This window comes from Centropristis striata, chromosome 11, assembly GCF_030273125.1.
Source record: "Centropristis striata isolate RG_2023a ecotype Rhode Island chromosome 11, C.striata_1.0, whole genome shotgun sequence".
NCBI lineage: Eukaryota > Metazoa > Chordata > Actinopteri > Perciformes > Serranidae > Centropristis > Centropristis striata.
The window spans coordinates 19,891,322-20,163,780 of NC_081527.1; the positions used below are offsets into that span (position 1 = coordinate 19,891,322).

The 272,459-nt window shown below is 38.7% G+C and overlaps 7 protein-coding genes across 10 annotated transcripts; 1 reads left to right on the forward strand and 6 right to left on the reverse strand.

Annotated features, from left to right (window-relative positions):
- Positions 1-717: 717 nt before the first annotated feature.
- On the reverse strand, positions 718-16,930 carry pcmtd1 (protein-L-isoaspartate (D-aspartate) O-methyltransferase domain containing 1). The gene is made up of 6 exons (XM_059343869.1): positions 16,702-16,930; positions 8,568-9,031; positions 7,936-8,038; positions 6,811-6,982; positions 3,234-3,357; positions 718-2,880 (listed from the first exon to the last, which is right to left on the reverse strand). Exons 2-6 carry the CDS (start codon positions 8,872-8,874, stop codon positions 2,507-2,509), a joined length of 1,080 nt encoding a protein of 359 aa, XP_059199852.1. The 5' UTR covers positions 8,875-9,031; positions 16,702-16,930; the 3' UTR covers positions 718-2,506.
- Positions 16,931-20,970: 4,040 nt separating this feature from the next.
- On the reverse strand, positions 20,971-65,579 carry st18 (ST18 C2H2C-type zinc finger transcription factor). 4 transcript variants are annotated; one of them, XM_059343865.1, is made up of 23 exons: positions 65,464-65,579; positions 64,291-64,465; positions 45,147-45,262; positions 42,014-42,065; positions 41,193-41,223; positions 40,801-40,988; positions 36,419-37,132; positions 35,026-35,160; positions 34,084-34,174; positions 33,892-33,984; positions 33,119-33,327; positions 31,668-31,867; positions 29,555-29,800; positions 28,392-28,498; positions 27,797-27,859; positions 27,420-27,488; positions 27,111-27,173; positions 26,738-26,818; positions 25,234-25,455; positions 25,026-25,111; positions 23,546-23,649; positions 23,296-23,439; positions 20,971-23,160 (listed from the first exon to the last, which is right to left on the reverse strand). In XM_059343865.1, exons 1-23 carry the CDS (start codon positions 65,515-65,517, stop codon positions 23,020-23,022), a joined length of 3,384 nt encoding a protein of 1,127 aa, XP_059199848.1. In that variant the 5' UTR covers positions 65,518-65,579; the 3' UTR covers positions 20,971-23,019. The 4 variants fall into 4 exon arrangements, with proteins under 4 accessions (XP_059199848.1, XP_059199847.1, XP_059199849.1 ...); XM_059343864.1 differs by lacking the exon at positions 65,464-65,579 and having other exon boundaries at positions 23,296-23,442; positions 64,291-64,447; XM_059343866.1 differs by lacking the exons at positions 64,291-64,465; positions 65,464-65,579 and adding an exon at positions 55,509-55,724 and having other exon boundaries at positions 23,296-23,442.
- Positions 65,580-74,059: 8,480 nt separating this feature from the next.
- On the reverse strand, positions 74,060-88,561 carry rb1cc1 (RB1-inducible coiled-coil 1). Its single transcript, XM_059344327.1, has 23 exons — positions 88,171-88,561; positions 87,068-87,200; positions 86,847-86,973; positions 86,570-86,740; positions 86,204-86,406; positions 85,541-85,955; positions 85,274-85,444; positions 85,010-85,194; positions 84,663-84,849; positions 83,609-83,690; positions 83,415-83,479; positions 83,205-83,308; positions 82,717-82,843; positions 80,666-82,593; positions 80,231-80,417; positions 79,284-79,392; positions 78,867-79,170; positions 76,499-76,550; positions 76,347-76,394; positions 75,846-75,904; positions 75,508-75,635; positions 75,220-75,290; positions 74,060-74,967 (listed from the first exon to the last, which is right to left on the reverse strand). Exons 2-23 carry the CDS (start codon positions 87,136-87,138, stop codon positions 74,872-74,874), a joined length of 4,890 nt encoding a protein of 1,629 aa, XP_059200310.1. The 5' UTR covers positions 87,139-87,200; positions 88,171-88,561; the 3' UTR covers positions 74,060-74,871.
- A 13,401-nt stretch (positions 88,562-101,962) lies between these two features.
- On the forward strand, positions 101,963-235,709 carry agap3 (ArfGAP with GTPase domain, ankyrin repeat and PH domain 3). The gene is made up of 18 exons (XM_059343758.1): positions 101,963-103,347; positions 162,636-162,694; positions 166,082-166,169; positions 170,100-170,185; positions 175,834-175,975; positions 176,245-176,379; positions 180,112-180,239; positions 180,474-180,629; positions 185,631-185,714; positions 191,450-191,554; positions 194,009-194,180; positions 201,802-201,951; positions 208,406-208,561; positions 219,176-219,330; positions 219,810-219,900; positions 221,807-222,029; positions 232,844-233,099; positions 235,297-235,709. The coding sequence occupies exons 1-18, from the start codon at positions 102,978-102,980 to the stop codon at positions 235,537-235,539; spliced, it is 2,799 nt and encodes a 932-aa protein (XP_059199741.1). The 5' UTR covers positions 101,963-102,977; the 3' UTR covers positions 235,540-235,709.
- A 10,619-nt stretch (positions 235,710-246,328) lies between these two features.
- gbx1 (gastrulation brain homeobox 1) lies at positions 246,329-248,392 on the reverse strand. Its single transcript, XM_059345087.1, has 2 exons — positions 247,942-248,392; positions 246,329-247,294 (listed from the first exon to the last, which is right to left on the reverse strand). The coding sequence occupies exons 1-2, from the start codon at positions 248,390-248,392 to the stop codon at positions 246,780-246,782; spliced, it is 966 nt and encodes a 321-aa protein (XP_059201070.1). The 3' UTR covers positions 246,329-246,779.
- A 1,971-nt stretch (positions 248,393-250,363) lies between these two features.
- Positions 250,364-256,923, reverse strand: asb10 (ankyrin repeat and SOCS box containing 10). Its single transcript, XM_059344013.1, has 5 exons — positions 256,596-256,923; positions 254,589-254,856; positions 252,774-253,278; positions 252,133-252,246; positions 250,364-251,185 (listed from the first exon to the last, which is right to left on the reverse strand). Exons 1-5 carry the CDS (start codon positions 256,921-256,923, stop codon positions 251,000-251,002), a joined length of 1,401 nt encoding a protein of 466 aa, XP_059199996.1. The 3' UTR covers positions 250,364-250,999.
- Positions 256,924-264,468: 7,545 nt separating this feature from the next.
- zgc:92591 (uncharacterized protein LOC436997 homolog) lies at positions 264,469-265,183 on the reverse strand. Its single transcript, XM_059344012.1, has 2 exons — positions 264,890-265,183; positions 264,469-264,809 (listed from the first exon to the last, which is right to left on the reverse strand). Exons 1-2 carry the CDS (start codon positions 265,001-265,003, stop codon positions 264,573-264,575), a joined length of 351 nt encoding a protein of 116 aa, XP_059199995.1. The 5' UTR covers positions 265,004-265,183; the 3' UTR covers positions 264,469-264,572.
- Between the last annotated feature and the right edge of the window lie 7,276 nt (positions 265,184-272,459).

Genomic DNA, 272,459 nt, shown 5'->3' on the forward strand with positions numbered 1-272,459 from the left:
TATTAATTAAAAGTAGCAGTGGCAAAAACAAAAACAAAAAGGTCATTGCAAGAATGCCAAATTGGCACTTTTACTGCCATTCCTATCTGCTTGCAATAGTGACTCATTTGACATCTTGTCGGACACACTCTGAAGAAAACCATCAAAAAAACATAAAAAAAGAGCAGATAAAATAATTAGAAGAGGCATAATGTGATTGTGACCTTTATTTTTTGTGCCAAACATTTACGGAGAAACAACACATTTTCAAAATGAACTGCACACACTATGAGTAATCAACCTAGGCCTGATAAAAAGCAACATAATTGTTTTGTCTCTTAACAAATTAACTTAATATAAAAGCACAGAACTGGTTATGACTTCTTTACCGGGTGCCATTTTTGTAGTCAAATCTTGTCCACATTAAAGGTAATCACAGCAGTCCCATTAACTTTGGTGCAAGGCGTGACCTGAGAATGGAGGTTGTAGGTCCCCTGCTTTCAATACTTAATGTGCTCTCTAATTAGCAATTATATTTTAGATAATGGTATATAAACTGTTGCATGCCTGTAATTGGTCGTGAAAATTTTAATGGATGGGATAGCTCAGAAAATCAAATGGGACTATGTTGTTATTGGTAATTATAAGATGATAAATTGTTCCATTACTTACAAAGCTTTCTGATGAATGTAAAAAAAACAAAACTTACAGAAAATAAATGATACCTCTTCACACATAAAACCACTAATAGAATAATCACCCCTGTTTTCAAACAAAAAATATTTTTCATTAACACCAGAACAAAATGAAGACCTACAGCACTAATATATCTTATCTATTAACAGACAGCAGTGGAGGTTTTGATCTACAGAGTTCCCAGTGTCAAGATACAGTACAGCAAGAGGGCGCTACAACAAACCAAATGCAAATTAAACTGTATGCAGAATCATATGATAACAATACATATATATCCATTTTTTTTCATATTTAATAGAATTAATATCAACAACATTCAACGCAGCTTTTGGAATACTAAATGATGCATTCAAAGTAAGATGAGCGAAAATCTCAAGTCTGTGATCATAAAGCATGAAGAGAAAAGTGTGACATCTATCAGTGATGTGCTGTTTTCTTTTTTTCACCGTGGAATGTTTTCTTTTTTTGTAGAAATATATCATCGTTTGGGTAAATTTACTGTGCCAGAAAACTCACAGAAGTCCTAATGTGATGGGGTACGTTGGCACTTAAAAGCCACCACTATCAGGGAAGTTCTGCAAGCAAATTGTACTTTGATTAAACAGGTTTCTTACATTACAACAAGTCCAGCCCACATTACAAATGATTTGATTTTTTTTATACTTGAGGACTGCAGACTAAGGTGCTTTGTTGGACGCTTCTACAGTCCAGGATACAAAAGGCTTCAAAATCCTCAGCGATTCTGAAATGCATTGCTGTCAATAAAAAACAAAAGCAGCACTATACAGAATTTAAGATTTGTCTCAAGGCCATCAAATTGATGATTATTCTTTAAATCATTTTTGTTGAAACATTTCCGATCACTTGGGACATCACCTCCAGTGACCAATCATAAGATGTGAAGTAAAGTCAGGAACACCCAACATATATACATTATATTCATGCATTATTGACTAACATCTCCCTGTTACCTTCTAAAACAAAGCTTAAAAATGTGAACCACCACTGAACACCCATCGGTTTTATCATTATTCCTCTGATATGATTAATTAAACTCATGTAATATTTGCATCAACAATGAGGGAAATCACGGAGAGGAGAGAGCCTACAACACCTTATCATACCGAGGAGGATGTCCGCTACTCAAAGTGAGGAAACAAGTATGTAAGCACCCTGTAGAAAAAAGTTACATCAAAAGGTCCTCTGTAGAAAAAATGATGAACCAATCTAGTCTCTCAGTGATCTCTTGTAATAGGAAGGTAAAAAACATGGAGGAGTAATGACATAAGTTCCCCGTTCATGATTCAGCAACAATGTCTTACTCTTTGACTCAAAATGGGAGGATGTGGCCTTATTTGCCTTTCAATGTCTGTTATTTTTTTGGTGATCATTAAATCACCAGACACTGACAGTAAGTTAAAGCTTCTAAAAAAGCTGCAATAAAAGTATTCATCTTAGCATGATCATATTTTAACAAATATAATAAAGAACTTTTTTTTTTTTTAAATACAATTTGTAATCTGCTCATTTCTGCAGAAATCCTGACATTGTGATAAAATCTGAATCTCAAAATGGGTTTCTGAAACTATGTCCATTTAGTATATTTTTACATTGTTTTTTTTAATATACAAATCAAAAGAAAATGTCAACAAAATCTAACAATCCATGACAATCATAACATTATTATCCAATATTATCTATGACGTTGTTTTCCTTTACAGTTTTGTCATCAAGATTTAATGGAAATAATGCTACATTTGTACTGAAAAGAGTGAGGAAAAGCATTTCAGCAGGCGCTGCACCCATTAAGAGTGGATGTCGAGTTAATCAGTCATTTCTCTCTGTAATACAGCAAATATGCTTTCAGTGACTCTGGCAGCGGTAAAGCCATTATTTGGTCTCTCAACACGTTCACTTGCTTGAGGATTTCAATGTCGCCAATGTCCCTTTCCTCCTCTTCCTCCACTTCCTTGCGTTCCTCCTCAGCGTGCTCCTCTTCCTCGCTCTCCACCATTTGGGGGATCAGCTGGTTGCCTACAAAAACGTAGGTGTTGATGCGTCGCCGCCGGCAGCGCCTGCGTTTGCGCTTCTGGGGAACTCTTTGCACCATCCCCTTCCCCTGACTGTCCTCGTTGGCCAGGTTTCTCAGAGTGCGGCGTATGTAGATCCGAGACAGATCCTGAAGGCTGCGGACAGTCACCGGGGCTGAGGACAAAGAGAGATGACACAGTCCTTCAGGGCCATGCACCACAAAAATAAGAATAATCCATACAGCTGCACCAGGCCTTCATCTAGGTCAGCATAAACAAGCGAGGCCATCAAAGAGAGAACTCTGTTTCAGTATTTCAAGGAAAGACAACAACATGGAGCAGCTGCAGGGCGAGCATCATATGTCAAATCAAATATAGCTGCAGGAATAGTCTCGTCGCATCACTTTGAATGTACTGTGTGACTTTGTAATATTGCCTGCTTTTCACTACAAGACCTGTTAGGCATGATAAAAGACAAAGAGGTTTCTGCTTTGTTTTGTTTAGCTTGGTCGAGGCTTGAGAACTTACGCAGCTGGACAGCGTCAGGCTTCTCTCCATCAGCTCTGCTCTGCGGGAGCAAGGGGGCAAAGGACACCGCCAAGATGTTTTTGCTCTCCCATGTGCACTGGCCAGTCCTGGTTATCTGGGTCAGCTGCATAAAGAGACAAAACCTGAACTCAACCCTTATAAAATATGAAATACTCTTTGATGCGAGGGAGCAAGAAGTAAGCGCTTACACCAGCATGGTTTCTTCAAAATGTAGTATTTCTGTTCATCCGATTTCTGTGCATTTTCTGAATTTGCCACCTGTATACAGCTGATTCCCTACAGATTCACTGTTGCAATTATCTCTCTATAAATACATATTTTCTAATTAAATAACGTTAACACATCTAATGATGTTTCAAATTTCACATGCTCATTATGGCTAGCAGATGTACATATACACTACTAAACCTTGCTCCTGGAGAAGAAATACGCTCCTTTACATTTGCATACATGCTGCTGTATCCAACAGGTGCATGGAAAAATTAATTACATTTCCACACTTGCTTGGTACACGAGTAAATTACTGCCAATTAGTTAAAAGAACCCTCTAACAGACTTGGAGACAAATCTGAGTGTCAAAAGGCAGTGAAGTTGTTTTTCAAAGCTGTACAACTGAATGCACCAGACAGGGACAGAGGGCGGGCGATATAAATACAATCCTTTATCGAAGCACATGTAAATGTGTACCGTAATACTTATATACCGACTTCATTTTTCAGAAAATCAATTGATACATTGTATCCAGATGAAATGGATGTCTGTTTTTGACTAATCAGGTAAATTTAAATACCTGATCAATTAGAAATACTATCACATTGATGCAAAATCATACCCTTTAATTTAATCAGGTTTTCATCTTTAAAAAGGCCCAAAGTTAAAATTCATCTAGTAAGATGAGTTTAGTCCTTTTGTATGCAACACAGCCATCAATCAGTTCTGCTCATAACTTGCAACATAATTGCCAATAATTACCAACAGTATCAACAGTAGACCTGAGCTCATGAGGATGATTATTTATTCATATTTTTTTTATTGCACTGAGCCAACACCAGGGAGGGCTTCAACAATGTGCATTCATATGTTCTTTTTTAATTTGATTTGACTTGGATTATCTGTGGACATTTGTTTAGTGGTTACATTTAAAAAAAAAAAAAAAAGACAATAAATGCAAAAACAGTGTTTTAAATAGATTAGATCATTGAAGTCTAGCAATTCTGTGTTTCATTTGGTATTTCTAAAATGTTGTATTTTGTCAGATGCAAACAACAACATAATACCAACAATTTATTTTGGCCATCGGACGCTCTGTTCTTGAAATATTGGCATCAGTGATTGAGTCGAGATTGACAGCATAAAAACTGCTGCAACTAACCACAACCAATCTGCAAATTATGTTCTTACTGAATCATTAATTTGTTCCATAAAAATATAGAAAATGCCCTTCACACTTTCCCAAAGACCAAGGTGACCTCTACAAACAGTCCAATGCTCAATGATATTTAGTTCATTATAATGTAAAACAAGGAAAAGCAGCGAATTCTGATGATTCAATTGTTGTTGCTTAAAAAAAAGACAATCATTATATAACTAATGAATTATTTGCTGCAGATATAGTAAACATCATGATATCAGCCATCCCTATCAGGCCCATCATCATCAACAAGTCTGCTGGTGTGAGAAGTAAGAGACGTGATACATGGCCCTCAGTAGATGACAGATATCTGGTGGTTCAGGCCATAACAAGTAATTACCAGTCCACAGTGTGACAGTTATCAAAACACAATTAAAGCACACGAGGCTCTGGACTCATCATGCATGGCAATAAAGGGAGCGTATTGTATATCTTGATGGGGAGAGAGATGAAATGGTTTCAGGGGAGCATTTAAGTGGCAGACAACAGGTCTATTAATACCAGCGGAGATGGAAGATACCTTGAAGGCAAATGTATGGTTCATCCATCCAGAGCAACCTAGCAACCTTTTAATGCATTTCATTCAACAATTCAAGATACTGCTCACTGTCAAGTGAAGTGCAAGGTCTCTATGGAATTACTTTTTCTTTCAGCATAGCCACAATATAGATGTTTTTTATTTTTTTATTATTATTTTTTGTTTAAACTGGGCATGTTTGAAATTCTATTTTGATTAAGGGCCATAAATGAGCAAGGGTAACTATTATTTCTGAGCTTATGCACTGAGATGTTTTTATGTTTTATAGAGCACCTAACAGCATAAACAAAAAAGCAGACTATGTTTAAGGAAAATCAATTCAACCGTATTCATATCGCAGCTCTCTTACAGGTGAGTGCAGTTGAAAGAGCTTCACAGATGAAGGTTGATGGTAAGACAGAATAAGTGTAGACTGCAAAAATCAAAGAACGATTTGGCAGTTTCAGACCAATACATGCAAGTAGGGTTACAGCTGTATACCGGCTTTATGGCGTGATATTTATGGGTAATGTAACTGATAATAATAATCATATTTGTGTAATGCTGTATACCATGAAACTGATACTTTGAGTTTACTGTAACGTGAAAATCTCACACTGTAGCAGCCTTACATGCAAGAAAAAAAGGTCAAGTTAAAATATATTTAATTCTTTGACAACAAGAATAGTGATAAACCGAGTGAAATAAAAACTAGATCAGTTGAAGATGACGTCTGTATTATGTGATTCATTGTATTTTAACTATATATAACAAACATGAGAGCTTGTTGCTTCTTCACTTGTCAGAATTTTCAAAATGCTCTTTCTTCGTCATACAACGCGTCATATTAATTCATTCTAGGGAGTAATTCTTAAAAGCTTGTTCTTTTTGGGAGGTGGAGAACATCAGCTTGGTGCTGATAAAAGGCCACAACAAAAAAGGAGACAAACATAATAATAAATGATTCACAAGTTGTAGGGCTTTCATGCAGTTAAGATCTTACAAAGATCTCTAATCTTAATATGTGTAATTATTTCTCCATCGTTATTCATTAGTGTGTGCAGGCCGTATGTTCTAAAGCAATATACGTCTTTTAAAACATGGCATGCTATCTGATTGATTTCTTTAAAGTACATTGCACTCTTTGAACTCACACTCAAGCCTTAAATAACTGACAACATAATCCTAATATCTGAATCCCGGGTCACAATCTCAGTCAAGTTTTGCTTTACTTTAACTCATTTTTCTTTCACATTCTTTAAACTGCACAAAATCCTTGAACATGCATCGGTCAAGATCTTTACCCTGGTTTCTAAAGAAAGTTCCTGCCAACTATGGTTTCCGACAACTTTCAAAAATATTGTAAATGGCCTCTGACATGCTCCAGTCTGTCCATACTCATACATCCACCATTTTAAATAAAACATTTATTCATACAGGCCTGTGTATGCTCCTTACACAGCTGCTCAAATCCAGGGGCAGTTGTGGCTCAATAATGCATGTGAAAGTTGCATAACCAGCCTTGTAGGTCAAAGCTATTTTACTGTGTTCTCCCTCAGGTGTTAGCATTTTGAATAACAATCACAAAATGTTGATTCGGTATCATTCGGATGGCTCGTAGCGCTTACCTGATCCTCTATAGGCATCACTAGAATGCCTCCAATTTTGAGCAGCACTTTCATGTAATTTTCATGGTCTTTCTGCACTCCGGCGCCACAGTAGATGCGATCGTATTGGTGACTGTCTGTTGAGATTTCAAGGCAATTCCCCACCACAAAGACGGGTTCACAGAACTCGAACCTGTAAAAAAAATAAGCATAGTGGAAAACATAGTTTCAACAACAATGGAGAACAGGGTTTTGTTTTTCCTTCGGGCCTATGATTGCATTCTGCTGTGGCAGAATTATGCGGATTAAATGAGCAGAATAAGAGAGATTAAATGTATTTAATTTGCAAGACAAAGTCTACAAGTCCACGAAAGCAAAACTGGCAGGGGAAACTGGTATGAGTGCTTGTGGCTTGAACACACAGTTTTTTGTTCAAATGAATAAGCTAAAGAAGAAATCTAATTTGTGTTATTTAAAAAAAAAAAGATTATTAAAAAAAAATGTAAAAAGATGTAACATTAGTGAGTTTTAGTGGAGCTGCTAGACCTATTTTGTTGCATTCAGACCAGGGTTGAATATTAACTTTTTTTCACCAAATTTTACCAGCCCCTCAACAGATTACCCTTGGTTTGTTTTTTGGCAGGTGAGTGAAACAAATCTAGCAGCAACTTGCATTTTATTAATAAGCATTTGGCTCATGGCTGATGCTTTTTCCAAGGCAGCCAGGCTAGTTATCATACAGCCAGAGGTGGTTTCAATCCAGACCAAACTAAACCATGATTGGGCTTGTGTTTACATGTATGTAGCAAGAGCAAGAGCGTTGACAGTGGATGAAGATGTTTATAGGTAGAAAATGCACAATGTAGGCTTCAGTTTTTCTCTGAATAATTGCTGCAGCTTTTAAAGATCTGAAAAGGTTTTTTTTAAATCAAAATGAGCAGTGCTTGTATAGGGAGAGCCGGAGTGAGCTGAAATAACATTACAAAAACTCTTGAAAGAGGATCCGTCTGGAAAGCCCACCAAAAAACAATCAATTACAAGTCTCAGGAGGGACAATCACAAGATCATATACTTCTTCAGTGTGCTCAAAAAAGCAAATCCGTATATCTGCAAAAATAAAATATTGCTTCTAAAGTGTGTACTTACTTATCAAAGCTGTCACTATTCTTTGTGAAATCATCAAGTTTCTCTCTGGCGTATTCTACCACGTCCTTATGGAGCTCAACTCCATGGTTCACACCAAATGGCCCTTGGAAATAGAAAAACACAAAAAGAACATTTGCTTTCAAATAATCATGATATAAAATTACCTACTGCCTTTTATGATTTCATTTAGAGCTGAAACAATTAAGTGTTTTATTGTTATTGTATTGTTGGCAGACAAAAGTTATCTTTTCTGATAAATGAATAATTGCTTAGGGAAGCTAAAAACAAAAATGACAAATTTGCTGATTTCCTTTGTTTTATACAAATCTAAAGTGAGGATTTTTGAAAAAAAAAAAGATCAGTTTGTAGATGGTCCTTAATGCTTTTGCAAATTGCGCAACTTTTACTTTTTTTTTTCATATTTTACAAACCAAACAAATATTCTACAAATCGAAAAAATAATCAACAGACTAATTGTGACTGAAAATAATCACTTAGTCCTGTTATCACTGGTGCTTATTTAAAGGTTCAGTTTACTTTTAGATAAAGTTTGTTTTAACCTTGATTTTACAGAACATCTGAGCACTTCCCACACATGAAAACACACAGCTGGGTACACTATGCATGCTTACCGATGATAAGGCCCACCATTGTGCTCAGGTAGCCAGTTCCGCTGCCCAGATTGAGGAAAGAAAGTCCAGGCTGCAGTTTGAGAGCCTCCATCACCTCAGAGTATATACACGGAGCAGAAAGGTGGATGTTGCCATGTTTCCACGCCAAGTCTTTGTAGGCACTGTCCCGATAGCCGTCCAGATAGTAGTCACCGCGGTCTATGGCCCGAAAAGCCTGTTCAACTTTTTCTGTGCGAATATACTGGGCCTCTTTGAGATTATCAATGAGGTCGTCATTGTCCTCCCCAGCGCTCACTGCTCCCCCCATGGTGAAAAGAGAAGAGAAACACGGGGCGAACTTGTACTCAGGATGAGTGATTCCTCCTCAAAGTGGCATGGAGATGAACGGCTGACCTGAAGGATGCTGCCGCTGTGACTCCTCAAGCGTCAGCTCAGACTGCGGTCATGTCCGGGCAGCAAGTGACCTGAGAAAAATTATATGAACACGTTATGGCAACATGCTGCGAGGGAATACAGCATCTGCTTAAATCTACTTGTGCAGATTTAACACGAAATCTGCTAGTGCAGATTTAAGATGCTGATAAAAGTAAAGATTTATTCATCTTCTCCCACAACTGGGATTGGCTTTTTGATGAAAAATTGAGAGAAGCAGACTGAAGAATGAATAAAGAATCATAAGGGTGCATTTCCAAATTAATTCCTTTCCGGATAAAAACTGTTTTGTAAAAGATTCAATAAAATACTAAAGCCACATCTATCTGAAGATTTATTACAAACAATAAACCCACCAAAGGTCATGTTTGAAAACAATCAAATAATACAACATTAAGGCATTTAAATTTGACAATATAATTTGTGACCTCATATAAGGAGCGTAAAGATTTTGCATATCACATTACCTCCACTGCACAGCGATTAATCCCCAAACACACACCTCTCTTAAACCAGTTGTTTACTATTTTCCAGTGTATATAGGCCTTTTTGTTTTTCCTTTTCTGTATTTTTTACAACAAAAGGGACCTGGGTATCATCATTTATTTATGGACTATCATTTTGGCGTTTTGGACATTGGTATCTTGTTTTTTGGAGTCACAAGTGACCTAATTTGGATGACAGGGTGGATCTGACTGAACTGAAATACTTCTGTCATGTTGCTGTAGTTTAGCTTGTCATTTCTTTTGGGGTAATGTTTATTGTTACTGGTAGCTTAGCTCGATACACAAGCAATAATATAAAGAAATATGAAATTGTGATGAAAACAGAACAACAAAGCTAGTAGAGACTGAGAGGCGATACGCAGATAATGACGAGTCTAAAACCAGACAACCGAGGTAGGAGGGGTAAACGGTGCATGCTGTGTATGTTTACTAGAAGGTTGATGAGGTTTTTGGGGAGAGACGAGACATGGCAGTTAGTCTCAAATAAAGCTAAAACTGCGGCAGTATGACAACATTTTGGATTTAAAGCCAATAAAAGAGCTATGCTGAGACAAAAAAACAAATGAGACAACATATAAACACTGCAGAAAAAAAGGTCATTGCTTAGAGGTGCAATGCTGCCCCCAAGTGGACTGGAGTCGTTACACTCTGTTTCATGGACTCTCTCAGGCTCATTATGTTCCGCTCGGGAGCTGCTGCTGAGTCAAAACCGATACTTAGTGCAGTGTTTGCCTTAATATGAAACCAATTTTAAAATTTTACTCTGGCCTAACCTTTTAAGTCACTTTCACTTTGGCTTTTTAGACGCGGAAGCTACCTCTACTACTTAAATACAGTGTGTGCTAATAATTATTCTGATTCAATGTAAGTTCAAGGTCTCTAGTGTAAGACATACTGGCTCACTAGCATGGCTTTGTGGAACAATGCAATCATTGATGCAATTTGTAACACCTATGATTTTCCCTGCAAATATGACAAAATATGTTGTGAAAAGCTTGATCCTTCATGCTGCGTCCCATATGCACAGTGTAATGCGCTGTATAATGTTTTTTAGAGCTGAAACGATTAGTTTTGTTGATTAGTCGATGATGCTTCACTTCATCGGGCCAATTAAAACTGATCTCTGCTGATTTGAAAGTTACTTACAATGCGCTACTGAGCTACGGGCTTTACTATTGAATACTATTAAGTTCCACATCGTAGCAATAAAGTGGAAATTCCGACCACATGCTGCTTTTTAAACGTTTTACAGATGCTTTGATGACTAAAATACCCCACACTGGCACAGAGTGAAAGGGTATAGCTGGAGATGCAGCCGAGGGAGACAAGTCTTGAATTCCCTCTCTGCCTCCTCAGCATCTCCACATCTGACTCAGCTAATAAAGATTAAATTCAGAGGTGACTTTGTAGTGGGAGGCCTGGTACGGTAATTTTCCATTGGCTCTTTCTTGCAGGCAAAAAGAATCATTGATTCGCTCACCATCACTGATTGTACAGCAGTGTATTTTGTATTCTAGTTTTTCGCCTCTACCCTCTCTGTAATGCAAAGTCCTTTGAGTTGCCTGCAACTGAAGAAAATCCAGAGAAATGGGTCAGGCGAGGTACTCTACGAAGAAATTGCTTTTGGGCACTGCAGCACAGTCTTACTAATGATAATCCAGAGTCTTGAAATGTAACAGGGGTCATCATACACCCCCTCCTTTTAAGACAAATTAATAAGCATGAGCTAGATAGGGCTTGAATGATATGCTTTTCACCCGATTTGATACATACACAATACGTGGGTATTGCGATTAGCTGGGTATAATTCTCCGTAAATCTAGCAGACAATTTGGTCAGTTGTTTGGTACTTTCATCACTAGATCATTTTGTGTGTGTACTGCATACACCAGTGGTAAATAAAGAATAATGGAATTTATGAAAATTACCCAGACTGCAACAATAAAAGTGGTATCGTCCTTCCAACTCCACAGACTAAAATTGAGCTGTTGTATTTAAATAATTTACAAATTTCAATGTTTAAATAAATCAGTTTTTTTCCTCCACTTGTAAAGCCAGGTAATGACAGTTGTTGCTCTTGTGAAGCCAGTACTACAGCAAAGAAATCTCTTTGTAAATAGGAAGCCTCTGGTAAACACACACCCCATGTCCTGGTTTGAACCCGGGTGTGTGTGTGTGTATGGAAAGTGCATTGATGTCATCTCAGTTCATGACAGCCGGGTATGACCCAGCTAAGGGGAACACATTAAACTACACCGGATGACGAAACATGTAACAGATCTTCCAGCAACACAAGATCAACTCCAGTGCTGTAACTAAACACCAAATGCCTGTCTGGGCAGCAGACTCACTCGTACACACTGGTGATTGGCAGACTGTGTGAGGTAAACTGATAATCCTCATGGTTACCAGCGTATACAGTGTCAAGTCAGACGTTTTATCACCTAACTTACAGCTTTCTCAGCAAAGAAAATGACGTCCATACCTCTGTGGCAATATGCCAGAGTGATACGATTCTTCTTAGAGGGAAAATAATCACACATGTATCAACAACCCTCATTATGTATCTACAATCATGTTCTCACATTTGCATTTGAGAGGTTGTAATGACAGAAAATTTGTAATTGTTTGTGCTAAAAGCTATGATTGACAAAACAATCTCTGATTTTTTTTCCCCACATTTCTGGTAAGTTAATACTTTGTCCCATATTAACTGCAGTAAAAATGTGAGCATGTTATTAGGTTCACATTGAAGATGAGATGATAAAAATGTGGCAACCTGCAATATAGAATGTATTATAAATACAGCATGTGAGCAAATGTGCTCTACAAATGCAAATTTCATGGAAGTGCACGGAGTATTCCTCTACCTAGAAGTCACTGAAAAGGAACGGTGTTGTTTTTCTCCACTCCGAGATGAAAAACAGTTGCATATTGTATTATAAATCAAAACAACATTCCTGTAATACATATTACTTTTGTGAAATTTGTACTTTTATTAAGCCTTGCTTCATCCTCATCTAGTGCCACCAGGAGGTCAAATCTTCCACTTGTTCAACACTATTTCATGACCACAATACCTTAAAAACCAATGACCCAGTTCTCATTAAATCTGCATTGGATATCCATGACATGCAGAAGATAAATCATAAGTATTTAAGTCACCCAATGACCTTTTTTCTAGCACCAGTTACATTTAAATGTTCAATTTTACATAATAATACCTCAGAATTGGAACACTTTATTTCATGACATGATGCCTTAAAAACTAATGACCCAATTCCCATTAAATCTGCAGTGGATATGGCTTCTTCTCTAGCACCACTGTTACATTGAAAATCCAATTTTACATAATATTCCTTAAAAATGTGGAATACGGTGAATAAGTTCATGTTCCTCAGAGGATACTTCCTTTGGATTTTAGTGACCAGCTGACCCCTCCTCTAGAGTCAACCCCAGGGAACACCTTTTGCACATAATGCCTCATTGCGTATTCCAAAGGGCAGTGAGTTTAGGGTTTAATATAATTTTCAGGCGAAAAGCCAATGCAGAAGATAATTTCTAAAATCCAGGAGGAGGCGACTCCACTAGTTGCAAAAAGAAGTCAACTTGTATAGAAATATGAGAAAATAACCCTACTTCTTACTGGATTACTTTAGTTAACATCTTCCATATGAGGTTATGTTCTCAATCCCTAGTTTCAAGTCTGACAGTATAATGTAAACACTACTGTACATTTTTTTCAAAATGCAGAAGTACACCCAGAGGCCAGTAAACTTTTGGGCATATGTGCGAGGCAAGCAGTTCTCATTGGAATGATAATGCGCCATCTTTAGGTCTGGTATCCAGTTATTATAACACATCCATGGCGATGTCATGGTGGCTGTGTGCACCTCTTACATACAGTCTGTGGGTACAAGTCAGTTATCTATCCAATCCTTTGAGACAGGAATTTATTTTTAAGGCACTATGTGGTATGACATCAAGACTTTCATTTCCACACCTACACAAGATGTCCCAGATTCTAATGAGTCGTTCACTATAACGATCCTTTCTTTCAGTACCATCCTTAGACTGAAGTAAAAGAGACATGAAAACCTCTGAAGATTTTTTCTGCTCTGCAGTGGAGTAAATCCTTTTGATTTAGGTAACAATAAGGCGTCTCCTCAGACTCTATCCCCAGGCTAGTGGTAGGGATCTGATGATGCGTTCAGACTGAATGAAAAGTGTAATTTCATTTCTCTTTATTTATGCAACTTTGACCACTGGACTCCGAGTTAATTAGCCACAAACAGCCAGGGGATGTGACTAGAGAGGGGTTCATTGTACCAAGCTAACAACAGGAACCATCTGCATGTGGGTGTGTGTGAAACAATTTTCCAGAACTGTTCTCTTATTCTCCCCTGGACCCTATCACTACTGCTCCTATTGACTATGCAGTTTGGGGATAAACATAAAAAATAATTTCAACTCAAGACGACATGTGTGCCTCTCAGTTTGTGGTGCCTAGATGAACCTTGAGTCTTGGATTGCATACATTTTATTCATCTCTTTTTGTTTTTTAACAAGAGCTGATGGTTATAGTGGAGTTATTAATTAGTAGATTGACCAAAAATTAATTGCCAACAATTTTAATATATTTAATTATCCCTTAAGTTTTTAAAGGAGCAGTGTGCAGGGATTAGTACCATCTAGTGGTGAGGTTGCAGACTGCAACCAACTGAATACCCCTCGTCTCTCCCTTTCCAAGTATGTCCAAAACTACGTTGGCTTTCAAGTAACAACTAAACATGAACATTTTTACCTTGTGCATTCTGGGCTACTATAGACACATGGCAGTGCAAAACGATCATTGTAAAATAAGTCTGAGCGTGTTGAATGCTGATTTAACATTACTGTACACATTAGCTTGGTGGCTGAAATGAGCCATTAGTCATAGCTTGTTGCATCGATATTGAAATGTTATATCAATAATTTAGGTCTCTACTGGATATGTTGCAAAATGGCAGCAATTAATGAAAAATTGAGCTTTGCGTCAGAAAAAAGCCTGAATTACTGTTAGTGAGTCTAACTCTGTGACACTGTATGATTTATAATTACTCTCTGATGTATCATCTGGTGTTTCCCTGGATGCTGTCATGATTATCAGACTATATGAGCAGTTGACCAAATGAAACACAGCATTACTTTGAATAAAATTAGATTTCTCTTCGTTTGAACATTGTTGTAAACATCTGGCTTAATGTAAATATCACAAATTAACAATTAGTCGTTTTTAGACATTTTAATGTGGAAATCTTTTAGGTTTGCGACTGTGGATAGGAAAAAATTAGGGCCGGGACTCGATTTTAAAAAAAAATTAATTAATTTGAGGCTTTGTAATTAATTAATTTTGACCTGAGAACAGTGAGAAATATTTTTTACATGGATTTTTAGTATACCATTGAATAATGACTGAATACATTGTTTATTTTTGTTCAAGTCCAACAGACCAGTGCAATTTGTGCCATTAAGTGTAGCAATAGCATATTCAGAAATATAGTACAATTCAGGTAGCCTATAGGTAGGTAGACCTTCTGTAAACTATAATACTTTGGTTTTTAAAGTAAAACACAATGCTTTCAAGTACATTCAGAACATTGGAAACCCTGACTATTATTATTTATCAACGCTTGTTGTCCTCTGTTCGTTTTTTGTAACAAAATTTCCCATCCACGGGGCCAACCAAAGCGGTCTCATCAGCTTCTTCCTTCATGTTCACTGTGGTTTGTTGTTGTCTGAACTCATGAACGCTAATTGGAGCTCCAGTATAATCGGTCCGCCTGAAACTCATCCAGTGAGAAACGTTCCGCGGTGCAAAAATGAGTGCAATTAAAATGTGTCAATTTTTTAACACGTTAATTTTTGTGTAATTAATTAATCTTAATTAACGCGTTAAAGTCCCGGCCCTAGAAAAAATATTAACATTTTCTTGGGATTTAGTAAATTGTGATGGACATTTGTCACGGTTTTCATACAGTTTAAAGACCAAATGACAAAATAATTGGTAGATTAATCAATACTAACAATTATCAGTAGTGGCATCCCTAGTCTTCCTAAATGTTGTACAACTGTACAGTAGTTTGTGCATTATTTTCTAAGGTTTTCATCATATTAACACAGTTCGGTCAGAATCTTTAACAACTATAGTTGTACTTATGTTTCAAATCATTCAGATGTTTGTTATGTTTCTGCTCATTTAGTATGCATGCATACAGATGTTCTTTTATTCCCACAACTGACACCTGATGAAGCAAATCAGCTTTCTAACTGGTCACGTGCTGCAGTTGCCACACAGACAGCAGACTGTCAGCCAATCAGCTGCCCGGACACTTTCTTCGCACTGCGTGTGACGATGGAGCAAAACAACAACAGCGTTTTCATGAAACCATGTCAAGCGTTATTAACCACGTCTGTTTCCTTAAACCCTGCCTGAACCACATCTGTGAGAAATAGATGACAAATGAAGCACTCATCACACAAGCTGATAAACACTAAAACTCCCGCTGTGTGTGTGTGTGTGTCTTTGTGCATTCATCCCGCTTTTGTTCCCACTTGTCGACCATAAACGCAGTTGCTGGCCAGCTCTCCCTCTCTCTCTCTCTCTCTCTCTGCAGTGCGATTAACCTCAATCTTTTAGCAGCAACCAGCTAAACCGGTATGTTAAATAAAAACAGGCTGGAATATTTCTAAAGGGTTTAGCAACTGCTGCCATCAAAACAAACAAACAAAGAAAACGTTGATTTCTCGGAGCTTCTTCTTCCGCCTCGTGAAACAAACGTTTAACAGAAAAAAAGTCCCCTCGCGCTCGTACACACGCCAAAATAAAACACGCAAAAATATCCACAAACGTCCGTCGCACTGTCACCTGAAACAGTGAAGGTTACATACAAGTGTTTTAGTTTGTGACATCGCCATGTGAGTTGCCGCTGACCCGGGCTAACGTTAGCTTTAGTGGGCCTGAGTGCGCCATCATCAACACAGCACGTTAGGTAAGCTCGCCTCTTTATCCTGTTAGCCACCAAACACACCAAACCACTAACCCGGAGTGTCACGATTCATAAATCTAACACACTTATTATGCTGCTAACAATATAAAGAAGCTAACTCGACTCAACAAACGGCAGTCACCTTTGAAATAAATTAAAAATACTCACAATGCCGTGTCGCATTAACTCTTCCCTTGTAACTGGATGCTGTGTGCAATGCGACGGTCGGTGACTTTCAGCCGTTAGATGCCTCCCGGTAGAGGCTAACTGCTGGTTAACTGGACAAACTAACCAGTTAGCAACTGGTTGTGGTAAAAAGGTAGAGTGTAGTCACGGCGAGCCGCTGTGTCGAAGTGGAAGAAGAAAGAAACAGCTGAGGAGAGGATGTAAACACAGGTCACGTGGTTTAAAATGTTGTCGATAGAGGGAGGCACTGTTGCTCACATCTATCTATCTATCTATCTATCTATCTATCTATCTATCTATCTATCTATCTATCTATCTATCTATCTATCTTTCTATCTATCTTTCTATCTATCTATCTATCTATCTATCTATCTATCTATCTATCTATCTATCATGCAAAATGGCTCATAATTAGAGTTGCATATGTATAAAGGTCACTGTAACGTTGTAGGTGCTCTATGTGTGGCTTATTTCAATTATTTTACTTTTTGTCGTTAAACCTATTAAAATATAGCATCATTTCTTAGTTGAAATTTTGTATTAATAATACAAATCTGCAAAGTTCAATATTTATATTTTCTACTCCCCTCCATCTCATAAAATGGGAATACTCTGGTAAAGTACAGTACTCAAAATTGCACCTAAATTGGCCTATTTTTTTCATGCAAAATGGCTCATTACAGAATAATGGGTTATAATTCGTGATGCAAATATGTCACTGTAATGTTGCAGCTGGTCAATGTGTGGCTTATTTCAACTACTTTTTTTTTTTTTATGTAGCTTAACCTATAATGATATGTCTGCATTTATTAAGTGGTTTAATATAAATCTGCAAGCTGTCAGATAAATGTAGCAGACTAAAAAGTACAATATTAACTCTAAAAATAGTAGATGTAAACATTAGCATAAAACGTGAATACTCAGGTAAAGTACAATACTCAAAAGTGCACCAATCTATCTATTTTGCAGTATGCCTTAGAGTGAATTAGTCAAATCCTTTTCTCTTTTTTTTTGCAGCCATTATGTGGTTTACTGTGTTTAAGTGTTTATTATGGCTGTTGTGATGCTTCATTTACACTATATAATGCTGACTCTGCTGCTATTAATCACCCTTCACTACTACAGATATGGCCTAAATAATAGTATATATATATATATATATATATATTTATATATATATATATATATATATATATATATATATATATATATATATATATATATATATATATATATACACACACACACAGACACACACACACACACACACACACACACACACACACTATTATTTAGGCCATATCTGTCCATCTACCTGTCTGCCAATTTAATTTGACTGGAAACATATCAGGAAATATAGTTCAGGCCCACTGTGACCAGTCATTTTATTATAATTTTCTTTTACGAGAGAGTACAACATTTGAAATATCCTGGAAAGTTTCACCCACCTTGTAACCTCACACAGTTCCCTTAAGGAGAGGTTTAAATTTAGCCAGCAGCTGGTTTTCTGGAAGTGTGGGAATGGATGATCGCCAGGCGATGTTTTAGTGACCTCGTTTTCACCTCAACTCACTTGACCTCTTCCTTCCTATATATTATTTGTTTAAGGGGAAGGCTTTGTGTGAAATGAATCCAGACAGTTTAAGAAAATTAACTTTGAAACCAACCACAGTTTTTCTCTTCTTACTATATTTGCTCAGACTGCTGAAGCCTGAATGTCTGCCTATAGGATAGAAAACTACTATTTAATACAGAAAACTCTGGTTTCTCCAGCACAGATTGCTTTGAGAGCATGGCACATTCTAGCTGATTAGTTGCCAAAGTTGCTGGGTAAAATAAAAAAATCCATCAACATACATAGTGTTTTTATTTAACTTATTTTTTTGTGGTAAACTATGTGACTTTCTTCTGCAGTCTGAGATATTGCAGGTTGTTCTGTAAAGTGAAGAATTTGTTGACTTCCGTAGTCTGTGGTTTCATTGCATAACACAGACGTATTGAGCCAGACTTACGTGACCACAAAATACACAAGGTTACAGACTGCTTTATGTGGGTTCATTCAAGTTTTTTTCAAGTTCAAGTGTTATTGAATACTGCACCTATTCATATGTAAGTCGTGTCATTCAGGGACACAACAGTCTTTAGAAGTACTGAGGTCAGGAGTCTTATCCTGACCACAGTGTTTTACCAGGAGTCCCATCCCAGAAATGGTCTGGAAATTGTGATATGTAATCATATACAGAAGATTTTGTGTAACTTGTGTAATTGTATAATGTAATGTCATCCTCAGGTCATTAAAATGCATCATGAAATATGAAAAAATATTAAATATGATATAAAAGAAAAACTAATTTACCCATTTACTTCTAATACTGTTTCCTTGAAACCAAATATTTTGTCTGTATTATGAGACGGATGTAAACAGACAATGTATACTGCAGCAGGGTTAGCTGAGGTCAGGGAATGTCTGTGACTGTCAAGCTTCTTTATATATCTGCACCGACGCTCTCGCAGTCTACACACACAGCATATACATTACAGGAAGACGGGGCCCCGCGTGGCATGATGGAAATTATGTTTGCTGGTGTTGAGTGTGAGCCAACAGACACTTATTTTGAATGCTGTGTTGTTGCTACACCACAAATTAGATTTATTATCTGGGTGAAATGCGGCCTTTGTTTCAGTGGCACCTTGCATATGCTGAGTCTTATTTCTCAGTTGAATGTAGGTCAATGGATGCAAAAGATAGAGAGATTAAAATATGTGTTGGAAGATATTTTTGGTGTAACTTTCAACGTTATCTCTGAACCATCCACATGATGGCAATCATTGTTTGTTGGGGTAACAACATTGGTGCTGTTTTTTCTGAATGCTTAAACACTGAAACAGTGATTCTTGATTCTCAGTTTGCAATCCCACACTCGAGGCCAATATCTATCGCGCTCTTGTTGTTTTAGGAGTGTTGGAGCATTTTAGAACAGAAAAGTAAATAACTTTTTACCCTTATTTGCATTAGCAGTGTGTTAAGTTTGGAATGGAGAGCCATACTTTTTTTCCCCCCATATCTATGAGTTTGTGTAAGTGTTAGTGTGTACCGTGACAGTGTTGTTGTCTGACTTGTGTCTCTTATTATTAGTAGTGGTCAATGGGCGATCGAACTAGTTTGACAATAGAAAATAATGATTAATTGCAGCCCTAAAGTAAAAACACTGAAGTTGATTGTAGCATGTGCTTTATTATGATTTAAAAAAAAATTATGATTGACACTAGGGGTCACCAAAGCTTCATGGGAGCTGTGAGGCCTTTTTGATTTTAAGGGGTGTAAGACAACCCTGTTTTGTTTTTTGATTATTTTGGTGGCTTTTGCCTTCTATTAGATTGAATAACAGAAATTGGAGAGATAAAGAGAGGGGAAGACATGCAGCAAAGGGCTGAAGGTTGGAATCAAACCCGGGCTGCTGCAGTATGGATTCAACCTTAGTATATGGGGGGCACACTGTGCAGTACCAGGGGAGCTACCAGGGTGCCCCAATATTTTAGACATACAGTGACCTGTATCTCAGCATTTTAATCATCTCTGTGAATAAAACAAAATGAAATTGTTATTTTTTTAAAGTTTGGATTATGATTTAATATATTTACTCAAAGGATTAAGGCACAATGAAGACACTATTTTCACAAATACATACCTCTAATAAACAGCCTTATCCTGCATTAGAAAAGCATGCAGTTAAAACAACCAAGGAGCTAATAGAAGGCCAAGCATCAAGAAAACACTGAATTTGTTTTTTAAAAAAAAGAAAAAGTCTATTAACTATGGCTGTCTTTCGTTTTACATAAACTTCCTGTAGTTACCATGTTCACTTTTTGGGTTCATCATACAATTTATTAGTTGTTGTGCCCTGGTATTGTTATGCTTGAATATAATATGATATATCCATAAAATATGTCTGTTAGTCAAATTCATCAGTGTACTCAATAATAAAAAGGGGTCCATTAAGGACAGAGCTGGGAATCACTGCTCTATGTGACCATCACACCCCTTTATTTTGATTTCTAACCCCAGAAGCTCTCAGTATGGTTACCCCATAGACCACTCCCTGTTACTCTAGATGTAATACCTTAGATTCACCACAAGGTGATGCTAATGCCTAAGGAAATGTGATATTGTGTGTATTATGCTGTATTTGTGTGGTGACTGGGCTTACATGTGTCTGATGTTGGACTTCAGAAGCTTTGAGAAACCACACAACCATTTGAAAAGTTTATTTCTACCATACACAAACTGTACAACACAGCGCATATCTGTTTATTATGAAATAGTAAAAGTAATAGGAAGTTTCAATTTACAAACTACTTCAACTGAAAAAAGCATTACATTTTAATGTAAAAGAAAAGAAAATACAATACAATTTCATATCATACTAATATCGTTCCACAAAAAAGCATTTCACATTACAAAACATCAAATACTAACAGGGAAAAAATAAATATTATTCACAAAACTTCCTGAGCAAACAATGTGTGGTATAGGAATTAAATATAAGAAATTATAAATAAAGGATTGTTAGGTTTAAAGAATTTGATTCAGATTTTTTTTTTTTAAAGATTCTTTAAAACATTGAGTATTTGGATAAAATAGGGTCTCATTTTTCTGTGATTTGGCTCTTTTGCTGTTACATTTTTTCTCTTCGAAATGTCCTAGGCTACATGTCTCGGACTTGTTTTTGCAGAAATGAAAAATGTATTGCTCAAATGAATTAGTGTCATTTTTCTCGTTGGATTAGCTTTGTGTAAAATTGATACATGTACTGTTTAGTACGGTGATACGACTAAAGCGTCCCATTTCCCTCTTTTTGTTGGAGTCAAGGGCAGTGTGGTGAACTAATAATACAAAATAATTGAAAATACAAAAGTGCAATTGATGCAAACAAACAACTGATTAGCCAACAACTACCATTTGTCTATGTTTTCGTTTCTTTTTTTTTCTTCTATTTTTTTTTTCTTTTTGTGTTGCTGCATTTAATGATTGAAACCGAAATGCGAGTTGTAGTGGTAGTCAGCTCGGTTTTTTAAAATAGCTACTATTCAAATCTGCCCCAAGCATTACAAGAATATTCAAACTGTAAGACTGGTTGAAATGTTAAGGCTTGTAAGCAGTTTAAGATAAAACAGGAATAGATGTTGTTGGTTTTTTTTAAATTCCCTTTCCATGCTAGCAAAAGTTAAAATAAACACCAGACTTTTTCAATCTCAGTCGTGATATTTCAAAACCTGACTCTGAGATTACAGCTACTGAGACAACGGTATTTAAACAGTCATCAGGAACGTTTCCTCCTATGAAAATAATTGTACTGTATAATAAATTAGACACCATCCACATAATACTGTCCTACCACAAAACATAGTACTCGTATACTTTTATGGATTCATATACATTTAGGCACATACTATATGCACACTCCAGAGTGTGTGCACAAAAGGCAGTTTAATATCTATATTTAAAAAAAAGACATCTTGACAAAGTGGATTTTTGATTTATGTTGCACTCTTGCTGTGGCACGCTATGCAAAGCAGAATCTGACATTCAGTTCAGCAAATGATGTTGCATTTTTGCTCACTTCCTGTTTGCATTCAGCTGTTATTGGTTCAGAAGAAAGGGTACAGTACAGTTGCATTGCATTTTTTTTACCTCAGTGTTCACTTTGTCTTACCATACATTCAGTTTCCAATAAAGAAAGCAAAAGCAATGCTTAAAAAATATTAGTCGTTTTGGTAGATTTTTACTTTGAAGGGAGATCCAACTTATGGTTTAATAATAACAATATAAGTTTTTCAACACTAGATGGCGAAAGTATGCCATGAAATTGGAATGTGCTTCTATGTAAATTTACAATGTGCAGAAACAGATTTCTCAAATATTAAGCATTTACAATTCAAGAAATAAATAAAAATCAAGGAAATAAATACACTGATGAACAAATATAATAATAAATAGCGATAAATATAAGAATGACATGAACACATACAGATTAAAATCAAGCAAACCATACAAAATAATTAAGTGCAAGAGGGGTAAAAATCTCACCAGGATAAACATATCAAGTGAATGCAGAAACAGTAAAAGCATTACAAATCTGGCTGGTAATTTTCTCAGTGCAGTGTATTTACCGGGGAAATGCCGAACACATTTCCAAAAGCCTTGTCTTATACATGCAGCCAAGCCAGCACTCTTCAGTAAAATAGAGCTATCTAGTGCCATTATCCCAAGTCAAAGAAACCTCTTGGTAGCTCTACAGCTTAAACATGGATGCCCTTAATAGCCTGTTTGATATTATCCAAGAGGGCCTTGCACTCTGGAGAGTATTCATGCTCCGAGTTGTTGTACATATCAGTTAATGTGTTCACATAGGCTTCAAAATTATTCTCACTGATGGGTCCCTGCAACAAAAACATGTTTGGCTATTAGTGAAAACAGCAGAGCAGAAAATGACAATTCATAGAAAATGAGATTTCTTCCAGGACAGGTTAGATATAATGAGTTGTGGTGGAGTCTGTGGTCAAGGCTTACTGTACCATTTGAGGCAGCTGAATGTCTGTTAGACTGTTAATGAGAGCTTGGCTAAGGCGAGCGAGCTCCTTCAGAAGGCTGTCGTTGTGCTGTTCGATCATCTTGTTCTCCTCTTCAATTGTCCTCAGGTTACATTCCATAGACGATATCTGCTTTCGGGTACAAAAACAACACAAGATTTCATCAAATTTAGCGAGCAAAGATCTATTTTTTTGTCCTTTTTTTAAAAATCATCTTGTCAGAGTAGATATTTACCTGGGTTTGGAGTTGCATCATGTCTGCTTCTATTTTCATGTTGGATTCATTCAGTTCGTTAATTTCATGATCCAAATGTTGAATATCTTCTTTCTTTTCCACACCTGAGTTGGAGCATATAATCTGATTTATCACATTCAAACTGAAAACACTGGTATTTTGAAGGGATGCACGATATGGATTTTTTTCAACTAATACCGATAACTGATAATTACCCACTTCTCATGGCCACTACCTATAAAATAACCAATAATTTCACATTTTTCTATTTGAAAAATAAGTTCATAACCTGTAGTTTATGCAAACCTGAGAGTAAGAACGCTGAACATAACTGACATCATTATTGTTAACTATGGATGCACGATACTAATATCTGATGTCAGATTTCAAGGCCACTACTGACTACTATCAATTCAATTCTATGTTTAGCTATTATACACATTATATTCTGGAATAGTGATTCCTGTTAATTTTTGAATAATTCTGACCATTATATTGATGCACAATTCGTTATATTTAATAATTAATATCTGAGTAAATTCAAACGTGTTATTTTGTTGTTACATTTTACTTTACAAAGTTAAGAAAGCAATGTGTGAGTCAAACCTGATGTTGCCTTACACTTACAATAATGTATCACTTCCACACAGTGAGGCATACTGATTTTTAATTAAACTTCATCAGATCCCTATTGTTTACACAACAAAAACAAATAGCAGTTCTGACTCTTCAAATGTTAATTGTTTTCTCATAAAGTACATGAAAAAAAACTTCAAGAATAAACCCTGGCTTTTATAGAGCACTTGGCCTCAGAATTTAAATTAAGATGCTGCGCTTATTAAATCAATAAAAGCAATGTTTCCTTTGTATAATCAGCCAATAATGTTTTAACTATATTTACATTATCTGAACAATACGTCAAAATATAAATTTCAGTTGATAATTTAATGTAACCCCTATATATTTTGCATCCCTAGTATTTTTGATGCAAAGACATAAGTAACTGAAATAGACTAATATCATCAGCCAATATTGGCCCATTAAAGACATATCGGTATGTGTAGTTTGCTGATATGATACCCATTTCTACAGAACATATAATGTATTGTGTCATATAGTTATTAGATTTTTATTTATTCTTTATTTAAATGGTTAGCAATCTACTGATACTAAACATACAGTACTGATGTTTGTTTAGACATTCATTTTATTTTCTATTTCTTTACTGATTATTTCTGGAATTGGTTGACAATTGAATACACTGTATGTATAATAATGTTAAATATTCATTAATAAAAAAGGTCTTTTTTTAAATTTCAGCTCACAAATTCACGACATCAGCCGCCATATCACCATGTTATCTTTCGATTTTTCACCTTTTTAAATCAGTATCGGCTTAAAAAAATCCCATATCAGCCGGGTTCTGAACTGCAAAATGCTTAAATATTTTCAAACCACACAGCATGTGAGAGGAGCTTACCACTGCTGGCTTTCAGTTTGATGGTCATCTCTTCTTCTGTGTGCTTTTTCTTGATGCTCTGTGCGTTCAGTGGGCAACCGGACAAGCTAATTTTTAGGTGGGGAGAATATCACAAAACTTCAGCATCAATAGAGATCGTGGCGTTAAGAAGGCTCCATGTCGACCAGCACTATTGTTTAGAGATAAAATGGAGGAAAGGCGACCTCACCTTCTGTGAGTGGCAAACACATTATTGGCATGTCCAAGGCCGTTGCAGCCAGGCAAGGGACAATGGGGCAGTTCCTGTTTATTGGCTTTCCAGGCAAAGGGCAGCCCATTGATGGACGACTCCTTCTGTCTTTTGGCAGCAAGTGGACAACTGCCTGCGCTGCGATGGGATGTGTATTTTCCCGATATATGGCCCTGTCCGTCACATCCCATTACTGGACACCTACCAGAGGAACACACAAAGAGTCGAGCACGTTGTAAACACTGCACACTCACACAGAAGGAAAAAGTTGCATTTAATAACATTTCTATGCTCCAGAGAAAAACATTTAACTGCTCATAAAATAACAACAACATCATTAAAAAAAAATCTCTCTTTTAATAACTAGACCGGAAGATTTGTTAACCATTAAGTTGATTAATCCAGCCAAATGCTGATTAAAAATGAAGTCGCCAAAACTAAAAATAATCGCATTAACTATAAGTTACTAATCCACTAAAACTTGAGTTCGAGCAAGCACTCTGTTCAGTGTGTGTTTGGAGGTTGCTGATATTTGTGCTTGGAAGCATAAGCACAAGTCACGCTGAATATCATTAAGAGTTGCATTTTCAGGCCTGTTTTTCTGCAGGTCAGTAATGGAGTGACATGAATTACAGATAATTGTCATGTATCCCCTCATGCGAAAGAATGTAATTTGGAGGTGGCTAACCCTTTCCCTTATTGATAAAGGTGAAAGGTCAGTTGAGATGATACAAATGGTACACATGCTGTAGAGTGCTGCTGCAAAAAGCCTGTTTCAGCATTTTGTTACTCGACAGCAGCAGCACTTAGAGGACAAAACAACACCAGTGCCATTACTTACATCTACTACAGGTAGGCAGCTTGATGCAAGGCATCAGGACAATGGAGGCATGCCATATGGCCCACTATTTACAATAATCTAGGGACATTTGCTACCCTCCCCCTTTCTCTCCCTTTCTCTCTTAATGTGTATGAGATCTATTCCAGTCTAATTCCTAAGCTCATGGCCTTGCATTAGTAATTAAAAAGAAAAAATCTGTGTCCAGATGTATACGTAAACAAGGGCTCATATCTCTGACTTTGGATTTAAACTGCAAATCAATTACATTATTTTTTTTCCAATAACACTTTCACAGACAATGATTAAGCTGCAAATGCCATCAGAGCGGGGCATTTTCTTAATATACTATAATTATAAAGAAAGCACTCAGTGAAGAGTAATAAGCCAGATATTCCATTCAGAAAATAGGAAAAATACAAAACCCCAGAAAAAAATCCCACAAAACCACCCTGCTAATCCTTAGAAAATAATTCACTAATGTTACGACAAGAGAAGTATTATTTTCTTTGTTTAACTTAATGGCCTCCAGGTATAATGCCCCGGGCACAAAGGCATGACGCATTTTTTTTTTTTACAATGTTTTATTGCTGAAACAAAAAAAACATGACAGCATGGGATGAGGAGAGAAAAAAAATCTCTTACTTAAGCTCTTGCTCATCTTTGTCATCCTTGTTTGGTGTGAGCTTCAAACCTCCCTTTCTGGCACGTGGACATCCTGACAAGCTACAAAATGATTGGCGACAGTATGGGTTAACATGAAGGAAATGTATTTAAGTAAGAGCTACATTGTTTCAGGCAGCTTTTGAGTTCGAATTGCACAAGCCAATCTATAAATCTACATAAATAAATGTTTAATCGCTGGAGAAGTTGGCAGCCAAATAAATCAATAAAAAAAACAAGAATTCAAAAAGTGCAGCATGTTTGCAGCATAAAGTGAGACTTTCACCATCTGTTTGAATGTCATGCATCTGACAAATGTATTTCATGCTCAGTTGCGATGATTTTTCTCTGCTACCTTCTGTGCGAAGCGTAGTTCCCAGTCACATGTCCAGATCCATCACAACCAGGTGTTGGGCACCTGCAGGTTGAGAGACACAGAGACCAGGTGCTTTTTACAGCAAGCAGAGCTGTGGATTCATGCTAATATGCACAGAAAGGTAGTGCAAATACCAAACAACTTCATGTGGAGGACATAGAAGCATGCATAATGTGTGGTAGAAGGGAAAGGAAAGGAAAGAATTGACCCAAGCTGAGGCAAAAACAAGCTGCCTAGTTTAATGTGCAAAATCCTTTAGTAACAATAACGGTTTTGAACAACACATACTTTAGTTCCTGAGAGTTGGCTGCCATCAGTGATTTGAGTGTTTTGTCAGCCAGGGGACATCCAGACACACTAGAGAGGATAAAGAGCTAACAGTCACTTTAATGCACTCTTTGATCACAGCTGAATTAAATAATCTTAATACAATGTCTCAAAGCATATTTATACAAAATCATCGCGAAAACACAATTCCACCTCCTCTTCATGCGAGAAAAAGCTTTTTCATGTCAACATGTTTTTTATTTTATTTAAAAAATGACATTTAAAAAAAATCAAACTCTACAAACTCAAGTGTATCAACATAATTAAACAATCAGCACTGTTTCTGTGTCTATACATCTGCTAGCTGGTACTAATGAGAGCATAATTATTTACAGTACCTCCGGTGTGATGCATAATTCCCCGTCACATGGCCGCTGCCGTCACAGCCCGGGGTCGGACAGCTGCAGGAGAACACAAAGCGTTTAATACACAGATTACTCTGGTTCCCACAGCTTGATCTGAATCTTTCTTTTACACTCACAACCTTTTTTTCATGGCTATTAAACAGGAAATAAAAGAGTTAGTACAGCGGGAAGTTTAGTAGAAGAATTATTGTTATTATATTGCTCGACATTCAGTTTTTAAAAATGTTTCTGAATGTCACTGAGGGGAACTAGAGGGTCCTACTTTTTCTTGTGGTGCGATTCTTTAAGAGGCAGCAGAGCATGCACTCTAACTACAAGAGTCAAGAGTTGTAAGCTTGTACGGGGTATACAGGGAGAAAACTCACTTTCAAATACATTTCTGCTCCACATGAACCTGCAGTTACAATGATAATGTAACACAGTGAGTTTCAGCCGCTCACTTATGTCAAACTGTCCTATTTAAACAAAGGTATGGTTTGTCGTTAATTCTGACCATCTGCCAGCTATAAAAGGGAAGCTCACATTATACACAGTCGACTGAATGAAGATGTTTCATTCTTTAACGCACCTCAAAAGCTCTTTCTTTGCATCTCGTAGTAGCAGCTTGGCTTTGGGGCTCAACATGCCGTCTCCTTGATAGAGTTGGTCCTCCGAGGAGACATGATCATAATCCTCCTAGAGAGACAAAAAAAGTAAAAAAAAAAAAAAAAAAATGTGGCCTTTACTATGTAAAAATATCAAACTCAACCTGATCTGCAATGACCTAAAAGTGAATAATTAATGAAAAGCACTATATAATACTCTTAAAAACACAAGCCCTGGGGGGTTAGAGTGCGATTATGCTTAAGGATACTTATAGTGAAGTAAACCATATATCCATTTAAAGTCATACTTAATCCACATAGTATTTATGAGGTATAGCCATGACGTATGGATTTTCTTTTTTTTTCTCTCACAGACAAGATTGTGCAGTCACCAGATGTTGGTTGTGATTTTAAAAAGCAGGTCAAATGTGCTTACTCCTTATAACAAAAAACTCCCACATGGGAAGTAAAGAAAAGAAAAACCTTAAAGTCCAGATTTAAGATTCATTCAGGGCCTTGGATGATATGTGGACACCAGATTGAAGATGTTTTAGAGATTTAAACATGATGATGCTTTGTCTTACAAAACATAACAAACATAAATATGGAGATTTAGTACTTTTACACTTACAAAACGTTTCAGTTGGATTTTATAATTTTTAGACTAAATATGGCTACTGTTCCCACTATTTAAACCACATTTTTTACTTCTTTTTAGAAAAAATTGACAAATTGCAATTTGTTAGATGCAATTTGAGTACTTTTACCATTTTTAGACCTAATTTTTAATACATTTGACTATTTGTACTTATTTCTAGACTACATTTTGATTACTTTTACTGTTATTTAGACAAACTTTGTCTCCTTTTACTTTTATTTAGACAGAATTTGACTACTTTTACTGTTATTTAGACAAAAAAGAGTCACATTTTGTCTTAAAAAACAAGATTTTCTGGGAATTATTATACACCTCATGATGAAGATGATAAACAGCATATCTCCATCTTGTCTCTTTAAGTCTACTTGTGTGGCTCAATTTCCTATTTTTTTTTTGTTTTGTTTGGTGGCATAAGAACTCTCCTCCAACCATTTACTGGTCATAATACATTTTAGCTGACAGCCAAGTGTCAGGGGTTGTGCTTTTTACCTCTGCATCCTGTAAAACATGTGCTTTGCTGAAGTTGACAGGGACAGGGCTCTCCCAGCTGTCTCTCTCACACAGCGGCTGGTAGAAGGCGGGGCTGATGAGCACGCTCCCGCCCTTGGCCGCGGCGGCCTCAGAAGGGGACAGCGGGTCGTCCAAAGGTGTTTTTGGCGGGGCTTTTACATTTTCCTTGCTCTTCTTCATACTCAAGTCCAGGGTGCCATTTTCATCCACCTCTATGAGCATGTCCTAAAGGGAAGTTAAAACCTCAACATTTAATCAATTGAAATGTTACAATAAACAAAGGACGGCTCACATATCGTTGCAGTGTGTGCTAACATATGAAAACAAATGAATCAGGGGATAAAAATAGACCCTGTTTTCTAATTACACTAAACGGTGCGATGTCTTATTAATATGACAGCAGCGATATGGTAAACTTGAACCCAACAACATTCCTCTGTAAACATGCAAAATGACTTGAAACGCAGAGCAAACAAACATATTTAAATAATACATACAGTGGTTATCTCACACCAGACAAAGTACCAAACTAAGCCAGCGTTAATTCTGCTGAACACAAAAAAATAATCACTGGTGTGTAGTTTTTCAGTGACAGCTGTGTCATCTGTTTTCTAGGACACACAACCATGATGGCAGCTGGGGGGAGGGAGGAGGGGGGTCGCTGGTTTTAGGTCATCATTATTATAGCAAAAATTAAAAAGCTTAATGTGGCATAAGTTTCCCCGCTGACAGATGTGTTTGTCGTTTTTGTGCTGAAACGCAATAGCATGATGACTTATGGCTGTTTTATGGTATTAAAAGTTTTACCTCATTAAATGCTGAAATCCTTTTTCCATAAACGAAACCAATTATTCAACGCATATGTTTCATTAAACCCTATACATCATTATTTTTTTTTGTAACAAAAGGGAGCTTTTCAAATTAATTACAGGGGATGATTTACACGAACATTGGATATGGCTGTCCACTTAAATTATCCAGCCCTTTCATGATGTGTGTACCTAATCAAAATAACACCAATGATGTGCAGGACTTTTTATGATTTATTTAGATTTTAATATTTTCTAATGCGACTAGAAACTCTCCATTTTTTTGTTGCTATTATTGATTAATTAATGGCATTTTTAAATAAGTAAAATCAGCTTGTATTCACACTTTAAAGGCCGGCTATGTGCTGCTTTTTGTGTGCGATATCTCAACACATAATATACATATGCAGATAAGTTAAAGCATCCGACGACATATAACACTCTAAATATGGCCTCTTTTTTTCAGACTTGAAAGCTGTTCTTTATTTTGTACGTCTCTCCAAGACAACTAAGCTGTAAATGAGAACAGATGATTAACTTGCTAACACTGTTTTATTCATTCAGTGGGCTGGTACCTGGTACGGGGCCACATTCTCAGCTCAACAAGCTGGGAGACAAGGATCTGTGCTGTGTAGGTGTGGAAACCTTGAATCATCTACAGTACAGTGTGCACGTACGTATGTAACCCACAGAATGCGTTCAATATTAATCATAAAGTTTTGAAAAAGCCGAACACAATGGCGCGTTGGAGACGATAATGACAGCAGAAGAGATTTTGTATCCGCACACATTTCCAAGAAGAGTTGTGTGAATTAAACTTTTCAGATGTTAACTCCTTTATCTGATTGGCTTAATCCACTAAAATGCTCTTAAATGCTATCTGGTGTAGACACACAGCCTATCCTGGATCATATAACTAAGCAAAATATCCTCTGCCATCTGCAGCGGGCAAGATGCAGTTTCAGACAACAGTTCAGGGTTTTTACATGCCAGCTGATGTCGAAACAAAATACAGTACCACATGTTTTATTAAAAAAATAGAGGAGTAGTTGTAATTGGGAAAGAAGGCTGATTGTATTTCTTCTTTTGATGTGATTACACAAATTTTCATTTGTGTACATTAAAGCTTTATGGAGAGGAAACCTCCTTGTTTTTCTGCCACCAGAGCGCCAAGCTCCCTTTGCCAAATTCAGTCTTTTGATGTCTTCCCTTTTTATACACAAATCAGAGTTCCTTTAAAATGACCACATTAAATACCTTTCCAAGTGGTCTAATTTGATTACCTTTGTGGAGGTTGCCAAGGGCCGGCCGGCGACAGCCTCCATGTTCTTCCGGTAACGAGTGGAGAGGTTAAGGATGGCGGCTGTCGCTGCTGCGGCTTGGAGGCCGTCTTCTTTTCTGAATTGACTCGGCGGGCTGTGTTGACCAGAGGTGGGCAAGCGGCCACCTGGAGCACCGAGGAAGCCAGGATACTGCTGGGGTGCTAAAAGACAAATAATTAGCGAATAATACACTTACTGAGACACCAGGTGTTACTACCAAAACTTAATAGTACATAGAAAGCGGTATATATAACAACCACTGGTGCAAAACCATGAGATGCGTCCATAAAATGATAAAAATTTGCATGGAGATTAAAGCTGCACAACATGAAGAAAATATGTGATAACATTGTTCAATATCGCGATAAAGATATTATTTGCAATAAAAAAAAACCAGAGTAATGGTGTTGTCATACACCGGTTTGACGATAACTGTGTTATTTAAATAATTAAATCTTGATATCATGTTAATTATAAACACATGATAATATAATTTAAATAATCCAGCGCCTGTATCATCATTTCCTCTTCAAATTAATTTGCCAAAAAAGAGAAAAAACACAACATGTATAAAGTTAAAGATAAATTTGACTGCATTATTATTATTATTTTTTTAAATTTAATTTAATAATCAGAATAACGTAATCATCCTGATTTTTTTTGCTACAATTATCATGTGGTGAAAATCTGAAAACTTGACAGCAATAAAACAGTATTTTATAATTCATAATTGCTTGTTGTAAATAATGTATGTAGTGTTTTGATGTTCACATACTCGAGGACTAGAGATGAAAATTAGCTCTTAGTTATATTTTTGTATAATGAATCAGAGTTATGAAATGTATGGTTATTATGCATCACCCCTGTCAAATAAACATAATAAGGATAAAGAAAACATATTAAAGTGTACTAAGGTCTGCCTTTCTGCTGCTTTCAGTAAAATACAGCAAATAGCTACCTAAATACAGTAAAAAAAAATTAAGGAAATTATTTCCAACATTCTTTTATCGAACAAATTGAACACGGAAATTAACACAAAATGCACCAATAAAATATAATTTTAACAAATTTAAAGCTCCATTTTCTAATAATACTCTCTTTCAACTAAGTTAAAAACAATCCCAGAGAGCAATATAGCTTTTGATTGTTTGTGTGTTTATCATAAAACTTGACATAACAATTATAAAACTATATATTGTGCAGCCCTTGTATATAATCTGTGATTATGGTAGACTGATATTAATTTTGTGGTTGAAACAAAGACTTCATACCTAAAAAAAAAAAAAAAAAAAAAAAAAAAGAAAAGAAAAGAAAAGAAAAGTGACAAAACAATGAATTCACCTTCAGTACCATGGCAACTGTTAACAAATAGCTTTTTTATTTTTGTGTCAGATAAAATGTATGAAACTTACAATCGGGGAAATGTGACATTTCCTGGTCCTGGTTGGGCCCCATCAGAGGCTGTTTGCCGAAGACCTGTGCATCAAAGCTGGCGTAATCAAAGCGGATTCTGCTGTACTTGTCCATGTCTTTTGTGAGGCTCGTTTGCAAGGCTGCTACCGGATGAGAGAGCCTGTAGTTCAACTGGTTCATCTCGAACTTCTTTATCAAGCCGATGGCTCTGTAAGGAGACAAATTGGTGAAAAAAAGGACTTAATTTTATTGTGCAAACCTCGTGAAATAACAAGTGCCCAACAAGCTCATATTAAGCAGTTAAGTATAGACGTTGTTTTGAACCATTCAGGGATGCCAGTGCTTTTGTACACATAGAGTCTGGGATCTGATGTGTGTTGTAGATCCACAGCCAGGTTGCCAGACTAATTAATATAGTAGGAGTGGGCATCCTGCCCATGATATATCCACAGGGAACAAAGAGTTCTGCTCTTTTATCATCTCTAATAGAGAGGAACTCACAGGACCAGCAACCATTGCTTATGTCTGCCTGGAAAGCTCGAAATAGACTGTGTTCTGCAGGGATCAGTGAATAAAAATACCCCACACTCTCCTCAACAATAATAGTGTTTATCACTTTTTTGCATAACCTCAGTTACGCTTTTACAACTTCAGTCCACTCCAGAGCTGAATGTGATTTCTGGATGCTTGTTGTAATTATTTTTTTCCTGCACATGCGACCACATTGATAGCAGTGAAAATCCCCCCAGCGTTATCTGGCAGTGTACTGTACCTCGGTGAGCGGTCAGGTGTTTGTCTGCATTTCAGGCTCTCGTCCTGAGGTTTGGAGACTTTCACTGCAGCAGCGATGGGGCAGCCTGAGAGACTGGTCGGTTTGGGAGGAAATCAAACACATTAGCTTAATACTGTAAGTCATCTATGAACAGGGTGCAGATTTCTAATGGCTTTTCTCCTCTGCACGTACCTCCGGTGGGTGCTACGGTTGCTGTTGACATGGCCTCTTCCTGTGCACCCGGGTGTAGGGCACTTGAGGACGTTCTCATGCATGGCCAGGACTGCAAGGACACAAAGAGGAGATAAGCTCCAGAAGAAAAAAAAACAAATAATTCAACATGTAAGACATAATCACGCTAAAAGATTTAAGACGCTCAATACATATATATACAAAGCATTTTGGATATACACAAATGCATTTTCATACATTAAATGATGATTTATGTAACTGGTTGGTACATTAGTGCCTATAGAGCAAAGATCCTACAGAGACTGAAACAGGAGAAAAAAGCAAAAGGCTTTTTCATTGTGAGAAATGCTGTAATGTGCTGAAATGTAAATAGCTTAGTGCAAAGAGGAGCGTAACAAGACAGCTGATTATATTCTTCAAAACAAACGCGTCGTTAAAGGTCCGCTCTGTATCCTTAGAAACTTCTTTTCTGTATATATTCTCCAATTAGTTTGTTGGAGTTGTCTATTTATTTTTGAATGCTGCGTTAGCTAGCCCTTTGATTTGCAAATACTGCCTCCAGTCTAAGAGCATGCGCTTTTTTGAAAAAGTTAATTACTTTTTCTGTTCCTTTTGTAACATTACTGTTTAATGTCGAATGTTTGTTGAGTTATATTGAAATGACTTAACAATCGCCAATGTGGGGGGGGGGGGGGGGATTCACACATTACAGCACATTAAGAAAAAGTGTGAGAGAGAAAAATGCTTTAAATGTATTTGAAAAGTTTCCTGCACATCTTTTTAATTGAACTAAATGTATAAGCAGGTCTTTTTTGTCTTTGGGTCCGCGCTAAGAGGATTTCAATTACTGTGACTGATTATGAATCCTACAACTGGCAGTTTTTATAAGTATAAATCATTCATTTTACAGCACGTATACACAGAACTGCTTGTGTGACTTACTCTCCGGAGGGACTCGGACTTTATGAGGACACCCGGACAAACTCCTGTGGTGTGGATACAGGCCGGTCACATGACCAGTGCCATCACAGCCTGGAGTTGGACACTTTATGTCCTTTTTATCTGTACGTTGAGACTCTGTGGACACAGTAAAACAAGACTTCTAAATAAATAAATAAATATAATACAATCACTGTACTGCTGCCAAAACATGCGAAAACCTCTCTGTCTTTAATTGTATTCTGTCAAGAAATAAGTGACATATACATTTAATGCACTTTCGTGTATTGTACATAGGTCAACAGATTGAAATATCATGCAAAGCTAGATACTTTTTTTTTTTCCACAAAATGCATCTTTTAATCTGTCATTTTAGTTAAGGCTGCAGTTCAACATTCACTTCTTAATGCCCATCCATCGAAAGATTACATCTAGGATTACACATTTAGCTGCAGTCATTTGAAGAATCAGAGGGAAACATGAGAGGTACTTTAGGAGGATTTAAGACTTATGGTCATGGTTAAATATCCAGTTGATTCCTATCAAAATCCAATATTCTGAGTAGTAGCAATTCCATCAGAAAATTTTGTTCTTCTTTATTTTAGTCTATTTATTACTTCACTTGTTGCCAAAATGTTTTTAGTACTTAAGAGGATTTCCTCCCTCTGATTCCCCCCTCCCTTCCCCATGCATATGCTTCTTTTATTCCTTTTAATGTTTTTTTTTGAGCCCCCAATCATCCAAATCACAAGTGGTCAATCAGATTTGCGATGGATGAAGGTACATTCGCGAAAACTGATTGTTCCCATACTGATCACTTTTGAATGGAAGCGTTTTGCCGTCACACGGAAAAACAGAAACACTCATCAGGAACAAGTTATACCGGATGTTCTCATCCACTGTTCGTATGTATATCTACGAAAAATAATGCGCTGAAATTCATAGGAAAGCAGTTATTGCTTGCCTCTAGTTGCCGTAAAAATTATAACGGGAGTGAAGCAGCAAGTGAAACCGTAAGAACATAGTTTTGTTGCCTTAACCTAACCCAGTAGTTCCATATCACAACTTTAACCACATGTTTAAAACGGTATTTTTGTTGTCACAAGATCTTGTCACGTTACTACAATTCCAAAATGATTTGTTATAGGGAGAAACCTTTCCTAAGAAAATACTATTTATCTTGTCATGTGTGAAATTTTTCATCATATAAGATAACAACTTATTGTTATGACTTTCAACAATATTTTATAATAATATGTTTTCACGCTCTAACATGAAACAACAAGATTTTATTAAAACAATAAACTTTTCTCGTCATAACGTGATTCTGATCCGTGTGGCTGCAAACACCCTGCTTTTGCTTCTTTATTTTTCATCCCTCCTGCCATATTGTTACCTTTCCCACCATGATAGTTGAGTCTTCCTTCCATGTCCATCATCCTGTGGTGCCGTCTCTCATTGGTCATCTGCTCCATGAGGAAGCGGTCCATCTCCCTGTAGGCGTGGTGTAGGACCTGTCTCTGCTCTGTCTGCAGAGCTATGGCCTGCTCCAGCAGGCTGAGGTTCACCCTCCCTCGGCCCATTTCCAGGCCTCTCTCGTGGAGGCCCAGAGCCCAGCCGTCCAGCTGAGGCGGCCTCTCCGTCTCCACCTCCCCCTCGCTGTCCTCCTCCGTGGGGAGCGGCCTGTATCTCAGAGCCTCGGCCTGAAAAATACTCGCCCTCACCATTGGACTATCTAAATCTAAGTGAGGCTCTTCTTTGACGAGGCCGTTCCTGCCTGAAAGGTCTTCGTTGGTTTCTGAGGGGCTGCAGGTGGAGCCGTTCACCTTGGTGGACAGAGAAAGAGGCTCCCACTCTGCCTCCCTCATGTCTTCATATGGACTCTGGGGCGATGACGTTCCACTCATCCTGTCTTGACTTTGGTCTTCTCTTTCATTGTTAAGGAGCTCCTCTTCATCTTCATCCATCAGAGGTTCGGATGTGTCCGGCTCGCACTGCGGAGAGCCGTAGGATGTAACTTCTGACCATCCGAGAGAATCACCAGACTTTGCTGCTGCTTCGTGGAGGCCATTTTTGTAGGCAACTCCATTGATTGCACTTAAGTTCCCATCTAAAACAACAAGAAAACACTTATTATTTCCTGTGTTTTGAAGACTTAAGAGAACAAACATGTTCTTTTGTGACCCCTGCAGTCACATCCATGATCAGAATTGTGTCCTCAATAATCTTCTCGAAATCCTGTTAAAGGTTTTAGATTTTGTGTTACTTTTCTACAAATAATATCTTGAGAAAAACATGTTTTTTAGAGGATTTAGAAGAACACATGTTGCAATAGAAATGATAATCATAAGGTTGCAAGATTTCTGTGCAATTCCTCAAGTATATTTTAAATAACATATACGACCCTTCTGCCTGCTAGTTGAACATGAAACCTGGAGATGAGAAACACAATTGTTTTCTTCTTCTTCTGCGTCTCCAATCAGAGCTACAACCAAAAATAGATTTAGGACAAGATTAAGGAGGGATTTACTGTGCGGTGGACAGCGAACATCAGTTTTTAATTAATTATGTGTATTTTTAAGTGCAAACTAAGCAGCAACATGTTGTCATCTGTACAGAAGACTGATTTTAAAAACACATAATTGTTGTTTCTAGAGATGTGAACAAGGAAAGTGAAGAGGATTCCTGAAAACACAGATGGAGGAAAACCACAAACATGCAGATAAATGAGAGAAATCTCTGTTAGCTGCGGCTGTCTGTGTGGCAGGACTTGGTTTAGGAGAAGCCAACCATACACCTCAGTGAAAAAAACTGACAATAATTTTGGTTTACAAAAAAAGCAATAACAGCTAACAGTGCCCACAGAAATCAGTGGCTTGCTTTGTGAACATGAACCAAAATTGCTGAAGTGATTTGATTAATTTTTGATAGGAATATGTAAATTAAAAAAATGCAGTTTATTTATTACAAAAGTAGTTATGAGCATCTTAAAAAACAGTCAGTTAAAGATGAAGTGAAAATCAGAAATCTAACTATAATTTAACTTTATCTGTCCTTTATGCATTAAACAGGAAGCTTTTTAATGTTCTCAAGATTTTTATTTCTATTATTAACTCTTTGAAAAATAAAATTCATGTTTAGCTAAATTTAACACATTTTTTTTATTGTAAAAATATTAGCTTTTCATTACAGACAACATGAAAATTAAAGATGCTACTGAAGAAAAATTACATGTTAAAGTAATTTAATGTTTTATCAAATTAGAGAGTTTTTAATAATGTCATGCATTTATTTTGGAAGATTACTCATTAAATTAATCGTTTTAGAGTTTTAAAATCCTTGCAGCTGTGATACGATACCATATATATGATAAATGTTGCACCGTTATTGCAGATTAATAAAATATCTATGCATTTCTTCTTAAATTTCATACTCTAATCTCTTTTCCTCTGGCTTATTTTGCTAAGCGCTCTCAATAATTTAATTTGCATTGACCTTTTGCTGTCTATCTGTTAGTACAAATCCAGAAATCCCAGTCACATGTACAGAAAGCCACAAGACTGTGCGAATCCTTGTGCACTGAAAGTGGAGCAGACAAAGAGGGTTATCCTAAGTGCATCTGAAACAACTCTTTATTAACACCACTGATTATATTAAGTCATGGTCAATGATTAACAATAGGAAGCTATCATCTGGATTGATTCGACAAAATCTCTCTTGATCCTCCAAAACCAGTCAAACTTATGCTCGATTAAGGCTCTTTGGACTGTGAGGGTTTTTACTTTCAGGGCCCAGATCCTCTTAAGTGGCTAGACATCAGATATTTGATGGATAGATGGATAGATAGATAGATAGATAGATAGATAGATAGATAGATAGATAGATAGATAGATAGATAGATAGATAGATAGATAGATAGATAGATAGAGATGGATTGTGAGAATCAGATCACACACTGTTGAGGATGATTCAGGCATTATTATTAATAGGAGCAGCACAAAAAACTTAATCCTCACCAAAAGAGCTTTAACATAAAATATGTGGCAGTAATAAAAAAGACAAACTGTTTTTGTGAATATATGATGTCGTGCATTAATAAGTGCAGTGGAATTCGACATGTCTGGCTTCATATGCATTTTTGCAACATTACAATGTGTCACTATCAGTTCCCTGCTGTGAAAAATATTTGAAAAGAGGTGTCTAAAGACAAACCCTGTTGAATGAAAAAAAATTAAAAAAACAGTTATTTACATTTATGAGGCGAGCAACAAGGGTTTTGTTTTTCATCCAGATGGACTCCACGGCCTGACACAGCCGCATACAGTCAGACAAGCACACAGACGTATACACACACACACACACATGCAAACACAGAGACACAGAAGTGCAGTGAAAAAAGGAAAGAGATGGAGGAAAAAAACTTGGATCCCTCCGGTGGTTTGTGTGTTGGAACAGGTGAACAGTTTGTACTCCAGAATAGCCATTACCAGCACTCTGCAGCAGGGCTGCAGTTGGCTGGAGTTGAACGCAGTGTGGCTCGACCAAACGAGAGGCTTATTTTTCTCCCTTTTTGTTAAAATGCAGATATGACCAGCTTCCCACAGTAAAAAAAAAATCTTCCTGCCTCCAGTCCACTTTTCCAATTTTTGTTTTTCCACAGAAAATAGCCCCCAAATCTGACAATAACAGCAAAATATGTTCCGAAATTGTTTATCAATACCCGTGTTCATTTGACACTCTTCAGACTTGTATTATTTATTATTATTCTGGCAGTATTTTGCTTTGTTTTAATGCTGAATATCAGGTTCAAATAAGGAAAATATACAGCAGTCAATCAGTGTTGATAAAAAGAAAAAGTACCGTCAACAACAAAAGGAAAAACTGATGATGCTCAGTGAATTACTTAGATAATTGTAATGTAATATGAACCCAGGAAACAAATAAATTCCATTTCCAATGAATCCACACAATTCAGTGAGCTACTCTCCTGGTCCATTTAACTACACACATGTGTACTATAATGAGCTGTAGACATTATGCCTAATTATGTATTAGACTGTGTTAGAGGGCCTAACAAAAGCTTTTGAAAGGGACAATTACGTTTGTTGCTTAGTTACATCGTTAAAAATATACCAAATCAGTGCAGATTATAGTGGGCGAGAATGCACATGTACACCACGAGCATTGTTGCCAAAATGCACAAAATTCAATTCATTAGGTAAAAAGAAAACATTTTTGCTCCCGACAAGGACAGAGGCATAAGTGAAAGTAAACATTTTTAACTGTTGTGGATGAAATGTTTTTGCGGCTTAGCAAAAATAAAAACAGTAAAACGTAACGCCAGGCAATGTTGACGCCTCATTTGTTTCTCACAATAGGCAACTTGGATTTTAATTCAGTTCAAGAGAATGGAGGAAGTTTAATTTAAATCAAAGTGAACTGGTGCACTCCCCCATTCAGTGTTTCATTCTATGGATTCAATGGGTTTTGGACTGGCTATTGAAAAAGGACAGATGAGGGGTCTGAAATCTGGCCTCATCAAAAGAGGCTAAAGCCACGCCAAAAATATCATGGCAGATCAGCTGTCAAAACTTCAATTTGTGGACGTGAGACACAACTAATGTGGACCCAGCAGTGTAGTCTTTCACTTCCACTGCACAATGACTGCGGCTGCTGGCTGATGGCAGAGGGAGGGAAATATGAATGCAACAGATGGGATTTTAAAATTCAGCGTCAATTGTTCATCAAAACAGACAAAACAACAGGACATCTGTTTACCTGCTGGAGTGTCAATGTTCCTCAGCTCTTCTTTGTCCTGTGGCGGTGCCAGGTCCTCGCTCTCCTCTTCACATGCCTCGCTGGGGCTGTAGTGGCGGGGCTTCATCAGCAGGGACTTTCTCTTGTTGACGGGGGCGCCCTGCACCCCTTCCTGAGCACTCCTCTTCCTCGCCATGGACCCATATGGGCTGCAGGGAAGAGGGGAACGGACAAAAGGCACAGCAGGGTCAACAGAGGCCTCAGTTGGCTCATTTTAAAGCTCCAACTATTAAAATTTGAGACTTTCTTTCATGGAGTTAAACCCCCTTAATGAACCGTGTCAATAATCCGGGAGGAAAATATTTCCTTTTTGACATCAAGATAAAAAAGAAGGGAAAATTTGTAAAATTCACCTGTGAGTCTCAGCGGTGCAGTCGCCCAGCCCTGTGGAATAAAGGCCAAAAAAGAACAGATAAAACGTCATGTTTACATTTCCACTACAGTAGCGCAGCATCTGTCGACTTATTCTTCAAAGGTTCGCTCCGACTCACTACTTTTAGGCGATTGCTAATGAAATTTTTACAATGTTCTGCAAACATTTGTTTTGCAGATAATGTTTTAGGGATGATACCACCTGCGCTAATACTGCTTTAACCATAGATTTTATTCTCTTTTACAATGCCATGGGGTGTAATCAGCACAAGGATGGAGAAGTGGTCTCGTCATTGATCTGAAAAGCTTTTCATTCAGAGACCAACGGTAGCTCATCCTTTGACAACGTTGACAACATGATCTAAAAAGGGTAAATCAATTTTCCCAGGGGGGCCAGCGTAAATCTCATTCACAAGTTCTACCCCTACTCCCATGAAGCACAACCAATAATAACACTTTTCATGAATTTCCCCAGATGTAGTAATAGCTCCAGCGTGAGCAGGCGGGCCTCAGAGGCCCTGAACACTTGCATAATGACATATCCAGTCTAGAGGTTTTCAATCACACAGTATATACACACTCCTTAACTAATTTGAGCCAGTGTTCCAATTTAATGAAGTTATTCCCCTCTGAATAATGAAATGGCTGTGCAGTGCTCTTCAGACCGGTAAGATAATACATAAAATTGACAGTTATAAAGTTGGATTGTTGAACCAATACCCCTAACCCATGGCGATAAGTGGGGTATGTGTGTGTGCATGCATGTGTGTTTAGTCAAACTAAAACTGAAAGCTGCACTCACCTGTGCTACTGTTACTGGTTTTCAGGGTTTGCTCCTCACCTTCAGAATCCATCTGTAAAAAAAGCATACAATGTAAACAGATTATAATGTATTAAATTAAAAATGTTAGTAATTTCTTTTTTAGAAATGGAAAAAAAAGGCATAAACATGTTACATTATTGGAGATTTTTGTCAGCAAGTGAGCCATAAAATTATTTTTTTTGCACCACAACATCAATAAAAAACAGGAATATGCAAACACACAAAGTGTAATGTTTGGGGAAAAAAAGTTTTAAAGGTGAGTAAAAATGTAATGACACTAAATAATGACATTAAAGTACAGCAGCACCTCGCTGTGTGTGTGTTTAGACAAAAATAGTTGCTAAAATCCATCCACTCTCTGCTGTGGGTCCCAAATAAAACCTATTAAACATAATTATTCCAGGCTGATGGTGGCGTATAGTGGTCACAGGCCAGTGAAATCTGTGAGTCATAGGATATGCTGTTACTTTTCCCTGGTAATGGGAAACATGACTCCTCTCTCTCGTTTGCTGTTGTGATTGAAGGCACTGACCTGTCATACATTTATAATAGGGGAGCAGGTGTGGCAGTGATGGACCTTAATTTCCTTTAATAAACCTTTTATGTGCCACACTCTTAATGCCACGCCGGGCCCTCAGAGGTCCTGCTCATAATAGGTTCATTACTTTTGATTACTACAGCCTATTGAGACAAACAACTCCCAAACACTATAGATTACATTCTGTAAAAACGAATGTACCTCATTAGTTTGGAACACTTTTCCACACAGACATGCTTCAACATTTTGTATAAATTTGTTGTTTTGGAGGCAAAATGTTGCTCTTACATGCTGCAACCTGAGATTGTAACATGGGCATTAATCAAAGTTCAAATGATGTTATCAGTGTACTGAAATATCACAGCACTGACTCACACACACGTTTATTACCAGGGTGATTTTCTTTTCTTTATTTGACATTTTAGAAGTGCCCTTCTTACGCAAATGTTTTAAAAACAGTATTTTATCATTAAACTTGGTATTTTTACAAACTGTTTATGTATTTTTTTTATTTCTCTTCATAAATTAAATAAAAAAGAAGCATTAATGCTGCAGGAGTCAGCTAATAATGAGGAATGGCTTTAAAAGCTGATTTTATAGCCAGCCATATGCGTGTACAGCTAATGAAACACAATAACGGCGTACTGTACGTCTAACTATAGCTCAACATATTTATTTTTACTGTGAGCTGTGGATCCAGTTTCACATATTATATAAGTCTGACGAGCAAATTGCAACCTTTCTTTTGTTTGCTCCGCTTTTAAAGTGCGTCACATGTGCCTTTCTGACACAATTATGACAAAAAGCTCCCGGCACATTGTGAAAAAGCAGAGCCTACTGTATATCTAATACAGCATAACTAGAAGTGACAAGTAACAAGAGAACAAGGAAGGCCTCCGTAGATGATCTGCTGTACTAACAGGTAGTCCTGGCATCATGGCAACAACATGGACAAACATGTGACGCCGAGTGTTTACAAAAGCAGAACAAATAGATGCATTCAGAATCAGATGAGAGCTTTTATTTGACATTCCCGACACAGTCTGGCTGAGAACTTTAGATCATTTATCTTTATGTTTTTATTATATGTATGACCTTCTAGCATTCAATTCCTTTCTAAGGTATATACACAAAAAATAAATGGTCTATTCATACATTATATTATAAGTTTAAATATCTGAAGAAGTTCTGTATTTTAAGCACATATAAGTGGAGGCATCCGGATAAACAGATCATATTCATACAATATTCAGTTGTATTAATATAAAAGATGTTTTTAAAGGAGACGTGGACAAACACTTTACATTTATAGAAACACTTTTATTTTCAGAGAACTACATTATAATGTAATTTTTTTTTAATATCTAAAAAGTTACCAGGGGACTTTTCTGCAATAACTGATGTAATTAACTAATGAATAACAGTGGAAATAAGGGCTGTAAATTGGCAAGAACCTGGCGATACATACGCATCATGATCCAGGGGTTATGATTCAATGTATTGTGGCAATACATTAGGTTTTTTAAATCTAATTTTAGGATAGTCATAGTATAAAGAGCACAGCACTGTATGGATAAAATCTGAGTTAAAAGTTGACTTCTTATACAGTCTTATATCAGTGGAAGCTGCATTTGCATTCAACATCATAGCACTTACAAAACATGAAGTTTAAACTAATAATCAAAAATAATACAGTATCACAAAACAAAACACACAAATACTCGTAAGTGCATTGATAATTTCTTACACTCCGAGTGTAAACAGAACATTACTTTTTCTTTTTTTGTGCAAAAACTCCCAAAAGAGTAATGCACTTTAAAGTGTTTTTCAGTGAATTTTATTTTCCTACCTCAAAATGATGTGTCAAAACAATATGTGTTTCCATCTAAATTTTGTTTTCTCAGCTCTCTTGGCGTGTTCTCTGGCATTACATTTTGTGTAGTTGCCAACTACTCAGAAAAATGTTGTAAAGGAACAAATTTGATTGTCATATGATCACTTTTCCAACAGAAATAAGGCAATTAGGTGCATTATTTAAGGGTGATAGAAGTGTTTTACCACATTTTTATATAAAAATGATCACTGCAAAGCATTTTCAAAAACACATATTTTGTCTTATAGTCTATCTAAACTGTTAATTAAATATAAATATGCAGCATTCTACACCAGTGCTCCTGTATATTGTTAAAACACTGGTACGGCTATTTACACCTAAAGACCCTCTACCCTCATCTCTCTAAACTTTCTATCACAGTTTCAAAGGAAGTTTTATCAGGTACAAATCCAGCCGAGACAAGCTGACAACTATCAGCCATCACTTTATAAAAAGCAGACTCAGCAACACCTTTAAAAGAGAGTATTATCAGGCAACCACCCACAGCTCTGCATAAGTAAAAAACAATCTCAGTTTGTGATCACTGTGGTCAAAGGAGCAGTGACACACCACCACTTAGCATGCTACTTATCCACAACACTGTTACACAATCATTTAGAGACTTTTTGTCCCTAACAAAAGTTATTTTCCACTTTGTGTGCAGCATTGTAAAACTAAAAACTAAAAAACTAAAAATTTACCTTTGATTGTAGTTTTCTGAGCACTCTGTAGGATAAGATTCCAGATCCGCACTGTCCACCCCGGTTAATGTTGTCACACTGGTTATCTCTCAGGAGGTGATCATGTAACTCATTATCTATAACAGAAAAAAAAACAGATACATAAATAAAATAATCTTAAAATAAGTTATATGTCCCTAAACACATCTTTCATTATTACATTTTTTTATAATCTGGAGACATGCAGTGAGAAAAAGGTGGAAAGAGCATATTAATACCTCACATGGAATAAGGAGCACGATGCAAATTGATTGCTTGACAGAGATCAAATTGCTTGCTTCTAATTAATACAAAACATCCAAGAGGGAAAACAAGGATGAACACAATGAGTACATTAAGCCTCTTCACTTCACAGATCTTATTATGGAATTATTTATTTCTGTTAGCTTTGGAAAAAAAACACACAAAAAAACACAACATCTTCTTAATTATAGCTCACAGAGCGCTTCCCCGGAAAAACAAAACTGGGGGGAAAAAGAAGAGGGGGGTTGAGAGAGGGAGTGAGGGAGGGAGGGTTATTCACTCAGTTTCATTAGCATATGAAAAAAGACTCACTACTATTTGAGCTGGTTCGTCATCTGCTGAATCATATTTATGCACCCCCCTCTCCCTCCCTTCTCCTCGTACACACACCCCAAGTCCAACACAAATAATGCTTCTCAGAGGACTGTTTCTCTGCGTCTAAGGGCAGATTTCTCAGGGGGAAAGGAGCAGCCTGATGCTGAGGGTCTATGAGATTTTCTATGTGTTAATCTGGCTGCTAGCTGTCCTTGAGCCCAGCCCATTCCCCCTAACCCCATCTGCTAGCATTCCCACCAAAGAGGAGAGAGAATGGGCTGCGACTGGGGGTAGAAAAAGAGAGAGACCTTCCCAGTCCAGCAATCATGAATAACCATTGCCTCGCACCATTATCAGAGAGGCTGGATCCAAGCTGAGATGGTGGAGAGGAAATATCTGTAAAACACCCCGGCGCTCCTGACATTACTCTAACCACTCTCTCTCTCTCTCTCTCTCTCTCTCTCTCTCGCATTTTTTTGTTGTTGTAAGTGATGCTATTATTATTATTTTCATATAATGCCTTATTAATGCCGTGCAGCTGCTGTGGATATTCATCACTGACCTTGAGTCTTTGTGTCCCCTTGTTCCCAGCTTATCCGCGCACTTGGGACGCTCTCATGTAATTAACACAGACATTATTGTGGTGGAGTAAAAAACTCTGTGCTGATACCTCATCTTGAAACCAATAAAGCAGGCCAAAGTAAGATTCTGGAGACCATAAAATTAATTACATTATTTACATTTCCTTTAGATAGAGAGGAGAGGGGGGTACAGGCAAGATGATAGAGGCAAATGAGATTACACAAAATAAGATTTCAAAATGTCAGTGCTGCACACTCAACCAACCAACTGTTATGATTAGATTACTCTTTTAATATAATTACTGTCTAAGGCTGTGTGTGGAAACAATGCATACATAAAAAACAGGAGCCGCGTCTTAACTGATTCCCATCCTTTTTCTCCAGGAGCCTTTTTCTCTTAACCTTTCTTCAACAGTATCATTTTGAATTATAGGGAACGGATGGGTGCTCTGTGCAAGGTCACTGTCTGGTGTGTATCACACACACACACACACACACACACACAGCCCCCCTCTCTCTCCTTGTTTTTGTTTCCTCTTCCAGAAGCACACTGAGTGAAGGGTTAAAACTGGAATGGATTTAATTATGGAATGAATGGAATTATAATGCGCCTGCAGCAAGTTTTCCTCCTTATTTATTAAAGCAGCTGATGGGCCAGGTTTGATGAGCCACTTCTGGCATAATTGAGTCATCACACAAAGAGGGTTCCTCGCATTCAGAGTGGTTTTATCAGCAGCAAACAGACCTGATTACTGGCAATTACACTCTGATCTAGGGGAAGGAGAAAAAAAGGGTAAATGTGCGGGGTAACTTCTGTGTTTATAGTTTACCCCGGGAATAATTTTCACATTAATTTTACATGCTAAGTGTTTTCTGTTTATGTATAATAAAGAGCAAACGGCGAGGAGATAGCACCTTTTACTTTCATATTTCCTTGTAATGAATGTCTGAGGGTATAGCGAGCTGATCGTGATTTATATTTACCCTATAGGAGCTTTGAGCAGCTAAACATAATGTCTAGATGAAGCGAAAGGTGAGCTGGCAGGAATATACCTGCTCGTGCTAACGCCTCTTCTGTGGAAAGCAGGTAAAAATTGTATAGAGAAAGCAGGCGATTGCTTTTTGCTATTTTTCATTGACATGCAAATGGGTTCATGGTGAGTAAATTAAGCTCTGCTCAGAGATTAAAATCAACTTCTGTTCAGAGAGTATTTAGATAAACAACTTTTCTTTTTTTGTCTTTTTTGTGAGGTGGCCAGGGAGCCATCAGACGCCCTGTGCCTAAATACCAGCTGGACATTAGAATAATGGCTGAGATATATTTTAGGAGGGGGGAGGGGACAAAAGAGGCCTAGGGTGTCTAATTTATGTCTAAAACTTGGCATAAAATATACATTTTTTAATTTAAAAATGTTTATTGGCTAGCTACGTAGTGAAATTGAGAGTAAATCAACATTTAATTGTGTTGGAAAATTATAAATTGTAGTTTAAGTTTTTAAAAATCAGTTTAATAAAAGGACATAACATACTAAACTGTTTTTTCAAAAATGTTCTCCCTTGAATGATTTAAATATTAAGCTGACTTTATTAAGTATCATAAGAAATTCAGCAAAATAAAATAAAAAAACCAGCAGAATTTAATTTGTGCTGTGTATGTATATGGCCTTTCAAATAAAAAAAAGCACTATCTGAAAAAATATTCTGCCGGCAATTTATGAGCATTCCTCTGTCTGATAGAGGTTTCTGGATTCATGCAGCCACAGTCAAAAATCTTGAAGTCAACTGCGATTTCAGATATAACAGCCTCACAGCTACCCTGACGGCCAAGCAAAGTGTTTGTGCCTTTTGCCAAAGAGTACTTTTATAGAGGAGCGTATTGGCATCTTATCACTTCTCCAAGACAGAGATGCTTCAATAAAAGAACACAGCTCACAGAATTCTTAACAGACAATTAGGAGCCTGGCTAGCCGCTATCGCTTCAATGATTTGTTATGATGGCATAACTACAGGGGAAACTTGTTATTGGACGGAGTTAGCAAGAGTCCCATAAAAGAGTCAGATGGTGACACCTTTGCCGAGGTGATTTATGAATCTTGTAATCGCTTTCCAAAGTCATCCCAAAGCCTTCCCTCTAAATTGAGTTCATCTGGAGCCGGACCACACAAAGGCACAAAGTCCAGATTGTTTCTTCTGACATCAAAGAGCCAATTTCTCTTTTTGACCAAATTTCTGGTGCTTTTAGTTCCCTTATCGTATGAAAGGGGCCTAGATGATATGCTATTTTATTTGAGAATTTCAATCCAATTAAGAACACCAAAATATTGAGACAAATAAAATTAGTATCTTCTTGCACTACACTATGCATCAATAGCATAATAAATGGAGTGGCAGACAATCCATCCATTGGCAAGTCTCCAGCCTGCCAAACCACTCTCATGTTAGTTTGAATCTTTGAATTCTGTCATGAACATGTTTTTTTCAAACCTGTCTAATTTGGGGACAGGTGTTTGGGGAAAAAGAAGTTCCAGCCCTGGTGTAACAATGAGCAGAGTAATCCCGCTCATTGTTCCTGCCCAAGGAGGCCCTTTCATGGAGGAGGTTGCATGAATGCTACCAGGTGGTCTGCAATTTGGAGAAACGTAGTAACCGTTCCAGCTAATCCCCCCCCCACCCCTCCGTCACAAAAGGCAGGTCTCCAGTGCTCCGGGGCTCTCGGGGGCAAAAGGGAAAAGTTTACCTCGAACACACAGTGTCTGAAAGGAGTCAGGGACTCGAGCAGTGATTCCTAATCAGATTGCGCTGAAGTGAACAGCTCGCATGGCAGCTGTAGTTTTCCCAGGGTTAATTACCTTTCACTGCTCTCTCTAAATGAGTCAGCTGTTCCTGTCATTAAACAACTCCACTCTATCTCTGCTCCTCTGTCCTCCACACACATGTGCACACGGGTGCGCATGTTCACACACACACACACACACACACACACACACAGTAACCCATGCACATATAGAGACGCACCTTTGTTGTTCTTCCACTATGTATTTGATATCAAGCAAAAGACTATAAAAACATAGATTATGTGATTATTATAGCGACTTTGATCACTTTGGTAATCAGTCAGAGGCCACTGAAACAGAGGTCTCTTTATTTATTTTTTTTATTCATGCGACTGATGTTTATGCAGATAGAAGGCAGTATTCCCAATACACCTCCCCTACCCTGTTGAAGCAAAATAATGCCAATCTGTCAAGGTCTTATTCTAAAGAGCCCATTTAGTGCTAATTGACTATATATAGGAAGCAAACATGTTCACATATGCACACACACAGACACGGGCGTACACACAAACACGCGGACACACATGCACACACACACACACACACACACACACACACACACACACACACACACACACACACACACACACACACAGAAACACAGAGTCCAGCTCTGATATAGTTGTGCTGTCATCAATTCTGAACAATCTGTCTGCTTACTGAGCTCAGTGGCTTAGGATGTTGGGGGAGTTTTAAGTGATTTTTGCCACTGTATGGTAAAATCCCTTGGCCACCTGGATTACAAACTCTAGTCCTTTAACTCATGCCAGTATAAATCCGTGTTAACTCGGATTTACCTCTGGCATATGAATTCTCAATCTGCGTAAGCTTTGTTTGGAATGAGTCGAACATAAGTATTTCATGCAGCAAGGATGCCCAATGGTGAATTCCTATTTCTGTGAAACACACACTGGGAGATAGTTCACGACTAAATCAGTTATCAGAACAACTAGAGGGAAAAAAAGAGAGCCTTAAGCGGTGTTTTATTACACTCGAGAGGTGAGGCCCCGTATCGCCGCTTGCAACCAGGTGGAAGTGTGCAACGCTGCACTGTGAAATCCACGTAACCATGGTGACGGATATAAACTCAGAGCTGTACGCCGTGGTCAAGAGTTTAATCAGATTCCTCATCCCAAAGATTTTGCTTTGCTTATTGTCAGACAAACATTATTTGCTCAGTTGTTCAAACACAAGCCCTGGTCTGCTACCAGAAGCGATCATGATAAAATAAAATATGGCATGAGCAGCCTGGAGGATCTAAATTAAGTATTATCCAATATCCATACAATCTCTCACACTCTCTCACACACACATAAGCACACACTTCTGGGCTAGCAGAGTTAAGCCAGACTATTTTGTACTTAAAAGGTTAGCAGGGCTGTTTTGTGAGTTTGATCCATGCTTGCCAAATCAGCAGATGGTCCATGAATATGATTATATGCATCAATAAAAGGAGTAATCTTTAACAAAATGTAAATTTGACTTAAGTCCAGGGTTTAATATACGCGATGGACTTTAACCCAGTTTCCAGCCCGACATTAGAGCATGATAAGCTAATGCACTTTTGTGTTACAGGAATCACTACTATTCAGAGATCAAAAAGAGGAGTCAGAGGGAAGGTACAAGATATCTGCACGCTGTTCAAAATGTGCGTGTTTGTGTTGAAACAACATCTATTCACTTCTGAGTGAGTACCTAAACAGCTCAGCAATCGATACAAACTAAGTCGTGGTGCTTAACAAGACCCTCTCCTGTGCTGTCATGCCTTCCTCCATTATTCCTTTCAGTGCTTCTTCGAGATAAATCCTTGGACGAGTCAAGCTTCACTCAAGGATCAACAATAAGAAACTATGTCTCAGTAACACACACCATTAACAATCACATTTACCAAAAAAAAATACACCTTTTTTTTAAACTTCTAAAGCTTAAGTGCAGGTGGCTCACAGAAAGAAAAGTTTTAGCAGCAATTGAGAAGTTAAGAATGGTCAAGTAAAAATGTGCTGAGCTTATTCTGAGTCCCATAAAGCAGCATCTCTGTTATTGACCCTTCAATGAATCTACTTATCTGAGCCTGAGGCTTACACAGCAAAGCACATCCTCACACAGACAAACAGCATCACTTGTCTCCTGCATCTAAATGCACCCATGTTAACATGTCCGACAGGGCAGAATGGCGAGCTCGACTTACCATGCCCCCTTTAGCCTTTGTTTTGCATCTCATAGTGACATCGGGGAGGAGACGGAGCAGAAGGATATCGAGGTGGGGTACAGGGTAGTCCAGAGTCTCGCTGCTGAGAGAGTGTGTTTGCCTCGTGTGTGTGTGTGTGTGTGTGTGTATGTGTGTTTGTGTGCAGGGACACAGTGATATTCACCCGAAACGCTAAGCTTTTTTTTTTTTTTGTAGCCTTTGTGTCATTCACTTAACAACCAATCTCATTAGCTGCTGGGCTACAATGGGCTGAATTATTTTCTGTGTAAATACACCACATGGTGATCCTCAAGGTAAGACCTCTGAAGGTCTTTTTAATCACATAAAAGATAGATTCACCCCAGAAAAAAAAATCAATGGATAGGACAGACTGCTCCTAAAAAAAAGAATAGAATAAAACAGTCATTTAGAGTGATTCTAATTGAGAAATGAGATTTATATTCCTCAGGGTCTGTTGTGGAGAGAGTGTAAATGTCTAATTATGTGACTGTAATTAATATAGCATGGTGATATATACACGTAGCCTTGACTTGATAATGATACTCTGAGCACATATGGAATAGGTGATATAAGAACTGAGTAAAAAAAAATCAATAAATAAAAAATCTGGATTTTGCAGGTAAATTATACGACAATAGGTAATAAACACACATATAAACTGTCTTCTAAATTGTGCACATTTTAGCTTTTTAACAAGCTGCAGTGCTTGTTGGTGCAGAACCATGAATTTGTGTAAAATGTAACTATTGTAAGCACTTGAAGTCATGACAGCTGTCTATAAGCATCAGGGACATGTCTATTGGCCAACTTGACCCTTGTTAGAAAACAAAACAAATACAAAAAGAGAATACTGCAGCCTGGGACTGCCGAGCCGGGTCACTGGAGATTTTCCAGACAAACGCCGCACAGGGGAGGGGAGGGGAGGAAGAATAAAAAGGACAGGCTCAGAATCTCATTTTAACAGACCGCACACAATCTGGGCTCCCACAGAACTATCTCTGCCTGACCGCTTTCTATTTATCCCTTATCAGTGTTTACCAACCGCTAGTTTTCTTTCATTCACACTGTGAGGCAGTTCTCTTACTATCAGTCAACAGCTGACACCGTGGAACAGCCTCAAAGGCAAGAGGAAGGGATCAAAACTAAACCAAAGCTGTTTAAACAATACAACAGAGGAAATAAATTCATAAATCCTAATTCTTCCCAACCCACAAGGGTATAAGCAGATCCTTTATAGTTAGGCCAACAAACAAAACCACAGCCAATGAGGTACATTACAATCAAGGTAAATTCTGAAATATATTTTTAAAACAAGAAAGGCGGAATAAAATCCCATGTAATATTAATTGGGAACATTTCATAGTCTTGCCCTGTCAAGCAAATATAACCAAAAGGGTTTTTTTAATGTGTGTTGTGTTTTATTATCTTTTTAGGAAAATCCCACCTGTTTTAACCTTTTCAACATTTTTAGATAATTTTGCTGTAAAGTAGAACCGAGCTGGAAATTATGACTCATTATCTAAGAATAACATTTTTCAGATGATTTATATAATTATCATTAAATGCCTATTTTTAGAGTTTCAGGTTAGAATCAGTGCACTTCTAAAGAAACAATCAGAAAGAAAAAATAATTAAAATTAGTGTAAGCTTTGGCTTTATAATTTATATAATGAGGATTACTTATATATCAAATTTTTACCCACATAATTATATATTGTAATATTTAATTTATTATTGGCTGATTTAATTTATGCAATATTACTAGTTATATTTTTAAAAGTCATATATTGACATTTTAACACATTTCTAAAAATACATGAATTATACATTTACATAATTTAAATACTATTTTAAATATAACACGTTTCTGAGAACTAAAGAGAGCATAATATATTTGAAAGGTATATATCACACTGTTGCTTTACATTTTCCCCCCAGTAGTACACACAAGCAGCACTGTTTTTTTCTGGAATACTGTTCAAAAGTTAAGTAATTAATTACATTTATCCTTTCACCAGCTGCTCAACAGCAGATGGATCATTTCTGAGACCTTGTTGAATTAAATCCACATAATTCATTTTCCTGGATTAACTAACTGAAGTTTGAGCAGGGTAAAAAACAGGTAACACAATATGTAACAGACTGACGAGTAGGCTGAGCTTTTTACTGCGATTTTTGTTGTTTACATTGTGTGTGCTCCCGACGGCAATTGAGTTAAAAAATTATAACTATGAGCAATCAAAATCCCTAATAACTTCTATTTTTATCAATTTGCTTGACTCAGGTAAATAGAGGATAATATATTTTTTCTATCACAGAAGTTTAGTGTTCTTTGCAGCTATGTGGAATATGTTTGTGAATGTAGTTTTGTGTGGCAGCAGGTACCATGGACAGTTCCTGCAGGCGAACAGAGGTGACATTTATGTGTTGTGTAGCAACTAACATCCCTGTGCTTTGAAGCAGAGGGCGGGGAGCACAGAGGAATAATGCCTCTTACTTATCACTGCTTTACCACACGTCCCTGCTGTAGCCTGTGCTGCTTTTGTAATTAAAACAAAGAGTTGAGGTGTAACTTTATAACCTCGCTCGCAGGTCCTGTCTTTGCCGAGTAACTTGGCAAACTTTTCAAAAAGGATTATCGAGATGTGACACTGTTACACAATGCTGTGTTATCTAACGTCTTTTGTTACTCTTTTCTGGTTTGGTGAGAGATGCGAGCTGACTGAAAAATAAGCTGATGGAGTTGTGATTAAATGGAGACTAACAGGCAGAATGACAACCGGCTTTTTAATTTATTTTGACCACTGAAAATTTTCCAAATATTCTAATGAAATCCTTCAAACATATAAATGATTTAAAACCTCAGCCATAGCGTATAATGTCTCTGAAAGACATGACAAATAGATATGACTAGTTTAATATATATTCTCTCTCACACACTTTACATTTACTGTTATAATATCTGTGATAAAATATGTGGTAATATCAGGACTAAAAGATCAACTTAGGCCTTAGATCTGCTCTCGTTTAAAAAATAAAATAAAATCCCACTTTTGATCAAGTTGGGTCATAAAGCAGATTGTGAGCCATTAGTGTGCTGCACGTTACTAGTAAATGATGAACTTTTCTAACCAGCGTCCGTCCTCTTAAATCAATAGTTGCTCTGGAGATTGTCGAGTGCTTTTGCCTCTATGAATTTGTTCAAAGCTAAGACTTAGCAACCTCTAACACAAAAAAGTTCACTTGTATCACACTACATTTAGCATTAGCATGTAGTTTTTAAACTTTACCGCAACTGATTACATGAATAAAAGTAGAATAATGTGTTATGCTTTGGTGCTGATGAATTATTACGAGAAAGTACGACTCAAAAGCTGATTTTTACACAATACTACTGTCACACTACATTCGACGTTAGCATGTAGTTTTCAAACTTCAACAGACTTACAATCAAAATTACAGAAAGCCCAAACAGGGTGCAATAACATACTTTACTGACTGTTCAAATATGTTTTTGGAACACGGAGTCAATGTTTAAGTGCATTAGGCTCAGTGGTCTTGTATGTACAGCTGTCACTGTCAAAGCCACAGGCAACCTGACAATGCTTTGTCTCTGCACACAATACGAACATGTGCTCTTCTAAGACAAGCTTATACTCCACACAAATGCTGTGAATTTAATCTAGATAGACAGTATCTCATGCTATCAGGATGATCAAAAATAGGTCATGCTTCTCAAAAAACAGTTTGAGCCATTTAATCTCCTCTCAAACTGTCTGAAACCTGGACAGAAGCTGCGCTCGCTTTCCAGCAAAGATTTTAAGAACACTGATTTGTATCAAGCAAACAATGTTCATCACCAGTGCAGTATTTTCTAAATAGTCCCTGACACAGTTAAAAAAAATTGCCAGCATCATACTATTTCACATAATCTTGTAAAATCCACAGAACACAAGTTTAGCAGCTGAGAAAATCTCCTGGTAAATCTAAGTAAGTTTCTAACACTCGTGTTTTTCACATGACAGCATCTAACAGCATGAGCTAAAAGGCTTGTCGTTTACACACGCGATACAGAGTATCAGTGATGATAAATGCTGACCAAACTGACAGTATATTAAATAAAAAGAACTTTGACACCAACCTAGTGCTGTGATCCAAAAAGTTTGATTTTCTCCCAGTCTCTTGATAGCTGAGCTGGTGCTGTGGCTTTGAAAGGTAGTCCCCAGGAATATGACATACTGTGCCTTTGACAGCCTCGAGATAAGCACCTGCGTTCGGGTCCCTTTTTACGTCACACCTCCCCATTCACAGCCCTTCAACATGATGCACATTTGCACATCAACAGCCACCAACCCCCCTCCTCGCTCTACTCCCACATCCGCAAAACACACAAACAGGCACACAAGAAGGCAGATGCGCGCACTAGCCTCTACTCATGCGCGCGTACACTCGCACAGACACCACAGATTTGTGTGCGCTTAGCAAAGATGCAACATACATGCAGCCGAATACACACGTATACACTCACAGGTGATTTATCCCTTTTTTTCTTCTTCTTTTTTAGCTCCTTCTTCCAGCCTTATTCAAATATATATAAATCCTTATTCTATGTGTTTAAAAAAAACTTTCTCTTGCTTTGTCATAAGACCGGGGCATATGCCCTCCCAAGCTCCTCATACATCACTCATCATGCAAATGAGAGGGAATGTCACTCCTCAGCAGCAGATGGCCAGGGATGATAACAATGGCTCAACAGACCAGTTTCAATGTCTGCGACTTTATCGCTACGGCAACAACAAAAATAGATGATATGAAATCCTTGTCTGTTAATTTGATTTCCCCCCTTTTTAATGTTTGTACCTGTCAGTCTGTTTCATTTCTCCTGGACCATTTGAATGTAAAAGCTTTGTCCGGGGTTTTCTGTGACAAGACGTCTGGCTATCAGTAAAAGGCAGAGACCTGGAAATGATTTTTGGTGACTACGGAAGGCTGCTGCCTAGCAGTTATTCAAGTAATTAGGTGTAATTCCTCCCTGTAGGCCATGTTAGCCTCCTGAGTTAGCTCATGCGTTCGACAGGCCTGGATAGAGACAGGGAAGAAGAATAAAAGAAGAAAGGGGCCCCGAGAAATCACAAATGCAGCTTTTCAAACACCCCCCCAGCCAAAGTGATGTCACCCTGCGTCCTGCTGACTCCTGTTCATACAAGCCCCCATAGCAGAGAGTAAACAGTGCAAGCGTTTAGCAAACAGGGCCAGATTACAATGACAAAGGCAACCACACTTCTGGGTGGAGCCTGGGGCTAAGGGGGGCAAAAGAGGGGGGTGGGATGGTGTGGCTCAGGATTTAAAATAAGTGATACCCATGAGGGGGCCCCCCTCAAGATCCAAGCGCAGCCCTTCCCCAGCTGATGGTAGGGGCCACCCAAACATGCTTATCTGTCGGTGATGTCCCCCCCTGTCCCCGGGGACTGACGTGTGAACACAATATGTAATAATAATGTATTTTCCGTTCTTTTTTCTGTGATTTGTGCATTTGGTTATGCAAGGCTGGGGACTTGAGGATGGAGAATATCATTACTTAAGGTTTGGCAGTTGATCATCACCTTGTTTAATGCCTCATTTGAAAGTCTAATTTCTAACTGTCTTCAAGAGCCAATTCATGGTACACTGTGAAAGAGACATACAAAGAGAGACGACCTGCTCGGTTTTTGCCCCTCTTTTCACCATTTGTGCCTGATAATCGTACAAACATATGAAAATAAAGAATCATCTATCTAAGCGTCTTATCAAATAACATGTTATTTGTTTGCTGATGCGGACAATCTCACTGTAGGGACACAACAAGCTTGTTCCAGGGATGATTATTTCATGTCCTGAACTAGACATCGTCACTATTGCCAGAAGAAAACACAAAAAGAATCAACTCATGTAAAGCAATCTTGACAAATTGTGTGAGAGAGACATATTGAGGACTACACTGCCGCACCATTACAAAATGTAACATTTTCTTTTGGCCCTAACATCTGTTTAGATTTAAAAAAATAAAAGAGAGAGAGAGAGAGAGAGAGAGAGACCTCATTCAGAGCAGGCGTAGAACACAAACTAGTGTTTTGTCAAGCTATTTCATCAACTGAAAATGTGGGCATAACTGGAGAGAGCTGATGGAGAAATGAAAGAGGAGTGGGTTGGACAAAATTACATGTCAAACAAGGGTTCACATTTAAAAAGTCCTGCTCATATTTGTAGAAAGTGTTTGATTGCATTTAGAAAGGTATTACAATGGGTCACATCTGTGTCTAAAAGCTTTTTGCATTCTGCTGCAAATTATGTAAGCAAAGTGAAGGGTCACAGCACCCTGTTGTTTCGAGCACTATACCTTCCTCCTGTGAAACCTACACAAATATGTTTAACTGAATTCTTCTAATGCACTGCAGGATCAAAATGTCAGCGGTAAAACTTCAACAAACCCCCTCACTCAACACCCCGCCCTGTGATTTCAACAAAGCAAAGCGGCTAATTTCGCATGGCAGCCCATACACCCAAACAACAATGCATATTCACACTGTGCCATTGAATATGATAGATGTGTAAAAATCTATATTAAACTGTGGTTAATTTCAGCTATAATGCTTTAAGCTTGGTCTAAAATGACACAAATGCTTCTTCTTGGTGGTACTGAAAACTCATTGTGCAACCACTTGATGCCGCTTGTTCATCACACAAAGTCACATAAAAGGACTGAATTAAAATTTAAAAAAATTATTTGCATATGCAAATACGAGCAACCAAACATAAGTACATGTTGTTGATATGGCTCCAGGATGTAGAACTATCTTTATGTTAATGTCAGCAGACAGGGAATATTCTTTTGAAAATATAGTACATTTTTCATGGGGATCATTATCTACACTGCATGTCACTGTGTCTCAGTTAAAAGAAATGATTAGATTACTTCCCAGCAATCCCCTTTGGGGCGATTTGTGTGTGACCGTGGGCAACCTTACAATATGTTTATTCAGTGTCCTTTGAAGACACTTCAATAACATTTTTCAAATGTTTTATGGACAAATATAGGATGTTTTCTATCTCTGCCTTGAACTGGTGCCTTTTGGAGCTAGGGCTTTGTTATATTTGAGTTTGTTGTCCAAACTCACTAAATCTGCCTCTCACGGGGTATAACATAGTTGGGTAATCCTAAAAAACTAATAAAATAATGAAGTGGCCAAAAATAGTTTTACTACATGTGACAGGTGACCAAACCTGGAATTTTGTGGTGTTAAAATCACAATTAAGGCTGTAAGTTGCAAATATGCTGATAAAAGTCTAATTACAATTCCAAAATAATTGTGATTCCAGAAGTATAGTTAATTAAAAAAAAATCATAATTATCTATTTAATTGCAGCTCTAAATTATCAACCTGATCAGTGGCAATGAAAAGAATAATCTGTTAGTGATCACAACTTGTTTTTCTTACATTTACTTCCCTCAAACGACAATATCTAATTGCGACAAACTTTGTAACAAGTGACCTTATTACAACTTTCATGGTTTGAAAATCATGATTAAGGCTGTATGTTGCATTCATGGTAATAAGTCTACTTACAACTACTAAATCCACATGGTCCAAGTAGAATTGTTTAATAAAATTAGTTTGTCTTTCATAATTGTCTAGATTAATTGCATGTCTTACCTATTTACCTCATCAGTACCATTGAAAAGTTAAGTAGCATTGGTGCTCGCTACTGATTCCCTACATTTACATTTGATTGAGACGAACTGGCTAGAAGATCAGCGACAAGTGACTAAACTTCAATTTTTCAGTTGTAAAAAAATCATAGTTGAAGCTGTATGCATGAAAATAAAGGTTCAGTAGTAATTCCTAAAATCATGTGGACCCAGAATAAAAATAATATCTGTGTCGAAAACTGAAATCTGTAATTTCCCTTAGATTTGTGCTTAGGCAAGTCCAAGAGAACACTTCCAAAGAAAGTCAAATTGTTTGGCTAGAAAGTGAGTTTTTTTAAATCATAAGATATTATCATTAATAGAAAAATATATCACTCCTAATATGTATTTAATCATAACATATAGTCAAAAAATTACTGGCCTAAATTTCATTAATCTTGATGAAAGCACGAGCAAAAACCCATGACATCGAGGCCGATGCACTAAATATTTTTTTTACCTTCATTAACATTTGTGACATAGGGCATTTGTGCTGCATTCAAGTGGCACTGGAATAATCTAAAAAATGAGTTTCCGAATGGGAAAATTCACGAGTGCCCCCTTATGTCGGAATCTCAACATTGAAAGATAAAGCATGCTTTGGTGGAGGTCTGCACCCTCTGAGTACCCTAGTACTCTAGTTTATTGTATTTTAGGAGAAAAACAGTATTCCCATGTGCCCAAAGACTAAATATAATATAATAAGGCTGAAAGATAAATGGCTGTTCTCAGATATGACATGAAGCACAATCAAGTCTTCTATGAAATGTTTGTGTTTTACGTTTTTAAAGTCTGCTATTTTTTTTCATGTGATCTAAAAATGTCATGTTGGATACTACTGTCCAGATTTCAAGACTGTACTCCAATTCAAACAAAATATGTAATTTTTCTTATCATACTGAATATAGTCCTTGGGCACAAATGGGTTAACATGGTTAAATGTCATAATAATCTATATTACTGCATGTTTAGATGATCCAGTAACAACTAAAAGCATTACTGCTGGTTCCTTCCATTTACTGCCCTCACATGAGAGCATCTGATTGCTTACATCTAAGAAATCAATGCATGACTGGTCAGTCGATGTCTGGCTTTTGTAGTTCATAGGCCGTGGACTCATTGTGTTGTGTCATTGAGAGGTTAGGTCCAGATCTGGGCGTCTCTAGGGGTCCCTGCCCATCTTTTCTACTCAGGCGGGCAGACAATGAAGCAGACACGCCCACAAATGGCCAGATAAGAGCTTGGATGTTCAGCCAAAAACGAGCATCTAAACAATGGTAACAGGTGTGTATAATGCGTGCTTTGATAATGACCTTGGTGGCCATAATAGTATGTCTAGACACAACTAACAGGAGGCATTTCTGTCTGCTCTCAGAAGTCCCGTGGGTGCTCAATTGTAAGATCCTCAGGAGCAGATATTGGTTGGTTTGTCATTAAAACTAAAAGGAAAATGTGCTAGATTATGTAGCATACAGAAAAAAAATATCACCATGACACTGGAAGCACGAGAAGCATCAGAAAAGTTAAGTCTGCCACTCAACAGGAATTTTTCCCCCCTGTCTTTAAAATATTTGTAGGGTAGTTTGCATAATAAGCTAAAAATCATCTTGAGTATTCAGAGATATGCACTTGAATAAATAGAAAAAACTCCATTAATGTGGATGGCTTGCAATTTTTGATTGCACCAGACACAGGAAGCTTGCTGACATGAACTAAAATGCAAATGTCCTTTGAGCAAAACAAAGAAATTGATTATGAAGTTAGTTTCTTCAGCACAAGTAGCTGGCTTTGAGTGATTAATGGGGGTGGGTCATTGATTTCCTTTTGTTTAGATCTTGGTTAACTTTCTGGAGACACAATTATAATTTGTTTCCAAACAATAAATCCAATCTAGCTTGAGCAAATTAAATTTCCCTATGGCCTCTTCTGCGTCATTTTACATCTGAAATGGATTGTTATCAAAAGGCATTGCGTGCAAATGTCTGTTTTTTTCTTTATATTTGTTTCATTTTTGATTAGATATTGTTTTTCTCCGTATGTTAGAAGGTGAGCACCTCCTAAGATTTAAAAAGGGCTGTTTACAGAGATCTGCATGACTTGTAAGCCATGATGCCATGGGTTAATCTTCACATTCTCACTTCAATGGCTCTATGTCATATACATCAACATTTCTGATGAGCCATCTATCTGCAGTATATGAGAAATACTGTCTACATTGTCTGAAACATGCCAAAATATTGTGTATTTGTTGAATGAGCACATATTGTCTATGTGTACACGGGCTCTGCTGAAGGTTTTTGAAATGTTCCTGAGTTATCGGCACAATGTACTTTATATTTCTGTATATTTGCAAGTCAAATTGCAGTGTTACAGACTACTTTATTGAAAGGCTTTTGCCACATTCTCCAGCTTTACAACTTTGAAAACTTCCACAGATCCAGACATTTATACTTCCTGATTTCTCGCATCATCTCTCCAAGATAGTGATAATACGATTTCTGTGTTTTTCGCTGTTGAGAAACAAACTGGATTATGAACAGATCACTACATAAACAGCTTTCTAAAAGGAGGCAGCTATTTTAAAAAAGGCTGAAGAAATGCAAAGAGGGATTTAAATTTTAATTTGAATTTATTCCAGCAAGTGAAAGGTTCTTTTGAGAGGGGATTTCAGCAAAGATGATGGTATTTAAAAGTGATAAACAAGCATCTAAACCTCCAGTGGAAAACAGTCATTTTGCTCCTTTCTAGTGTAGGGGAGGAATTGGGCTTGCTATGGTCACATCCAAAAAATAAGAATAAGTAATAGTAGTAATTAAAATGTAAATAAGCGACATCCATGGAGATATTTCAACTGATTTCTATCATAAATTGTGTAATTAACATTTTGTCTTGACACACCTTGTGACTCTGGATGTATAGCTATATGTCCTCAGGTGCAAATTCCTGTTCTCTGTGTACTTGGCATAGCGTACTTTATACTGTATATGGATGCTTAAAAAAATCTTTCACACTTATCACATGCAATTTAAATCCTGTGCCTCAACACTGGAGAGGAACACGAGGTGAAGTTCAAAATTAAATGCCTTACAAATTAGGACTTGTGTTAATTAAGGATTGTTGTTGTGCAGTTTGAGACACTAAGTATCTGTTAAATCTAGTGAATTTAGTGGCTGAGTGATTCACATGTCACATTTATGTGACAAAGGATGACTAACCAAGGCTGTCATCTATTACATTTATAATATATGGATTATAATGATGTGACTGGATTTCTCTCTATTCTCTCTTCTGGCTGACCACTAAACTTAAGCAGAGAAACCTATGCCACACAAGAAAGACAAAGAGTTACATCATTTTGTTGAACAGTTAATCCGATCATGGACAGTGTTTGTGCATTTGCTATCTTCGGAAAATGCCAGCAAAGGCGCTAAGTAAACCTATTTTACAAGACTCCCTCACAAGGATACAGTGCCAGTATCGGGATAAAATTTCACACAGCGGCATGGCTCAGTCACATAACCTAAGCAGGCTTAGGAAAATGGAACACTACAAAGTACTGCACTTTCTTCCTGTATGTCTGTTGCGGCAAACAAAAAATGCTCGGCTGACTGATGTGAGTTTGAGCATGAAAGCCAAAGTGAACTAATGGCTGAATAGCATGTAGATACTGTTGTTAATGCTCCGAGTTGTTTAAAATGGTAGATTATGGAAGTGTGCACCTGGCATTCTGCAGGCTAGCCTGGCAACACTCCTCCCTTATAATTATAATGAACACACAGTAATTCAGGGTTGAGGCTGAAATACGAATGATGTCCTCTGAGACAGCTTGTTTTAATGGTTATGCAGAAGAGTTCCTAGAAGTGCAGATGGCAGATGCAATGCCTTTTAAGCTATTTACAGATCGTACACTACAAGGTATGGAAAGACCCATAGCGTGAGGCCATATTGCTCTTTTGTGCTCCGGGATTAGATATTAGGCTGGCTCATGAACTAATGAAAGATATATTTTAGAGAATGTTTACTGCAGTATTGATAGCCCATTATACTAACAAGTTAGATAGCATTATGGGAAAGAGAAAAATTGCACTATAAGGACTGCATGGCCTGTTTCATGTGAATACCCCACTGTTCTTACTTTGTCCACATAGGGGTGCATTTGCTCAGGACTTGGGCCCTCGTGTAGTCTTTCATTCACTCTGTCTGAAGCCTTTTTTTTTGGATGAATAAAAAATCTATAAGATACTGTAGTCCACATTGTATATATAATAGGCTTCAATTCAGATAAGAGCCAAATACTACATGGACTAAATTTATCATATAGAGTAGATGAAAGGTGTTTTGTTAGAGCGTATTGCTTTGTTGCATACCTATCTCCACAAAAACAAACAAATATGAACCGCCTCCTTCAGGAATCCATTTTGATGTCAATGCATGTAAACCTTTAAAAAAAAAACGTGTCATGATCATGATTTTAATATTATTTATATTAAAATCATGATCATGACACATGTTTTTTAATGCTAATGTTTTTTAAAAGCCAAATTTGTACCTGTTTGTACTGAAAATATTCCACCAGTCTTTCTTTACCTACAGCACAGTTAATATATCTCTATCCCTGGCACAGGCCCAAGCCTATATAAAAGAGCGTGGAGCCTTTGAATCAGCCCACTACTGTGATACAAGAGCAGGTATTGAAACAACAAAAATGTTAACTCCAAGAAAAAGTTTTGCCGCATTAAAGTCACATAGGAGCCACATTAGCATGTGAAAAGAATAAACAGAGGCATTCTCAGTTACACACTCCACCTGGCTGCTAACCAACGTCCTTGTCAGAAGTCCACCCACCGCACTGGCTAACACTGAAAGACCTCCTGGGGACCGCAGTGACCATTCACTCGGTTCTCTCTTTTTCCCATGCACCTGTGACTGTTTTTGTGTTTGCTATTTTTTGCTTTGTCTTTTTCTGGCAACACTGTATCATTGGAGACACACTTTGCCTCAAAAGGAATTCTCCTGCCCAACAATGTGGTTTGTTTGTTCACCGGATATGGCAGGCCAGAGAGTCAAATGAAAAAAAAAAAGGAGAAAAAAAAAAAACAAGTCACCACAGTAATAATTAAAATTGCCACAAGAAAAAATAAGCTGAGAGACACAGCAGTATGAATGGGCTTGAAATAAGAAAATAAGGTAGTTTTACCAACTGGTTTCTTGCCGAGTTGGGGGGCTTCACAGGTGCAGTTGGAAAGGCTCTCCTCCTTACTCTCCTCGGACGGCTCATCCGGCTTCTCCATGGTCCTGGACCTTAGAGAGCTGCTTTTCCATTTTCCAAAGGACTTTGCCACAATCGCTTTGTCCGCTCCTTTCATTGTTTTCTGTAAAACACATTTACAGCATGACTTCCCAGGTTTATCCCTCTTGTGAGCCATCTGCCCCCTTTTTTGGCTCTCAATAAACCTGGGCTCATCTTTCCCAAGCCCAAAGTAAGAGAGAATTAGGGCATTGTGTGCATATGCATTCTCTTAAGCATTCCAGAAAATTTCCTGATTGCCCTGGCATCTTTTTTAGAGAGCGCTTGGACATTGTTTTCCTCCTGACATTTTGAATCCTGTGTGGAGAGAGTGCTACTGATTGAAACAGTATAAAACAATACTTTGCAAAGTACCCACACAGTAAACAGTAGACACTGAAAAAAACAAACATGTTTTCACATTTAATCCAACTTAAAGGAAATAAAAATAGCACATTATGCCCTAATTGAGTGCTGTACAGTCCGCAAATACTATTACAAGGCCGATCAGGATTAGCAGTGGAACATACCTAGTTATCTATTTCTGAGTGCCAAGACTGCTAGCAGTGGGCAACTAAATTTCAAAAGCTGGCAAATCCAGTTGTCTCCTAAATACAGAAAGTACTTAAATCCAGAGCTAACAGAAGAAAAAGACGGATAAAGGGTGCTCTGCATATCACCGAAAAGCTTGTGCACTTTTCAGAATCACTGGCTAGGTTAAACAAATATGCTAAGTAGAGATCAAAACAATCCTTTGATCTGCAGCCTAGTTTCCAGAGGAATGGCTTGGCTGTTGTTGTAAATAACTTGTATAAATCTATATACCATTTGCCTTCAGGTAATATCAAAAGTGCCAGGGATTCGCAGGCAAATACCTTGTGGTTAGGAAATAGATCAGATAAAAGCATATAAATATTTCAGCAACACTGCACTCTGTCATTTTCTGTATTATAGCTGAGTTTTAACCCTGTATGATCATTTTACTAGTTTCGTTTTACAGCAGAAACATCAATGAATAATATGTGATAGCAAAATTGCGTTCTAGCCCTTTCTATTTTGTAAATGGAAAAAAAAAGTTCCTACCTCCAGCATGCCATTCAGGTCAAACACAGTGTAAAACATTGTGCTAAACTTCATACAAAAGAGGCTTGAAGAATCAGAATGCAGAAGCTATGCAACTTGCTGACTAACTTTGCCCTCTGTTTTGATCGGGCACACAAAGAAAAACGCTGTCCATTCAAAACAGACAGCATAACTCTTTTCAGAGAGGGGGGACCGTGAACAAACGAGGCCATGTCCTGAGCTGCAGTCAGTTTCCCGTCAGGCCTGCACAGTGCACGGTGAGGGCCGCAGGGACTGGGACTGGCTGACACCACACTCACGGGCAACAGAACAACTTTTGTGCACACTATCCTCCTCTGGAGCTTTTTTTTCCTCTCTACCCAATTTGGACAAGTGTGCTTTTTGGTCTGCAGCTTGTTTTACCTCTGCGCCCTTGGTCATAGTTCATAAACTCTTTGCCAAATTTGGCAAAAAAATACTTTTGTAAATTAACTTAATAGCAAAATAATACTTTAGAAACAATATTTTTGCTGTATTAAAATGATAAAACATAGCACATAGTAAACCATAAAAGCTAAATTGAGTCACTAGTTTTGTGAAGATTTTGACACATTTAGTCTGTTTCCGCAAAACCCACATATGTCAAAATAAGCATAATTAAAGATACAAATGTAGCTTTCAGATGCTCCTTAGGTTTTTCCAAGTTGGGATGTTGTTCTTCCTACTATAGGGTGTTAATAATGAGCTTTAAGTTGTAATGTAACATGGACACTACAAAGAATATGTTTTATTTTTTTGCTCAGAGCAATTAAACAACACAAATATCCCCCACAACCACTAAAATGTTGCTTTACCTGACTTGCTATCAGGGTTAACTCTAATAAATAACTTTTCTAACTAGTCACGATCCCTCTACATGAACAGCAACTACCAGACAAATTTGTATGTAAGCAAAAAATGTATATGTATAAAAAAAAAGTCTCCTAATGTAAACCCAACATTAACTTCGTTCCGCCATCTTTCTGCATAATAAGACATGAACTTGGCGAGCTATGTAGCCTACTGAAAATTTTTATGACTTTCTGAGTTTTTGTTCAGACTCAATTGGATGTTCAGATGAATTTCTCCTTTTTCTGGTTATTCTGATACTAAAGTAATGCAGAGTTAATGCCATTAAAGCTTATTGAATGAATTTGAGGCTATATTCACTAACAGTAATTCTAGTGCTAACTAGCTTACACAGGCTTACTAACTAGGTAACTTTAACTAGAACTAAACCTTGTCAATTCAAGAACTGCTGTATCCAAACCATACCAAATTGGTTAAAAAAAGCCTTACACATTGGAAAAAGGCAGTTTGAACATAACTAGCTTTTAAAAAAATGTAGATATTGTGAATAACAGATAAAGGATAACACCAGGCTAAACTAGCTAACGTAGCAGTAAAATGTTAAAAGTATTAGAAATGCTTTGTTTATCTTCCTTTTTATCAAAAGCTGTTCAAGTATTGACTGAACTTTAAATAGTCATACTCCTTGCTGTTCATGTTGTGCCATTTTATGACACATATTTTTTTACTATATCATTATTTTAATTGAAAAAATATACATCCCCAGGTTCTCCTCTATTGCTAACCGGCTTTAGCTACTGGCTAACAGACAACATGTTACAAGATAAAAACTGACCTAAAATGTACATATTGTATGGAGACTGTAATGGCTTTTCAAATTATTAAATTCTTAATATATATATATATATATGTATATATATATATATATATATATATATATATATATATATATATATATATATATATATATATATATATAATTTAAACAATTAAAAAACATACCTATTTGCTGTAGCATGATGGTGTCTCTTGTGAACTTACTACCTAGTCTGGGTTTGTAATAGCATTTACAAGCCACATTCACAACATGTTTAATGAGGAATGCAACTGTTAAACAGTCAAGATTTCGGGAGGTGCAGCTTAAATATTGACCAATATTGACCTTTGTTGTTCAGTAGTGACCTCTAGTGGCCGTAGTAAATATGACAGGAAAGAAGGTAAGCAGGAAATGAGACGATGTAATATAAAGACAGAAAAATGCAATTTAAGACGGACAGGAGGGGTGGTGGATCAGCCAATGTTTGTATCCTGTTTGAAAATTAAGTGAAGATTGTTAATTAAATTTTGTTTTCAGACACAATCTGCCGTTAATCATGGTTTAATTTTTATTGTGATATGGTTGGAAAAAATCAATTAATAAAGTTTTAAAAAGTATACACTTTATCTGTAAATAATGAATCACATTGTCACAATCATTTCATGGAAAGGGGTAAAAAATATTTTATTCCAACTTTATGGGCAATTTTATTTATAACTTTATGGGCAAAAAGTTTGTTCAAACAGTGAACGATAAATTTAAATGAATTAATATACATACTGTTGTGCTTACGTTTTCACAAAATATCATAAAACCTGTTCATCAGGATGCATTGCTATGTGTTAGCTATTTTAGAGAAAATGCATCCTGGTTAAATGTAACTAAAATGAAAACATGACTATGAAGACTCACAGTAAGATTTAGGAAACACATGTGATATTGCATAATTTTAATTAATACAGACTATTTTTACATCTGGTGAGCGTTTTAAATCCTAAAAACTCAAATAAGGTGTTTGAAGGATATCATGGGAGCTTCATGTAGCTTCTCTAGAGTCCTGGAAAAGCGATTTTGAGAGAGAACAGAATGTACCATATTCTTGACCCGTCTGCCTCAGATGCTTGCTGTATATGGAACTGAATACTGGACGTGAATTGTATCATTCTCTGTGTCAACTTGTTAGATGGCAGTTGCTGTAGTGGAGTGGTGAGAGCGGCACATATGCATTATAGGAGAAAATTGTGAAATGACAGATTCCGGGTGTGATACTGAGGGAATGACTAACTAATAGGAGGGGTGCTCCAGGCTGTTAGCTTTGAAAAGCAGTTTGCACATTACTTTATCTTGTCAATCAGATTCCTGGAATGGAAGAGGTGACTGATAACTTGAATTAATTATTTTCTTATTGCATGCATGTGTTAATTCATGTTAATTTATGTCCCTTACAGGCCCAAGCCAGAATATCCAGAGTAAAGCGCCACCTCTGGCACCCAGATCACCACACCACTCTCTTTGCATATATTTATATCAAATGAAAGACTTTTTTTAATCCTGTTGGAACAAGGACTGACTGCCAAATTTGATTTTTAAATGCACTTTTAAGCTGTTCATGGTTTACGTTTGCATTTCTTCTTAACAAGTGAACAACATGGAGCAGTATTTACGGCTATGATGGGATTTGAAAGTTACAGATTATTTTTTTTAAGTAAATCCTACCCCTTAAAGCATACCCTCTTTCTTCCCAACACAGTTAAATAATGCAGCGCAGGGTCAACACTCACAATGCCTACCTGCTACATTTTATAATTCTGCATTAAGTGTCATTATTTTTTTATTTTAATTATATATGCTATCATCCAAAGCAAGGTTTACATTTATAAATATATAGTTTTTTTTTTTTTACTGTATTTGAAAAAACAAGAGCAGCAGCCGTTCTGTAGAATGCACAGAGCACACTTTAAACAATTGCATTTCACTAAACATCTTTAAACATTTTGACAAATTTAACTTCCCCTGAACACAGAGGATAAGAGGAAAAACATTTCTCTGATGAGAACAGAAACAGCAAGAAGTTCTAACAAGGAAAAGCCTGCCAGGTGGCGAACTGGCTGCACCAACAGAACGCACAATCTGTCTGCTTCTCCTTCCAAACCATTGACAGCTGCCATCACCAGCCTTGCACACTCGCACTCAGTGGCTCCTCAGCTCCCTGCCCATCCCTCTTTAGTGTTTCCTGCTAACCTCAGAGACAGGGTCACCTGGCCCCCTAGTTCCCCGTCTGTGGGGCCCTGCTGGCCCCCTGGAGACCTGCCTGCATGGGGATGCATGGCTAACAGAGGTCTAGCAAATCCTCTTTAATATGCAAACCAAGGGGCTATTCCTTTGACCTGAGACCATAGCTTTTCTAACAGTGAAATCCAAAAATATTCAAGTGATGTACAACGATGAGATTTGATGAGCAGTTTTTGATCTGCTGGTTATTTGATATTGAATATTATCAGAGACAAACAGCACCATAATCAGGTATTTTCCTCGACCGGGCAGGTTATTCCAGTTTAATTAAAGTACTATGCAGCTCGACTGAATCAGATTATGTTCTCCTCGACCTATTTGAAAAAATAATAATCTACAGTTTTAACATTTTTGTAAAATTGGAACAGCATTTCTCCACTGAGTAAAACCTAAGCACACAGATGCACAGAGGCTAAACTGAAGAGTGTTCCACAAAGCTAGCATTGCAACTGGGCTAAAAATAAAACCTGGCAAAGTTATTCTGATCCCTTATTGGTCCCATAGTTTGATTTCACATTTAGCATTTGCATTCCCCTCCGCATAAACATTTCATTCTTCCCCTCCTGCAGTACAATGAGACTTGAGTGACTTTGGCAGCAGATTTTGGATCGGTGCTCCTGAATCCACCAGTGTATGTTATCAGCAGGTAAACAAGCTTTCGAACAAAGCCATAATGGAACTGCAAGCGGCATAAAGAGGCTCATCTCAAAAGCTATACAACCCATCAAAGCTGGTGTCATTTCCTCAACACTGCACTGCAGCTGGAAAATGCATGGCTGTTAGTTACAGTTTAAATCGCCTGTCTATTTTCAGACACTTCAGAACTATTTGTATTGATTATTTACTTGTCAGTAAGCAGCCAGATTACCAAAATAAGACAACAGATTTTTAATGTTTGCTGGATTCTTTTCCGTTTTGTTCGGTGGTGGGAAATCAAAAACTGTGTCATGCACTAATTTAACAGGATTTGCACTATAGGGTATTTGAATAATTATTTTGTACTGAAAACGAAATAGTTCTGTCTATATTTGGAAGGATTACAGATGGAAATGAACTTAATGTGAAAATAATTTGCCCTTTTTTTAAATACGTAGTTTAGTTATATATCCCACACTTCCTGCTTACCAGATGCAATCTTGTTAACCACATGCCTGGATGCTTGTCACCAAACTTTCCACATATTTGCCTTTTGGGTACAGCTCAGATGCACAACTAAACCTACGCACTCTCCTCCCAGTGAGTGGAGAAGCCTCAAAGCTTTCCTTTCATATGCTGCATTATCTCTTTGGCGGTAATTATCCATAAAACTATGCCATCAGATGGTGATGATTTCCAATATGAACCCAATAAATGTGTTTAAAATTTGAATTATCATATTTATGTGGATATGTGTTACTAATAGTGATTATGTTCGTCATGTGGGTAGAAAATCAACCATCCTTATATTGCGCATTCTCACATATTTCTGAGACATTTCATCACACATTTAATCTGCCCCTGTCTAAGATTTTCTACTGAACCTGTAGTCAAGGCAGAGAGGGGGACAATAACGGATGAGATTATGAAGCATGTCTGTTAAAGCATGTCTGTTTGATCATCATTCTGTTTAGGTGAAGTTCTCTTCTTGGTCTCTTCAGTCCCTGACAGCAGATATATAACCTAATCTCTTTCCCTAACCCTTTTCTTAGGCATGAATAGGGTGGAAATGTGATGGCATTAAGTCGATTTACTCCTTGGTTTGCAGTTTCAGCCTTAATGCCTCTTGGCTCTTCTTCAACACACTCGTTCCATTTAGATTTTCGAAAATATAAATGTTATGTTAAGGCTTTCCTATTTATTTTCATTTATCCATCATTTGAAGTTCATGCATATATTTACTCTACAAATAATGCTTGTTTATTTGCAGCTCCGTCTATCTAGTGTAGTGTCAGAGATATTGGAAAAATCAAATACAACTTGTGTATTATCTTCAAATACAGAGGATATCAGTGACAAAGGGCAAGATCTGAGACTCTACGACATTCTTTGTGACTTGTCTCTGACATCGTTTTGATATTTCACATTTACTCATCTAAACCTTAATTTAGTGCCTCCAGCATGTGTTGACAAGCAGAGAAAAGCCATTATAATGTATCTTTGGATTTCAGCTGATGGCATTTAAAAGCTGCATTAATATACCTGTCCTCACACAATTATTGGAGTACGTTTGTGATGAATTTATGCTTTTGCACACAAGAAAGTTCAGGTTAGCTTTGAACTTTTTGTGATTAAAGAGATTCATTTGAATTAACATTTGTCAGAGCATATGTTGTTTGAAGTCGGTTTGAAGTTGTGTTAAATTTTAGTTTGGCCTTTTTTCATGAATTACTTTATTACAAAAGACAATTATGTAATTTCACTATTCATTAAAAAAATATTTTTAAATATATGTGAAGAGTTAATTTGCAAAAACAGATATCTCTATTTTGATTTATTTCCCAAATCATGTTTTTGTTTTAGTGCAGTCCAAAACACATCGTTCTAACTGGTGTTGGGTCATTTCAATAAGTTTCCTAATTAATAATAATTTCCTAATTCAAAGTTGTGTGTTTTTATTATGTACTCAAGAAAAAATCAGTCAAACTGGAGTTGGTTTATTAATTGTAAGAATTACTTGTATCTATTCATGCAAATTAACTCTGAATAAGGTACATATATATGGTGTATAATTTTATTTATTGTCTCTTGTCCATTAGAAGTGGTTTATAACAAAAAAAAAAAAGGACAATCTCAACTCAGACTTCATCAGTATCCTCTTTTAAAACAACTCTGAAAACATTTGTTTTTCAACAAAAGGCTTTTTAATATTTAATTTGGGCAATGTTTTCATGTCTGTCTATGTGTATAAGTAGGTTATATATTTGTTATAACCTAAATATAAGATATATTAGGGCAGTCAGGATATAAAATTGTCACTATTGTTACCAAAAGAGGATAATTATATTATTATGATTTCTGTAGAAAATGTGATTAAATGCTCAGTCATATTCATCAATAACTTTGTTTACTGTTACTGTTTTTTTTTGGCAAACTATTTACCCTCAAAAAGCAGAATTGCACTCAATGGACAGTGAAAAGGCATCCAGATAAACTGTAACTCATCATTACAGTATGAACTGAAACACAATATAATCATGTGTATTATTTACATGATATCAATATTTATTTTTTTAAATATCATGGTTATTGCCAATACCGGTATATAGCAACACCCCTAATGTATACATATGTATGTAGAAAACTGATTCCAGAACAGTTGGGACGCTGTGTAAATAAAAACAGAATGCATCAAATTCAGAATCAGTGTATTTATTTTAAAACAAAAACAAAGGTTTATTAGTATAAACATTAAATATATTTTCATTCAATTGAATGTAGATGTAAACAGTTTTGTTTTTAGTCTTAACTTTTTTTTTTTTTTTAAATCAGGGGTTGTTAATACATTTCTAACACGTGTTTGTGTTTATGACCATCTGAATTTAAATAGCTTACTATTTTCTATTTGTATATGCATTTTTTCTTATCACATTTTTATTATTATTATTATAAAAACACTCTGCAGGGTTGTGTTTTTTAAATACCACTGTTGTTATTTTTTAATTAAATCCCGTTCAGATAAATATAACAAAACAAAAACAGATGCACACCTCATTGTTAGTTGCTATTCATACGGTTAAACAACAGCTAATTTCACGATACACTACTGAAGATAAGCATTAAAGTGTTATAGAAAGAAGTTTGACAGCAAGTCAAAGGCAGTTTTAATGGTGGAACTAGCTAGAGACTACACATGGCAATGTTAAATCCCATTCAGCCTGATGAGAGTGACTCCCAGCAGCACTGAGCTCAGTGGGGGGTTGTAAACATTTACACTAAGAGCCTGTCCAGTGCACATGGTTGGTGCTTGCCAGCCACCTCGGTATCGAATGTTGTGTTGCATATTTTGTCATTCAGGCCTGTCCCGAAATTGTAGGAATCACACCATCAATTTATGAAGGAGCCATCCAAATGTGACAACAGGCTTATGCTAAATGGAGAAAATAGAGCTAAACATTGTTAAAACACCCCTAGACCCACATGGTAGAGAGTGCTCGGCAGAGAGCTGCTATGCTCCCCGCTGTGAACTGGGAAAGTGATGTTGGTGGGCTTCCTTCTCCATGAGGGCCGCATCGTTCTTGGGCCCCGATTTGAAGCCTTTTTGAAGTCTGTTTCCTGCAGCAGCGTGCCAAAATTAATGTTTCCACAAAAGCAAAAATGCTAAATCAAATGAATACACTATACTGTGCTATTCCACATTGACTCCTGAATCCCCAAGAAATTTAATTTAAAAGCATCATTAAAAAGCTATTCATCATATATGTCTTGAAAGTCACTAATGTGCATTTTATTTCATAACAACAAGCTCTAATAATATGGTTTATCATTTAATTAATACAGAAATCTCACCAGGCAGCTGGTGAAAATTAGCAAATGTCGGGTCGTTTTTTGTTCATGAACCGGGAAAACTTTTCACCCCCTAATGATTCAATAGTTCAATGGCATAATGCACATTTTTTTAGAGTCACACATAATTCCTTAAATGTAATAGAGCAATAATTGGCCAACATAAAAACAGCAGAATATGTTTGGGATCAATCCTTTATTGTTTCAAAACTCTATCTTTTACAATACAGTAATTTATTGTTACATGTGTGATTTGATGGGTAATGTACAATGTCTCCCGATAATGAAACACAGTCACAAAGTATTCCTTTCTACATATCAATAATCTATGATAGTGAGAAGTTTGTGCTGATATATTTACTTAGTTCTCGCAGCTCAATTAACTTCCCTTTTCAAATCAACAAAAGCATCGTTTTTGAAAGTGCATTTCAAGGATTGCAAGGACGACTGTTTTTCAATCAGTCAGCCATAATGTACATTTCAGTATTGACAGAGGGCCACACTGCTTTGTGAGTAACAAACAGCATTAACTACATTTCCAACTACAACATTTATCTGGATAAGTAAATCAAAGAAAATATATCAATATGCATGCCATGAACATTCCTCCATAAACATTTATAATAAATGTATATTTTTATTTAGTTATGTTGATAATGACACAGTATTTTCCACAAAAGGACAAATGCTGATAATGAAAACTAATATTTAACATCCAAATTTTGTTCAATTTTACACACAGGTCAAATGGCATTATGCCACAGTGTATAGGGACAATGCCCTAATAAAGTTAATAGCATTTGGTCCACAATAACAAATCTGGGTTTAAAAGAAACAAAAATGTGGTAGCAGGTGGGATATTGAACTGAAACTGAAAATAGCATGATGACTACCTTTAATTCTCACCATTTTTAAGGTCTTTCGATTTTCAAGTTATGAATTATGATGTGAAGTTTCTGTTCAAAAATTAAGCAATATAAATATACATTTTAGCTCATTACTCGGCTATTATACTTTCCGTTCCAAGGAACAGCTTTCACTCTGTAGAACTTGGTTCCTAAAGGAACCTTGAACCGGTTCTGGGCCTGGTGAAGGAAAAGAGACGAGGAGAGAAAAGCTTCGTTAGATAGAAAGAAGCTTCAAAACCGAAAATATGTGAATCTAACAGCATTACTGACACACGTCAAAAAAATAAATCCAGATTCAGAGTGGAAACTGACACTAAGAAAATTAAGATTTCAAGAAGCACACTACATTTACATCAGCATATCCGTTCTTAAATATTTATTTAAAACGTGAATAAAAAAACATCTGAGGACATTTGGCAAAGTCAGTACCTTTTTTGCCTGGCAATATTCCTTCTCCATCACCTTTCCAAGAACCCACGGCCGTCTTGAAGTCCCTGATGCTGAACAATAAATACAAATCGACTTGTTAGACAAATACACTGTGAGCACTTAGTAAGAAAAAGCTTATAAAGAAAACTGTAGCAAAAATAACACATTTACAGTGTACAGTATTATTGTTAAAAATCCCATTTATGCCTGACATGAAATCATTCATACACATTTTTTTCATTAGTAAATTAAAAACCACTTCTCATCATGTTTTGGGGCAGAGCTGACCTGGTTTGAGGTCCAGTGCAGTGAGAGACTCTGAGTGAAGGAAGTAGAGGGTGGGACCAACTGTGAACAGCACGTAGTTGTCATGCCTTTCATCCAGGATGATTAGTACCAAATCGCCTACCTGGAAACTGAAAAAAAAAAGACACACAAAGACACAAAGGGATGATGACACTGACTTCTGCAAACTGATAACAACACATTAATGTAATTATACAATAATGTGTATAATTACACTGCATGTAATCATGGTCAGAGTTTTAGCTCAAAACAAAAAGCGCTAAAAATTACAACAGCGAGACCGTATGGGTTTTTTTTTTTTTTTTTTTTAATTCACTTACTCTCTGATGGCGATTTTGTCTGAATGCCGTGACGACACAGACGACATGCTTTGAGACATCTACAAAGAAAAGGATTAGGGCAACGTTACACATGTTACATTGAAGGGTTAACAGAACTGGCTATAGATGATTTATAACATTTCTCTTATTGGGCTTTTGCTAGAAATGAACTAAGTAATTAGTATTAGCACTTTACCCTATTTACAGCATTATACTCTTATTTCAGTTTTATCCTTTGTGAATAATACAATAACAAGGCCAATTTAAAATCATTTTTCAAACCACAAAAGTATATTTTAAACACTTATATTAGTATATATATATATATATATGTTTTATTTCACTAAAATGTATCCCTCACATTCTAATGACACTCTTCCTAGAAATTATTTTTTCTTCACTGAGCTCTTTGGCCTCCTGGGTCAGGATTTTACTCTTTGATGCTACTGCCACCTAGTGGAGCAGGTGTTACATAGCCCATAGAGATAATAAATAACTGACCAGTCTTTGACTGAGGCGCTTGTTTTCTTCCTCCTTCATGTGTAAAGTCTGAAACATATATCAGATTTATTAAACAGATAAGAGACCAGATCCAGAAACACAGTGTCTTGTGCTCTCAAATGCAATCTGATAGATACAGAGCGTCTATTTACCCTCTCAAGTAAGAGTATCCGCTGTTTCTCCTCTGACATCAGGACGTTATCACTGCAAGAGAGAAAACATCACATTCTTGATTATTGTCCTCAAAACTGTATGTTATGTAGAAAATGAAAACTGATTATAATATGAATGGGTCAACATTTCAAGTCTTGTAACTACTTTATAGTTCATAATTTTAATATTATGAATGGAAAACTCACTCAGTCTGAATCTAGCCTTCCTTCCTTCCACTGTCCTTTCTATCCATCCAGTTTGGCATATTTTACACAATGGTCTTTTAAATCCTTCTTGAATAACGCAAAGACCTCTTTCTGTCAGGCACTGGGAACCAATTTCATATTATCACAACAAAAGGCTCAATACTGTGTACAGATGTAGCCACTTTAAGCCCTGCTGTAAGTTTGCTGCTGTATATAAAACATGTGAAAAGAATATATATATTTTTTTTTCCACAACAACTAAATAAGCTTATATCTCAGTTATTACAATAAAAACAATAGATTTGACATGTTTGATTGTCATAATGAAATGTGTTGGTTTCGGTTTGGCCAAAAACTTTTTGGGAAAGGAAAATATATCCCTAGCCCCTCAATGAACAAAGTATGTCACAAGTAGTATTTTTAAATTGACTTTCTGTATTGGCAGGTCCCAAAAAAAAAAACCAAACAGATATGAGACAGCATAATAAACTACACTGCACTGAAGATAAAGACTGATTGCTGTGTTTCAGTGGGATTCACCTTTAAATTGTACAAGACATACAATAGACTATACTATTTTATTTTCTGCTGTAATCTCTTTAACAGCATGTAAACTTCAACTCTGTCACGTCAAGAGAAAAAGAAAACCCGGGTCACCAGAGCTACCTGAAGCATGTGGAGGAACAGATTTCTACAGCGGTGTGCATGACATGGACATGACAAACAGAAGAAACTGGGGAAGTATTGCAGTTAAAGCAGCAGAGATTAAAAAAGCATATTAAAATCCAGAGTCAAATTGAAACCAAAACTTAAACTGTGTAAATTAAGTTACTTAGATTTGACAGTAGGTTATGAAATTCAGACATACATAGACAGTAAGGGAAAAATTGTGTTCTCCACAGACTGTCCTCTTAATGAACTGTCAAAACTCTGACCTAAAAAACACACCATTTCCGGCTTCATGCTCACTTTCTTATACATAATTTAAATGTGTCTTGGTGCAAAAATAAGGCGTGGAGTGTGTGAAGAAGTACAACGACTGGACAAATGCATGTAAGCACAGGCATTATAATCAAGTTAGGGCAATGCAGGCAAATGTGTTTCTTCCCAGTAACCTGATGTGTAGTCTCGCACAGCCAGACCTGTCTCCATGCTTCTGGAGGAGTCATAATTCTGCAGTAAAGGAAAATAAATGCTCTGGATTGTTTGTATTTCTAAGCCCAGGATGCAGTGACCAAATTGTGTCAGCGGGGAACTTATTTTGGTGGAACATTTGCACTATTTGGGATTTTTTTTGGTATTGCATTTGGGTAAGTGAGCCCCAGCAAGTTGTGCACTTACAGTCCTGCAGACTGTCTGAATCTCAAAAGCTTTTCATTGTGCTTTTAGATACCGTTATCACTAAAAGCCTCGTTACAGCTTTGAATTATGTTTTTACATTAATGTTTTTATTTGCGCCCAAGTCTGTTTCACACTGCCAGGGTTGCAGCTGAAAAACATATGGTCAAGATGTCATAAAAAGACATTTAAACAAAACATTAAATTAATGGAATAGACAGACTGATTGTAGTCAGATCTACCTGTGCCTGAGATGGGGCAGTCATATTATAAAGATGGACAAAATGGCACACTAGATGCTCCCATTTATTTAATTACCACACAGTGACATTTTGAGAGTCCTGGTCTTTTGCAGGATCTTTTACATGTTTTCTGCCCTCCTTTCTGTTTGTCCTTGTTTGTTTTTACAGTGATATAAAAAGCCTATTGTGATTTTTGGCCAGCTGTCCTTCCTGCTTTAAGCAGCTGTAACTCTGTTGCTTTTAGCCTGGATTATGTGTTGTCTAATGTTAAAGTTTTATCTTCATGTGTTAAGTATAGTTTACTTCTCTGTTTGTGATTGGTCATATGCACGAAACACCGGCCCTTTCATAGCCTCTCGTAATTAGATTGGGTAAACCCGAGTTAACTTGGAGTTTACAGCTACTGTCATGTGACTGCATAACCTTATTGCAGTTATTACGTTTAGTGAAGCAAGATAAGGGAAAGATGACCTCAGTATGTTGAACTTCCTTCATAGTGCAGGGCCCATGAGAGATCACAATCACCACAAAATATCTCAAACTATCAACATAACAATGTTTATTAGAGAGAAGATGCTTACTGGACTGTCACCATGCTGGCCTCCACTGCTGAATCCACGTTTTCGTCTTCTCGGATGGCTGCCACAGAGGCCAGTCTGTCGGTTTCAGCCGTGGGATCTGAGGAAAAAGCCCCAGCAATGGGCAGAGCTCTCGCTGCTGCAGCAGCTCCTCCTGCAGCTTCTGTGATCTCCTGAGCTGACGGGTTCAGAGTGAAGAAGGCAGAGGAGACCAGTGCAGTGCTGCGCAGGCGGTTAAGCTCTTCTTCCAAGTGTTTCTTCTCCTGCATGACACTAGCTCGGTCCTCGGAGAGTGTCTCTATCAGAGCTGCAAATGAGCAGCATGTTTACAGACACAGTTTGTACCAACAGCTTTTTTTTCATGAGATATCAAGAAAACGATTACCCTCCTCTAAAAGCGCTCAGTATGTACACACTCACCTTTATCTTTCTCCTGCTGTTGGGTGACTTTCCGCAACTTCTCTGTGAGCTCGTTGATGATCTGCTCTTTTTTCAGCTTCTCTCGGGTTAGAACAGTGTTGAAATTAGTCTAGAGAAACAAACAAAACAAAAATCACCATTTAGAGTTGCATCAAGGTTAACAGCCATTTTGGTCTCAACGGGGAATTTTAGCACAAATGATTTGAGAGGATCCCTTTTTATTGCTAACTTCTAACAATGCAGATCAGCTTGCAGCCATGGGAGTTATCGTTGCTTTTTGTTTTTTTACTTGTCTCTTTGACTTTTTTTTTGTATTGTTCCATGTCTGATCGCTTCATCATGTATTATACCCAGTAACAAAAAACAAAAACAAATTAAATATGGGCTGATTCGAATTACAGCAGGTAAGTCTTAATCAGATTAAACTATAAAGGGTGGTGAAACAGAGTGAGGACAAATATATCCATGACAGAGATTCAGAAAAATCTTTTAAATCAATAAAGATATCAGACAAATCAAACCTAGAGCCAGGCAAATGACTTAAATATTGACTTCAAATTGAATGCAAGTAACAGAGTGATTGTGTCAGTAACTATTAAAAATGTAGGTTATCACAAACTAAATACTCACTGCTATACTGGATAACATTAAAGTGTAAATCGTCACTGACTAGGCAGTGCTTGTAGTTAAGAAAGCCTTCACACTACACGACATACACTCTGTTTTAAGCAGTCTTCATAAAATATAATTGCAATTATTATGATCAATATATCATTAGTTATGGCGAAGATGTACTGTAAATTACAGGGCTGGCCAATATTTAATTTATTATTGATCGTCTTTCAGTGGAATTGTATTAAGAGGACATCGTATATTAAAATATCATGATACATAATTACATCAACTAAACAGAAATGTTCCCGCCTATTTACAGCCCAAACACAAACCTGCTGCTCTGCGATTAGTGATGTCTTGAGGTTCTGCATCTCCTCATTCTTCTTCTTCTCCAGGAGGTCCATCTGGGACTGCAGGGAGGCCCTCTCCTGCTGCAGCCGCTCTTGTAGTGCTGAGTCCAGAGACAGAGGTGCTCCGGCTTCGGCACGGCCCTCAGCATGCAGCGACAAGCCCTCATCACTGAAAGACACACAACAAAAACTTTAACTCTGATAAAGGAATTGCGTGGCCATACAAGTGGATACAAAACTAAAGAACAGTTACCAGTTCATTCTTAATTAACAGTGCAACAGATTGTTTACTCCTATAACCCCACATTTCCTTTAATGTGTCATTTAAATGTAAGCAGATTTTGTAACTTTAAAAACACAAAAAAAACAGCTAGATTTCTACATGTGGTGTGTCTGCAACTGTGATAAAACATTTACCTTTTTGAGGAATGTTTCTCTTGAAGCTCAATCTCAAGCTGTCTAATTCTGTCTAACAGTCTCTTCTCCATGTCCTCCTTCTGCTGCTCTAACTCTTTAAAGGCATCTGGTGATGCAACCTTAGAGGCCTCTTCCTTTTCTAAATCTTTCTCGACTGCTTGTCTGTCCTGCTCTAGTTTTTTGGAGAGCAGGTCATTTTCTGCCTGCAAATTGCTGATAACAGTCCTCAACTCTTGCTCCAGTTCCTGGAAACTCCTGAACTGCTCTTCTTTTTCTTCACTTAGAGAAGCCACCTGCTGGTCCAATTCCTGTTTGAGTTTCTGCTGCTGCTCAACATGGTTATTCTCAGCATCCTGGGATTGCCGCTGCAGGGAGGCAAGTTCATTTCGCAACAAAATAGCCTCCTCCTCATGTCTGTCTACCAGCTCTGAGATGCAGTGGTCCTTTTCAATCCTCATGAGAGTCCTCAGCTCTGCAAGGTCCACTTCATACTCCTCGTTTTTTACATTAAGCTGTTTTTTTATATTTGCCAGCTCTTCACTAAGAGCTTTGGTCGCAGTCTCTACCTGGGACTTCACCGCATCAGCCTGCTGCAGCTTGGCCTCCTCTAACAAGCGCCTCACCTCTTCTGTCTCTGACTCTTTGAGGGCAAGCTCCACCTCCACTTTGCAGCGGAGTTCTGCAAGCTCCGTCACACGAGCCTCCAAGTCCTTAATTTGGTTATCTTTCTCTTTAAGTGCAGTGGCGTGGTGATCTGCTGCCTCACTTAACTTTGCAGTATTTTCAGCAGCCAGATGTTCAAGAGCCTTTTGATTATCCTTGGCAAGGGTCTCCAGGTTTGCTGCGTGCTCCTGCTTTATTTTGTCCTCCATCTCCTTTAAGCGGGACTGCTCGACAACTTCCAGCTCTTGCCGGATCTTTTGCTGGCTACGTTCAATCTCAAAGTGCAGATTCTCAAGCTGGCTGTTCAGAGAGTCTCTTGAAGCTGAGAGTGTCTTAATCTCTTCAGTTTGATCGCTAATCATCTGCTCCAGGTTTTTGATCCTGTCTGTCTGATCGCTCTCCGTTTGAACCCATCGCTCTTTCTCATTCTCGAGCTGAGTAAGTTCTTTCTCTTTTCGCTCCATGAGCCCCTCCAGTTCAAGCATTGCATGCTGGACATCTTTGACAATATTCTGGTTTACTTGGTTTTCCTCCGTTAGTGTTTCAACCTGCTTCCCAAGCTCCTGCCGAAGGGAGTGAAGCTCACTTTGATGCTGCTCCTTCAGTTCCAGTTTTTGGGTCTGGCAGATATTTTCCACAACACTGCGCACCTCTGTGGTCATATTCCTCAAAACAAAGCCAAAGTCTTGTTGTTCTTTTAATACAAGGCCTCTCAAGTGATAGAGGTCCTCCTTAACACTTCTGAAGTTTGAATGGGACTCCTCTGCAGCAGAGCGGTACTTGTCAATAACTTGTTTGAGGACAGCAATCCTTGAGTTCTCCCTCTCCAGTATTGTGGTGTCCTGCATACGCTTGTTGTCAATAGCGTTGATGACTGAAGAGTACAGCGACTCCACCATCATCTCAGGGCTAATGGGGTCACTGATGGGGTTCGGAGAGGTCAAGTTCTCTTCAATCACAAACTCGTTGACAGCAGACATGAAGTCGGATTCAGGACTCTCTGCTAGAGAATCCAGGTCAAGGGAGCCCTGCTGCAGGACTGGATCCATGTTCGGGTGACCGATGGTTTCAAAGTCAAATGTTTGCGCATCTATGCTGTCCGGGGATAAGTCCTCTAGAGGAGCTGGGACAGGAACATGTAGGGGCTGGCAGCTGGGTCCCTGAAGGCTGAGAGAGGAAGGGGTTTTGGAGGACCTTGGTGTCGTGGTCCCAGGTATGCTTTCAGACTGCGGGGTGAACACGGCTGATCTCTGACTAAAGGATATCTGCAAGGACAGAACAGATGAAGGGAGAGCAGAGAAATGCTTACCACATAAATAAATGATCAAAGCAAAATTACACTTTATAATAATGTATATAAATGAAGGTTATTAATCGAGAGTCGTTACCCTTTGTTCACTTAGCAGATCAGTAATAGTTTGAGACATCTCATCCACGCTCTGCGCAGCTTGGACCAGCTGGTGAAGCGTCTCTACATGCCGATTTAGGGGTTCGAAGTCACACAATGTGGGAACCCTGCAGATAATATTAGGAATAAGATTAAGTCTGTTGAGATAAACCCACTTGTGAGGTTCAGAGCTTTAACATCAACTCATGTACGGTTTCCTGCACAGCTGTGCACCAGAACCCTTCCTCAACTAACACGCCCAGTGCTATTGGATTTACTTGTGAGACATTTGATAATGTTTTCTGTTAATCGTCAAAGCATATTTGAGTATTCTACAAAAATCTATCTTCATTAATGACTCCAACTAAATTATTTGATTTAGAAATTGACACAAACTTCCAAATGTATGTTTTCCACAGTTACGGTGGTGTTACATAAACTGTAAGGTTATATATAAAGCCATTTCAATAACTGAGGACAGTCACTTACATAAGGAAAGGCTGCACCTCTAGCGGACAACAAGATTTCAAGTACTGCAGGTCATCAAGTGAGATGTCTGGAAGTTCGTCATCAAACCTTCTGGGCTTTCGTGTCTGTAAACAATAATTAGCAGAGTAAAAGAAGAGACGTCTTAAAATACAGTGGAAATTATATAGAGAAGAATATCAATTTGGTCAAAACTCTTGAATTGTAACTTACACAAAATGATGTTGGAGGCCATGAATCGAGTCCTCTGAACAAACGATTTCTGAGAAAAGACTTCCCTGAAAGGAAATGGGTAAATGGATCAAAACTCTGATCTTGGTTGGAATCTGTGTGCCATTTCAAAAATACATTCAGCTTTACAGAGCCAAGTCAAATGTGTTTAGCTGAGGGTTTCCAAAGACACTTACTAAAGAGTTTCCCAAAGGACTCCCTTTTGAACTTCTCCGCCTCGTACAGTTGTTTCCCATCCTTTACAAGTGCATAAGCCCACTGAAAAGATTGATAGTAAAGAAACAACAAAGTAATAATCATTTTTTGACATTGTCCACTTTCAGAACCATTTCTTAGCATGGATTTTAATGTTACTGAGCCACTATAATCTTCTTTTCTGGGTCTAAATGTAAATGTAAAAAAAGAAAAAGAAAAAAAAAGCCTTTTCAAAGCTGTAGAATCAATGTCTTATCCCTACAATTCAAAAGAAAGATTTTTGGTGCTCATGGTCAAACTGAAGACAATGTTTTGGAAAAAGCAAAGAAATTGAAACAAAAGTGGCTTCCTGTTGCATCAACTGCAGTTAAAGAAGAAACTACAACTCAATAAAAAGAGAGGATGAACTTAAGCTAAATCAATTCCATTATTGGCGTCCAACCGTTTTCCACTCTTACTTCATGTGGACATAGGACAGCAGTTATTATCAGCAAAAATTCAAGTAGCTGATAAAGTTTTAGTCCCATGCTAATGCAATTGGAGCAGCCATCGATAGCACAACTCTGAAACCACACAGTGGTACACATTCATAGTCCTTCATGAGCCTGATAACTAGCATGAAGACCAACTCCATTTCTTGGAAAGACGCAGAACCACAAAGCCAGTCTAGCTCAAGCACCAATCATAATAATCTGTTATATTTACCACTTCAGGAATGTTAGATATTACAAGATAGCTCACTGAAAAGCAATATTCGCCTGAAAACATAAAAAGTAAACAAACAAAAGACAAAAAAAAAAGCTTAAATGAACTTAATTGTCAAGCACCAGCAAACAACGTAATAGGCCTGTTCTCTCTTCATTATAGTGGCAAAGTCAGATTGGCCAGTCACAACTGGCCAATTACAGCTGAATATGTAAATGATGTGCTCAGCACAAAACACACCCGAAAGCTACAGATTCAGCGAGGCAAACCTCTTTGAATTAGTGAGTTTGAAAGCATGATTGCTGTCCAATAATGGCTTTTAGCTCTGACCTCTCTGTAGTGGCGCATAAACATTTTTCTCCTGACGACTTCCACCACTGCCAAGCAGTACATCTGGGGCACAGTACTGAGGGCCTCCACCACCCTCACTCTTTCTATTAGCTCCGTCAGAAGTCTGAGTAGAGCCTGCAGCTTCTCCCCATCCTGGTCTGCATGAAGCATCACGTAGCAGCACCATCTAAAAGAAAAATCATCATCAAAATCATTAGCCGTGTTAAAATGTTGCAATTTTTAAACCAGCAAGCCTAAATTCAATAGAAAAAGCAAACATTATGTACAAAAAGCAGCAAGTTTAAAAAATAAAAAAAAATTGGGGAAGAAGTGGTTTTTGGTTTTACTTGAGTCTGACTTGAAGGTTGTTTGCAAGTTCTTGTTTGGCAGTGGTGCACTTCTTTTTGATGTCTAGCAGCTTCCTGTGGTTGTTCAGCATGATCATCAGCTGGTTAGTGTGACTCAAACACAAGTCAGGCAGAACAGATGTATCCTTCAGGTTTTCAGCCCGCTTCTGATTGGCCAAAAATCCCTGCAGGAGAAAACATGTAAGTACAACTCCTAAAAAATAACAGATGGAAAAAGTCAAGTTTATCTCTTACTGTACGTACCTGAGCAAGTTCTTTCTGTTCATTCACTAACTTCTTGCAGCTTGCAATCATTTGGTCGAGAGCATACAACCGGTCCTCAAGCCCTTTGATGGCCTTCATGTTTTGATTATCTAGCTTGGCAATTGTGTCACGACAATCTGTCAGGAAGGGCTGAATAATCCGAGGGTCAAGCTGAAAGAAACATTTCAGTAAAGACTCATGATACTTTTTTCTCTACAATTTCCAACTACATATTTTGACATGTCTATTCATACAGCTGTGACTCACCCTATTGATGGAGTCAAAGCATTTCCTCACAACCGATTCCACGTCATTGGGCCGGTCTTGTACGTTGATCCAGTCTAATAGTGTGACATTGAAGGCGGACGGGTTGGCGAATTCTGGAGCGAAATCATCCAATAGCGCAGCTCTCAGCCCACCACTGTCAGTCATTTCATGTGTTTCCTGGTCTCCAGCTGGCTCACATGTGGCCTTCCCAGAAGCAGAGAAGGATGCTGATGACTTGGAGGGCTTCTTTGCATCAGCAGCGCAGAGCACAGAATCGGTGGATTTTTCTTCTTCTGTCTCATCTGAATCCTTTCCTGGAGTTGAGCTGGACTTCTCCATGCTCTCTCTGTAACTGTGTCTTGTTAAACATTCCAACAGAGGTATCCTCGCCATTACAGAAACAGATGTCCCTAACCTGCAATCATAGGAAAATGAGCGTTAAGTCATCAGGTTATGTTTTTTATTTTAGAAGAAATATATAAAAGCTTGGATGTATTTAATCTTACTTCACTTCTTTAATTGAGCTAAAATTTTGATTTAACAATTATAACAATTTAACATGTCATTAAAGGCAATATGCACATAGAATAGTACTTACTAATGAATATAAAGAATTTTGTATTTGAAGTTTAAAAGTGTTGGATAATATTAGCAAACACTTACTTTGACAGTTTAACCTTAATTTCCTCCAAGTCATGCTGATAATTTACATATGACGTTTCAAATTTCATGAGCAGCTTCTGATAAGACAGAGTGCAATCATCCAAATTAGCCATAATGGCAGCCCAGCCTTGGTGTTGAAGGTGTTCATCATGAACCAATCGTTCACAGAAAGAGCAAAGTTTCTTGGCAACTTCAAACATTTCCTAAAATCAAACAAAAAAACAGTCAGGACATATTAGGAGCATTCAATAGTTCATCCATTAGATACAATGATTTTTTAATGACGTTACTCTCATAAAGGTGGTGCACATTTCAAAGAAAAGGAAAGGTAGCTTAAAAAAAGAAAAGGAAAAAATTGATACATACTAGAGCAAGTTGTGTTCGTGAGGCAACAGTGTGAAAGACAGCTGGCATCAGTAGAGACTCCTCCACCTTAACCTGAATCTCACTCTCAATCGAGAAGGTGGTTTTGGGGATCGTTGGATCCCGGTCACATAAGATCATCTCTTTGTTGAACAGGAATATGGGGTTGGTTTCCTAAAGATAAAAGTAATACTTTAGTAATCAGGACATCATACAGTATATGCAACCTGTATACCTTCAAGGGAAATAAAAAGCACACTAATCACTTGTGTAAACTTACAGTGCCAGCACTGTAGCTGCAGACGCGCCTCTCTGCAGCCATACATTCCCCTCCATTGACAACAAGGACTTGATGTTGAATTGCAATCTTATATTTGGCTTGGATGGCATGTTTGAGCTCCAGTACACTGAGAAAAAAAGGAAGTATTTATTTAGATCACAACAGCCAAGATGTTCTGACTAGTATTTCTCACTAATATGGGTAACATGCCAGTTTCTTACGTTTGGACAGCAAGATCAGTGTCAAATGTCAGTGTGCTGCCATTGTTGACCTGGAACACATATAACTTCATGTTGAATCTCCCAGAGTTCTTCGGCTTTGCCTATCTTGCTCATTTAGTCATTCAAGGCCACCCTGTTGAAAAGAAAACACAACACAAACATAAATATGAAATAGCTGATAAACTAAGTTTTTGCATTTTCAAGTTTTTATTATCATTAGGAGTTCTATTGAGAAGTGATGCAGCCACTTATTTAAACTACAATGCCATAAAATATATATGAGTAATATCTATATGTGGTACAACATAGCATATAATCATATGTAAGGATATTATTATCGTGTCTGAGGTTTAATAAAAGGCCAACATGTCATCCCCTTCCACCCAAACCTGTAAGGCTCTTGTAACTACATGTCTAGTGACTCACACGCTTAGTAGCTGAGTCACCATGTCCTTGGTTACTGGACACTGCCATGGTTTTAATATGTAATAAGCAAGTCACCAAATGTGTCGGTCTAATGTAAGACAAAGACCAACTTCAAAACTGCCTGACGAAGTAGATGGTTCACATTTGTTGACGTTTATCTGAAGAGCCAGAAGGCTGCGCTGATAACACACCAAGTTAAAGAACAGAACTGAGTTAGCGCTAATTAACTAACTGTTAACTGTTGTTAGCGTGACAACATAAAACACCTAAGAAGCTAAGTTGCTATCACAGACTGAGAGGATGATGATGGGGAGCTCATTGCCGTTACTAATTGTCTGCGGGCCTCGTATCATTCAGGTCTAACGAGTACAGATGTTCACTGTTTTAGGAGTGAGATCACTGACATTTAACCGTTGTTATTAATCCCGAGGCCTCCAGTTAGTCACGGTTTACAGTGCCAGAGTACCAGCTAGCCACCTAGCTGGTCAACAACAGCCCGCTGACTGCGCTAACTGGCTGGTAGCTAACACAGCTGTCAGGCTATTTCTAACGTCGATTAATTTGACAAATGTAACAAGATTAACCGAAATACCCAAAATCACATGCTTGGACTTATATCTGTATAAGGATCATATTCCACACTGAATTAATGAAATAAATGATTTCATTGGCCTTACCGTACTTTGCTCGCATCTCCCTGTTCTTGGTCTCCACCTCGCTTAGCGAGTTGGCTAGCTAACGAGCTAGCAACCAAGCTAGCTAGCTAACCTGTTTTAGCTTGGCATACATAGAGCTAGCTTAGCGAGCCACTTAGCTACTGTTAGCTACACTAAACTAGACTAGAATAACTGACAACCATGGTTGGTCGCGCAGAGTAACCATACTGCAGTAAAAGAAATGTCTAATTTGGCAAACTCCAGCCGAGATGGTGTAAAACACGGACAAAACCACCAGTTGTTTATGTCAGGTAGCTAACTACGCTAACACCCTTTCAGTAGCTCTGTGTGTTGTGTTGTTGTCATCTGCTGAAGGGCAGTCCGTGAACGATCCGCTCAATCCTACTGTGTTACTAAGGTAAGATAACCTACTGTTGGGGAAGTTGAAAAATGTACTATTTTTGCGCAATTTATATTCATATGCATAGTTTTAAAAGCATAGAAACATATATTTCACAAGGCTATATGATAAAAAATACAAAAAACTATATATTTAAGGTATTGTCTGACTATATGTGTCTTGTTGTGGGTTATAATTTTTACATTTGAATGCAGCTGTAATTAAAAATATCTGCTTTATTCACAACCTTCATTAGGGATTCATTATTATATAATTACATATTTGAGTAATGCTTGATTACACATTGTAGGATGTTGATATTTAAATAAAAAAATATCCCTTTATTAATTAACTTACTATTTAAGGTAAATAATTTACAAAAAAGCAGAATGTATGTGTGTATACATATTTTTAAATCATAGAATTTCAGAAGGCTTTATGAAAAAGATGTTTAAAACAAAAACAAAACAAAAAAAACAACCTAGTAATTGAAGGGCTTGTCTGACTATTATAATTTTAACATTTGAATGCAGCTGTCATTAAGAAAATCTGCTTTATTCTCTATCTTCATTAAGGGTTAATTTCTACATGATTACATATATGACCAATGCTAATTTAGTAGTATCAGATATTGTCTATTGGCTACTACGCTATAACATTTTTGTTCCATGTTTTTTTAAAATACAATTTTCTTCTACTTTTTGTGTTGCATACACAACATATAAACCTACTGGGATCAATAAATAAATTAACAGCTAGAAATAGAAATATGCACCACAGTGTAGCGGTTCAAAAGATTCGGTTCCAATAACAGAGCTGAACTTCCCATCAGTATGTTCGTTCGTCACTGTACTTTTCCAGGTGTATTCTGGGAAAATGAAGGGGGAAAAACGCTGTGGAGTGTTTTGCTGCAACATGAGAAGGGGTGTGGTTAATGTAAGGCTGCAGTGAGTGGACGATCCTATTTTGCTGCAGAGAGGAGGTAGTTTGAGGTTGTCTTGCATTATATGTATTTTATTCAAGTAAAACTTTTCATTTTCTTATGTATATGCTTTATTATGACATGTTTTAGTGGGCTAAGAATGTAAAACAGAAGAAAAAGAAAATGTTAATTAAATTAAAAGAAATATATAAGTAAAAAAGCACCCTTGCAAAGTTACAGGAACCGATTTTCATTTGCTCTGGTTACACCCCAACTTGAATGCTTCTTTAGAAAGTCCAAATACCAACTGGTGCCAACTAGATAATAAAAAAAAAGAGTGGAAGAAATGCCTTTGTCTCTAAATGTCTCGAAGACATAAATGAAAGCACGATCAATTTTGTTATGACTCCCCACTGTCTACTGTTCTGAATTTAATGTGGTAAGGAATGATGCGGTCAGAGCCTTATCTCAGATCTAATCTCTGTACAAGTACATCAAGTATTGAAATGAACAAATATCCCAAATGAGTTGTATGATAAAATTAGCTCCACCATAACCATAATCCATGCCAATGATGTACAGTGTGAATAATATTTTATTGCGAGGTTATGGTTTGTGTTTGACAAATCAAACCGCTGTTCTGTATTAATAGATAGATAGATAGATAGATAGATATACTTTATTTATCCCAAGCTGGGAAATTACAGCGTAGCAGCAGCATTACACACAGAGACAATGACAACACAATTAAATAATAACATTGAGACATACTTCAAGCAATAAAATATAAAAATACAATAAAATACAATAAAAAATAAAGTGTCTAAAGAAGGAGTATGTATTAAGGAGTAGAAAAGAATTCCAGTAGAATGTTGTATACATATTAGTTGCCATTTATGTGAACTGGCCCTTTAATCCTTGTAATATTTCATCATTTAAACTCCCCCTAGAGGTCACTGTAGTGCAATAATTTAATTTATGCAAATGGAAACAAATTTATGTTTACCCCTTCTTTCTTTTCTTTTTAAACTCTCTCACCACCATGTTTATCACTTCAGTCAAAATTCTTGCAACAAAAACTCAAATTTGCCACCAAACTGCGCACTCCTGTGGCCTACAGTACATGAAGTCAGCGTACAAGAGGTCACTGTAACCCCTTGTAACCTTGAGTAGCATTGCAACAGTGTAAATAGGAAGCAGTTCTTCAAATGCCTGCCCTTGTGCTGTTCTCTAACACTCCTATTGAATTATGCAAACAAGGGAACACTTTCCATATGGGAACGAAAGGGACAAATACCAAAATTACCGGAAGGCATTGTAATAACATAAAATAAGGACATATTTCTTTTCATATAGAAACACATAATAATAGTCCTTTGGCTGCCAAAAACTAATTCCCAGACAAAGAAATGTACAACAAATTATCCTGCATAGTGATGATTTCGTCAGGTTGACGTCAGTGAGTTCTCACCCTCTTTTACTGTACTGTAGTAAGTACAATTTTGGGGTACTTGTACTTTACTTGGGCATTTCCATATATGTAACTTTAAACTTCTATTTCACTACATTTTAGCCACAAATATTGTAGTTTTTATTCCAATACATTAAGCTGCCAGCTTTAGTTACTGTAAAGTGATGCTTACATAAATGCACCAATAATAATAATAATACAATAATATATTAATAATACATAAAACAATCTGAGAGGGTTTATTCTGCAGAACGAGTATTTTTGACACTTTAAGTACATTTTGATGCTGATACTTTTTATGGTATCAGTACTTTTACTTAAGGGATCGAAATACTTCTTCTACCATTGCTTTAAGGCCTCTTAAAACTGTTGTAAATCTCTGATAACAGAAGTTCCAGAGTAATGCATCATTCTCTAAAACAGGCTTAAAGTCATGTTTTTAAGTACTTCACATAAAAAAGGAGATAAGATAAAATTTTATTGACCTCCAGGGGGGAACTTCTTTACACCAGCAAAAAGACAGCAATAGTACAGATAAATAGAGAAGGTAAAAAATAAGAGGTGTATATAAACCAAAATAAATAAGCAATGGGATAAAAAAAAAATGGAAAAACTACAAAAATATATGGAAACAAAGATTGCATGGCTGTTGATGTGATTAATTATTTGTCTGTATTCATATGGAGATATAACTATGATGATATAAAATGTACTGAAACAAAAATCAGAACATATTAAATATAGTATAATATGATGAATTATGATATATGGAATATGAGATATAGTATAAGGTGAAAGGTAGCATAATACAATATAACAATATGTAATACAGCACGCTTTATAACATTTTTGGGTAACGCTTTATAATAAGGTCCTTAATAACCATTAATTAACAAGTAATAAGGCATTGTTCTCGCTTTAGATCCGGTAGCTGCAAAAAGCATAGTTAACTTATAGTTAACTTATAATAGATGAGCAATAAAGTATATTTTAAAGGAACACTCCACCGTTTTTTCATATTAAAACATGTTATTCGGGTAAGTAAGACGAGTTGATACAGACCTCTTGCGTCTCAATGCGTGCACTCAATCGCCCTGGCGCGCGGAGCTACTTGGCTAGCACTTAGCTTAGCCCAGTTCATTCATTAGGATCCACACAGATGGACAGTTAGAAGCGACCAAACTCCTCCACGTTTTCCCTATTTAAATACAGCTACACGAGTAGTTAAACGACCAAGTAAGTAAGCGGATAAAAAGGATAACTATAATGTATGGCGGAATAGCACTTGGGAGCACTTCGACTCGGCGCAGTAATATCATCACTTCCGCTCCCTCTCACTTCCGTCAGGAGTGATGATATTACTGCGCCGAGTCGAAGTGCTCCCAAGTGCTATTCCGCCATACATTATAGTTATCCTTTTTATCCGCTTCGAAAAGCGCCACGTTTTATTTTGTGTCGCCATACTTGGTCGTTTAACTACTCGTGTAGCTGTATTTAAATAGGGAAAACGTGGAGGAGTTTGGTCGCTTCTAACTGTCCATCTGTTTGGATCCTAATGAATGAACTGGGCTAAGCTAAGTGCTAGCCAAGTAGCTCCGCGCGCCAGGGCGATTGAGTGCACGCATTGAGACGCAAGAGGTCTGTATCAACTCGTCTTACTTACCCGAATAACATGTTTTAATATGAAAAAACGGTGGAGTGTTCCTTTAATATCAATAAGCAAACAAAATAAGATTAATATAGGCATGGCAAAGACATAATAGGTGGGTCATGGGTGTTTGTAATGCTATTATGAACAATTATAAGATACTCATGAGGCTTTTATTAATATTCTTAAGCATTTGCAAACTGTTAACAAGTTTCTTATTAGTGCTTATAAATCTCTTATAACCTGCTATTAGCTGTATTATAATGCCATTATTAACACTTATATAAGCTTATTAACACACAATAATGTTAATAAGCATCTTTAATATAAAAGTGTTACCCATTTTTGTTACCTGTTCAGTAGAGATACCTTCAGTTTCAAGGTGGCAGGCAGGAGGAGAGAGGAGAAGTGCAGACACAAAATATAGAAATGCGAAGAGCCCGTAGAACTGGGGTACAACTAGGCATTATGGAAAAAATCGATGCATCTCATGAACTAAAACATTGGTATTGTTGAGTCAGTTTTAACACTAGAGAAGACATCAATACTTCAAATAAGGGGTGAAAAAATACCACCTGATTGCAATGTTATCACAATATTGAATGGACATTTTCAGCTGTTATGTGCGAGTAGGGGCCTGCTCCATCTGAAAGTAAGTTGTTATCAGCCATTAAAATTAATGTGTGTTGTTGGCGGTGCCCTCTAGTGGCTTTGTTAATTATGAATGACGCCATGCAACGGGGGAAGCAAGGAAACGGAGATTCTCTCCTAGGGCAGGTGGGAGGGGATGTGGACTATCAAACTAACCCAGGAATTTCACCCAAGAGACCGGGGTTCATGTCCCATGTGATTAAAAAAAGTAAACGGTGTTATTTGAAGTAACGTCACTTAACTGTAAATATGTATCTTCTTTGCTTCCAGCATTTACTTGCATTCATTTTTCTTTTTTAACCTTTCTTTTATAGCTCCTAACCAGGAACTTTTTCTCCCAAACATACAGAAGTCGCTTTGTTCCGCAAACCTTACCAAACTGCTGCCTCTTAACTAAACGTAACTACTCAGTTTTCAGCCACAGGCCGCTGAAAGGGCTGATAACAACTACAAAGTGAAGCAGGCCACTACTTGCCCATACTTATTGGATTGATAGCTGCCAAAGGATTCAATCTTGTGATAACATTTTCAAAACAGGCGGAAAAAAAACCCTGGAGACAAACAGAAATGCAATCTGCAACAAGTCATAACACGACTTGTTTTTCTTACTGAAAATAAACTCCATTAAAGAGTATGGTGAAAGGGCAACCTTGTTTGATTTGAGTTCAGCGTGTTTGAAAGGGTTTAATAACTTGAGCCTGAGCAATAGAAAGAGAGTGAGAAGCTCTGCCAAAACAGCCAGCGAGGTCACTGGCCTGATCCAGGCGCAGCTATCTGAAATCTGTGAGAGGCCTGCTGGTGAAGGCCAGTGCCTCTGTGTGCTGCTCTGGTTACATCCTTAGATGGTAGTTTAAGCTGATGTGTCTAGAGTGGCTCAACATAAAAGAGAATCAATAGAGACTCCTCTCTTCCCTCTGCAGTTAGTTCAGTTTGCTCACAAAATTATGCTGTCTCCTCTGCAAGTTTGCCCTGAGAAAACTCCGTCTCTGATCTCATTAATGAATCTTTGACATGTTTATGATGTTTGTAATATATTTATGTTGTTATTTTAAACTACCTCTGAACCATGTGTGGGAGACAGATAAGTTGGATCCAAATAATACAAATTAAATATAAATTCTGTATAACAAGTACATTTTAACATATAAGAGAAGAGAAGATATGACTTTATTTAGCCCGCAGTGTTGAAATGTTGAAGTTGTCACAGCAGCTCAAGATACAAGCACATAGATATAGAAGACAGCATAAAGAATATAAAAAATAAGACATAAACACACATTCGATACACATTATATACATACATTTCTGCTATTTGGCATTTATTATGAATATAATATTCATATATATATGTTTGGTGTTTTCCTGAGAGTACTGTGTATTTCCTGTGCATTTTTACAGATATTGCACATTGGAGAAAACATGTTTTAGCATGTTAAATAGGTCAAGTAAATTTTGATGCTGATACTTTTGTATTTTTACTTAAGTACTTTGAATGCAGGACTTTTACTTATAGTTGAGTAATTTCACAGTGTGGTATTAGTACTTTGACTTAAGTAAGGGATCTGAATGCTTCCTCAACCACTGCTGGTCGGTATTCCAGGATGTAACTACGTTTCGGTGAAACAAAGGACAATACTGTTTCTGTTAACTTAAATATGTGTATGATATATGTACGGCATACATTAATAGAAAAATATAGCCTACAGAATTGCTGTCTGTAAAAAACAGAAGAGAAAGTTCAGAAGGAAACTGAGCTATGCCTATATATACTGTAAAAAAAAAAGTTCATTTAACCTTTAACATTGTTGTTTGTTCTGTCTTGGAATTTCAAATAAAGGTACTGAGCTTCCAAGTGATCACACGAGTGGCTCCTGACCATTTAATTGCCTATGCGGGTCAAAGTCAATGCCCGGGCTCTTCCTTTTAGTCTGTTAATCCTGTATTTAACCTGGTAGCTTTAATGGAGATCACCTGGTAGCTTTTTTAATTAGAGACCTTGGTGCAAATAAGAACACAGTGTAAAAGCACTGGCAAAAAAAATAAATTTAAACACACAGTTATTTACGCAACAGACTAATTATTTCTACATTAAGGACGATAATTGAAATTTGCAGTCAGAGAGCCTTGGCGTCATTTTTCAAATCTTCAAATGGAATGAGAGATTTTAATTTGAGACTCAGACAGGAAACTCAACTCATTAAAAATGATCAGAACGTCAGTATGATGAAACAGTGAGTCATTGTTTTAGTTATATGTGACAACTGTGAGTGTTATAATGGAGATCAGACAATGAATAAGGAGGCACATCTCAACATATTCACTTTAAAAACACATGATTGGACCCTCACACTCACTCAGGGACACAATATGTCATTTTCTGTTGCTAGAGGTCCCTTAATCGAAATAGTAACAAAAGACAGAGTTTCAATATGCTCCAGCTGCAGCATGTAGCACCTGCAGTCATTTTCTTCCTTGTTCATCGTTCAGGAGGTTTTTATCAGGAGCCGAATTATCCGCAGTGGTCTGCTCCACTTCAAAGCAAACAGATCCAGTGATTAAAACAGGTAAAAACACGAAATAAAGCAGTTTCATTTTACATTACATTACATGTCATTTAGCAGACGCTTTTGTCCAAAGCGACTTACAATAAGTGCATTCAACCTGAAGGCACTAGACATAGACCATAGGAATCAAGTAAGTACATAACTTTAAGAGCTAACTGTCATTGCTACAGGAGTGCTATATGTTAAAAAAGAAAAGAAGAGAAAAGAAGAAGAAGAAGAAGAGCAATTTTTTTTTTTTTAATATATATATGTGTTAGGTGACCATGGCTTAACCGAGGTATTGTTGGAAGAGATAGGTCTTCAGCCTGCGGCGGAAGATGTACAGGCTGTCTGAGGTCCTGATGTCGGTAGGGAGCTTGTTCCACCATTTGGGAGCCAAGATAGAGAAAAGTCTGGAAGAGGTTTTGAGGCGAGTTGACCCACGGAGGGTGGGAGTCGCCAGCTGTTTGGCTGATGCAGAGCGTAGAGGACGGGCAGGGGTGTAGAGTTTGACAAGGTCCTGGATGTAAGTAGGACCTGAACCGTTAGCAGCAGAGTACGCCAGAGCTAGAGTCTTGAAGCGTATCCGCGCAGCCACAGGTAGCCAGTGCAGGGAGCGGAGGAGGGGTGTTGTGTGTGAAAATTTGGGAAGATTGAAGACCAATCGAGCAGCTGCATTCTGGATGAGTTGCAGAGGTCGGATGGCTTTGGCAGGCAGACCTGCCATGAGGGAGTTGCAGTAGTCCAGGCGTGAGATGACCAGTGCCTGGACCAGGACCTGAGCTGCCTTCTGAGTGAGAAACGGACGGATTCTCCTGATGTTATGCAGCAAGAATCTGCAAGATCTGGTGGTGGCGGTGATGTTTGTGGAGAGGGTTTCATGTTTCATGTTAATGGGCCTGTTGGTTTACTGTATACATCAGGCTTATTTCAGGTAGTCTGAGTCATTTTCAGTACATTCGCTTCCTTAAAGCAAATTCAGGTAGTTTCCCAGCATAAGTTTAAATTGCCATGTAGTAACTGAGATTAGACTGTGCTGAATGTGCTTTAAGGAATCAAATCAACTGAAAAAGATTCAGAATATCCATCGGGACTACCAGGAGCTGAATTATCCACAGAGTTCTCCTTCTCTCCAAAACAAATGAACCCGGTGATTTAAACCAGTAAAAACACTGAAAAAAACCCAAACAGTTTTACATTAAAAGTCTGTGATTCTCCAATGCTGTTCAGCACACAGCTGCTGCTCAGCTCGTATCTCTGATAATTTAAGATCAGATATACAATGATTCAAATTCTTCCTCTGATTGAAATATAGAGTTAAAAACGACCAAGATCTTATATGCGTATCATATAAATGGGGCTAAAAACTGCATGAAAGTGAGTTTATTGCAAGTTCTGGCAGACATCCACAACATTGACGCATGCACAAAGGGGATATGACGCCATGACAGTCAGCCTAATGAAACAGACCGATGCCTTGTTTAAATGAAAGATTTCTCTGGTTTTGAGAATGTGTTGCATAACTCAACAAAATGTATAACATAGGTTTAGTGATTTTTAGACATTTAACCCATAAGAACCCATGGTGACACCCGTGTAACAAAACGTTAAATCTTCTATTTTTTGTTACTAGGCTAAGTTTAAACCCATTTAACAATTCTAATCCGTTAATAGGGTGTCCTGTATTGCATTTAACTTGTTTTGACCATATTTCCTGCACAAATTAAAGTCACAATTTTGATAAACAAAAAGACACATGGTTATTTGTATTTATTTATTATCGATTTATTATTATTATGCTACTTAAAAACAAATCTAAAAAATAATTTGTTGTTAAACAGAACTAATAATGTCACAATTTTGATAGATGTTGTGGAGATGCAGAGAAAAAGGCAAATTTGTGTCTAGTTTTTTTTTATTTTAAAATACGAAATATTATAAACATAAATACTATAAGCGCCCAATGTAATGTTTACATGTCTGTCACATCACAGATCTTTTACATTTAGGGATAGTGTTTTTGAAAACACATCAGAAATGGTGGTATATCCCCTATAACTTTCCTTTAAGGATAACTGGGTCTGGGTTCTTATGGGTTAAATGCAGAAAAAAAGTTGCATTTCCTACTTTTAGCTGTATATCTATAGTGCTTTGTCAATGTCTTCTGCTCAGCTGCATGATATCACTGTGTTTTCTTTTTACTTACTGCACACAAATACATGAACTATTAGTATGATCAAGGTCAAGTTGGCAGCAGAGAAGTCTACCATGTGTTCCTCGGGTGGCATTACAGCTTCTCCATTGCTCAGCTGCCTATGTGTGCATTTTGTGCAACTGTGGTTTTATTATTGGATCAATAGCAAAGCAATTGCACTTCATTCAGTATGTACGGTACATGCTGCCAGAAGACGTTCCTCTGTGGTCATCTATGGCTGATGGATAAATGCACAGTAATGATTCTGGCTCCAGCTTGTCTTGAGTAAAGCAGTGTGATCAGAGTGTGTTTAATAGTGAGGTCTTTGTAAAGGCTCACATGAGGGTTTTGGCCACAAGGAAAATAAATCAGATGGAAGATTCAGATTTAGTCCTTTACAAGTGAAAATAAGAATTAATAATTCAGGCAGGTTTCATAACTGTGGCTCTCAGATTTTTTCTCTCTCTGGATGTCGATGAAACTCGGCTCTTCTAGTATTCATGGTGACTTCTGTGTCCTGGGGCAGCTCTCAGAGTCTCTCGCAGCTCATTCGGAGCAAGATACCAAATGAGTCATTTGGGAGATATAAAACTCAAATATCTGAGGTCATTTTGCAGTTCTCTGAAACAGACAAACTTAAATCCAACAAATTTCAAATTACATTTATTTCATCCAATAAAGATGAGATCAAGTGATAATCAACTTCGCTTGCCTTTTTTCTCTGTTATGGGTCGGATTGCTTTGAAATGGAGTCAAATAACATTGCAATATTTGTAATGAGTAACAAAATCCAGTGAATTTAAAAAAAATGATAATCTAATTTGAAAACTTTTGTATAACTTTCAAATCAAACACTTACAATTATTACAACTTGTACTAAAAAAGGTTTTAGCTCCACAAATATAAAAACCCTGCAAGTTCATGGAAAGAGTGACTATAAAGCATCTTTTAAAAAAACAAAAACATATAAGTTGTATCCCTGTATGTCAGATACACTTTTCATTTGCTAATTGAAAAAAATCATATTTTAAAGTAATAAAAAGATCAGGTAACAATTGGCAATGTTAATAATCTTAATTGCACTTTTTTTTGTATTTATTCAAATGCAGTCTGGACTGATTAAAGTTATGTTTATAATCTGATTATGTTATCTCAATTAAATGTAGCCTATCAATACCCAACCCTGTAAATGTATAGATCTATATTTATGTCTTAACTCCTAAATGACACTGGACAAGCGTGTGTGTGTGTGTGTGTGTGTGTGTGTGTGTCTAGGGCATATCTCGTATGTGGCTTGCACATGGCACAAAGGTGTGGATCCTTGATTTTGAAGATTTTTGAATTCATTTTTCAAAGTATCATTATTATACGTACATAATATATACGTACATACATTATAATACGTAGGACGTGTTGCGGCATTGCACTGTTTCCGATCGGACGCCGTTTAGGGGAGCTCCGCCCCATTGTGTGATAGGCCTACATCTGGTCAGTAACACAATTCACTCTGGATTTCCACCCTGACTCATCTCATCTGTAAGTCTATTTAGCCTACCTATCTCTCAGAGTTTTAAAGTGCGCTACAAGATTCAATTTTCCAATAATATTTGAATAGTTTCCAGCAAATATCAATGTTCAATGTGTATGTGCTGGATGTTGTGTGTACCTTATGAAAAGTAAGTGTTTTATGGAGTTGCAGACATGTAGTGGTCTGCATGTAATGTGCAAATTCTGTTATTCACATCAATCTGTTTGTGCTGCATGTAAACTTATTCCCTCCTATATCTGTGTCTGTATATATGTCTAACCATGTTGAATGATTAAGTTTCTTTTTCTTAAAATAACTATTTCTGTGTCTCTTTATATCTCACTGTACATCCATGTATTACCCAATATACACTTTTTATATTAACACTACACAAGAGTATTACACCTCATGGTACATCCCACTTTCACACACAACCTCATTTGGCCATAATTGAAAAATCTACTTAATCTCCCACTATAGGAATACATACTTCCTACGGGCACTGCACTAGTGATGTTAAATACAGTGTCTGAGGTCTTCATAAAGATAACTAAATTATATTTTAATTAAATGTATTTTTTTATTTACCCAATACTATCCAGAGCTGTAAACGATATATATTGTTTACTGAAGAAATTATAATAAAATGTAAATTACGAAATATAAATGTAGATATACCTACATTTTCATATATAAAAAATGCTGAGAGAACGGCTCAGATTACATGTCACCATGTTGTATGTTGTAATTACTGTTACAGCAACATGTTTGGTCGACCATTTGCTAAAAAGAGGAGCCCTGCAGGCGACTCTTGTGTCATATCCCTTATTACATAATACATAACAGCCATGCCAACATTATCACGTGTCAGTACATACTAAATGAGCCAGGGAATTAATTGCATTATTCATGTAATTGCACAGAACATGAAGCCCATGAGCTGCAGATAAACATAAACATGACGTTATTTTGAGATCCACCACATTCCAGGTGTAGCTTCCTGCTGCTTAATATTTATCAGAGAAGCTCACCAACCAGCAGGTAATTGTTATGCAAATAGATGATGAATGCAATATTGCTGTGAAATGAACTGAAGAGTCACAAAATCTTTATTGCAAGATTAAACAATCAGCGTCGCTTATAAATGTTGTTTACACTAAAGTGGAGTGCAACAGGATGAGCATGTTGATATGTTTGGAAGGAGGAAGTTCCAAATTTGGTCAACAGATGGTGGCAGAAGGCTGAAGATAACACGCACAGCATGCGGCGTGCAGTGTGTTACATAAAGAGGAGTATATATATGTCTGCATTCACATTCTAACAATGTATTGTAAACAGTGACTTTCCAGAGCCATGGAAGCTGATTGAAGATTTGGGTAATTCTCCTTCAGCACAAGCAGAAGCACAAAATAAAGACACAGCAATCGGTCATTAATTCATGTAAATTATAAATAATGATCATAATCATAAAAACAGCAGGTCGTTCTTGCTCCTGAATTTATAATTTCTCAGGCACGACGCTGCTGCAGCAACGAATAAAAAGTTATGTGTCATTTTGCAGCTGTTCAGAGATGTGCATTATCATCTGCGCTGTCACAACAGGTTTGGTTACATAATGAATTAGATCAACAGAATTAGATAAACACACAAAAAGATTTTCGTAAGCATTGAATTTAGTAGATACATGGCAACAATTTAAATCACATTAACACTTTATTACATAGTTTGAGAAAAAAAATGCTAAGCTGAGTTTTTTCTTTAAAATTATCTGCATTTTATGTCCCTTGGATATCAGACTGAGGTGAAAACCAATATTAACCTCAAGACTGAAGCTGTGTTTCCGAGTGTAATACCAAGAAGAAGAATAAAAAATGGTTATTGGACTCTGTATTATTAATGTGTGGGAAAAGAGCTTCAGAGCCTCAGGCTGCCTGAGGGTTTAGGAACTGTAATACTTTTCCCCACTTAAATTATATTTGAATTCCTTTTTTTTATCGGTAAAACTTTTTCATCTTGGCACTTTTCTTTTTCCCTGCATCAAAAAGCAGAGGCACTTTACCTGAGAGTTTACCATATCATAGACACTCTTATGGTTTTTGTCTATGTTTGTTCAGTCGTTATCTGCAACACCACACTGCTGCAACAACACTCCTGACTGATTGTGACAGTCATCTGGCCTTGAACAGCTGTTGTTGTAATGTGCATTCAAACCAGCAGGTGGCTCTGCAGCTTCCTTTTTCTGTGCAGGAAAGGAAGATCTATTATAATCCATATCACAGCACTTCTTATGAGGTACCTTAATCTAAGACCCTTTAAATATGCAGTGATATTTAATGAAGTGTAGTGTTGTGGAAAAACTAGGCCTAATGTGACACCCGGGTATTTGGATTACTGAAAAACTCTGCTTTACCACTTCTTTTTTAATGGCTGTGACCAATGTAAATGTACTTATTATTATTTTTTATTGCCTATTAAGAAAGAGATGGCATTACAGCACATCTAGTAAAGGATCATGAGTATTTGGAGATTGATGAGCTGTGATTTTGAATCTAAAACATCCAACTACAATTCTGTTTTAAGATTTAGTCTAAAGTTGCACATAAACATGGAGTATTTTGGAGTCACAAGAGGATAAAAATGAATATTGCTGCAAAGAAATCCATTAAAAGCATATATTGCAGTATGTGTGCATACACGCGCGTCCACGGGCGCGTGCACGCTGGTATGAAAGTGTAGGCCTACATGGGAGTTTTAGTTTTAAATCTAGACAATAACAAGTACTAACAGTGAGTGATTTTCCTGATGTAATTGCAGTATCTACTTGTGTATCTTGCAGTAGCCAGTTTTGCGGTTGCATAACTGTCAGGTAGGTTATTATAATGATGTGCACGTTGCGATTTTTCTCCCCCTCCACCAAATCCAATCACACCCTCCCCCATCTCAAGTACAATTACGTGTTGGGTGACGTTTCAGCATGCGGAGGAGGGCGCTGGGCAGGGACCACTTGGACCAAAGAGGACTAAACGCTATTTCATTTCAGCGCAGAAACAACGCATTGAAGGCAGTGGACCAGGGCGCCGTGCTGAAGCCTAGCCCATTGTCTCCTTCAAACAGAGCAACTAAAAGGAAGACGGGTTTGACCACAACAGCGGTGTAGCCCACAGAGGACTGTCCCAGTGGTAGGCATTGCGGGTTTGTAAGCCACAGAAAAAAGGGCCCTGGACAGATCTGGCCAATAACGGAAAATGAATCACAGTCAAGTTTTAATAATATGAACACGAGCCGCGTTTTGTTGCAATTGGCGACCAACTATTGATGCTTCTGCGCCGATCGTTTTCCACACCATCAATTCGCGCGGACTTCTTTTGTTCGCATCGCTTGAATCCCAAATTCTAGTCTGCATATCTGTGTTGCCGTTTCACACAAAAAAGAAGAGTTAGTCGCTCCAAAACCAAAACAAAAAAACCCAAGATGAATTTCCAGTCGAGCGTCCCAGTGTCCGGTATCTCGCAGCAGTCTCAGCCAGCCATGCCCACTCCAGGCACGGTCCCGGCGCCAGTTCCCGTCCCAGTGCCCCAGTCCATCCCGTCCCAGTTCGGATCCGGATCGTCTGCAAGCTCAGGGGCTGGCCAGTTCGGTTCGGGGACTGTTTCGGGCCAGGCTAGCCAGCAAGGCTCATCGGGCTCGCAGTTTGTTTTGTCCAACTCAGCGGCCATCAGAGCAGAGATCCATCGGTTCGAGTCTGTCCACCCGAACATTTACGCAATCTACGACCTGATCGAGCGCATCGATGACCTGGCCCTGCAGAACCAGATTCGAGAGCATGTAATCTCCATTGAAGGTGAGTAGGAGGGGGGGAATCATACTGGGTTTTCTCATTCATTGAGGGCTGGGGGATAGGGGGTGGTGGTGTTTTGAGGGGGGTCTCCTTTCCCTTCCTTTTATGTACACATTGTCATGGGCGCATAGCACAGTGTCAACAATCACACTTTGAGGTTGGAGGTTGGGGGCGTAGCCGATCTCATAGGAGTGAGTTGCCCCCATACACTGCAGTGTTAACAATAAAATGTTCAATTGCACTCACAAGAGGCAGCCTGTGTGATTGTAATGTGCTCTTAAAATTTTCTTCTACTGTTTAATGGCATCTGCAGAAGGCACCACTGTTTTTACACATTATGCTCTACAGTCTGACCTTATTTTCTCTCCATTTTGAACACATGTCAGTGGTGCAGAAGCAACCAAATCACATGTTGCATTAAACTGATGATTGCTGTGAACAATGCAGAGTCACACACATACAGAGTAGTTCCACTGGGTGCAGGAGAGAAGAAATGATGTGCTAGTAGAGATGGCGTGATGGACATCATTGGGTGTGTTATAAAGCCACTCATCGTGTGTATTCTTCACACACTGGAAATCAAGTCCAAATGTTATTACCTGACCAGAGAAGAATGACAGTGACTGTACATCACCCACAGCAGCTTGTCAAATGCTAGAGAGGATGATGCACTGTGCTGATGGATGTAAACGCCTTAAATTATAGTGGCGGTTTCTCATGTGTTTTCTGCCTGCTACTCACCCACCCATGTATCCAATCGATGCCTGTGTGACACAGCAGTCCGTGTACTGTCCATCAAAGATGGATGTCAGGGGGTCTTGAGGAGTATTACAGCAGCTGTCTCAATGGACATGCTTGCACCACTGGTTCCAATAATGTAGCAACGTAGCATTATCTCGATACATTATGTATGGTCAAATAACAGGAGTCAAGTTGCGGTTTAATTGGCAGCGATCAACAGAACACACCACTGTTTTATTATGTTTCTAGAATTTGAGAAACAATATTGATTGTCAGTAAAACCAGCGTTTTGTTAATAGTGGGATAGTAAATGTGAGTTAATCTCCTCAACAGTGACTACATTTACATGCACAAAATATTACACTTTACCCTAATTCTGAAAAAGACAGTATTCCCACTAAGATGTTTACATGGCGTGTGAAAATGAATATACCACTAATATTCCAGTTTGCAGGCAACCACAGATACTCAGACCAATGTAAAATGTTGTTTATCACAACACAATATGGACAGCTGGAGTCCATCTTTGCATCAAAATTCCTTCAACCAAATCTCAAAAAAAGGTCGGGATTGCGATATTTGCGCATATCCAAAAACCTGTTGATATCCAAGTCCTTTATAATGTTAAAAAGTAGGCATGTTTTCTCCCAGAAATATGGGCTTTCATTTTAGTCATGCACTTCTACCCCTGCAAACTGTTGACTTGTTGGTTTGTGTACAACAACCATAGCAACACACAGAGATGACCGTAAACGGGCAAGAGTCGGTGTGTTGCAAACTGCAGTGAATGAGACAAATATTTTGAATGCACTGAATATGTATATGTCCAAAGACTGCTATCTGAATAATATCGGCATATCCCACATGTCTTAATCAGAAAATGCTACAAGGCCTAATTTGGAATATCCAAGCAAAAAAGTATTTACACGACCTGTATCACATTCAGATTGATTCAAATTATTGTCATTTTCTGAATAATATAAGTGTACATGTAAAGGTAGTCAGTATTTCTGTAGTGGGCTGAACAATTTGAGCATTTTCACAAGAATCAATTTTATTAGCATTCAACAACTACATTTCCCATGAGGTTTTGACAGCATGTCAGTGGCAAGGATTCATGGGAAATGTTGTTGAATGTTACGCAGAAATGCTTAATGCAGCTTTAAAGAAAATATTGACACATTGGTTTGAATGTAGATTGGTGATATATATTAACAATTTAAAGTTGTCAACAGACCTTAATGATCTTGACATTATTTACCTGGAAAAATCAGAATATACAGTTGACACAGGATATTCCATGTTACCTCTCGATATTTATTTACATACACACTATATACAGTATTTAATATTATACTATTATTTATTTGATATGGTCATGTAAACAGCATATTTGATTTGGATATTGTTGATGTTTTAGTGTCATGCTTTGGACATGTATAAATACGCATTCAGAATATACATGTCAAATGGAGTTTTTGCTGCAGTTTGGAACACATGGCCTCTTGCCTTTTTGCGGTCAGCTCTCTGTGTTGCTGTGGTTGTTGCACACAAACCAGCTAGCCACAGTTTGCCAGGCCGGGGTAGAGGTACATGGCCCAGAAGAGAAAAATCCAAATTTCTGGGAGAAACAAATTTACTTTGAAACGTTGAAAGACTTGGATAGCAACAGGTTTTTACGTCATGGGGGCATTTACATAAATCAGAGTGTACACAGCTGTATGTAAACAACAATATTAGATGCATATTCATTTTCATTATCCATGTAAACAGCTTAGTTGGAATATTATTATTATTTTTTTTTTTTAAAGATTAAAACCCAAAAAAGTTTGTGCAGGTAAATGTAGTCGCCGACACAGCAGGCAGGGACAGATGTTATTTTGCTTTTGCTGGTTGTTATATAATATTTTTGAGTTTTGACATTTACCCTGTTGTAAATGTGTGCATAGGTTCAGGACAGATCAGTTACATGAAATTCATCCTCATGTTATAATAAGCAACTGGTGGGCCTGTGGTGTCTCAGTTCAGCCTTTTTAAAGAGAAGATGATTCTCCTTTTTTTCTGAGGGTTGTTGCATAATTTCTCTCAATGAAGGCATGTCTTTATTCCGTATCTTGATAGGACAACACTGGAGCCTTTTATGAGTTATCTCTTAGATGTACCTCTCAAAAACAGAAAGGTTATTGCTGGTATTATTCACAAATCTGTTTTAAAACAAATGTTTTGTTTCTGTTTCCTAAAAAAAGTGCAAAACATAATTGTCCTTCAACTCCCAGAGTTTGGTGTCACAAATAAAAAGCATTCTAGGAGTCATTTTGTGGTGTTGAACTACACTTTTATTGTGCATTATTTCTCAGGCTGTTGTGTTGACTTCAGAGTTATCTTTTCCCAGAATGCCCTTTAAACCCCCCAGTAAAGACAGCGTGTTAGCACTTAAATGTATACTGATATCTAGCCAACAAATTCATGAATATTGGGTCATGTCTGAAGGCCGTTGTACCTTTTTATTGTTGTCCAAACACGACATATGGACAGCATTAACATACTGCGGCTTCTGTTGGTTTCAGAAACTATTGTTTCTGTGACATCTTCCTCGCAGTTTCATCCTATGTCACTGTCAAACATTAGCACAAAGATTAGAAACAAGCCCCTTGCTTTCTTATTCTGATGTGCTGCATGCTAAACCTGATGTCTGAGATTAGAAATCTCTCAATTGGATGTCACATCGTCTGTATTTCTAAGGGTATCCTTGGGAATAGACACAAACTATGATAGTTGTTGTATTGTGTCCACACCTGCAGGCTTATACAAAATGTTAAACTGATAAATGTTTAACCCTCAAAGCAAAATCCCACTGCTGAACAACAAAACAGACACAGAAAGACCGTAAGCGGTTATTTATGAATCTGTTAAACATACCTGCTTGAGGTAAACTTTGACGTTGTGTGTATGAAGAATGGTGTTAAATTGATATTTTGATATAAACTTGCACTATATATCAGAAGGCACCGCAGATTTTGGTTACACACACACAAAAAAACATTGCACTAGCTTTGATGTGAATTCTGCTGCTTTTTCATGCTTTTAAATGAGATGCAGGTTGCCTTAATAACCGTAACCTCAAGAGGCTTTGAAGAGCTGCAACAGGAGACACTGGCCGACTTGTGTTCACCTGCACTGTGGAACTGCAGAGCTGTTCCTCTTCAATCTTGCATCATTGCAGAGTCTGTTGCTAAGAAACGAGTGGCTCATGCATTTAGCTGAAAATGCTGAAGAAAGAGTGAATATAAATTACAGCCCTGACAAAATGAATTCCCATTGTTGCTCAGGTTTCCCTGTTGTTTTGTTGATTAATAAGACCTTTATATGATGATGACACATCATGCTGGTTTTTGTATAGCCCTATGGGGATTTTTCTCAACTCACACGGTTCCCTTTGCATTGATTTGGTATTAAGGGTGTTGTTTGATCTCTGTGCCAGTTCTTGTTGCAATTTCAAATCACATTTTTAAAATCTTTTTAAAACAATGCTTGTGGATACGCTACTGAATCTGATCTAAATTAGACAGGCGTGTCATAGACGATGACCTGTGAGATTGACCGGGTCAGAAAATGTGTGCCCAAAATGGCAGTGCAGACATTTAGAGAAGTGCCAACTTGTGGGGAAGTAGATTCACTGTTAGACTTGAAGATGTTTTGCTACCAATCCAAGAGGCTTGGAGAAGCGTGGCAGGCTAATTTAAAATGTTTGGACGCCCCAGGAAAAAAAATTGTTGTTGGGTGCTTATTGCTTTCAATTCCCACCAAGCTCAAAAACCAACCAGTACACAGGAATGCTATCTGGCTGAGTATTTTTTATGTCCGTTGAAGGTTATTTGATGAAATACTTCCCCCAAACAAATGTAGTTTTAACTCCTATAATTAATTTGCTCTGGCCGAATCAGTTGATAAACTTCGAGCATTCCCTCCTTGGTTTCACAGAGAGAAACGTCCAAGCGAAACAAAATGCATTAATGCAAATCATGTGAGATCGTTCACTTTGCTTATTGGTCAGATGTGTCTGTGGCGGGAGCAACATAGTAAATACAGGAAAAAGGTCCTGTGTTCTGGACTAGTGCATATTTCTGTGAGAAAGCAGTGTTAGAATTTGTTGCTAACCGTGGTGATTATCTGGACAATATGGCAGGTAAAACTATGCCAGCAGAATGCCGAATTAATTTGAAGGACAGGTCTATAGGAAATACTATACTGCGTCACACTTTGCAAAGAAGACTTGCTCAGTTAATACTCCAGCTAACTGCCACTATCACTCAAACTTCTACGGGTTGTGTGCTCTGCTGCTTCACAGAAAATACACCTGGCCACAGAAGTGAAGCTCAATTTTGGAAGCAGTCAGATAGATGTCTCACCACACACCACACCATGAACTAGCTCCTGAGCTAGTTTGGAACCAGACAGAGACCACATCCTCAAAAGTGTAGTTGTGTTGGTCTGCCCCTGAGTGCTATTACTGTGTTCACACTTACAGAAATGAAGCACGCACACCTAAAAGTAACTTAAAATCAACTAATGCAAAGTGACTTTCGGGGACCCTGGGGTAGTTGATCACATTGCCCGGTTGGTAATCACTCACAAAACGTCTTTATAATCCATTAACCTGAATGACTGAGAAACTTCACTAACATAATGTTAAAATGACTCTAAAATCCCCAGGATTAGATGGGGTTTCAAACCATTACTTTATCTATTATGATGAAGTGAAAAGAGCAATTTCCTGGACAACAATTTGGCCCAATCCATAAAATGTTTTTTATGGCTGTGTGTGTTAAACTCTGTCTTTACTCTGGAATCAGTCCAGGGGATGGGCTTCATCTCCATGTGAGCAATCAGCTCATAGACTCTCTTTGTAACACTGTCCCATTGTGGAACATATTCAGTAGTTTTTGGAACTCACAGACCAACAGATTGACCTACATTTATTGAGGGATGCTGCTGAAAAATAATGCAATTCAGGACAAATGAAGCACAACTGTAATCACTTAATTATTGTATAAAATTGATGCAAACCTATTGATTGATTACGAATTTTATTTCGAACATGTAAAAGTAAACAAAATCACAAAATATGAGATACAATTAAAGTGAAATGAAAAGAAATATACAATAAGAGAAAAAAGAAAAGAAAAAGAGAACAGGTCAAAACTGTACATGCAACATTTCACTTAACAGATTAAATTAAATCATACATGTTCAAAAGGGAGTAGGAAGTGTACACTTATAAATTCCTACCATCCTCCTCTGCTTATTATATTATAGTTTATAGATACGTATATATTTTTTTTGTATTTAAATATCTTATATATACATTACATATACATAATTTCTCATTATTTTACATTTACATAATTTCTAATTTCTTCAAATTTATATCTATACATACAGAGAAATAAAAGTGAAAACATTGCAATCAATGCCATCTTTTAAAATTAAGTTTTTGAGTTTATATTGAAACATGTCTAATGAGTAGCTCCACCTTTTTCATTAACAGCCAAATCTGTTAATTCTCTTGATACTGCCTTGTTAATCATCACAATTAAACTGGCCAGTTTCCTGCCAGAGGGCCATCTTTAAGCCTCACCGTGAAGTGACATTGATGCTGCAGCAGAAAGTTTCTATGCAGACCAAAGTTTTTAGCTTTCAGCCAAGAATATCCAACCGAGGATTGCATCACAGCAGTGATCAACTGATATCAAGTTAAACTCCATCTTTTATGTTGTTGAGTCACACACTATCATGGGGGGAAAGGGGAACATAAATAAGAATAAGAAAAGCTGCTAATGTACATCACCGGTGTTGCACAACATGCACTTTATATAACTGGACAAAACTGTTTCTGACCTTAACTTCCTCATCTGAGTTAGTACAGACGGCCAAGCTAATGAATACCTAACAGTCATCTGGCAAGACACGAGATTCCTTGGTACATAATTAATTGCTTGAAAAAGCAGAATTTCATTTATTCAGAGGAACAAACTAATATTTGTAAATCTGGTGTTTGCTGACTCAAAACTAGATTACAACTGTCTTGAACCTTGAACTATAGTTTGAGCATTGATGTGGTCAGGGATTTTATCGGTGGGTTGGAGTTCAAAAACGTGAGCGTATGTAAGTAAAATAGAATCCAGATCAGTGATACATGAAGGCAGCTGCAGAGATGGTATCTGCACTGTGATTCCAGTTATTTTTAGCCATTCATTTTAGTATGGAGGAGTGTTCCATAAACCTCCTGGGAGAAGTTTTCTTTAGGTCTATTTGCAACAGGAGTTGACTGATTGCTACCCTGATTTATATTCCTATCAAACTTGCATTATATTCTTTGAATTCTAAGGATGTTGTGTAGTTTATTGAGAAGACATATTGATGTATACTGTACAGGCTGATCTCATTCACTCTTCACACCTATACCTGTAAAAAGTAATGCAAGTTGTGACAACCAGTATTGACATTTGTTATAGGACTGCAGTTATTATGCCAAGAGTAAAGCGATTTAGTGTAAAGAGCGACAAAGTCTGCTGATCGGAGGAGGTCAGGGTGGATGGATGTGGCAACAAACACAATCTTTGGCCCAGGAGGCTGGTGTTTGTGTTCCTTTTCTAAACCAACCATCTTTTAAAACGATGTCCTTGAACTAACTTGTAAGTCAGGTTCTGTACCTAAATACATAATTTTCTACATCACATACTTAACAATCGTACCAAAACAAGTAGTTCTATTTCACGAGTTAACCACATATTTAAAATTACAGCAGTTTCACAATGTTAATAGAACCGTTATATTTAGTAACTGACCTACACAGTGATCCTACTCAGTAAAAGGGAGGATACAAAATAATACTCTACAAATACTCTAAGGAAAGAGTAGGTGAGGATGGGTGGTGATGTGCAAAAAATGAAAATAGTCATTATAATCCAACATAAATGCATATAAAAAGTATGAAATAAGTATTTAAACAACAGCGATACCACTAAATATTGTGATAATTCCCCGTGGACATCATTATATGCCATAACAGTACATAATGCTTATATGATTTACAAAAGCACCGACAGACTGTGTGATAGTAAAAAGCAAGAACACCTTGTGTCAGTGATGAACAGAGTGACGTAAATGTTTTTTAAGCCTCAAAGTGGCATCACACTTTCTCAGCAGCAGGTTATGATTTCTGACCTGTGTGTATTTCCTTTAGCCGATTGTTATGATGATACATCGCTGTAATGTTATTTTGCACCTTGAGCAATAACCGTGTTTTGGAAAAATCCTAAAAGCTCACGCTGACACCCATATTTCCAACTGCTGGTCCAATGTCAGAGCAAGGACAGTCACCTAAATCCACTGCTACTCAAGAGGGGTGCTTGGGATTTCAAGAAAGGACTAATAAGCCTACACAATGGGACATTGTGAGCGGGGATAGCTGTAGGGACGACACAGAGAGATACAAAAAGCACACAGAGTGAAGCCTCACAGCTCTCTGTAGGCATTGTGTGGCACCTAAGCAGCTCCCTGGTACACACTGCATCTTTCTTGTACTCAATTGCCAGGGAGAGTGAAGCAGAGTGCTCATCTGCTAATCACAAGCAGAGAATGATGATAATGCATCTTTCCATTGCTGCTGAAGCGGGATTTATTTCCTCATGACCAGCCAGATATACTGAACTATTTTAATTAGCGTTTCCATTGACCACATGCTGTCATGATGCAGCAGAAGTTCTGTATAATGCAGCTTTGGTAGTTTAATTCAAGAACCATGAAGAGGAATGTAGTCCTGATTAATAATCATTCTTGAAGCATTAACTACAGGCTGGGTTTACAGGGGTTTCCCGATGGGTTGTAGTGGTTTAAAGGTTGATATGTGTGTGTTTGAATGTGATTCTAGAAACTTGGCTTACAGTTGTCACTGTGGGCCATCTGTGTCAGAGAAATGCCGCTCGTACTTCTGGCAAGTGTAGTCTTTACTATGTGCTGATTATATTTCAAAAGCGTATCTGTGAATATGGATTAGAAACTGTTATAGAGTTAGAAATGTCAGTCAATATCACCAGCTGTGTCGCTTACACGGTATGTCAATGTAAATTGCTGTTAATGTGGAATGCTGGTGTTTATAGAGTAGCTCAGTAAGTATTTACTAGTTGTAGATCTTGTGCCTAAATAAAGCCTCAAATAAACACATCTGTGAAGCATGGAACAGGCCCAACTATGGCCTACTCTTTTTCATTTTTCTACATAGTGAGTCACAAAGAAAGCATAGGTTAAACACTGAGATTGGTATCTTTAGAAATGTGTATAGGTGCTAATTATTTATCCATTATTCTGAGACATTTATCCTAAGCACCTCAAATTTGTTGCTTTCTGAGCAGTCTTAAAGGGCCAGTACATTATGTTTTTGCCGTTTTTATCATTCTGTAGCTTCTCAGTAATTATCCTTATGTGTTCATGTCTAAACACTTTTTCCCACGTGACCTAAAGTAGGTTTCTTCATGTTGAGATCAGCTAGCTAGCTTTACTTCACCCCAACTTCATTGATCATCATTGATTTGATTTTTTTGGAAGTAGGGTTTTATGAGGTACTTATCCATAGTCAGGCTATTTCCTACATTATATAGCAGTTGGGACGCCCCTAGTTTGGAGAAGGAGACAGGAGTATCAACACAGGGGCTAAAGAATAACAACTACAAGACCGACATATTTGCAATGCTTGAACCATCTTGTCAAGTTTGTTAGTTCAAGTAATATTTTAATCAAACAGTCAGGATTTGACATTCTTAAGGAATAGTTGGACATCTTAGGAAATATTCTCCTTTGCTGTATCTCGTGTCTCAGAGGTGTACAACACCAATATCAAGTTTGGCCTTTTTGATGTGATGTAACATGGATTAATCTGAAAATCACCTGAAATGTGCATGCAGCTCCCATGTCTTCTCACCCATGTGGGCTTTGATGAAAGTATAAGCTTTCTTTTTGATTTCCCATTCACTTTAATACATTGTCAGATCCTCCGTAGCAGCACCTCTGTGTTGAATATCAGGTTTCAGCCCTGTTTAATCTTTGAGAGTCAGTGTTGAATGAACACATAATTTCTACGTCACAGGTTTATTCTCAGGAGTGTAGTAGTAACAGACTTCACCCCTAACAGATGCACAGCAGATAACAGGGTCTGCACATGCCTCACTCTCAAAAGACTCTCTATTTAGTGATTAGCCTGTAAAGTTTCTCTCTTCTGCAGCTTAAAAACTCTCATTCCATTCCCATTGAAATGCATTTTAACACGGCACCCGACTCTTGACTGCGGGTCAGCAGAGATGAGCTGAACTGGTGGGTTGTAAACAGAGGCCCGGTCTGAAGGCCTGGGAGGTGTGCGAGGTCAGAGTGTCATTTCTGCATCAGCCCTGCTGTCCTCTCTGCTGCCGCACCATAGCATCGGCTTATTGAATGTGACGCTATCCTCCACAGCAGAATGTCCTCCATTGTGCTATTGAACAAAGAGTCTCTCTCTCCCATTGATGGACAGCTAATTTTTTTCTTGTGTTCAGAATATAGAGGGGCGGGGGTGAGCTGGTCAGGGTTTTTTATTTTATTTTTTAGAGTATCCTAATCTCTTATGAACTGAAAGTAGAGGGTTGTTTTTTCGCTGTCGTATTCTGACATTGTTAATGGGTACTGTGGAGTAGTTCTGATATAATGTTTTATTGAAGGGAAGGGCCATTGAGTTCATTTGAATCACTGGGTTTTCAATACAGAGTAAGAGATAAGCGTTTGTGACGACCACACATGAATCTGTGGTTGTTCAGCTTTGAGCAGTTTCATTAGATTTAGATGAAAGAAAGAAGGAAAAGCAGAGTTACAGGGATATCAGGTAATGTAATGTGGTTGATTTTTTATTTCTGCTGCAAAGACATTATGAAGACAGTTATAACTAGTATGGACAATTAATTGAGATGACATGGCTTTTTTTATAGTAAAATGACTGAGTATATGTGCTATGGTGATAAGACAGCTTACTGTAATTATGGATAATGTACAGTATACTCTTAAATTTACCATAGTACAGACACCACCACCATAGTCTTTTTTTAATTATTTTTTAAAAAGATATTTTTGGGGCATTTTGTAGCTTGATTGAGAGAGAGATATTGAGAGTGAAAGGGGGAGACAGAGGGGAAGACATGCTGGAAAGAGCTCCGAGCCGGATTCGAACCCGGGCCACCTGCTTACGAGGACTGGGCCTCTGTGGTATGCGCCAGGTGTGCCACCGGGAACGCTCGTCTTTTTATTACATTTAATTAGAGCTGAACCAATGACTGGATGTTTATAGTTTAAATAGGAAGTGGACAACTTTTCAACTAGCTATTGTGCTAGCTAGCTAATTTTGTCTGTGTATCAACTCCTTGATCACAACAGAATATATTGACTTTTACCACTGCCTTTGCTGAAGTAGAGTTGTTTGTTATATTGTACGTTTAGATTGGTTCCCCATAAGCCTGGCTTCCACTGTGCAAATTTGTCTGTTGCCGAGCAGATTTTCGTAAAATAAAGGCTCACTAGCATGCTAGCAATGCTAACGCTCACAGAACATAAACATAAAATGTTTAATTATACAGCCACTTTTCCCTTCTCTTTAGTGGTGATGAGCATTGGTCAGAGGAATCAAGCAATTTAAATATGTCATTTTATATTTTCTGACATTTTGTAGACCAAAGGCTGCATCTAAAGATATTCATGATAGATTAATCTGGCAATCATTTTCTAGAATAATCAATTTGTCCATGAAATGTTATAAATAAGTGAACCAGCAAATGGTTCACATAATTTGCATCAAACCTTAATGGATTTATACAGAATCTAAGTCTCAGGTAAATGGATAATAAAAATACTTGCAAGCTGCAGCGCCACATGTAAGGTTCTATTGTCTTGTCTTCGTATTCCCTCTATAAACAGTATCATCATTTTTTTTACAGCTGAGACAGCGGCCATTTAAATTTGCCATAGGCTCTTGTTTTTGTTTTTTGTTTTTTCAATGTGTGCATCTTCCATATCCTATGGTGGAAGTGCTCATGTTTCCTGCCAGTGGGGTAGGGCTGGAAGCAGATGGCTGCTGACAGAGGAAGGGGTTTGGAAAGCAGTGAGTGAGCAACAGATGGAAAGGCGCATATGCCTCCAAGTCCCCTCCGCCTGCCAGCAGTCCCGTGACTAACTGTGGGAAGATTTTGGCCTCATCCAGGTTGGGGATGGATAGAGGATCACGGTGAAGAATGAAGTGTCCTTATAATAGAAAGGGTTATCTGAGACTAGTTTGTCTCTGGAAATTCAGCTGTGGGAGTATTTAGATCTCTTTTAATTGGGGATGAATGGAGAATTGTGGCAATGAATCAACCTGGATCGCAGGAGTATTTTTTAAAATAATAAAACACAGTTTAGAAAAGCAAGCAGTGATCTTGTATTAGTTTTCCAATTATTGAGGAAAAGAAGCCTTTCAAGAGAAATCTCATACAGGGACTTTTCTGGCCCTCAGAGAGCACATTTTTTTCACTGAAGAGGAAAATGCTGGATACAGGAAGTGTGTCCTGCAGTTTGTGAGACCATAATGCTGCAGAATATGACAGCATACACTATGTTAGCTGTAGCCTTGTAATAGAAGTCTGTTCCTCCTGCTTTCGGTGAGCAACATAATTGAGAACACGCAGACTATTTAAAGGTTTCAGGGCTGTGGAAATTCAATGTAATTCCCTTAATAGCTCAGGGACATGTCACAGTTTTTCTGCGTCAGTCAGTCAATCTTCAAGGACGTGCCTCGAGTTTGTTTGTTTCCACATGAGGTTGCTGGAGTTATTCACGAATGTCAGTGTTCTGCTGTGTGAATGAATCCTGTAAATCCTGCAGAAAAGGTTGCAGGGCTGTGTTGTTCCATATCTGGAAGTATTTCCCGCCACTTCAGCCTAACTGAGTGTAGAAATCCCTTTAAAAGTAAAATATTAAAAAAATAAATAAATCTGTATATAAACCGTGTTTTGTGAGGATAAAATCGGTTCTATTAAACTTACCTACTGCTTTAGCCACCCTAAGGGTCGAATCATGTGGTGTTTTTATAGTAGTTTTAAGCCTAGATGTGTGTATGCAGCAGTTTGACATTTGCTCTCACACTTGGCTGTAAATAGAATGTCCTTACTGTATATATCTTATCACTTATTCTCAGTTTATTTTCACAGAACTGAGAATTGTGTGAGCACTACTTTTGAGGTTAACCCTCTTGTCAGTACAGCTTGTTAAACATGTGCCAGCTGAGTGTTATCACCTAGGTCCTACATTCCTTTAGTAGATGTCATTGTTTTGATGGTGTTGTGGCATGTCCTCTGGCCTTGTGCTCACTGTCTTCAAAGGACTCACTCAGGCAACATGCCAGGTGCTTGTTTTCCAGTATATTTTGTTGCAGATTGTGGGAAAACACACTAGCTGCAAAAAAAAAAAAAAAAAAAGAATTGCTGCAGTTGGTTTTAATAAAGTATCTGCATCTGTTAACCAGCTTAAGTGTGGATCAGCAGAGATATTTTGGGCATTTGTTTTGTGAATCATAACTAAACTCTGAGGGTTTGTTGTGAAGTTTAATTCTGTGGGAATCACTGCAGAGGAAGTGTAATGTGACCCCCCATTTACTGTTTATACCCCATTTCCTGCTTTCCCCCGAATGGAATAACCTAAAGTTGTTCCACTGCTGAATCCCCCCTGGCCATGACCCAGGACTCATGTCATGTGGTGGGGTATGTGAACTGCATGTTCAACAACTCCTCTAGGAACACAATCGCAGTTCCCATTTTGGACCCGACATCTGAGCACAGGAAATTGGTTCCAAGCTGTAAAGACTGACTTCCTGTGGCACTTTTTGGCTGTATGTTGTTCACTCTTTTTATGTTGAGTTTGTTTTCCTTAAGTGATTCAGAGAGCGTTAATGTCCCATTTCAACTGCATGGTTTGGCTCGACTTACTTTTGGTACCAGGTTTTGTTTTCCACTGCGGATATTATCCCCTCAGTTTTCAGGTGACATCATCGTCATTCTCATACTTGTTGAATGCTTTCAATGGCAACCAAACAGTGCAATTTCAGCAATTTGTTGACTGTATGGCACAGTTTTGTAGGCTGACATTTGTGAAACATTTCACTAATGACTGCAATCTTGGAACCCATTGGCTAATGATCTAACTACAATTTAGCCTCTGGGGGCAAGGTCAGATATTTCTGTGGTTCGGTATAGCCAACAGATATCTGGATAACATATAACAGATATCTGGACTAAGACTTTCTCTCTTCTGTGCCAGTCATTGTTTACAGTTGGATTAGTAACTTGATGCAAGGATGGACATGGAGTTGAAAGACAACATCTACAACTGGGTGGTCTCAGTAGCCAGTTTATCTAAGGTAACTAAGCTTATAAAAAGCTAAATGGCCTATGGGTTCTAAGATTTCCAATTCTACTTGGACTACAAACCAAAACATGGCCCTCATATGCAGACAGTGTTTAGAGATTAATATTGATGGTAGCTTGGCTATTTAAAATTGTAAAACAGATGTCCCGTTTCATGCTAGTGACCAATCAGTGCATGGTTTTACCTCCAACTTCTAGTATCTCACCTCACCTGGAACCTTGACCAACCTTGTGGTACCAAAAAAAAGTACAAGGCACTCTCCACCACTTTTGATATTTGGAAAACCTGATATGGGTGGTTACAGTTAAGGAGAGCTGTGCTGTATCATGCAGTGCAAATGCAGAATAACAGGTTTGGCTATTGTCAGTGTTGCATAGACTAGAAGCTGCATTATTAACGAGATAATACTTAAAAACTGTGGAACATTTTAAAGTCTTTTTAAAGTCATTTTCTTTCCATTTTGCAAGGAAATAATGGCTTGTGGTGTGCAGAAGTCATAATGCTAATGCATTATGTTTTGGAGTCTTACTTTGTCATTGCACATTAAGCTTAATTTTCCAACTTTTCCAGAGGCAAATTGGTTAATATCTTTTTGTGTTTAGGGGGTTTAATGACTTCAGTGTTGCAGTGTTTTGTATATGTATGCATAACTCATGAAAAAGAGTGCAAGGAAAGTTGCCCTGTGTTTAACAAAAAATTGGAAAAGACAGTACATTTATCTCAAGGTTCAGCCAGAATTATAGCAGGCCACAAAATGCCAGGACACAAGAGGTTAACCGCACACATTCAAAGGCAAAAGTGAAGGCAAAAGTCTGAAGAAATCATTCATAAGAGTCTTATTCTCAATAGGCTGCCAGTTAGGAGTGATGTTACTATGGAGATTTGGAAGAAAAAGGCTACCAGAATGCTACACTGTTCGCCGAGCACCATTTGGTCCTTTTTAAATGCAGTGTTTCTGTTATAAGACGGTGCTGTAAACTGAGCGGCTGTGTGAACGGACACTCTGCAGTTAATATAATCCGAGTCTTGCTCAGGGCTGTGTCAGTGCAGCTTCTCAACAGCTCTGGTTTGGATGATGAGATTTTCCTCATTGAGGAGTCTGGCGTGAAAAGTGCACCGTTCAGCAGCCTGACGCCGTTCTCAGAAGATGAGCTCTGCCTCAATTTTTGTGTTCGTGTACTGGAACCAACTGCTGGCCTCAAATGAAATACTGTACTGCTAAAAAGGAGGAATTATGACACTTGTGTTGCCACACACTACATCTCATGCCCCGTTGTGCTCTTGGGCCCATTATGTTGTGAAATTGGACCAACTGGTGTCTAGAGATGCACCCTGCTGCTGTGTTAAAGCATAGTGAGCCATTTGTATCCATTTTGCAAGACATTTACAGGACATTTAGTTCATCAGCAAATGGGTTTCTTAGCAGCACTGTGCTGACTTGCAGGGCAGGTTTGTCCACTTACAAGTACTTGCACGAAAAATATGTTTAAAGCCAGGGATAACTCACATTACAAATGTGTGTGTAGGGCCTTACTGAAAGCATTCACACAACTAAACTGTGGCTTTTCACATCTTTGGCTTCAAGAGACCCTCCACTCCAAAAAGGTACCTTTTGTTGTGTCAGAATCTGGCATGAAATCTGGCTTTGGCCTCAATAAAAATTGGCGGCCAATGTAGGCCCAAGCTAATTCAAAGCAACGTTTTGTCTGTTAAGACAATAAAACAAATCTTCCTGTGGTCTCTTCATGCCAATAGGGCTTTTAATAAATAGGACCCTACGTTTAGTGGGTTGGCAAGTGAGAGCTTGGGCACAATAGTGGTCCACTTTCCAAACAAATCCTTTGGCCACACTCACTCACCCTCTTGGATTGTCAGATGTCACGTTTGGGGAAAAGTCCATCCGACTGCCATCTCAGTTTACACCATCGGGACAAACATGGGTCATTTAGCATCAGTGGACCTGTCCTCGTGTCTGAAATGATTCTTCTTGGCGGAGAAGTGGGGAAGTGCAGTGAAAGAGATCTGGTGATGCATCTCTGTCGGTGGCTGAGTGTAGTGCGGATCCGGTGGTGGATGGGTAGGCAGTGGCATGTGTTATGTAACACAAGTAGGTGGCTGGAGTAGCTCTGCGTGAGTGTGTGTGTGTGTGTGTGTGTGTGTGTGTTTGTGTTGTGCATGAGGTACTCTCTAAATGTGTGAATTTCCCCACACACAGGCCTTTGCCCCTGACCTGGATGGGTGTCTGTTGAGAGCAATACCCCGAAGAGATGAATGTAATGGGAGTTTGTTTGTGGTTGGGGGGTAGGGGGGTAGGGGCAAGGTGCGTTGTCATGTTGTGACGGAGGGTCAGCAATTTGGGTTGTGGGGGTGAGTTTGCAGTCTAGGAACCCTCTTAACACTTCTGTCTGGCAGAATCAATCTTTCTAGGATTATAACCTTCTTTTCTTTTTACTCAGTCCTCTCAATATCTCTATAGCCTCTGTGCAGATAATTGCCCCTGTATCGCACTGACTGCTGGCCCAGACCCCTTTGTTTGCAGCTGGTCCAGGAGTAGACATCCTTATTTCTGACAAAGAAAGGATCGGATCTCATCAGATAGAGTCCCCACAGGGCAGGTCGAGCTGAGGTTATCTGAGCCTGAGCTACTGGAGTGGTATATTTGGAAAGATGGGATAATTCAGCACAGTATTTGGTCCCTAAAACGTCACACACATCTATGTGCAGCACTGAACTTTGTGCAATCACACATAAGAGAAAATTGAGCCTTTCACTAAACCTTAAACATGAATTCAGGCAATTGCTATATTTTTATTTCGTTAGTGTAACACATCCCAGCATGCACAGGGTGAAAGAATGCATTAAAAAGTAGCCTGTCTGTCACTGGACGACGACATACAGCAGACAAACATGCTCACACTGACAACAGGTAATTTCCTTAGATGTGCATTTTGTCTGACTTGGGAACAAATTAGTTAAAATAATTGGTTGACTTTTTAATTAATCAATTAATCAACTATATTGGTCATTTTTAAATCACTTTTTAATGCAAAAATGCTAATTTTAGCTCCTGAAATGTGAGTATTTGCTGTGTTTCTTTGTTGTATATGATAATGAAGCAATGAATGTGAAGATGCATCTTGAGCTCTTGGGACAAAAATGGACATTTGGCAGAAGCACGGCCTTTCAACCAGTTATTCATGACCTTTGACTATTGACTAGTTATTCAATGCACCTTGCTGACGGTTTATCTTTTACCTGGCATTATTGACATATGTTGTGTGTGTGTGTATATATATATATATATATATATATATATATATATATATATATATATGTATATATATATATATATATATATATATGTATATATGTGTGTGTGTGTGTGTGTGTGTGTGTGTGTGTGTGTGTGTGTGTATATATATATATATATATATATATATATATATATATATATATTTATATATATATGGATGGATGGCTATACAGCTCCCCAAAAGTGAAGCCAAACCATCTCAATCGCCCCCTGGTGGCTGGCCAGCTATTTCAACAATTTATCTGTTACTTTTGACCAACTGTTTCAACAGTTTATCCATCACTTGGCTATTTCAACCAATAACATTAATTACAGGTATTTATTCCAACCTTTTACAACCCAGGTTTCAAAGAATTTAATGTGTAAACAGGTGGTGGAGGTTTTTTTTTTCCAATTATCTGAGCTTCTATTAACGTACTCCCTGCGGTGCATCTACTCCTGCTTTGAAATTACTGTTATAGACAAAAATAAATTGGCACATTCCACCACCATTTTATTACTTTCACTTTTATTCAAGAGCTTGTTGCTTTAATCTTCTGGTACATGTGTCCTGTTGGTCACATTGCTTCAAAACACATCTTGACTGCAGGAGGAACTGAGCAAGCTATAATATAATGCACTGTGTGAATTAACTGGTATGCTGATGACTCATTGAAAATTCTTGGTTGCATATGACCCGTGCTGAGCAATGCAACACCTCAGCCTGCACTGACTCAAGGACGGGGATAGCTACTGCAAAACCAAACATGGAGTGGTTTTTGATGACTATGAGTTATTGGGCTTCGAGTCCAACCAAGAAGAAGCACCACACACATAAATTTTTCCTCGACATGGAAGCATTTAGGCTTGTTTGGTTGTTCCTACGGAGCCTTACTGGAATATCCTGGATAATTTGTCCTCTTGTGTCCATCTGGAGAAAATAACACCCACTCTTACCAACATTTTTGTTGGATCTGTTGCTTATAAAGGCCTCTATGGAGGATGTTATGACATGTTAAAATGTTTTATATTTTGCACAAAATTAATCATGTTCTGCAAATTCATGCAGCAGAAAAGCAAAGTTTAGCTTTTTATAGCTGGACTGTTTAGATAAGGGTTGCATTAAACCTGTGCTAGGTTAGTCTGTAAGATAGAAGCAGGGGGCTTGGATGGATGGATGGATGGATGGATGGAGAAACAACTAACTCAATTAAGCATCTGTTCGTCAGCAGATTTAGCCGACTGGAAATCGAACGGCACTACCCAAGATTATCTAAACTCAATAAATTGCACCTCTCGTGTCTGTGATGTCACTGAACAGAAATGTAATCTGATCTTAAGTTTTATCCCAGTTTTTAAAGATTTTTTTTAATGCTGCTATTTAATTGACACATAACCACAGAAAGCCTGTCTGCAACCAAAAGGTTCAGTCTGTCACTAAGCTTTAACGTCTGTGACTTATCTTTGTCATCTCACAGAAATGTGAAATGTCAACCATCATATTTAGTCCTGACAACTTGTGTTTCTTTGTGATGATTTCATGAATTATACATTTCATATTTTGAAATACATTATTCAACTCCTTTATTGAGTTACCTTAGACAGATTGTCAACAAACTGTCAACACACCAAACAGTCAAACAAACACACTGATTATTATACTAATGAAATAAAACTTATCTGCTGGTTGGTTGAGAATTTATTCTAAAAGGTGTCAAACTTGGGAGCATGTTGGCGTGAATAGCAAGAACTAAAATAGACAATGACAAGAAAACTGATATTTGTTGACAGCATGCCCTAAAGAAGTAACTCTTAAAATGTGGCATAAATTTGGCAGCTCTGTCCATCGATTTACTTTTTCAGTATGACATGTTCAATGATTGATGCAATGCCTATATTTATTTTACTTAAATTGCATATACATCAACTCCAGAAAATCCATATAATAAAAAGAGAGAATAAGAAGTGTCAGGAGAGGTCAAGAAGCCACAGGGTTCTAAAATGGACCTCCCTATAACTAAGAGAAAACAACAACAAAATAAGTTAATAGAAAATAAATAAAATGTATAGAATTTCAAAAAATACAACAAAAATGATTGACAGAAAATTAGCACAAAGACAGACCAATCAGTCAACAACAATTTAAAAAAATAAAGAAATGCATGAAAAATAATACAGGGAGAAAAGAAGAGAAAAAAAAATATGAATGCACATCAAGAAATAATTAGAAATCATGAATAAATGGTGATGAATATTCCGTTAAAACATTGTGTCTAATTGTTTCTTGACATGCATAGTATGTATTTGTTCACATATCTTTGGATGTTATGGGTATGTCAGTATATACTCAGGGGTCATGCACTACCAGATTAGAGTATACATATAGGGAAAGCAATATAATTGACTCATAATGTAAAACACCACCTCATTGAGTAACGCACCGAGGTCTACACTGATTTATTTTCAGCTTAACATCCATTGAGCTTCTCATTGATTTTCTTTGTTTCTTCTCCCTCATGCCCTCGCTGCCTTCCCTCCACCTTGACTGACTCCCGACATCATGCAACTCTGCAGGTAAGCCTCAGAAACACATGCCGATATGCACTTGCTCTGAAAAACATATTGTTAGATACCAGGATGTACAGCTATAAAGCTTGACACACCTGTATGGATGCATACATAATTTGAGGCTTAGTTTAGCGTGCCACACCGGACTGAGTTTCACCGTCTGCTCTGCGGATCCTCAAGCAGACACAGCCCTGACTCCTTGCCCTCTCGCCCTCAGCAGTTTTTAAAGCCAGCTGTTAAATAGTACCTCCGAGTCAGTAAGGCTGTGCTTTGTGGTCATGGCCATCTGGACATCTGTGTGTGACAGCAGGTGCACCGAGTGTCAGGAGACTCAATAACGACTGAATAAGAAGAAGTACAGAAATATTTGCTTTTCATGTGCCTGAATAGTTTTACTGTCTGTGTTGATTCAAGACCCTTCTCTCATGTGGAGGCAGCCAAACTACTCATAAGCCTCCTAATATGTTGACTTGCTGATTTGGCTTTCTCATCTGCTGAAGAATCGAAGAGGGGGACAGATTGTCCTTTGGTTTCTGCACTGAATAGATCTCTGGTGGAAAAGAGTCAAACATAAAGCCCAGGGCAGGTTATTAACAGGGCAGCACTGATGATGTATTACGAGGTCTTTTCTAGATCTTGCTAAGGAACATGGGGATTGCTCATCGTGATAACCTCCAGAGCGGATCCCAGATGGGGATGCCATCCTCTCAGCTGGCCTACTTCCTTGCCACTCGTAACACGTAGCAATTTGTCCAATCCGCCTGCGCCTCTTCTCTTACTAAGCCAGCCATGTAATTATTGTGTACATTTTGGCCTTGCTGCAGTGCAAGACACTCTTCTCATGCAGAATTTCCATATGGTTAGCAATTGTGGTCAGAGCCTGGCATGCCACGAGTGAAAGGAATGGCACGATAAAGTGTGCTGCTAACAGTGATGCTGTCATCTGTTAGATAAAAGAACATGAACGTAGGAGTGGAAAGAAAAAAAACTCCAAACCACAGTCGTCTTTACACAGGAACAACAAAAGTACTGAAAGCTGAGTAAAGTGAGATTCCTAAATGAAGATTTCTCTCTTGTCACCTGCACGATAACATGCTGAGCCAATCAGTTTAGCTCAATAGAAGTCACAAGTAGGATCACAACGTCCCAGGTCATCTCCTGCTGTGAGGATGCATATGAAATGCATATGATCACAAGAGGCTTGGCGTGTTGTACCCAGTGAGGTCGAGGCAGAAGTCAGTAGTAGTCATTTCACACTTGAAAGGGAACCCACTGTGCATCAGGAACTGACTGTGAGCTCGTAATTTGACCCTAACTTGTGAGTGATTCAGTCATCTGTCATAGCCGGACAACTGTGAACTCAACAGCACAAAGTCCATTCATGTTTCTTCGTCCTTTTGGTTTAAGTAATAACAACTGTAAGAGCTCAAGAACAAATCCGAAGGGGACACACTTTTCAATCAAGTTTTATACTTTATTGTATTGTTTAATGCTAACTGGGTTGTTCTGTGAAGGGTAATGTACAGTCAGAAGGGGTTTATTTTTCAATAATGACCTGCTCAAAATAATGGAACTGTGTCAATGGCAAGTTAAACTCTTCCTTTTTAAATTTGAACAGATGCTAGATTGCAGCACCTGATTGAGGTTTTCTGCCCTGTAACGTTAACTGTCAAAGTCTGTTCTCATTTTCTTTTCAATTAAACCAGTCATCAAACACTGCAACAGCCTATGCCATTTTCTGTTTACTTTGTGTCCGTCCTCTTCAATTTTCTCAATTACTTTCTTTTGGTATCTTCTCAAGCTCTCCTGCTTCTTGTGCATTGTTTTCTTTCCTTTACTGGGGACAGTTCAGCCTTTAACCATAAACTGAAAATTTTGTGCTGTCCAAATATAAACTCACGTTAGTGTGTTGTTTTTTTTTGCCAGAGCTGACTTTGTTAAATTTACCGGACTTCTTTCTACAGATTAAATTAACCGTTATACATAGCAGCAGTCTGCTATTCAGCAAATAACAGACCATAGATTGCTGACCAATCTGAATTGAGTATTCAACAAAGTAATAAGTACAATAGGTTGGGTCACACTTTTATTGCTATTCATTATTCACACTGATCTCAGTATTTATCATCTGACGTGCACTGACTCATGTTGTGTGTCAGTCAAAAAACAACACCTACGCCCCTCTAGCTCTGTTTTTTTTTTTACAGAGTGACAGAGATCCCTATGGTCATGCAGTCCAGTCGGGGCTGAGAGTCTGTGGTTTGCAGCTCTTTTTGACACCTGTAGAATGATTTCAGTGTTGTTTACTCTTAATTACTCGCTGTCATCATATTGACATTGACAGTGTGGACTTGGCGAAAGGTGGCAACACAACATCTAAAAGGTTGTAATAAAAATAATACATGATGCATAACTTGCAAATTGGCCAGTGCACGTTGTGAAGAGGAACCAATATGTGTTTGAAACAAACTGCAAATTGTGGTTCTGTTTTTCTTAAATCATGTCTTTTATTCTGTCTTAACAAAAGGAAATCACATAAAAGAGGAAGTTTTACAAGCCACTTCCACTTAACCCCTGATTTTATAATTTGGTTTTTGTGAATTCCACCACTCAAAACTCATTCAGCCAGTGTCCTTACCAAAACATGTTTTATTCAACATGTGTAATTGTGAAGGGTAAATCAGAACTGCAAACGAGAACTTTCAGTTCAGCACATTTTTTTTGACTCAGTCATTTATGTCATCTGTGGTTTAGTATTCACCAACAGTATCACCTCGATTTTCAAAGTCAAAGTTAATAAACATTCAACTTTGACCTGTTGGTGGCGCTAGAGCTCTTGAGCTAGAGTTGCCTACACAGTATCACGACTTGAACTCAAGTAATGGGTGGTCTGCTGTTAAATTATTACAATATTGGGGAATTATTACATTATCAGGACTTGTGAAATGAAGGCTAACCTGATAATGTAATAACCTCCCATTAATGTAATACTTTATTACATTAATGTAATACTTTATTACATTAATGGTAAAAAGTGTATTACATTATTGGGAAGTGCACTTTATTACATTATCGGGAATTTATTACATCATCAGGTTCTACAGGGCCCCTAGTGAGATTGTAACTGTGATCTTGGATGTTGTGAGGTTGCAGTGGTGACCACCACACAACCAAGTTTTTAGTACAGCATTTTAAGAAAATATGAAAAAAAGTCATAGTGTAGTTTCTCCAAAAATTCCAACAAATGATACATATTGGTTTGTTGATAATGGCAATAATATAGCAATAATAGCATACTATAATGTTTTAAAAAAAAAGAAAGAAACAAAACTACATTTGAAAAGCTGGAACCATGAAATGCTTTGACATGAAAATATCAATAATACGATTTTTGCCAAGTTATTTTCTGTCAGTCAACTAATCTTTTCAGCTGTATTTATAGGAACTGTTATGTTGATTTCCAACATTTATAACAAACGATTATATTTTGTTAGCTCTTCATGTGTTCTGTCTGTAAAAGAACTAGTAACTAAACTGTCAAGTGAGCTAAGTACAATATTTACCTCTGAGTTGTAGAAGCAGGAGTATTCGAAACACTGACCGACCAAAATGCATCCCCAGAAGCTATTTTATCTTGTATGCTGCAACATGCCCTCAGCACTGGAGCAGCTGCGTAATGTCACTGCTTGCCTGGCTTGTGTCCAGGCCCAAATTGGGTATATCAGGCAACAGAAGGAATAAACTGCCTCAGAAGAAGCTGGGTGACATTTGTTTTTCTTTGCTTTTCCTCAAATTGCAAATTATATCACCACTGATCGATATGTTTGTAATATATAGCCTGACTGCTGCTGAAAGGAACACAGTGTGTTTCTTTAAACAAGCCTGGTAATGATTGGTTTCAACTCACACACTCAAAGGAATGTACACTTAAATTGTCAATATGTCAAAACCCATGACAACATGTTATTACGATCACCTTAAAGACAATGATTTACCAGTTGCAAGCCTATAGATCATTATAAGTAATTCCATAAAACATTCTGTCTCATCCGTGTGACACAACTAGATGTATTTTTGCTCTATTGATTTGAGCTTTGAGAGAAATGTGTTTATGGCCACACCTCCACACCACACCGCCTATAATCACATGCCATTTTATAATTCTGTTTTAGCTTTTCAAGCAGTATTTCTGAAAATGTCCTCATTTACTTAATACACACCATAATACAGTGCTTTGTTAGATCAAAAAGAGAAAATGACTTTAAGTATGCTTTTATGTGAGATGTCTTTCGTAACATCAAATGCTCAAATGTGCTGTAATTGGCTTGAGGACCTGAGGGTCGACAAAAGCATCTGGTGATGATAGGAGGCTTTTGTGTGCCAGGCGGCTCCAGTCTTTCTTTGCTTTCTGTCATTTTTCAGTAATTACTGTAAAATAAAGGGACGTGACAAAGGAACATGGGCACAGGCGGTGCAGGAATCTTTTATTGCCACCCCTCGGAGTGTCTCATGGCTTCTCCAGTTCAATGGAGTTACATAAGATCTGCATCCTCATACTTAAATCAGGAGAGTCATAAATCAACCTGCGTGGTCACAACAGCACAGCAACTTTTGCCTGACTTGTTCTGAGTGCTCCTCATCTCTTTTTTCGATTTGTCCCCCACTTCCCTCTCTCTTACTCCTTCCTTTATGGAGAAGAAGATAGAAATGACTGAGGGAGATGAACATTTTTGATGATTCATAATGGTTCTGTTGTCAGGGCTTTCAGAATGTGCATATTGGTAATGATAGCAATTTGGCTGAAAATGACAAAAGAAATATATGTCTTTTCCTTTCTCGTGCCACCACTTTTCTTCTCATTTCTTCACTTCAGTGCGCTTTGAGGCCATAATTTGTAGACACACAATCTTTTTTTGCAAGAGTTGCCACTTTTCCTCGTCTCGTCAACTTTTCCGAACAAAAGGGGAAGTCTCAGATTCTTTGTTCCCTACTGTTTTCTTTGCATTCTTTTAGCATCACATAGAAAGATTTTGGCGGGAGCATCTTTTGAAAGTCTTCCAAAAGTTTTGAGAAAATAGAAGCTGACGCAACTCTTTCCACGCTACTTGAATTTAGCATTTTGGGCCAGATGATTCGCTTTGCCAGTCTTGGAGTGTGAAATTTGCTGTGACATGCTCGCGCTCTCTCTGATGCTCTATCTTTGTGCCGTCTCTCATTCATTCTGCCACACACAAATAAATCACCTATTCTCGTCTTTTCTGTCTTCATCCCACAAATATTTATCCATTCTCAGGTCCTGAATTATTATAAACTTAACTTTCACATTAATTATCTACAATGGAGCTTAAGTGAAATTTGTTTTCAGCTTTTATGTTGAATTTGTTATGATTTGCATGCTATTAGCCAGTTAATCTGTTGTGCTAATAGAATTTAATTAAAATTACAGACATACACGTTCTCTGTCTGGTTTTGCTCTTCAATATTTGTCATTTATCGAATAAAACAAAACAATGGCAGTGAAGCGTAGAAGTAAACAAATTGTTATTTTGCTGTATTGCGCTTCTACCATTTTTTTCACTCATTCATGGCTTTATGTGGCCACTCTAAGTGTTTGTATTGACTTTACAGCACTGCTAGAAGCACCATCTCACACTAATAAACAGCTTAACGCCTTGCTGAAGCACCAAGACAGGGGAGCATCCGGCCTCCGTGGCCATGCCTGGCATATGACGGGAGATGGAGGAGGAGAATGGTACTCAGCCACCGGATGTGTTGTCAGGAACCAGTCATCACTCTCTTCCTAATCTCCCTGTTCACCCCCCTGTTCACTGCCATCTGGAGAGGATGCCAGGGACTGGCCTGGTGGCAGAATTAGACTCACGGGCTCGGAGCGCCGCCAGGCTCGAGAGGAAAATCCTGGAGGGAAAGGGCCTTTTTGCAGTTCCCGCTTGTCTGTCCCGTGTCCTTGCTCCGTGGTGTTGGACAGCAGCCTGCAGTGCTGACGTAGGCTACCCTGCCTCTCAACAAGACAACATCTCGCTCATCTGGCATCCGAAACATGCCCATAAGAACAAATCCGCTGATGGTGGATTAGCTAAAGGCCACAGAGAAGCATCACTTTAGAACATATTGCAATCAAGCTGCACCGAAGATCAGCGAAGTTACTCTATAATCTTTGTGTTTTATATTCTTTGCTGTGCAGGTTTCATTTAACAGTACAACAAGGCTTTTCTTTCCGCTTTCCCCTTTTGCTGTAACCACCTAAACGAAGCAGTTAAGGTCAAAATCGAGGCAGAGGTGCCTGGTCTCTTTCTATGCTATATTCCCCTGGAGAACACTGAACTGCAGAAAGCTATCTTTCTCCAAGTAATGAGAGTGCTAGCTACCTAATACCTGCTGCAAAAATAACGAGCCCAAAGATGCACTGAGCATGTGTTCATACTGTGTGCTGTACCTTTATATTACCTGCCATGTACCACAGTCTTTATTAATAATGCTATTCTAAGTGCGAATAATGCAGAGTGCATCAGATAGTGCCAGTTTTGACCCTCTTGTCATTTGATTCAATTCAGGTTGGCTAATTGGTGCTGTGAGCAGAGATGGAGAGTGAAGTAATCCCCTCTCCATGACTACCCAGGTTTAATGCTTATTGCAAGCTACAGTAAAGAACATTTTGTCTCTAACAGTGTGTGTGAGAAACCAGATGGAGAAATGATTTCATTTAACTCAGTAAATGCTGGTGCCAAAACATCTGATTATCTCCTTCACCGAGCCCTTTGCTTCATAACAACCAGGCAAACTAGTTGTAATAAACTGGTGGCCACTGTTTGGCTTTCACCTCTCATATCCTGTCAGCTCAGTGGTCTACAGGGAGAGGAGACGAGGACAGGAAGTTATAATAGGCCGTTTGGGTGCCAGTGTTTGTGTGTGCTCACAAACGAGCGGCCTTGAATATGAGCCATGAGTCTAGTCCCAGGAGAGGAGCTCATCCTCGCTGATGAACTGCCTCTGATAGATTCCCTCCCCCCGCAGTAATATGGGTCATGGTCATGAGGGATCTTCAGATAATAACACAGATCAGTCAAGTCCAACATGACTCCCATTTCAATCAGATTGGTACAAAAACACCAAAAAGGTCCCTATACACATTCCCTCATTAATGGATTTTTAATATGAGATTAGTTTAGTTAAGAGTTCATTCATTCAGTTTTTTGCTAATTTCTCTTTGTGTAAACTTCATTTCCCAATATGAAGGTCTCATGGCGGTCCATAAAGCTCCTTCCACACTTAACCCTTAGTACCTTTGCCCAGGAGGTCATGTTCTCACCTTGGTTTGTTTGTCTGTTTGTCAGCAGGATTGCAGATAAACTGCTGGCTCAATTTTCAAAGGTTTTGAGCTCTGTGCTCTCAGATGGCCATTCTAGTTTATTTAATGTTTAATTTATTTTAATGTGCTGTTCATTTTTATTGTTACTCTCATCCTGTATACTTAATTTCCCAATAAAAAGGTCAAGAATTTAGTTTATTATTATTTATTTATTTGTTAGCCAGCAAGGAGTTGCATTTAAACATATTAAAAAAAGAAAATAAAAATGTAACCAGCGTATGAAATACCCTCTACTCTACTCTAAATCTGTTGTTGCAAAGATTTCTCACAAGTTGCTAACGCCCTCAGATTCATAAAAGCCACAGAGGACATGACCTCAGTATGCTCAATGGTAGTTACAGTCCTATGCCAGCATGCCATTTTAAGATCTTGCAGGTTGAGTATGGAAATTTGTTGATCCTGCATAACATGACTTCTCTTTTTTTTCCTGCTCCCTTATTATGAAAGCTGTGTTTCAGAAACACAGTTTTCATAATTATGCTGCAGTATTCAGCATTTAAATTAGAACCTCGTCTAGACAGAGAAGCAGAAGAAGTATCCCGTAGTTTCTTGAAGGGAGAATTCACATGCGTTAGAAAAACATTAAAGCAATAGTTGTTCTTTTCCCACATAAAAATCAGTGTCACTCTGACCTGAGGAATAAACAGTACCCAAATCTTTTTTGTTTTTTGTTTTGTTTTTCCCCCATTTAAATTAATTCACCAGGAAATTGCTGAAGTTTAGACAGGGTACATGTTCTTGTTGTATAAAGAACATAAGCACAACTTATTCAGTGTATGGATTTAGATTGTACTTCCTTTCGGCTCTATTCAGCCGTGCAACTAAGGCTATAGTAATCAAAGCCTGGCATGCCGCCTTGGATTTGTACAATATGTGCGCGCATTGTTTGGTCATGTAGTGGTTTGTAAGAAAAACAGCATGGAGCAATATGGTTTGTCCTCCCATAATGTATCGTTGGTCTCTCACTGTGAAAGCAAGGTTTTCTCTTCTACCTCCCTCCCACTCTCTCTCTCTATCTCTCTCCCCCTCTCTCTCTCTCTATCCCTCCCTCTCTCTCTCTTTTCTTTCTCTCACACTCTGCAAGGGTGAACGTGGGCGGCTGTACAGAGCATGACAGCAGTGCTCTGTTGAATGTAGACTAGAAATGAGGAATTAAGAAATACAACACCCATGGAAACACTGAGCCTGTCTTGATAAAAATGCTTGTTTGTTATTAGGGCTGTCTATGTGCAACTGTTGAGCTTATAGTTTTGTTGCACCACCATTTTGTGGTGTTTGTGTGCAAGACTCCCACTGATTGCGAGACTTTTTTAATTGGAAGCAAAAGTCTTCCGCTGGTACTGATTTTGTATACTTATCTCTAGTTTGACAGTAATTTGGAAATAATTTCTTTCATGATTTCTGCTTTATCATGCTCCGTATTTTCATCTGCGTTCCTGCCAGGGGATGTTTGCATCCCACAAATCCTTTGTTTCTATGATCGTCTTTATGTAAGCGTCTTCTTCCCTCCATCGTCTGCGCCCCTGCTGTGAGTTGTGCAGTGAGGGGCTCGGCAGCAGTGACACTGATGAGCACAGCATCAGCCTCCAGCCGTGTGTGTGTGTGTGTGTATGTGTGTGTTTATAGCTGTGTGCATGTGCTTCATCGTGAGTTTGGCTGTGTGTGTCACTCCCCCCTTGACAGACCGTTGGCTTTGATGAATGCAACAGCAGCTGGGTTGAACTGCACGTTACTTGTTATTCTGTCTCTCTCTCTCGGTTTTTTTTTTTGTCCTTTTTTTCTCTGACACAGAAGCAAACAGCAGATAGACATTTTTCCAATTTCCTAACGCATGTTATTTTCTGATAGAGAGAGGAAGTGGTGTTGGTTGGTTGGATGGCTGCGCAGCAGTCAAATTGGGCGTGGAGCCGAGGCTGCCATGGCTTGCTGGGTGATGGGTGACTGTGCAAAAATCACTGTGGACTTGATTAATATGCGAATGGTTTCATGAAATACTTCTAAAAATCAAATTAAGATAATGCAGCTGCACTGCTTTGTAGAATGAATGTGTCTGCGGGTCATTTCTAATCAAGTACGAGCAGCGTTGTCACTGTTGATAATTCTGCCCACATAACCTCACCCATCAAATGTGTAGGTTTATGCAAAAGTATAATAATGTAGCATGGACTCTTGATTTCAGTGTATTTATTGCTGTTATTTAACAGGTAAGTTGCACAACTCCTAAAATCCTGCTCAGGTTAGGTAACTGAGACTATGCCATTTACTGATATCTTGCTTACTTAGTTGTTTTCGTTAGATAATTGATGTTATCATGACATGGCTGTTTTCATTTCAGCTTTATTTCTACACATATAAATTGCTCTGGTGGAAGCAGCACACTAATTGGAATTTAAATTATACTCATCTATGCGAGCTATTTGAAGATGATCTCTATCCATTTCTTGCTGCTCATGGCCTACTTTGCGAAGATAGAAGACGGAGGTAGTTTGATTCGTGCTGTAAGACTTAGACATTGATGGAAAACACTGTCTGTTTCTCTAATATTGCAATGTCAAATTACAATTATATTTGGATACATGAAGTTTGCTCACAGTCAGACAGATGTGGAAATAGATTCATGAATGAAAAGATGTATTAAAAAAAACGAGCTGTTGTGCAAGTGAAATGTAAAATTTATCTTGACACTTAAACAGGCACGAGGGCTTTGAGGTTGCCTAGGCAACTGGTTGCCTGTGCAATGGATGGGCAAGTGGGCGTGGAGTCAACATGGGTTTGTGGGCCGGTGAGAGCGGAGGCAGGCGATTGGCACACAGCACATGCTGCACGGGAGCTTGATGCTGATGATCCGACAGTGGTGTTGACCCTCGTCCATCTGCTGGGAAATGAGGAGGGTGACAATAACGCGACATGTTGGGAGTGCACACACCGTTGGCTTTGTGGCGAGCCTCAGCTGGAAGCTGACATCGGTTTGTGAAAACACCACAATCAGAGACCACCTGGTGAAGAGTATTTGTCCTTTCTTTGGCTGCGTTTGATTGTTAGATTACTGTCTTTTGTGGACTTGATGTGTAGAAGGTCATGTGCCACATCAGCTTTGTTTGTTGGACAGTTCCAACTCACAACTCATGAGTTAGTGCTGAGACGATTCAGTTATACATTGATTAGGTGGCAAACAGAAAGAGGTCTGCTGCTTTTAATGATTGGTTTAAGTCATTATATAAACAGAAATGCCAAACATTTAATGGTTCCAGCCAAGGTTATAATAGTTTTGGATTTTTCATTAGTTTTAGTTTTAATTTCCTTGTGAATTTTTGTTTTCAAATTCAGTTAGTTTTAGTTAGTTTTTAGAGTGAGTTTGCTAGTTTTAGTTTAGTTTTTATTTTTTGAAAATGCTTAGTTTTAGTTTAGTTTTCATTAGTTTTAGTGTTAGTTTTAGTTTTTTTGTAATTGGTATGTGCCTTCATTTCCTTTGGTTTATCCATCTTAGCCCCAATAAGGTTATTAACTCTTACAGTTCGTGGTGTTTTGTATTTTGGTTGAAGTGTAGACATCCCAGTCTCAGTAAACATATTCACCATGTGTTCCTTGAAATAGAAACACTGGATTATGTATGAAAAAAGTTGACAAAGACGAAAAATAAGGACATTTTCACGATAATTTTAGTTAGTTTTAGTTAGTTTTGTAACCACACAATACAGTTTCAGTTAGTTATCGTTTTTGAAAAAACTCTTGTTTTTATTTTTATTTCAGTTAACGAAAATGTTATTTTGTTAGTTTTCGTTAACTATAATAACCTTGGTTCCAGCTCATGAGATGTGAGGATTTCTAATGTGAGTCGTTTTTAAATCTATCTATCTGCCTGTTTTATCCTGATTTATAACTTGGCCAATTAAACATTTATTTAAAAAAAACATCTTCTCAAGTTTAAAGGAATCTCTTTAACTTGCTCTTTTGTCTAACTGACTGGGTGTTGACAACTAATGAGTGTAAATCCCAAAGACTTTTAGTTTTTTACAGGGCTGCAGATCACGATTAGTTTCAAAATTGATTTTTCCGCCCAATTATTTCTCAGTTCGTTGTTTTGTCAATAAATGACAGAAAATATTGAAAAAGTTCCTTAAGAAGCCCCAGAATATCGAAAGTGAAGTGTTGAAATTCCCCCCGAATACTCAGATACAACATAGAAAAATATCAAATCATCACATTTGAGAAGCTATCAACAGTGAATGATAGACATTTTTGCTTTAAAAATTACATCAATAATAAATCATCACTTAAACTGAAATGGCAGTTGAATACCTCAGACCTCTGTCAAGGCCAACCGTGCATTCACATACTCACCAGATGTCCAAACAAACAAGCAGGCAAACTGCACCGGAAACATAATTTCCTTGGTGGAGGTAAGAATCAGTGAATAAATGAACTGCTTTTATTACTCTTGAACTAATGTCTGCATGCAGAGGAACTTTCATGCAAACAAAATGATTAACCCAACAGTCCAGTTCACTTCTTCTCTCACTGACATTAGTCAAACGGTGCAATCGGCTCTTAATCCTGCAAAAACTACTGTGTAGAAGAGCACATAGCCTCATACTAAAGGTCAATGATTGTGTGGTTTTTACATTATTGCTCACTCTAACCACAGTGGAGACCCCACTGACCACACTCAAAAGCATCACCCGTAACTATATAGTAAATGCCCATAGATGGGAGTGGATAAACAACAGCAATTTGCATAGGTACATTTATTAATGCGGTGGATGATTAATATTTGTTATGCAGTAAGAGCCTAATTAGCATTCCCACCCTGTGGCATCTGATCTTTTGTGAAATACGTTGAGCGTACGTCGAGGACATCAACTGCTTTTCGTCTGAATCATAGAGCCGCCCAGTTCATTTTGCACTGAGGAGCCTCTCTTTAATGGCTAATTATTCACATACATTTGAAGCCTCTCTGCTGCATTTTCCCCCCTCAGCCAGTCACCTCAGCCATTTTGTTCTTACTTTGAGTGAGAGGCCGATCAACAGTGAGAGATTCCACTGAGGATGCGGAGTGCGTGGGCCACTACCCCACTGATGAGCTTCTTATGTAATATCCGTCTTCCAACCTCTCAGTGCATGCTGGTGGTGGATTGTCCACAGTGAGCACAAGCTGGCAGATTTTGCTCTTGTGTTGGCATGCAGAACATTTAAGATTCATGTTTTTGTCTACTGGAAGTTGAAATATATGCAGATAAAACTTTAAAGTTATAAAAAAAATATAACATATAACATCCAAATTCTCCTTAACAGAATTTTAGAAAATATGATTAATGGTTACTCTGCAAATATGCATGTGAATGGTGTCTGTACTATCTGTTCCTCTTTGAGATTTTCTACATTTCCTTTGAGCACAAGCAGTAAAAGAGGCCTATAGTTGCAAAGAATTTTAGGATTGTCTGCCTTAATGTGTTTAGCATTTTCCTACAGCAACAGTGACCCCCTGTGGCGATGTTGTGCTACCACATACACACCAGCACAGTTTTCTTCTTGACCTCTGTTGTGAAAGTCTGTTTATACATTTCAGCTGACAGAGGAACAAAGCAGGTACACAGCATCAAATTGAAGAGAGACTACAACAGCGTCGCTGCAACAAAGGGTATTACCCATGAGCACCAGGGGGATGCAGAAATTGAGGGTGTCTTGTGTGTTGTGCCTGTCTCTATGCAGTACGTGGGCAGAGCTTATGTTGGGATTTAGATGAATCTTCTCCGTTTATTGTGTCAAGGCAGTGCTCCGTTGTTGGCTAAAGTCAGATTAGCTATTTGTTTACTCTCTGCAGCTGTCCCTTCTCCAGGGGCTGAGCACAGATGCTATTATGTTTGGGTTATTATCTGCGGATCTGGGAGTCTATTTGGAGAATCTGTAGAAGGCCAGTGTGCCAGAAGTATACGCTGTCCTTATCACTTCACCGACTACATTTCTCATTTATTTTGTGGCTTCGCTTGAGTGGACTGGGACAGTTCAGGCATTTTCCCCGAGTGACCTGTATATTTAATTGAAGATGTCCTTTTTCTCACATTGAAGAGTTTTCCTCCGCAGTGGTGTTATTTCTGTCACATTTTCTTGGAAGTTTATAATCACTAGAGAAGTCTTAGCTTTTTAAAAAAGGGCTAGAGTGTGATTTTGCCTCGGGCTGGTGTTTGCTTGATGGCACAGAGGCTCATTGAGAAGTGGGAAAGCACAATAGGTGAGAAAACAAACCAATTAAAATCACCAAATCTCAACATTCAAGTTGTACTTCTGGTGGTCTTCATCCTGACCATGTCTGCATTGAAAAATGCCATATTCGAGGTTCCTATGGGTGCTGTATATTTCTTGAAAACACTTAATTTGAATGTTTATAAGGCTTTAAAGGGCTTGGGTTTTGAATAAACTGCTTGAAACTGCTTAAAAATGTAGGTTGTAAGTATGAAGTCAACTCACAAATGGGATACATATTTTGAAAATACTTTGTTGTGTTCTTACTTTAATTTGTTGTGTAGAACACTGCTGCAAATCATGATTGTAGTTGTTTATAGCACAATAACTATACCGTAGACTATATGTACTGCATCGAAATATGTAATTTACCATCAGCAGTAAGGTGCTTGCAAATGTACCTTTTACATTTTTGAAAAGTGCTTGAATATGACTTTGGAAAAGGTCTAGGTGCCCTGCATATACTGTATTTACATGCCAAATGAGCCATAAAATAAGTAGGAGTTTCTGACTTTATAATGCTGTCACGCTTCAAGGCGCCTGGTGACATTACTCGTGAGTGACTAAGCTCTGAATACCTTGATAGATGATTTCTCTAGGCCTCAGATCTATTGCAGCATGAGTCATTGCAGGACCATTAGGAGATATCTACACGAACAGGATTACAGCAGACCAAGCAGCTATTTACATGTGAAGAGGATAATTAGCAATCCCTCTCACACATTTTTTTATTATTTGAATAAGCATTGAAAATTTCAGGAGGGTTTATTCATGGTCAGTGCCCCGCAGGATCCTGGCGAGTATGGCCTCGGTGTAAGTTCTGCATTCTCTGTGGTGTTTGTTTCATAGCGAATGTGCATGTCTCATGACTTTTTCAGTGTGTGCTTTCAAAGCAAAGTCTGCGAAAGTGAAAGCCAGCGCAAATCAGACTGAATCCCTGAGAGCAGCTGCTTATCTGTCAAGTATTTCGCAAGCAAACATGCATTTACCTCCTTACACAGTTTACACGAGAAGTTAATTTGCTGTTTTGAGTAGAAGGAAATTGCCATTTAGATTGACACCATATACACTCAATCACTTGTTCCTCCTAAATATTTTCCCCCTTTTTTTGCACACTTATCCTACCGGGATTCATTTCTTAACAATATAGTTTCATACCTTCCTAAGTTTAGTGCCTATAAAATCCTTGAATCTAATAACTTTTATTTGCAACTGCGGTGGACTGTAAAGGAACATCTCCATTACCGACAGACTCACTGTCTCCAGCATGTTTGATAAGGACTGAATTCATATCCGCCACTTTGAGAGCTTCAAGCCCACTACATCACCACTTCTTTAATTCATGCATTAGAAATAAATCAATTTGGATTTTATCTGATCACCTCTCTCAGGTTTACATGACAATCCTTCGAATAGTCACTCATTATGACAGTAATGTCGACAGGCTTTGTCTTCCAGCTCTCATTAGGTGAAAGATTATCACTCGACGTCAGTACAAGATTAAAGAAGTGATGTCACGTCACGCATGTGGATGTTCAGCTGGTGGTTTGCTGATAATGAAATAAGCATGTTATGGAAGATGGCATCACTCGTCTCTTTTACTTGCAGTAATTGTTTAAAAAAATCAGCTTGTTTTCAGTTTAAACTAAAGAGGTTTTATTGGCTTTCAGGGACGTTAATCATCTGTTTGTGCATTGTGAGTATAAAGTGCTTCTGACTGCATATCAGCACAAAGGAATAACATCAAAGTCCTCTGGAAAACCTGTTTCGCCTCAGTGGAGCCCATTCAGTTTTCATTATGTTTGTTTCCTGTGACATCATTTCCCAAAATGTCCCAAAAGTGCACACATCTTATTTTGACTTTGCCTTGGACAAGGATTTACTGAAAAGAGTCTTTTTGTATATACTATGTCACAGCAATTTAAATTGAAATCATCTTAATGTGGTGACAGGACCTATTTATCGAGCCTGACCTTTATGCATTTGATGCATGAAGGCTTACCGATTTGAAGATTGAGATTGATTCCTGATGCATTTAGGTCTCTTTACATAAGATGAGTCATGCCCTAAAACAGAGGTTTCTAAGGGCCACATCAAGGGGTTGTAAGATAAATCTTCTGGTTCTGGTGATGATAAAGCTTTGGGGGGCCGTAAAAAGCGCATGGGGTCACAGTTTAAAACATGTAGATAACACTTTGATTTCAAATTAAAATGTAACAATACTACATGGTTGTGTTTAGGAAGAAGGGTTTGAGTTAAAAAAAAAACACTACTTCTGTGTGTAACTACTGGACGCAGTGTTACGTGAAGTCTTACCTAAGAATGTTATGTATTTACGTACAGAAGTTAATTTACAGCAACTTAAAAATTGACAAAATTAACTTAAAATTGACTTTAGGTGCCATACAGGACCTGATCGGGACCCGAACACTAGTTTCCTCCATGAAAGTCTGGCATCTGTTATATGTGTGATGCTAGTTATACTATGTCGCCAACCCTTTGCTGAAGCTAAAGGGTGCCGAAAACATTTCACATAAATGAAACCTAACATAACATCCTTGTACTGCCTGTCAAATGTGCTTTTCTGCTTGACAAGCTACACGCTTCTTGTGTGCAGGACTTAGTTGGCATTCAGACAACGAATCGCTGAGATATTGGATATCTTTCTTGTTCAGCAAAATGCACTGAAAGATGCCATTTTTTATATCCATTATCATAAAGTCTAGTGAGAGACTGACTCTACTATCTGGCCTTTTGTATTGTCATTCATAAAATTCTTTATCAGCCCTCTGTACCAGTCTTGTGTTTCACTCGATAGACAAGGCTTGACTTGTGAGAAATGGAGGCTGATGTTGACATAATGCCGGCCATCCTGCAGCTGTCACTACAATGAGGCGCAAAACTGACACTATTGCTGTGCTTATCTCATTGACATGCAGCAGCAGCGGCCATGCAGCCAGTTCAGACTCAATCCAGACAAAGAGTCTACCAGTCGAAAATACCAGCAAGCTGCATGAGCTTTTACCTTTTGATCCCCAAACACTGACCTTGAGTTTCATCTGTTTGAACTGCCTCCGTCACACTAGAGGTAAAACGGGGAGGGTTGGGATCCCAGTTATTTTTTGCACCATGCGGCATCTTTCCACAATCAGCCTTGAAGCAGTGGAGTGCTGTAACACCTTTCAGCAGGTTTCTCCCCCCACCAGCGCTCACACCTGTCTCTTCCCGGAGCCCAGAAATAGTGCATTGCAGCAGTGTGCTTCTCCGAGGGGCGGGCAGCCATGTGACCTCAGAAACCATAGTACCTATGGAGATGCCTGAGTAAAAATAGCAGAACTGTCATCTTCTCCTAGTACTGTAGATCAAAGAGTGTGGGGGGGCTTCCCCTGAATTTCATTAATCCTGGAGTGTCTGCAGTTATTTATCACGCAGGGTTACGTAACAAGAGAATCGCATTATAGAATCCTTTATAGAAAGGTGTGGGTGCAGATGAAGCATGTGCATCTTAGCTGTTTGCGAAGTGGCAGTTATTTGTAAGGGTCTAGTTAAAGAACAGGTCTCCCTTCTCCTGGGGATGCTGCTGATGCAGTGTTCAGCGAGCACGGGGAGGGTGGAGGGTTGTGGGTGGAAAGAATCGAGTTAAAGATGAAGAGACGCAGAAGGAGGGAGGAGGAGTAGGAGAACCTGGAGGAGATCACGTTCTTGTGTCATTTCTGGTGTTAAAGAATGTTTTCCAGCTTGCCCAAACTAAAATTCTCAGCTCATTAGGCTGCTTATTTCACTTGGATTATACACAAGAGGATATGGGATGCCTGTTAGGGAGGATTTCATTGATGTCAATGCCATTATTAACAATCATTATAACAGAAATGTAGTAGTCTTCCTTCTGTGAATTCATTAACGCATAGTTACATCTTTAACTCTCATTTTGCTGTCAGACAGAAGAGTGCAGTGATAGCTTGCAGTCCTCTCGATACCGATATTAGCTTAGCTACTTCAACAATGTTAGGCGCATGCAAGCTGAAAGTCAACCTTGGTGTTCTGTTAGGAATAAAGAGAAACTTAGCCCAGTGTCAGGCAGACTTTTTGACACATGAATTTTACGTCATTGTTTTGCAACGCACAATTGAGAAAACATACTCTCAGAGGCATATCATTCTAATGGACTGGACTTCTTGTAAACATTCTCAACAGTTTTCAATTCCCATCACTAAATCCTCTGGAGTGTCTGTGTGCTTTTGTGTATCTATTCAAGCACAGTCAACCTGGGTGGCAGGGGGGTAAAAATTAATTGCTGTAAAGTTAGCAGATGGAAGGTGTAGGAGGTTATGACACTTCAAATCTCAATGAGGCAGTAATGCGGAATAATAATGTACACTGTACATGCTCAGCATAGAAGATATTTGCTATTAAGAGCATTCAAGAGGCCTCTGGTAAATGTAATATATAAACCGGAGCACATCACCATCTCAAGTGCAGCGTTTTTCACTCATGCTTATTAAATGCCTGTTTATGGAAATTAAGATATAATTTTCTTTGGTGCCAATGATTGCTTTCAGGTGGAAAAGAGTGCAGCCAATGTTCTGCCATTGTGATGCACTGAAATATGATAATTCATCATGTGCAGAACAATGAGTAGGCATCAAGTGTAGAGCTGATGACCACATCTTCCCCATGTTCACCATGTTCCCATGTTATAACTGTACTTCAATGGCAGCTGCCTGCTTGGACACTCCACAGAGTTGCACAAGTTGTTAAATAAATCTCTCTGGTACAGCAGATATGTGCCTACATTAAATTGACTAGATTCTGACATTTCTCCACATATTGCTTGTCAGCATTTGAACAAGTTGAGTTGACCTCTTGTGGTTTTTCTTTTTGAGAAAAAGTGCAAATGTTCAGATGGATATCGGTTAACATAAACTCCAAGTACATTTATTTTCCCTTTTCCCCTCCAGGTTTGAATACACAGCACTTATCTCACACAGGCTTTTACTCCTCATGTTTCAACAAATATCTGCTTTTTCCCCGATTGTGTGAGGTTACAAAAGCGCAGTTGTTTTTTTCTGATGGAGGATTTGACAGCCAACAGTCATGTGTAATGTTTTTAAATAGTTCTGTTTTCAGTGTCAAAACCTGACAATGACTCTGCGGTAAAATATCAGATGGCATCACGGAAACTGTGTATTCAGCACACTGTGGTGCTCTGCGAAGAATTTCATCTTTGAATCAGCAGTTTTTATATCCTCACATTTAACATGAAAGCTGACAAAATGGAAAAGGGATGATAATGAGCTCATGTTTCTATATTACTGTTTTGTTTGTGAGCATGTTAAAATGTTTTGTTTGTTTCTTCATATCCCAGCTAGTCTATCTCAGCGCTGCCATTTTCAGACTTGGTTGACATTATAACAAAAGCCCTCAGGCAGGCCTCATTTCTCGAAAGCCAAATTGCAGGAAATACTGCTTGGGCACCATCACTCAGTGTCTCCACGTCCAGTTTAATCACATTCAGGTTTTCCACCTCGACCTGCAGCTCGTGCCAGCATCTTACTGGGCTGAAACAACGAGAATAATGAAATGTTTCCTCCTCCTCGATGTACCTGGCAGGGACAGGATGATGTGTCATTATGTTAAGGGCACCTAAAAATGTCATGAAAAATGTGTAATATAACTGTTCCATACTGACTTTGACAAATAGAGCTGTCACGAAACTTCACCAATTAGGATACAGATGTTTTGCGGTGGCCTCTCCAGCCTCGCCGTCTGTGTCATTCAGACACTGTAGATGGCGACTGAGCTGGAACTAAGCCTGTCTGACTGAGGACATGTTCTCATCCAGAATACTGATGGCATGTCATTTCTGATGGAGCTTCACAACGTTTACTATAAATGATTTCAAAGTTATTCAATTTCACGCTTAAGCCCCATTTTTGAAGCCTCTGGGAGATTTCAGGCCTGTGCAAGCCGCAGGGAGGGAATGTATCTGTCAATTTGGTGTTTTTGATATGGAGATATTATAAGTGAATAGATTTGTATATGATTACTGGGCAAAATTATGGCAAAATTCGTAATTATGATTTTTGGCAGATATTGAGATCACCATCATTTCACAGAATAGCCATAAACAGTGGAGTTTCTTGACTTTATGAATATTTGAACTGAAATACAAATGAAAAAAATAAATGAATATAATAAAAAACAAGGATAAATATTCATATATCTTTTTATTTATTTATTTTTCAATAATGATTTAATGATTTAATTATTTTTCAATAATAATTTAAAAATAATCAATGGAAATAAATTTGATCAAATAAATTCATCTTCCACAACGATGGATTTTTTTCTATCTTTGGTATATTCAGCTGAAAATTTAATTTCAAAAAGAATTTAAAAACAATGCAAAACATACAATTGTGTATATATACACATTTCCATAAATAATATAAAAATAAATTACAATGTTGGTTATATAACATGAGTGCCTCTCCACAACCTAATGAAAACTATTAACCATATATCCAGTTTATAAAAATAATAAATTAAAATATATAAGACTAAAATAAACGGTGTCTTAAAACTCTTAAACATATATTCAGCATTTTGGTAAGATATATTCAACATATTTAAGTCAGTAACTGAGCGAAAACAGGGGAATGTTCATCCCTGTAAAGGATTTTCTAACACAAGACAAAAGCTTCCACCCCTCATGTTTACTTCACCATCTTCCCTCTGCTGCCCATCACTCTGTGCACCATGCTAATTGTTAGTAACCAAGTTACCACGGTGCCCGTCATATCGAGTGCCATTTAACTTGGTGGAGCGTGGCTTAATTGTCAGTCACCTGTGGAACCAAATCTCCAGAGCTATTTCACAGGCTAAGGATTTGAGATTTTCATCAGTCACAGATATGCTAGTTAAACGAACATAGCAACAATTAATCCCACATTGAATACAGAATCAATGATGCGTCACTATCCTGGAGCCATTATCTGTTGAAAACTGATTACATAACTGTTTGCAGCACGCAAATGGAACCATATCAAGGGAAAAACACTGCATCTTTTCACACAGAGTTTTTATTTTGTAAACCTGAGGTTCATGAACTGTATCAGCTTGATAGAAACAAATAAAGACTCCTGTGTTAAATCAGTCAGCAGCTGCTCCATAGGTTTACATGTTATTAGCGCTGGTGGTAGGGGGGCGTCAGTAGGAATGATGGTCCTCCTCCTGACTTCTTTGTAAAATGGTGTTGTCAGCTTCATAACGAAGCTCCCAGCTTATTGTCTCAGCATGCATGGGCGGCACAGGAACGGAGACAAAAGGCGTGGGAAATTACATGGGAGCTTGTGCCCAAATGTGTCGCTATTCTTGGCCCTCTTCTTGGAGCAGCACGGAAAGAAAAACCTTGAAAAGAGTGAAAAGAATAAGACTGAAAAGAATTATATCAAATACTGTAGATGTATTGCTTCTATGATATAAAATACACTTTGACAGAGATCTATTAGACTTGAAGGTTTGCATTAAAAAATAAATTATTGTCAAGGTGATGTTCTGACTAGCATGTCATAAGTAAAGTTAGGTTGGCTCAATAGTTTTAGCAACTTTACAGTGTTGTAGCAAGATGACGTCAGTTTGGGGCTGAATGATGTTGTGATTGGCACTTCCATTTATTTTAACAACTATGTGCAGTGTTGTTGCATTAGGATGGCGCTGAGATACATGAATGCAGCTGAATGCCAGATGGTGCATAACAGATTACATGTTGATGTTACAAGAAGGAAATTGGAAGAGGAAGATGATGCATGTAGCATGATCGCTTAAAGGGTATAGATCCTACTGAGATGGATAATGGCATAAACGAAGCAGTGACTACCAGTGGCGGTTCTACACAGGGGCCTACAGGGGCCACTGCCCCTGTGAAGAAGCCTTTGGCCCCTGTGTCAAATTAATAATAAAATGATCAATTTATAACAATGAACAATGGAACAATTCTTTCTATCTATCTATCTATCTATCTATCTATCTATCTATCTATCTATCTATCTATCTATCTATCTATCTATCTATCTATCTATCTATCTATCTATCTATCTATCTATCTATCTATCTATCTATCTATCTATCTATCTATCTATCTATCTATCTATCTATCTATCTATCTATCTATCTATCTATCCATTTAAAGATCATTCTGACTGTACTGCACTTTCAAAATAAAAAAGTGATATGTCATTGTCATACAAAAAAAACTGTTATTGTTGGTCAGTCTCTTTAAATCAATGTATTTGTATCTTCCAAATATACTTAAATGAGACTCTTTCAACGAGCTAAAATAAAGACTTTAAATGCTTCAGTATCATCTTTGCCATTTTTTTATGTGCTAATGTGCACCTCTGATTAAACACTGGCCCCTCCTTGGCCCCCCACAGTAAAATTGGTCTAGAACCACCACTGGTGACTACTCCTTTCAATACTCAAAGTTCTTTTCATAAATGGTCAGGGCTGTACAGACTAGTTTAAAACTATGAAGCTCCAGTCATAATGTTTTTATCTAACAAATAATTCTGTTTCAGTCCATATTTGCTGGCATTTAGCCTTTCAAAAGCAACATTTACACTGTGGTCAACAAACTCTTCCACTAGTCGCACACAAAGGGAGGCCTACAGGCTCCTGTATTAACATTGCAATCTCACATTAATTTAACCGCACCGTAAATTACATTTATATATGAACATGTTCATAAAAAGAGCAAAAAAACAACAACAGAAAAACTCGTATAAAAAGTTGAATATTTTATTTGTTTGTTCAAGCATTTTATAAAATGACGAAAATCAAATAATGTAGGCTAAACATTTGAAGTTTCATTTGAAAAATGGAAGCGTTGATTAAAAAAAGAGACTTTCTGTTCAGCCCTAGGGTAGCCTGCAGAAGCCTGATTAAAATGATTTCTTTGAGTTATTTTGAGTCTCACAAACTGCCCTACCTCTGACCTCCCTTAGTAGTCTGATGTCAACACAATGTTGCATTTTATAGCTGTCATTGATTATTGTTTTTATTGCATTTATTCACTAAAATCAAGCATATCTCATCCCTGCTCCCTGATGGTGATCTTTCAGGTTCTCCCTCTGTTTTCCGTGTAATAATAATACCAAAAATAATACTGATATTACTACTCCTACATTGTGATAAAGATTACAGAATGCAATACCACATCAAAGCTATTACATAAAAGCGAGTTTGAAGGCAAGTTTCAAAAGATGACACCAGAAGTAAGCGGGGGTTTGCAAACTAATGTGTAGAGGAGGAGGAGGACTGGGAGCCACCAGCCCACACAAACCTGCCAGTAAAAAACTGTGCATCTCTCTGCAGCTTCCTCCTACGTTCTCTCACTGGTCATTTTGTCATCTTCTACACACCAGTATATGCCTCCGTGTTTCCCTGTGCCCATTCCCAGTTATTGAAATTCACTCTGACCTTTTTTCTGTGTTCCATTCTCTCTGGCCAAGTCTGCAAACCTCTCCCACAGTTCTCTGCACTTTAAATTCCTTCATCTGACACATCAAACGAATAGTAACATTGGCTTCAGGGTGGTAGTGATGGTTGCACGAAGCAATAGTCAAAAAGTCAAGATTACCGCCTATTCATCCACCCATGCATGTTCAGTACATTTGCAGGTACAAGCACACGCACAGCAAACAATCTCTGATCCTTGGCACTTCATGTTTAGTATCATTTTCTGTCAGAGGAAATAGAAAAAATAGCAGTGAGCATCTTGGATGTCAAACATTTTAATAAGGGGGCTTCATACAGCTTAGGTTATGCAATGAATACACACTCTGTCACCGTCTCTCTCCCATTCAGTCTCATACATTCTCCGTCTTTCTCTCACACACACTATACAAACACGCAAGCTCTCTCTTGCAAAACCAGAATTTTAGAGACAGAAGCGTCTGGAATTTTTTCACAACCTCCCACAGACGTCCTCGAACCTATCATTTTCTCTGCAGTGGAGCAATGGTGACGTATGCTCGTCGCTAGTGCAGCTGAATTTTAAAAAGCTCTACACCCACGCTCAATACCACTACTGCAAGCATAATTATCATAAACTTTCCTTGCTGTCTGTAGCCCTTCTGTCTCCGTGTATGATTCTCCTGACTTATTCATGTGCAGATATAAATTCACTGTCGATGTCGAGAGGGGAGGGTGAAAGGGGTCTGGTAAATTGATGTCTTTTTAAAAATTGGTCGGTCATTTTGTAATCACTAGTGCTGTTTAATCACCTGAGGGTGGGAGAATGAAAAGCTCATGTTTGCTTTTTTTTTTCACTGTGTGTGCTTTCGCTTGTAACGGTACATGTGTTCCTGCACGCACAGATGCACAGATTGGCTCGAGTCGCATCAAACCTGCAGTTTGTTTACATTATGTCTGCAGGCAATTCTCATTGTGGCATTTGGGAATGAATGCTGTTGTACATTCATTTAGGGGACAAACACCTCATTTCAGATTTCAGCTTTAACAACGGTCCCTGTGTGTGTTTCTTTATTAAATTATAACCCAGATCTTTCAAGGGAATTCACAGTCTGACCGGCCCGCTTGTAGTTTCTGGGGGAAGTTACATCAGATGTTAATTGTGCCACAGAGAGCTGAATAGTCACACCCAGGAAAACATCAGTGCTCCAGAGGAACTCCCTCATGACTGCCCACACTTATAATTAACTGTGATAATTTATTCCCCCTGTTTTTCTTAAAGATGTAGTGAAGGATTTTTAATTTTACTTATTTTTTCCCCCTAGTCGGGTTTCCATAGTGGTATAATTAGTCAGGAAATACCTGGGTGTTATGGACCTCATCATCATACACCTAAGAAGCCCTAACAATAACACTTGCACTATAATTAGAAATAATTTAGTATTCCCTTTACAGTATGCAAATTAATTCACACATTACATGCCATAGGGCTGCAATTATCAATTACTTTCTTTCGTGGTTTAATGCTCATCAGGTGGAGTCATCATGGCTTGTTTTCTTCATTCAACAACTCTGAACTTAAAGATATTTAATTTGTTTTCACAGAAGTTTAAAAAACCCCTGAAATAATAATAATAATAAAACTGAGGCAATAATTAAGACTTTGGAAGCAAGAAATATTTGGCATTTTTGCTATAAAAAAAATCATCCTAAAGCTGCATTCACACCAAATCAGGTGCTGCAGTGAAATGCCTCTCCTCCCGTTCATTTGAATGTGGGTAGTGTGTTTAGGCTGCAGGGATGGGGACCGCAGGGCCAGACAAAAGAAACGCAGCTGCCTGTGGTGAAAAGTTAAAATCAAGTTTTAATGAATTGTAACTCAACATCACTGTGTGGTGGCCAATCCCATAACTGATAATCAACTCATCAGTGGATAAGGAATATTCAACTCAGCATTCATGTTTGTGTTGTTTATTAAAATAATTAAAACTTGATAAAGTTCTATTTAAAGTTAAATCTCTTGAAATTTTTTTTAAATTGTATTCATTTGCATGGACGTATGCTTATGGCAAAACAAAATGTTTATATTTATGTTTAGACATGATACAGTTAGTTTAAATTACCCCCAAATTCCCATAAATTTCCCTAATTCCCACGGAAAGTTTCTGATTTGGAATATTTCCGAAATTCCCAATCTTAACTTCATATGGAAAGTTTATGGAAATAAACGCAAATTTTCCAAGCCATGAAGCTTAACGTTGCTGTATAACTGTATCTAAATATCTGAAAGCAGATGACTGATAAGGAAGGTCAGGACCTTAAATTACATTTAAAATTATTCAAATGCTATGTCAGCATTATTGGAGTCATAAACTAACCTAATTTTTCTCATATTTTGTATGTTTGGTTAAAGCCCTCGCCAAATGCTTTAATGAGCAGTCTCAAAGAAACACCCAGTCTGGTCACGTTCATCTTCTTTCAAAACAAAGCAACTTGCAGCATAACAATAATTCATATTTAAAACATGATCTTTCACCAGATCTCATAAACAAAGAATTGCAGTTATCAGGGAGTTCTTGAGGAAGTAAAAACATGTTATTTTGTAGTCTCTTAGATGTAAGATCAACATGATATCGATTTTGAGTCATATACCAGTACTTCTTAATACTCTTTGTGAATTTTCTTCTCTGTATTTACTTGTACCGAGTCTCCAAATTTGTCCATCTTTTGACCAAAAGGAGCTCAGCTACTTGCATTTTGTGTGTGCAATCGGCTGGAATGGAAAATCCAAAAGATGGTATCAAGAGTCATTTGGTATGATTGAAGCCTGAGGCAGAATCTCGTACAGAGCTGATTAGCAATTCAGAGCTCATGTGTCTGGTCTGTGATGGCGCCAATCACTGTTTCTGACTCTGTCAAGTGAGGTCAGAGGTCTCTTAAATCAAGAATCTTTTCTGATAACTCCGAATAAATTCCTCTGCTCCCTGTGCGATACATTCGGCTATATTTGAAAGCATGACATCAATACCTGAAAAAAGAAAAGTCCTGCTCTCATTATACTTTGTGAGTCACTCTTGCAAGCTTTGGCACTAATTTGTCATGCAAAGCTCTCGCTGAACACTTGTGAATAATGCAGATGACACACGTATGTTTGTACTTTCACAAAGTAGATACCATCAGAGGTTTTGTCTCTCTGTGTGGCACGGGAGAATGCTGGAGATGCTTGTTAAGTGTGAGTCGTGCTGCTGTTGTGTATGTGTGAATGAGGTCAGTGTCACCTTATTGGCAAAAAAAAATTAGGCAGCATTCGACTGCACTGTAAAAAATGTTTGTAGAAATTACAGTGAAACACTGTCAATTTGCATCAGAAATAGGTTGTAAAATTAAACATTGTACATCACCGTAGTAGATACTTTTAATTACTGTAAATTAAAGAATAGTATAAAACTTTAAATTCTACCGCCATAAACTGTAGAATACACAGTTTTGCTATAAAAATATAACATTTTCATGTAAAGTTAATGGAGAAATACCATGATGAAACAATTATCCTAAAAGTAATGGGATTATTCTGTATAAATTACAGTTTTTGCTGATATTTACATTAACATACGCTCACTGTATTTTTTACGGTGATGTTCTGGCAACCACAGCTGCCGGTATTTTACCGTAAATTAAACAGATTTTTTTATACAGTGTGCATATTATCCTCAGTCAGGCCTTCATCCACTGTTCATGTTACCCTGTTTGCAAGAGGAGGCAAACTGTCTTCATGAAAGAGTGTACATATGTGCATGGCTGTCTCCCTCGCACTGACTCATGTTCCAATACTGGCGAGGGGTTAGTAAGCTTTACTCGTGGCTTGGATGCATCATGCAATATGCTAGACAACACCAGCGCTTGTCGCACGTAGTGTCTGCGTCCTTATATAAACACACCAGTGCTGCCCGTCTGGCATGTCTGCTGTTCAAACGTATCTTTCCTGTGCTTCCTGCTAATAGGTATTCAGAAGGTATCACAACCCCTGAAATTGCTTGAGCCCCGAAGGTAATTGATGATACTATGAAAAACCCTTTTCCCAATTCAGCCACTCACTATCTCACAGCTTACAGTAGTGGGTGACTGCAGCATGGAGACATCCGACTGAGGCCGTCTAATTTTAAAAAGTTAGCTCAAACTTTGACAACAATTTTCTTGTAGAAATGTTGAAAGTACTTTAAAATGCGATCTTTAAACCGGTTTGCAGAGTTCATAGTAATGTGACCCGCTACCCCTGCGAGAGACAAGTATAGTGTCAGATTATCTCAACAGAAAATGCAAATATTATTGATTGACCCAACATATACCAATTTTTTTTTTAGGGAGGACAGGGGATCTTTAGGGTTAGATAACAGATCAACTGGTGATGTACAAGTAGTAATAGTAGTAGTATACATTATCTGATAGCTGGCAGCCTGATGTTTAATTTCAGATGCAGCTCAGCACTGTGTGTACATTTTTGGTTCAGTTTTGTGGTCATAAATCTGAATTAAACATAATGTTTTCATGATGAAAGTTAGGTGATGGCGTCTAAAAAAGTTTTTACACCAAAATACCACACTAGGACACCAATGCAATGATTTATAAATCCTTTGATATGTACATTGAACTGAATACAGTACAAGGAAAAGATATCTAACGCTCAAACTGGGAAAACTTTGTGTTTGATGTCTTACTTACATTTTACACTTTTTTGAAATCAGGGTTGTAAAATGTTTTAAAAGTTGAAAGAGTCTTTGGGATATTCAACAAAATCCATTCCTGTATCTTTCTGTTTATGACATGTACTGACAAGGAAATATTTCTGATAAAGGTGAGGTGTTATAAAGGGCCAAGTGTGTTGGGAAGTAATGTAGCCCTAGGGAAGAAAAGAACAAAGTTAGGTCAGAGCCTTGTTGGCAAAACAACAACAGTGCCGTAATGTTTGTAACAGTGACACGCACAGATAAATAGATAAATGGCCGACGCACACAGTATGACATCTGCTCACAATCAGGCTGATGTGTACACACAGATACGGAGGTGGGACCTCAAAACATGCTAATCCAGTTTTTCTAAAAAACCCTCCCTGCTTCCATCAAGATACGGTTACAAGAGGGAGAAACATTTAGCTGTGGGACAGGGGAGGAGACAAGAGCACACAAGAGAAGCTCTGTTACCAAGTCAGCATTTACAAATCTCAGGATTTACCACAGCGCAGGTATCCTCTGGACCAAACGGCAACAGAGACAACAGGATAGTGGATTACCCTTAATCCTATCAGTGTTTCTAATGTAGTGCCCTGTTAGTAACACCTGCATCACGAATTACCAGGAGGAAACAACTCCAAGGGAAACGTGACACATGGCCTTCCACAGGCTGTCCAGTAGCCGGTCGGGCTTCTGCTGGTAACCACATTATCAGGTCTGCATGGAAGGCACATCATGGCCACAGCATGATGCAACTCATATAAAAAGGTTTTTTGTTGTTGTTGTTGCCATGCTGGACAAAAGAGACGAAGGACCAACATCCAAGAGCTGAGAATTGAGCTGCAAGGAGATTTTCACAGCAATGCCTGATGGAAGCAAAAAAAAAACAACCCATGAGGAGAGGAAAATGAAAAGATTGGACTGACACATGATATTCCGGGCACCTGGACGTTTTCATTTTGAATGGTTATATTGTGAGTCATGGGAAAGTCTCTTTGAGGTAGACTATGTTGCTGTGCTTCGGGGGTCGTAGACGAACTCGACACCACCAGATCCAATGGAGCGAAAAGGACCGCTTGCTTGACGATGAGCCTCGAATCATTCCAAACCCTTGCTTCCTGGACACAGGTAAAGGCCAGCATGGTTCGCTTTGACAGCTTAACATGGGACCTAACTTCACTGTCAAGACAACTTGACTTTTTACTGGAAATACCCTCTTAAGAAACATCAAGATTTCCCAGATTGGGTATGTGTGGTTACAGTATTTGTTCAAAAGTAAAGCACTGGGTTTCCTGGAACAATACCTGAAATATTTTCAATTGTTTCCTATGTGACTCAGTCTTATGATAAGAACACAAAAGGAAAAAATGCACCAAGATACACCTCCAATAGCAGTACTCACAGGTACTGCAAATGGTATGAAATGACAAAGGCCTTGATTCTGATGAAATTAAAGTAAGGTTATTTTGGAGCTTTTTGTTTTCCTTCAACCAGGAGAAATGATCAGTGTGTCGGCTATTCAAGGGCTTTCGGGTGTTTTTATGAAGAAAAATTATTTTGTTATTTAAAATTATAAACTGATGTGCTGGTGAGAATCGGCTTCTGGTAGTTCACTGCTTTGACACTTAGACTCTAACATCCAGCTTTATGGTTATACCAGATTTCCCATAGTGACGCAGTCATGGTTACACTGGATTTCCCACAGTGATGCTCTTTGTTCTAGGTGTTCTGTCATAAACCCTAATGAGCAGCAGTAATTCAAATATGATCAAGACACCTGTGTCAGGGTTTATATGTGATATGGGAAATGTTTCACTATAATATCCAAATCCTAAGGGTTGCATTGATGTTGTCATAAAAAAATGTAACAATGGTTTATGTTAACTTAAGTTGATATCAGTGCAACCACAGGGGTAGAAAATCCCCATTTTCCTGTTCCCCACAAGCATTTTTCTCATTTTGACCACAAAGGGGCAGTGTCCCAGCCCAAACGCACTGTAACTAGAGTGAGCAGGTAAAATCTGGATTGAAACAGATGATGCGCTTTATATAGTACATGGCCTGTGTTTGATGGCCCAATTTCAGTTCACAGAAGCGCCATAGAGCCCCACACCTGTGAAATAGAGGAAATGAAACAGGAAAATGTTAAAGGCTCTTTGGGCCATTAAGCTTAAGCTCTCCCACTGTGTGTGGGCTGTGGAGTGGGAGCCACTGGAAGCGTGGTGTGTAGTTGTGTGGATACTTCATGTTACTAACACAGGTTAGGTTTGCATTTGTGCTTTTTTTAGTCGGTGAGAGGCAGGCATTTTTTGTATTTGTGTATTTTTTTTCCCATCAAAGTTATCATGACCAAAATGTGTACAACCTAAGCAGTGCTAGAGCCTTTAATTTAATACAATTTGGTGTTCACCAAAATGTGGACAGAAACAAAGAACTTGGTGAACTGTATCCTTCCATTAAACATGGGTAAGTATCCCCTTGTTCTGTTTTGCCATTGGTCAGGAGACACAGTGTGTCCATTCATGGCGTGTAGTCTTTGTTGATTACAACAGTGTGTAATCAGCTCAGCCTTCTCCCAATCTCATGCTCACTTTTGTCTGTTTATGTCTTTGGGGGCTACTAGCAGCTCCGGAGAAATCAGGAGGGCGTGTTTAATGCTGGTGGGATCCATTCCTTGTTTTCCGTGTGTCCCGGGGGTTGGAAGGCAGCTGAAAGTTCAAACAGAGACACACTCCCTCATGCTCTGCATGGCAAGAGCTCAGAGATTAAGGGGTTTTTCTGCACCGCCAACAACAAGGATTGCTCACATTTCGTAACTTGCCAAAGAAGAAGGGTGATTCATTTTTTTAAGTTGCAACTTATGCAGCTTTTACAAATGTGACTTTTTTGCAAAACAAGCTGTGGATAACCAGTTTTTCTTTTGTTCATATGCCTGTGCAAAACAGGTAGAACAAAGTGTGGGGAGAAAGCAGCAACCATCTAAATGCCTGTGTGAGTCTGTTTGAGTAAAGGAGCCAAAGGATGCAGGTGGCAGCGAGGCTTTGCTCTAACTTGTTTGAAGTTTTTTTTCCCATGTCAAAGGTGAAGGATTATGCCTGGCATAGGAATTTAGTCTTCAAATGAAGGACTTTATGAGCTGAATCTCAACAACTCCTGGGCAGAATGTGAACACTGGCTTGTGCTACACACTTAGTGAGTGACTTGTGAGTGAGGATATGTGTGAATCTGTTTGAGTGAAGTGCCATGCTCTTCCTTAGCAGTGGGACCGTGGATGCGACCCCAAGGAGTACACCTATTGGTCAGCAGCAGCAGGGGAAAACCGTTTATCACATCTCTGTAATCCTGAATGAAACACAGGGAGATGCATGTGTGTCAGAGCTGGGAATGGGCCGAGTCACCAACACCTCGGTTGAGAATTGCCAGCCAAGAGGTGAGGTTATGAGTGTAGTGCCAATGGAGAACAGCCCGAGGCTGGGCAGGGCACGGCAGGAGCTTGACAGGTGGCCCTCCCTGAGCCGCACAGGTAGAGCTGGGAGGCAAAGAGAGGAGGTAGTTTTGGAGGAGAATGAGGAGGAGTTGGAGGAGGTGGAGGGAAAAATGAAGACAGACAGGTTTTTGAAACAGTCCTCCAAGAACTCAGGTAACTCCTTACAGAAAGACAGAGACGTGGCAGATGCTCAGCGATACACCCAGGAGCAACACATTCAGAGCTCGACGTTCAGATTTGTCACCTTCAATGCTAAAGGGCTCGTCCTAAGGGAACATGGCACCGTCGCAGGACATAGCTCTCTGCCCCGGGCAGTGCTGCGAAGGTCCTGTCAGGATGAAGCCCCGCTGGGTAGGAGGACGGTGAGCATGTATGGCGACTCAGTCAAGCAGCAAAGAGATTCTCAACCTGAACAAGAAAGGCGGCTGCGGAGGCCCAGGAGTGTTTGCATGCTGGCAGGCCCAGGCCCAGTCCTGTCGGAACCCCAGAACCCCTTCAACAGGGCAGGCATTTTAGAAAACAACCAGCAGAACAGGAGCAGAAAGGCTGAGTTGAGGGCTGTGGATGGCCTTAATGCAGTCGTGGCTCAGCGTCCTCCGATCCCCACAGAGGTGACCCCCAGGGTCCGACAGAGGAGCTGGAGGCCCAGGCCTGTCAGTATGACAGTACTGGAGCTGAGAAAGAGGGGCTCTGACGATGAGATAGACAGCCAGAGGAGCTGCAGCCACACAGGCAGCGATGGAGGAAGCTTTCTTAAAGGGGGCTTTCGTTGGAGGCTTTTCGGTAAATCACCTCAAGACAAGAGCAAGGAGAAGGAAAGTGATAAAGATGCAACATCTTCTCCCAAATCCAGTAAATCTGATGCTCCAAAAAGTACACTGAGCTCTTTAAGACGGAGCTTCAGCCTGCGAATCAGGAGGACTCGACCCAGGGACAAAGTTTCTTTAGGGCCTGAAAGGGAATTAAAAGACTGCTCTAGGATTAAAAGTACAGCTGAGGAGACAACAATGCCGCCACGACCTTTCTCATACCTTACAGGAAGACAGCTTCCAACTTCCAGTGAGCAGATTGAGGATGGGGGCATGCAGTACATTCAGTACCACAGCAGGGGGAAGGTCAAGGTAATGGAGGTTCCCCTCTGTCCAACAAAACTGTCTTCTAAACCAGTTCAGGAAGAACCAAGCATATGGCAGCTCATAACAAACCGTTTTAGGAGGAAAGAGCAGCCATGCAGTGGCAAATGTGAAACGCAGCAGTCCCCGAGCAAAGACACCAGCCAACATCCCCTGGCCGGGAATAATAAGTCAACGCCAGTCGCCATAGAGATTCTGGCAGGCATTGACTCCCACAAAGGTCAAGGTAAGACCTGCAAGACTGCTGAATTTATTTCTCAGCTCAGTTCTCCATTTACAGCCCCTCCTTCACTGCACAGAAAGTTAGAGCTCAAAAAAAGAAACACGGAAGTAGACTTTTTTTAGAGGGACAGGCAAATGAAAAACACATGGGGAATAGTGAGTTTGGATAGCATTCAAAAACGTCTGGTTCCAGAGAGTCCTTTCGGAATTTCTATTTTGGTACTCCATTTCTCCACTGTTTTTCATGTGTGAACTGCTTGTGTGTAAGCATTTACAAAGCAGTTAATTTGCTCTGCATAAGATTTGTGGAGTTTGGTAAATGAGTAGTTGAGTTCAGTAAACTCAAATCACTAGCGACTGATTAGAACACATTGTAGTGGCTTGTTTTACAGTGGTGCAACTGTGGTGTAACACATCCCCAGTACTGTCTCTGTGTTACCCAGACACAGGAGTACTGATAATGCTGTCTGTTGGCCTCACAGAGACACAGCTTAAAGCAGTAGCATTAAAGCAGTTAGTGGCTGTGATGGGGATTCGTTTGGCAGCCTAGCAGGGCTAAATTAAGAGGGCTTACATGCTATAATGATGGGGAGAAAAGAAGACGACTTAAGCACTGTGTTTAAAGGTTAACTCTGAAAGTGGAGTGTGTTTGTCCAGTTGCCTGGAAGCCCAAGCAGAGAGAGGCAAATATTTGTAACTATCTGAATTAATAGCTGTGATTTGCTACTTTTTTTGGCGTCAAGATCCAGTTTCACAGCATCACATGAGGATGTAATTAGTTGTCTGTGACAACAAAATGACTTCTAATAATGTCAGGTTGCACATATCCTGTGTTTATTCTCATTAAGGCAACCTTTGAACCAGAGGAGCACATATTTCTCATGCTAGCATAACGCTGGTAATGGGCCCTGAGTCAAGCTTGTTGATTTCTCAGTGTGTTTGTATTCACACATGACATGTTGCCAGGGATACCTGTGGTGGAGTGTCAAGTGGTATTTGTCCATTTATTCCCCAGCAGAGTCAGTCAGTCAGGCATTAGGAATGTAGGTGTGCCGATCACTCTGAGTAAAGTTAGGTGTTCAATGCCCTGGGCGGGCCTCGCCGCCTGTTGCTACCTGCCTAAGTGTTTGCTCCTAAATTAAATCCAGAAAGCTGAAGCTCAGCCTTCACAAAACCAAACACACACATGAATGGACACACACAATCAATCCAAGTGTTTCCTGATGATAACTTCTACATTTTGTGAGGTTTCGGGGGGAAGGAGATACAGGGTGATGAGTTAAAGGTGTGCTGACTGCATCCCCACCCCCACCTGTGGATGAACAAAGCCACTCTGTCGAGCCCGGCAGAGGCATGAGTGATCAGTGAACCATGTACTGAGATGAGGGCTCTCTGGGGGTCTTTGGGTTGGAGGAGGGGTGGCTGGTCATGCAGCATAGGTGGTCAGCAATGCCCTTATCTGGTGAAGGTTGAAATACTGGGAATGTAACTGTAGATAGAACTCTGTAATAAGTCTCGGTATAAGGTGTCAATGGGATCCAGTAGACAAAAAATGCTCACTGATGCGTATTTATTCTGACTTGCCTCGACTTGCGGTTACCTATTGACAATTTGAGGAAAATCCCCCATGTGTGCCATCCATCGTCCTTTATCTAAAATCTGACATGAAATATATTCATGGAGATGGAATTCCCTTCGCTTCTTTCTTTAGCTGTGTCTCATTCACTTCCTGTGAATTTCTGCCAGAAATACTTCCCGTATCAGCTTTACCTTGCAGAACTTTGGAATTAGTCTGGCTGCTTTAAAATCTGCAGATTGAAGAATTATTTAAAAGATGCATTGGCTTATTTCATTCATATCAGCAGGGGTGGGTGAGCAAGACTTCTGGCAGGTAATTATGTTTAAGATAAATGGACACTTTGGAGGAAATTGGGACAAACAGTAACACTGTGTTAATGCCTTCTCACCTGCTGCAGGAGAAATGGGAGGACAGCAAGATATTGAAAAATCACTGTGTGATACAGTCTGAACACAAGCAGGGAAATCTGATAATAACTGGAGAAAACTTTTATTTGAGCATCTGCTGCAAATCTCTGCTCGGGTAAATTTAGTTCTGCTGTTCTAGAAACAGTTTTCACCAACAAGTCTACAAACTGTAGATCAGGAATACTCAGCTTACCTAGGGACCAATTTTGCAAAATAACAGGAGACCAAGGGCCAGTTAATGAACATTAATGATGTTTATAATAAATGAATAAAGATTTAAACATTTATTTTAAACAATTCTATGGAATCCAGTGTATGCAAGGGCATTAATACAATCAGGGCTTAATCTGGATCTCAGTCTGGGTTTGGGGGATCCTCCCCTGATGCTTTTTTATGCCCCCTGGTACTTTATTTACATTCAAAGGACAAAAGATTTGTTGTGTGAATCAGTTTATTTTCATTGTAAATTTAAAAAAGGCAGACTCTGCGACAGCCTAACTGGCCTGCAGGCCATAAATTGAGTATCACTGTTGAATATCTTCATTTTGTAAAAAGTTTCTCTCTCTTAGTTCACGGTTGATTATTTCTATCAGTTTGTTCACATGCACTGTTTTTGCCAGCGGAAAAGATAAATGTGACACATTCTTCTACTAACTCTACAAATTGAGTCAGTCAACCTGGGTGTTGTTCTGCAAGATGTCTCTAAACCCAATTTGCAAATCTCATGTTGAATGAGCATTCTGTTTGAACCAGGATGTCCAGTTTATTTTCAGGGAAAGAGATCAATGCCTGTCAGCAACACAAGGCTTTAGCTTTAAGTAGGGCAGGCCATCCAGACCGAATTAGACTGATATAAAGATTTTTACCTTGTTCTCTGCTGATTGTGTTTGTCACTTACTTCCTTTGATACACTTTGGTGTTAGGGCGTTCAGAAGAAGAGAGATAGGAGCTCTGGTTGGGTTGTTGGCTGTGTAAATGGCTCCGGAGTGTGGTACATAATGAGACAGGGAATGTTGGTTGGTCATGAGGTTGGCAACTGAGGGAAGTAGAAATACTAATTGCTAGCTAAATTCTCACTCTGTAATTTATGACAGTGGGAAAGCAGCATGGTTGGAAAGTCCGTCAGAGTGGAAGTTTCGACCTCAAGGTTGTCCTCTCTCATTCCAAAAACCGCCTCAGATTCACTGCATGTAAAAAAATGCCCGCATGCATGCACATGCACACACACTCAGACGACCATACGCATGTGGTTTTTGCTCGCATTGCATTTTCTTTTCTCATGAAATGGAATAAGTGAGGGCAGGGGGGTGCAGGGAGGGAGTGATTGTGCTTCGCTACCCGCAGACTGAGTGGTCATTTTTATCTGAGTAGACATGAGCAGTGAAGTGAAAAACCTAACAAACAAGCTGGCAACGCAGTTTCCCCCTCGCAGAGACAAAGACACTGGTGTCCTCTCCAAGCATCACAAATGCAGGGGCTTTCTGTTTCCATAGGCATTCTGGGACACGGTAATGTAGGGATGCTCATTTTTGAAGAGTGACGTAATAGAGAGCACATGGATTCAATTAGGGCTTTTTTTTTGTTCATGGGACCAAACTGGTTGTATGGTAGCGGCTCCAAAGATGGAAAAAGCTGGGCATTTTCTCTGTTCCAGTTTGTAATGGGGGTGTTGGTGAGAGGAAATGTATCAAAAGGTTTCCTTAAAAGATATTTTATGTAAAGATGTTAGGCCCTGTCCAATTTTGTGTAAAAGCATCTCATTTCCTCTTTCCTTTTTTCTTGTCAATGTTTTTATGCCCTTGAAAGCATAAGTGGTGTTGTTATGGTCAATAATAAGGGTGTGTGCTTTTCCAGAAACGCAGCGCTCGTCAGCAGCCAGCAACTCCATTTCTGTGTTGGCCTCTGATGACACTTAATTTCCCTGCATAGTTATCTATGGATTGGCCTTTATTTAATTGTGTCCCTATTTGAAGGTTTGATTATATGGACTGGGTAAAATGTGAGAAAAATCATCTGCGCATCTGGCGGCGTTTTTTCTGCTTATTTTTAAAATTGTACTCTGTTGTTTCTGTTTATTTCTGTATTCATTGACTCTCGGTTAATGTTGCGTTACTGCAGTAAAGACTGGAAGCTTTTACTGTGTTTATCTAATTGCTAGTTGTGACTTCTATCAACCCTCCAATTACGTGAAAAATAATGTAATATAAATAAAAATCATCATTTATACTCCAGGGATTACATCTGGAAATAATAGGTCTTTACAGAATGGCAGGAAATCCAAGAAAATTAGGCAGCAGTCTTATCTGATATCGTCTCCGAGAACTGTGACCTGAAACTGAATCAGATGGGTGTCTTCGCTCATGTTCAGACATGTCAAACCCACACTGAGAGGGCTTAACATGAGGCGTTCTGTTTAAAGACTACTCTTTTCCACAATGGTTGGTGAAAGGCCCTTCTGTTAGAGATGAGCTTTCCTCTTCTCAAACAACAAGTGAGACATCCAGAGCAGCACGAGCCTCTTTGTAAATGGAGGTCAGAAATAAGTAAACATTTTAGCGGGGGGTGTTTTTACTCTAATTGTAGTAGGTAGAATTTTTGGCTCAGGTCTGCTCTGCTGTGAGTCATGCGGGCTTTTAACATACATTTAAGAGAGAAAATAGAAACATGTCTTTCTTGTGACAGTGGTTGCCTTACTGTTTATGCTGTCATTCTTTTCATATTAGTATCGCCGCAGGCACAAAAGGAAACCCATCATTGCTGCAACAATCGGGCTTACTGTAATGGCTCCCTGTTTAGTGTGCACTTTATTTGTTATGGTTTAAACATGGGGAGGGAGGGCAGGGGGGTTCACCTGGCTGTTTGGAGACAGGCAGTCTACGCTCCCGTATTAGAGATGGTATCTTCTTCTTGGGGGGGTTCAGATGGGGAGAAAGCCACGATCCAAAACAGGAAGGTGGTCTTTGTTCTAATAGTTGTTATGACACTTAGTTGTGTACTCCATCTCAGTGGGAAACAGCCACAGCATGTGGAGTTGTCATTTGTGTGTTTTAGTTCTGAGGGTTTGTATTGTTCGTCGTGCCCTTTTTCAAAGCGTGATTATCCAGTCAAAGTCTCCAAATGTCACTGGAAAACCAAACGTGTTGAATCAAGCCTGATAATGGCTGTCTTTAAAGTGGATTAGCTAAATCCTGTTCAGTGATTGCAATGTGTTGAAACCTTATATTGAAGTAAGCTGCATAGATTGTATTTACTATAGGTGTTTCACAATTCCTTCTTGGCAGTTGAGTGTTTTTATAGGTTATAAATCCATAAACAAAACTGGATATGAGTGAGTTAGACAGGGAAAAAGATAAATATGTACTGACTGCTTGTCTCTTTGAATGTGCCTTAGTTCTGTAACCAGCTTTTAATTGTTTTTTTGTGTGATTAATCAATCAATTGATCAGTCAATTGCAAAAAGATAATTGCCAACTATTTTGAAAATTGAAAAGTAATTTTTACTTAAAAAATGACATAAAATGATGCTTTCAGCCTCTCTGATATGGAGATTTTCTCTGTTTTATATTATACTATACTGAATATCTTTGGATTTTTGACTGAAAAAACAAGATAGATTTACTATATATATATATATATATATATATATATATATATATATATATAATATAAATTTAATGAGGTGAAAGGTTTTTTTTTAGTCTTTTTGTTCTCCCAAAGTAACTGGTGATCGATCCGGTTGTTACAGCTCTGATGTGTTAAGTTGTTTTCTTATCATATTGTTCAAATCCTCATTTGTAATGAAAAATATGAAAAGAAAGATTACTTCACCCGGAGCGCATGGCATAAATAAAGGCTGAACATTTGCCAGTTTGAAAGGCGATATTTTTCTAAGCATTCAACCCTGTTTAACTAAACTCTGTGCAAACACAAAAACAGGATTTAGTTGCTCTTTTTTGATATTAAGTGATGCTGATAACCATGGAAAAAAATGTAAGCACTGTCTTCAGGTGAAATTGTATTATACCTTTTTTCTTCCAGCGTAAAGACGGTCTAACTGACCGACATGTATCGACTCTAGGTCTTCTTCAGGGTCTGAAAGCACATAATCAGTCTGAATTATATACCCGGTGTGGGTGGCATTGTACTTAGCATAACGTCTCGTGCATAACTCATAGAGGGCATATAGGTTTTACACAATCCCATTGGTTTACTGGAGTTTTTTCAGTGCAGGAAGTAAAAGATGATGGAAAAAACTAAGTGAAATAACACTGAACATTCTCTTAAAAGATTGTCACAAAAATCGATTCCCCAGTACGTGTAAGTGTACTAAATATCTGACCAGACTGCAGTTAGGCTTTGTATCTATATGACCACTGAATCCATCATAAAACTTGTTGCACACATTACAGCTCGTCTATAAACTCTAGCTGTAAAGTCACTTTACCATCATCCAGTGGGAAGTACTGTTATTTCCATACGGCTGAAACAAATGGATCCACGCAGATGGATTTCCTTTCAATGCTGCTTTACTTAACTTCAATTTTTGTCTTTTTCCTTTTAGACTCTTTCGTCAACAGCCAGGAATGGACATTGAGTCGATCAGTGCCAGAGCTGAAAGTGGTGAGTAACTTTTTTATGTTCCTAACAGTCCCTCCGCAGTTTCGTCTTACTGATCGATTTAAATGTCAATGGAAAAGCATGTTCTGTCCATGTAATACTGGTTTTGCATTTTACATGAGAGGGAACACAGTTGAGAGATTGGCTGGACTTTCCCTGGCACATACTGGGTGATTTTTAATGAGATGCGTTGGCATGGAGATGCAGGGTGGCTTGCAGCAGGACACGAGATGAGTGACAGTTTTGGGCTAGACTAGTGACACATCCTGGGTCTGATCCCACCCGCCAGTGAAGCACACACACAGCTACTGCCAAATGCACAACTAAACATCGTCACATGATTTAATGCTTTCCCCCCATAAAGACTAGCAGCCTTTAGTAACGGCACTCCACCATTCTGACAGTTAAAGTAATATTTCCGTGTTAGGTGAATTCATTGTTGAGGCACTTTGTAAAAGAGAAAACTTCAATAGAGGGTATTCACAAGTAGCTCAAAGACAAACTTGCTTTTTTGGCTTCAAACGATTTAAATGTGCCTGTTTCTTTTTAAGTTTCCAAGGTGTTAATTGGCAGCTTCCATGCAGGGGTTTGTTAAATGGAGCGAGAAAGACTGAATGAAGTGTCTTAAAATAGCAATCATTCTTTTCAAAACGCTCAAAGAATTTGCTGTGATAGGCAACAAGGTCGCACTGAAAAGAAGTTTATGTCTCATAAGCTGTTTAATATGATACTAAAATCTGTTTCTTCTTATTCATGTGACAGTGGTAATGACAGGAAGTGGGGTCAAAGCATTTCCTGCAGATTAGTTTAAATGTTGAGAAATCCTCTAAAACATCTGCGACAACAGTGAGCGGTACCCTGCAGGTATTGTAGTTTTATAATGGCAACTAAAATGTGGTCAAACCTTTTTTTATCGCCTTCTTTTGATCATTAAATCCGCACTCTTTTAATATTCCCAGATCAAGTCCAAACATCCACAAAGAAGAGTAAAAGTTTTATGCTGGAATAGTGCTGATACAGCTTCTTGATTTCATGAAGGCTATATACCAGCAGGTCACAAAGCCCAACCGTTTAAACAGCAGGAACACTGGTTCAGTGGTACATTCAAAGTCTATTCTTGTTGACTCATTGCTTTCACTGCACACAGCCTACAACTTCAACTAACTTAAAGCTTATTCATAGTTTATTCAGCTGGGGTACCACATGTGTGTGTGTGTGTGTGTGTGTGTGTGTATATATATATATTATATAGAGAGGGTAGGCTGGGAAAGGCCTTTTCTCTTGTGCCTCAAACTTCCCTATAATTAGAACCATACCTGACTTTAACACCCACTAATGATCTAAGGAAGAAGAGGGTGATGGTGGGTAGAGGAGGAGGAGAGGGAGGAGATGAGGCATGTTGCAGCCTTTGTTCTTCCCAGACATGCTGGCATCATCAGCCCACCCTCCACCATGCATCACCCTGAAGGCGCTGTAGCTAGGTCTGGTCTAGACACCAGGGAGAGGAAGCGGGGGAAAGATTGCAACCAAACCGATGTATGTTAGAGGACTTTCCTCCCAATGTTTCAGCTTCACACAGCCTACGTAAAGAACCAAATCGTGGTTTTCAGGGGTTTGTTCCCGAACTACAAAAGTAATGTACTTCCCACTACTTCTCACCTATTTCTAAGCATACCATAACATTTTTGTAGATTTCAGGAAGTAGTTTGTTACAGTCCATAGCAGAGAAGCAATCATCACAGTGAAAATTGAGTCACCGTTTTACCGTGTTTGCATAATAATTACAGCCCAACCAACACTACATTTTTGAGGCAGATACTACATTAATTTCTTGTTACTTAAACCCTTTTATATCAGAGTTCTCACTACCATCGTATCATGGGGGGGTTAGATGAAAAACAAGCATAAAAATCTTTTTGGGGGACAATTCTCTAAACAACCACCCAATAATAAACAATGTCAACCGTTAATTTACCAGTTTGGCTCTAGTTGTGATGCTACTTGGAGTGGGAACTGTTCTGAAAACTCTCCCTGGGTGCAGCCCTGCCATCAAGGGCGGTCATAGAGTACAGTTGACCCCAGCTTTAGGCCCATCAAGGCCCATCAAAAGTCTGCAAGCTATTGTAAAGATATAAAGCAAACTACAGCCTGACTATATATATATACAGTACAGGCCAAAAGTTTGGACACACCTTGTCATTCAATGCGTTTTTCTTTATTTTCATGACTATTTACATTGTAGATTCTCACTGAAGGCATCAAAACTATGAATGAACACATATGGAATTATAAACTTAACAAAAAAAGTGTGAAATAACTGAAAACATGTCTTGTATTTTAGATTCCTCAAAGTAGCCACCCTTTGCTTACTAGAATATAAGACATGTTTTCAGTTATTTCACACTTTTTTGTTAAGTACATAATTCCACGTGTTCATTAATAGTTTTGACGAATTTTCAATGTCAATAGTCATGAAAATAAAGGAAACGCATTGAATGAGAAGGTGTGTCCAAACTTTTGGCCTGTACTGTATGTATATATATATATACATTTAGTTTTCTCTAATCCTTCTTTAGAGGGCATTTTGTTTCTCCTTGCAGGAATATAACTGTCACAGTCTAATTTTAGCGAAACATTTTCTGTGTTTTGAAGCAAGTGAGCTTCTTTGCCTTGTAATTATAGATGCAGTATGACCATGTGTATGCAAAACAAAGCATGGACTGGATGGCTCTACAACACTGGATTTGGAAAATGTTGTTGTTGACTCTATCTCAGTCACTAAAAGGCTATGGCCAAGAGCTTATTTGAAATTACCCCTATAGGTATTAGAGCTTAGGATGGGTGGTGGTGGAGCTGGAGTGGGTGTGAATAAGGGGCCAAATTTGCAAAAAATGTGTTCCTAGTGGGTTACTTGCCGTTGTGATGCATTCAAGGGAACCCAAACAGCAACCTTTTAAAATGGAAAAAAACAAACAACAAAAAACAAATAAACTTTTGTCATTCTTTTCACATACTATATGGGAAATTTCTGATAATATAGCTCTTTAAAGTAACCACAATTAGTTTTGGCTAAAAGCTGCAAAATCACTGCCATGTTTGAGCGTGAGGGGTCCTTGGCCTTGGAGACAGTGGCTTCACCATAAAAAATTCTCACACACAAGGTGACCTAACCTTCTATTTATATCTGAAGCTTTTAATCACATCTCATGAACGACAGAGCGGAGAGAGTCGTTGAGGTTGAAAGCTTTGGAAAGGCAGAGTGAGACCGCCTGAGACTTTTTTTGTCAAGGTCACCATTATGGTCATTTAAGTCTACATATGCTTGTAGTTTGTACCTGTCATGTTGTGCCTGTCAGTGATAATCACAGTATTTTGCTTTTGTCCTTGCAGGGCATTGTGGGAAATCTGTCCAGTGGGAAGTCTGCTTTGGTCCATCGGTACTTGACGGGCACATATGTGCAGGAGGAGTCTCCTGAAGGTAAGAGTCTGCTCATGGAGGTGCAGGTCAGGAGGTGATTATAAACATGTCACACAAAGAAAATCACACAGATTGAGATTTATGCAGCATGTTTACTACGGCCTTTATGGCCTAATTTACCTCACAGCTTGTCATATAAAGTGCGTGGCTGCTGACAAGTGAAAATGTTCCACAGTGTCAGCCTCTTACGAATCAGTTATTAGATTGATGACAGTCTGATGTGTAAAAGCATTTGAAATTATACCGAAACCTCCCAGTTTTCGTTTGTTTTTCACAAGAAGAAAGTGAAGCATGTTGGCACTGACTGCTTCTTGTACAAACCATATTAGGATGGGCGTATTAGGATATTTAGAGGAAGCATGGTGCCTTTTTTGTGAGAGTATTTTTCAAATTAGTTTGTATTAAAGTGTTGTGTGTTGGATTCCATTAAGCTTCCGGATGCCAAAGATGATAATTGGCTTCGTGCAATTTTTATAAATTTCCTTTTTCCTCCTCCACTAAAATTGGCGAGATAATGACAATGCATAATATTTCCAGTAAATCAGGGCTGTGAAGATTACTCATTATTAATACACAGAGGTAAAACTAAACCCCATCATTCCTCTGGGACTGTATTTCCTTCCTGGATGTCCTGATGCAGAAAAGGCCAGTTAACCATGTTTAGGAATTTCTAGAAAGACACTCCTCACCTTTTTAATTCTCTCTTGAGGTTTGAGAGTCAGATATTCTTCAATCTATCAGCAGAATCATAATGAGAATGCCCCCTTCTGGCCTGAGAGGTAAATTCTCCTCTCAGAAATCCACAAAGATGTTGGCGAACCCAGAGTTAACTGATTATCTTTGAGGGGTTTGCAGTGTTTCATTTTAGTGTAATTATAGTGAGGATGAGACATGAAGCGCATAATTAGTTTCTGGCATTTTGCTGCACCAAGGGAGAAAAATCCTCATAGCTTAATTAGTCCTTGAGAAATTAAATGGTGGAAATGCGGGGAAAACAGAACAGGCATTGTTGCTGTAATCAAGGAAACATGTAAGATCAGAGTGTCCCTTTACATTGCTGCGAGTTGCTGTGATACAACATACCTGTCTCATAATTAGCAGCTGCTCGGGATATCTTTGTGTGTTCTGACGCTGGCGTTACTCCACATTTGGTATTTACATTGCAGAAGCATTGCCCAGCAGAGGAAAGGTTCAGCGGTGGCTGTTTCTTCAGTGTTTTGTTCCTGGGCTTTTGCTATGATATCTGAAAAAAGGTACTGGGGTGTGTTGCCATGGCAACACCGGATGGAGCTCCGTCGGATTGTGGCTCTGTGTCAAGGTCTAAGCCTCCGTGTAAGCAGAGTATGCTTACTGTGTGTCAACCGTGCCTACCAACTTACCGTCTCTCTGTAGGCTGCCTGCAAGGTTATTAGTCTCATCTTTTTATGTAAGGTTGAGCAACACATTCAAATAACTCATCATTTCTTTTCATCTCGAAAAGTGTTGTAGTCTGCCTCATTTGTTATCAACACAGGCTTTTACAAGCTCTAAATAAAGACAACAGCATCCTGGATGATTACGTAACTAAAATGTTTACTTCGAATTCCAGCCGAGCCGTATGCTTTCATTACAGATACTGATTTTAGAGAGACTTTCCATAATCTGTTTTGGCGTATGCATGCGTTTGCCAAGCTCCACACAAACTCCGTATTCAGGTGTATCTTTTTGGTTTGCTGTATCATTCTGATCCAGGCTTTCTCACTGTGTAATGAGATCCTCCTCATCTTTTTTCCCTTTTCAAACTGGATTCAGAGACACACAGACACATAGTTTCTCAGTCCTTTGTGTGAATCTCCAAAGCTCTGTGACTTGAGTTTTAAAAAAAGAAAGAAAAAGAGCTGGCTGGTGGTACGTGAATTTCTCTCTCTGTTACACAACCAGCATCCAGCAGGGCTTGAGAGGCTGTGCAAAAGGCTGGGAGAATCCCCTATTTGCCAAGCAGGCTAAAGTGGACTTAACAGGGTGGAAGTGTGGCTCTAGTGGATATGTATTGCTTGCTGAGACAGGAATACTGTCCGCCTATTAAGACCAATGACAGGCCCCTGGCTACTGTATGGCCCTTACAGATCCTCTGTGATGTAAGATCTGTTGTTCCTGATGTACTGGTTGCACACTTGATCTCTGACACTCTATTATCTAATCACATGAATATCTTAGCTAACATGTCTGCTTATGAAAGTGAAAGAAAATGTAACAGGTGGGCTTTTAGTCTGCGTTGCACATCTGCTGCACCATTTATTGGATATATTTCATGATCATTCCTAGACCTTTTCAAATTTGTGCATTATTCAATTTTGTCAAATAGCTTTCAGCAGATTTTCGTATTCATAAGGCACTGTTTTCACTCTCAGGGACATCTCTAGCCTCGCAACTATCTCATTTGAATTTTTTTAATCTCTGCAGGATCTCAAACCATTCAAATGATATGCAAAATGTAATTTACTGCGCAGTTCGCCCATTGATCTCTTCTTTATCTGCAGCCAGCTTTGCTAGTGGCAAGGAATATGCATTTCTATTAGAGGAGAAATGAAGAAAAGGAGAGAGAAACTCAAGGCTGCACGGGGGCTAAGTGTTAGTCCCTCACTACTCTCCTGTGGACACTGTGTGACCTGAGGCACATCAGTTCAGAATTTCTTTCCCTCTGATTTTATCACCCATCACTTCCTTTTTTTAGTCTCTTAGCTAAAATAACTCTCCTTGTCTTATCAGTTTATTGCAAAGTGTAATGAGTTATGTTAATGCTGTGAAAACCAATATCTTGCACCTCTCTAGCTCATGCAGAGAAGTGATGGACTAAACGTGCAGTCTGATAATTTCTGTGAAGTGAAAGTTGGGCCTTTCCAGGACTTGTGGCAGTGCAATGACAGTGGCACTGAACCTGTTCCCTCAGCAGCTGTGCATTAGACACGCTAAATGGCAATTTCTCGCCCACATAATTGGCTCCGGAGAGAACTGGTTTCCTGTCGGCGTATGATCCTAATGGCAACACTTTCTAAATTGAGAACTGCACGTAGACTCATACACATCTCAGCAAACTTTTATGAGCCATGTCAAGCTGTGTTTTGATATTAAATTTGATATCCACAACATCCTCATTGTTTTTATGAATAATGAGTGTGAAAACCCCTGTTGGTCAGTTATTATAGACAATTTTCCAATATCCTCTTGTACCAGCCCTAAAAAATAACTTATATTGATATAATATATATAACTTTTCTGCATTGAAAGTTTAAAACAACTAGACATATGTCATATATTTTGTGGAGTTGTGTACTTACATTATTACAAATGTTTCCAACAGTTTTTAAACCAAGAGAAATCTGTACTTTGAATCAAAGTAACGGTCTGTTACCATTCATTTATTGCCTGTCAGTGGCATTAGAACCCCATTTGCACATGGGTCAACGTTATGGTTGTCTGCCTGAAGCTGTCACAGATTGACCTTTTGTTCAGTTTTTAGATTTTGTTCGTTCTTAACTATATATTTTAACCGGAAGAATGATTTTAGTTATTGTTCATCTTGATCTTAAGTCTCAGAGAAACAAGCTGAGCTCTGGCATCTGTGTGCCAAACATCATCTGAGAAACACTGATTTTTAACAAGAAACTGCTTTAATCAGTGTTTTTACCCTTTTTAATCACCTGGTCCATTTGTTTTTGAGAAGTGGAGACCTATCCAGATAATTTGGCTCCTGCTAAAAACCTCCTGAATGACAAATGATGATGACATAAGCCACAGTTAGACCATATTGAAACTCCATCTTTCGTTATTGTTTTGATTGAGAGACCCCTAGTGGCAGCAAATTGCATATTGTGTGTTTAATCAGATGAATAACCTTGTAACAAACTCTTTTAAGAATAAATAATTAATAAATAAATGTCTCTTCCTCAGGTGGACGGTTCAAGAAAGAAATCGTGGTGGATGGACAGAGCTACCTACTTCTGATCAGAGATGAAGGAGGGCCTCCAGAATTGCAGGTAAAAATGTTGATCATGAAATAAATGACTCCTTACTCTCTAAGCTGCAAGATGTGTCAGACAGAAACTGTCTGCAAACTGTCATGCAGGCAGGAAGTGTTTAGAGACAGACCATTACTTCTCTGCGGGACTGTTTGGAGCAGCGTGACAGCCCTCTGTGGTTGTTCTACCAAAAGCACTTAAGGGGCAGCAACAGATCAATGAGTAAGCTCAGCCAAAATAATTTTTATGGTCAAAGGGGCAACGCAGCACCTAACCGGCCTATTAGTGTGTGAAATATGAAGAGTAATGAAGCTACTGTTTCTTCCAAAGTTGGCTTTACTAAGTCTTCGTAAGAGAACTTCAAATTGATGTTGTCATAATGACATTATGTCATGCTTTTTTTAGGAAGTAAATTAAGTAGGTTCTTCCCAGTTATCCCACCTTGTGTAATGACGGAGCAGGTATGAAGCTCTTATTGTTTAGCCATGTTTTAGTGTTGGGGTTTACCTCCCACTGACAGATCTTACGGGGTTTATACTTAACAAAGGACATGTTTAGCTCCTTTCCATACATGCTGGCTTGGCTTGACATGGTTTGACTCAATGCGTCAGCCTGGCACAGCAGGGATTTACATCTCCGCTACAATAGGGCTACCTGCTGCTGAAGGTGTGTATGCAACTGATGATGCACTTGTGTTGAGTCAATGGCAATTAAAAGAAGTGCCCCCATTGGTGCTGTTTACTGCTGCGTTTTGCGGTGGTTGTTGACAACAGGGTTTGTGTTTCATCCATAGGCAAAGTGCTTGTCGTTCTCTTCTCTATTTATTTTTATTAGACTTAGTAGAAACTAGGGTTGTCAAAAGTATCGATACTCAAAAAAGTATTGATACTAAAATGTTGTATCCGGATAGAATACTCATTTTCAAAAGTATCGAGTATCTGAAGCTTGTTATCATAGTTGCAGTTTCTTTTTGCACAAATGTTTTTCATTATAAGTATTTAACCTGTGGTTCTGTTCATTTTTACATGTTGCATTTTTCTTGTTCATAAAAATATTTCTGTTAAATTTTGGGGTCTTTGTTTTTATCCTTGTGGTATCGAAAATGGTATCGAGTATCGAATATTTTCCTGAGTATCGGTATCGAGTTGAAAATTTTAGTATCGTGACAACCCTAGTAGAAAAGTATCTGCTATGTCTGACAAAAGCTAATCAATGGTAACGAAGCCCTTGTGAAGTCACCTAGGCTTTTTTTGGTTGGTATAGTGATGTAAACCTACCAGCCTCCTGCATATATACCAGCATTTGGCAGTAAAGTCAGCGTTAATCCAACTCTGGAGATGGTCCATCTCTGGCAACACTTACCACAACTTAATCAGTGCAGCATAGTTTGACTTTATTGTTTTGGTTCCCTCTCATGGCCTATCATTATGGCTTCCAGATGCAGACAGCTGTTTGTCACCATAAAGCTCTGATTAACCATCTGTATGCTACCTACCCAATGCCAAACAGACAGTGCCAAAGTTGGCAGCTACCTGGTGATAGTGGAGCATTAAATGTAGCTGCTAAAGAGTCAGATATTCCCCTCAGGAGCTGGTAGAAAACAAAAACAGGGAAAACAGGTGATTATTGGCCTTCCATTTGTCTGGTGTATTAGAAACACAACTCCAAATGAATGCTAATGTTGCTCTGTGTCTGGTGGATGTGTAAATCCGGTGGAATTGTCAGAAAATAACATCCTGTGCCTTCTCTAACCACTTTTCTCGATGGTTAACTTCAACTGCAGTGCTAAAAGAATCCAACTGCGCTTACACTATAGAATACATGATTATGCTGCAGTATATGTTACTGGAGTGGGTCAGCCGTGGTAAAGCTACAATTTTCCAAAGATTGAGAACTAAAAGCATACAGAACCTTCTCCTCCTGTATTCTTACTGCGTGGTTTCAAGCAAGTGATTTAAACATTTAGAAGATAGTGCTTTATTATAAGGATGAAACATAACTGCAATTTATCCAAATCACAGGAGGCACAATATTTGTTAAAGGCACAATATCACTCTGACTTAGGCATGGGAATAATTAATCAATTATCGATTAATGGTCGTTAAGAATTTGGTCGATCACTTGGAATTTTTAATCGATCTGTGTATTTTTTAATTTTAATTTTATCTATGACTGCATTTCAGTATTCGCTGAAAACACGGCCGAGCGTTCAGTTCTGCGGCTGTATGTGAATCAGTCAATGAGCTGAGAATTAAGTTGGATAAAGCTACAGTTTACAAACTGAAAGTTGCAATAATAATTATTAAACACACAGGAAAACAAGAGTACTAACTTAAGCTAGCAAAACTAGCTTACTGTATCAAACCTTGCTAGCATGAATTACTAGGTTTAATTTGATCCAAAACTTATTTAAACACAAAACACGTTTAAATATGCAAGATTACTGTGAAAACCAACCTCATGCCTCTTCGGGGGCTAAAACGTAAAACATTGAACTCCTTGACTTTTACAGCATAATCTCAGTTGAGTTAGTTTTACAATTGACAGGATCAAGTCTCTTTTCGTCCTTTTCAAAATAAAAGCGTCCCTTATCAAAACAGGCTTTTGCATAGTACTGTATTTTTCAATTTTTATTTTGCCCATGTATGCATGCAGCGATTAATCGATTAATTGATCGATCATTATAGATAATCGAGTTGGCAGGTTTCTTCCAAACGCCCATCCCTACTCTGAATGAAGTCCTGTGATGCTGCACTGAAGTCCCGCCCTACAAATCATATCCCACAGACGTGAAGTGTTTTGTATTGTACTGATCCCTGCAAACAATCACAACATCATCAATTTCATATATTTTTTTTCAACAAAAATGAAAATAATGATGCAAAAATTATCATTCCCTCCACAGTCGTGTTCGTATTGCAATTGCGATCAGTCAAAATAATCACAATTAGATATTTTTCATCCAGATTGTTTGATTGGAATTAAAATAAAAAACAATAAAGGCTTTCACAAAAGTGAAGCAAATGGTTACTCACTCTCCTGTCCACTCATATTGATCAACATGAATTGCGCTCACTTTACTGCACATATCATTTGTTTGTTTTTTCCTGAACAGGCAACCTTGCGCCACTTTAAATGTCGCCGCCATAAGGAATTGTGGGATGCATTATGTCCTTTCCTTTCATAAAGGTTGGTCCAGTGTATTCTACACTAAAGGAGATAAGGAAGGAAGAACTGAAGCTCCTTTCCTTAGCAATTTTGGAGAGATCCACCAGCTCTTATCAAGGCTGCCACTCGGATACTTTTACTTTACGTCATTTCACTTAGTTGGTAATCTTCCTGAGCAGAAAAGACTGTCCGACCTCAGCCCTTAAATACTTTCCCCAACCTGAAAAATAACACTAAATACCTTGCAAATCTTTTACCTTTTCCCTGTTGTAAAAATCAACATATTTAATTGACAAAGCTGAATTATTAGAATGTATTCAGTGTTTTTTTATGTTGTAGATTTTAAACATGAAGTGTTTCATCATCTCTGAACAACCTAAATAGATTCAGAAAGGGGAAAGGAGGTGATTTACTAAACAGAAAAATAAAATGCGTTACAACCCTGACTCGCTTGTGGCGTCACTGTTGTGGTCACGTGTAAGCTGGGGTGAATTTACCATGTGTTTCCATTAGCAGCTACTGATACCTGGACTGGCGAAGCCCGAATTTACGCTTTCATCACGCTCTATGAGACGAGGGGATAGGAATGACTTTGGTTCAGTTGTCAGCTGCCTGTATAATTAGTGGCATAATTAAAGGCCTCCATTATGTTCATGCTCACACGAGGCTGAGCAGAGTTGTGGCTTGATTCACCATTCATTCCCTATGGGGGTCTGGGTGAGGTGTGAAAGCTGAATGAAGAAGAGGGCAGTACAGGAGAATAGTTATCACTTGATTGTCACTGCGAGCACTACTCTGGCTTCTGCTGCTGTTGCCTCTTTTCCAACAATGAATGGTGATTAGGATTGATTTCCTCCGCTCAAGGGAAACCTCTCTCCCCTGTTTGATCATAAAGCACGCTGGGAATGTGAATGTGTATATGACGCAGCAAATACAAAGACTGCTAGATTATGATAGCAGTGGGAATATAGAAAATAGATAAGGATGCAGTAGTAGGGGTTTAATCTTTCAATACTGATTCATTCCGTGAAAACAGGATGCTTAGTTTATTTTATTATGCATGTTGCTACACTGCCCTCTTCTGTCTGTATGTATGAACTTCAGTCAAAAGAAGACCCGCTACACAGAACAGTAACACTGTCTACATGTGAGATGCATCGCCTCATTCAGGAACTCATTATTGTAACAAATTGGATTAATTAAAACTGTGTTCTAAGGCAATTATTTTAAAGAATAATACATCTCAATAGTTAAAAAAAAAGTTAAATTACATTGTTAAAAATGTACATTAAAAATGATATCCACTCATGTCGGAACCATTAATATGATAATTCTATATTTTAAAAAGTTTTGCTACATATACAGAAACTGGACTGAATTGAAGTCCCTTTTCACTTAATACTAGAGAGTGATTAACGATATAACAGCCAATATTTAGAATTTATGAGTTGGGATGAAAATAGACCAATAAAACAAATTATTTATTAAATAATACATAACATTTTTATACATTATTATGCATGATATGTACAAATTCTAGAGATGAACACTGATAAAATAAAGAATAAATAAATAAATAAAATAAAAAGCTAAGTATTGTTTGTTCAGTGTGAGTCAATTGCTGACCATTTAAATAATACATAAATAAATAACACCATTTCTAAATCAACCCAAGCATTGTTTTCTACATTATATATTTAAAAAAAAAAATACCAGGGAAACGTATGCAGATACCATTAGATACATATACATAAATACATACATGTCTATGACTGTAGATCTGTTTTTAATAGTTTTAGCACTTTAGATTCTGTCAAATGTATAACAGCGATTACATAGTTTTAAACGCGGTACTGAATAGTATCACATTATAGTGTGTTGCACATTAGATCACAATTGTCTTTCAAAGTAGTAGTTCATTTTTTGTCTAGTTTGCAATCAAACTGAATGGGCTTGAGAGCAAAACCTTCCACACGGCAATCAAAAAATGTCTTATTGCAAGTAAAATAAATGTGATTAAAAAAATTCACTTTTTGGGATAAAATTGTTTTGCTTGGTGATGAGCTAAATGCCATGGGCGGGACCTACGCCGAAAGATGTAAGACATGTCTCTATTGGCCAGTCTTGATGGGAGTAACAGCTTGGCAACTGTGCTGTACTTTTGTGTCTTTATTATGGAATCAAACACAAAAGGTTGAGAGCAAAACTTTATACGCTGCAATCAGAAATTATCTTGAGAGCAAAACTATTGAGACTGGAATCAAAATATTGCAAGTAAAAGAAACTTTGTGCACAAATGGATGAATGTGAAAACTTCTTCTTGTATCAAACTCTGCACGTACATCATTCTGCACAAATTCAAACATCCAAGTAAAGTATCAGACTGCAATGGTTCTGAGGCAAAAAAACAATTTACTGTTGTGTGAATGTTCTTGTGCCACATTGAGGCAGTTTATATTTCACAATACTTCAACATGTCACCTCTGCTCTGTCCTCAGTTTGCTGCCTGGGTGGATGCGGTGGTTTTCGTCTTTAGCCTGGAGGATGAGATCAGCTTCCAGACAGTCTACAATTACTTCTTGCGCCTATCCAGCTACAGGAACACAGCTGAGGTCCCCATGGTCCTCGTAGGAACACAAGGTGTCTGCCCTGCTTCTGATATATATATGTTTTGTCAGGATATTGCTTCCTCCATAATGCAACTACGCACTTTGTACAGGAAGAACTTTTATTCTTGCACTGACTTAAGACACAAAATTTGATCATTATCAACAAATCCCACAAATTAAAGGATATGTATCTTCTTTGTGACATTTGATTTCAATAACAACAATTCAGAATGTTACCATTCTCATCATTCAAGTTAAATCTTTGTGTAATACGTTTTTTTTTTTACCCTTTTCTCTTAGATGCAATCAGTGCTGCCAACCCTAGAGTGATCGATGACTCGCGGGCCAGAAAGTTGTCAAACGACCTGAAGCGCTGCACGTATTACGAGACCTGCTCCACCTATGGCCTGAATGTGGAGAGAGTCTTCCAGGACGGTGAGAGGCTGCTAACACAGACAGGAAGTATAAATAGTAGCCTGAAGGCGATGATGGATTAGAGTACAGCACCTAAAATATATTTTATAACTCCTGAACTCTGTTGTTTCGCTTTGATTGCCATTGTTTTTACTTGAGCTGAAACAATTAGTGGATTGACGTAACAGGTAGCTGGAACTAAATTTAAATAAATCATCCAGGCAATTTGTAAAACAACAGAACCAAAGATTAACTAGTTAAGCTTCTCAACGAATACGAATACTAATACTTTATTTTTGGATAGGGACAGTGCACATTAATGAACATCGATAAACATCTTTGTAAATATGCCGGATTATAGCAAGGCTGCTAGTTTGCATCCGTAGTCCCTAAAAAATTAAAAATAAATACAAATATAAAAGACAGCAAGTACATAGGTAAGATGCAAATAGAGGAGACAACACACACACAACACAACACATACCAGACCCAGACAGGATAAAACTATGCAATAAAAAGTAATGTTCAAGTCGTCTCAAGTCCTGTTAGTGGTCACACTTTTGATGTGATTTGAGCCATTGTTTCAGATTTCCTTTAAAAGAAGAGTAAGTGGCAATTGGGAATATTTGGTGTACATTTGATGTCAATTTACGTTTGGGAAATTGTGATGGCATTTTTTACTATTTGCCGACATTTATAAATGAAACAATTGGCAATTTATGGAAAAATGAATCTGCAGATTATTGTTGTTGGTTGCAACCAAACACTGTATAAACGTGGATGTGGCCACAATGACATCACCTGTTGGTTTATGGATTACCGTTTTGAAGCCTTGAGTGTTTTTTGTTGTTCTTTTTGGAGAGAGAAGTGGCCGCATGGATTGTTTGTTAGCATTAGCAACGCTAAGTTACTAGCTAATAGAGACGAAGCACAACATCACACAACAACTCTTAAACATTTTATTATTGTTCCCAAGCAGATAGAATTAACCAGGAGGCACCTTCATTCAATATAAGTAAACAGAGATTGATGAAATATTTGTCACTTGTCACTCACAAGATAGTCAAACTCTGAAGCAAACCATTGCTCATTTTACTCCAAATGGGAACATTTTTTTTATCAGTAACTTTCTCTGACAAAACATTAGATCAACTTGATAATCTTGCAATATTTCTCTCTGAAACCTCCGTGTGTCACTCTGTTAAACAGTGGCATTTGTGTTAAAATTCACTCATTAGAAATTTCTTCTTTCTCTTCACTTCTTGCTAATTGTTAAGTGCTTCATGCTGTTCATGAGTTATTGCAAGCAACATGCGTAAATCCCTGCACATGCTTCAATCACATGAAGTGGTGTACATATTAATATTCTTTATGCTGCATGCTCAAGAGCTGTGATTGACAGTAAGCTTTGTTAACAGTAGATGAACATTAACAGGCTCACCTCAATTTATAATACAGCAGTCATTTTAAATTAAATTAATCCAATTGTCAAACACTACAATTATTAATCACAGAAGCTTAAATTATGAAGATGGATTGCATGCAAATGTGGAGCTCTAGACTATAAACCAGCTAATATTTGGTTGTGAATGAACAGTGAAATACCCTCTTAATGCCTATTAAGAGTATGTGGAAACTCTGAGTTTTCCCTGAATCCATAATTGAAGTCATGAAACTGTCGTTTGGAAACTCAGCAGCTTCGACTCAACACCACATTATCCCCAAAGGCTGCAGCTCTTTTGAAAGCCTGTCATCCCTCCACAAAACATCTGAATATGTAACACAACGTTCACTTTGCATGTCATTCACTTGATGCACAGGCACGTTGTCTTCCCTCCCAGCCGTAATTGCTTCCTGAAGCCCAATTTGAAATAATTAAAAGAGATGAAGGAGTGTTGGCTGTCGGGAGATGTCTCTCTGTATCACTCTTGCCTTCTTTCTGTATTTGCCATGCTGCAGCAGGCAGCCGGGCGTTATGGTCCCAGCTGTCAGTGCAACTTCAAATCATCTCTCTTTCCCTCAGTGCTAATTCACGTCACGCAGCCGCAAACATCACCCTCCTCCCTCCCTCTCGCTCCACCCAGTGCCTCACTCGAGTGTGCCATGAATTAAATGACAGGTTGCACCAATTGCATGGCAAATCAGGTTGTTCAGATGGTGACAATAGTCTCATTTGGCGAACATCACTCTGTGGAGCTCAGTGAATGACACAAAAAAATTGCAAGCATCATTTCGTATGATTACTTTTCTTGGAACTAGAGGTAGCTTTTTTCCCCCCAGGAGATATGTATGAGCCACCTTGCAGTATGTTGCTTATTATGTGGCTGGAAAACAAACGGCCCGAGGTGTTTGTGATAATGTGCTCATATGCCTCTTCGTCTGGTTGGAATTAGCTTTGCTTACTTTGTTGAGCTTTACTTGATTAATATGAGTTCTGTTTATAAAAAACAAAGGAAAATAGTGTTCTTTGTCTGTTTTAATGCACTGTATGAAGCCTTTATTAACATGTCCAAACACTACATATATTACATATTAACAGCTTTAAGCCTGGCTCAAAATCTCTGCTGTTGCACAGTCTGAGGAGACGCATTGCATTAATGGGCAGTATGTCCAGAAAGCCTATATCTAATACTGATAAATTCTTGCTTATCTATTACATATCCAGGCATTTCTTCCGTACACAGAATCCATATTATATAAACAGTTGGAACGCACTAAATACTGGATTTGATGCCATACTATTAATATATACTATATACATTATATTATTAATAGTATGTTAGTTTGTGATTCTGAGAACGGTCCCTCTTTAATCTTTAAAAGTCATACAATGTACATCTGGTTCCACTTCTTCACTTCCCAGGAGAAATATGGACAGCCTCACTCTGACATTGCTGACGACATGGAAAAATAAATAGCTAAACATAAAACACATTTAATAAATAATAACATAAAATAAGAACACAGTCATAAGGACAGCACGCAATCCTCACAGTGGATCAGTCATTTTCACCGTATTTTTACATTTTTTTGCAATAATTTCTTTTTAATGTCACCGTTTTTCTAAAACAGTTTCTAAATACTGTACAATGTTGAGGTCCTTGTACTTTACCTTATATTTCCATATATGTCACTTTATACTTTTACTTCACTACATTTTAGAGGTAAATATTGCACTTTGTACTCCACTACATTTAGCTGACAGCTTTAGTTACTTGTCAGGTGGAAATATAACATGAAAAACATGATCAATTTTTAAGTTATTTTTATAAATTATACCTCATAACATTATATTAAATAGTTTAAATCAGCCCTACATTGACAAGAGTACAATTCTGCTTACATAAATTGAAATTGAACACCATTACACCATTGAAATGAGAGGCTTTCTTCCTAACTATATATGTGAGATTCTCAAGAGCTCAACTGGATGTTGAGTTTTTCAGCCAGCGGCTAACAAAGCAATCAAGCACCTTGTTGGCGCGTAGCAGACATAGTTCAACCCTTCTAATGTCTGTTAGATAAGATGCTTGTTATTTGATTAAGTAGCTGATACAAGTTGTTACACTCACATCTGTTCGCCTCAGAAAGGAGCAATGTAACTCTCAGCCTATAGAGGCACATGTCTGGTTGCTATGTTCTCATCGCTTCATTAACAAGTCCCTCAAGACTCTCTGAAGTATTTATATCAGGGAGACTTCGACAGGATTAATGACCAATCTGTTTCTGTGTCTTCGCCACTCTCTTCTCCAGTTGCCCAGAAGGTTGTGGCCATGAGGAAAAAGCAGCAGCTCTCTATCGGTCCATGCAAATCTCTCCCTAACTCTCCCAGCCACTCATCAGTCCCCGCTGCATCCATCCCCTCTGTTCACATTAACCAGGTAAGATCCCAACCTCAAAGACACCACGCTGTTTTACTTAGTGCTGATGTTATTTTAACATAAGAGCATTATTTAAAGAAATCTCTCCGCTTTGTTTATGTAATTCTTTTATCAGTGTGGGGGAATAAATAGAAAGTCCCTCATTATAAAGACTCTGACTTTTAATCTCTCCATCTCTCCCTTCTTCCCTTCCTCTGATTCTGTCTGTTCCTCTTAATCTCTCTCGCTCCCCAGGCGGCCAATGGTGGGGGTGCATTCAGCGACTACTCCTCCTCTGTTCCCTCCACCCCCAGCATAAGTCAGCGGGAGATGCGCATTGAGACCATTGCTGCCTCCAACACGCCCACGCCCATCCGCAAGCAGTCAAAGCGCCGCTCCAACATTTTCACAGTAAGTATGCGACAGCTGATGCAAAGCAACACCCACTCACACTACTAGAAGGCATGTTGCCAAGCACACTTTGTCCACCAGAGGGAGACAGGTAGCTCGAAAATGCATCAAAGCCACCTCTCCTGCCTCCGATGCAGGCAAAGAAAGCGTCTTGTTCACACAGCACAATGGGCAAAGGAGAAATAGAAATTATATTAGATCCCCGAAATGCTCCAAAAAGAATAAACCCTTCTTTCAAAGCAAATATCTAAGATAAGCACTGTGGAAAAAAAACGTCAACTCTCTTCATGTCCTTTTTCTTTTCTAATTGGATGTAGTAAGTGCGCATGGATTAAGTTTCTCATCACACCCATAACAAACTAGGCCCTCTGCACTGTCTAAATCTTTGACCTCCCTCCCCCTACCCCTCTTATTTCTACTAGATTCTTTCTTTGCAGTGACTTCCTTTTTGGGCAGAGACGGCAGCAACAAACCGCCAATGCCACTTCTCCTGCCCGAAGCTAAACTAAAAGTCCGAGCCAGCCAATGCCCTGTTTACACGCTGCTAATAACGCATGCCCCCCACCCTCCAACGCCCCAGCTCCAGACAGAACCGCTCACCCAGCCACTAACCATCTCGCTGAGTCTAAATAACTCCCCAGTCCTGCCCCCAACTTACTTCTTCTCTGGCCCCAAATCCGATCTAGACCACCAAGTTTCACTGTCACACCAGTGTCCCGACCCCTGTCTGCCTGCTCTTTACCCCATGTCCTGTCGTATTTGCCCTTTGCTCTAACCAATAGCATATGTGTGCACTAACCACTCTAATTTCCTTAGCTGTCCTAAGCCTGTCTTTTACTTGTAGCCCTCTTCTTCTACCCAGCCTGCTCCCCTCTTTCCTCCTCTCTCTTCCCTCCTACACCAGCCTTCTTCTTTGCTGCTAAGCCTTTCCTAATCTCACTTAGCCAGAACTCTGCAACTTCAACTCACAGGGGTCTGCAGAATTTTTATTTTTTTGTTGTTGTTTTTCTTAAAATCAATCAAATCATTCTCTGGAGAGCCTGTTTGTACCTCTAAAAAGTGTTTTTCAGAATGCCAGAGTCAGCTTTTCCAAAGGTATACCCAAGTTTTTTTTCTCTCCAGAACTTTGTGAGATTTATGAGACAGAGAACAGGCTATGTGAGATGACTTCTTTCCCCTGGTACCTACCCTGCCTCACCTCTAAAATGTCCCTTCTCCTCCACCTGTCTTCTTCCTTCTCACCTCTTTCTTCTGTCAGCCCCTGTCTCCTACTTTCTGCCTCCTTCTCTCCTTCATCTTTTTCTGGCTAAGTCCTTCCCTATCCATCCTTCCCCTCCTCCTCTATTTCTCCTACCACCTTCACCCTGTTACCCCAGCTGCTGTGGGAGCCGCAGGCTTTGTGGCCTCCGAGCAGTACAGGCTGTGTGCTAGCTCCCCTTGTTGTCTCCCTTCCCCCCCTGCTAGGTAGTGACTAACCATGTCCACCAGAGAAATGAGCCTCTCCCCGTCCGCGTCATGGAGATGCCGAAGCATGCCACCTACCCGGTGTGGGTGCCGGAGTGGCAAGCCGAGCGGGAGTTTCAGCTCATGACCTTCTGAGGAGCAGCGAGCCGAGGGTGGGAGGCGGGAGGGTGAGGGAGTAAAGAAGGAGGAAGCGGAGGAGAAGGAGGAGGAAGAAAGTTAACGGGGCGATGTCGACATTTCTTCAGTGACACTTGAAGAGTGCCGTGGGCTCAGGAGAGGAAGACTCGCAGTGCCAACCTTTTTTGCCATTTTACAGAACAACAGAAAGAGAAAATATTTCATCACCACAACGATATCGAGGATGTCCCTTTCCTAGCTTTGTCCGTTTTAAAAATAGATCGACATCTGTGTTACAAAAAAGTCCTGCTACTCACTGATGGGCTGCCATTCAGAAAGCCTGTCATGTTTTCTAGCTTGTAAGTAGATCACTTTATGTTCATTTTGGGAGTTTCAAGAGAAGTATTCAGTGAAAGAAAATATGCCTTAATGTCATCAGTAGACAAGCTTTGACAGACTCACTTTTAGCATTACATGCAAGGTACTTTGTTCTAATATTGCAGAGGAGAGAATTGCTGCAAGTGATAAATATGGTCCATTTGTAATCAGATATTTAAAAAAATATTACTTCACATTTGTGGCACTGGCATTGGGACTCTTGGAATTCCTTTGCAATGTGCAGTTTATTGAGTTAACAGTGTTGGAGGGAAAAAATAATTAATTTGGGGTCCAGATTTTTGGCCCAAAGTTTGATCTGACTACTAAAAACATCACATAGTTTATTAGAAAAGCCCCTTAAAATAGGAAAATCATTTTTAATAATGCATTGGTTTGGCTGTTTTTTTAAGTAGGTAAATGAAACTCAAAGCTTTACTACAGAAGAACTTATCACTCTGTGTTTTCACCGCCCTCACAAATCACCAACCACAGTCATTTCAAGCCAATTTTTACCATATCTGTCCTCGGCCACTAGGTGTCAGCACAGCACACATTATTCTTTCCTAGTGCTTCCATGGTCAATAACTCTAAACAATCTGTTTTGTAATCTGTCTGTGGTTTTTCCTGATGTCTTCAGGCTGTCTGTCCCTTTTTGTGTTGAAAAGCACACTGTTTAGGAATTTAGATGAATACTACAACATTTTTTATACTTAAATCCATCCCACTCATTCATTCACATTCATTTTAATCCATGTATTAATGTCTGCCATTTCCCATTTCATGTTTTTAGTCCCTTCTTGACTTGTTACTGGATCTCCACATATGAAACAAAACATAACCAAAACAAACAAAGAAAAAAAAAAAAAAACATTTGACACTGTTTTTCAATATTTGCAGCTTTGTGCTTCTGTTTCCAACCTTTCTTCAACAAAAAGGGCTTTCCAACTCCTTCCGAATTAGAAGAGCATGATGGTTTAAAAAAAGAGTCCCCCTGCTTTGCCAGTCATGATAGAGAGGAGATTATTTATTGAGGACTTTCAGCTTGTTGCTGCTTTACCCTCGGTGTTTTATCGCATTCAGGGTAATGCATAGAACTTGCACTATACGGAAACCATAGGACTTTGCGTCGAACGCAGCCTAAAGTCGAGTCCATTTGAGTGTTTGAGCGCACTCAAAATAGACTGTCAAATATCACAAAGTGAGACAGACTCTAGGGACTCTTCTGGAAATGCCCCGTCCACCCCCTGCCCCTCCCCCCCAAACTCTCATTCAGACATCCCATACAAAAACACGCTGTACAGTCAAGTCACTCTTGGAACTGTTATCCAGCCACCCAAAGGACACAACTTTTCCTTACATGACATCACACTGCCTTTTGCCATAAATGAGGACTCAAGGACTAGAGGTGCCAAGTTGTTTTTTTGTTCTTCCTTTTAGATTTTCCTACATTCATTTGGTCCGTTTTTATTTGATCTTATTTTCCAGGGAGTATTGAATGAAATTGAAAATGTGGTATAAATGTATTATCATGGAGGTATTTTAGATTAGAGTAGTTTGGGGTTATTTTATGAAGGCCTTCATAAAAATCAGGGTAGCGTGTCAGGGTGTTACAGAGAGATATTATACTGAAAGTTGCCAACAAATGACACTGGGTTGCACCGACTTGTATGAATGTAGTTAAACTTAACATTTGTTTTCCTCTTTATTTATTATTTATTTATTTTCACACATTCAACTGTCTTTTATTCATTTATTTATTTTCATTTCTCTCAGTTTAGGTTTGGTACAGAGATTATGAACTCTCGCATAATCGCTTTTCTATCATGAACGGATTGACGAAAATATAGACTGCTGTATATCTTGTATTGTATTTTATTTACAATGGTACTCTATAAAAAGTACATACATATAAGGAGTATATGAAATAATGCCTTTATTGTTCATCCTATATTTTGTGGGAACTGCAATGTTTGGCTCAATCTGTTGAATATTTTGAAGTGAACTTGTGACTTGCTTTGTATGGTGTCTGTATAGAAGCTAAACAAGTCATCATTAAAAAAAATAAAATGTTGGAAAAAATATAAACACCAGAGTTGGTTTACTTGAAGTCGGACTCTACCTCTTCTCCATTGGTGACTGGACATTTCTCATGTTCTGAGTGAGACCATACACACTCATGTCTGTCCCTACCTGTATCACATCTTTTTATTTGATTATTTTTTGGGGGTGGGAAGTTTTTAATACTTGATTTCCATGTAATGTAATATTTTCTATCTAACAATTTCCCTCTACACAGGCACAACCAGAAACTTGAAATTATTATGTATTTTTCCCCCTTTTTTTCAATTGTTTGATGCTTGCAAAATGATTTTATGTCCCAGCAGGTTTTGCAGGTCAAAGGTCAGAGGAAGCTACTTTAACTCCTGTGAAATAACCATTTTCCCTTCTCTCCCTTTAACCTGTTGTGAACTTTAAAGTATTAACCATGCTACAAAAGCCCTTATCAGTGCAACTATGCTAAAGGCACAGCTGAAGCTACACTGGTGTAGCTGCAGTTGGTCTGCAGGTCCACTAAGGGCCCGCTCTGGGTCTCACACAGAGGGAAGGATCCCCCCAAAGGGTTTCAGGGCTGAGTCATGACTCAATGTGTGGTCGTCCTTGGTCTCCTCTGTGTTGAGATGTGTCTAGTGTGGTCTTGGTTTGGTCTCTTTTTTTCTTTTTAAACTTGCACGTCGATGTTACTGCTGTTTGTTTCGCTGGTCTGCTTGTCTGTTAATTTCAAGCTTCTTTTTGAGACTTTTTATTTTGCAACATCGAGTTTCTCCACAAATGCTCACAAAACACAAACCCTCACCTCCCCCTTCCCTTCTGACCCCCAGTCTCTCTTTCTCTTTTCCTCACACACACACACGCCAACACCAACACACACACACACACACACAACTAAGCCCCAAAAACTCACCTCACACCCCACATCTCCCACTCTGCCTCGCTGTCAGTGTATCGCTTCAGTTGTTGACTGACTTTCTTGTTTTCTTGCAGTCACGGAAAGCCAGTGAACAAGCAAAGAGCGTTGACAGTAAAACAGACAGCATAGGCAGTGGAAGGGCCATACCTATCAAACAGGTAAGCGTTTTTTTCCTAATTTTTACCCTACATTTCTCATAGTTACTTGGGTAAGTATGATCCCTGTTGTGCCGTTAGTTTAATGTTAATATGTTGTGTGTAAGAGAATGAAATTGGAGTGGATAGGCCAAAGAGTTCACCAGTTTGATTTGGTCATGAGTCGTTACAACCACTAGATGGCGACATAATACAACATAAAATAGACCTTGATGCCAGTGTTGCTGAGTGCAAGAGAGAAGAAGGCTGTTAGGAAGAAAGGTTATTAGCAAAAATCTCCCCATTTGTGTAAATCACACACCTGTCAAATTAAAAATATGTAGATTTTGACATTTTAAAAGAACAATCTGTTAATTTCTGACCTCATAAATTGCAGGTAAAGTGTGAAATTAAAGAGTTCTCTCGTTGATATTGAAAATGAACATGTTATTTATTTCTCAAATGACTGAAAATAAAGGTTTGCTTGAATTGTATGTATACAAACACAATCAAGCATGTCACAGCTTCAGAACATTTTTATTAGACAACGTTATTGTGTAACATAAATCCATGATTCAATGTCAATCAGTTTGGGAGAGATTATTCAAATCATGTCAGTTATTCTTATAATAATATTACATTTGAATAATGTTCTGCACCTTTTAATATAAAAACGTTTAATCCCAGTGGAAATGTTTTTGCTGTTATTGCTCATAATTGTGCGTGGGTTGTATTTTTGCATAAAGCTTCACTGATGCATATCCATATTATCAACATTGACAGCAATGATTAGCTGATAATTTCATTAGATATCCCAATGGACATAATTTTCTTTACTGCAATTTTTTTTTAGTTCTTTTTCATTACATTATGCGACATTAAATACTACAGGCTGTGATTCCTGTTTTAAAATAGTTACAATGTATTCCTATATTAAAGACATTTCACCAGCATTGTTTATTTTTCTATCACAAATTACTTTACTATTGTTCTTTTTTTTTATATCTTCATGCTTTGCTTTAAAGCACCAGTCGGGTACTGATCACTGAATTACACATCTGAGTGAGGATCATTTTCGAAAGGTCCGACTACAACCGGAGGAGAAGTAATTGACACATTGATTAGTAATCACTCGTGATTATACGAGGGCTTTTGAAAATGGGTCAGCGTCATTATATTATCCTCTTTACCTGCAAATGATAGAAGATAATGCCCTTTTTTTGAAAATGTTGAGCCAGACCTTCTCAAAGAAAATTGCCAAGGCTTTGGTCCAGCAGAAAATAACAGCAGGGTGACACTTCCAAACCCCCTCACTCAATCAGGAAATATTGCTCCGGGGAAACCAGTTTAACAGATACAGTATCTATCGGCTCATCTGTCTGTCACTGATAGTAGATGTTCATGTAATAGATACAAACCTTTATCATTAATCAATATAAATGTAGCATTTATTTTAAATCTAAGTCAGATGTTAAAATTTTGGTTTAATTTGTGCAAAACACCACTGAAATTGGGCTGCAACTAGCAGTTATTATCATTATTAATTATTGTGCTGGTTGTTTTCTTGATTAAATGTTTTAGAGCCTTAACCAACATATTGGTATCGGACAGTATTGTTAAGAAAAAACATATAGAAAGGTATATTTTCCAGCTCAAAAATGTACTATATTGGCAGCCATATCAATAATATGTGGATTATTTCCCTCTAAAATCTGTACCTGTCTCAAAAAATCCCATACCGGTTGGGCTCTAATCGTGTAATCGGTCTATAAAATGTAAGAAAATACTGAAAAAATTCCAAGCTGATGTCTTTAAATGTCTTGTTTTGTCACTCCTAAACCAAACTTAATTCGGTTTAGTATGATATAAAACAGATAAAAGCAGAAAATTTGCATATATGAGAGTCTGAATACAGGATTTTCTGCTATTCTTGCATAAAAAATAACGGTCAATTAATTATAAAGTAGTTGGCGATTATTGTTCTGTCAATCAAATAAGCTGCAGCTCTACTGCAACTAACCTTAAAACAACATTAACAACATAAACAAACTTTGTGGTGGCCTTTCTGCAAACATGTCATTTCTATTTAATCTTTCAAAGCTCTTATGAAGATTAGTGTAATTCCCTGCCGAATCTGCTGAGTGCAGGTGAGCAGAAGGTGACACATTAGAAAGAATCCCCTCTGAGCTATCTTTACTGTAAACTCTCCCCAATACATTATGAGGAGCTCCTCTCTAAAGTCCAGGCCCAGTTTCTCTGAGTATCATGGCAACTTTTGACATAAGCCATCCCCCTCTTTATCTACAAAGGATTTTCTTCGGAGGAGGGGTGCAGTTCTGCTTTACAGAAGTGAAGGGAGGGGGTGAGTGGTGTGACTAGCTGATCTCCAGGCCAGTCAAATGCACAATCAAGGAGATCAAAGTGTCAATGTGAGCTTAATTACCACCGCCACCCCCCCCCTACTCCCTTTCACCCCATCGGGCCAAATTACACACCACATGCCCCCCACATCCACCACCACCACCACCACCCCTCTCCCCTCTGCTCTGCTCCGACCCCCCTCCTATCTATAAAAATAGTGAGTGAGGATAACAATGCAGTCACTGCTGAGGAGCCGCCAACAGCTCCTCAGCAGTGACTGCATTCTTGCCCCATCACCGAACCCCCCCCCCCCCACAACCCAACACACACACACACACCAACACACACTTTACCCCACTGTCACAAAGGGCCGGCCTATCAGTCAGCCACAGTGGCAGGATGCAGCTTTTCTCCTGCTCGTCTGACAAAAGAAGAGAAAGACACTATCTCCTCTGTGTAGATATGACAATTGTGTGGCCACAGAGAGCTCGTCTGACAATCGGCCTGTTTCCTTATGTAGCACAGGCTGAACACACTCATCTCTTTGTGTGTGTGTGTGTGTGTGTCAGACAGCCTGTACATCTTCCGCCGCAGGCTGAAGACCTATCTCTTCCAACAATACCTCGGTTAAGTCATCGTCACCTAACATATATATAAAAAAAAAAAAAAAAAAAAAAAAGCTCTTATTCTTTTCTCTTCTTTTCTTCTTTAACATATAGCACTCCTTTAGCGATGACAGTTAGCTCTTAAAGTTATGTACTTACTTGATTCCTGTGGTCTGTGTCTAGTACCGTCAGGTTGAATGCACTTATTGTAAGTCGCTTTGGACAAAAGCGTCAGCTAAATGACATGTAATGTGTGTGTTTGTTTGTGTGTGTGTGTGTGTTTGTTTGTGTGTGTGTGTGTGTGTGTGTGTGTGTGTGTGTGTGTGTGTGTGTGTGTGTGTGTGTGTGTGTGTGTGTGTGTGTGTGTGTGTGTGTGTGTGTGTGTGTGTGTGTGTGCTGTAGGGAAGCAGAGGGCTCCAGATGTGTGACACCATATAAAGAACAAAAGAACACACTGCTCAGTCCTAATGGGTCAGATTGAACAATTATGATAAATTATCTCAAATCATTTGTTTCCAGTTACTGAAAGTGACACGCTTTACCAGACATTTATCACAACACAAATAAAACAAGAGAAAAATTAGTCTGCACGTGTAAAGACTTTCACATTATTGTCTTTGCATCGTTATTGATCTGCTTCACAGCTCTGATAAATATATGAAGCTCCGCACTGATTGCGTGTATGGATTTATGCGTGCTTCAGTAAGGCCACGAGATGAGCAACATATTTGCTTGTAAAACATGCATTATAAAGTCGCCAGAGGCCCTGTGACCGGATCATTTACTTTGTATGATTAGAGAATCATTTAAAAAGTGTTTACAGTTCTTTTATTGACTAAATTGAGAAGAGTCTGGGCAGTCAGCAAGTTATCGATTGAAGGACACAATGTTTCTTCCTGAAAAATCATCAAGGCTTTACTGATATTTATATGTAGTCTTAATTTACACTTTTACTTTTTTCTATTATTTTTTTCTTAACTTATTAAACAATAATTCAACAACATATATAGAACATGTAAAACAAAAATTTTCCATGTTCCCCTGTCTAACCCACAAGGGCAAGAGAACGTTATGACTTTTTATTTAATTGCAATGCCCAACAAGTTGTTTTTAATTAACTGTTAAGTAGAATTTATGTTATATATTATATATATTATTTTATGTATTATTTTGTATATTAAATCAAATAAATTAAAGTTATCACAAAAATAACCCAAGCAGAAATAAAATGTTTCAGTGTAAAAAGATTCATGATACAGAAATCAAGAGGTGAAAAAATGATATGTACGTCTTAAAAGGTTAATAAATAATATTCAAATCAACCTTATGTTTCTCTTAGAGATTTAAAGTTGGTTCTCTAGGTTTGAAGAACATATTTTCGACATTTTAAGTTAAAGTTAAAGCATTTAAGCATTTAAAGTTAAACAGGCAGGTACATTGATATAGGGTTCGTACAGCTTTTTATGAGTACATTTCAAGCATTTTTCAAATACTTTCAAGGTGCCTAAATCAAAAGTTTCTACACTGTCAGCCCTTACCATCACATATTCATTGTTACTTTGAATTAATTTGTAAAAAATAATGTTTACTGTATTCATTTAGACCCCCAACAGTCAGTGTATATTTAAAAGATGTTCATAGGAAATTCAATTGTATGTTTCATGATTATTTAATGAATAATTACATTGTAGATCAAAACACCTGTTGATAAAGTCAGCATTTCCAGTTATTCGAACACAAGCCTGTTCCTTATCTTGAAAACGTAAGCGTTAAAATTAGGCATTTTCCAAAATGTAAAGACTTTGTACAAACCCTGTTGATAAAATACCAAGAAGAACAAACTCTTGAGTCCCAACATGCAGCCTACAGTCAGTAGTGGCCCCCCCTCGGATGAATCAGGGTTCGGATTAGGATGATTGTCGGCAAACTGCCTGGTGTCCGGGTCACCGAGGGTCAGCTCTTCCTGATGTGTTAATCAGGATTAAAGCCTGCAGGATGGGCCTGGCTAGCAAAATACTCCCCCCTTTTCAGCTCACATAGACACACACACACACAGGTCCTGGCTGTAAAAGCACAAACATTGCCCTGGCTTAATCCCCTAATTAAGCGTGCCCCTCCTCACTATTTAACCCCGGAGAGCCTCCTGGCCCTTGCACTCAGCAGCGTTTGGCCACCTCCAGCAGAGGAACTGCATTGTTTACCAGTGGATTTACTCAGCAGATAAGGAAACCATCTGATGCCCTAAAAGGCCCCAGAAGATAAAGTAGAATAGAATAAGAGCTGAGTGGGCTTTGAAGAGGGGAGATCACACTCCCTAATCCCAGGATTGAGAGGTCTTCCAGAGTTCAGCATGTTATGTGTATGAATGCAGGGAGGAGGTCTGGCAAATTGGATTGTCTCTCTCTCTTTTTCTCTCTGAATGGTCACTGTGCCAGAGGAACTTGGCCAACTTTAGAGGTTCAAATGATCACAATAGAAAAACTAACATATCATTAAATGTGTCAGCCAACAAATTATGATAAGGAATGAAATTTTAAGAGGATTTAATTACATATTATTATGTGTTCATTTAAAAAAAATGTAAAATCACTTTCTCACTGTTTCGTAATTGTCACTTAAAATGATGTTTGTTTGCTTTACGACTTGCCACAAAGAAAATGTGACTGCCATAACGAATCTGTAATAACAATAATAATGCTGTTTTATGGTATTTAACATCCATAATGGCTGATTTGATCCTCCATGCTGCTTTGAGAGGAGCATATGCTCACCGTGGTGCCTTGTCTCTTACAGGGAATCCTTCTGAAGCGAAGTGGCAAATCCCTCAACAAGGAGTGGAAAAAGAAATATGTCACACTGTGTGATAATGGCGTCCTTACTTACCACCCCAGTTTACATGTGAGTCTGAACCCCCCTCCCTTCTTCCCTTCCCATTTCTTTTCCAATCGGCTTTATGTGTTTGTGACACTACTGTTTGTACTCGAGGGTGCTGCTGGAGGTTTTAATGTCGGACTTTTTCTACCACTGAGCACGACTCTCTTGATGGGATTACATTTACCACCACTGCTGCAGTGAGCTGGATTACAGGCATATAGGCTCATGAGAGTTATCGCTGTATATAACAGCTATATTAGCTGACTCTGTGACTTTAAGCGTAGTATTAAGAAACAGGGTGTCCTAGTGGTCATCCCTGCCCCCCCCCGTGGAGCCCATCCCTGGTGCCGTCTAATGGAGACATGGCTGTGCTTCTGCGTGCCCGCCGCGCGCAGACTCCACGCTGGCTTGTATTTATAATGGTTCTCACCGCATGGCAGCAGAGCCTGACCAGCCTCCCACATCCATCTTTGTCAGAATCCTGCTGGGCCGCTAATACCTCTTAAACACTCGGCTGGCTGGCAGCAGACAGCTCAGGAGCCCGGTGCCACACACAGAAATGCCCAAAATCCCTCCAATTCCTCCCATCACTCTCTGATTCTTCCAGCGCAGTGTTTAATGGGATAGTTCCGATTTTTTTTCATGGGGTGTGAACTGTATGTTGTATTTATCCATAGTCAGTGTATGATCTACAGGAGATGGCAGCCAGCACGCCCCCAGTTTGGAGAAACATGCAGTATCGACACAGAAGATAAGCGATGTACTGCTGTGAATGGGGGCAGCAACATGTTTTAGCCACCTTAAAGCCATTTTCAAATGAAAGCTTTATTATAAACTCTCTTCAAAGCCACCACACTCTATTGACAAAAACTGTATTCACAGTTCACAGAACACAGGAGATGCTTGTCTACTGTTGCCTCATTTAGTACGTTTGTTTGTGTTATTTAGTGACTTTGGGGAATGTAAATTAACTCTTAAAACACCAAAGTCACACAATTACACAAACAAACTGACCCATCAAGGCAGCAGTAGATTATCAACACACATGTCCTGTGAGGTAAAATGACGGAGCCTGGTGGCTTTGAAGAGAGCATGAAAATATTGTAAATATCACTTACACTTAAGCTGATATAGATTTTTTTTTTACCTTGCTAAAGTATATTTGGATGCTGACTCCGTCAACAGCAGTAAATTGTTTAGCTTTTATGATGGTTCTCCTGCCTGCTTCTCCAGACTGGGAGTGTGCCAACCAGCATTTACTGCAGGTCAGGTAATACTCTGACTATGGATAAGTGTGTCATATAACCCCACTTTAAAAGATCCAAACCTACCCTTTAAGATGTTTGGATAATTTGGTGAGGTAAAATGCAAGATATTAGCAACATATTGTGTCTAATAAGACAGCTCCAACTTTGAACACAAGCCCAACAGTTAGACGTGAACCTTGTGTGTGGCCTTGTTGCACTGACAGTGTGTTAGTGGTTTAATTTACAAGCAGTTATTAGTAGAGCGGAGCTGTGCTACAGTGATGTATGTAATTGACTGAGCAGGCTATCTCTTGATCATTACAGCTATTACAGGTCATCAGGGCAATCTATGAATCTATGAATCTGTTGACTTACGGAGGGAGGTGAAATAAGGGAGACAGTTACATTAGCGCGGTAACAGCTCGAGCTCATTTTGAGCAGTGGAGCAGAGAAGGAGTAAGAAAGGGGAAGAGAGATTGAGGAAAGGAGAGAGGGAGGAAGAAAGAGGGAGGGAGGCAGACTGAGAGTGGAAGAGGGGAACCTTTAATTTCGCAGTCAGCCAAGCCATCCACACAATCACCTTCTGTTAATTCTATCTGCTACATCAATTAAATTGTTTGTAGAAACTAATTGAATGTGGCTTAATCACACATCTTAATAGCTTTGCACGCTTCGATCTGGCTGTTAATTCCAGCAATAAAATGAAATGAGAGCGCTCACTGGGTAATTAGCGAGGAGGCTTGGGAAAGAAATGAGTGCTTTATGACACGGTAATAAAGCAGAGGAGCCGGTGGGGGGACGGCAAAGGCCGAGCTCGCCTCTATCTGGGTCTTTTTTTCTGCTGAGCCCAATGATTTTCACCTTGGCTTCCCACATTTGGGCAGTAGTCGCTTTAAACCAAATCAAATGCCCAAATTGAAAGAGAATGAGACTGTTTGCATTCATTAAGCCTAACATCTCGCTATTTGGAGAGACGGCGTGGGCACAGGTGATGTATAATGGCTTTACAATCATTTTTCCACTATCAAACGCCCTTTGTGGAAGGTCTAAGATGGGTTGTGACTAATGGGGATGGAAATTGAATAGTCTTTTAATTTGTTTTTCTTCCATAATTCCTGGATTCTTGTTGGTCTGCTGTGTATAATCACGTCCCTGAAGTGGGGGAAATGTATGGTAATATTTGAAATCTTAGTAGAACAACGGTCATGTTTCTTTTTTTCCCTCTTTACAGGACTACATGCAGAATGTGCATGGGAAAGAGATAGACCTGCTGAGGACAACAGTGAAGGTTCCTGGGAAGCGACCACCCAGAGCGGTCGCCACGGTCGCCCCCACTGCCAGTCCCAAAACCAACGGGCTGACCAAGGACCGCAGCACCCTGCAGCTGGGTATAGGAAACACAGGTACCACTTCCTATCCTCATAGTAAAGGTTAAGGCCAGACCTATAAAAGTTTTTTTCACATTTAAAAATTTGACTTGGCCCCAAAATCAAAAATAAATATTTTGCTGTAGTGCTTTTAATCAATCTAAAGTGTTTTGGTGCAAGTTGTTGAGTGTTGGCAAAGTATGTCTGTCTTTCTTTTGAAAAACTTAACAGCAATGTTGTCAGAAATCATAACCCTGTTAATCAAGATAACTCAAAGACCCTGTGGTGAGCAGTTTAATACAGGAACTATTCTTTTCTTTCTAGGAAAGATTCCTGCACCAAACTCCAAGTTTTTAAATGTGTTTTGAGCACCACAAGTGCCACCTAGTTCCATTATATTCCAAACAATGCAGACATCTCTAAAGCCGATAGCTAACACTATGTAACTCAACCAAACAATCTGGATTGATAAAAAGCAATACAGGTAAGAGGAAATATGTACTTTTGATGTTTGGGGTGAACTGTCCCTTTAAGATATAAATTAATGTCCAATTTAAGACAATTGTTTCACACGTTCTGACACTTCTACAAACACAATTTATAGAGTGATACATCTGGAATATGACCAGTATATTTGTTTACTGATATAGCTTTAACTTTAACCACTTGTGGCCTTTATCTGCAGATATGGATGATATTATTGTGCGTAATAATATTCACTTACGTTGATAATTGAAAGAATGGTCTTGGTAGGTAAAGAGGGATCTATTATATTTCACATACTACACTTTAAAGTAAACAAATCACAGGTATAATATATGAATGAATGAATGAATGTAATATAATGGTTACTCAATGAGTCTTTTATTACTGTACTCATTTTCTACGTCCTCAGTTTGTGATTAATCATAAAAATGGGTCCCAACAGGTTAATTATCTATTTTCCGTATGTTTCATTCATGCAAATTAGCTGCCTCATAGTATACACAATGATTACTTAATGAGCACCTATGAGAAATCTATTAATTCTCTAAATTACTAAACGGGGAATTAAAAATTATGTTTAAACATAATGCTCATATTGAGATAACACAAAAAATTTGGACTATAATGCTTCTATGACAGTGACCTAGTTATGTCCTCTGTTAGTGGGGGTCACAGCAACAAAAAACAGTTTGGTCCTGAGCATCGTGCCAGGGTTTCTCCACCTTTCAAGTTTAAAAATAGAGCTCTTCTCCGAGCGAGTGAGCAGAGCCACCAGAGGCTGCAGAGCCTCAAGCAGGCTTATAGAGGGGAAGCCAGTGATTGGATTTAGGGGTTAGGATTAAGAGTAATTAATACTAATTAGCAAAGTGATCCCCGGAGGGAGGCGGGGTCCTTCCTTGGCTGTGAAATGGGCACAGTGTTTCCATCGCTCAGGCTAAAGCTAACCGGCTGAGCGTGCCAAAGACGGGTCGGCAGGGACCATTAGCACTGTCCAGGCAGGTTACTGTTAAACCTGGCCAAGGTGCTGCCACTGCTCAACAGGTTAATCAGTCAAAAGCAGGAAGATGTAGGAGTTTACAGAGCAGAGGACATTCCATCCCAAAAACTGTTAACCTTGAGCACTGGGTTGAGGAGAGTCATCGGGGCAGACAAAGGGCCTTGAAAAACAGATTTGGGGATAACAGCACCAACTGGTATATTTTCTTTGTTGTTGGAAAAGACTTCTCAATGACAAATTCCCAAGATTTCCAGTTGTCATCCATTTGTGCATCAGGGAACAATGTGTGGGAGATTTGCCTTAATCTCCACTTAGGAAAAGAAAGGTTACAAATCACATCAGGTCTCTCTCTGGGTGGAGGACCCTCTTCTGATTATGCGATCGGGATTTTGATTTCATTAGACGTGCAATTGATGAAGGGAACAAAGGGGTAATTTTTCATTCACGGCGTCCAAATCACAAGCCTTGTCTGTGCCTTTGGTAATTCATTCATTCCTTAGATCTAAAGACCTTTATAATCACTGGGAGAAGAGGGATAGCGACGGAGAGAAGGAGGGGCGGAGTGGATGGGGGAGATGGGAAGATGAAGAGGAGAGGCTGAGAAGACAGAGAGTAAATGAGAGAACGCATGCGCCCATGAGTTTGCCAAGCGGCCAGGTTTAATTCCTTTGCTGGGTGCTGAGCGGAACCATTTTAAATATGATCCTCCCTGTTAACACGCATCCTGCCGTGTCACCGGCGACAGATACATTGTATCAAAGTATTAATGGGCCCAGTCACTTTGAATCAATCCTGTGGGGGAGAGAGATGCATGTGGAAGAGGTGGAGGTTTCAGGAAAGTGTTTAGCTCTTTTCCTTCTCACTATGTGCTACAATTTGTCTCCAATTCTAATGTATAAACCAGTAGAACCGGGGGCAACAGACTCACTGACCAGCAGGGCCAACTGGAGGCTGTTTTTTCACTGTTTTTTTAACACTGGTGCGATCCGGCCTCTTGGTTTCTAACCTTTATTGTCTGATGAACCCTCTCAGCCATATCAGGCCTTGTCTACACATATACAGATATTTGTGAAGCTCTGTTTAAAAACAACCTTTGTTTAACAAAATGTTACTGTCCACACCAGAACACAAAAACGACTACAAATGCTTGCTGGGCCAGAAGGTGGTCATAAAAGCTATGTCAATGATGCATCAAATACCAGAGAAGAAGATTCAATAGACGTAGTAGATGCTAGATTATAACCACTGAGTGTATTTACAGGAGGGCATGAGCCGCCTTGTTCTGTCTCTGATTGGCTGACCCTAATATTCTTTATTCCTTCACCGGTCTCACTCTTCATGACTGAACCTAACCAACCCAAACAATAATAAAGCAATAGCAGCTAATTATTTGTCTATTTATTCATATTTTATACCTATTTAGTTAACATCTAACATGGCCTAGGGTGCTGTGGTGAAACCAAAATATGACTCTTGTGGATGGACGACGAGGTGGAGTTGCTGCTTAGTGTCACCTTAAAGTACCACAGTGTTGTTCTGGCAAATTCTCAATACACAAAGCAACAATGAGCATGCATACATTGAGGAGATGATGTCATTATTTCCCAAACACTAACCACAGTAACCAGAGGTTTTTTTTAAATCTACACCTTTTGAAGGCAGTTTAAAAAATGTCTGTTAAAGTGACCTAAAACTTAATTTGCATGTGGACGAGTAGTCAAGATGCAGAGGAAAATATATTATTAAAAAAAATATCTTTATGCGTGTAGACAGGGCCTCAAATAATCTCCAGTACTCTGTTATGGACAACACCCATCATGTTCCAAAGGACTGATTTCAAATGTTATTTTCACCGTAATAATTATACTAAAGTAGACATTTTAAGGTTGATATGTGTCATGCTTCAATTTGTACTACTTCCACCAGTGTCACTACCAGTGGCATAACCTGGATGTTTTAACCATTTACTCAGCACTTTTAGTTGCCCTGACAACTGTAGCGGTCCCCTATGGGGGCACACATACCCCTGGTTGGGATTTGTTGCCATTAAGTAATAGTTTTTATTAAAGCCATTTGGTTTGTGTGTGTGTGGCATAACAGCAGTTATGGATAGGACTGGCAATATGATACCTTCTATGATACAGGGGTCACGAACCAAGATATTTCAATACTGTAAGCAATATATTAAGATTTTTTAAGCCAATTTTAGGAAACTGCCATAGTATATAGAACACACCACAATTATGCATAAAATCTACACAACACAAGTTTATTTTTTTATGCAGTCATAAAAGTTGGATCTGCAATTGCATTTCTGAAAGTCCCTCACAACATCAGACACTGTGGCACTACTTTAGGTGTTGTTTGTCTGCTGCACATTTCTGCATGTAAAGTATTATTTAAAAATAAATAGTATTGATATAGTGTCGCAAATTACAATTATGCAAGGCTCAAGTGTATCAATATTTTCTCACACCACTATATATTAGCTTAAAATGGCTGCAAGCAAGAACAAAGCATTAAACCAATAACTAAAGAACAATTTTTTGAGTTTTAGATTTGTCCAAAAAAGCGAGATATCTAGATAAGTAAATAAAATAGGGTGGTATTGTTTTACACACGGGTTGAATAAAAAATCTTGAGGTTGGTTTAATGCATACAGTTTGTTTAGGTACAATAAATATGCACAGATATGAGTATGAACGTCTGAGTGACTTGTGTCGGGACTGGCTGCGGCAGTGGTGTCGGGGGGCGGAGGGGGATGTCTGGGCGTTGGTCAGGATGATGTTGGTGGATTACACACAGCCGCAGATGATGTGCTGCCCGGCCCACATTAGCATGAATGCTTCATTATCCCACTACTTGTACATAATGGCAACAACTCCACGGAGGGGTCAGGCCTCGTCACGGCTCATCAACCCACTGACGGCCCGGCCTAAAGAGAAATGAGAAGCAAGGCAGCGCTGCTCCCCGCTAATCCATCGCCTCTACTTAACACCCCAGCCCTGGATAGCCTGCAGAACACACTATATGGCTTCTGTTATCTCTTTATACACATGATGATACAGTCAGCAAGAAGGGCTCATAATGGTGCTTTGTAATTTTTTGTATTTTTTGTTAAGAATCGTGCAGGGAGTGTGAGTGAACTATGTTTTGTTTTAGAAGCAGCTGTGTAGCAACAAAATAAGAACATTTTAATCTAATTGAACAGCAAACTTTCCTCATTGCTAATAATGGTTTTAATTATAATATTTAGTTGCCGGGGTGAACAAGTATTTTTTTATTTATTTTTTTTTTTTTTACCACAATGTACAAATACTCCATTCAAGTAAAATACTGTCATCAGAATGTTACTTCAGTTGAAATACAGCAGAAAGTGCAAAAGTTAAAGTACTCATTATGTCACAGAATGGCTGCTGTCAGTGTTGTATAATTAAATTTTCGATTATTGGATTATTTATGGTGAGGTATAAAAGCGCAAGAAACATCTTTAATCTTGCAGGTTGCCGAGGTGGACCCAATTTTTACTGCTTTACACTGTTAGTTTTAATCAACAACCCAGATTATTAAAAAGTAAGGACACTTTGAAAAATGTAAATAAGACAAAATTCATCAAATTTAGAATCCATATTTACAAAATCACAATTTTATAAGTTTGGTCTTTGTACAGTTTTCAATTGAAAATATGTCTTAAAGAATTAACAAATTGTTGCATTCAGTCTTATTTACACTTATTTACCTCCTAATATTTTGGAATTGTGGATGTATAAAAATCACGCCTCGTGATTGTCAAATATTAATTTGTAAAGTGACTTGTAGCGAAAGCTGTCAAATAAATGTTAAGTAAATAAATTGGGTAAAAAGTGGAATAGAAAGTTCCCCATAAATATACTTCGAGTACAGTAGTTGTGTTAATATACCTATTTACTTCTCTTCATGTCGTGCAATTTCCCAGAAAATATCTTGATTGCTGTTGAATTGTTACTGCAAATATAATGTTGCAATATTTATCAATTGAGATTAGACCAAATTAAAGTTTAAGATATTAAGCAAATGTTGGGAAAGTGTAAGAATGATGTCTCTGTTTTGTAGGCAGATGGACTTTATTAAGCACCACTATAATGGTTTTTGCAGTAACTTCTATACTCCTAAAACATTATTTTGCATCATAGTTTTTTATTATTATAAACATATGATGCATTAAAATAAAATAGTGCTTGATGTGCTTTTGTTTGATGGTCAAATCACCAACACGATCACTATAGTTGGCAACAATCGGTATAAAATCGAATCATTTTTGACCTCCAATTGTCAGTTGTCAGGTTCCTCCCGTCAGTCCAGCAAAGTGCCTCTGCTGAAGCTGTAAAGCGTTGTGGAGTCAGGCCTGGCTGGAGCTGCGAGTACAGTGTGCTCTTTTCATGCCACAAGCTGATTATTTCTCCACTGTAATTACATTATCCTCCCCTTTATGCAGGAGTGGTCTCTGGGGACTAATGGATACAGCCATGTATAATTCATTAATCATTAGCATCCAATTTGACAATTAGACGTGATTGTTGAATTTTAAATATCAATGTAACTTGCCTTGTAGTTATCTAACAGTTTTTCCCCCCTTTCTCTTTTTAAGGCAGCACAGAGTCAAACTTTGGAAATAAAGATATCTTTTAATAGTCAAAAAAAAAATAAAGAATTATCTTTTGAACAATGAGGTGTAACATGGAGTCAGAAATGACACGGTGCTGCTTTTATAAATCATATTTTTAAATATTCCTTTCTTAAATTCGGTAATGATAAGCATTTTTTATAGAAGTCATGAGCTTCTTTTATGTATAATTCATCTGTCACTTTTTAAAAACAAAGTTTCACATTTTCTTTTCAGTACCCCTACTCTTCGGCTCTGTCTCCCCCTCCTCTCCTTCTCCTCCTCCTCCTCCTCCTCCTCCTCCTCCTCCTCCTCCTCTGCTCTGATTTCAGCATGCTAATTTAGTCAGTGCTCCTCAGCATGATTCCCTCGCTCTCTCTCCCATTCTTGCTGCGATTCTGCTCCCTCCCCTCTGGGACCTGAAGATTAATATTCCTGGGCCCAACAAGATAATTACTGATACTAATTAGACATGATTATGTGAATTTGATACACTTATTACTCTAGATAATGAGTAGGACATATTATCCTAACAAGCACCCGTGCCGCTTAGTTTACTTTACACACGACCCACACACTATATTTTCTGTTATTGTCACCTCAATCAGAAACTGATATTCTCTTGTAATTATTGAATAAAAGGCCTTGATGTGCGATACCTGTGAGATGAGAAAGCATTGTTAAGAAAATCAGAGATATGGCTTGTTTTCCAAAACAACTTTAACCTTTCAACATCTACGTGCCACATTAAATCGTATTGTTTCTAGAATGCAGTGGTGCAGCCTGAAAAATAGTTATTGTGTCAACTTTTAGGGTGAAAATACTGCAGAAATTAACTTTTCTGACAACTAAATGTATTGATAAACAACCCATCTTTACTTGCACTTCATACAAAATGTGTTCTTATTACCCTAAATTTCATTATATTTATTTTTCAGAATAAAATCCCACAATTTCGGTTAAAAAAAAATTGCATTACATGACAGTTCTATTCAGTTTGATGCGTTTTAAATCTTAAGCAGTGACTGTGATTCCCCGCACATGACTGGAAGTGTATCGATGAGTTTTTCAGAGTAGTTAGGGATGTGTTGTAGCGACTGCTCGCAAACAGGAGGGAAAGACCCCACATGGCGCAGCCTAGCCCATGAATTAGTAAAGAGAGCCAGGCGTCCGCGGCTCGCCTGATTGGAAGTTAGGGAGCGAATGCCTGCTGACGCCAGTGGAGATCGATGTGGCAGTCAGAGGGATGAGGCGAGATAATTAGCGTTCAGAGTGTATCTTGTTAATTAAGGGCTAATTAGAGGCAGAGGCGGAGGGAGAGGGGTTTCTTGTGTGTGTGTGTGAGGGGGGTTGGTTGACAGAGGGATGTGCACAAATATGGTGGCAGCAGCAGCATTGCAGTGCTGTAGAAACTAAAAAACTCATCATTATTACTACTTATACAGAAAACAATCCAGAGTTTAGAATTCAAACGGATGTAGAGAAAAAAATCTGGATTCATTTTCTCATGTCTGTCACTTTTTTTTTTCCAGGTGCTCCTCACTCCAACAGTAGCTCATCCCTCCAGACGGGCGCGTCATTGTTTAGCGGCAGCAAAGACGGCATGCACCAACGCTCCTTCTCCGTGTCCAGCGCTGACCAGTGGAATGAAGCCATCAACACCAGTACAAGCAGCGGAGCCCGTAAGACCTCCAACCTTTTTTTCATCCAGAGCCTCACCAAGCACAGTGCAGGCAATGTTTAAACTTTACTACTACAAAGAATTAAAACACAACTATAAAAAGGGGATTCAGATTCGATGGTGTGATGGAGACGCACTTTCCCCTCAGCTTCTAACACAAGCCTCATTTTCATAATTAGGTGATCAGGGCTGTGATCGCTGTGACCTTTTTGGCTGCTGCTCTTTGATAGCAGCGGCGTGTTTAGAGGAGAGCAACAGTGAAGGTTAACTTTCTGCCATCTCCACTCGCTGCCTCTTTGTCACATCGCACCTTGTCACTGTACTTGAGTGAAGTAAGATAATATATTCACCATGCATGTCTACACACACACCCCCATCCTGTCTTTACCTTCCATCTTACTCTTATCCCCCCCTCCCCTCCTTCCTCTGTTTTCCTCTCTTTTCTTCCGAAGAGGAAAATGAATGCTTTTTGGGGGAACCATTCATCACCAGTTATTTCCCTCTCTTTGTGGTTGGCAGTAAAAAAGCACTTAAATGCACATCAACAGAATAACAGTCATTTCCATGCATGTTTGCACTCTGGTAGTTCTCATTAGCACGGCGGCGGCTCCCCCCCTCCCCATGGGCTCCCAGGGGCCCCGGCAGTTTAAAGAGCGCACTTTACGAGCGCTGCTGGAGTCCAACTGCACGGCCCTCGTGGTTCCGCAGACAAGCCTGTCTCTCATTTGGAGCTGCCAAACGATCAATTCTGCCTGGACGCAGGCACTTCCATCACCCCCTACCCCTGTCTCCCATCAGCAGCATGCCCAAAGCAGAATTACTTAGATTCGTGGGGTCCTCAAATAAATGAGCGCGAGTGTGTGTGAGTGTGTGTGTGTGTGTTCTCGCTGATTTTCTTTCTGAAGCTGTTTGTATGTGAGTTTTTTCCACGGAGCGTGTATGTGGGAGAAAAAAGGGGGCTTCATACTGGATGTTTGTGAATGTGCGGCCGGTCTGCAAAGGACAAATAGGAGTTCCTAAACGTTGTATTGTGAAAATAAGGAGGCCTAGAATTTCCCATTTTCATGTTTGGTAAACTGAAAAGCCCTCAATATTAACATAGCTCATTAACCAGCATCCAGTCTTCAGCTAAATCAGATCCACACTTTGCTCCTTTATTCTGTTTTCTTCAATTATTTTCATGCTACTCTTAAGGTAACCACAAATGAGCTTGAATGAGGCAAATGAGCTGAAAATAATAGTAGAGACGTTGCGTCAAATGATAGATATGTTGCTCGTCCTTGGGATGGAGTGTCTCTGTAATCAGTGCATAGTCAGTGCAGACAGTTTAGGGCTTGTAATGTTCACTTGAATCTTTGTAGCTTGAAAACTTTCTCCCAATATCTTGTTTTTATGTCTTCTTAGGATTTGAGAATTGGAATTACAGCAGCGGAATAAGTGTGCAGTGTAAAGTGTGACTGGACTATCAGAAAACATAAACTTGATTGAAATGCGCCCCTCTTATCTTTCATCGTAATGTGCCTTCAATAATCAATAGAGGGTGTTCCACAGTGAAGGCTGCTCATGTTTTGCCATTTGAATTGACTTGAACCTAGCCCAATCACTCCATTATCCTTGGTGAAGGTTGCAGGTTAACATAAAATGTGATTCTGAGATGCAAAAACAGCAGATTGATGATTCACTGGAGAATGAATGCATCTTAGCCAGGTAACCATTTCCATATTATTTAAAGAATGTCCTCATTTGTAAAGCTATTGAGCAAAGGCAGAAGCAGAGGTAGTAACGTCTCTTGAATATTGAGCGCAGATTTTTGATTAAATCCCGGCCCAATTTTTCTATTGCTTGCATTCATAAAGACACCCATTCTTAATGCACCGGATGCTTGTTTAGATCCCGCTCTCCTTCGTACACCTCAATCTCTGAGCCTGAATTAAAAGCAAGAGGCTCAAACAGTCGTCTGAGCGGCGTGATGGGTTCGCTGATGACAATAACTTAAGTCATGGTCAAAGTGTGAGTAATGTCACATTTCCAAAGGCGAGAGATGACTGTAGATCAGTGCTCTCAGTGGGTAATGATTCAATAATTAATTCAATAGCATCCCATTGTTCAAAGACTGTGATATCATGGTTCACAGTTCTCATAACCAAGTGATATAATGCTAAATCCCAACTGAAAAACTGAGTGTATTTTTTTTCAGTAAGATTTTATTAAACAAAAGTAGCCAATATATTTTCATTTGAATATGCAAATGAACTGCAACTTTTCTAAATAATAACAAAATTAATAAAAACATGTTTTTTATCTTTTCAGATGACATTAATTATATATCTGGTAATGTTTTGAGAAGAAGTACATATTTTTTATTACATTTTTACATTTTTTGCTATTTTGAAGTAAATTCATGGGGTTCTCAGGGATATCACTTAGCAGTTCTTATAGTATGTTAAATATATTGGTAGGATAAGGGTTAAAACATAAAAATATACTTAGTGGGAAGTCAATTATCAATAAATTAATCTGCAACATTTATGATAATGAATCGTTGCAATCATTAAAACATAAAACATTAATAAACAGAATAAACAGCTTCCAGCTTTTCAAATATGAGGATTTGTAGTGCTTTTTGTTGTCATTTGAAATTAAATTAAATATCTTGTGGGTTTTAGACCGTTGGCCTGACACAATAAGCAACTGGTAAACACCATTTTAGGCTCTGGGAAATAATAATGGGCATTATTAAAAACAGATTTTCCAACATTTTATGTAAAAACCTAATAATAATTTGTTTGATTTGTAAATATTAATAGTATATAATATACATATTATAGCATATAATAGTTCTTGGTTGCAGCCCTAATAAGAAGTGCAATATTTTAAATTTTTACCATATGATTTTAATATTAAATAATATTGCATGTTGACTGTTGTATTAGTTATATATAGCCCACCTTAAGCCCTCCATGAAAAGTTTGCATTCTTTCGTTCCTACAAGACTTTTATGATGTAACTCTGCTATGTGGTAATTTATATATAAGTGCTTTTTCTCCGCTAAGTTTGCCTATCACTTAATGCACAGATAGCCTTTTCCTGTGGCACTGTGTTTTACACCTTGGCCTCCCGATGCGAGGGTGATAGCATGTGGGGCGTTTGATTTCTATGCTAGGCCGTAATGAAGTTTGACATTTAGTTTGGAGAGAGCAGCAGAGCGCGATCAGGCCTTGATTAGTACGCTCTAATTGAGGATAATAAGGGGGAGGCGGTGATTGTTTCTAATTTTTGCCATTAATTGCAGCCGTTGGCTTTGATTGAGGACAGGCAGGGCTGCCATGTCAAGGGGCCTGGCGGAATCATAGTGCTCCTCACCCGGAGCCTCTTGAATAACAATGAAATTACCCCCCCCCTCCTCCTCTTCATCCCCCTTCTGCCTCTCTCGCTCTCTCACCCTTTTTTTATTTTCATTCATTCTCAGTTGGTAAAGGCAGGAAGCTTTTAGCGGCCCCCTCTTTGTCTCACCCGTAGTCTTCATCCTGGAGCATGTTTAAACTGTCATCTCCGTGGTGGGAGTGTAATACACTGTAATCACAGGTTAGGCTGATACCTATTCTGCTGCCCAGGTGATCTTGGCTGAGTGGGAAAGAGACTCCTGATCCCCAGTGTGCTTCATTACGCAGCTTGGTCCTGATGGCCCTCATACACACTAACAGCTAGCTAATAATGCCACAGTGAATACTCTGCTCGCAGAATCAGTCCAGTTCGAACTTCATAATTCTCAATTTAAGAAATATAATCTAGCAGTCATGCACAGTTTAGAGCTGAAAACCACTTAAAGGCAGGAGACTTTACATTCTATAAAACCATTAGGTTTCAGGTGCTTTGATATTGTTGCTCAGTGATGTGTACTGTATCCTTTCCCTGCTCCTATACCTTCATGGTACACACTTCTTAAAGCCTGATTGGTGCAAACAAAAGGAGGAGCATTGCATGGTATATGTTTCAGGTGCAGGATGAGCAGAGCCAGGGTCATTTTCCACAACATTAGGGGCAGAAATTGATAATTAGAGGTGTTTATGACACGGTTGGGGCCCCTGAGGGGCAGCCCTCCCCTTTAACCTCAAGCGACATTAAACAAATGCTGGCTGTCACGTCGGAGGCAGGTTGGAGCTCGAGTCTTCCACCCGCCATACGGAGCTGTGCTGGCGGGACAGACGCTGGGATGGAGAGGGAGGAGGAAGCAGAGGGTGAGGGGGGGGTGCACATGGAGGACCCCTGTGCCCCCAGCTGTCTGAGCTAGCTAATGACTCGTCTCAGGGGGGCTGTTGTAAGAGAGCAGGGAAATTGAAACAGACGCCTCGACTAGGAGCTGCTACATGTGTGGCTGCGTGCTGCCATTCAAAACACCAGAGAGCTAATGTATGTAGTCCAGCACAAGCACCAATGTTATGTTTATTAATGTGATGGCGTAGAATCAATATTGTTTTCCAAGTAGCACTTAACTATTTATATTGAAATATTAATACTTCTTTATGGATTGGCCCAATTTAAGATAACTGTAGTTATATATTTTTCATTAATGACATTCTTATTAGTCTCATTAACATTAATCTCAAGATGACTACAGACATAACAATGTGTGTCTCAGGTGTTTCTCTTATATTTTGCCCATGCTCCAAACAATGCATCCCCAGGCCGAGAGCTCCACTCTCCCCCCACGTTAGCATCTTCAGTCCCCTGCTGAGCCCATCTTACTCCTCCAAGACAGCCCCATCTCCCTAAAGGTAATGACCGAATTAGGCCTAATGTTGTACACTGGCTAATGGCACAGTGCTGCACATTATAGCATGTGCAACTGGCAACGACAACAGCAATAATCCCTGAGCCCCTTGTCCTCCTGCACTCCACCCCTGGGGCTGGGACGGTGCACAGGGAAATGAATGGAGTTTGCCACACTACAATGAGCTTTTGATGGGAGACAATGGAGGAGGCTGCCAGCACCACACAGGGTGGTAAGAGGAGAGCAATATGGGGCCCATCTACCGGCCCTCCCTCCCTGCTTCCCCCAGGCCCCTGGCCCCCGCTCCCAGATTCATAATGGCATCCGGAGGGGGAAAGAAGGGAAAGTGATGTCAAATGTCAGGAAATCAGAAAGATGGCAAGCTGACAACCCCCTCCTCTCGTCCCATCCCTCCTGTCCCTTTGCCCAACGGTAGCACAGGTTAATATCACATTTATAAAATCACTTACAAGAAACAAAGCCGGCTCTTAGCCCCCTGTCACTCTCAGACAGTCATATAGAGAGCTTTGCCGCGGGCTAACTTAGGTAACCATTTGTTCACTGATAGCCCCGTACCTGTCCTTCACTCTATCTAAAGCCGGAGCCACGCCGTTACTTTGTGAGCTGTTTCCATCTCGTACCAACGTGGAGACATTTTAGGATGTGACAAGTCTGTCTTTACTTTGCATGAAGTTTTCAATAAAGCTCATAATTTCATTCATTATTCATTGCTCAGTGTCATTCCACAATGATTCATGCATTTGATACATAATGATACATTTTCTGAGTTGAATAAGTTAAATTGAAGCTGCCAGCTGAGTTTGTTTTTAAAGGAATAGTTTCACATTTTTCAAATCTGACTCCTTTTTATACTCTGCCCATGTAACATAGAGGTGTTTTGTTTTTTCCCCGCTGTCACACATCTAAGTCTTCATACTTGACCTACAGCTTCAGCTGAGTGCAATGAATGCAATTAATAGCAGACTAATCAGCAGTCCTAATTAAGCACAAAAAAAATCTTCACCCAGAGCCAACATCATGCATCAATTTCTTCCTATTATCTTATAAAATATATATATTTTTAAATTGGACACTCCTGGACACTCTTCAGGTCATGATTTATCATAGCAATAAATATGACCCAATTAACCTTCATTTTTCTGTGTTCTGTGTGTCCTTTCATTTTCCTCAAAAGAAAGATAAAATCATTTTTACCATACCATTGATATTATTTACTAGTTTGTTTCTAAAAAAATCTTAATTAATACAAAGTTGCATTAATACAAAATATTTAATACATTTTTTATTAAATAGTAAAATTCAAGATTTAATTTTTATAACCACAAACAACATCTATTTGAAACAAAAATGTGCATCATTTTCTACATGCTTCTCTGGTAAATCAGCCAAAACGCTTTTCAGTGTTTAGAAACTTTTAAAATGATCTGAAGTAGAATTTGCTGGTTCCAAACAAAGCAACTCAACTCTATGAGAGATTCATGGAATATCTTATTTACTTTGGTGTGTTTTAATGTCACTGACTGCAGGTTGTGGAGTTAATATAAGACTGTAGATACAAAGCTGAAGCTGTGACAGTGAAACTTAAACTATCCAAAACAGAGATACAACCTTATTCATTTAACAAAATAAATAATAGCTGTTTTCCTTGTTTGTGTTTTTTCAGCTAATGGAATGAGTGATCCTGCGACTTCCAGTGTGGGCAGCGCAACGAGTCCTAAACTTGAGCCACCTCCTTCGCCACACGCCAACCGCAAGAAACACAGACGGAAAAAGAGCACGGGCATCACAAAGCCAGACGGCTTATCTGCAGGCAACGAAGGTACAACACAATCACATTGCTCCAGATTTGAAATGACAAAATCTTCTGAAACAAAAAACACTTCTTCTATGGAATACACTGCTGCCGAACACAAAAATCAATTACTTATAACTGTGTTTCCAACCAGCTGTTTTCTATTGTTTAATATTTGATCAGCGCTCTTTTTATCATCTCATCATCTTCTTCTGCAATGGTTTAATAGCATCTGATTGATTAATTAGTACAACCAACTAATCATCTCAAGGAATCAAGTCCTAATGTTTGCATAGCAGTGGTGGGAAGAAACATGCATTCATTTTTGTGTTTCTGTTGCTGATTTTCTGTAAATTTGGTTAAAAGTGATGGAAAATGGGACTTAGATAGACGTCTTAGGGCAAGATGAGAAAGAGTAGTTTTAGCATCCTGGGGTTGCTTTTTTTATTGTTTTAAGTACCCTGAAGGCCTCAAGTTGGGGAAAAAACTCAACTTAGCAGCAGAAAAGCACCAAATGTTTACTACATTTCCCCCCATTGTCTAATAAGATGAATTGAAAGACAGGCCTTCTGTGGTGGTGGCGAGAATAGTTTTAATGGTTGCCTAACAAGAATAAAAAATATTCTTTTTAAAGACACAGAAAGCTGCACCTTTTTTTTTTTTAAATATAGGCTCCAACAAAAAAAAGGCAGTGGGATTTCACTCACCTCTTACAATCTGCAAAAAGTGCTTAGTCCGGGGCCCTAAACAGTCAAAAAGTGAAGTTTTCTGCAATACAAGAAAGGAAATTAGGGGGGAAACTGGAAAGAAATGTTTTTTTGTTTTTTTTTACTTAACAGAAACATGTCTTTTTCCTGTGCAGTTACCAATGTGTAATTCACACTTATCAGATGTCTCTGAAGTACATAAAGGTGTGCAGTTTTGTCTCTCTCTGTGGCCTCCTGCACAGTGCACACTCACAGCCCCCCATTTCTTTTACGGTAGTCTGAAAGGCCTGATCTCCAGAAGCCGTGGCCCTCCTCAGCAGGGGAGTGGCAGTCGGCTCTCCACCCAATTAATAATGATTCTCCAGCCCAATGATGAATGGAGTACCCTAATTGGATGGCATTGTGAAAACACTGGGATGCATTTCAGAGGCCATAAAACTGATGTCACCGGAGCGGGATGATCAATCAACAAGATTGATACGCTGGATAACAACAACAATGGCATTGACGCCTCCTAAATGGGGCTTAGCATTTATAATCATTATACTTTTTTATCATGGACTCTGACAGCTTCTCTTTAAAGTCTGAATGGGTCTGTTGACCACATTGTTGTTTAGAGTGAACATCATCAGCATCTCAGAGATAAGTGGTGTGAGATAAGTGGTGCTGGTTTTGTTGTTAGATGAGTATGTGGTCGGAAAACTGGTGAAAGTTCATCTCAGATCTGACTGTTTTTCAACATTTGGCATGGCCTCAATAAATCTACAGAAGCAGTTTGCAGCTCCTAGGATAGTTTTCAAGTGTAGGGTCTATTACTTCTGTTTTATTTGACATTACTTCGCTCTTAATGGGACTCTCCTGACAGAGTTACACAGTCCCATTAAAGCCTTGAGTGAGTGATGGCTGGCATCATCAAACTTCACCAAATCTCATCGATAAGTGCCCTACAGAGAAATAATTGAAGTCAGATGACTCCCGGACTTCCTAAGGAGGAAATCTAAGAGTAATCAGACTGGAGGAGGCAAATTCTGAATGTTTCTCACGTCATCAAACACGCACACTGTTTTCTATCTCTCTCGTTGTTCTCCGCATGGTTTTCTATTAGCATCACCTTGTCTGTTCTGCTGAATGCTCTGGAATACAGACGTACCGCTTAAATATTGGATTCACCCAAGTCTGGTGATGTGAGTTGTGTCTCCTGTTGAAGGAACAGAGAGAGACGAGAGGGAAAGGAGAGGAGAGGTGGGATCCTTGAATAAATTGCTATCAGTTTATCTCATTTACGGGGCAATCAGAAGCGTGCAATGCAGGCTGAAATTGAATTTTAGTAGTTCTGAAGCATCATAAATCAAAACAGCCTGCGCGTCTTAAGGTGAGAAATCATCTTGGTCAACATGGGACGTGTAGGATGTAGGAGGGGGCCTTGAGAAACTGTTGCTGCACCATCATTTCCAAATATGGCAGCGAAGTACTTAGCGAGACCCATCTACATCTTAGACATGTTTTATGAACATTCATATGCTTATGAAAAGATAAATAACAGACAGTAATTGCAGAGAAATATCCTTTACTGAAAATGTTCAAACAGGCTTAAGGCAAGCTTTAAAATCACATTTTAAACATTGTTTTGGCCTTAAAATGCATTTATTTCAAATGTTAAGCTCTTTTTATATCTAATCAATTTAAATCTGTGTTTGGATAATGAATAAATTATCTGTTATGTCTTCAATGCTACACTTCCACCGAGGATTTGCACACAATGGACACAGTCCCTAATATCCTATGCACTGTCAGAGCTGTGTGGTGTAATGAACTTCTCATGTGCTTAAAGAATGATGCAGGATGCATGGCGAGACAACTGACAGCCCCGTAATGTGTTTCCCAGCAGCCGCCCGGCGACGAGCTTTCTCGGTGTGTCGCTCGCCATAAACCCACTGGAAAATCGATGGCCGATAAAGAGTTGTGTTCAGGGGGAGCCCCCTCTGATTAATGCAGACTGTCAGGGAGCATCATTAATGTATTTCTCTTTTAAAGAAAGTGTATCAAATGCTCATTGTTTTGGGGGTTTTAGCTTGTCCAATGTGAGCAGAAAGGGAGGTGCAGCAGGAACTGTGACGAGAGGCTCCTTCTTGATTCTTCCAGTTTTATGGATGAAGATATTTACTTGTGCTAAGGTCACAGAAATCAGGGAGAATACAGGAGTTAAGTGTTTGCCTGAATGCTTTTCATGTAAAGAATGTGCTATAGCCTTTATTTACATGCACAAGATTTGATTTAAAGCAATTTTATAGATAGACTAGGAATCAAACCAAACTTGCATTTTTGCCCACAGTTCTAAAAGAAGATAACAGACAAAAGGAAACATTATTTCTACTGCACTTCATGCCCTCTGTGAGCTGTAATGAACTCAAATATGCTGCTGATTATTGTGTTTGCAAAAGAGGGACTGGGGTCAATTTATTTTGACAAATTACATTTTTGAATCAATTCTTCCCCAGAAATTGGTTTATAAACCTCTTATTTAATGAAAGATTCGACAATGGATTCTAATCAAGTACTTTTATTTTTGCAATTTAAATTTGATTGAATTTAAAGTGATTGAAAGGACTCCTCTACTGGATTGTCTCAGCAATTAGAGAGACAGGAAAATTATTTTTGCGTTTGGAGAAAATGGACTCAAAACTCAAAAACAGATGTTATCTTTTGTCACATAGTAGCTGAGTAATATGTGATGTGCCCTTGTAAAATCAGTGGAAATAAAAATGTAGAAATCTCAACTTATTTGCTCAGTATAGACAAAATCTTCACATTATTGCATACAGTCCACGACCGTTTCAACCATGTATTTATGTGTAAGTGTTATATATAAGTGTTATTCTTCCTAAAAGCTACATAGAATCAACTACTGCACCTTTGCAGATGAACTAATATGTTTAAATTAACATATGAATATGAAGAATATTACGTTAGGTGCAAATTATTAATAGCTGGGAGTCTGGGACTATGTACGCATACATCTATGAGTTCATGCATTCACACACACACAACTTCAAGAACACTTAAACCTACATGCCAAATTTCAGTCTTCTAGGGCGAAAATGGAGCCTGCGAGAGGCATGGGCAATTTTAATATACTACTATTTAATATTTGAAATGAGACAATCCTGTTTCTGTATTTGTTTCTCTCACCAGACAAGCTAAGCCAAGCTAGCTAACAGCAATATAAGTCCTCTGTTGATCCCTTACCCTGGCAAGCATCAAATAATCAATTACCCTACAATCAAAATTTAATATAAAACAGCTGGTAAAATAGTGCTAGGGATAAGGTTAGGGTGGAGTGTAAATGTACATTAATTGATGTGGTTATGAATTAATTCTGTAAACTTTATTTTTCAATTTAGATGTGGTGATGAAGGCTTTGAGCAGCTGGAAATCGTTGGTTTAGGCACCTTAAAAGTGCTTGAACAGCGCTCAAATTTAACTCTTAAAAAGTATACACACCCTGCACACACACATCAAACATAAACTCAGTGAGTCCACTGGGATCACTATCATAGTTACTAGCAACTGGACAAGGAAGAATTGAATGAATTAGCTGCAATAATAAGAACTGGCCCTTCCTTACCAAAATCACCACTTTGCAGTTGAATTGTAATGTACAGAGCATACACCATCTTAACTAACAAGGCTGCAGGCTTAAAGGCTGAGAGATCATTTGAGTGCCTTAACAGTACTGCGAATGATTTTACTCTTCTTTAATTTGACAGTAATAACTTTTATTAACCTATGTCTGCTATGGGTTTTCTTTAATAACCCTTGGCAGGCTTTACATAAATTCTGCAGGTTAAGATCAGGTGAAAAAGTCTTGACTCGAACAAGGATTCATGGTCTTTTCATGCTGACACTACGAGTTAAAAATGCATCTACAGTTGATCAAAAATGTTGTTAAGTTATGTGTTGTCAGTCCAGCTTAATCCTGTATCCTATTGTCCTGCACCTTAGTAAACTAAGGGTTAATATCCTCTGGAGTCCAGCTGAGGATTAGGAAATGGAGGTTTAACTGCCTGTGCTAATGGTGGGTGTTTATCTCAATACTTTGTTTTGTCACTCCCCGACTCGCTCTCATTTCCGAAAGCTGTCCCTGGAGCCTCCACTCTTGTAATGGCTTAGCTTTCCGAGCGCCACAGTATGGAGGGAAAGGAATAACAAGATTCTCATTTGGGCTCCGTACACACTGCCCACAGATACATGTATAATTGGCCCTGTTTCCATTCTGCTCTGTTGTTAAATGCACTAGCTATTAGCGTAGTGGTATTGGTGCTGATTTCATGTGTTTGTTTATTGTTGGAAGGTGTGCTCCTTGTTTGTTTGAGAATGTGCATGTGAATGTGTGTGTGTGTGTGTCAGCTAGATAAAGAGTGTGCTCTATCTCTCTCTCCCTCCCCGTTCTCTTCTTTCTGAGTTTGGTCGTGGTTCCCCTGGGGCCCCTGTCGCAGTAATGGCCTGCTCCTGATTGCTCTGATACAGGTTAGGAATATTGGCTTTAATGATGTGTAAAATGAGCAAGCAGTGCCTGTGACATTTACAGATGGCACCGCCTTGGCCTGTTCTTCCCAACTGCTCGTTAATTCACGGGAACGGCAAGCACTTCTTTAAGTGACTGCCTGATGCATGCACACGACACAACACAACACATCCTACACACCAAAACAATAGCTCACCTTGTGCACCTCTGCACCTTGTCATCATTTCAGCCAAGTGTTCACACAAATGGATAAAAAAAGGAGTCCTCAAGGCTAAGAAGTGTTTGCTAAGTCCTCTCTAAGGGTTCGTCACACCGGTCTCCAGAGGTCTTTGAGAGGCTTAGATAGAATAGATGCTGCGTTGCTGCCCTGCCGTATAGACGGCACAGCTGGGCTCAGCACCAAACCCCCCGAGGTGCTAATCTGGTCCACAGGTCCTCGGCTGTGCATCTGCTGCACGTGCACAGCAATGGAGGAATCACCGTCCGCAGGTCACCCCCTTTTCTTTCAGGTTCTGTTGTAATTTGATGTACAACAAACATGTACAACATGGAAGATGAACTCAAGATCCTTGATTCCAAGTAGCAGTACAACAATGTATAAATACTCCATCAAGTGAAAGTCCTGCACTAAAAATCCTAGATAAGTAAATGCACATAAATATCAGTCACTATACGCACTTTAGGTATCAAATTAATTGTGTGTGAAATTATTTAAAGGGGACATATTATACTCATTTTCACATTCATTTTCAGATTGGGGGTTTCCTACTAGAACATGTTTACATGCTTTAATGTAAAAAAAAAAACACATTTTTTTCGCTCAATTTTAGTTCCTGTCTCTTTAAGCCAGTGTTTCTGGGTTTTCTTCATTTGCACTCTCTGTGTCTCTGCACGGTCATTGCAGCCGGTGAATGACTTTATACCTATATGTCGTGTAGTTGTGACATCACTACCTTTCTGAAGTCCAGACAGCTCGTTAAAAGACACAGTTTCTGAATACGGGCTGGGTGCATTTCTCGGTGGATTGAGTGTTTTGATACTTTCACAGTAATGATATAGCACCCAGACCTGCTTTATTCCCCAAAAAATTACACGTAAGTCCCTCTTAGTACAATATAGGAATGTTGAATAGTTGTTATTGATGCATCAAGCTAGATGAGGTAGAGCTGATACTTTGTATATTGTTTCGATATTTTGGTGAGATGATTTAATGGGTGGTTAAAAAAGAAGAAAACACACTTTGCTACACAAATTTTTATACATTTTTGCTAACTTCTGAAGTATTTGAGAAGTTGATGTCTTGGTGCTTGAACAGTTGAATTCGTTATATTTATTGATTTACATTTAAATTAAACCAACAAAGAGATAATTTTATCGTAGCTCAGTATTGTACATAGAGGAAAGAAATTGTGTTTCCCTTTTCCCAGTCCAAAGCAAAAGTATACAACTGAAGATACAACATAGGTGCAGATCAAAGGTACAAAGATAGTTTTGGAACAAGATGCAAGCATATAGTCATGTATATGACAAACATGTCGTACAATAACACAGAAATATAAATACAAGGAGTGTAAATATAAAGTTTAAAATATAAAGAGTATAAGTCAAACTTTGCAAAAGTGCCCTCTTGGGTGCCCCCATGATGGAAAAAAACATGACCCACTTGGTGCCTTCAATGAAGAAAACATCATGCAGTGCCATATAGGCAGCCCTACATGCTAAAAAATGTCCATGCTGGTGCCCTTTTCTTGTTTTTGCCCCTTAGACAGGCTCGGTCCGTCACTGGCAGATGGATAAAGTAACATGATAAAGCACAATACTTCTGTAAATATGCAGAGATACGTTCCACCAGTCAGCAAATGTCAGAAATGCATTTACCATCTATTTGTATATCTTGAAGCAATAATTTACCGTTAGCGAAACATTCTGCTTATTGAAGTGCGGTGGTGCTGCTGGTACATTAGAAGCCATCAAATATCTGATGAATAACATCTGTAACTGGGAGGTTCCCCAACAGTTTTATGATCCATGTAAATGGTGGACGAAGACGTGTATCTTTATCTGCTCCTTCCTCTTTGTAGCTCTATGGCCATTACGCTCTAATTTCCTTTTTATTATGCTGTGTTAATTAAGGAAAATCATATTTCGCTCATTCTTCACAGTTGGCTCCTCCGTTGGCTTTAAATTGTGTTCTTCCTTGTCCGCCCACTGGCAGAGCTGTGTTAATTTATTTGTAATTGGCAAGAACTTGTTGATTGTAGGCTCGCAGATAGATCTGGTCAGGAGGTTAATGCTCACGTTAATGTGACAAGGTGATCGTTCCTCTGCTAGCCATGTGCTAACTGCAGCCATTGAGTAATAACAGAAGCGCTAATGGCCCTTTTACAAGCTCATCATGTCAGGTGCCTGTAAGATAGCGGTGATGCCTTTGACACATTGTTCATGCTCAGATTTACCGTCTCTGAGAAGACCACTTTGACCTCAGCATCATGCTTACATGATGCAGAATTACTTTGGCTCATGGAGGCTGAATTGCCACACTGTGGACGGCATTAAAAAGTAATATCAGCGTGCTGGAGCTGCATGCAATGACAATACCGGTGTTACACATAAAGCTTCCTGCTGCACATAGTCCTCTGTCTCTTTAGTGGCTACACTATGTCTCACGTGTGCATTACTATGCATGGAGAATTAGATTTGTTTTCCCTTGTATACTCATCAGTTTAAGAATCCAGCCATCCGTTGCTTTTTTAATCTCCATAATGAAAGTGTTTTAATGCCTCCAATTTATTGCCTGGGCAGCCAACAGAATAATTAGCTTTGTTCAGGTTTTTTAAAAAGATGAAAACACAAGTATAACAACATTTGAGTCTGGGAGCCACAAATTATAATCAAATGCATTAGTTATTGTACCTCCAGTTATATTGGACATGAAAAAATTGATTTCTGCTGTATGTTTTCCAATTAATCAAGTTTTTCTTTTAAATTTAATTTTCTTTTTTTTTTCTCCGTCACTTTTACGCTCCTTTTCAACATTTTGATCCATCAAATAGAGATTTTTCGGCTTCAATCCCCACCAGTGCTTTAAGATGTAACACCCACATACATACTTTCTCACTGTAAGTCTAAATAAAGAGGCATCCAAGCCTTTATTGATTCTCTGTGACCTGTAGTCGATTCCACAAACTAAATCAGATAATTGAAGTCGGTGTCGAGCTAATTGGATTATTGCTTTCCCCCTGAAGAGATGGCCCTCCGCCGCAGCTCAGGGATTGCTACACCAGTAGCGTCCGTCAGACATCTGTCATCTAACAGCACAGGGCTGCGTCTCGCACCAAGGAGGCTCAATTGATTATAAATACAAAGTGCAGTAATTTCTTTGATTAGATGATTTGTCTGATGATCTTATCATCATCAGGTTGTCATTATTTCATAAATACGGACATGATTTAATATAAAAAAAAATTAGACACATTCAAAATAATAGAATAAAATAATAAAAGTATAAATATATTTTGCACATTTCACTAATTAATTACATTTTATTGTAACTTCTATTAATTATAAAGCTACAAAGAGAGAAAAAAAAGCCTTCCCCTCGTGTCTACTTGTCTCCAGTCCTCCAAACATGGTTTATGCAAATGAGATGACTATTTGCATAGACATAATTAGGTAATTACAAATCATTTGGCTATGAGCTCAAGCATGTGCACAGACCAGAGATCTTACACGAGTCACATTGTACAGTACGGAGTTAATGAATTGCTTCTGAACAGCAGAGCCATTACAACATGTGTTGGAACATATGTTGTGTCAGACCTCTCGTTTGAAAACGACAGGTGACATTTTCATAAATCTTAGTTAAACACAAGAGGGAAAAACACCATTTTCAAAACCTGTTTTACAAGCAAAATTAGATTTTTTGTGTATCATTATTATTTTATACTTAAAAATGCATTTAAGACAAAAAGTCTTAAATGTAAGGCTGTGATACTATTTATAAACATTATTAGACTTATATACTGCATAGCAATAAAAACCAATGCTTCTCTTATTCAATACATAATGTCCTGGAATAAGCATTTAAGATAATACTCACTCTCAGTGTTCTAATTTACTAAAAATGTAAATTAAAAGTCTAGTTTGTTTTTTTATAAAGTGCTAAAGAAAAGGGACATAATAAATTTGACTCTGGTAAATGTGGGGCATCCCAAAACCTGGACTGTGTTTGAAATTGCAGAAAAACATGCTATTCATACTAAGTATGATGGAAATTGAACATGTAATGTGTTCTAGCTGCATAATATGTGGAGTTCCTTTTATGCGCAGATGTGTACTAGATTATCAATAATTTCTAAGTATGAGACAAACTATACCACCTGAAAATGCACTGAGACTCTTCAGAGTGTCCAATGGTGGACTGCCAGGGAGATGCTTTAAATAACCGTTTGATAAAATCATTATGAATTATGGCAAATGGCGCTAAGGTACAGTTAAGAGAGAAAAGCGGGAGTTCACATATATTATGTATGTATAAAAAAACAAATTGCCTGAGATGTTTGATGCACTCGTAATGCATCTCTATGGGCTTTTTGAAGTTTTCAGACAATCGTTGCCAGTTTACATTGTTTTTCCCTGTTGTCCTCCTTTTACATAAAGCCTTGGTATGCAAATAAGTACCTACTTCCTCTTACACATTGGTCATACGTAGACAGCAGTTGACTGCCCTGATCACCTCTGAATATGGTCTAAACTGTCGGATCCCTATGCATCCTGTGTGCATTCACACCTGTACTTAAAATCTGTCCACTTGTGATCAGAACACTCAAGAAGCATGTTATTGCCAGGTGTGAGCAGGGCCTCTGATTGCCTTATTTTTCATGGAAACGGCAGCTGAGACTCATGGGTACTGTAGCATATACTGAAATAGTCGACAAAACATAATTTCTCAGAAAAAAAGTGGAAATAACTATATAAACATTTTTCTCCTGACCACTTTTCTTTTCTTGTTTAGCCGCTACATTTATTTATTAAGTATGAGGGTTTTATAAATATGGGCAAAGTGTGAATTAAATGCTAAATGCAAAATCACATTCTCTTAAATCATAAATGATTTTGTGTTTTGCTGTTGACTAGTAATGATCTTTAAAGTTAGTTGACTCCAGCAGAAAGGGATGAAACTGTATCCTAGCATTGATAAGTTTTTAAGATTTTGAGGCATTGTCAAACAGCTGTGCACGGGAGCACAGGAGAAATCATTTGGATGTTGCTGAGTTCAACAGAAAGCTATTTCATCGTGCATTCGTGCATGGACGGGCCTCGATCACTGAGCTGTGTCGCTGTCTTGCAGAGTCAAACTGGCCTCTGTTTTGCCTAAGTGCTAATTCATTGTTGATTTGTGTTTTCCAGAGCAAGAGGATTCCTTTGAGTTCATCATTGTGTCGTTGACGGGTCAGACGTGGAACTTCGAAGCGTCCACATATGAGGAGAGGGAGCTGTGGGTCCAAGCCATCGAGAGCCAGATCTTTGCCAGTCTGCAGTCCTGCGAGAGCATAAAGAACAAGGTACAGCAGGTCACGGAAGATAAGAAATATCAGCCGGACCGAGCGGGATTGAAGAGAATCATCTAATCATAGCATCGTCATCATCCTACAATTCTGCTGCTTCATTTACATTCCTCTTTTCCCCTTCTTTCCAACCTTTTATTGCGCCCTCACCCACACCCGCCCCTCCTCACCCACTTCAAGCTGTCACATGTGGGAGGTTGTCAGACAGGTGCACCGCAGTGTGGGGGATCTCTTATTAGAACTGACAGACATCAGAGATAGAACACGGCTTGTGTCAGCATACTGGGGAGACACGGCCTCATTTTCATATTCATATTGTCTCTCTGCCTCAGTCTTTTCCCAACACTTTGAAAATCTCGTCCCTCCGTTTCCTCGCTGCTTGTCTATGATTTGAGGTCCAGCTGTAATTGTTTGCCTTCTCTTACTCTTGCCATGATTAGTTCCTGCTGACTTATTCTCTCCCTCGTTCCTTACAGTCTCGGTTAGGCAGCCAAAGTGATGCCATGGCCATTCAGTCCATACGAAACGTGAGGGGGAACAGCTTCTGTGTGGACTGTGATGCACCTAGTGAGTATGATCTCCACCACAACAGCTGATTTTTTACTGATAAAGGCATTGTGAGTTGGAAACAATTAGCTTCTGTGTTTCCAAAAATGAGATTGTTAGTGGTTTTATTGCAGTAAAGATTAAAGTCAAAGATTAAAGTATAAGTACATTTATTTGCAAAATATCATTAAAATTATAGATCTCTATTTGGATTGGATTGGATACAGAGAGAAAATCCAAATTTGGAAAATTAGATGTAGTTAAGGTTAAATATGCAGGCAGCAGCCATAATGGCTGTGTCTGATAGGCTCTAATACCCTTTATTCACTCTAAATGTGCCCCAATCCTTACTTTTTTATTATTAAAAGAAAAACTTTTTTCCATTTCTTTCAACATACCTTATTTTAGTTGCATTTAGTTGCATTTTTTTTTTTAATAATGCTGTTGTATTTACTTGAAAGGTTATAGCAACATATCTTATTTTGTTTTAGTGTCAAAATCAATCCAAAATTCAAAAGTTCTTATAGTAAGTCACATTTCTCTCAGGTTTCATTTTATTCCTGGTGACAATGTTGACCAACAAATTATTTTCTGTTATCATGTTATAATGCAACCGTAGCTCATAGTATCATCAGTGTAACTGTGCATATTGTTTTATTTTGTCATCTCACTCTGAGCTTTCCACCAAGTAAGTGAAACAAAGCATTAGATATGGCTATAAGGGGCTATAACAAGTTATCCAAACTTGCATATTATTATAACTATTATAACTACTACTACAAAATAGGGAAGGCTGTTCCTGATGATAGTACAACAAAAAACCCAACTAAGTTACAGTATAAATCAAAAGATTATACAGCAAACGGACCAAGAATAACCCAACACAAGGGACAACAATCCAAAGACAGCACATTCACTCACACTGCTCTGTCAGTCAAAAGGGATTTAAATTAATTAAAGGGATTAGCTTTATAATGTTATAATCTTCTGCAGATTGTTCCACTCGTGTAGGGCAAAGTATTTAAGAGACAATTTCACAATCTCAGTATTCACATGAAGGTTTCTGAGAACCAGATATTCTTGGGACCTGGTGCTTTGTGAAATTGATCTGTAGTTTAAAAGACATGTGAGATGCCCAGGTAGTTTACCAAGAAGTGCTCTGTGCCGTTCTCAGGCTTTGTGTTGGACGGATATGAAACCAACGTTCAGAATGTGCACTGTTTTTGATAGCCAGTTCAACAGTGAAACTGCCACATGCATGGCAAATGTATAAAACTTCACTCTTCACTAGTGAGTTATTTCTTAATTGCCTCAGAGCCATTGTATCAGTTTACCTCATGCTGAAGGTGTCAGAGCCAGAATCTAGCAGCTTTTACAGAAACTGCATCCACTTCAAAGCCATGATGGACACTGTTTTGTTTTTTTAAATTCTATCCAAAAATATATATCTAAAACAAAATCATGAATAACTAGAAGGACAATCAGAGAACATAGCCCTCCACCAAGGCCATGCTCTATGTTGCATTGTTAATGAAAGTGAAAAATTATTTGTATATCCGTCCTGTGATTTGGCCCTGCTCCAAAGTTTTATGGATTCTTTCTTGGCCCATGCTACACCCTACCATCAAGTTTCATGAATAAAAAGCCAGTAGTTTTTCAAACAAACAAACTGAAATGCAAACATGCCAACACTGTCTTTTTGGCAGAGCTAACTGAATTATTTAAGACATAAAAATTCCAGCTTTTCTAACTATAACTAGACGTTATTTTTGGAAGTTAGAGTGCAGTCTAATCCTTTTTAAACCATTTATTCCAAGACAGTTCACAGAGATGAAAAAAGTTCTTAAAACTCCCGTTTAGACTAATTTATAGAGCGGCTCTTCTCTGTTTCTGTTGTTCTAATTATTTCTGATCCTCTGTCATGCAGACCCAGACTGGGCCAGTCTGAACCTGGGCGCGCTGATGTGCATCGAGTGCTCCGGGATCCACAGAAACCTGGGCACCCACCTGTCCCGTGTCCGATCCCTGGACCTGGACGACTGGCCGGTGGAGCTCAGCATGGTGATGACGGCCATTGGTAACTCGATGGCCAACAGCGTGTGGGAAGGCGCTCTGGAGAACTACACCAAGCCAGGCAGCGACAGCACCAGGTTAGCATCCCTCTACAAATAAAGGTGCTGCTTAATGAAGCTTACAGAGATTATAGAACGGGAAGGTGGCACCGTCCTCCCTCCATTACCTGCCGTTTATTAGCCACCTACATTTCAGCACAGGCAGTTCACACCACAAAATGCTCCATAAGAAGCACCGGGGGTCTGCTGAGCCAAGAACACAGTATTTTATGTTTGAGTATCCGTCCATCCTGTACACATTGATCACAATCCCTCTGTTTTATTTAAGTCAGCACTTCTCTATCCCTCTGTCTCCTATTTTGATGATAATACATCTAATAATTCTACCAGAGTATGTGTTGTTTTGTGCCTCTCTCCTTGTTCTAACTTGAAAACTATAATTCATGAAAGGAGGGTCATGTGTGACATTTTTGCACTTAGCTGATAAATGCCCTGACCAGCTCCAAATCCATCAAGTTTGTCACATGACATGTAAGCGCTAATCAAGAAAACATCTTTTAAACCTAAAGCACATGTGAAACCAGCCCGGCGTCTTTGTTCCCTCTCGATATCAGCGAGAGTTTAATAGCAAAGAATGTGGAATTTTCCAAACTTTTCCAACTTAACTTTTTTTTCCTTTTTTTTTTCGAACCAAACAAGCATCTTTCCATCTTTTTAAAATATGTCTCTCTTAAATTATACTTTGCCTACTTTACTTACCCCGTACTGCCCTGCCCTTACTTACCCCAATGAGTATCTGCTCACTTCCCTCTGAGGTACCCAGATCTGGAAGGAGGATTGTTTATCTCTTGGTGACAGGTGAGACCTCGCGTCCCAGTCTGACTAATGACCTGCTGTGTGGCTGTGCAGGTAATTAAGCACACCATTATGGCTAAACCCCACCCCAAGAGCCAGGCCCTCGGGCCCCAAGCTGCCGTGTCACATATCCATCACACAGGGCCGGGTCATCACTCTGTCTGTCACAGCAAAGACTGTCTGCAGGGTCTCCCTGGTGGCATTAGACTGTTTTAACATCACAGCTTTGTAACTTTGTTACGAAAAGTGACATACCAACAGAGAAACATTGCTGCTTTCTTTATTAACTACTACTTCTGCTGCTGTTGGTTCTGCTGCAGCTAAAAATATATACAAATATAATATAAATCCAATTTTAAGGCTTTACTAAGGGCTAAGTTGTGTTAATGGCTAATTAGCTGATATGTTGTTGATAACACATAGATGAAGATAATGCACTTTAATAGCAGTTTATTTGATATAGAACACAGACAGTGTTGCTGTACAGCTCTGTTTGTTTTTGTTCCTCGATAACTTTTACACCAAATTTCACTGAAATCTGTCAAAATTTAGTCCAGAAAAAATGACTGGTTTTCAGTTTTCATGTAATGAATTGTGCAGCCTCGGTGGATGTACGGCTTCTTTCAGTGTTTTCTTCTTCATGGATGAAGCTCATGCTGTAACATTTAGTCAATTAATACAATACAATACAATACAATTGTCCACAATACTGGAAACTGAACAACATTAAAAAATTACATACATTTTATCAACTGATGAAAGTGGGAGCGAGCACAAAAAGAGTGATAACTAAATAAACATTTAACTCATTTCTCAATCAAAAATGCAAATTCAATTGTAGCTATTATTTTTAAAATGTTTAAAAAAATTGTGTTTCTCAGTTATTTGTTTTTTTTAAGTGAAATAGCTTTGGGTTTTTAGCAGCTAGTTGCTAAAAAATAGAGAGTAATAGAAAGATGTCACTTGGGTTCTTGGAACTTGAGATAGGTATTTATTTCTTAACATTTTACGGTGTAAATAGTTAGTTGATTAAAAAATATTAACAATAAGCAATGAAAACAATCATCAGTGTGAGGCCTAGTTTTGGCTGTAAAATAATATTGTGGTTTGATTGATAAAGGTTTATCAAAGCAAATTCAGATTTATTTTTTTTACACTGAAGATGCTTCTATTTAAATCACTTTTCTTTGTTTCCAAGATAAAAATTACAAGTATACAGTTATTCTTATCGGATTAAAAAACAAAACAATCAAACAGACAAAGAAGATCAGCTGTGGACAAACCTCACTGACTTACGCCTTTTTTTTCCAAATGCTGAGTTTTAGATCACTTCAAACTGACTTTTATTAAAAGGTCTTCATAAACTCGTCATTTGTAACGTCAGAGTGCAGGCGTCACAAATGTGGTTATATTTGGTGCAATCGCGTACGTGGCTAAAAATGTGCTGGTTCTAACCCATGGTAAACCTGTTTACACATGTAGTTATTTTTGAATATATCACTTTGCGTGTTGGTTTAGCGTGCTCTTCACAGCAATTTGTAGTCTTTTTGCATTTTAATTTGAGTTTTTATTTTTTAAATACTTATGTCGACAATTGTTTATTTTTGAGAATGAATGAGGAAAAACCCTCTTTTCACAAATTCCCGTACATATATGGGCTGGACCTTACTCACATCACCTAAAACCAGAAACAAGAGGGACATGTTCAACCATTTCCCAAATCTGTGAAGTCTCAGTCACACCAGTGCATGGAATATGTCACAACAATATCAATTTAAGTTTTAACCATGTGGTATAAGCCTTTTATATTCAAGGCAGTCTAAGTGAGACCCCTCATTACATTACTTTACATTACATGTCATTTAGCTGTCGCTTTTGTCCAAAGCGACTTACAATAAGTGCATTCAACCTGATGATACTAGACTTAGACCATAGGAATCAAGTAATCCACTTTCCTGATTTTTTTCTTCTTGTCACTGTGAGAGACCTCTCCATGTGTTCATACTGGGACCATAAAAAAAGTTTTAGTTTGCTAATAAACACTTTTTCACTGTTTTTTCATTCCGCCGGTAGTCTCAGGCCTTTTCCTCTTGAATCCATCCTGCGCTCTCCGGCCAGTTCAGAACTGAATGATGGCCTACAGTTATTTATTGAATGGTATCTGTGCTGAAGTGCTCCACTGTGGACTTGATGAAAGATTATTGATGTTGATTCCTCTCCCTACCACTGTCAGTCCCACGTCGCCTCGGGCAGGAAGGTTCTTCATTGTCTAAAAAATCCGATCTTATCCCGCAGCAGCATCTCCATTAGTTTTCACTGTCAAACAATAAATCTCATTTGCAGCATAACTAATCTTTAGACAAAACACAGCAGTTGTAAATATCATATATGGCCACTGGTTATTGAGATGCTGATGATTTTGTTGCTGATAGAACAATGTGGATGAAACATTGCTATCAAATTACTTTGCTTTATCTCAATGATGAATTATAACCGTCCTGATGGGGTGTAGTTTTTATTTATTTATTTCTTCTAACACCATAAATCCTGACCTGACTCTCTTAACTTACACACATATGAGAAGATTTTAATTGTGTCACCGTGGTGATGTGCAGCAGCTTTGTGATGGCAGCCGGGCAGGCAGTGTATGGCTCCCGAGTCCCACTAAACATTAGTGACACCTAATCTAAACGATTCAGTAACTACCTGAATATCAACTCAGTGTCTGATTGAATGTCTCCTGCAAGACTAGTTTTACCCCCTTGCATTTTTGAGATTTAACTTAAAGGCATTCATCCACAAGATTGGTTTAGCTTATGATATTCTGGATTGAAAGAACACAATATATAGATTTGTCGTACGCAGATCCGCACAGCAACATCAGACTGATTACAGGCATCATAATGGGAAGCATGCTTATATGCATGCATACATGCATGTGTATGTGTCACCTGTTTTTAGATCTTGAAGAGAAAAGCATGGCACCACTAAAGCAAATTGTAAATAATTACTTTTTATATCAGTTATAAGGTATTAATAGGAGCACATTTTAGATTGCCAGATTGTAAAAAGTCCCTTTGGCTGGGTTTTGATCCTTTGTGTTGTATAATAATGCAGTGATAAATGTTAATTCAGCAATAAATGTTCATGTGCTCATCACTTTCTAATAAGCCATTAAGCCTGCAGTTTAATAAGTCATTAATAAAGCCTTTGATTTATCATTAAGTGTATATTATCTAAAATTTCGGTATTAAAATGTCTAAAAACGATTAGACCTTTGTAATATATTTTGTTGAGCTGTGTTCTTACATTGTCCCAATTGTTTCCAACAATTTTCAAACTCAAGAGAAATCTGCAATTTTAATCAAGGTAATGGTCCGTTCTTGAGGTCACCTTCTAATGGCGTCATATCCCCTTTGTGGATGCATCTGTATTGTGGTTTTCTGCAAGAGGCCGTCATAAACTGACTTTTTATCCAATTTTAAGCCACATTTTTATTGTACACTTTTTAGATATTGGTAAAGAAAAAAATCCTTACAGTGAACACTGAAGGAATAGTAACTGCAATGACGGCTATGTTGGTAAAGAAAGATGACTACCATGATCTCATGCTACGTCACGACAACCAAACTTCGTCTTTTGTTGTTATTTTGGTAGAGAGACCCCTAGTGGCAGAAAATTACACATTGTGCGTTTAACACTTCAGGGGAAGGTGTTAATATACATTAAAAAAAATATTTTTCCAGATTTTCAGAAGACAAAAAGTCAGATGTTTCCACCAGAAAAAGTGATTTTTTTCACCACACTGCAAACAAAAAAAACTTCTTAATCATGACTTATGATGGATCTGTTAACATTTAATGATTTATTAACCATTACTACATTACTAGTTACAATTTCTAACCCATTTAAAAAGGAAGGCTATTTAAAAAGCGGTACCTGGCTGTGCTACAGTTAAATCTGTGATAATAAATCTGTGCGAGCCCTGCATTGTGGCTGATCTCTGCAGTCAGCATATTGGATGTTGGAGTTGTTCTTTTAATTAGCACCTGGGAGTCGCTGTGTTTTGCAAGCCACCTCTAATTGCTTGGCATGTTCGTGATAGAAAACACCACAGACTTATTTTGACGGATACTGTGGGGGAGGTCCACCAGCTAACTTTACCCTTATCGTCTACTAGCGCACACACTCGCAGTGACACACACACACACACACACACACACACATACACAGACACCAGTTCTCATTTGGGGGAGATGTCCTGGAGCGTGGACGGATGTGGACGGCTATCCCTCACTGACGCGGGCCTCTCACTGTCACCCTCTGTAGGCTCCGCGCCGCCCTCGGCCACAGGCAGGTAATAGCTCTGATGAGAGCCCTCCACTTTGTTTCAGAAATAATTTGCCACTCCTGCCGCCTGCAGGGGCTGCGTGGTAATAAAAATGAATCACACCGCTAACCTCTCCAAACCTGGCCCCGCTGCCTCTTTTAACCCCTTCTGCTCCGGCTGTGGCATCTTTGCTGCAAAGCTGTTTGTGTTGCGTTTACAACATCGGAGCTGGAGCCAGTTGGACTCCTTTTCTCAGATTTGTCCACAGTGGCCTCTGTCCTCCAAGTCATTCCCCAAAACACAGAGCAAAGCTTCGGGGCTACTCACAGGTTAGGAGTGCTGGAACGCCAAATCTCAATAGAGCTTTTAGAATAGCCGGCCTTGCCAGGAGCCCTGGTGGAGGAAGAGTAATTAATTAAGACAAATGAATGCCTGGGTCTTCCCATGTCCTCCCTCTCTCTCTCTTTCTCTCTCTCAAAATGAAACCCACAGGTCAGTAATTAGCCCTGTGTGGGAGAAGTGGTACCACAGTCACTAATTGCCCACATGCCACCGGGTTTCAGAGCCAGGTAGACATAGAGTAGAGGCTACTTAACCGTGCAATTTAGTTTGAATGTTGTTAGCGTTATAAAATCATAACAAAAAGGCTGATGGCGTGAAAGAAAAGGATCCGAGACAGCCCCTTTATGTGGCTGAGAATTTGAAATGTACGTGCAGCAGGCTGCATACATAAGCAGGGCATGTGTTATCGTCCCCTCTGCTTTGTATGTGAGGCGAGGGTTCAGCAGGGGTTAACAGCATGAGCATTTAAGGGTGTTAGTCTTGCTGGCACAAAAACACAGCCACTCCATCATGAGGAGTCTGACAACCTCATTAATGTCACAATATATTCAACTCATCCCTCTGCCTGCCTACGGCACCCAGATGCTCTCCTGTTGGCCTCTCTATAGAGCTCGACACAACAACCTTTTCAATCCTGGTCATCTGTTCAGACCGCACTGTGGAAGCAGGAAAAGTGGCAGCTATTCCACTTGTAAAAATATTTGTCTTAATTCTTTTGCAGCTGTTCTTCGCAGAGCCGAGCATACCGTGTCTACACTGTACCCGCTGGACCTTAGGGGGCCTTATTTAGCACTTTTTGCTGCGCAGTTTACTGTGTTGCTGCTCCATTTCTGGCCCTTAGCAACCTTTGATGCTTTGGGGCCCAGCTTTCTGTCCCTGTTGTGTGCGCTTTTTTTCATCTCTGTCATTCCCCTCCGAGCCCCCTCTCTGTCTTTCTGCTGCTGTCCCTCTTCCTCACTCTTCTGTCTCTTCCCTCCCCTTGGTTTGTGGAAGTGAAGCTGCTGGCTGCATGGGAATCGGTCCCATACAAGTTGCCCACCCCCACCGCGAGCCCCCTCAAACACCACCACCACCACCACCACCATTTCTCCCCTTCACTGCATCTATTTGATGTGTCCGCAGTGAATTTGGATCCTCGGGGAAGAGTAGGAGGAGCTCTGGAAGCTTTGATTGTTTAGGAGGACTCAGTATGTGTTTGAAAGATGGGCGAGTGGTGGGACGGACATCCTCCTCTTCCTATGGACCAATGCACCTTTATTGCAGGCAGTCAGATTGGTCATTCTGTGGCTACTCCGCCGCTGGCTCCACCCCCGCCGTCTCAGTTTCCCTTCCCTTCTTATAAATTCCCATTCGCCTTTGTCTTTCAGGCTTGACTAATTATCCTTGTTTGTCCCTCTTTATTTGAATTCAGTCATGTGTTCTTGACTCCGTGGGCTGGGTTTAGGAGAATCATTCCGCCATTTGCCACTTAATTAAGTCAGGGTCAGGATCCATTGCTCAACGGAGAGCTGAAAGGACAGAGCTGTAATAGAATTATAAAAGAGGCCTTTCTCTACTATTAAGGCTGCCTTTATCTAGGTGGACTCTGCGTAGGCAAATGAAAGGGGACACCAGCTCTGGACAGGAGCCCATTTCCACTTTAGACTCTGCAAGTATTTTGATGTTTGCCCAAGATTTCTTTACATAAAATCCAAAAGTTAAACAATGATGATCAGCTTTGAGGTATCTCTGAATGATGGAGGAGGTTTGCAGCACCACTTGTTTTTTTTAGTTGAAAGAGACAGAGGCATTTTTATTGGGAACTTTAAGCCTCCCTCTGTCCCCTAAGCAACAGAGAAATTTAGAACAAGTATGTGCTCAAGCCTGGGTGGGGAAATTGGTGTCTGTTGGTGCCCATGCCTGGATGTGTATGTGTGTGTGTGTATGTGTGTGTGTGTGTGTGTGTGTGTGTATATATATAAGAGTAACCATCAGTTCAATTTCCTAAATATCCCCCCATGCTGTGAAAATTCACTCTCCTTTCCCTCTCCACCTCCCCTCCTACTCCGTCCTGGTGCTTTGACATGCTAAATCTGATGATTTTATTTTTCTTCCTCCTGTGGTGAGGAAGTGTCCTTTTCAAGGGTCTCAGTTTTCCCCCTGACTGTCTAAACCCTACCTCTGTTTGGATTGTTTTTCTATTTCAAACAAAAGACTGAGGCGGGATTACCATTTCACTTCCTTTCACACTCTGGCTTTCAAGTGGCAGCAGTTTAGGGAATTTTAAAAAACCACTACCCAGCTGCTTTTGCTTTTATTTTTTTGTTAAAGTAGACTAAAAAAAGAGCTGTGGTTGAATTCAGAGCTCGGCATCAGCAGTGAGTGAGGCCTTTTCCTGCAGGTCTTCGGGGCTGATTTGGTAGCGGAGGCTAACAAAGTGTCCTCAGGGCTCCTTTCTGAGATGTTGACGTCTTCTTAATGGCTCTCCTCAGCCTTTTTGTTTCACATCTTGGTGCTAACTTTCTGCCTCATTTAGCTCATATCAATTCACTGGGCTCTACAGATTCAGCATCTCATTCATGGGTCCGGCTTTCTGAAGCAAACTTTGGACAATAGCTCTAAGTGATTGTTTTTAACCACACTCAGATTTTTTGTTAAAGGTTGTAGATTTTTTTTTCACCTTGAGGATTACAGTTTGGTTATAGAGTTTTCAGACATACTTTATCCTCTTTGGCAGTTTAAAAAGAAGTCCCTTGTTTTCAAAGAGTCCACCGGAAATAAGAGGGGAGGGCGGGACGGCCCCTTCCTGTTCTGAGCAGCCCGCTGCTTCTAAGGCCAATTGATTTGCTAACAGGCTTGTCCACACATAATGACTGAGTAGGGATTGATGGAGGTCTTACACCATAAAACTCTGAGCCACTGCAATTGCGGCCATTAGGGTTGTATTGTTGCTCACATAATACCCTCACTCTTAAGAAAAGATTTTCTTTTGCTTTAGCGGGGAAAAGGACTTTCTCCTCCACATTTTCCTTCCGGTCATAACATAATAATGCACCCATATGCTTATTAATGTTAAGACTATTATAAGAACCGGGCTAAGGTTCTTTATGAGCTTCTGATGGCGTAATGCAGTTAATCAATCTGTGCTGGGGCTGCTGATAAAGACCTGCAGCTCCTCCATCACATCCTTAACTCCTGCAGTTAGGGCCGGTGCCAGGCTCCTCTGTGCAAGACAGACTGCTCTGTGAAGTGAGCCTGGCAGCTGACATATGAGTCTGAAAATGGTTGCTGTCTGCGGTGAGTTGACAGCCTCGACACCTAGCTGCTAAGGTTGTAATAAAGAAGAGTGACTAATGTTGAACTGGTTACTATTGTTAAAACTGCTGCTGTAATTGAAAGCGGGCTGTCTGGGGATAAACTCAGGGTCAGTTCACACAAATGACACAAGAACATATTTTCCCTTCTATTTCTAGTAGGGCTGGGCTTTAAGAATGTAATAAAAGTGCCTTTAAAGTGATACAGATACCAGTTTTATTTCAATATTCCTGTCCAAATAATCTTAATCTTATTCTTAAATAACACAGCCAAACATACAAATAGTCTTTTTTTTCTAGATCTGGGTACAATGAGTATCAAATGTAGGTATCATTTAACTGGAGGAGTTTCAGTATTACTTGGTTTGGGGTTATTTTGGAGATAACCAACCCTAAACTCTAGTGGGTCAACCAGATTTTAATCTTTTGGTCTCACCCTATTTGACTTTCAGTCGGGATCTTCATTAGAAAGTATCAAACAAGGGCTGTGAGGGAACAATTCATTATGGATAATGAATTACAAGCTGCAGAAATTGTGATTTCATCCTCCTTATATGGGTTCTTCTTTCCCATTGTCATAGCTTCCTCTGGCCATTTCTAATATATCGCTTTGCAAGTTTGCCTCCCAATGACTCCCGAACAGTTTCCACCACATATACTCATCACCTCCTTATTTGTCCAAACAAAGAAACCTCTGGGATTACTTTTTTGCCATTGTTGTTCTTCCTCCATTGTAGGCAGATTTTCAAACTTATTTCACTTATTAGCGTTGACTTAGAGATTGAATAACATTAACTGTAAATGTTTATGTGTCCTTTAAATATCGTATTACAAACCTGTTTGCATTACAGACACAATTCCCTCCTTTCATCTCATCGAGGTGGAAACAAGTAAGAAAACCAAATGTGTCCGTGTGGCTAAATACTATTTTTGTAAATTGGCTGAACCAGCCCTTTTATAATCATTTAATGTGTGGGCGTGAGCTTCCGTTGCTCATCTACAAGGTTGATTTTGGCAGTCAAGTTGTGCTACTGGAGGTTGTTGTCACTGTGATTATGATGAAATAGAATTGAATTGTCAGTTTGAACATGCTGCTAAGCCTCTGCCCGTTGATAGAGAGTCCCACGAGAGCCTTGTCACTCCAGCCAGCGTCGCTGCTTTAACTTATCCGCTCAAACCTTCTCCTTTCTGTCACTCACCCACAAATCCAAACAACAGCCTCTTTCTGCTCCCCTTATCACGCCGGCTGACAGGGTCACGGGGTTAGTGCCACACTGGGCATGCTCAGTCATTCACATATTGATATTGATTTTTTTTCTTTCTTATTTGGACAGTTTGTGTGTGGGCAGAGAATGAAACGGGGGGTCAAGATGGAGAGCAATAGATAGAATTCTGCCTGGCGATAGAGGACGGAGCCTTCCCTCAGCCTCTATTCTCTGCTGCAGGCTGGAGTGAAGGAGCCCCACATCCCACCGTCCCTCTCTGGCTGCCATTCAGCCCCATCGATCTGACTCAGGGCCCAGCCACCCCAAGGGAGACCGGGGCTCCGAGACACACTGCCTCTTTTGTGGAGGGGATCCACCAGTTCAGACTGACAGCCGACAGTGGCTGATAAAAATACGTCCCCCTCCTTCCTGTATTGTCAGCAGCAGACATGCTGTTCAAGATGTGTAACCTTTAGAAAGCTGGCCAGGCTCTAACCGTCTTGCTGTCGACCTTAATCACTAGAAAGTGGAATATTGCCCAAAGCGTCACAGCCTTTGGCATTCTCTCATCTCTGCAGCCAATCTCTCTGTATTATTTCCCACTGTGATAGTGGAGGCTATTGGCTTTCCTGTGCTGTAGTAATTTAGAAACGCCACTTCTGTGAGTCTCTTAGGCCAATTAGTGTAACACTTCCCTTGTGTGTTTACATTCAACTTTCCTCTTATGGCGTTGTCTTTAAATCACTGCCTCTGGGTTAGGAAATATGTGTTCAAAGTTCTTTAACCTTGGTGCTAAATTGCTCTTAGTTGTGTACGTATGTTCACCCCGTCTGACCCGCAGCGTCCTTGTCATTTCTCTTCCTCCAGGGAGGAGAAGGAGCGCTGGATCCGAGCCAAGTACGAGCAGAAGCTGTTCCTGGTGGGACTGCCCCAGTCGGACGTGCCCCTGGGGCAGCAGCTGCTTCGGGCGGTGGTGGAGGATGACCTGAGGTTGGTGGTGGTGCTGTTGGCCCACGGCACCAAGGAGGAGGTTAACGAGACCTACGGGGACGGAGACGGACGCACCGCTCTTCACCTCTCCTGCGCCATGGCCAACGTGGTCATCACACAGCTGCTCATCTGGGTGAGTCTGAGCTTTGAGAGGAACGATCAGAGGTGGATGAACTTTGTTATTGTAATTATTTAGTGTTTGGCCCAAGGTTATAATAGTTTGGGATTTTTCATTAGTTTTAGTTTTAATTTCGTTGTCAATTTTTGTTTTCAAATTCAGTTAGTTTTAGTTAGTTTTCAGAGTGAGTTCATTAGTTTTAATTAGTTTTTATTTTTTGGAAAATGCTTAGTTTTAGTTTAGTTTTTATTAGTTTTAGTTTTTTTGTAATGGGGTATTTGTTGGGTGCCAGATTCAATAAGGTCACAATAAATGTTTCCTTTGTTTCCTTTGTCTGATCCATCTCAGCCCCAATAAGTTTATTAAGTCATAAAACCAGATGGATTAAATAGATTTAATATCAACCAAAAGAATTACGTATGAAAAAAGTTGACAAAGACGAAAACTAAGGACATTTTCACTATAATTTCAGTTAGTTTTAGTTAGTTTTGTAACCACAAAATACAGTTTCAGTTAGTTCTCGTTTTTTAAAAAACTCTTGTTTTTATTTTTATTTCAGTTAAGGAAAATGTTTTTTCAATTCTAGTTTTTGTTATTTCGTTAGTTTTCGTTAACTATAATGACCTTGGTTTGGCCATCAAGTTATTTAGACGTTTAAGCGTGAAAAACAACCAGCAATTCTCTTTAAGTTTGTCAGATGTGCCAGTTTATCATTACATGTCCCTCCAGACACTAAGTGCTAAAAGTTAACTCATTTGATTTTTATTTTTCATAGTAATCTATTCAGTCGAGAAGTTTTATTTAATAAGCTGTACGTTTATAGACTGTATATAAAAAAGAACGACAAATCTTTACTCCCTCTCACTGTGCAAGGCAGCGGGCGAAGAACTATATTTGGTAACTTCAGTGGATATTAAAAATGGGGTCCCCGTGTCTCTCTGTTTGGTCGTAGAACCACATGGACTTGTACGAGGAGAACTTGACTATGACGCCATATTAAGGCCAAGTATGAATAAAAATAAAAATACAAACCGGGGGGGGGTTGCAAATTTACTAGATTAAAGTGCCAAATCTACAAGAAAAAAATGTGCAGATTTAAGAGAATTTAAAGTGGCAAATCTGCTTGAAAAAAGTCGCAGACTTACGAGACAAAAGTGGGGGAAAAACAACTTTTTTCAAGCAGATTCACCACTTTAAATCTCATAAATCTGCACATTTTTTCTTGTAGATTTGACACCATAATCTCGTTTTTTTATTTTTCTCAAAATATTACCCTCCTCCCCTGGGTCCGTATGTTTTTTTTAAACATTCTGGCAGTATGTAATATCCTCCAATATTCTCTAGGGTTGAAATTTGCAAGTATTTCAATGAGTGCCCAATTAAGGGTTAAAAAAAGCAGTTAAACCATCGTGGGTTTTAGTATTTGACCAAATATGAGAATTAATGTATTGCGCTTTTAATTAAGTATTGGGAAAATTATACTGTATATGTGATGTTGTCCTACAATATTATACAACTTTATTGCTTTATCTACAAAAAATGTTAAGGGGTTCATAAAGTTAAAGTATGCATAAAGCTCATTGCTTAAATTAAATTCTACAGGTTTTCAATGAAAAATTTGCCCATTTTTTCAGGTTTTTTCAGTTAAAAGTGATGTATCCAGCCATCCAAAAGCTGTAATGTTGCTTTTTCCAATAACACAGTTATCATTGTAGTTTATAGTGAAAAAGACAACAAAGACAGCTCTAAAAAAAAGCTTCTGGTGAGGAGAAAAATTGAGCTTCTGACTAGAAATAAGAAAAAAAAAATAGTAAGTTATTATCAGTAATTGATTTTCACACTGTTTTACGCTGTTGCTCAGTTGGTAGAGCGGGTTGTTGTCTGATCGGAAGGTTGGTGGTTCGATCCCCGACCATGGCAGCCTACATGTCGATGTATCCTTGAGCAAGATACTGAATCCCAAATTGCTCACCTTTCGTCGGTGTGTGAATGAATACCCAATGGTGGCAGGTGGCACCAGTGTGCTCTGCTAGCCTCGGCCACCAGTATAAATGTGTGTGTGAATGGGTGAATGAGCGCAGAGTGTAGTGTAAAGCGCTTTGGATAAAAGCGCTATATAAGTGCACCCCATTTACCATTTACCATTTGCCTGGAAAATCCTTGAAATGATTATGTCTGAGCTGCCTTTCATCTCTGTTATGTTCTTCCACAGTACGGTGTGGACGTGAAGAGTCGGGACGCTCGTGGACAGACCACGCTGTCCTACGCTCGGCGAGCAGGCAGCCAGGAGTGCGCGGACATCTTACTTCAGCACGGCTGCCCCAACGACACGAGCAGCCTGACATCTGTGGCCACGCCCAACATGAGTCGCCGCAACCCCAACCCCAACCCCAACCCCAACATCAACAACAACAATGCCCAGTGCGAGCTCAACCGCAGCATCAGCATCATGTAGGAGCCGGAGAGACAAAGCCACCCCGTCTGTTCCCAGTACTTCCTCCTCTGTTTCACACTGTGTAACCCAGAATCAACGGAGAGCTGTGATGGACTCAGTGTTTAAAATCCACTCGGAGTGGGTGTTTGTGGTTCGGACATTGTACATTGTTTGTTTTATATTATTATTTTGTATTTGTTGAATTCATTCAGTCTTGGTCTGAAATGATCACGATCAGCTTTAAGCTTTTTGTTTTTTAAGCGCCAACCAAACAAATGACTTACTTTGGCATTCATACCTACTCTACGAAAAGCATTTCCTTAATGCTTGAACATTTCCTTTTATGTCTTCCCCTTCTGCGACGTGAACTGGTTTTATAATGAGCTTGAAAATGAGAAACTTCCTTCAGATTTTCCAAGCCTAAGCATAATAACATAAAACTGTGAGGAATAGTTTTATAAGTGACAAAACACTGATGTGGGAAAAGAAACTAAATCTTCCATGATCTCATGATGGCTGTTACAGCTTTAGTAATGATGCATGTCTCCAACACAGCCATCAAAACTCTTGACATACTATTCATATACAAAGGCAAAGCAATTATAGTTGAAGAGTCCAAATGATTTAGATACTTAATTCACAGGAAAATGGGTTCGGATCATCATAAAGGAGTTGATTGCAGAATTCCTATCGGGGGAAAGTGAGTCATTTCCTTTGCCACCCCCTTATCGTGATCCTCCAGTAAAAGTGTCCGTGACTATAAAGGAATTAAGGGGCATGATGTTTTATGACCGGCGAGCCGCATGGCTTTGTACGCGTGCCTCTTCAATCAGAATTCATTCAGATTCAAAGGTTTGATTGAAACACTGAACTCGCACCATTAATGATGTCTTTGTTGGAGTAATTTTCCGATTGACTAGATTGTGTTGATAATTGTTTGACATAGATAGATAGAGGAACATCCACCTCTCTGTGGCCAATCGGTACTCTCGAGAGCTTCTCCTCTTCTGTTGCTGTGAAATACATATATGGTACTGTGTGTGTGTGTGTGTGCGTGTGTGTGTGTGTGTGTGTGCGTGTGTGTGTGCGTGTGTGTGTGCGTGTGTGTGTGTGTCCATACATAACTGTGCAACACGTGTGTGCTTACGTCTTCGTCTGTGACCGTGTGCAGCAGAGAGCGACTGGGCATTTCTGTTCAATAACATTGGAGAAAAAGGAGACCGGAGAGAAGACACCCGCAATGAAGATTTGGGAACATATATGTACAGACGTCTGTAAAAAGTAGTTCTTGTTCCTTCACCTTATTCCTTATAAGAACAGTTTGAACTTACTCTGACTTTTAGAGTTTTAAAAAAAAACCCTTTCCTTTTCCTTAAACCTGTGTGTCATCTTAAAAGCAGAGTTAACAAAGTGAATTCAAGTGACTGAAGTGAGACATTTAGGGATTAAAATGAGCAAGGAGGTTCATAGAGGGAGGTATAATTAGTTTGAGTCCCTCTGCATTAATACAAATGTACAGTATTCCGCTGACATGATAAGCCAATTAATTTGTAGAAAAGTTAAGAAATGGATTTAGGTGACACAATGTCTACAGTGTATTTTCCCTTTTATTCGACTGCCATTTTTTAAGGTTTTAAACCGTCTTGATTTTATGAGTTTACAAAGGCAGGATGTATGTTTACAGAGCAAGTTTTTGTACCTTATCTTCAGGATTCTGTTGTTACTTTACAGTATTCCTGTTTTCAGAGCCCATGCTGAATGAATATGTAGTCCAAATGGGATGTTTGTAAATCAATAGTTTGACTTTTTTTTAGATAAAGGCTTATTTGCATCCTTGATTAGATGATCAGTACCACAGAAGATCTCTGTGTTAGGTACAGAGCTGGAGGGGAGCATATCTATATTCCCTAGCTCAATATTCCCACTTTAAAGAGTCCTTTTTTTCTCAGCAATGCTTTCAAATGTTCAGTGTATGTTTCCCTGAATTAGTATGTTGAAATCACCCACCTTAAGATTATTCCTTGAAACCTATGGCAGTTTTCTTAACTTAAGCACATCCCAAGTTTGGAGAGGCTGCATGGAAGCTAAGCAATACACGTACATTCATGGAAAAAAAATATTAGACCATTTTTTCTTCAATTATTTGTTCATTTTAATGTCTGGTACAACTAAATGTACATTTGTTTGGACAAATAATGATAAAAACAAAAATAGCTCTTAAGAGTTTAATTTCAGAGCTGATATCTAGACATTTTCCATGGATTTCTTGATAATAACCAAAATCATTATCAAGAAAACCATGGAAAATGGCTAGATATCAGCTCTTAAATTAAACTCTTATGAGCTATTTTTGTTTTTATCATTATTTGTCCAAACAAATGTACATTTAGTTGCACCAGGCATTAAATAAACACTAACGGGTGCAGCAACAAAATGTATTTTAGCCACCTTAAACATGTTCCACCTAAAAAGCCAATATCAGCTTAAATGTATGCTATATTTAGAATACTTTCACCACTTTACCGTGCCGTCAGACAGCTCTTTCTGACAGCAAATTGAAGCTGTTACATCCATCTATGCTCTTGTCAAAGCCTCTAGCCTCCTTTGACAAAAACAGTTATTTTACCTTACAGAATATAGGAGTTGTTGGTCTACCGCTGCCTCAATGGTTTAATTTGTTCGTGTTATTTTGTGACTCTGATGAATCCAACCTAACCCTGAAGACACCAAAGTCACACAATAACACAAAATCAGATCAAGGCAGCGCTAGACCAGCAACTCTTGTGTTCTGCAAGGTTAAATTCATTTTTTTGTCAATGGAGTCTGGTTGCTTTGGCAAAAGCATAGATAACTTCAGTTCCCCAGCAGAAAATGCTTTCTGACGGCAATGTAAAGGGGTGCAAATATTTTAAATAAAGTGTAAATACTTTTTGCTTTCCCCTCTGTCCACAGCAGTACATTGCTTCGCTAACTGCTTCTCCAAAGTGAACGGATAATTACCTCATACAACCGCACTTCAAATAAATGGTAGTGGTATTGTTCGTCTCATCCGACTAACATCAAGCAAACGAATAAGCATTTTCCCAAAATGTCCAACTATTTCTTCAAGACATCCCAACATTGACCACAAATTCAACCAGATATGTTTTTAAATTGACGTGTACTGTACAGTGGTACTGGCCTTATTTCTGATTTCTACTTGACTGACTTATTTCAGCGTGTACATTTCAGTGTCCAAGGGGATAACTGAGAGGAGTTTAATGTGTGTAGTGATAACCTGAACCCTTATTTACATACTGTAGATGCTGAAAAAACACTAGAAACCTGCCTGTTTTGTCCCTAGACACAACATGGAAGTGTACATATTAGCTTCATGCTTTTATCTGAAAAATCCTCCTAGAGAAACAAACTGGTTTTAGGTCAACGGTGCCCTTTGACCCCTGAACCATATTTTGATATGTTGTCTTTTGTTTCTCCTTAGGCATATTTTAAGGTACTTCTGTTTGGTCCCGACCATCTTTGGTACTTGTGTATAATGATGTACATTTGACATATTTATAATGCAGTTTGTAAATATCTTTTTTTTTTTTGTTTTTGTTCAAGTTAATTTTCCTATTGTAATTCCTTTACGTTCAGAACGTGAAACAAAGCAAAAGCTAAAGAGTAACTCGTTGTATGCTTGGATGCTCGGCTGACTGTTGACCTATTAATAAACACTCAAATAAAACGATGTAGCCTTCCCTGCATTTAGGGAAATCGACACATTTGTCTCGTGTATGCGTTCATCCGTCATCCATTGCACTCCTGACGCTTCTCGTGACCTGCTGATGAGGTGAGACTCTCTTTCAAATTAAAAGTCTCACCATCACTTCGACAAGTACTGCCATTTCATGTCCTTCCCTTTTGCATGTTCCTTCATCAAACTTGGTAGAGAAATTCATCATTAATGGATCCGAGCTGCTAATGTGTCCGAGGCAACTCATCCGAGCCTGTGTTGAGGTAAGTAAAAGCAAACCTCTTGCCACTTCCTGCTTGTGGGACCCCCAACAGTTTCCTGAAAGAGGATTAAGATAAAGAACCGGGCTTAGTGTCAGGCGGCACAACACCGTGGGGAAAAGTGAAAGGTCTCAGTGTTCAGAGGAGTCAAGCCCTCACTAATCCACTTCTTATTTCCTGCTAATCTTGTCTCAGCATATCTTCATCCCCTTCCTCTCTCTGTTGGCCGGCTTTGTTTGAGCCTCATCACCTGGTTTCTTTTAAGTGTTTCCTCTTCCTCTCTCCGCGCTGGCTTGACATGGAGCCACAATGCACTGAATCACGCCTAAAGGCCCGAAAACTTATTTGATTAATCAGCTGCCTTGCTGGTAGTTATGGGGGCTGTGCATGAGCATAAGACAGTTAAAAAAATGCTGTATTTATTTGTTTCTCTTTGCTAGGGTTGTCACGATACTAAAATTTTCAACTCGATACCGATACTCAGGAAAATATTCTCAATACCATTTTTCGATACCACAAGGATAAAAACAAAGACCCCAAAATTAAACGGAAATATTTTTATTAACAAGAAAAATGCAACATGTAAAAATGAACAGAACCACAGGTTAAATATTTATAATAAAAAACAATTGTTGTTGGTCAAACACAGACAGTAGAGTCGGCTGTGTGTGTTGCTGTTTGGTTACTTTTCTCTGCTTCATTCTGGGACTTCAGGAGAGAAAATAACACTTTTCGGTCACCAACATTTATGTAAACTTATTAACTCTATGCTTATGTATACTGACAATGTGTCAATAAACGTAATATGGGCATACTACATGCCTGATTTATTTATTCACTTACGTTGTTTATAGTCATTAACATGACGTCAGCCTTTAATTGTTAGCTGCGGCTAATGGCTAATAATAACACGGCCAACATTAATGCTAGCCACCGGCCACGATAACATCAGTAATGGGTTAGTTTGAAACGAAAGACACTAACCTGTCGAAACTCGATACTTTGAAAATGAGTATTGTATCCGCATACAACGTTTTAGTATCGATACTTTTGACAACCCTACTCTTTGCATATCCCTGCATCAATTAGTATTTAGCAATATTTGAATCAGAATCTGCAGACAGTTGGTTGTTTGGTTACTGCCAATCAACCCACAAACAGACATATTGCAGCAGCTTAACTGAGTTTTTGACTGTTGGACTATAGAATAAATCATTCCTGTTATGCAGTTTATGATTATGTTTAGGCCTTGTAACTTGGAGAAAAAAAAGATACATTTTCCCCATTTTATTCCCATTTTATTAGTATCGAGACATGTCAGGAAAACATGTTGGCCAATCTCAGACACTCCAATAATAATCCTTATAGGTGGACTGGTTAATAATAATCCATAGACCTAACAGGGTGGAAATGTTTTGTAATAACTGTTTGTTCCAATATCCACACAACCGTACTATTTTGTTTGCCAGAAAAGTTTTAGTATGTCCCAATAAGTAAATGTGTAATGCAGTATGTCAAAAGTACCAGGATGTAGCCCTCCCAATGCTGAGTATATATAAGCAGAGTGTTTAACTATAAAATTATTAAAGAATATTTTAGGTATTTTTAGTATGTTATGGCTTAAAGTTCTGAAATCCAGAAGATGTACTGGAATACGTCAGTAAAGTTTAAAGTATATTTAATATGTTTAACCTTATTTTATGTGATAGATGGGACTATATTTTAAATCTATAATTTAGGCCTTTTGTTATAAATATTTTCACATTTTAAAGTAAAGTAGAAAAAAAAGTAAAAGTAATTTATGAGGACAGGGAATGTTATTGCATTGCAGGAATGACCAAAATCATCTATTTATGAACTGTAAATTTCTTCATAAATATTCAGTGTTATAGAGAAACAAAATTAAAACTCCAATGTATTTTTGGCCACTTTGGAGCAGCAGAAATAATCTGTGACCACAGCACTGACAAAATCATCACCTTTTAAGATGATATAAGCAACAAGTGCTGCAAACCACATGCTGTTTGTTCTGACCATCAAATACAACCCACAGCAGTGTTTCCTAAATAAGCGACCTTATCAGTAGCAGGAAATCAACACATCCTCATACATAAGTGTAACGTTTTTTACTTTGACCCATGTCTCAACGCAAACATGGAGGGGGCGGGGTTTATGACCTATGCTGCAGCCAGCCACCAGGGGGCGATCAAGATGAAAGGCTTCACTTTTGGAGAGCTGTCAGGCCGGCCATCTTTTTATACAGTCTATGTTTAAAACACGTCATTAACATTATGAAACAATCACAGATTGGTTATGTTTAGGAACAAAAACTACTACTACTACTGATTAGGCTTAACAATTAACAATTGGAAGTTTCTACTATCTGCAGTCGCTATACTAAATAGTGGCCGGTAACACTGTACCCCACGTCATTCTTTTTATTGATGTTGTGTTTTTACTGAAGTGTTGTTGTTTTATCTCACTTCATGTAATTGTTGTGTGTTTTGCATGAATTTTTATAGCCGTGTCGAAAGACAAATTTCTGCTCTGTTGAACAGACAATAAAGATATATTCTATTCTATTCTATTCTATTCTATTCTAAGTTTTATAACTTAAAATAACAGTGATGAATTTCAGACTTTGTGTCCCTCTGACAAATTTAAGTATAATATTCATTCTCCTATTAGCTGTTTTTGGTCTCTACCAACTTCTAAGAGAAATATCTAGCTTTTCAGCTGCTAAACACTTTTTAAAGCTTTTATAAATTTTCTGAAGTCAACTCTGATGAGAGCACTGAAAGTGAACTCAAACAGAAAAGTATTCAGTTTATTTCTGCTTTAAAGTTGGGCATTTTAACAAATCAGGGTTTATGGGGATTGACTCGCTTCTGGAGCCAGCCTCAGGTGGCCATTTGCAAGTGCAGTTTTTGGCACTTGCGTATTCAACTTCTTTTTATGGCCCCAACATTTAAGAGCATATAAACCTATTCACGTGATCCATTGTTAACATAAGAATATTGTTTATAACAGCTTCAGTTTTGAAGTCGTTAGCTGTCCAGATTTTAAGGCCTTGCTTAAATCTACTTGAGCTGAATCATATTCACTCCACGTCTCCGGAGAAATATCACTGGAATGTGTTTTGTAATTTATTACGGTGCCTCACGCCTTGGCAGACCCCGGCCACTTGTGTTTGTTGTGGTGAGGCTGGAGCGCTTGCTTGCACTGCTGTGTGTTTTGATATTTCATCAGGGCCTGCTAAACAGTGAGGAGGGCTCTCTGCCGCCCACCTCTTCTCAGACAAATTGCCTCCAAGATTGCAGAGGTGGGTCTGAGGCTGATGGATGGGTACACAAAGACCTGACGAGACCATATTTGCAAACATTAAATCCATATTTCCATAACATGTAGGGGGCTGCTTGGCCACGGGCCACTTTAACAGCCTGTTTAGTGAGCAGTCAGCCACGTGCCCGTGCCCGTCTTGTAACGTAAATGTTGCTTTAAGGTGGCGTTTGTGTGACTTGATTTGGACAGGTTACTGTTTTCTCCTCCTCCTTTCACCCCTTTAACCTCTTTAACTAATAATTATATCCACTCTGCTGCTTCCATCTGACCATCTCTGCTCTGCCGAATCCCCCCCAGACCTGAACATCCATTTATCAATTTCAGCTCCATCATGTCTGACCAGTACATCCATGTTGCACCCTGCCCCAAACTCGTGTCTTCATTTACATGTCCTTGAACCTCTCGCTAATCAGAGGATTTCTTCCTCTCTCCTGCTGCTCGGTTTCATCCCCACCATGCTATCATCCTCCTCATCCTCCCATCTCTCTCCTTTGTCATACATAAACACTCTGTTCCCATCACTCTCTCCCATTCTCCCCTTCTTCTTCTTCTTCTTCTTCTCTCCTCTTCCCCGTTGGCTTTTGCCTGCATTTCTCTGTTAATTTGCCTGAGAATGCATTAGCTGTAATGAAGGCTGAGGGCCGAGGGAATCCTCCAGGGTTCCATTAATCATCCCCCCTCAGACAGGCAACCTTGATTACAAGTGGCAAGAAATTCATTAGAGCTGGGCCTCTGACAACTCTTATCTCCGCCACTAGATCTGACTCATTAGGCAGCCAAATTAAAGCTATGATGGCCCTGATGAAACTCATCGCTTGTTTATCTTGTGCGATTTGATGCATCTGCCCATACATCACTGTAGCCACGACCGTCCGGACCCTCCCAAGAAGTCAGGCCTGCAGTCGGCGCTGAGCAGCCTGCACTCACACGAGCAGCAAGTAATGAGGTCCCTCGCTTTCCTCTCTGCCTCTCTCTCTCTCTCTCTCCAGGTGGGGATGTGGAAATGGTTTAATGTCTTCGCTGGAGAGAACTTCTGATATTTCAATTTGTGATTCAAGTAGCAGAATGGCAGATACAGATAGTGTCTCGAGACTGATGTGTTCACTTAAAGTGTAGCTTTAATGGAAGAGAGATTATTAAAACCCATCAAGGATTCACAACTACACAAAATCTCAAATTAAATGATATGATATGTGGTGTTTTAAATAAGCAAATCCTGTAAAATTTCACCTTTTTACTTGACATTTATCTCACTAGGATGAAATAATCCCACTCACAGCATCTTTATAATAACCACCACCATGAACTTAGCCTCTGAGCTGTGTCACGGCTCACGGGGACCGAAATAGCCGTTGCACTCTGGCACAACATCGTGGAATTGACCGTCTATATTAATCAGCTCCTGGGACCATAATAAAACTTCCACCGCTCCTTCACACGGCCATCACTCCTTGAATCCCCATCCAAGTGTCACAGTCTTGATGTATGAGGTGGACAGTGGAATAAACTTTACTACTCATGGGTTGCCCAGGTCATGAAATGCCTGTTTATGTGCTGAGGTCAAACTGAGGAAGAAAAAAATCTTTGTGAGAGGCTGAAAGGAAATGAAATGTAAGATAATAATGTGTTTCCTGCTTTGTTCAAAAAGATTTTTATTATATTTTCAATCTAAATACTGATTAAGTAGAGTCATGGAAAGTTTAATAAAATATTAATACTGATATAATATTTGAAGAACCTGGCCCTATCATCAGACTCCAACAGGTGCTGCTGCAGTAGCTTTAACATGGCTCCAGGCCTGAGTCTATTTTGGAAGTGAATTTATTCCAACATGAGACTTTTCTGGAAACACATCAGAGAAACTGTGTAAACCTCAGAAATGTTCATATGAAAGTTTGCATAAAACATCGAGCCCTGTGTTCCCTTTTTCCTGTAACTGGATAGCAATGTGGCCAGACATTATTTTAGTAGCAGATTATCATTATTATTATTATTATTATTATTATTATTATTATTATTATTATTATTATTATTAATAATAATAATAATAATAATATAGCTACTGTATGATTTTACATCGCCATGTACCTTTCCATATTTGGTCAGAATGAGCAAGCATTTTATCACTGCAGCCATCCACCTCAGCTGCAAAGAATAATCAATTAGTTGTCAAATCAATTAAAAAACTGTTTTAATAATTAGTTAATGAATAATAAATCAAACCCCTCTGATTCCAGCTTCTCAAATGTGAATATTTTCTCTTTTTTTCTGAATTTATGACAGTAATATGAATATCTTTGAGGACATCATTTAGGGCTATTAAAAAAGAATCAACAGATGATTTTGACAATGCAAATAATTGTTAATTACAGCCCAAATTAGATCTGTTAATATAATTAGATCTACAATTATATTTTTTATAAATTAGCTATAGGCTTTTATATTTACATGGAAATTGTCATTTTTAGAAGTCCTTTGTAGTTTTTTTCATGAACATTAAAAACAAATCCTATTTTTATTTTTAAAAAAAAATGAAATATCCTCTCACTGGGGCATTCAAAACTTCATTTTAAAACAGTTCTTTTAAAAAAGAATTATCTATAGGTGTCAGTATTCAAACTAAATTTAAATTCAAACCCCTCTAGAAATTATTTGTTTAAATAAATTGACATATTATTAAAAAAAGAAAAAAGCATAGCAGTGATATGATAAGAAATAGCAGTATCTTCTTTTGCGGATTTTCAAATTGCATTTGAAGTATCTAAACGCGTATTTATTATAAATGTCGTCTTGTTAGGATTTATATTTTTTGCAGAGTCCATTTTTACTATTTTACCAAAATAATATGTTTAGATATGAGATGAGTAAATGTGGCTGCTGTCGGCTGTTTCTCTCTGCAGTGACTGATGGAGAAGTTCATTACAGTGTGTTGAATCTCCTCAGTCTAATGAGGATCCATCACCTGAGACAACATGGCCTCCTGAAGAGAAATCAATTACTGCAGCTGCTAAAAAAGAAGAAAAAATCAGGTGCTTTATTTAAAAAAAATAAAAAAAACAACTTCAGGGGTTGAAACATAAACGGAGCTGTGATGATGCCTCACTGAAAAGAAAATGTTTGTGAACTTTTCGCATGCAGCGCTGAAGCTCTTATAATATTTGAGATACACACAGAATGTCAGAAATTTAGAAATGATATAGAAATATTCGAATTAGAAAATTTAAGATCATATCTTTCATTTTTTATTTATTTATTGAAAATGTGTTAATTAATGTCAAAATAGCCGCCTGATTTCCGTTTGAACTGGAATAAAAATTTTGCTTAAACAGTGTAGGCCACATTTCTTTCACTTTATCTGGATTAAATAATCCCTAGACGTTTTTTCGCAACCATAAAAACATATTTATCTACCCTCTAAAACAATAATGATTCAATCTGGATTCCAACTTTTCGTATAAAGCGATTTATTAGGTCAATATACTTTACAGTTGTCCCTTGTTTGGTCATTATTTCCTTCACATCTTTTCTTTTTTTTTTTCACAAATAGCTGTCAGAGGATGTTCCTACAGTTGTGAAAAACAAAATTGTAAAACGTCTCACATGCAAATGTGTTCAACAAATTGTACGAAACACAAAATTCAGCTTAGCCAAATGAGGACATGCACATGATAACCAACAGAACATTTTGGCCCTACATATAAATACTTAAAAAAATCTTTACAGTCTCATCTCATAGTGCCCATTTTTTTTACTCATTTATATTTACATATTCACAGAGCAATAAATAAAAATGACAGCATGTTGTCTGCTCAGTCTCACCTCTCAGACAAAATAATGAATCCTCCTGTTTGTGCTTCATGCGAATCAGTGGAACACAGAGTCAATGTAAGTGTTTTTATTATTTTTCATAATAATATCTGAGTTCATGGCCTGGTCCCTTGCTCTATTTGTTGGTGCTGACTCCTCACAGCGAACCTGTTGACGTGCACGGGGATGGGGACCACGATTTTGGGGTTTCTCACCGGTTCTCCAGACCGGTTGTTAACGTTGCCGGCTTTGATCCGTTTCCACTTGGCCCTGCGGTTCTGAAACCAGATCTTCACCTGCACCTCGCTCAGTTTCAGTGCGTGTGCGATCTGCGAGCGCTCAGTCAGAGAAAGGTACTTTTTACAATGAAACTCCTTTTCCAGTTCGAGCAGCTGCTCGCTGGTGAAAGCTGTTCGTCTCCTGCGGCTCTTCCCCGCCGAGCTGCCGGTGGGCAGCGCCTCCTGAGAGCCGGTTTTTAGTTTGCTCTTCTGGGACAGCGAGCCACAGTTGTTCCCGTCCGAGAAACTTTCGTTCTCGCTGTCTGCGGAGCTGTCCTCCCGGTCACTGCACACCGTGTCCGCTGACTTTAGGTCCAGCTTCTCGTCGTCTGAGCTGTACAGTTTGGTCTCACCTAAAAATGTGGAGAGGAAAAAGGAACATTCATGAGCCTAAAAAGCCAAAAGCGACCATTACGCAATGTCTCCATCAATCAGTGTGTTTGTTACTAGGCTGGTAGAGATAATAGCCAACAAACAAACTGAAGAAAATACTCCAAATTATAATTCTTTTTTACAAGTAGTAACATTAACTGAGCTCATATTGGGTCATTAAAGCACCCTGTGCGCAAACATTAACTTCTTCTGAAAGTTTTTACAGCTTTTACACAAAGCACAGCATTAATTCCATCTCCCTATAAAACATATTCTACTAAAGTTTGTATAAATGTGATAAAGCATGCCCTCTAATTTATTATCACTACATTAGTATAAAAAACAATTCAGAAATAATAAAATATTAAACGTATCTGTAACGAGAGATTTTATACCAGTTGGCATCCCCATTAATTTGGCCTCAAATAAATATTCTATCATTAATATTTCTGTTATGCTGCATGATGTTTAAAACTGATATACGTTTTACTTTATTGACTTCATCTCTGAGACCAAACACACCAAAGGCCAAAATTATACTTTTACGCACAGTGGTGACTTTTTACGCAACAGCTTTGAGGTTTAGATTTAATAAAATACCATAAATAAATAATGAGGCCGAGCTCACCTGATATTGTTTGAAAAGTTTCCGAGAAGTTGAGCAGCTCTGAGCCCTTGTCCCGGCTGTGCAGCTCGTCAGAGTGCGGACTCTCCTGCCTCCTCGCTCCGGGATCTGCGGCGCTTAAACGGGGACCGGGGAGTTCTTGTGGCGGGTAGAAACTGTCCGGAGGATCCGAGAAACTTGGCATCGTGGTGGTGAGCGCCACCATGGAGGGCACCCCCTGTCCCAAACTGGCACAGAACGTGTTGGTGAGCCGTCCCGCGAAAGAAGCCAAAGGCGCGAGTGGAGGTATACCAGACGATAAAGGCGAGTGGGATAAGGCTTGTGGGATAACCAAAGGTCTGTACGGCATGAACATAGGGTAGCCCGTGTAGAGCAGGTGTCCCGGTCTGGGCTGAGGAGTCCCTATCAGGGAGTCGATTGAGAACGCCGTCCCCTGGCCGCCTGGTCTCTGCATTTTGCAGGTTTTTCTGTGGTGGAAAACTTAGAAAGCAGGTGTCCTCTCTTTCCCCTGGAAAACTTTCAGTGCGAAGACGGAGTGGGTTGAAAGTAGATCCTGTTCCGTGTTGTCATCCCTGGGAGTGGACTGCTGCTGCTCCGGATCTCTGCGCTCTATATGCGTCAGTCAGCCGGGCGCTTTGTTGTGTGCCCCACCGCTACCTTTTCCCTCTTATTTGTCACACACTGAGACATAAACACACGTTCTCTCTATCTATCCTCCTCTCTCTGCAACTCCTGCCTCCGCCCCTCCGAGCTGCACCCTGCGAGTGTGTGTGTGTGTGTGTGTGTGTGTGTGGAGAGAGAGAGAGAGAGAGAGAGAGAGGGCGAGAGCGCATTGGTTATCATCTGCAATACAAGAGGAATGAAAAGGGGGTGTTTCCCTGGGGGCTCATCCATCTTCCTCAAATTACGCTTCATTTCCTTATTCAGCCTCTGACTTTTTGGCCGTCTTGAGAGGCGGTAGTTTCCCAGTGGAGACCAAATAGACGGCTCGCACCCCCCTACCCCAAAGAGCCCTCCTCCCCCTTTTTGCCAGGTTCACCATTGACTGCAAAACGGTGTGAGAGACTGCTCCAGCCCTTCCCCTTCTATAATCGTTGACCACACCAACCCAATCAGCTATTATTAATTTTGATTGATGATAAGTAATTACTCTGGATTCAAGGGACAGCGTAAAACAACGGTGGCTTTTGTTGGGATATTGGGGCCGATGGGCATCAGAGTCAGGAGGGGAGGAGAGGCAGATGTTTCTCCGCTCTCTGTGCTAAAAACAATGCGTTAGGCTTCAGAGGGGAAAAAAGAGAAGTGCTGCAACAATTGTTCCCCAGAGAGAGATACTCTGCGCGAAATTAGATTCAGATAAAAGGCGTTTATGCGAGGTCAACTGCAGTGTGGACACGGACACACAGTGGCCAAAGTCAAATCTGAGTGAAAAAGCTTTAACGTCTCTTACCGATCATATGTCAGCTAAATAACCCCTAAAGATTTCATTTAAATAAATTAAATAATACATAAATATTCCTTTGGGAGTTGTAATTCATCCCTGATCAAAAATGCATGTGAAGGAGGGGGAGAGAAAATCACTTTTCTTTAAGCACTGGTTTAATCGCAGATCATTTCACCTTTTAAATGGCAATGGGAGCTGATGATGATTAGCCCTATTGAGTCCTGGGTGCCCGGGCTCTCCAACTGGTCGTCTGATTGCACGAGGACATAAACATATCACCACCGGCTCTGATTAGCAGTGGAGGGCCAGACCAGGCTAATTCTTATAATTGCAAGTGACTCCAGCAGCACCTCTCTGTGATCTATTGAAACCATTTGCAGAGCTCCTCTCTGCTTTCTGTTCCAGAGAAGCTCTGCTGTTACACACACAGCTCCTCTTTACACTTTGTACCCATGATTTTTTCCGGTCATTTTTTAATGAGCAACTAAAATGTACATCCATATAGAATATTTATCATTTTAATATATTTCTCGCTTTTTAAATATAAAAGTATGAAGTAGGCCTAAATTACCCCCTACAACCTGTTTTAACAACATAGGCTGAAAATCAGCTGTTTTCAATAAAAGTCAACTTATTCAATTATTAAGGCCTCAGATATTAGTCGTGTGACCATAATGATCCCTTCAAGTTAACTTTTTTTCTCTTTCGTTTATTTGGGAAACAGACAAGAGCAACTTCGTGATCTCGTTATTTTCTGAGCAATTCAAGAACAACAATCTTACAAGAATCTCCCGATGAAAGCTAAATTATATTTTTATTAGTGTATATATATTCAACACGATTTAATGAGGTCTCAACTTGTTTTTAATTTTAAACTTTCAACTCATATTATTCAAATTTAAATGTTGTTTCAAAATTAAAGATCAATCAAAATTTGAGATGTATTTTCCGTCATTAATATAAAAAAAAGTATTTTAAAAAAATGACACTAAACAGCAGAGTACAAGTAGAGGCACGAGAGGAGAAATAGAGAAAATGTAACAAGAATAATAAAAAAACAATGCAATGAGTAGATCACATGTGCATAGTTGAATATTTTATTTTTTTACACCAAGCCTATTTTTTTAAATTAAAAACGCCTAATTACAACAACACCGGTGGGAATAATTATTTATGCAAATATATAAAGCAACCTCAACACATCATCACCGTGCGCATTAACATCAAACTGCCATAATAATCATTGTGTATAAAAAATAAAAGCACCTATTAACCATCACCTACACAAGTAAAAAAAAATGTCCATAAAATAAAAATATAAAACGTACAATCACATACCTGCCATGTATTTGATCAAATCTAGTCTACAGCTCCCTCTTGTGGGGCAAAATCAAAAATGAAGCTGGAATAAAAGTGACAGAGAACAAGCAGCTGATTCTTCATCCTGAAATGTGTGGCACAAAAATGCATTTAAACATATTAATGTAATAATATAAAGTGCTACATTTAATATTGAATATTATCCAGTGGAAAACACCTGCTCCTTCCTCACATGTAGCAGCACTCAGGGCCCACACTCACTCACACACACACACACACACTACACACACAGCGCTCTTAGTGGATGTAGCCTCTGTACTCCAGCAGCAGGTAGTTCTTGATGAAGGTGGGCAGATCCAGTTTAGGGACCACATTTTGTACCCGTCCCTCCAGGAAGGTCCTGAATCTGAAGCGCGCCAAGTGCTGCAGGGAGCGAGGAGTCCGCTCCAGCGAGAAGACGGAGTCATAGAAGTCTTTGTGCTTCTGGAAGATAAAAAACACAGAAGAACATGAGATCACTTGGTTATTATTTCTCTCATTTTATAAGTAAATTATTGCAGTATTTTAAAATAAATAAGTTGTAGGCCTAATAATTAAATACACATTCAGTAAGCAGGTCATCTACTATAAAAGGCCTTTTGTGTGGGTAAAGATGGCCCCAGCACAAGGCTCATGCTGCTATGTGTTGGACAAGGGGCACAATTAGCAAAATTTTATTCCCCTATCCAGAATTTGTAATATCTGGCCTGGTGTGGTCCACACTCACTTTGGGCTGTCAGATATTCACTACATGATTATTGTGGCACAAAAAAAAATTCCAGTCACAATATTATCGCAATATCTATAGAACATTTTGGGGAAAACAATAATGCCAGCAGTCAAATTCTTTTGACATAATTTGTTTATTTTAGTCTCTTTAAGGCAAATAAATGTAGAAAAAAAGAAAGACAAAAAGAGAGTGGAAAGAAATGGAAATTATTAAAGAAGCGCTGGATTATTTACAAAATATTATTATGTGTATTATTAGCAAAATATCAATATTTCTTTTTTTAAATTTACAGCCTACAAAATACTTTTTATTTTCTTTGATTAATTCGTGTGATCATCATTACCTGTTTGTAAAATAATTCTATATTTCAGAGTTTCTCCTCCACTTAAAATATGTCATCTTAAAGAGCTGTTAAACTGTCTTAACTCATATAATTTGCACTTATTTTTATTTTTCATGGTCTTGGTGCCATCCAGATACTGCGCCCAAAACATGCAACTTTTGGTGATTTAAATACCATGAAGAAAAATTCAAGCAGAGACAGAATAGACAATTTAAAGGTGTGAAATATATATTTTAAAGAAAATATAAAAAAATATTTGTCTTGAAACACCCAAAATGGTTAAACCTAATTCATAAATTAATGATTTAACAAGCTTGCCTTGAACACCTCCAGTGACACAGCTTCGACCCAGGAGTCTGTGACTTTCAGGTTACTGTAAGCGTTGAGAAGAACCTCGATGGTGCGTGGTGATCCACAGCAGTGCTTCAAAACCTGCCAAGAAACACCACAACACTGAGCTCAGATTCATACAATCATCATTTAAGTTCATGAGCGAGCTTGTGACTCCATAGAACTGAAGAAATAAAGTAATTAAACACTTGTGAAATGAACAGATTGGTCTTCCCTCCAGGGGTTTAACTGGAAATTATGCAATTAGTGCTAATTAATCTCCTATTAACACTTGCCTAATTAGGAACCAGGCATTTTGTCTAGTGCACGTGGGTTCACTGATGGTTGTAGTCTGTTTCCCGCAGAGAGTGCAACACTTCATGTTGTGTCATGAAATGGGAATGATTTGAATGTGAAGTTGTGAAGTCTGGAGTATTGCAAGGGACAGTTTAGTGTTTCAAGACTCTTTCTCAAGGTGTTACATGTGCAGTGCATGCTAATTATGCAAAATAGGACACCTTGATGAATAATTGGTTCATGCTGTAAATAAAATACACTAGTTTAAACCGATCTGGAACGCTTTAGCCGATAAGAAATTAATGTGTATGCAGACAAATTTGATTTCCTACCACGGGCAGAGCTCCGGGCCACACCCTGATAGAGCCATGGTTGAGCAGAGCACGGACGATCCTCTCAGGCTGATGGGAAACCTTGTAGCACACCACCTTCAGGATATTGTGCATGGGAGCTTCTCCACCGTAGTCCATTTCGTTAACCCAGGCCCCTTTAGCCAGCAGCAGATCAACTATGTCTGGGTTTGCGTTCTTACAGGCCATGTGCAAAGGTGTGTGTCTGTCCTGGTCCTGAGTGTGGATTTGAGCCCCCGCCTCCAGCAGCATCTGGCACACCTTGAAGTAACGCTCAAGCTCCTGCACCTCCTGGGGTTGCGAACAAGCAGCGTTCAGCGGCGTGAGACCCTCGATGTTCTTTTTGTCCACAGCGGCTCCATAACGCAGGTAGAGCTCAGTGTGGTGTGGGAGGCCGTTCCTTCCTGCCACATGTAAGGGAGTGTCGTCTTCATCGAGACTGCGACCGTTGATTGCTGCGCCGTACTGAAGGAGATACTTGGCACATCTGCAGACAGGATTAAAGAAGCTTGTTTTGTAATATAGCACAAGTTGTGTTCCCATGTAAACATTAGATCAGTGATCACACCCTATCAGATGAAGTACCCTTCATCAACACCAGACACCATTGAACACCATTACTTAGATAAAAGTGGATATTACTGAAATTATTTGGTTACAAGACAGGATTCTAAATATGTTTAGGCTGTTTCTTTTTCTGGCTGTAACCAGCAGCTCTATAGGTTGTTCTGTCGGTCCACCAGTCAGTTGGTTGGTCAGGTTAAAGAAAGTTTGTGTTTTTTTTAATGCTAATTGGAGTCACAAAGTGGGAGTAACAATGCAGAGATATCCAGGTTATCCAAAAATGGGAAAAGAGGTCAGATTGGTTGCTGAAACATGCCACCTGTGATGGTACCACCTGTCACTTAAAGCAGCCATGTCCTTCATTATACAGAACTTTGGGCCTTAATATAATTTACAGGTGAGTTATATAAAATTCACCCTCTGTGCAGTTGTCATGAACAGGCAAATTTAGTCCCACTGTAAACATGTTACAGCTGAAATTTAAAATGTGGAGGTCTATGGGGATTGACTCAGTTTTGAAGACAGCCTCAAGTGACCATTCAAGGAACTGCAGTTTTGGTACTTCTGCACTTTTTTAGCCCAGGAAGTTGGCACTACAGACAAAACGTTGAATTGAGAAGCAATAAATGTACCCTTTTTCTGTTGTAAACATTTAGAGGTTTTGCAGATAGCCTCACTTGGTCTGGTAAGGTCAGTAGCTTATGATGACTCATGTAAGTTAATGTTTAAAAAATTCAAGTAAAATTTGTGGCAAAAGTGACATTTCTGAGTCAATTCATGCTCTTGTTGACCTCCCTCTGGTGCTTGTTAATAGCCATGACAGCATGTGGCTGGTATTGTTTTCACCTTGTGAGTCTCTGTGAGGGTATCCGTGTGTGTCCTCAAGGCTAAATACAACCCTGACCTACTGTAGCGGGAACTACCACAGAGGTGGGTTTTGAGTACTTTGCCAGGTTTTTATCTGTCTCTCTGTGTGTGGACAGATTTGATCACCATGACAGAATCACACCCATACAAAATGCAGTCACAAAACTTTACCGGTGTCTAGTTGAGAACCAAAATGAAGGTTGAGTTCAAAGATGTGTGTGGTCCAAATAAGGGCACCGGAAGTAGCCACTGGCATCCGCACTTTACGCCAGGGATTGCACCACCTATAAAGTTAGCATTGCGATGCGTGTAATCCAGTCGCAAGATGGTCAGTTAAGCTTTCTGCCTAAGTGCTACTTTACTCACTCAAGGGACTCTGGGCTTGTACAGAGGTGCAGTGGCATGAGGCCGTCCTCACTGACAGCGTTGGCATTGGCACCATGAATCAGCAGCAGTTTGGTACACTCTGTCTGGCAGTTTTCACAAGCCTCATGCAGGGCGGTGGTGCCCCCTGGTGCCATGTCTACGTTGGCCCCGCGCTGCAGCAGGTGTCTCAGGCAGTCTGAGTAGCCTCGGCCAGCCGTGATGTGAAGGGGTGTGGTCAGCTCCTGCTCGTAATTCAGAGACCATATTCCTGCAAACAGAGAATACAACAAGTCAACTTTGAGCTCAAACCTTAAGATCACTATAAATGAGCAGACATGTCATAAGACTTTCAAAGTATTACTGGTTGCATGACTCTTCCCCATAGTCAGTCAAAGACCCTGGTACCCTGAAGAAAAGTAAGACCAGAACTTTTGTGCATAACTGTGGCCAGTTTGACATCAAAGCTCTGATAAACCTACTCAGGCATTTGTAGTTAAATCTGAAGTTCTTCCATTCCTCTATGTTGCTGGTGTCATAAATGGCATCGATAAGGTACTCATACTCCTCGTCGTCTATGATGCTGAGGATTGTCAGCTCATCTCCAACGAGCAGAGAGTTCCAGAACTGCATGGCGCAACCCGTGGCCTTGGCTGTGGCGATAACATCGCAGCGGTACTTCTTTGGTTTGCGATACTTCACTTTAGGAGCTACATAAGCCATGGTGGAGCGAACTCGCTTTGAGAAAAGGTTTAATATGGTGGTTCCTCCTGAAGGAAATAAGAGCTTATGAAGGTTGTTTGTGCAGACGGGGCTATTTCAGGGTGGTGTTATATGATATTTAGTTTGACCTGGTGAACCTCGTCAGTGCAGTGGCACATGAGCCAATGACTGGTGAGTTTAATGTCACCTGTCCACTCATTCTGTTAATCCACTGAAGGCAACAGACAATGCTCTCTCACACTCAAGAAGTTTAGGAAATACACATTGTTATGACAAGTGATTTATTAACATCCAGTATTGCAAGACCCATTATTAGTGTATTCAATTTAAAGTTCTTATTTAATATATGCACATGGAAATCTTAAGTCTAGGCCTCACTCCAACTAAACATGGACAAAACTGAAAAATGTCAAGCAAGTACTAAAATGAGAATCTAATCACATAGTGCAAGTTAAAAAAAGGGGATAAAATGGAACAGTTTAAAACAAAAGTCTTAGGCAGGTGTGGAAAAAATGCCTAGAAGAATTGATGCTGGTTTGAAGGCCAAAGGTGGTCACATCAAATATTGATTTGATTTAGATTTTTCTTCTGTTCACCCACTTTGCATTTTGTTAATTGGTAAAAAATAAACTATTTACATTTCTATTTTTGAAAGCATTCTTAATTTACAGCATTTTCCCCACACCTGCCTAAGACTTTTGCATAGTACTGTAAATTAGACATTAATGGAGAATGAATAAACCCAATGCAAACAGTAATGTAGAAATGTATATGTGTAATGACAAAAATATAAAGTATTAAAATGCACATACACAAGTGGAAACATTTGTAAAGTAAGTAAAAATATATAAATTCATACAGAATTTTGATTCAAAGTCTTGAGCTTGAACTGCCAAAACTGACTTAAAATGTCTGTGCTTCAAAAAAAAAATGGTCTCCTGTCTGAAGTAGGCCAAAATTCAATCCAACTCTTGAGTCTGTTTATGAGATGGCCATGTTATGGTTTCTATAAATACTGTCTCGTGTTCGGTTTCTAAAAATAATGCTTCACACGTGTCTTTAAATACTGGGTCAGGGTGAGATGCACCTGTTACATATTGCATATTGAAAAAAAACAACACATTTTAAAGCAACGGTTTACTTTTTCCACAACAACCCAGGTAATGTCTCTCACTTCAGTTAATTCTGGATGCTAATCTCCAGGAAATACAATAAAGCTCCTTAGCTGTGCCAAATTATATGAATTCCTGATTTAATTTTCTAATGAAGACAGATGTTTTCTCCTACCTTCCCCTGTGGCGACCCAGCGCATGTCCCCTCCCTGTGGCTCGATGATGAGGTTCACTATGGATCCTCGAGGAAAGACTTGCTGTATAGCCTCCAGGTCTCCTGTATACAGAGCGTTCTGGACGACCACATCTTGGCAGACAGCTGGTGGCATCATGGAAGTGCTGGACCTCAGCTGTGCCCTCTCCCTGATCTCCTTCTTCAGCATATAGCTATTGAAGTGATGGGCTGCCAGCTGCTTCTTGTACTTGTCTCTCTCCAGCATGTCTTCATCAAGTTCAAGAGAGCGCAAGGCCGTGGACGTGAAGACGAAGCTGCGTCGTGACATGCTGAATGGCTCGCCTTTAAGTGTTTGTGTTAGATGTGTATGATTAAGTGAGGGAGACAATCTAAAAAGGCCGGTCCCTCTGTTTCTGTTGTTGTTTCTTCCTCTCTGGCTAATGTCCACTATGTGCCTGCCGGCTGTTCACAGCGTTGGTTCACAGAGTTGTTTTGATATTCGGTATGAGACCCTCCCTGGAGTGTGACAAGTAATGCTATTTTTGTGCCTCACATGCAGCCACTCGAGCCTCTTCTATTTGCCTCCAGCGAAGTTACAGCCATGAAGTGCCTCTGTCAGGCTGCAAGTATCAAATGAGCTGAATAAACTCAGGTCTTGTAACTACAATGCATGCTGTTTTTAGAGGGTGATTGAATATATTTAAATTACACTTGATCTTTATTGGACATAATCTCAATCAGCTTCAAATGTACTTCCTTGAAAAGTTCAATCTAAAGTACATCGGTGCTTTTTCTAGATCTATTTCCACCTCAATGTGCCAAGCACGTACGGTCAATGTAAAGGGTCAAGTTGTTGTATTATACGCCTTTAACCTTCTCAGCACAGCTGTCACTGCCATACTTAAAAAAAAGTTTAGACTAACATTCTGGCAACTTTTAAGGTCAAGGCTAACATTCTTCTTAGAGGAAGAGCAAATAAGAATGCCCTATTTGTAAGCCCCTGTGAGTATGTGTTTGCAAAATGTCTTTTTCTGCTCAGTTTTTTTCTTTCTTTCGAGAGCCTTAATGGATTTTATGTATCCACATGGCTCCCTGCATTAGAACATTAGGCTGAATGACTGGCAACCGCTGTGTCACTCTGCCCCACGTGTAGTGTTCTGATGGCGGAGGGACGGTGCATAATTAAGCTTCTTAAGCCTACTCGCTAGGCATCTGACAAACATCTCTTTTGACTGATGGACCACCATTTTCCATTGCTGGTAGAAATTCTATCCAGTTTGCAATCTTTTAACTCTGTAAGGACAGATTTGCATGGTTAACAAGGACAACTCAGAATTACCTTTTATGTTTTGGAGACTGATTTACTTCACCATTTATTAGAATTAGCTGTATTGGATACATTGTGTGTAAAAACACATATTTTAATATGTTTATCCACCTCTGTGTCGGGGTTCATCAAGATGCCTGTATAAGCTTTGTGGGAAAACAAGGTCTACAGCACAGGTGGGGAAATGCATAATATTTGTGGAGAGGTTTTACCTTCTTTTCCATTTGAAAACACGGAAGCATCGCTTCATCTCATCTATACCTTAACGACTGTTCTGGTATGGAAATCAAGGTCATTTATTTTATGTTACAGTTTGGTAATAGATGCCACATTAAACTGAAGGCGAGTAAGAGTTTCAACTTTGAAAACACACATTACCAGAGAGAGACTAGGAATATTGTTTTTGCGGCTGGAGTACATCCTTTTAAATGATATACATAATGAGTTTATAATATGCATCTGGGCTACCTCCTCTCTACTTTGATGTCTTCCAAATGGCCCGGGTGTCATCAGCAAAACATGTAGGCACTTTCCCGCCTCATTGACTCCCAAATGTATTTTAAATATCATTCCTGGTAACGCAATTATTTAAAACGCTGAACTAAACACTTACTAATGGGGAAAAAGACAGCGACTTCGATAAATTCATTTCTCAAATGGTGGGCATTCATGTTTCTTTTTTTTTTTTTCTTCCTCTGTGAAGCGAAGGCAACTCTGATGACAACAAAAAAACATCAGCAGTAGTAACACCCCCTGGCCTCACAGCCCCCCGTGGACATGTTAAATCTTTGGTTTCCTCACATTACCCACCAGAAAGTGGTCTCTCCAAGGTTTTCAACAATGTGGTCAACCGCCTTCCTCTCCCAAGGCAGTGAGAGGTTGGACATCAGAAACAGGCCTGATGAGAGTGAGGCACTTCATTTATGCAATCATAGGCAATTAGTTCCCTCTGATTATGTGCCTCTTAATGCTGTTTTGAGTACTGTGGCACACAGTAACACAGAAAGAGATTAAACTATAGCCCTCCCTCCACACTGAGCAGTCATTTAATATACTGAGAACATAATGAAATGTACACAGTAATTACAGTAATATTAAATGTTAATGGGTTTGCAATTGGATCTGTTAGTTTAAGACAGAGTGCACTCAAAGAAAGTCTAAGTTTAGTGAGTGCCACCGTGACATCAGAGCACTTAATTATTCAGCAGGTGTTTTTTATTTATTATTAATGATTTATTACTGTTATTCTCATCAGAGGAAGCATGATCATGTTGTCATGCATGTGGGAAATTCTGTGGCGGTTAGAGAGCAATTAATATGTAATTTACACATTTCAGTTTTCATCGAGGGAGTTACAGACAAATAGGGTCTGAAGTTTGTATTCTGGTGGTAGAGTTACTTGGTGGTCACCATGGAAACATGATATGAGATATACTTAATTAGCAAGTGACATTATCTATAAGGAAGCCGGTTGCTGCATTTATGCCTTTGTCTGCTGAATCTGATTTACATCGCGGCTTGTTCTAATTTTCTTATTATCATATCGACTGTAGTCCATGCGGGCAAATTAAAGCAGGCGGTTTGTGTCTACCTTAAGTTTCCGATGCCATTAAAGTGTCTTTGATAGACAATCAACACTGGTTTCCTTCCATTTATATAGCTCATCAGAGTCCACAACAGGGCTTTGACAAGGTGCCCTGTTTGCAAATCTCCCCCAGGTCTCATCACGATGCTTGAGATGTTGGTGGAGAACCTAAATGAATTTATAGAGCCATGATTTGAACAGTAGCTCCAAACTATTCTGTGGAAGCATGATTACTTTTTCTGTACACTTTTAGCTCTGAGCCCACTACCTATAATGTATTGTATCGGTCTTTGCAGATTCCAATTGTCTCTCAATGCACTGATCACCACGCAAATAGCCCTTTGTTTCATCATGACAATTGAGAGGTTCATATTTCAACCTAATAGTCCTGTATAACTTTAACCATCTATCACAACCTCATTTCATTGCGGTTGCAGTTAATACGCGCTTCCCTGCCAAGTGGAACATTTTCTAATGATGCACTCTCACACGAAAACAAGGCAAGCCAGCCCGGGCTCTGCATCATTCACTAATGCATCCATCCATAATGTGTTCATAGCAGTCTGCCTAAAGGAGACAGCGATGACTACAACTAGGCATGGGCATGAGAGGGGATATGGGGAAGGGGGTGCAAGATGCAAAACCTAAATGGGCATGATAATCATGAACAAAGTTACTGCCATCAAGGACTGTATCACCCTCATAATAACATCTGTAGATTTCACATCATTACCAAGAATACTGGGAAACATCTAAAATGGGTATCTCAACAATAACAGTCAGCGGTGAGAGTCACATCCGAGTGCATTATCACAGTGAGCCCGGATTTGTAGGATGTTGACAAGGGTAGCCTAATAGGTGTATGTAAAGCCTGATGTAAACACCATCCTAATTAGAGAGACCTTTATCAGTTCCTCCATTTTATGCAGATTGGACTGGTGCAAACGCTAGTGTCATTATCCTGTAATCAAGTACTATTCAGTTGACAGTGCCGTCTTTTAAAAGCCTGATTGCAATGCATAACAAGGATACAATGTTGCATTATTTCCTCTGTCAGTTTATAAATATGTCCATTTTAAAGCTGACTAAATAATTGATCTTATAATGGTTTGGATGAACCTAAAATCACATTAAAAGGTATAATATGTACCATTTCTGCATGAAAATGTCTAGACCGGTGTTATATATTTTGCTGAGTTGTGTCCATACATTGCCAAATGTCTCCAACAACAGAACCAGGTGATGCATCAGAGAGTAACTGTAAATCATACAAAGCCACAGAATTATAGTAATAGTAATACACCATAACCTTTTATTAATTGCCATTTTGCAACACAGTAATCCAGTAGAGACCTAAGATTTTTTATCTTATTTATTAAGATTTTTCAATGTCCATCCAGCTGTGCTACTAGGACAAGTGGCTTATGCCAGGCACAAAGCTAATGTGTACAGTGACATTATAACATTACAAAGTTATTTCAGTATGTTTGTTTTTACTATGGATATGGCAGAAATGGCATACTGTGCTTTTAAAACAGACCATTGCTGTACTTTAAAATAAGTATCTCTTGTGTATTCATTGTCTTTACAACAGAGATAAATTATTTCAAATGAGTCAGAGTCAACATGAAAACCAAACATACCAAAAAAACTTCAGGTTGTTTTTATGTAGACATTTCTAGATCCCACAAAGACTTGACTATTCAATCCAACTGCAACAAAAAATATGATGCCAACCTGAATTCTTAACAGTTTCTTGTTTCGTTTGTCAAGCAATAGACAGATATTCCTCATCTTACAGAACAAAACACCAAAATTAAGGTTTTAATATCGGTTAAAGTAGCTATATTCATAGTTATATTCCTTTTTTAAAAGTCATTTATTTTGTCTAAATCGTCACACTGTTAAAATAATCGTAGTAATAATAGTCATTTTTTGTCAAAATTGGGGTTTTTTTGCCTCATTCATCTCCTCATGACGCCGGCCACCTATGGTAAAATCGCCTACATCCTCCAGGGGCCGGTATGTCAAAAGTGATCAGATAAGATTATCCTGGTCGGATAGGATTAAATCTAGATCTGATCTGAAAACTGGGTATTTCAAAGAAGGATCCATATTGAAGATCAGGATTCCACTCCGGTAATCCAATCCTCCCTTGAATCCAGATAAAAGGCTGGATTTGGGTATTTCAGAACTTAAGGCAGATATCTGGATCAACTTGACACCAAAATTTCAGGATCATTCTGATCCCACCTCAGGTGGATTTCACTTAGATGGACAAAGTCTCAGCTCCACTTCTCCTAGATATTTTTCCTCAAGATGTTCATTACACTTAAACAAGTGTTAGTATTTTAATTTTAATAATTAAAGTAGCCTAATTGAAAGAAATTTAAAGCATAGTAAAAATTGTTTACCCCACTCTCTGAAACTGCTGTACATATATAATGCTGCACATTGAAGCACTTTTCAAGGTATATTTTCATGCTTCTGATTATTGAAGGCAAATTCTGTCAGAACCTTAAAAATGCACTTTTAAAATGTCTGGAAATAGCTTAAATGTGATTTTTAAAACATGTAGTAAGGTGTTTGTGTACAAACGGATTATTTTACTTATTTTGCTAGCTGCTTAACACACAAGTCAATGAAGCCACAAGTCAATTAGCTACCGTTAGCAAGGTCGCGTCTCAATTAGAGATCGCTGCGGCCTGGTTTTAATTAGGTGACAATTCAAGAAGTTGGCTAGCGGGATATGTTGGTTGGCGTTCGTATGGTCTTAAAACTGTTACACATTAGACGACGGTAAACTTACACTTTTGACGTGAAAGTGGTGCTCCCTGCTCCTCTCGTCAGGTAGTCAGGTTTCGATCCCAGAGGCGGAGACGCGACGAGATTTGGAAATCCAGATCCGCCCACATCGACGTCACGGTGATCCATCCTGCCAATGTTTTGACATACTCAGATTAAGTCAGCAGGATCACCTTGATCCATGACTGAGAAAAGGAGGATTTCGTTATCCGGATTATCCTGATCAGGATTGCAAGTTTTGAAATACCGGCCCCAGTTGATCAGATCATGTGATTTTATCCCTTTAAGATCATCACTTCTTTGCCAATTTGCCACATTCATAGGCATCAGATAAGAACCCAACAAAGAAGAGCTAGAGGGAGATTGTTTAGTTATCAGTTTAGTTTATCAGTGTTTTGATGTTGACACTATTATTGGTAACACTTTACTCTAAGGTGTCTACATAAGAGTGACATGAGCGTGTCATAAACATAACATGGGATGTGTCATGAACATTAATGACACTTTGAAGTAACTTTAATGTTCGTGATACTTGTCATGTCATGTTTCTGACAGGCTTGTGTCACTCTTATGTAGACACCTTCAAAATAAAGTGTTACCATATCTTGCTTTAGTCACAAAGACATGTTCAAAAAATTGCCTAAGTCATTTATTTCTCTTAAATTACATAATTTATACACAGTGTTACTATGCCAATATCCATCTTTGTTACATCCGTTTTAGGTGAAATGATCAATAAATGTCATATGTTACACATTTGGTGAAGTTTTTGTGTTTCCTGCAAAACTTGAAAAAAAAGTTAGGCGATTATTTTAACAGGGTGACGAAATACTAACACTAACTTTTCTTGTGGCCTTCCGGTTGCCATGTTGGACCGTCGCGACGTCAAAACTAGCCATAGTTCAAAGGTGTTATTGTTAGTTTTTTTAAGCAAGCACGACATATGTTTGGTTGCAGTTGGATATGGACTTCTGCGCCGTCAAATAACACTTTTGTGTTTTTGATATAAAGTTGGCGCTGTGTTCGCATTGACAGTAGGTTAACGGTCAGCCTTGCTGTACGTTAAAGTCGTTGCTAGTGAATGTAACCCGGGGCAACTATGCCGGCGATGTATGCTAACGTTAGCTACAATAGCGATTCAGCTAGCTGTCTATTTTCATAGATTTGCCTTAAGCCAAGAAACTTTTAGAGTAGTTTGCCGTACAATAAGTTGTGTACGTATCAGAGCTTCTTCCCATGTAACGATAAGCTGTCTCTGAATCATAGCAGAGGGGAACATTCAGGAGATAACGTTGTAAAATCAAGGAGCGATTAGCTGACTGACAGTAGCTAGTGTTAAGTATGGATCAAGTTCCAGTTATGTTGCTACTCTCTCGAGATCACAGCCACCTGTTTAATATAACACCTGTCGAGGCTGAGTGTATCCCCGTTTATTTGCTTCTCCTCAAGAAACACAGGTGCCCTTGCTTTTAGATTGACAAGTGTATAATGATTCAAAACAAACTGGGTGACATAAAAACAATATTTCTGCAACCAGAAATGAGTTGGATGAAATACAGCCCCGATTCCCAACTGAATGCCACACTTAACACAAAAATGCATCTTTAACGTCTAATATTTCCATTTCTGGTATATTGTGATCACAATAAAATATTTACCTATTCGTTACAGCTGTTGTGATGCTCGAACATACTGTCTTCTATTATGCTGACAGTGTCGGATCATTTGCAATGCTAAAATAATAGAGAAAACTGTGATAGCACTGAACAAATGAATGCCGTTGTGTAAGATGAATGCAGAGTCTTATTAAATTATTATATGGGGGTTATTCTAACATTGTACAGTTGTTAAATTCAATAAAGCTAATAGCTCTAGTGTATTTATTTACAAATGGGGGGCATAAATGGCTATTATGTACAACTTTTTTTTTAAAAACTGGAGCTACAGCTGATAGAGCCCCTTGTATGAATGCAATATAGTATATGATATGCGAGCTGCTTTGACATAGGGCTCGGGTTTATGACAGGTACTGACTCAATACTTTAAATCAATATGACGTACAATTACCCCATCTAGTGGTTATTATTGGCGTTTTACTGCTTCCCCTCCAAGTGAAAAAAAATAACTATAGAGGGTTAAAAAAAACAAACGAAAAGTCAGCTATTGGTGCATTTATTGAAGTGAACCAGCGTACAGAACCGTTGATAAACGGGTTTGAAAACCTCTTGTCACAACAACTTGGGAGTGAGTTGAAAAGTCTTCATTTGGAGCTGGTGTACTTGGTGACAGCTTTGGTTCCCTCAGACACGGCGTGTTTGGCCAGCTCCCCAGGCAGCAGCAGTCTCACTGCAGTCTGCACCTCTCTGCTGGTGATGGTGGAGCGTTTATTGTACTGAGCCAGCCGCGACGCCTCCGTGCCAATCCTCTCAAACAGGTCATTCACGAAGGAGTTCATGATGCTCATTGCTCGGCTCGAAATCCCCGTGTCCGGATGAACCTTTAAAGAGGTAATAGCCTCGTTAAAATTAAGATAGGAAAACCGAAGCAGTTAAAACTCGGTGCGTTTCTCCCACCCACCTGTTTCAAAACTTTATAGATGTACATCGCGTATGTCTCTCTTCTTTTGGCCTTTCTCTTGCCCTTCTTCTCACCTGTCATCTTCCCCTTCTTTTTAGATACATCATTAGTCATTTTTAAACGGTGTCAAATATTAACTTCGACAATATTAAGTACGACAAACGCTATATCTAGTGCTTCAGGAATACATATCCCGGTTTTCTGTTTAATGGGCGGCTATTTATGTAGCGTGCGTTTAATTAGGGACTGATTTAGCACACCTGTTTTGTTTTTTGAGTGGCTAAGACTGATGCACATTAAGATACAATTTATGACTACGAGGAGGAATAAAACTAGCTAAGAAGGCTCTCAAGCGTGTTCATTTTTTTTATTCAGGCAGGTTTTTTTTTTTGTACAGCAGATTTACACCGTATTAGTCATAAATGGGGGTCTACCATTGCACATCATCATATTATCCACTGGGTGGCACACTTGCACCAGTTTTAAGTGGTTTTAAGGCTGCATGAAATATTTCAATTAGAGTTGTCTACCTGTAGTAGATCCCACTGTAATCCATTGTAATCTTCCATGTAACTAATAGATAACAAAATATTTTAGACCTATAGGTATATTTAGATGATATAACATCTGTAGGAAAACACTTTTGAGCGGCATTTGTAGCCACATTCAGTGTTTGGGTAAGCTCACTCTTGATCTACATGCAGAGTTTCACAGTTTCCAGACAGATAATAATAGCTATGCTTATTAAAAATGTATGGCATTTTGATCAAGGCTGGAATTAAAGCAGGCACTTGCCACAGAAGACCAGCCCCAAAAGCCCCAGGTTAATTTGTCTGATTAAGTGTGTGGCAGATATGTTTGGGAATTTACACTATTAATGTCTGTTCTTGAAGCCTTCTAATATGGGCTGTGAAGTCCGTATCATTGTAATTCAGACGGTTTACTCGAGGTTTTAACTATTTTGTGTCCTATCAAACTCTTAATTAGGACTAATTTTAAAGGGCTAGTGTTGCTTTGTGCTAGTTTTTGGCTTCCTTAGAAAATTATAATTTAGGCATATACTTATCATATCATCTCATCACATTCATATACCAGGAAAAAAAGAAAACAAAAAACTGATACTACAATGTACAATATCTTTGCATCAATAAGTGCACAATGATTGCACAATGAGTCACTGGTAGTGGAAGTGAGCCCAGGGGGTGTTTTTTCTCTCTCTGAGGCCATCTAGTGGGTTTGTCTGCCCTCTTGATGTATACAGAATCAGCTTTAGTTAGTATTACTGGTAATGGTTTGGTAATGGGGGTATTTATTTGTTTAGCCACATTGTGTGTATCCCATACCTTGTGTTTGATCCTGAGCATGTCTTTACAAGATCTTCATGCTAATTGTGATAAACATATTTCTGCTCCAGGCTGTAATAGCTTTATTAGATATTTGTAATATTCAGGATCGTCTGAAAGCATTTTATTCCCCAATTCCTACAGTGTTACTGTATTTTTCACAATGTGGTTAAATATTATCTCCTATGTATATTTCAATAAGATATTTAATAATATTGACCCTTCTAGTTTATGTATAAGCCAATATCACAATTCAAAGATGTATCCATCTTGTGTGTGTGTGTTTGTGTGCGTGTGTGTGTGTGTGTGTGTATGCACGCGCGCGCGCATCTACTATATGTTCCTGTTCCTGTATCACAGACATTTTATCTATGTGATTGATGAGACCCAAGCCACTTAAAGGAACTGAGCACAAATAATACCTTTTATCATACCAACACATCGCTCTAGATAGTAAAGCACTTTGTCATGCTCATTCTTTACTATCAAACTAAAGCTTGGGGCAGTTGTATTGGCTTTTAAACATCATACTAAGGCTTCACTCAGTTTTGAGATACACCCATATCATAAATAATCTCATCGTAGGTAAGCGGTGAATGTGAGAAAGTTGCTGCTGTTTAGGATGTAGAGTGTGAAGTAAATTGACACCTGAGAGCTTAAAGCAACGGAGCTCTGCAATAACAGCTTCATCATTGAAACGTTTGGGGTTTTAAATAGATCCGGACTCATTTCTGAAAACCTTTTAGTCTTTTAGTTTTTTATTACAATTTTTACAAAACAAGATGTCACAAAACACCTCCATTCACAGGAAGCATCTAGTCAGCTGTGGTTAAACATTAATATGTATTCAGCCTCAGAATTATGCAATGTGTCAGCGTGAAGCAGAATGGAAACCCATCCATATTACTTGTCTTCTGGTTTCACATGGAAGGCTTTAAAGCTTTAAAGCTTCCTTTGTTGCTCTCTTCGATTTACTTGAATATCCGCTTTTATTTCTTTTTCTATAAGATATTTGTGCACTTATGTTGATGAATGCCACACTAGTGTTGCAGTTTGAATATGCAATTAGTGCTCAAGCCCTTCATCATACTCTGCCATCTCTGTGTCCAGGGTCTTGGACCTTTTCTTCTGCTCTTGGGTTTGTTCTCCACAGGCACTTGGCAAATATTGAGCAGTTGATTACATATAAATAGGCTGTTATCGCAGACAACATTTATGCTAGGTCATTTGCAGCAACTGTCACATTTATTGAATAGCTGCCTTTCGGATGGCTGTATGTTGAATGCAGTCTTTTTCTCCGTTTCAGATTTCTGAGGTTTCATCTCTGAAGAGAAGATAGAAAAAAGGTGAGTTGAGTGTGTGCACAACTGCTATCTTGCTAAGTCTGTCTGACAGTGGCAGAGAAAGAAAAATGTTGGCTGTTCTGTTTATCACAGCCTTTCATATCAACATATTGCTAAAGGCTATGTGGAGTGTTTGTTTTATTATTATTTTTTCTGCAGGGTTTGTAGCTTAATGGAACAAAGCTTCACTTGATACCTGCAGTGATTACTCTGTATCTGCCAAATGCACAAGTTGTTTCACAGTCGTTTATACAAATATACCTGTATGTGCCTCTGTGAACATATCCACAGTCAAGCAAATGTTACAGCTTTATAATTTTACTGCTTATCAGATGAGCAATTCAAACCCTTAAGGACAAAATTGCATTTAGCTTATCTTAGAAATATAAGAAATGTCTGTGGCACAGCGCAGATGGAAAAAAAGTCAGAAACATCATTTGCTGACCTAACTACTATTGTGAGCAAATGTTGTTTTTATTTCTAATATGGGCTACACACATCTAGACCAGTAGTTCTCAACCTTTTTGAGTCGCGACCCCCAATTTAACATGCATGTTGTCCATGACCCCCGCTCACTGAACACAATCTCACACACACAGTTAAGATCACCCAAAAAAGAAACAAAATGACCAAAAAAAGGAAACAAAATGACCAAAAAAGACAAAAATTGACCACAAAATGATCAAAAAAGACACACAGTGACCAAAAAAGACACAAAATGACCAGAAAAGACACAAAATGACACAAAATAGACACAAAATGACTAAAACAAGACACAAAATGTCCAAAAAAGGAAACAAGTGACCAGAAAAGACACAAATTGACCACAAAATTACCAAAAAAAGACACAAAATGACCAAAAAAAGACATTAAGTGACCAAAAAGACTAAAATACATGAACACTTTAACACAGTGGAGACAGAGCTGACTTCCAAAATGATTTGGCGACCCCCAGAAATCATCTTGCGACCCCAATTGGGGTCCCGACCCCCAGGTTGAGAATAGCTGATCTAGACTACTGTAAACCTGAAGTTTTTGTTGACTTTTTTCTGCATCTAAACAGTTTCAATGAATAGCTTTTTGTTTAGTAGCAGTGTACTTGTATGTGTAAGCTGCTGAATATTGTTTATAGTAAAACAAAATGTTTAGATGCTGTGATAGTTATAAATGATCCCACGTTCAGTCTAATCTGTAGTTCAGGTAGTGTTTACTACTCCTTCTTACTGGTATCGCTCTGTTCGGTGCAGTGTTGCATCTCTGCTGCTCCGTCTTTAACTTCATGATGTATGTGCTCTTAAATGCCGACTGCTTTACTGCAGGCTTTAGTCACTAACAGGGTAATCTGTCCTCTGAGGTGCTTGCCAAATCTGCATAAGTTGGGTATCACAAAGAATGACTTGCTGTAACTGCCCCTTTTCAGTTTTATATCATATCAGTGTCGTTTGCTTGTTGTAGGATATTTTTTTTGCTGAACTGTAGTAATTATAGTACATTACTTAATGTCCAACATAATGAGACTGGCAACATTGCTGTTGTACTGTTTTCACTAAATTTAGATGTTGACTTGTCAAAGCTGGCAGTACCTGCAGTATGAATCACATTGAGACGATGCATTATGGACCAGCCTAAACCATATCAACCTTCTTGACTTATTACATGTGATCATTTCTGGAAGTGTTTAAAGTTGTTGTGGTTTAATAGACAACACATTTCTCACATGTGCAAAACAGAAAGCTGATTAGGGATGCGCAATAGGGACTTTTTTTCCAGCCAATACCAATATACAGTATTCTCATGGCCAATACTGGTAAGATAACTGATAATTTCACTTTTTTGTATTCTAAAAATAAGTTCATAACCTTTACTTTATGCTCCACTGACGATAAGAAAGGCTAAGATGCAGTGAGTGAAGGTGGATGATTTAATTTTTCATAGCTCTGACCTAACCTAATCTAAATTACATCACTGTTGTTAACAAAACCGAAGAACAGTAGTAAAATTCGTCAAAAAATTTAACAATACTTAAAAATGCTTTGGGATAATCTGTCAAAACACATGTCAATGTATTAAATGCTCGGTACAGAAAAGGCTTTTATAGAACCAAATAGCCTATGGCTGCTCAGCCTGCAGATACAACACAAAGACAATAGGCATATACTCGACTGTTATGCTTAATAAAGAAATGTAAAAGAGTTGAGGGACAGATAGGTCTCTTTATAGTTTATAATTTCATTATTGGAATAATACATTCATTATCCGTAACCACCTAACTAGGGTCGCGGGGGAGCTGGAGGGAATGATATATAATGATGTAAATTTCTCATTATTGGCTCATAATTTATTGGTCTGATATATCCAAGTCTCATTTAAGCTAAATATGGAACTGTAAACTTTAAAGTGTAGCATTTAAACAAAGAATGATCAAATATATAGAACAAAAGAAGAGCATAGATTATAGTTAAGAGCCAAATTATATTGAGTGCTCCACTAGTTTGGCACGCAGATAAGACATTAATGTGAATTACTCCTGAATCTTTTCTAGGTTGAATTAGAGTGAGCCAGCCTGTTAATGTTACTGTATTAAACATATCTGAACTAGTTAACATGCAGTGATGACAATGTGTCAGTAATGAAAAAACAGTAGCCTCTATAAGCCCCAGGTACTTTAGGGCTAGAATTTTCAGCACATTAGTCGATAGAAGTCAAATTCAAAGACCCAAAAAAGAGAGTGCAGTGCTTAGCAGCGCCTCAAATATTACCCCTCCTTATTAATATTCACTGCATTATGCTGTGCATTCTACCATCCACTTGAAAGCCAATTACTGTTGAAAAGTCCACCACTTTCATCCTGCAATCTGCAACAACAGGCATGCCTACCAGTATGAATTTAGGATTTAGGTTTGTTAATCTGTACACAGGACAACGTTAGCCAAATGTTAAGAGAATGCAAATAAATGCAGCGTGAAGAGTATTTGCATTCTATTACTGGATATGGAAATTGAATGTCACATGCAGATTTATGCAACAATGACAAACATCACTATACTATGATGTTGAATATTTATCACAGTTTACACAATCTACTTTCTGGGGGGTTAAGTATTAAGCTACTGTGAAAGGATGTATGTAATAATACCCCCATAGTCACTGGATTTCATCTCAGTGTTTCCTGTTTCTCTCATAGAAAAGCTGAGGTTAGTTTCGCCAGGACACTTTATATCATGGGCACAATAGGTCAGGTAATAGTCAGCCCTCTGCAAACACACCACACTGCACAAATTGGTGCAGTACTTGGATACGGTACCTCAGACACAGTTGCTGCTGTTAGTTTGCTTACTGTGGGTTTTTTGGCTAATGTCTTTGCAGCAAACACCACTACAGTTTTACATTATCTAGTGCTCCCTACATGCTCACTTATATACTGTATGTGTGTGTTATAGGGTTGGGCCGACAGACAATGCAATCATCCATTACGATGGCTGACAGTCATAGTCCACTAAGCCAACCATTGTGATTTAAAAGCCCTGACCCCCCCAGTCACACCTACACCTGGGTGCATGTTTGTGGTGGCATTTATTAAGTGCTTTAAAAGTAACAATTCTGATTTATTTAATGGTGCACAGACTGATTTTGCAAGTCCAACTGAAGGTCCACACTAGGGCAACAGATCTCAAGTAGAAGAGAATTAGTACAAACTAATTAAAACTCTTAAAAATGCCCTTGCACAATGCACCCATCTCTGGTGAAAAAATAAATAAGATTATTTTATTCTTAATGGTGAATATAGTCCCTGTAGTGGGGTTTGTCCCCATATGATTTCTGCTGATGATGTCATTGTTTATCACTGTGGAAGTATATTACCATTCAGCCAAATCCATACTGGATTTGTATTTCAGACAGTAACTGAAAGGATTTTTAATTTGTCAGTGTTTATCAGCAACACTGACTTGCCTGGCTATGTTTGAGAATGAAGAAAATTAAAACTGAGTGAAGGTCTTATATGTTAAATGGGCAAAGCATCATCCATCACTGTTGAGTGTTTTTTTTTTTTTTTTTGCACCTTAATCATTATCAGTCATGACTGTGAATACAAAGGAGTGCAGCTGAATTTCATACAGTTTAAATTATTGGAGGGGATTATCTAACCTTCAAACGTACACACACTTGTAAATTTAAACATCTAAATCAAGTCAGTGATATTTTGACAAGGAATAGTATTGAGTATATTAACGGTGGCATGATGCTATGAGTTTATAAAAGTGGCTCAATCCTGTTTTGATTTCAGCTTGTACTGCTTTTGGGTGGAAGAAGCAAAAAAGAGAGGCTGCTGTCCTGCAGTTTTTGAATTGCAGTCTTTTCAGACATTGTTTTGGCAAACCAATTCTAAGTCTTAGCATTTCCTGTCAGGTGAAAAGACTGTGATAGGCGATACAAAACCACAATAGTACAATATCACTTCAGGCATCATGTTGCATTTCCTCCTGTGATCATTTTTGAAATTGCATCTCAACTGTGACAATGTACGGTTGACATTGCATTTCTCAGACGTGAAATGGTTTACTTAGTTTTATCTGGATTGCATACTTCTATAGTGTCGTGGGTAATGGTTGCTATGGCCTCTGTGCATGGTTACTAGGGCAGAATATTGATTTAATCCTCAAGGGCTGATGTCACATCCTTGGTTGTTCACCTATTGTTATGATAATAAGACGTCCCCCTGGCAGCCAATGAGTGATAATCTTGTTTGGTCCTGGGAGAAATGAAAAGGTTTTTCAGAATGGTGTGGTGAAATATTAACCCCAGTGAAATCACCAACTCCATTACTGGTCAAGCCTGAAACTCACTCTCACACTGTGAACCACATCCCTGTATGGCTATAGACGG

Bases quoted from the DNA above. Each gene is read 5' to 3' on its own strand.
- pcmtd1 (XM_059343869.1), bottom strand. From the start codon at position 8,874: ATGGGGGGAGCAGTGAGCGCTGGGGAGGACAATGACGACCTCATTGAT. The intron at 8,039-8,567 runs GTAAGCATGCAT...TCTATTTCCAAG, and splicing joins AATGGTGGGCCTTATCATCG to GGCCATTTGGTGTGAACCAT. The intron at 6,983-7,935 runs GTAAGTACACAC...TTTTTTTTACAG, and splicing joins AATAGTGACAGCTTTGATAA to GTTCGAGTTCTGTGAACCCG.
- zgc:92591 (XM_059344012.1), bottom strand. From the start codon at position 265,003: ATGACTAATGATGTATCTAAAAAGAAGGGGAAGATGACAGGTGAGAAG. The intron at 264,810-264,889 runs GTGGGTGGGAGA...ACCTCTTTAAAG, and splicing joins TCTATAAAGTTTTGAAACAG to GTTCATCCGGACACGGGGAT.
- rb1cc1 (XM_059344327.1), bottom strand. From the start codon at position 87,138: ATGAAGTTATATGTGTTCCAGGTCAACAATGGCAGCACACTGACATTT. The intron at 85,445-85,540 runs GTGAGTCACAGC...TGTTTCTTTCAG, and splicing joins GCTTTGACTCCATCAATAGG to CTTGACCCTCGGATTATTCA. The intron at 83,691-84,662 runs GTCAGAGCTAAA...CAATCTTTTCAG, and splicing joins TTATGCGCCACTACAGAGAG to TGGGCTTATGCACTTGTAAA.
- gbx1 (XM_059345087.1), bottom strand. From the start codon at position 248,392: ATGCAGAGACCAGGCGGCCAGGGGACGGCGTTCTCAATCGACTCCCTG. The intron at 247,295-247,941 runs GTGAGCTCGGCC...CCACATTTTTAG, and splicing joins AACTTTTCAAACAATATCAG to GTGAGACCAAACTGTACAGC.
- st18 (XM_059343865.1), bottom strand. From the start codon at position 65,517: ATGAAGTTTAGCACAATGTTTTACACTGTGTTTGACCTGAATGGCATG. The intron at 37,133-40,800 runs GTAAACAGATGT...TTGTTGTTTTAG, and splicing joins GAACATTGACACTCCAGCAG to ATGGGAACTTAAGTGCAATC. The intron at 23,440-23,545 runs GTAAATATCTAC...ACCCGAAAGCAG, and splicing joins TGATGCAACTCCAAACCCAG to ATATCGTCTATGGAATGTAA.
- asb10 (XM_059344013.1), bottom strand. From the start codon at position 256,923: ATGTCACGACGCAGCTTCGTCTTCACGTCCACGGCCTTGCGCTCTCTT. The intron at 254,857-256,595 runs GTAGGAGAAAAC...CTCTGTTTGCAG, and splicing joins CTGGGTCGCCACAGGGGAAG to GAATATGGTCTCTGAATTAC. The intron at 251,186-252,132 runs GCAAGCTTGTTA...TTTATCTTCCAG, and splicing joins TGTCACTGGAGGTGTTCAAG to AAGCACAAAGACTTCTATGA.
- agap3 (XM_059343758.1), top strand. From the start codon at position 102,978: ATGAATTTCCAGTCGAGCGTCCCAGTGTCCGGTATCTCGCAGCAGTCT. The intron at 201,952-208,405 runs GTAAGACCTCCA...GTGTTTTTTCAG, and splicing joins CAGTACAAGCAGCGGAGCCC to CTAATGGAATGAGTGATCCT. The intron at 222,030-232,843 runs GTTAGCATCCCT...CTCTTCCTCCAG, and splicing joins CCAGGCAGCGACAGCACCAG to GGAGGAGAAGGAGCGCTGGA.